Source organism: Mustela nivalis, assembly GCF_964662115.1.
Source record: "Mustela nivalis genome assembly, chromosome: 10".
Classification (NCBI taxonomy): domain Eukaryota; kingdom Metazoa; phylum Chordata; class Mammalia; order Carnivora; family Mustelidae; genus Mustela; species Mustela nivalis.
The window spans coordinates 53,689,101-53,977,458 of NC_139029.1; the positions used below are offsets into that span (position 1 = coordinate 53,689,101).

A 288,358-nucleotide genomic window follows, 5' to 3' on the forward strand; every position below is an offset into this window, starting at 1 on the left:
GGTCCTGGGATCGAGTCCCGCATCGGGCTCTCTGCTCAGCAGGGAGCCTGCTTCCCTCTCTCTCTCTCTCTGCCTGCTTCTCCATCTACTTGTGATTTCTCTCTGTCAAATAAATAAATAAAATCTTTAAAAAAAATTGGCTATATTGCAGTATTTATAATAGCCAAGATATGGAAGCAATGTCCATGGATAGATGAAGAAAACACACACACACACAAATATTATTCAGCTATAAAAAAGAATGAAATCTTGCCATTTGCAACAACAAGGATGCATCTAGAAAGGTATTATGCCATGTGAAATAAGTCAGTCAGAGAAGGACAAATACCATATGATTTCACTCATGTGTGGAATTTAAGAAACAAAAGAAATGAACAAAGGAAAAAGAAACCAATAACAACAACAACAAAACAAAACAAACAAACAAAAAATCAAACCAACACCTACGCCCCACCAAAAGACCAGACTCTTAACTTGGAGAAAAAAACAGATGGTTACCAGAGGAAAGGTAGGTGGAGGAATGGGTGAAATAGGTCAAGGGGATTAAAAGTACATGTGCCTTGATGAGCACTGAGTAAAATACAGTATTGTTGAATCATTATATTTTACACCTGAAACTAATATAACTATGCTAACCATACTGGAATTAAAAAATTTTTTTAAATATTTTATTTATTTATTTGACACAGATCACAGGTAGGCAGAGAGGCTGGCAGAGAGAGAGAGGGAGGGAAGCACGTTCCCTGCTGAGCAGAGAGTCCAATGTGGGGCTCGATCCCAGGACTGTGAGATTATGACCTGAGCCGAAGGCAGAGGCTTAACCCACTGAGCCACCCAGGTGCCCCTGGAATTAAAATTTTTAAAAATGCTTCAATGAGCATAGCAGTTAATATATCTCTTCAATTTAGTGTTTGTGTTTTCTTTGAGTAAATCTCTAGTAGGGAAATTACTGGATGATATGGTAGGTTGACTTTAAATTTTTTGAGGTAATTCCATGTTGTTTTTCATAGTGGTTGCATTAATTTGCATTCCCACCAACAGTATAAAAGGGTTCCTTTTCTCTACATCCTCACCAATACGTTATTTCTTGACTTTTTGATTCTAGTCATTCTGACATATGTGAGGTGGTATTTCATTGTGGTTTTGATTTGCATTTCTCTGATGATTAGTGATTTTGAGCACCTCTTCATATGTCTGTGGGCCATCTATATGTCTTTTTTGGAAAAATGTCTATTCAGGTCCTCTGCCCACTTTTAATTAGATTGCGTGTGTGTGTGTGTTAAGTTCCTAAAATATTTTGGATATTAGCTCCTTAACAGATATGATTTTTAAGTTTATTCTCCCAGTCAGTGGGTCACCTTTTCCTTTTGTTGATGGTTTCCTTCACTGTGAAAAAGCCTTTGATTTTGGTGTAGTCCCAGTAGTTTATTTTTTTTTGCTCCCTCTACCAAGGAGACCTATCTAGAAAAACGTTGCTAAGGCCAATGTTAAAGAAATTATTGCCTATGTTTTCTTCTAGGAGTTTTATGGTTTTATGTCTCATATTTAGGGCTTTACTCTATTTTGAGTTTGTGTGTGGTATAAAAAGTGGTCCAGTTTCATTCTTTTGCATGTAGCTGTCCAATTTTCCCAGCACTATCAAAGGGACTATTTTCCTCATTGTACATTCTTGCCTCCTTTGTCATAGATTGACCATATAAGCATGGGTTTATTTCTGATTTTTTTATTCTGTTCACATGCCAACTTGTGCTTAGACTTATCCTTAACCTCTTCCCGGGGGACATTAATACTCAAGTCTATCAGTGCCAGGAATGCAGCAGGTATTGTTGGCCATGGTTTTCCAATGAGTGACTGCCTTAGGCTTGCCCCTAGTAAATCATCTTATGGAACCACAGGGCGCTCATGATGTCACAGGATGAATATCTTATGTCAGGATCAGATTTAAAGTCTTTTAGTGAATAGGGCTGTCACTCTCATGTTAACTAAAACTTACTATTAACTTCTGATTAGTAGTTCCAATGATCTTCTACCCATTAAGTCCGTTAGCATTTTAGGATGACTTATTTGGATTGCATTTTCCTTCAGGACAAAGAAAATATTGGTTTCTGAAAAAACTGATAGTTGAAGTGGGGGGTTCCTGAGACCAGCTGTACATGTTTGTCTAAGGCTGGCCTACAGTTAAATGGCCTTAATAGACATGAATGGCTCTGATAAGGAGGCAGTAATTGGACAACAGAAGGGTTCCTCTGAAGGCATGATCATCGTTTACTGCTTACAGTGGTAAGGGGTATAAAGTAATCAGTAGGACCATGTGCTAAAGATAAACTAAAGGCAATATCCATTCTAGGTTGTGCAAAGATGGCTATAGCTAGGTGTAAACCTAGGGACAAGGAGGGAAGGGGGGAGAAATCCTCCACAACTGTCTACCTAGCACCTAACATGGCTTAGAGTGACTCTACAAATGTATATAGCATGTTATAACTGACCATCTTGCCAATGAGAAGCTAATCATCCCCCCTATCTAGGAAAGCAGGAGGGTCACATGACACATATCTCCACACTAAGCTACTGCCAGCACCTGTAGGTATGAGCTCCTTATTCATAACATTAAGGTAGTATAACATTTTATCTGCCATGTGACTTGCATAGTCTACCCTTTCCACTGCACTCTCTTCCCTCACCTTGTTTTAAACTCACCCATACCCAATCCCATCTACCCCCCACCCCATATAATTGTCTTCCATCATGAGTTATGGGAACTTCTGGAAATTTGGTTAGAGCCAGTGAAAGTACATGTCAGTTGCTATCTGCTTTTCATAACCAAAGTATCTAAATTCTTTAGTCCTTTCCTAGAAAGGGATGAATGACTGTCTTTTGCTCCTACCCTCTGTACTGTATAAGTACTGATTCTCACAAGCCTGGGTCATATCTGTAGCTACCTTGTCCATAACCAGACCCTCATTGGCTGCCTTTTTTCCCTTTCTGGATAATGTTCTCCCTTCATTCCATGGGAATTCCAGCCTTAGAAGAAGGGACTAAGGAGGAGGCAGGGTACCTTTGGCAAACACTTGGGTGAATATGAGTCATTGTGAGTGTAATGGCCTTTTCATTTGTTATCTGTTTCCATGGTCACAGCTGGGTCTCAGGATGGGAAACAGCCCTCCACACACTGGGTATCATTACATCACTCCTCTTAGTAACCTCTACTGCCTTCCTGTTGCTTGCAGCATAAACAAGGTAGTATGGGAGGTATTCTGCATACTAGTTTTGAGCCCATTCTCCTCCTTTTTCTTCACTTTCTCCCAAGACTTCAATCCAGTGCTTACAATGTTTTCTTTTCTCAAGACCCAGTTCAAACATCACCTTCCTTGGGAGCTTCTCAGACTTCACTGATGTGGAGCTGGTTCTCCTTCCTCTGAGATCTCACTGTACTGTATGTTCACCTTCTCACATGGTACTCTAATTACTAGTCTATGCATCTGCCATTCCCACCCACCTTGCTCTTGACGATGAGCTTTGCACAGGCTGGTGTGAGTCTTACTCATCTGAGTGTTGGAGCCTGTGTTCAACATCTGGCTCTCAGTAGGTATTCAGAAAATATTAACTGAATGAAGGAAAAGGGAATAGAATGGGTCTTCTATCAATTTATTGAGCAAAACACGGGTAGGATAATACAGTGAGGCACTGATCCAGTAAAGAGAACAATGATGTTTTAATGAAACTTCTTTTAAATCTGTGAAATACATGTGAAGTAAATGCTTTTATTTTTTCCATAGGACAGATTTCCAAACAATGATCACAGTGCTTAGGTTAATAAGATGCTGGACAGATGAGGAGCCAAAGAATGCTATGAGATAACAAAATCTCTCCAACTATGTATCAAATGAATGATGTTTAGAATGACATGACTAAAAACAAGACATTACAGTCACCAAGTCCATAAAACTAGAAAAAGTTATATCACAAAAAGACCTTTTATAAGCTATTAAATGAGCATATATGATAGACGAACCAATTTTATATTTGAAGCAGCTTATAGCACCAACACATTGGCAGGACCTGTAGAGTGGGCCACTGGACCGAGGCATCGGAGGGGAGGTTGGGGCGAGTCTCCGCCATCCTCTACTTAAGCCTCCTGTTTTACAGATGGTGAAATGGGGGCCCAGCGAGAGATGAAGTGCCTTGTCTGAAGTCTCAGGACATAGGGACACAGGATTGGCTGGAAAAGGAGCCAAGGCTACCATCCAGGCCACCCAACTTTAGGTTAAGTGCTCTATTTTAGTCTACACATAATTCTATATATTTCATGTATTTCGTTCCTATTAACAGATCTACCATAAAAGAAATCAATACAATTCATAACACACTCCAGTATTTTATTTTATTGAGAAGGACTGACATATACTATAGTTCATTTCCTGGGCCTCTATAGATCTTCAACTGATAGTTGGAATAATTAGACGACACTTATCTTGGTTGTAAACTGGCTGAGAAGGCAGCATCCGAAGCCAAGTTTAGCATATCTTCTACTACCTAAACTGAGCTATGCCTCAAAATTACTAAGTCATTGGTAAATTTTTTTTTTAATAGTTTAAAATACAAAAACAGTACAGAGAGAAAGCAAGTTGGGTCCTCCTTTAAAAGATCATTACGGCACTCCGATTTTAATAAGGTAAGGAAAGATAAAACCCTGATTCTTTTTAGAAGAATAAGTAACTACAGCCTAGACCTTGTGAACGACCTGGTATAATGCATTTCTATAAAATACTTTGGAGTCATGAACTTTTGTCTAGCATATCTTGCCACGGTCCTGAGGCCTCAATGGATAGACTGATGCACTAATGAACATATAAGAATGAAAAAGAAGATCACTGTTAACAGAAGCAGCATTAAAGACAAAAGTCAATAATGAACACATTTAAATAGCTTCATAGATATGAAGCCAAGAAGTTGCAAGTATATTATGTGATTAAGTGTGTCTTTATAGTGGTAGTTGGAAAAACAACAACGCCAACAACAGCACAACACATACTGGGTATTTGTCCATTATAAGCCAGCTACTGAAGAACAGTTTAATTGTAGTTCATAAGTTGAATAGAGCCTGATAAATAAAAGTGACTTCTGCATATCCTATACATAGATTTTCTTACACAGACATCTAGTTGAAAGTCAATCAACATTTAGCTACAATTTTCCCCCACTGGGTCCAGCACCCAAGGATGGGATATCACTTCTCTGGAACATGCCCTACACCTAGTTAGGAAGTTACATGACATTCACACTCCTAGCCTTTATGATATCTGACCAGCAAAAATGAAATCTTCTGGGACCTCGAGTCCATTCCTTACCACTACAAGCACATTGACAAATAGAGAGCAAAACATGTTTTGTTTTCTGTTAGGTAAAAAGGACATAATTTAGTACTAAAGATAAACTATGCTTGCTACTGAAAAGTTGCACATATGCCAAAAAGGTATAATAAAATTTCATAAAAATATTTAACAAACTGCCTCATAAATATTTAAAGAAAAATGTTAAAATCAGAATGAGAATAAGATTAGTATTCTGAAACGATCAGTAGAAAAATATACTTGTTAAAAGGAAAGGCCTCATTCAGTGAAGCATTAAATGTAATGTCTTTTTAGTGTTCATTTCAAATTTCACCTTTAGCTCTCCTAAACAGGTGCCTCTAATTTACTTAGAAACGGGCCCTATTGCAAAACCAAGCGGTAGATGACAAGAGGTTAAGGCCAGTGGCATGATTTTCACATGATGTTGGAAAAGTGAGGGCAGTTCCCAATGCTGAACAGATAGGTGCCTGGGGAAATCCCGACTATATTTGAGCAGTTTAAAGACAGCCCTGCATTTGTTCCCCCACAATCAGCTTCATACTCCAAACCCAGACATTTCGATTTTAAAAGGGGCTTGTGTTGCAGAGCAAGATTGTACAGAATGAGGGGAAACCATTGTAGGTAATATCCTGGGGTTGGATCCTTTTAATAAGCTTTGAAATCCTTCACTAGTAGGTATTTTAATGAACTAAAGATAATTGAGAAGCTCAAAGGCTTGTGTATGGTTTGAGCCCTTAAGTGAGCATTTTTGTTTAAAAAAGGGATCCTTTCTCCTTCTTTGATAAAACTAAAATACTCTGTGGCCACAGGAGATTCTTCCGGATGCCACTGGCAAGTCCAAGGATGTGAGGGCTCTGTGCTCATGCCTAGAGGAGTATTAAGAATCTGATGAGCACCTGCTGGAACCCTGAAGCCCCGGTACTGCACCCCCAAATCCAAGCCTGCCTGGGGGGTTTGTGGACAAGGTAGGAAACAACACAGCGGCCCAGCAGGTATTTGTAGTGTCTGATACCTTTGGCTTTTGTATGTTTCTTTCCCACCACGTTCCACCCACTTGGGGTTGGGGAGGTGATACCACACCTCTGGAAACAGCCATTCGAGCAGGAGAGGAAAGATAATGGACCGGGCATCAAGGAGGAATCCACCAGGGTTGGCTAAGAAAGCAGCTGGCTTTCACACTTTCCTGCTCCTCTTTGGGCGGGGCTTACGTGCACAGTCTCCCTCCGAGCACAAGGGTGGACATTTCCGAGGTCTCTACCTCTAACCCAGAGAACACAAGCCCCAGGGCCACAGCTGCCCAGAGTCCTCCCCCGACCAGCCCCACCCTTCTAGACGTAGGATCACTGAAGCCCAAAAGGCTCCCTTGTGTATATCTCCTTAGAGGGTTTTTAGTTCAGTTTTTAATTGGTACTGTTGATTATAGCTTAAGAGGTCAGCACGATTTCTTCGCTACTCAATTACAGTGGCTACAATCTTTAGGATGGCCTTCACTGTCTGTACAGTAACTACATGAAAAAAAAATCTTACCTACCTACATACAGCTCAAGGCAAAGGTATGACTTCTAAAGTTGAGGAACTGAGGGCATGGAGAAAGATTTTACTAAGGAAATAAGCATTGATATGTGTATATACAAAAACATATATACACAACACACTCCTCACGCAGGTACACTGTACAGTTGGCACAACCCTATTAAGAACATACTAGGCTGTAAAGGTTTTAGAACTGAAGTCATTCTTGGCATTTTAATATAGACAGCTACTTAGGTAACTGAGGTCTGGATATAACTGGCTTTTTCGTATGTTTAAAAGGATATAATCGTCTTTTTTTCAATGGCCCAAACCAATATGACATCATCGTTATCAAATGGGAAAAAGGACTGTTATTCTGGATGAAATCAGTAAAAGGTGTTTTAGAGAAGGGCAACTTGGAAAATAAAGACGTCAGAGTCGATTATTCCAAGTTAGAGTATTTTAGTTATTAGCAGTGGTTACCAAATAAGCTGAAAGTAAATTTCTTCCGAGGAGCTGCTCAAAATTTGCTTTGTTGAGAAGAGGTGAGGAGCCATTTCAGCGTTCCTCTATAAGATGATGCAAGTTTTTTTATCCTTGAAAGGGTTTTCTGAGGTCGGTATCCCTATCAGCAAAGGGTCGCTCCTGGCGTGCTCCTCACAGTAGGACATGAGGTCCGCTGACGCCTTTGAAACCTGCCAGGGGGAAAAAAACCAAAGCAAAGAAACAAAATTTATTTACAAACATTGTGAGTATAACTGAACAGCGAAGCACTGGGCAGAGGACTGTTGGAGTGATATTCTGAGAGCCGGCTTCTCCGAGATTACTTGTGAGTGAGAAAAGGAAAAAGACGGACCAGTCTGGCAGCGCTGGCCTTTTTTCGCCAAGTGGTCAGACTCAAAGATCAGACAGAATGACCTCCTGTGTCTCCTGGTGTGAGCACAGATGACCTACCCCCAGCTGGCAGCCTGGAAAATAAAGTATGCCAGTATTTAACAGGAATCGAATCCTCAGCAACTCGGGGTAATTTCTGCAAAATGAGAGGCCTGGATTCTTCAAAAGTGGACTGTGTGGCAGATTATTATTAGATGATCCTGAATGTTACCATTGTACTATGGCTATGTAGAAGAATGCCCTTGGGTCCAGGAGATAGACGGTGAGGGGTTTAAGGGTGAAGAGTCACGAAGTTGCACAGAATGTTCAAGAGGCTTAAAGGATAGGAATTGTGTGGGTGTGTGTGTGTGTAGACAGAAAGAGAAAGCAAATGAGCCAAAATGTTAATAATTGCGAATCTTGGCAAACACTATAGGGGTGTTTGTTGTTATAACTCTTCTATAGGTTAGAAATTTCTCAAAGAGCCAGAGGGGGAAGTATATAGGAATCAAGGCAAGGGTGTATCTTAGTTTGCATTTGAAACAAAACTGGATTGCAGGAAGGTTTAGGAACAGAATTATGGGCCTGGAGCCAATACTCTTGAGAGATAGTCAAGTTCTAGAAGAGCTTCAAGAGTTAAAGACCCAGCCTGGGAAAATAAAAAGAGGGACAAAACCAGAAGGGGACAATTCAGTGCCTTCCTCTGGCGGGAGTTTAAAAAATGCCCTCCCCTGTTCAGAGGCCGGGGTGGGATCTCCCACAGATTCATCAGATCCGTGTCTTTAACGCAAGAAGCACCGGGCAGCTGAGGCCTGTCAAATACAGCCCAGGCAGCCTGCTGTTTTGAGGACAGGTGACTGTCCCCAGGCCCAGAGGAATGTGTCAGGTGACTGCTCCAGTTTCTCGGAAACAGCATTACTCACAACATTCCAGGGCACACACTGCCTCGTCCTCTCTTGGGATTTGGGGTGGGGGAAGACTTTGAAGTCAGGTGACCATATAAATGCCTTCCCATTTCTTCCAGATCTCAACTAAGGCTGGCATTATTCACGCTGGCTGCAGAATGTGTCTGTAAAATAGTCCACATACATTTAAAAAGCAGCATACTCTTAAAAAGAAGAGATCACGTGTGTTGACTAGCTGTGCAATGCTAGCTCACCTGCAATGATAACTCTAGAATGCTTCGTAAATTCCAGAGGGATGACAAGGGTGCGTTCCTTAAGTCCATCTGGACCCCCTGGCCCAAGGCAGAACACCTAGATCGTGGAACTTGATGGGGCTCGGTCAGGGAAGGCGGGTCCTCAGGGGATCCTGTCCTGGGTTTTAGGTTTTTCTGTCCAAACAGAAAGGCTAACTGAGACACTTGGGCTGCCCTGTGCTGAAACTAAAGTCTGTGCCAGGCAGCAATGAGAGTTAAGACTCTGAGACTCTTTGCTTGCTCTCGGAAATTCCTGCCCCCACCCCAGCTGCATTAAATGGCATTGTCTTCTCTGAAAAGTGGCCTCGCCTTGGGAGAGCAGAGGGGCCTGATTCCACCCAGGCTTCTGACCTTTATTCTCTCGATGGAGGCTTCCATTCTCAACTGTTGCACTGTCCTCCTGGCCTGGGCGATGTTGTTGGTGCTTGCTGTTTTGCTGGACATCTTCAACTATTGTTTCTACCTGAAACCTGAAAAGAACATCAATTGTTGAAGCAGTCCTAAATCTTTCACTCCTTAGGGGAAAAGGGTGCACCTTCCCACTTCTCACAGGTAGTTACTAAGATGCCCTTCACCGGAGCTCCTACATAGATCTTTCGTTTGCAGTACTAGTCACCTAATCCGTGCACCCTGACACACAGCACAATGGAGGCTTTTCTAGCATTTTCTAAGAGGGAACAAACACTGGTGGTAGTCGGGGGGCCTCCGGCAACGGTGAGCAAATGCAAGCACAGGCCACATTACGCACGCAGTTTAATATTACTGCTATGTACTTTAGTGGAAGGTTCGATTTTATTTCCTTTTGGCTCTCTTACCCAACTATTACACTGATTCAAGTCCTGGCAACCAAAAACAGTGAAGGAGAGTGCCTCTGGAGAACTTTGCACAAAGGGTGCATTTTTAGGTGCTATCGAGGTTTGCAATCGTTTGAGGAATGTTAGTTAGGCAGATAAGGAAGTCTTTATTCAAGGAAAAGTGGGAACCTTTCAGCTGAAGGATTCTCACTGGCAGACCCATTGCAAGTGTCCAAGGGGATACATGGAGTGGCCTCCAGCCTGGAATACCAGTCTCTCTTTCCCTCCTTTGCCTCTGTCTGGCCTCCTTCTGGGGGCCGGGCCACTTGCTAATCCCATACCCCCACTCCAGGGTTGTGGGTTGGCTCTCCTCTTTGGCCTGACCCTTGGATCCGAGACTGCCTTTTTCCTTCGTCAGCCCAGCCACCTGGTAAAAACGTAAAGGAAACCTCCTGGACCTTGAGCTTCAACCCGTTTGCTTGTCCAAGGACATATTCCAAAAGGAAGGCTCAGGGGAGAGCACTACTGGGTGCTTCTGCCATATATGGCTAAGTTCTGTCCTGGCAAGGCGGCGACCAGGGGAAAGTGCAGAGCTGGCAGGCCTGGCACCAGTGTGGCCGTTTGATGACTCACAGGAACAGGTGGGCAGTAGGTATGCCTCCTCGTACGCTACAAGGGCTCAGCAAAGTCTCAGGGCACCCTGGCACCGGCAGCAAACCCAGGCTGACTCAACCTTCTGGAGGGGCTGCAGTGGTGCGGTCTATCTGCTGTAAAGGCTTAGGACCAGATAAGGTTGCAAAACAGACGGGGCGAGCCCCAGGCTCCATGGAGTCCAAGCTGTGGTGTTCCACCCGAGTTTTACCTCACGAGGAGTGCTCCCCAGGGCTCAGCGCCAAGACCCGGATAGGGCCTTGGTCAGAAGCAGCTTTGGGTCAAATGCACAAATAAAACCGTGCTTTTAGCTGCATTCACAATTCTGATATCCAGCCTCATCGGCATGCTGCACATTCCTGGGTTTGAATCCTTCCTCTGCTGCTTACTGGCTGGGGAAGCTGGGCTGGTTACTCGACCTCTATGAGCCCAAGTTTTCTTCTACATAGTTGAAAGGGAGGAGTGTGTCTGAGGAGTTAATTCGCTGATGCACATGTAGTATTTAGCCAAGGACCAGGGCGCTCCAAAAACAGCAGCTGTTCTTCTATTTATCCTTGGAGGTCACTTGTGGACCTGTCTCCCTCCCCCCACCTCCCTGCCAGGGTCACTGAGTCCCTGGGATCCTGATGACCGGGCCTAGGGTGGGGGAAAGGGCTAAGGCATCATCCCCTTTTCCAATGCATCCCCAGGCAACTCTGCTGCAGCCCTGCCATGCAGAATGGAAGGGCTAGTGACAGCCACTGAAGCATCGCCTAGAAGAAGGAAGCCCAGCACAGCGGGAAAGAGGGAGGAGGAATCTTAGGACAGGGTAAGGTGACCCTGCTTTATCTGAGGCCTTGGCGACCTCATTTCCATACACTCCCCGCCAAGCTGCCTCTTCCTCAGATTCCTGTCAGCCCACCCCACCCAAAGGAGAGGCCTAGGGCCAGCTCCCACCCAGCAGCCTGGCCCAGAGTGCTGCTGTGCTCCCAGGGAAGGCCTTCGGAAGGGAGCCTTTGGAATGGGACCGAGGCAGGCGGCAGGCTCCCTGCAAACGCAGCAAAGTGCACGCTCCTTCCACAGTCGTTCCCTGCAGCACGCTGAGCTGAGCTCCCATGCCAGCTGGCCAGGGTTCTGAGGACTGGCCCCCAGCCTCCAGAACGCGAACATGATACCCTTCTGAAGGGCCTGCCTGCTAAGGACTTTCTGAATGTCCCTTTGGGGGAGAATAACACCAAGCATTCTCTTCTCCTCAGCTTCCAAGGCACGAAGGTTCCAAGGCCTGAGCGAGTTTTCCTGCAACTGCTCCATCGTTCACACGCATCAAGACTGGTCATAACCAGCAGAGAGCTCACCGGCTGGCTCAGTACATACGATCCTGGGGTGGGGCCCTCTAACATTGGTGAGAAGCCACAGCCAGGACCTGAAGGACTTTCTTTCTGACTGTATTACCTTCCAGACAAACAAGAGTGAGCAACTGCATGCTCGCAGGTTTCCCCCATGCTGATAGCTGCCCTCCGACCTGCTCCCTCCCTGCCTGCCTTCTTCCCTGCTTCCTTCCCAGGGACTTCTCTGCTTCAGGGAGAGTGGAGCCCTTCCTCCTGTCCCACCAGCTTTTCTCAGGTTCCCCAGCTCAAATACAAGTTCTCTTCTCAAAGTCCACTTCCCTCTCCTGGCCTATGTATAAACCCACCCAGAAAACTAGTTAACGTTTAGGACAGGGGTGATTTTCACAGCTTTCCAGATGATTAAACACAAACAATTTCCTCCTAAATAGGAATAGCTCTGGCCAGTCAATTAAATGGGGCATGTGTGGTCATTCCTAGAAAAAGCTGTGTACTGGACCACTGGAAAACAACATAATCTCTTATACAACATTCTTCTTATAGAGAAGAATTCTACTGTTTCAACTGAAGCAGCCTCCAGGAGGGCCGCGCTGTTTTGGCTGTTGAACGGCGGTGTCTATGGGAGCCTGAGCTCTAGGCCAGGATTTCCTCCCAAGCTGCAGCTGCTTTGCATCTCCTCACAGGCAGGCTGGGACAGACCAGCCCAGAGAGCCTCTCCCACCCTGTCTGTGCCTTTGGAGGGTTTCTTTGCTCTTCCCTCAATGGCAAGGATGTCTAGCTGGCTGCTTGTGCCACCAGATGGATGAAAAGCTTGCTTTATTCTTACTTTAAGAATCACTTCCAAGGCAAACAACACCTGATACTTCTGTGGAACCTCAGGGTGAACATGTTGCTTTCAGATGCAGGGCTCTGTGAAGCCTCCCTGTAAGCCTGAAAGCCGGGTGGCTGTTTCATCTTCATTTTAGAGATGAGGCACCTGAAGTTCGAAAAGCTTGCTCCAAGTTCACCCAGCATCTAAGCCTTGAACCGGCTTGTAAGCCTTTCACCCCAGAAGCCACATTCCCCACCGCACCAAGAAGAGGATGCAATTCCAATTAATCTGACCCACAAACACTCAGGGCAACGGTGACCGTGACCCTGATGATCCGAAGTCCTAGGCTTGCTGACTGCTCTGCGGCTGTGCACCACCCTTCTGGGCCAGAAAGCATCTGTTTGTCTAGTGCCCTGAAAAACAGACCTCCCCTCTCCTTCCTGCAAGCTAAGCAAGAATGTTCTCGCTGTCAGGAGCAGGTAGGACTGAGGTCAGCATCTGGAGATCCTGAGCCACTGGCGCTGGATCCTCCCCTCCCCCGCCCTAGAAGCGGGGAGGCCTGCGCAGACCCCCACTTGGATAAAAACGCGGCTATCACTTCTGCGACCTTGTTCGCATTTTTACACGTGGCTAGCAGATTTGAATAAACACATGTGCTATTTAGTTATTCAAATACTTGGCATTAGTTCTAATGCTGTTGTTCATCTGAATTCTTAGGTTCCTAGAAATTCCTAGGAACACAGCTTCCCATTAGGGAAATAAGAGCACCTTAATCTTTGTCTGGAGGGGCCTGGAGCAGGGAGGTGGGGAGGATGGAAAGTGTGTCAGGGAGCTCACTCCGTGAAGCAGCAGCTGAATCAGAGGTCTGCTGGGCTGGCCAGTAACTGAATCACTGGAGTGAAGCCAATGTTGAGTAAACACACCCCTTCTGTGTATAATAAAAGAGCAGGGTAAAAAAAAAACAAAAAAACAGGTTTCCACTTCCCCTCTGATCTTGCCTTCTACTCTCTATGTTTTTTTTTTTTAAAGATTTTATTTATTTATCAGAGAGAGAGAAGGGGAGAGAGCGAGCACAGGCAGACAGAATGGCAGGCAGAGGCAGAGGGAGAAGCAGGCTCCCCACTGAGCAAGGAGCCCGATGTGGGACTCGATCCCAGGACGCCAGGATCATGACCTGAGCCGAAGGCAGCTGCTTAACCAACTGAGCCACCCAGGCGTCCCAACTCTCTATGTTTTAATGTCTTACCCTGGCTCTTTGTCCCCCCTCATCCATTAAAGGGGTGTGGGCAGCAATGCCAGTCTCACAGGGTTACTGGGAGAACAAATAAGCATCTCCCCATACTGTACCCTACACACAGCTATTTAAATAAATGCTTGGTCCCTGGGTTCACCGACAAGACAAAAAATCATGCGTTCAGTGAGAAATGAGAAAAATGCACCCAGCAAAGAAGCAAAAGAAGAATTTCAAGGTAGTGTGATAGAGTAGCAATATCTTTCTAATAGGTCTGAGAGGGAGTGCAACTAGACTTTAAAGAACACTTACTTTAGGGGCACCAGGGTGGCTCAGTCGGTTAAGCATGTGCCTTCCGTTCAGGTCATGATTCTAGGGCCCTCTGATCGAGCCCCCTATCAGGCTCCTTGCTAAGCGGGGAGCCTGCTTCTCCCTCTCCCTCTGCCTGCCTGCCACTTCCTCTGCTTGTGCTCTGTCTCGTGCTATCGCTGTGTGTCAAACAAATAAAATCTTAAAAAAAAAAAAATAAAAAAGAACACTTACTTTAATAAATCTCATGAACATTTATTTTAAATCAGAGCCCACAGGCTGAATGCAGGTAGGTGTGTTTGGCTAGGCCCCACAGAGGTTTAACTCAAGTAAGTGTGTGTGTGTGTGTGTGTGTGTGTGTGTGTGTGTGTGTTTTAACTTTGAATTGATTGTCAATGTTTGAAAAGCTGAGATATTTCACTTCAAGACAAAGATTTCGGGAAAAGTCAAAATCTTACAAAACCAGGCTGGGTCTGAGTAGTGGCTGCTGTTTTCACATTTGCTGGGACACCTGCCGGTCCCTCTATTTGAACTTGTGACATGGCCTTTGTACCATGCCTTGGACACTAAGTTCTGGCGACATACTCAAGGATTAGGCCAGGGGACTTAAGCTCACTCCTGCCCTTGCCACTGCCTGGGAACCCATGTAAGCCTCAATTTTCTCATGGGAAAAATGGGGATAATAATACTTTTCTATTTCAAAGGGCTGTTAAAAGCATCAGATAAAATACACACGTGAATGTAATAAACACGAAGCGGACTCTTGCTGAGAGGTAACTACCTACACCTTCCACTTCCATCCCTGCCGAAGTGCTCTCAGCACCCCTCCGTCCCTGATCAGGCACTGGGCAGCTCCCTACCCTCCCCCTGCTGTGTCCTGAACAGTGGCAATGGACAGAAAACACGACCTCTCCTGATGTTATCAGCGGAAGCATGCCCCAGACATGCCCAACAGACATGCTGATGTCCTAACCCCCAATAACTCAGAATGAACCGAATTTGGAGAGAGGGTCTTTAAAGATACAATTCAGTGATGATGAGCCCAGTCTGGGGCGGGGGGCGATCCAATATGATCAAGGATCCTCACTGAAGAGGGAATTTAGACGCAGATGGGTAGAGAGGGAAGAACACGCTAAGATAGAGGGAGAAGATGGCCCCGCCACAGAGAGAGAGGCCACGGAAGAAACCCACCCTGGTGGCACCTGAAAATAAATGTCTGCATTTAAGCCACTCTGTCTGTGGTGCTCTGTGACAGCATCCTGAGACAAGAGAGACACTAAGGTTCTCTTGCATCTGAATGACGTGGGCTCTGCAGATGGGGTACATTCATCAGAGATCTGGAAAGTGGAAGTGAGAAGGCCAGTTCTTGCAACTTGGCTGACTTTCCTGCTTCAAGCAGGGTAGTGGGCAGGCTGCATCTGGTGGAGACGGGTGCATCGCAGCGTGTAATCACCAGCAAGCTGGCGCTAAGAAGCCCTATGGCTACAGCAGCCTCCCGGGTCTCCACTTCCTGCTGAGTCCTGGGGGCCAGTTCTGCACGCTGAGGTCTGGAAGTTGGTCCTGGTCTGAAGTTGAGAACCAGTTCCTCCAGCCCTTCCACTCATTATGCAAGCAAGCACCTCATCCCCGGCGCGAGAGCCCATTCTGCCAGCATTGCCAAGAATGCTTTCTGTTTGTTGTAACTGAACCCTGACTGATACACAATTGTTAAATCTGTTGTTTTGTAATCTGCAAATAACTTACAGAGATTAGCTATGATTTCTATTATAAGGCTATTATTGCTGAACACACCAAACCCTAAGATGTAAAAACAGAGAGATGCAAGACATGAAATTCTTTTTCTCCTTCTCTCCAACCAGAGCTTGCACCCTGTAAGATCAAGGGTGGTGGACCTGGGACCAGTCACAAGTCCTGCCCTGATCCTGCCCTGTGCTGAGAGCAAAGGGCAGAAAAGAACAAGTTCCTGGCCTGCAGAGGGGAAAAATGAGAGGCAGACATGAGGAAGGGCTGCATGGAGCTGTGGACAACGTAGTTTGGGCTGGGGAAGACACAGTGACTGGAACTCTTCTAAGAGTTTATATAGGCTCAGAATCAGCAAAATGAAGAGGAATAAGGACAGCACTTTCTCAAGACCTCAAGAGAGTTCATCCTCTAAAAGTAGCAAGCTTTTCTACTTGCAGACCCTTGCAAAGTCCTCATCTGGTATCTTTGAGGAGTTCATTTTACCTGTCATCCCGGCACAGGTCCCTGAATAATAATGACGATGGTGGGCAAGGATACTGTTGCTTTAATGATGATTTTTGAAAACTACCACCATTTACTGAGTATGTGCCTGGTAAGTGAATGCTATGAATCATTTCATTTAATCCTCTTAGAGAGAAGTTCTTTTAGCATTTCTGTTTTACAGATGAAATACAGAGAGGTCAAAGTGACTATATTATTTATGCAGCAGAGCTGGGACTTGAGTCACCTGATTCCCAAGGTCATCCTCTTAATCACCACCTATCATGCTTGTCTCAGAACATCCAGAACACAAGGGAGGAATGGGGAGGAAGCAGGGGAACTGTCAGGAGCACTGAGCAAAAGAAGGCATGACCTCCATTTAAAATGAGCCTGTTGCTAATTTAAATAGGTAATCTCCAGAGCAATGGCAGTAGGTGCCCAGTTAAGTGGCCTTGGGAGAATACCTACATGAAGAAGAACTAAAAAGGACTGCCCCAGATTCTAGGTAAGGCTATTGCTAAAGACGCAGGATGATCCCATCACGTCTAATGAAGCTGGTAGGAAGCCACGAGAATGAGCCAGTCTTGGTAATAAATCCGGGAGACTGTTGCAGAGCCTGAGTAGTGGGTTCCTAACTTCACTGCGTATCTAGAACATCTGGAGCACTTGTTAAAAAAAAAAATCTGATTCCATAGGTCTGTGGCAGGACCCAAGAATCTGCATTAAAGCTTTCTACATGATTCTGACTTGGTCCTCCTGAGAAACACCAATAATGATTGTCAGAATCTTACCTCTGGGTTCTATCCACATTTATTTTTGCCTGGGAATTAAAATATGCCCATTTAAAAGAATGCTACTTCCTATCTATGCTTAAGTTTTCAACGTTCTGAATAAGCCCCGGAAAATTCTGACTCCTTTTAATGACCTTAACTTATAGGATTAAGTAGCCTTTGGTTTGAAATAGTATCATTTAACACACTTCTTGGCTACAAAATTTACATTTGTTTTCTGAACAGTCACTTCCTTCTGGAAAGTTTCTCCTCTCAGTGATGCTAGACTGTCCTGTTCTTGCCTGTCTGATGATGTTCTTTCTACAGCTCTCATTCCTTCTTCGAACTCAGTTTTCTCAGGCAGTCCCGGAGGCCTGATGCAGCCAAGTGAACAGGGTTTTGATGGTCGGATAAATTTGAATCCTGGCTCAGCACTTACTACAACTCATTTGCTTCACTTCTCCGAACTACAGTTTCCTCATCTGTAAAATAGGAAGGGATGATAATAGCCCTGACTTCCCGGGGATGTTAGCAGGAGGAAATGAAAGAACGTATGTAAATTACCTGGCACCTGCCTGACCCACATTGGTCTTCAGTCAGGTAAATGACGTTCTACCGTGACGTGAACCATGACCAATGCGCTTCTCATGCAATCCTTTACCACAATTCCATGCTCTTAAATGAAAGCCAATTTAAATGTACACACAAATGGCACACAGGTGCTTTGAACACAACACATGGAAAAGCTGGTGAAATACCACTGGCTGCCCTCAACATTTCTGATGTCCCTTTCTTCAGAGAGTGACATCACCATTGTCCCAGTCACTGAGGCATCCTCATGCCTCCATTCCCTTCTCCTAATTCCTTAGACCAAGTGCTAGCCAACAGAAGTCTGAATTTTTCTAGTAGCCACATGAAAAAAGAAGAGAAAAAAGAGAAATTTTGATATATTTTAGATGGCTATGACCAAAGTCAAAATGTAGTTAATGTAAAAAACTGAGATGTTTTACCTTCTTTTAGTACTGAATATTTAAAAGCTCAGTGCCCATTTTACATAGATAGCCCATCCTGATTGGGACTAGCCACAATACAACTGTTCACGAGTCACAGTGGCTGCCTCAAGGGGCAGTGCAACTGTAGACCCTGGCATTTTCCAAATTCTCTTGCTCCCTACATTTTGACACACAGTCCATTTTTAGTGCCCCCCCCCCCGCCCCATTATTCTCTCTGCAGCCATTGCCCCTCCATCGTGGCTCCCACCACCTCAAGTTAGGGCCACCTCATCATAGGACTCCTGCCTCTCAACTTTCTTTCTCCATTCTCATCTCTTCTGATTACTAGACGCTGAGATGTAGGGCTGCTGTTCACTTTTTCCTCCCGCCGCAAACCAAGGGTTCCCCAGGACCCCATGAAAAGTCCAGAGGGCTCAGCTTTCAATCCTGATCCTCTCTAACATTTCTGCCACTGTAATAAAAATCCTCATCATAAAGGCACTGCTGCCACGCAGAGCTTGCTCTATACGCCAGACCCCAGGCTCCATGCCCATTCCTGTCAATACATTACCCTGCTGAGTTCTCGCCGTCACCCTGTGAGAAGATGAGAAGATGGGTTCTCTTCTCAAGGCCATTTTACAAAGGAAGGAACCGAACCACAGACAAGTGAAGTCTGTGCCTCATGTCAAACAGCCATCAAGCTGCTTGGGTGGGATGTGAGCCCAGGTGGTCTGACCGCCGAGACCAGGCCTGGAAGCTTCCCCGTGATGCTGCTGTAGCACCCAGGGGCTGTCAGCCCACTGCCTGTCTTTTAGTGGGCTGTGTTTACAAGTCCTCTTCCAAGTGTCTATGCAAGTTCTCCGCCCATTTCCCTTGGCCTGTATAAATTCTCTCTTTGAGACCCTGGTTCACATTTTTCTCTCTTCCAGAAAGGTCTCTCTACTTTTGCTTGCAGTGGTTATTCCCTTTATGAATTCCGGCTCCATGCGTCAAGCTCAGGAGTTCAAGGATGCCGAAGGGGTGACCCGGGCACCAAGGGGGGGTGGCAGGGGCTGTGTGTACTCATGTTTCCTCTTTCTGATGTGCAGGTATCATATATGATATATGACATATGATATAGCTATCATCCAGCTCTCAAAAGGGTGACACATTTATTTCAGTGCTAATGGTGTGTCAGTTCGTGCTTACTGTTTGTAACTGACTTTGCATGTATGAATATTGTCTTCCCACTGAACTGTGAGAAGTTTAGCTCCATACTAATAGTACCCCAGTAACATTTATTCATCACTTACTGTGTGCCAGGCGCTGGATCACATACTCTACACCGTTACTCATGTACTATTATCTGCGACTGTAGGAGGTCGGATTTATCATACCTATCAAGACTGAAGCTCAGGACGGTTAAATAATTTGCTTAAGACCAGACAGCTAGTACACAGGGGAGACAGGATTGGAACCCAGATCTCTCCTACTTCAAAGCTACACCCTTAATTACGCAGATGCATAATCCCATGTCATCTCTCTCCTATTGACTAATTCCGAGAATGGGGCTTCAATAATCACTTGGCTAAGATTAAGACACAAGATGTAGCAACCTACACACCGACCAGCGAACCTATCACCCTGGGGAGTTTGTGTCGGGTGTTTGTTTTCTTAGAAATAGGATCCACCCCGCTGCTCCTTCCCACAAGTATCCCACAAAATACAGACTGTTCTGAGCCAAAGGTCACCCACCTGTCTGGTTCCCTTCACAGCTCTGCGAGGCCTGGGTGGAGTCTCTGGGACTCCAGTGCACTTGACTGGGTCAGTTGCTGGCACTGTATGAACGCAACTCCAGCGTGGGCTGGCCACCTGTGCAGCCCCCAGATTCCAAAAGCAGGGCTGCTCTGCACGCCCATCTGCGCCCCAAGCAGGTTCGCAGTCAGTGAAGGTGGGTTGCGGGGAGCAGCTCTGTGCCGGTCACCTGCAGACGTGCAGGACCAGCCCCTTCTGCTGACACCAGGCCAGGACCCCGCAGAGGGATGGGTTCACAATCAACAAGGGGTCCGACCTTTAGAAACACATCTTCCTCTCGCCCTCATATAGCAAGCCTGGCTGAGAAAGGATCTGCTCCTATCTGCGTGGCTGCCTTGAGGATCACTGGAGATCTTGTCTGTTTAACCACGAGAGAATGAATAAATACGTGGGTGGATTCTACAGTTTACTTAATATCCAACACTAAAGCTGACAGAGTGATTTTTCTGTGCCAGCCACTGGGTTACGGGCTTTATTTAAAGTTATTTTATTTACTCAGAAAAAGAAATGACTATCTCACTAGTTTTTAAAATTTTAAAAGAATATGTAGATCTAGGAAAAATTCTGAACGGATTTGCCCAAAGGGTAGACAAGAAAAGCTTGCTGTCCTTCTACACTAGACTTCCCGAGGTGGTCACTGTTACCAGTTTCCCTGGTTTCCTTCTGAAGACATCCCCTGCATATACAAGCATGATGATTTATAAATCTTAAAAAATGTATATGTCTTTAAAAAATACAAACGGGAGCACGTTTGATGCATGGCTCTGTCCCGTGTTTTTTATTCTAACACTCTAATCTGGAAATCATGGTGAAGGTGGTATTAATCGCCTACTTTCCAAATAAGGAAACCAATGCCCTCTGGGATGCCTAGTGCGTAAGGGAACCCTGGGGTCCCTAACCCTGACTGCACGCTGCAGCCGCCTGCAGGCCTTGTATAGGGAGCTTGCAGGGCTGGAAAGAGGAAGTGGGAAAGACCAGAGAAGCAGAAGACAAAACTCCTGCGTTAAAAGGGCTCATTGTTTTGGGGGGGCAAACGGTGCTATCTGACGCGAGAATGATTTCCAAACAATGGAAAAACATATCCAAGATTCAGTTCCATGGTGCCCGGAGGTGCTAAGCATTTGCGAAGAGAAGCAGTCTCAGAACAGGGAGTGGCCCCACTGGGGAAGTCCCGTAAAACGGGTGAGTCTCCACTCCAGCAGACAGCAACATCATCCCTGGGGACCTCTTAGAAGTGATGATTCTCAAACCCCCACCCCAGACCTTCTGATTCAGAAACTCTGGAGGCAGCGCCCCAAACAGCTTAGAGTTTGAGAAGCCCTTCAGATGCTCCCTAATGCTGAAGAACCACTGTGTTGGAAGGAGAGGAGTTCTGAATTAGGACTTCCAAACAAGAGGAACATCAGGCTGTTAAATGAATCAACAGGTGGTCATGTAAACCAAGCTTGGTCCACATTCCTGGCGTTATCCAAGGGCTAAACTGAGGCCCACGGCCTTCACCTTGAGGAGGTTATTGCTGGCAAAGGACATAGGACCAATCTGCCTAAAGAAGGAGGTATTCCAAACTCTTACCTGTGCTAATGGGTCTGTGCCCCTTTGGATACCCACATCCAGAGAACCTGTCCCTTCCTTTCCATCTGTGTAACCCACTGGGAGTCCTCTGCATCAGCCGTCCCAGACCTGCTACCACCTGCCCTAGCTGAGCAGGGAGGGAGGTGGTCTGTAATGGGGTCCTTTGCCCAGAATGTTCACAACGTAGCTGTTCTATCTTCACTCCTGGTTTCCTGACAAAGCAGAAGAACAGGGATATTTTGGGTTCTGGTCATAAAGACCTAGCATCTGATCCTCTCTAAGCAAGGACATGCCTTCTGAGACTGCTTAGCAGATAGACGTTTACCCACCTGCATGCAGTCCACTCTGACAGACAACCCAAACACCTATTGGGAGAGTTGAAAAGTGTGGCAACAGGCAAATGCCACTGCCTTCGTTTCCACTTAGGAGGCAACCAGGTAGTCCTTTTTCTTGCCTGAAGGTGCCAGCTGCTTGGAGGCATGGAAGGAGTGGATCGAGAGAGAAGGTGAAGAAAAGAGTGGGAAGACTGAGCAGCTTGCTGACATCCACAGTCAAGGCCACGGCTGTGCTGTGTAACAAATATGGCATGTGGGCTACCAGACTGGGGACTAAAAGGCTTAGGATGCCGATAGGATGGACCAAGTCTTGAAAAATAAGGAATATAAGGCCAAAAAAGCACGACAGATGGAAGCCTCAGGAGCTTGGGGAGAGGATGGTCAGTGGGGATTTGGGCAAGCAGACAGGTGCATGAAGGATACATTTCTTAAATGAATCAATCCTTGAAGGGTAGGGACTGGGTAGGTGGTAGCAAAGGAGTGGAGAGAATTTCAGAATGGATGTTGAGGGAGTGTAAGAGTGGGTTAAAGCTGACTCCATTATGTGAATATGAGAGTCCCCAAAGGTTTCTGAGCAGAAGCGACAGGCACAGGGAATATCGGAAAAAGAACTGAATGACCTTATGTTGGATGGAATAGAACTAGGAGACAGAGAAAGAAAAGACGGACTATTGCCATGGAAGGTCTAAGGGCAGACAATGGGGTAAAGAGCCCAGGCTCTGCATGTCACTCAGTATTGCATGATATTGAATTACTGACTTAGCCTCACTCAACTCCTAGGTTCTCTGTCTATAAAATGGGATACCAAGAGGGCCTGCCTCATGGGATTTAACAATTAATTGGACTCCTACAGGAGAGAGCCTGGCACACGGAAACCACCCAGTGTTATCTATCACCATTGCTACCAGGACTTCATCAAACAGAGGAAAGTGACTGGAATGCCGAGAAAGAGCTGGAGACAAGAGTAGGAAATGGAAGAAGGATCAAGAGTTCTTTCTTGGGGCCAAATGGGGACTGACAGCCCAGAAGTGGTGCTTTAGCCCTAGACTTGGAGGGGGCATCTGAGGGAAAGAGCAGCACATGTCCGGGGTCTTCCTCACACAGGCAGGGACAAGAAGGGCAGATTCAAAGGAGCGGGGCAGGGGTGAGGGGAGGCGGCCGCAGATGCTGTCAGGATGGGAGATACCAGACAGCTAGGAAGAGAGAGGGATGTTGGGGATGTAGGGCAGACATTAATGCTATAAAGATAGGCTTAGCTAAAAATACCCGGAAGACAGACTAGAAGAGCATACTCTCCATTTTGCTGTTGCTTGTGGAGAGAAGTGGGGGACCTTCCGTGTTGTTTTTATGCACTCCCGCAGTGTGTACATTTTTATTTTTTCGGTCTCAACAGCTAACACTTCTGTTGCATGTCGTTTGCTTGTCAAACATTGTTCTGAGAGCTTTACAGATTCTGAGATCCAGTTCTGAGAGCTTTACTCACTTAATCCTCAAAACAATGCTATGAGGTGCTCAGTACTGCCTTTCCCAATTCAGGATGTTGTGTGGAGGAGCCGGCGCTCCAAAGGTGGCAGCCGGTTCCAAAGTCCGTGCTCTGCACCATGTGTGATGTGTTCACGATGGGGGAAAAAAAAAATGAATCCCAGTATGTGTTACTCAGAAAACCAGGAGGAGGGGCAGTTACCAGTCACTTTATGGGGGCACAGGAAGGAGAGAGCGACCATAGCCCATGGGACTGGGTGAGGAAGGGGTTTGGGGTGGGGGGGCCCAGGTGAGGCTGCTGCGGCACGAAGGGAACGGAGGTCCCACGCTAGGGGTGCCAGAGAGAACTATTAGTTCAGGAACTTCGGCGGTACGCGTGGGGGCAATTTCGAGAAGTAGCGGTGTGCTGAAGACGAGGAACGCGCTGCGAACTTTGAGGGGTGGGAGGATTGCTTCAAGAGGTGGCTGTCATCTGGGTGTTGTAAAAAGCAGAGGAGGCGCGCTGAGCAACTAAGGAGAGTGTGAAAATGCCAGAGAGGTTAAATGAGGGCCCGAGAGCACGGGCTCAGGTCAGAGATCTGGGATGAGAAAGGGAGGCCTAGAAGACACCGAGGGAAAACAGGGGAGCAGGCACCCAGCAGCTCGGGCCAGAAGCCTTTTTCCAGGTGAGTGACAAAGGGCCACCAACCAGAGGTGCGCCCAACATCGCAGGCCAATGTCTCAGGCATTGTGCTGGCCAAAGGAAGCCAGGCACAGGAGCACATGCTGTCTGATTCCACGTGCAGAAAGTTCAAGTCCAAACAAAGTGATGGTGATAGAAACTAGATGAGTGGACGGGGGAGAGGAGATGTATGGAGCAGGACTGGCCATGAGTCTGGGGCTGACTACTGAAGTCAGACGACAGGTCCACGGGACGCCTTCTTCCTTGGTAGATGGAAAATTTCAAGAATTAAAAGTTAAACCCTGTGATCCTAAATACTTCATGGTCTAGAACATGATAATAATTAACACCATAAGAGGAGCTCTGTCATTAAAGAATGGAAGATAGGTTAATTATTATCTACCATTTCCTCCTCCAGATCATGATATAGCTAGTACGTCCAATGTCCACAGTGCAGGGGAAGGACCTGCCTTTTGAGCGGGCGCAGATAGGATGAAGGCAGCCATAATCCGGGTCCTCTGCCCGTTTTACACAGCACTCAGACCCCGAGTCCCAGATGCCAAAGTGCAACCCGCCAAGAAGCACGGCTCCCTGCATTCACCCTCAAAACACAAAAGCCTGTGGTCCACATACCCATAACCAGTAGGCTAAGAGACATCATAGGACATTTAATTTTTCTTTCTTCTTTCATCTCCCCTTCTTCCATTAACTACAGCAGGAAACACGCTCTACCTCCTCTCAAACATGTCCGATTTGATAACTGCTTTGAGGAAAAGCAAAATCTATGAAATTCCTAGGGTAACCAGCAAGGTAAACCTGGGCTGGCCCTCAGGGCTCAAAGTACTTGTTGTTTTGTATGCGGGTTCCTGAAGACATCAAAAATAGCAATACCACACGATCCACTAATTGCACTGCTGGGTGAGTGTAAATACTGGGTATTTACCCAAAAATAACACAAACACTGATTTGAAAAGATGTATGTGCCCCTGTGCTTTCTGCAGCATTATTTACAAAAGTTAAGATACGGAAACAACCTAGATGCCCGCAGAGAAGATGAATGGATAAAAAAAGTTGCATAAACATCCAATGGAATATTACTCAGCCACTAAAAGAGAATGAAATCTTACCACATGCAACAAGATGAATAACCAGAGGTAGTCTGCTAAGTGAAAGAAGTCACTGGCCTTGGCAGCAAGTGACAGCTTTGCCATTTTTCCTCTTCATACTTCAGGAAACAAAAGGGACAAAATATCCCTGGGACTGGGCACACAGCAGGAACTCAAGAAAACTTTACCAGTGAAATGATGACAGAAGTCTCCATGGCAGTACCTTAGGTGAGTGGTAAGGGCCTGAACCCAATGTATGAATACCGGAATTTCTGACAAATGGGATTGTGTCACATTATGAAAGGATTCCTTCAGATAATATTTCCCCAGATGCATTATCTACTGGACCAAGAGGTTAAGTCAGAGAAACTCATCGTTCAGCTCGGATTCTAATTAAATGTCAACTAGGAACCATACAGAACATCTCTCCGTTATAATACACCTGCTTCTGTGTCTTGAGCATAGTTCTACTTGGTTTCCAAAATATCATATGAGTCTGCATACTGTCCTCCTTCCTCTACTTAGGAAAGGAAGGGTGGGACAGACTTTGGTTTTCAGACACCTGTGACCCCTGGCTTCAAAAACAGCTCCTTCTCTGGCCTCTGGCCTTGGTACACTTTTCCCCTTAAGCATGGCTACGGCAAAGTAGAATTCTGCTGCCACTTGCCCTGGAAACAAAGAAGCACCCCCAGAGGCCTCCACCGCTTACATCTGTTTAAAGTGGGGGGAAGGGATTGTTTCCCAAGGGTAATTCATCTCACGAGAGCCCTTTGGGCATAACACACACTTTCAAGCAAATCCTAATAGTTCATACCTATTATATTAATACTATAATTAAAGTATATATAATACTATATATAATACTAAATATAAATACTATATTATATATAATATTATATATAATACTATATATAATACTAAAGTATATATAAATACTATAATTAAAGTAATATTAATACTTTTCATCGATTCAGGTATTTAACTGTAAAGTTACTTAAATTTTTCTAACGCTTATTGATTCCTGAATGCAGGAGATCAGCACGTAGTTGTTTGTGGTCAAATACAAGCTTTAGAAGGTGTAGTTGATTCCACCAAAAGTTTGTCCCTGGGATATTTCTTGAAGTGTGTGAGATTCTCTGGAACACTTTTAGGCACCGTGTAAGTCAAAGTAAATGCCACGTGTTTATATTACGTGTAGAAATTAGGAGACCGATTTTAGTAGACTGAGTAAACGCATCCAAGTCCTACAAACAGCATTACCTGTCCGTGGCAACATTTATAAATGGACAGACTCCGTGATCACATGACCACTGGAGGACCGGGCTTTCCCTTAAAAATGAAAACCACCTCAAGCTGAATTCTAGGGAAACACTCTTACGTGTCACATGCAGATGCTGCCACACATTTATCGATCATTTCTGCAGTGTAGAACCTGATATTCTATTTCTAATGTGGTAAGCCAGATGTAATAATAATGCTATTAAAAGATGGCAATTTATCACGTGCTTCCTCCCACAGCATCTCTATGAGATAGGGTTCAATTACTGAATTGTATTTTCATTCTTCCTTATGGACTTGTGTGAACCTTTTGAATTGGGCCTGCAAATTTATGCAATCAGTAAGTAGGCTATTTTTGCAGATAATTGGAAAAACACTGGAATCCTTTTGCCCCATGAGACTCCTGTTTTTTGGTAGCCTGTCAGGTGCTTCCCCTCTTAATATGTAGTGTATATTCACTTATAACAATTACACATGCTTTTTTTTTTTTTAAGATTTTCTTTATTTATTTGACCGAGAGAGGAAGAGAGCACAAGAAGGCAGAGCAGCAGGCAGTGGGAGAAGCAGGCTCCCCACCGAGCAGGGAGCCCAATGCAGGGCTCAATCCCAGGACCCTGGGATCATGACTTGAGCCGAAGGCAGATAGATGCTCAACCGACCGAGCCACCCAGGCACCCCTGCCCATGCTTCTTAAAGGGGGGAAAGTATTGATTTTTCCTCTCTTAAATATATCCAATTAATGACATTTTCTTAGAAGCAGATTATACCTGCACTTAATGTGGAGCAGAGATCACAAAGTGACTAGAAGCTGGATTCCTAATAGGGCTGCCTTTCAGAATCCCCTGGACAGCTCTTTCAGGGCACCCACATCCAAGCCTCTTGAGTTAGAATATCAGGGGTCAGTCCTGGCCCTGCATCTTGAGAGAGCTCCAGGTGATTTGGCTCGTACTCTGGAGAAAGAGCACGGGACTTGAACACAGAAGGTCTGATCAGGTACAATGCCCAGGTCTCTCTGCCTGCTCTGTCTGAATTAAACTAGTGGCCCTGGACAAGTCACTTCCTCTTTCTGGGCCTCAGCTTCCACATCCTTAAGAAGGGAGAACTTATTAATAGAAGTGCTCTGTGCTGCTTCTTTGCTTTTTTTTTTTTTTTTTTAATTTTTGAAACTGAATGTAGTTATACAATGTTATACTAATTTCTGGTGTACAACATAATGATTCAACTTCTCTATACATTATGCTCTGCTCACTAGTGTAGTTACCCTCTGTCCCCATACAATGCTGTTATGGTACCATCAACCACATTCCCTATGCTGTGCCTGTTATTCCCGTGAGTTCTTCATTCCATAACTGGAAGCCTGTGTCTCTCACTCCCCTTCACCGGTTTTGTTCCTCCCCAATGCCCTGCCCTCTGGCAACCATCAGTTTGCTTTCTGTATTATAGGTCTGTTTTGGCTTTTTATCTGTTGATTCATTATTTTTTTAGATTCCCCATGGTCCTCCCTTCTCTACTCTTCAGAACTACCTGAACCGCTGGTTTAAGCTCTTAATACTTTCATGGGTGAAAGATGACTGGGACAGGGACTGCATGTGCCCCCAGAGTGAACTGACTGGGTGACAGTAACTGTTGGATCCAGTGCTCTGGGAAGATCTCGCAGGTAGTGGAAGGAGGGTCAGTACAGAGCTGCTCCTGAAGCTCCCCAAAGACATTATTCCTGGGGAACCAGCCATTTTCAAACCAAGGGGGTCTGAAAGCTGGCAAGCATACAGGAGAGAAAATAGTGTCTACGGGTGTTTAAAAATAAAGCCATGCCCACAAATACCAAAAGCTTGCTTTTAGCCAGAATGTTCTGGGAAAGGAGATTAGAGTAGACTGAAATTTCTGGTTGGGTTACCATGTGCACGAGCACACTGTCGCCAGTTTTCAGAGATAACAGCACAATACATACGTAGTCCTGAACGTAACTGATGGTTAAGAAGGCACTTCTGTGAAATTTCATGATTCTAGATAAAGCTGAAGAACTCTTTGAACAAGTCCATCTTTTTTTGGTGCTGACCCTGCTGGATGGTCCCACCCTCCTGACTCTGCCCTCAGTCTTCTCCTGGGGGCATCTTCATGTCCCTGATTGTCCTCTGTCTTGGGGCTGACATCTTCCCCTGTCTGAGCCCTCCAAACTCAGCTGTCCTTGAAGATTCTGCCCGAGTGCCTATTTGTCCTCTCTCCAATCTCCCTTTCATCTGCTCTCAAGGGCTGGCACAGGCTCTTACATGTATATCTGGCCTGGGATCCCCATCCAGACAGCCTGCCTGTTCCTCAGACTCCCCAGAGGCTGGACTCCCCTCTCTCTGACACACAGGGCCTTCTCTGGATTTGGCGTCTCAACCTCCTTACTAATAAAACATCTTTACTCTAGTTACCAAGACTCAAGACTTTAGTTCTGAGACCATCTCCTTTTTCCTTGACATCCAAAGAGGCAACCAATCTATACAGGTTCTATTTCCCGATCCACATTGACCTTCTGGTCAGCCTGTCCCCTGGTGTGTGCTAGGAGATGATGGCAGTGGCCTTCCTGTTCTTGGTTTCCCCGAGTTCTCCCTCAACGGCTGCTCACCTGTCAGATGGCTGGTTGCCGGCCAGTCACCCCAGATAATGGCAAAAGCTAATCAACAGATAAGAGCTCTGGGGCTTAACCCGATGGTGGTTGGGAATGAACAGCCCGGAGCGGTACCCCTCGGAGATGGCTGTCGTAGCCCCTGAAAGGCAGACTTTGCAGATTCCCAAGGCTCCTTGAAACACAGTATGAAACCACTGCTCTGAGCCGTCAAAGATACTACAGCCAGACAAATCTTCTGAAAATCAGCTCTAGTCACACAGTGTTCCTCAAACACCATGCACAGTTGGTGGGGATGGAAACTATGGCTGTATTCACTTGGGCAGAACACTTCCACATTGCCATTCTCGTCCTGGATGAACACCAACAGAAATGTGTTCACTGAAAGACATGCATTAAGATGTTCAGGGTGACACTATTCATAACGGCCCGCAAACGGAAATTGCATGAATGACTGAAACAGGAGAACACTCACTTGATGGCGCACTCTACAGCAAACGCCAACAAACGGGCCTCAGATCCGTGCAGCAATATGGGTGAATCTCACACATATAATGCTGAGTGAAAGCCAGATTCACAAAAGAACAAAAAGGAGCACACACCCAGGAGTCCAGTAAGTACAAAGATGGGGGAGACTAATCTGTGTTGTTAGACATCAGGCTAGAAGTTACTTTTTTTTTTTTTAAAGATTTTTATTTTATTTATTTGACAGAGATCGCAAGTAGGCAGACAGGCAGGCCCCGAGAGAGGAGGAAGCAGGCTCCCTGCTGAGCAGAGAGCCCGATGCGGGACTCGATCCCGGGACCCTCAGATCATGACCTAATCCCAAGGCAGAGGCCTTAAACCACTGAGCCACCCAGGCTCCCCTAAGAAGTTATTTTTGAAGGGGACGGTAGCAAAAGGGGCAGGGGGGTCTTTCCCAACTGCTGGCTATGTGTGTGTATTTAGCCTGGGGGTGGGGGTGGTGGCAGAATTATACTTGTGATCTGGGTAAGTAGCTGCATGCTGTACTTCAATAAAAAGTTAAAACAAAACCATCGGCTGCGCCCCATTAACTTGAACCAAACACAACTTTCACTGTGGCTCAGAAACCCATTATAATATGGTTCTCACCCACCTTTCCGGTCTTTTCTCAACTCTTTTTCTTTTTTCCCCTCCATGAGATGCTGTGGGTATTTACATTTTCTGGGCAAAAGGTCCACAGCATTGATCAAAGGGGCCATGTGATCCAAAAGAGGAAAAGACAAATCATCGTCCTTGCGGAACCCGAATGATCTCTGAAACTGAACTCTGTGACTCGCTTTGTTATCTTTAGAAAGCCCCCCCCCCACCCTCCCTTGCGAGATTCCACCCCTATTTGCAGGTCATGTCAGGTTACCTCCACTGCCAAGTCTCTGATCACCCTCCACCCCAAAACTCCCCCCTCCCTCTCTCCCACAACTGTTTTTCAGGGTCCACTCTGATCCTTCGGTAAGCACCGAGCATGTACAAATAAACAAATCCTCAAGGAGCTTTCGATCCAGGAGAGGGAAAACAGATGTATCCACAAATAACTTCAAGCAGAAAGAAGCATCGGAAGAGAGGTTGGCTGAAGGGGAGTTCGGGGTACACGGTCATTCCCTGTGGCTGGGGGCAATCTGGGCAGGCGTTGTGGGGCTTTGCACCACTGGAGCTGAGAAGGGAGGGCATTAGGCAAAGGCTAGTGTTATGAAAGCTCTGGTGCTGTGTAGGCCAGATAAGGAGGTGCATCTAGAGCAGAGACATTTGAAGTCGTAAGAGATAGGGTCAAAAGACTGACTGCCAGGCCCTTAAGTCTGAATGTGGATGCTATAGGCAATGAAGAGCCACTGCAAAATTCTGAGCAGGGAACGATATAATCAAAAGTGTGCCTCCCTATTATATCAGATGGATAGAGATGGTCTGCTCCTCCTCTAGGGGTCTAATACACATCGTGCTGCTTCTGCGGCACAGAATAGCCTCTTGCTTTGCAATGTGGTTACCTGCATGCTTCGTTTTTGTGCCCCCACCACGGCCACCAGACTCAAGCTAATGCAAGACAAGACGGGTTTTAGTGCTAGCATACCGTTTACACACGGGAACACTCAATAAATATTTACTTAACAAATCAATGGGCAATGTCTACCTCAAATGGTTTTTGAACGAATGAGGAAAGAAAGTGGGGGGAAATGGGAAAGAAAACCACACAAACACGCCATAACACCAAGGAGCTGGACGGTTCAGGTGCTCCACTCAACCTTAGCATTCCAGCTCGACCCCTACACGTTCACTATTCTGAACGACTGACACCTGGAGGAAAACGCTACAATCACAAAGGAGAACGTTTAAAGTTACTTAAGGCCTGCGTGAACACCAACAGAAACGTGTTCACCGAAAGACATGCATTAAGATGTTCAGAGAGACACCATTCATAACAGCCCCCAAATGGAAATTGCCTGAATGACTGAACGTGTGTGTGGACCAGGGGGCCCTCAGCATGAAAGGGGCTATTCTTACATCAGAGTCTGGTTAGAGCTTAGCACTCAGACCGTGGAATGTGGGAATCTAGCCTCACCCTGGGCCCTGTGTCCTGACATCCGCGGCATGTGGGAAGGTGGGGAAAGAGAAGACGGTTTGACCTCTCAGGTCCCTGGGGTTCTTTATCAAGAGAGGATTTCTGGGACAGCAAATCCTCTGAATGCTGCAAAGAAAGGGGCTCCGCCTCCAAATCAAAAGAGAAAGAAAAATCACCCCCTGCACAGCAGGTCCCTGGGGTACAGTACTGCTCACAATAAAGGCCACCAGAAGACTTTTCTTTGCACATCACCACCTTTTACCTTTTGAAGCTCTTCCAATTTGTTATCCCATCTCCCAACCACTGTGTCATTAAATACTCTGTCCTGCCAGTGTATGAGAAAATGGAGGCCGAAGGAAATCTGAGGACTTACCCAAGGCCCCCGGGACTTGAGAACCCCAGGCGCTGGGGCTCCTGACTCTCAGAACGCCCCCCTTCCCCCACTCCATCCCAGGCTTTCTGATGGATCCTTTCCACCCTGGTGGGGCTCCAGGGTTTGGGGATGTGGCTTTCACAGGGAGCGAGGACTCAATAGGGGTGGCCCAGTGATAAGGTGCCCATGTCTGTGTGAGCTTGGGGTGCCTCCCTCCAGTTGGTCAAGGCATGGGTGAGGAAGGGGCTTTATCATGGCCCAAGGCAATTCGGGGGAAGTTGAACTCTGGAGAATCTGAGCAGCTTATGTGGCTTCCCCAGGGAAGGTATGAGGAAGGAAAAGCAAAACACAGCAGCACCATCTGCAACGGCCCAGGCTGGGAAGCCACGGACTGCGGAGGGTACCCTGCTCTGTAACTGGAACTGGCCCATTTTCTGGTCTGGTCTGGATTTCCTTCCTTTTTACTGCAACGCCTCCCAGCCAGTCAGGCGAGACCCACGGTTGGCCACCACTACTCAGTCTTGCCCTATTAATGGAACTAACCTGGGTATTTGCCTTTTATTACATTCTTCCCCTTTTCAATAACAAAAGGAGTATATTGAGACATTCAAACTATATGCATGACCATGGAATGAAAAGTTAAAACACCTTCCTTCTAAACTCACTTGGAAGAGGTACCCACTGTGCAGTCTTTCCTTCCCGGCACACCTTCTGCTGGCTTTCTCATACATCCTAGACATGTATCTGGTTTTTGAACAAATGGGACATTTACATACAGTTCTGTAAATTACCTTTTTTTTTTTTGACTCAACAATTAATATATTATGAGCAACCAGACTTGATCATACAGAGGATTGGTACATTTTTCTAATTTTCTCATTCTGAGACTTCTGAAATTGACTAAAAGAATACAAAGGGCAACATAAACACATAGGTTTCATTTTTAAAAAACTAGTCACTTCTTCAGTTGTTCTCCTTCCCAGTGGACTGCTCCCTAATCACCTTGAGAGTCATGGCAGGACCAACCTCAGAACATCCTGGGGAAGGGAAGACCCTGACCCCACTGAGTGATATCTGCCTGCTGCAGGACGTTCTGAGAAGTGGTTCGGGCACCACTGCCCAGAGGCTGAGTCTACAGAATTTCGAGACTCCTCACCCAGCATTCACTCCCCTCGGAGGGGCTCTTCTGGTTAGCTGTTGGGCACAGGAGGAGTGGCAAATTCAGTGAAAGTGCAATGCTTTGCAATTGTTTCCCCTTCTGGAGATCCAGGGGCCAAAAGTTTGCAGGGACAGCTGTCTTGTTTAAATAGGGAACCCGAGTTCCCTTCTCAGCAGCACATTCTCCCTGCAGAGTCTGCCCGGGGCCACCCAGAAGCATGTGGCTAAGCCAGATAGTGGTCCCCTGTCCCGGGAGGAGTGTGTGCCAAACCGGACTTAGAGGCTGAGACCCAAGCCCCGTTCTGAGCTGCTATCTGGACCAACCAGATAGGGGAGGGACAGAGAGAATCCGGGGCAGCTAGGGAGAACACCAAAGGGAAGAGTAGGTCTCTGCCCTCGAGTCAGGATCTGCAGACAGAAAGAGGGAGGTGGGAGGGCGTGCCTCTGTGATGTGTTTTCTGAACATGGTGAAACAGCATTTTGGTTGTGGTCAGACCCCACAGGTAGCACATGTTTTGATTCGTTCTGCTACATTTAGAACATCAAGTACTTCTCTCCGTGCACAACAGCCCTCTGGTCCTTCAGAGGCACCGACTGAGGGCTCACAATCACCCTGGGTGCAGAAGAGTACTATTACATTTTCCTGTTAGAGGGGAAAAGTGAGGCAGAAGAAGCTAAATAATTTACCTAGCTAGTAGCAGACATGGGATCTGAACGCTTACCCCTCAGGCTGCAAGCCTTCCTTTGCTAGTGTGATGTTTCTCAAAACGTGTTTATGACTTAACAGGCATATCTGGAAATAAGGCTCCAAGTCCCATATATTTTGAAAAACCCTCACTGGAACAAAGATAAGCAGGCTTCTTTCATGCAAGACTTCTAAAATGCATTTATGATTTGCAAGAGACATATGGTTTGCAGCATTTCCCCCAATTCTCTGAACACAGAAATGTTTTCCTAGGAACATCTCATGAGATCAGTGTGTTCTGCTGACCACACTTGGAATAAATGCTGGCAAAGGGAGTTGCTGGGAACAGAGCGTAAGGTCTGGCTCTCGCATTTAACTAACTTTCCGACTCTGGAAATGGCTTAATCTGAGCCTCGGTTTCCTCATTTGTAAAATGGGAATGATAGCAATTTGTGCCCTTCATGGAGCCGCTGGGAGGATTCAGTGCATAAGCAAAGTTCTTAAAATGGTGCCTGGCTTGAAGCAGTCAATCAATGGCAGCTATGAAAACTGATGATCAAGAATACTAATTTAAGAAGAACAAGGGAATTAGCAGAGAATCCCCAGAAACATCCTTCCAAATGATGTTCACCAACAACAGTTCCTCCTGTTAGAAACATGAAAAATGTCTGCACAAAGGAAAGTCCTGAAACACCATAGATTGCATTACCATTCCAGGGGAAGGGGAAACCAGGGAAAATATTTTCAAAAAGTCGTTCAGAGAAAAAGTTTCCTTGGCAAAGAGGGTTCTCTGATACTGTAACTGACGCAGACCAAGGACACCAGCCAATTCTCTGAGCATGAAAGCAAGCTGAGACGTCCTTCACAAGCAACAGAGTCAGGCGCTGGACCCACTGCCTCAGGGGAAAGGAGGGAGATGCACACTTTTTGGGGGGGGGGGATTGATTCTCCTAACTGAACTGAAAATGGCTTGGCACCCACAGGATGTCTTCCCGTTCCCGTCTCACGGAGTGACTCATGCATCTGCCATTTCGCTTGTAGCCACTGTGGGAGCACTCTGCAGCAGCTCTGCCTCCACAAAAGGCACCCCCCCCCCAATTCTGGTCATGCCTGCCAAACATGTGACAGTTCACAACACACCAAAATGTGCCCCCTCCCCAAACTCCACCAAGCTGCGGTGGGAGACTGTGGCACCCTGAAGCTAGAGTGGAAACCAAGGGCAGAGCCCAGGGCTCCCAGACGCAGGGCACCTGAAGCAATTTGCTCCGGGTGAGCCAGCTCTACACACTGGCCTTGCTTCCTGTTGTGCAACTATGTAAATGAACCTGTGCTGGGCCAGCTGCACTGCGTGCCAGGGATAGTGTGAGTAATGGAGCACCTCGGCAGCCTCTCGGGGACTTGTGCAAAGAGTTGGGATACCAACTCTGGGAGGGCGGGCACAGGGCACCTCTTCCTCTTACCAGGAAGCTGCCCATGAGTATGGACAGGCACTGTCCTGGAAAGCACAGCCTGGGGAAGACCATCAGGAGATAGAGTCTGAGCTGGAGGGTAAGTCCAACCCAGGGAACTGGACTCCAGGCTAAACTCAGATTAGTTTTTTGGGGATCCTTAGAGGCCTCAGTTTCCCTATATGTAAGACAAAGGGGAGCTGGTCTCTTTTCCCCGGGGCCTTTGTGCAGGCCCCAAATGTGTGTGCTACCTAATGCCCACAGCAACGCTGGAAAGGAAATGTCTCTCCCCATTTTGCAGATATGTAAACTGAGGCCTGGAGAAGTGAGCATGGCTGCAGTCCATACAGGTGATGGTGTTGTGCAGCTGGGATTTAGACAGAGAAATGTGGATATTCAGATGTGTCCCATCCTGAAATTCTACGTGGGCTTCTAAACTTTCTTAAAATGATATTTGCAACGCAAATCAGTTCTTAACTTTTGACATGAGAATCAGTTGGTACCTGACCTACAGCACATTAAAAATTTTACTTCCCGGAGTGCCTGGATGGCTCGGTTGGCTAGGCCTCTGACTTCAGCTCAGGTCAGGAAGGATGGAGCCTCGCATTGGGCTCCCTGCTCAGCAAGGAACCTGCTTCTCCCTCTGAGTAGGCTCTGCATACTTGTGCTCTCTCTCACATATGCACTTGAGCGCACTGGCTCTCTCTCTCTTTCAAATGAATAAAATCTTCAAAAAAAAAAAAAAATTCACTTTCCTTGACCCTTCTGGGACTATTCTTTCACTCTGCCAAATAGAATGTGTTTAGGCAACTGTGAGTGGATTTTGAAATGAGCAAAAGCAAACTCTAATTATAATTCTCATATTAAATCATTAACAAAATAAGTCATCGAAATAATTCCATGGCTAGACATGAATGATGTTCAAAGGCAATACCTCGGTTACTGGTCTGAAAAAAGTTGGTGCTGAGAGACGGAATAGACATGGGGTGGTGGAGAGAGAGCTTCTACCCAGCTTATGGTCCATGGAGGCCCAGTCGTTAATCAGCTACTTACTTTATTCAACTCACTTAATCCCACCCCTCTTCCCTTTCTTCATCAGTAAAACAGAGGGCTTGGAGTAGATCCCCATTTCCCACCTACTTCAGTAAAAAAGACTCCTTTTAATGGACAAATGCTGACTGAACTCTCTTCCCTCCGAAGACAGGTGTTCTTTGGCACCTGTTATGAGAACACAGAATGACAAAAAATTAACACAAGTGTTGTTCTCTTTTATTAATTACAACATCTTCCTACAGTTGGATAACAGTGCACTGATGTTCAAGATTTTATTGACTCACCTTCTTGTCAGTGCATGGCCCCATCGACATTCTGACCCTTGGTCAGAAATGGTCTACTCTCCTTACCATCCGCTGTCCACCGATTTTGAACTTTTGCATTAAGTGGTGTCAAACGTTCTTTTCAGTGGCCCACTTTGATGTTATCACATGCTAATTATTTCTTAAGAAACTACATACTAGGTTTCTATTTTTTGTTGGGAATAATAAAGCAAATTTTCAGTCAACGATTTCGTTTGGCACTAAACCACAGTCACTGTGCCACCGATGCATTTACTCACCAGACACGTACAGAATGCCTGCACTGGGTAGACAGAGGTGAGTGAAACAGAGACGGTCACTGTCCTCCCAGAGCTTCGGTCTACGGCAAGGCCTTCTCACAGTCCCGAGCACCCCCACCTCTGCATCTCCAGCTTTGACCTCTCCCAGGGGGCTGTGGCTTCTAACATCCGCCTACCAGCTCAACGTCTCCATCTGGATATCCACTGGACATGCATCTCACACTCAACACCGGAAAGGTTACCTCCGGTTTCTTCCCCTTCCGCTTACCAAAACCCTTCCTCCCTTGGCATTCCCCAATCCCTGAAATGGCAACATCATTTATCCAATGCTCAGGCCCCAAGTACTTGGAGTCATGCCGGTCTCCTTTCATGACCAGCAGTTAATCTGGGGAGAAAGTGCTGCTCGCACCAGCTACAAGAACACATCCTGACCCCAGCAGCTTGCTGTTACTTCTATGCTTCTATGCTTCCAGCATGTTCCAGGCCACACTCCCCTCTCCCTTTCCTATTCCTCTCTTTCTGCCCTACAACTTACTTTACAATCAGCAGCTAAATTTAATTGAATCCCATCACACTGTTCTTTTTGCTCAAAATCTTTTGGTGGTTTCCCTTAATTCCTAGAATAATTCCAGGGTCTCAGCATGGTTTAGGAGACCCTAGATCCGGCTCCTGGACACTACTCCAGGCTTCTTTCCCACTCTCCCCCTAATTCTTGTGGTCATAAACGTGCCAGGCCTGCTCCCACCTCAGGGCCTTACCGTATGCTGTTCCCTTGCTTGGGATGCCCTTCCCTTACATATCTGGGTTATGTAAACAAACATCTCTGTTTGTTTTTTTCCCTTTCAGTTTCTGCTCACATCCTTTTTCTCAGCATGGCAATTCCTTGATTGTCCTGCTTGAAACAGTCATCATCCTACCCCACCTGTCACTTTCTTTCTCCTTACTGTGCTTCCGTTTTCTTCTGAACACGGATTACTGCCTCATACTACATTGTATGTTTTTTCCCTACCTCTGTTCCTAGAATCCGAGCTCTGTGAGAGTTTTTTTTTCCAACCTCAGCAGGTTCACCCCTCCTTAGGCAACCTGGTCGTTTCCCACTCCCGGGAGGTTACCATGTTGATGCCAAACTTAGCGCAGACCCCCAGCTGGCCTAGCATCCCATAGCCCAGAACCTATGAGCTCACAGAATCCTCCTGTTCAGCCTCCTGAGGAGCTGGGACCACAGGCACGCACCATTGCACCTGACAAGGTCTGTCTTTTTCAATGCTGTTTGTCCAGCTCCTGGAACACTGCCTCGTATGCATGTGTTGAGTGACTGAGTGACAGAATTCTACAAATACCATTTATTGAGTGTGTCTTATGTGCCAACTTCTGTTCTTACTTTCTAACCTATACGACGACCTGACAAGGTGTATAATATTATACAAGCATTTTGCAAATAAGGAAACATACTCAGAAGGTGTATGGGAGTTGCCCGTGGTCTCACAGCCACTAACTGGAAGAGGCAGGGTTTGAACCTGGGTTTAAGTTGCAAATATGAGATAAGAAGGCCGAGGAAATGGCAGAGTGTCTGGGTGGCTCAGTGACTCTGCTGCGTGGGCCCGCGGTTAGCAGGATGCTGACACTTCGGTGAGAAGGAGATCACAGAAATTATTCTAGCAGCCACTACAGAAGTAGTCCCAAGTCCTACCTGGATGTGGTGGTGGTGGTGGTGGTGTCAGGGAGCTCTGCTGAGCTGCCCCGTGGCTCAGCCAGTCCTCACCACCCTCGGGCTTTCACACAAGTCCCGTCTCCCACCAGTTCCTGCTCACATCGGCCTCTTCCTCCCTTATTCATTAGAGGGTCCGGCTTTGCTCAATTCCAAAGCCTGGTCTCTGACCATGTGTGGCTCTCCTCAGGGCTGGCTGACAGATCTGAGGCAGGTGGAAGGTGCCCAAGAGTGATGGGCAAGGTGCCCCGAAGGTAGAAAGCCAGCTACTTCTTGCTCTGTGCTTGGGCTAAGGCAGCACAAGCATGAGACACTATGGGCAAGTTTAGGCCTCTGCTGGTCGGGTTCTGAAACCCCATCAGTGCCCTCAGAGGGGACCCTCTCCATGAATCACCTGTGCTCGTCAAACTCAAAGAGAAGAACCAGTGGGCTTGCTCCTCCTTGCATAGGACAGCCCTCCCTGGGACCAGGGGCTTCAGGGAGGATGCCACGGGAGACAAGGGGAGGCTGCCCGGGGAGCACATGGGCCAAACAAAGGGAAGTGAGTAGTAACGAGATGGCTCAGTTGAGTTGTGGTGAGGTCCGAAGGCCACCTTGAGGTCTAGCAGATATCTGTCTGGACAATGCTCAGTGACCATCAGCTGATTCTTCTCCCTTTCAGACTCCAGGCAGAGCTCCTGCTTTCCAGGAACACATTCTCTAAGAGGAGAACTCCAGGGACCATAGTTTCTGTTAATACTCAGACCATGATTAGAATTCAGGGCCTAGCTCTTCCTGGTCTGAAATCCCCTCCTTTAGGTGACATCTTGATGGTCCATCCCCTCCCACTGTGTTTGGATTTTTGCCAATTTAAGTCTTGGAAGATCATCTTAATTCCAGGCTCTACTGGAGAACTGAGTGAGTCTCTACAACCTCCTACCCACTGACCACCAATGTATAACAGAGTCGCCACACAAGGACCAGCAGGGTCTTTACGCAACCTAAGTTTATCAGACACCTACTGTTGCCAGGATCCGTCAGAGGAACCAGGGATGGAGCACTGAGGGAAGGCTGGCATTACACAGGTGACAAGAAGTATTGTAGATGTTGTATGGGGGTGAGCTCTGTGCTGGGAAATAACAGAGCAAAGGGGCTCCAAGTGGTCCCAGGCATCAACGATGGACTTCCAGAAGCGGTGTTTAAAATCTATGCCTTGGGGACGCCTGGGTGGCTCAGTTGGTTGGGCAGCTGCCTTCGGCTCAGGTCGTGATCCCAGCGTCCTGGGATCGAGTACCACGTCAGGCTCCTTGCTCAGCAGGGAGCCTGCTTCTCCCTCTGCCTCTGCCTGTCTCTCTGTCTGCCTATGCTCGCTCATTCTCTTTCCCTCTGTCCCTGACAAATAAATAAATAAAATCTTAAGGAAAAAAAAAATTCTATGCCTTGGGGTGCCGGGTGGCTCAGTCAGCTAAGCGTCTCCTTCGGCTCAGGTCATGATCCCAGGGTCCCGAGGTTGAGCCCTACATAAGCTCCCTGCTTAGCGGGGAGTCTGCTCCTCCTTCTCCCTTTGGCTCCCCCCGCCCCCCCGCTTGTGCTCTGTCTCCTGCTTTCTCTCAAATAAATAAATAAAATCTTAAAATAAAAAACTATACCTTCAAAGGAGGAGTCTGCTTCAGAGTTGTCTACTTGGAAAGTTAGAGATTTACTCCTAATGATCCCCCTGTTGCTAAGAATATCCAGCAGATGAGTTTCAATGGGAGGGAAGTGTTATATTTCCACGCTTGTACACTACAGCAAACCAGAGCTGGGCACGAAGCAGACACAGTGAGTTCAGACAGTCCAAGTTCAAACGGCCTGCTTAATTGAAGCCTAATGTGGCCATGAACGCCACTGTGAAGCTGGAACTGCTGTGGGTAGTAGTTATACTCTTCCAAAGTTACTTTTCAATCCTTTTCCAAAATGCATTAAAAAAAAAAAAAAGAGTCCCTATCTTTTGAACCAATAATTCTAACCTAGGGAATTTATCCTAAGGAAATAATCCAAAGTATAAGGCATGTGCATAGAGATATTTACTACAGTACTATCTGCTGAAAAATGAAGAAAAAAAATAAAAATTCACAAAACATACAAGTGGATAACTGATGGTATGTCAGCAAAAGGCAACATCCTACATCACTGAAGGTGTAATTTTGAAGACCATATTGCTATATAAAAATATTTAGGACAGTACATTAAGGAAAACATTTGTACCTCCACTACTCACAAGGTGTATAGAGATTATATATGCAGATGGACAAAGAGTGATTTGAACATAGAAAGATGAAACTGATTTGCCTAGATAGGACTATGAATGCACTTTGGCTTTTGTTGTTTGAATAATAAAACCAATGGAGAATATAACAAATAAATATAATCAAGATCCCATATTTCTTCCTCACTCAGCTAGAGCAGAGGCAAATTATTCCCTGAAGGCCAAATCCAGTCTGTTGTCAATTTTTTCAAGTAAAGTTTTACTGGCACATGGACATGTCCACTTGATAATGTATTATTCATGGCTGCTTTCACCCTACAGTGGCCGAACTGAATCCCTGTGGAAGATGCTGCATGGTCCACAGAGCCTGAAAGAGTTACTATCTGGCCCTTTACAGAACAAGTTTGCCAATCTCTGATCTAGGGTAATGAAATGTTAAGGCTTCATTCAGAAGTGCACTACATGTATAACCCACCAGGTACTCCACGAATATGGACGGATAAACAGGGTATCACCAGTTTCGTACTTTCGTCCAGTAGATCTTAGAACAAAAAAGAATTAAAATGAACTACCTCCTCCAAGTGTTGCTCTCCATTGACTGTTCCCACTTCAGCTCAGATATTAAGGTTATGCATTAATCATATAGCTTATCTAATTTGGACCTCAGTTCATTTTTATAAAATACACACAGAAAGAAGACAGAAAATGACTTCTTAAAGATTATGAGTGCTGAGAACTAAAAAACATTTCTGATGGTTTAAATGGTTTTTTTTGTTTGCTTGTTAAAGCTCTTCAGGGCTTTGGGGAGAATAAACAAGTCAGAATTCCTGGCTATTCCAAATGACTGCACACCTGGACTTCAAGGCCGCTTCTTTTATAAGGTCATTGCCATGTGCACCCAACGTGGACTTTTTTTTTTTTTTTAAAGATTTTATTTATTTATTTGACAGAGAGAAATCACAAGTAGGCAGAGAGGCAGGCAGAGAGAGAGAGAGGAGGAAGCAGGCTCCCTGCTGAGCAGAGAGCCTGATGTGGGGCTCGATCCCAGGATCCCGGGATCATGACCTGAGCCGAAGGCAGCGGCTTAACCACTGAGCCACCCAGGCGCCCCCAACGTGGACTTTTTGTCCAAGCTGCTCCTACCGCTCTACAAAAATGCATTGAAATGGAAGAAAGTTCGCTGTATTCTAGCCTAAGTCCCTACACCATGTTACCTGTACTGATAACTGCCTGGCATCTGTTTCTTTTGTTTGCAAATAGGGGAAAAAGGTGAGTCCAAGCTTCATGGCTAACAGCTGGTTCTCAGATTTTGGAAGAGCTGGATCACCCCCCCCCCAACAGGAATTTAGCACCAAAGTTACAAATTGCTCTTTGATTCTAGCATTCTTAGAGTTTATAACAATTAAACTAGCTGCTTGACATTAGAGCAAGTTATTGAAAAAACTACTGTATTATGTAAGGACAAACTCTAAAATCAAGGCAGCAAACTCTAGGTCAAAACTCACCAACTGGCAGCTGGAGGGCTGGACTGGCCTGCAGACCTGTTGTATTTTGCCTGCAGGGAATAAGTTAAACACATACGCAGAGTGCCAACATTTAGAAATGGAGAGTTTTCATATAAAAACCCAGGTATCTGGCACGTTTACAGAGAACACATTCCCATATGGTTGCTGAGCTGGGGCAGATGGGTCTCGCTCCCTGTCCTTGCCCGAGTCCTCCCACATCTGAGTTTTTGACCACGGGGTAATAAAAGATCTTCTGAAAAGTTGTTCTAATGTGTCAAGCAGGTGGTGGGACCAATGACAGGCTACGGAATCAAAAACTTCCAAGTCCTGAGATAATTTCAGTTCTTCCTCCTTCTCCTCTCAGAGGCGGCATGAATTTCAGTTCTTCCTCCTTCTCCTCTCAGAAGCTCGCCAGACACAGATTCTCCAGCACCACTCCAGAAATCACTTGAAAAGAGGCCTTCACGAAAAGACTCCTTCACAGCAACATGCATTAGTATCAAGAAACATTTTATCCTTTTGACTCCAGTCTCTGTTTACTACCCCTGACTATTCCCCAACTGCCCAATCTTTATTATTATAAGTATGTGCTGGGCTTCTTCCAGAGGTTAGCCACTATACTACAGACTCACAAGGAATCTAGGAATTCCGTGATCCTGAGGATTTGATTAAGTTCAGCTGAGAAGAGAGCACTCCTAATGGCTCTAACTCTGTGCCACGCATTGTGCTTGGAGCTTTCATCCTCAGGTCACTCCAGGAGATAATGAGGATGATTATCTCAAAAGAGGAGTACATTTTAGAGCCTTAAATGACAGAGTCCAACTAAGCTGAAGAAAAAGAAGAAAAACAGTGAAGAACAGTATGTGCAAAGTGACGTCGCCCCCTCCCAAAGAGAAATATTTTTGGTTATAAATAAAGTCACTATTCTGCAGTGAAAAAATGCTAGCAAATTACCATGTGATTGGTCTCGATGTCAAAGAGTGCTATATTCCACTCTTTGGAACATTCAGTGATTTTTGGTGGTCACAGACATACATTCTTTAATAATAATAGCTAATGTTTATTTTAATGTTTGTTAGAAAAACATAATTACACCCTAGACCAATGGTTTTCTGGATGATATTGTTTACAAAGAGGCTACTGTAAAAAATCCAGTCAAGAAGTGGGCAGAAGACATGAACAGACACTTCTTCAAAGAAGACATGCAAATGACCAACAGACACATGAGAAAATGCTCAACATCACTCAGCATCAGGGAAATACAAATCAAAACCACAATGAGATGCCACCTCATGCCAGTCATAATGGCTAAAATGAACAAGTCAGGAAATGACAGATGTTGACAAGGATGAGGAGAATGGAGAACCCTCTTAAGCTGCTGGTGGGAATGCAAACTGGAACAGCCACTCTGGAAAATAGTATTATGGAAGCTCCTCAAAAAGTTAAAAATAGAGCTACCCGATGACCCAGCAATTGCACTACTTAAGTATTTAACCAAACGAAACAAACACAGTGATTCAAAGGGACACCTGCTCCCCAATGTTTACAGCAGCAATGTTCACAATAACCAAACTATGGAAAGAGCCCAGATGTTCATCAACAGATGAATGGATAAAGAAGATGTGGACTATTACTTAGCGATCTCAAAGAATGAAATCTTGCCATTTGCAACAACGTGGATAGAACCAGAAGGTATTATGCTAAGCAAAATAAGTCAGAGAAAGACAAATACAGTATGATTTCACTTGTATGTGGAATTTAAGAAACAAAACAGATGAAGAAGGAGAAATAAAGAGGAAGAGAAGGAAAAATAAAATTAGATGAAAACAGAGAGAGAGGCAAATCTTAAGAGACTCTTAGCTATAAGGAACAAACTGAGGGTTGCTGGAGGGGAGGTGGGTGGGAGTATGGGGTAACCGAGTTAGGTGATGGGCGTTAAGTAGGGCACTTGGCGTAATGAGCACTGGGTGTACACGCAACTCATGAATCGCCAAATTCTACCCCCCTGAAATTAATCATACAGTGTATGTTAACTAAATCGAATTTAAATTAAAAAAAATTTTTTTAAAAAGAGGCTAACCTAAAAGCTGAGTTAACTTGAAATAGATTTAAGGAAAAACAGTAAACATATGATATTAGATGCCACACAGGTATGCAAAATACTTGTGTTTTATTCATTAGAAGAGTAAAGGCACAAGCTGTCTACTTGTTAATCAGAAGAACAAAGGTCTCTGATCCTGAAGGGCAGAATTCAGAATAAGGCTAAATTTACTAAGGATAGCATCTCTGGCTGGTCTAACTGAAGTCACTTTCCAGGGTCTGAAGGAAGGAAGGAGGAGGGGAAGCTGGGCAAACACAAAATGCCCTCTAGTATTTCAGAAATCTGAATCTTGGATTCTCACCATTAACATTTAGTATGTGTTGTACCTCGTACCTGAAGCAGAAGCAAGGTTCTTTTTACCACAGCCAGCCGGTTAGGCCAACATTATCAAAACACGGTTACATAAAGCAAAATGCAACACATTTCTGTTAGCAAATAATGAAAACGGCACCTAATCCCATGACACCAAGATTTGGGTCCAGCAGTTGAGAGGTTTTTGTCTTTGCTGCCTGCACAGCCTAAGGCCATAGCCAGAGCGTGAGCCCTCCATCCGGTTGGCTGGGTTAGGGAGGGAGGACAACAGGCCAGAATGCCCCTGGACAGAAGCACCTTGGCAAGGTGAGGCCCCAGGGAAAGAAGACAGCTGAGGTTTATTCCTATCTACCTATATTTGAATTTGCTTCTTGACCCTGTCACCAAAACAAAACCCAAAAGCCAAAAATACGAACAAAATGAAAAAAAACAAACAACCCCCCCAAATGTTTAAAAATTTAAATGTTTAAAAATTTAAAACTCCAGAAAACTCAAAGAGCAATTAATAAAGGTGGCTGTGATGTTTCTAGCAGCAGGAGCGACTTTAGGAGGCAGACCAGTCATCTAGCTTTCTTTGAAAGTACTGCTCCCTGGGAGGCTGGGGAACATCAGTTGGATGCTACATTACTTTCTGGAAATGTATTGAGATGGAGAGGATGATATTTTCCTATAAGTAGAGTACTGAAAATGGCTCATACTGTAATAACGTAACACGCCACTTTAGGTGTGTTAGTGTGTGAAAGAGAAGGGAGGAAGTCCCCAGAGGTCATTGCTTGAATGATGAAACCACTACTAAGGATACACTCAGTGGTACTGACTGGGTTCTTACTATGTATCAGGCACTGTGCTAAATGCTGTGCAACAACTAATTTATTTAACCTTTACACTAATGCTATGAGGGCACCTACTATGATCCTCATTTGATGTAGGGAGAAACTAAGGCACAAAGAAATTAAGTAATTTGGAGCTAGCAAGCATCACAGTGCTGGGATCTGACCTTAAGACAGATGAGCTCCAAACCTTTGCTCTTGAATGCAGATCCCTCAGATGCATTCTGAGCACGATGGTTCTAGGTTAAGCAGCGGGGGTTTTGAGCTGCCAAATGTTGCATGTGGGTCTACAGCCCAAGCCAAAGTTCTTGGGGTGTCCAGGGAAAGGCAACAGCTACCTGGGCAGTTTCTTCTTCCCTAGCCCTCATGTCGTACTCAGGCACCTTTTTAACTAACTGATTTTCAGATATGTAAAGCACATTCACGAAAAAGGATGCCAATTTGTAATCTGCAGAGAGCCTGCATATCATAGTGCAGCTTTCCAGAAATGGATGGAGACAAGGCTCAGGTCCAAAAGCAAGAATGTGTAAGCACTACTACTACGGAGCGGCCACAAGGACTCGGCTGTTTTTGTGAAGGGCTATGTAAATACAATCTCCTTTCATCATCACTACAATCCAATGAACTATGCTTTAGTCCCATTTTACAGATGGGAAGAATGATGTCCAGAGAGGTTCGATCATTTGTGCCAAATCCCACTCCTACTAAGAGGCAGATCTGGGATTTGAACCTAGGCTTCTCTAGTCCCACCCAAATCTTCTGTCCCTCCTTCCCCTTTAGCCACCCAGAGCCTTGGCTAAGTTCACAGACCTGAGCCAGCTGTCAGGCCTTGACCAGCTTTGCCACTTCCGAGGTGTGTGACTGAGGGCAAGTCACTTAATAATCTCTGTGCCTCTTTCTTTATCTCCAAGATGCAGGTAACAACTGTACCCATCTCTCAGTCTGCACTGAGGAGTGAACGAGGTAGTATCTGTAAGGTGTTTAGAACAGTGCTTGGCACATAGTGACTATTCCACAAACGCTGTGAAACAAAGTACAAGTCTCTCTTATGTTGGCATCTACACACAGCTGGTGAGCCAAGCCAGGGGTAATGGACATGTCATCAGTGGAAGAGGTACCTAAATCTGATCTCTTAGTGGCCAAGGAGCCAGCCCTTCACGGACACTGGCTGTGGGACCCAGCAGGCTTTTGATCTGAACTGTTGAACTGAAAGGATCCATTTGGAAGGGTTCTAGGCTTTAGTCCCAGATCTGACAGGAGTCGCTGTGCAATTTGGAAAAGGCACTGTATTCTTCTGGGCCCCATTTCCTCCTGTGTTAAAACTACTAGGCCTCCCGTGACAGGGAAAGAAAGAGGGCAGAAACTGCTCCCAGGGCTCTGGGTTCTGGTTCTCCCACAGAGGAATTTTGTGACTTTGGACAAATGGTTTCATGTCCTTGAATTTTTATTTTCTCTCATCAAAGATGAAGAAAATGGTACCTGTCCCCCTTATCTCACGGGGTTAGGGAAAAATAAGAAAGCAAACTTGAGAGCCCCTCTGTGAGAAGTGTTCTACGAGACCATCTCCTATTTCTGGGTAACAGGTGGACTCTTTTTTTTTTTTTTTTAAAGATTTTATTTATTTATTTGACAGAGAGAAATTACAAGTACACTGAGAGGCAGGCAGAGAGAGAGAGAGAAGGAAGCAGGCTCCCTGCTGAGCAGAGAGCCCGATGTGGGACTCGATCCCAGGACCCTGAGATCATGACCTGAGCCGAAGGCAGCGGCTTAACCCACTGAGCCACCCAGGTGCCCTAACAGGTGGACTCTTAATAAATAAATGTTGGTGGAAATGATTTGATCACTTACTATGGTCTGGAATAAGCCCCTTATTCCTTTCTCTCTGTCTCCTTAAAAGCTAAGGTCTCTGAAGGCAGGGGATCTTCATCTATATCCCCCCCAAAATAAGCACTTAACTATTTATTGATTGAACCTGTGGAACGTAACAACACATGAATTAGTGAACAAATGACTTTGAAGTAGCATGAAAAGCAAAAAACCAAAAATGAAAAAAAAAAAAAAAAAAAAAAAGCTAAAACTGACCTAAAATTTTAATTAAAGCCCAGAGTACAGAGAGACAGAAGGGAAGATGTGCAAGTATAAAGCTCTTCTGTATCACCTGACTCCTCTGAATTCTTTCCTTTGGGGAATTGGTTTGGTCCAGGAATGGAAGAGTTCAGATGCTATAAAGTGGTTAAATTAACATACGCAGCAGGTACACTGACTTTCTAAAGCTGAATACCAGCTGGGATAATTAAAGGCCAGAGCCTTCTCCTTCTTTAAAAATTGACTCCCCTATAAACTACCTGCTGACAAAGGCATAATTAAGTTGACTCCTGTAAGAATACATAAGGAAACTTTTCTCCTCCATTTTTAATTTAAAAAAAAAAAAAAAAAAAGTTTCCATTTCCCCCCCAAGCTCAATGAGCACTCAAATGCTCAATAACTAAAAGGAAAGTTACAAAACACTTTTTGTTTTCTTTCTTTCTTCTTCTTCTTCTTCTTTTTTTAAAATTAAATCTGCAACATCCTTTCTTCCCAGGAACCAATTTGTCAGAGGTCTGGAAGTGGCTTGTGCTGGGGAAGGCGTCCGGAGGGAGGCAGCTGCCCAAAAGAGGAGGTGGTCACACTAGCTCTTCACTGGGGGATGGAAAAATGCCCAGGAGCCTCCTCCATGACTGTCCGTCTGTGTGGCCTAAAATAAAATCTGCAATTTTTTTTTTTTTTACACTGTTCTAAAAATAGGGGTTTGGCTTAAATCCACCAGTTGGTGTTTTGATTTTTAAATTATGTGCCAAAAAAAAAAAAAAAATCATGCTTAACCTAATGAGTACTGGTAAGTAATTCAGAGAGATTACAATTTTGATCTCTAGGTTCTAAAACATTCATTCTTTTAGAATCTGAGCAAAAGTGAGTAGAGATAAAAGGAAGGTTGGTGATAATGATGTGAAAGCTTAAACTCCAATTTGAAAGCAAAAGGCCAGCAGACATCCCTAAAGTAAGTAATATTTTAGAAGTTTTCTTGGAGGGGAGGTAGGTGATGGAGGGAGCTATAATTCAGTAGTTCACACAAAATAAATGGAAGAGACTGGTGAGTTTTGACTTATATCCTTCCTGATGTCATTTCTGGAACCAACATTCATGTACACAAAACTAGAAATAATTCCTAATAGGGATCTTTAAAAGCAAAAAGAGTTTTCTGAGTGTTGGGTGATCCAAGGCTTGGTTTTTGGGATAAGACTTTTTTTTTTTTTAAATTTTTTTTATTTGACAGAGAGAGAGGCAGTGAGAGATGGAATACAAGCTGGAGAGTGGGAGAGAGAGAAGCAGGCTTCCTGCTGAGGAGGCAGCCCGATGTGGGGTTCTATCCTGGAACCCCGGCATCATGACCTGAGCCAAAAGCAGAGGCTCAACGACTAAGTCACCCAGGCGCCCCTTTGGGATAAGGCTTTTTAAAGCTCCCTCATTAGATGCCAATCATAATGTATTTTAAGAAAGATGTGCTATTATTACATCTTAATTAATGAAGATTAATTTCAACATAAATGAAATGGGGCTAATCTTAAAATAAGGCTTTCAATAGACAGGAGTGAGGTGAGTGAGGACTGCTGTAAAAAGCAAGTATGAACGCTGTCTGCTTCTGGAAAGACTGAAGTACCTTCAACAATTGATTTTGCTTGTGAATTTTGGCAACACAGTTTTCAGCTAATCTCCGGAGTCCAAAGATTTGGAATTTCGGTGTGTGTGGGTAGCATCATGTGTGACCCATGAAAGTCACCATCTCTTCTCCCCCTCGCCCCGGAACAAACACCCACAAACCGACAGGGATGCTCTGAAGGTTAAACTGGCTAGCTCAATTGTCCAGGAATGTACGCTATGCAAACAATGTCGGCTCCCCGTGCCAAGGCAGAGATACCAGGGGACTTGAGGCTGCTGGCCAGGAGGAGAAGGATGGGGAGGCATAGTTCTATTCATCAGGGCAGAATGGGAACCCACAGAGAGCGGCTGCAATGTTTCACTCTTCTAATCTGCAAAAGACAAATAGTTACAGAACTTGCTATATTAAAACCAGAGACTGTTAGTCTGAGGAGGGCAGGGGAAGGCCAGCAGGAATGAAGAGCCTTCCTTTTAGGGAAAAAAAGGCAGGGTGGGAGGGGCTGGGGGAATGGGGAGAGATCTGCAAAGTGGACTACAATTTACTTATTTAAAGGATTCTTCTGTTTCCAAAATGGTTCTTTGGAAGAGGGGAAGTCCTGGGTATTTAGGAGTTTGGTTAAAGATCAATGAAGAAATCCCTGGCTTTTTCAGACACTCCTGGCAGAGAAAGAAACGGGTGCCCAGGAGGCAGGCTGCCAATCAAAGATCAGTCGCCTGATAGGAAAGTCAGAGCAGCCTCGCAAGGGTACCTTAGGCTTCTGGGAAGATGCGGTTTACTTTGCAAAAATCTCCTTTATGCACTTTTTTTCTTCTTTGGAGAAATACAAGGGATGTGGGATCTTCAACGGAGGCAGCAAGAAGGGGGCAGGAAGCAGAATGGGGTAGGGGTGGGGGGCATCTCTCCCTGGGGTGTCGGGTGTTTCGCTTGCACTCTCTTAGGGTTCCTGAAATAATTAACATGCACTGCCATTCTTGTTTTTCTAGTGGTGATTTCATCCAGTCCTTGTAGAAACTCAGCATTAAATGTCAGAGTTTTGTCTTCTGGAAGGCAAAACTCCCCTCCAAACAAGAGAGTTCTGCATACCTCTGAGAGCACGTGGGATCCGAAACGTTTGCAGAGTGCTAATCATTAACACACTGCGTTTGAAGGCAGGACAGCCTCTTTCTCTGCTGACTATCTTGTTTCCTTCCATTGGGTCCTGCCCTGTCCTAGTTTACTTTCTGTTTCTCCCACTCGTTTCCATGCATCCGTCTGTAACACAGGCACGCGAAGTCCTGAAGAGCCTCTCCCTCTCTGCTGGCTAGCTCAACACTTTGCTCACTAAACCCTTTTTCAAAATAGATTCCTCTCTGACTTATTTTTCCAATGCCTCTCCCTCTTCTCACCCTCCACCCCCACCCCCACGCCTGGGAGTGTGTGCGTGCGTGCGCGCGCGCGTATGTGTGTGTGTGTGCATGCACACGGGGGGGGGGGCTCTTCTCCTTCCCAAGTAACACAGGATAAGGAAGGAGAAGTAAGATCTGTAAGAAAATGTAAATAAAAATGCCTCTGAGAGAAGAAGAGCTGGTAATTAAAGCGTGGAGGCAGCCTGACCTGGGTCTGCCTCCTGACTTTGTCTTTGCCTAGCAGTGAGGCTTTGGACAGGTCACTTAACTTCCCTAAATCTTAGCTGCCTGGTCTGCCAAATGGGGAGAACAATGTAACAACTCCTCCAGGGCTCTAAGGAATTAAAGGAGATGATGAACATATAGTTACTCTGCATATAGTTTACTCTGCTCCAGGCTGCGTTCCCAGCGCCTGGAGCAGAGTAAACACCGGACCAATGCTGTTTTGATATCATCACTACGACTATTATTATAATATAAACTCTGGCTAGGAATGTCACCTCCCCTCTGTCCCCAAGTGCCCAAGGAGTAACAAGGACTCAGTGCTTCTAAAAACTCCAGATCGGTACCACAAGGAAGGCCTGGATGCAATTCCTGGCTGATCAGGGGCCCTGGGAAGCACTGCTCAGAGGCAATGCACAGCATACGGCTATTTTTAGGCCTTTTCCATCACCGCACAGTGGTTGCTCTGGAGGCCTTACCTGGCCGCCCAGCCTCAGCCACATCCTTCCCCCCACAGGCTCTCAGCCTTCCCAGGAGGACACAGTGAGGCCCCAGACTCAGGAATTTACTGCCCACTTGCTGCGCCCCACCCCCCACGGCTCTTCTCGCTTTTGGTCCGTCTTGAGAACAATGACAAGCAATAGCTTCTCACGAAGAAGACAAGAGCTCTGCCTGCTGTGAGTCATCCGCGAAGGCCTGTCCCCACTGTAGACTCTCCCAGAAAGTGACACAAAACACACAAAGTCAGGTTCCACATCTCAGAAAGGCTGATTCACCAGGGCGTCTTCAGAGCTGGAGCTGTGGGGATGGGAGGTTCACCGCAGCCTAGCCTGCCAAGAGCCTAGCCTCCAAAAAGAAAAGAAAAAAAAAGAAGAAAGAAAGAAAGAAAGGAAAGAAAAGACAGAAAAGAAAGAATGGCTGAACCTTCCCTAATAAGGTAATGCCACATGCCATCTGTGGTTTCCAATTGCTCAGCACGCTGGGATCATATGACACTCAGTGCGGGCCTGGTTTGGAGCTTGTATGAGGCTCTCCAGGAAGATGAGAAAGCCTCTTGGGTGCCCCTGGGGGTTACAAATGAAGGGGGAACCGCTCTGCTGGTGGCATCCGCACCCCCCTGATTAGCCACACTTCCTGCTGCCCCCTGCTGGCCTCCGGCTTTGCAGCTGCAGGCACCAAAGAGTTCAGGGGGCTTTGCAGGCCAGCTCTTTCTCTCTCTGAGGAGGTACAAGCTTCCTGAGGGCAGAAACGCTCCTTGACGGCTTTTGTCTCACGCTGCTACGCTTATCACAGTGTAAGCCACTCAGCGGTTACTCAGTAAATGCTTGATAATGGAACAGTGCTGAGAATTTTACAGATCAGTAGGTGATCACTTTTGCCCTTAGCCCTCCAACTTATAAACCAGCAGGATTTCAAGAGCTGGCTTCAAAGAAGGTTCTTAGGGAGCATACTTTCCCACAGAAACAGTGTGTAGCAGGGGGGTTAGGCTCCCAGGCCCACTCCTTTCTCAGAATATCCTGCCCATATTTATACACCCTCTCATTGAGCCGGACTCACATCAGACCGACAGATCACATGCAGAACAGACTTCAGTCCCTTCCATTTACTTCAATGATTCATTTTAGTTACAGCATCAGTGATTTGCACAGATTTCTTCCCACGTCTTCTGGGATGCATCTCCCTATTTTAGGACATTTTAAGTAGGTAATGATACGTAGGTAAGTATCTCACATCAGATACTTTAAAAAGAACATTTAGACAGGTATTTTTGTTCATAATTTAACAAAAGATACGTGTACTTTCGTTTTTCCTTCTGTATTAAAAAATACAAGCTTTTCGACGGTCTGAAACTACAATTATTATTTGGGCCACCCAGGACTTTTCCAAACATTTTATACACATGCATGCACACTCGCACAAACCCCTGTATATCCATTCATATTTACCTATTTCCAAAAAAGATTCGTAAAAACTCCAGCCTCCATGACTGGCCATTTGTATTCTTGATACACACACGCGCGCGCGTGGGCGTTAAAATATTTATTTGCCACTAAATAAGCCAATGACATTAGCCTTTAAAGTAAAAACTACAGTTGTTCAAAAGTAAGTCAGAGTCTGTAAGAGACTTTCTTGCTGGGGCACAGGGAGAATGTTTCATGGTCTGCCTCCAGGAATACTGCTGCATGTACAGAGAAAAGCCTTCTGTGCTTCGGAGAGAACAACAAACACCATCAGCTGCCTGGCCCAGGAGGACAGTCTGTGGCCTCAGTGGCCAGTATCCTTCAGAGCCCGCGGTGTGGCCGCTCCAGGGAAGCACCAGTCACTGCCGAGGGCGGGGCCTTCCAGCAAGTCAGAGCCTCTGTGTCTGGGACCATGAGCATAAAAGTTCACACGCACCCAAATACTTGCTGTTGCACCTGCTCTCTTTACTAGCTCCCTGGACACTTGGGTCAACTGAATGGCCTTACGGTGGCCCTTGTTCCCCATTCAAAAGCATCCCCTCAAAAGATAAGCCTACATATTTTCCACATGAAATGCAAGATACCTCTTGTATCTCTAAGACTGACAGAAAGCATTAACCCGTGGACGACACTAGAAGTAGGAAAACCAGAGCAGCACTCAGGACCATCTCATGAACATAACGTACTCAATGCATGTACTCAATGTGCCTCACTCCATCTTCTGGAGCTTACTGCCCTTCTAACCCAAATCAGCATCTAGCGCAGCAAAACTGAGATGTCAGGTTAATGACCGTGAAGCATGACAAGTGCCAGTGCATTTATATCACAGCTGTCTTTCAACAAGTTATTGCCCAGATATAAGTAACTGCCATTTCTTCTCCACCCCACTGCACAGCACCTGGGAAGAACTCATTATGGCCCATTCTTGAGTGATGGAGCTGACCCTTTAATGGGAAGCTCTGAATAATGTTACGTTCTTATTCACAGCCTCTCTCCTATCAGCTCTTATGGAAAATCTCCCATCATTGGGAGAAATACAATTTAATCAACATAGCAATTAATTACTAATTCACCTTTTCCTTGGCATTTCAGGATGTTGCTCTGATTCTAGCTCTGATCAGGGACTAGAGGACAGCTGTCTGGCAGTAACACACAGACCAATGTACTTAGGTCCTCATGGACAACTTTGAAGTATGATTACTTACTTTAAAAAATGTCACACATGAACAGAGCACTTTTGTCTCTTAGAAATGCAAAGTGCCCAGGGTGGGGTGCATAGGTTTTATGTAGTCAGATCCCAGTTATTTGAGTTGTTACTCTAATTTAAAGATGACAGATGTGAGGCACGTATGCTGCCTCTTCCCCCTCCTGTGCCTGCAGCAGACATCACTAATGGATCACAGTGTTCTTTCTTGTTGGGCCCAGACATGAGTTAATTAACAGCACTTTTCAACACCAGGGTTCCAATCAACTGTAGGTGGTGCATATGTTGAAAACAATTAGCTACTCCTGTTCTGACTTCAAACACCTTAATTTATGTAAATGTATGCAACTGACAGTTGACTACGGTATCTTTACTTTCCTAGCAATGTTCTCTTTATTCTCAGCTGGTCCCTTCACTAATCTAGCTACAAATAATATGAGCCATCACCCCTTGCCTTTACTATGTGCTAGACACCTGTTAGTCAGCACTAACTTATGTCCCCCTATGTCCTTACAAACGTCCCAAAGCAGAGATGGGTAGCGTAAATCTGATCTGTATTACAGCTTCTAGCTACTTTCTCTGGTGACTCCCAGGCTGAATTAGTGGCCTCCTTTTGGTGTCCTCCACTGCCACCACTGCACTGATCTCATTGCACTACAATGGCAAGTTCATGCAATTGTCTTCCCTACTCAACGAAGACAAGACCCACATCTTACTCACCTTTGAATGCCCAACACCTGGAACACAGCTGAGTACATAGTGGGTGTTCAGTGCATATGTTGCAACAATTTTTTTTTTCAAAGTTCCTGTTTTCAAACATTCTCAGAGCTTCGATTCAGACAGGCCCTACAGTGAACAGATGAACCACAGCAAGCTACCACGCGGAGGTCATTTACATCATAAAGCAAGGTGTGTTGGTCAGGTGAGGCACAGCTGAGGGAGGGTCAGGGCAGCCCCCAGTGGACTTTACAAGTCTGCCCTTGGCCTTACTCTGCCTCCCGGCTTCCGAGCACTGAAAGCACCATGCTCGCTCACTCACAGCTCTGTATTTGCCTTCTTGCTTCACTGGCTTTTGTCCCCTTCCTTTCTCTGCCTGCCACACTGGATTGTTCTCCCCAGTTCTATAATCCCAGCACTTAGTCAAGTGTCTGGGCAGTGGTGCATAAAAAGACTCTTTGAAGGGGTCTGGAGTCAGAAGGGCAATGGCCTGAGTCAGGAGCACAAGGAGCTGCTTCCAGAACCGCCCTGACCGCTCTGGGTGGTTGTCTCTGTTCTTATTACTGGGAGAATGCCTGTGCTGGCAGGACAGGTGGGGAGCCTTGAAAGTGACCCCGGATTTAAATTCTCTGCAAAGTTCTCACTTCTCCTTTTTGTGAGGCTGCCAGGTCCAGAGCTGGTGTTGTCACTCTAGAAGAGCCCCAAACCCTTTCCAGCTGCCTTGGGCCCCCTCCCAGTCTGCTTTGTGCAGCTCATTCTACTGCGACATGGCAGAACCCGGGGCCTCCTGCCTCTTGTGACCCTTCCAACCATCATGCCCAGAATTTCCTTGCCTCCATTTCTCCTCACTACCCCGCTGCACAGATTCTTGGGAGGATCAAGTGTAACCTTCCAGCAGGGCCCACAGGGCCCTTTGAGTTCTGACTTCTGACTACCTCTCTAGCTTGCTTCTGACCCCGCCCACCTCCCACGCACCAGGCTCTGGTCACACCTGAACTTGCCATTCCCGTCCCAGCCACAAACCTCCACCTACTGTTGTGGTCTCCAGCTCAGGGGGCGGCACCTCTCTGCTCATGCCAGACGCTCTGGAGTCACCCGGGGCCCTCCTCTCTCCCACTGCACCTCCTCTTCCATCTCCTTGTCCTGCTCTCTCTCTGCATATGCAGTATTTCTCAAATTCATGTGCTTTTATTTCCACTGCCAGGAACCTAGGTGGGACCATGAGCAGCCGCCCACTGATCTCTGCCACACTGTCACAGTTTCCTAGCCCGTCCACCTGCCATCAGAACTCCACCAATCCACTCTTCACAGCCAGGGTGATCTTCCTGAAAGACAAATCATATCGTGTCCCTCTCCTTCTTAGTCTTCTTCTACAGCTTAGACATCACTTCCTCCAGGAAGCCTTCCTGGTGTGCTCCCTTAGCATCTATATTTCTTCCATTAAAACAAAAAGTGTGCAAAAAACTCCCAAAAGCCAAAACAAAACAAGGTGTGTAGGTCTTCTCCATTAGAAGCAAGCTCCATGAGGCTCCGCCTTGCTCTCCTCTGAACAATGTGGTCTTTTTTATGACTCCCTCTGTACCGCCACTCCAGAGCCATCTCCGCCTTCTGCCCTGCTGGCAGAACAAGTGCACCCTTTCTTCACACAACTAGGGTAAATCTACATTGGTCTAGGCCACATAAATGACCCCACCCCATTTGTTAAAGATGAGTTTTGGGGTGGGCATAAGTACCACTTCTGCCAATGACACATGAGAAGTCAGCTGGGGGTGGGGCTCGGGGTTCTAAAGGTCTCTTCATTCTTAAGGAGGGATGCATAAGAAGCAGTCCTCTATATGCCTTGGCATTGACAGGAAAGGATGAGCTGCCTGCAGCCTTTCTGTGCCCATGAGGAGAGCTAGCTGATGCTTTGAGGATGACATAAGGTTCTTTGTGTCAACACAGAACCTGATGTTGATGAGCTACTAAACTGGTCAAGTGGAGAAGGCCTGCATCGGAACTTCTTTTTAGATAAGTTGGCTTTTTTCTTACTTGTAGTCCAAACAGACATAGAGCATTTTTTCCACTTTAGATTGTCTTAGAGGTACTTAGGTATAAATCTTGTTTCTTCTGTTCCATTATGCGCCTTCTGAGGGCAAGGTTTACATTTTATATATCCTTGTATTCCCCAAAGGCAGCGTGGCTCATCACATCACACTCCTGGGATTGAATGAAGAGCCCACAGTGTCTCCTGGCTTCATACTGGGAGATCCCACTACTCTCAAAATGGGTCTTGCTTTCTTCATGGGCTTCATTTTTTGCTTTTGTTTGTACTTTTAAAATCTTTGACATAGAAAGAAACATCAAAATATAAAAGCTCTGCGGTCAACTTTAGGAGGCTAACCCTATCTTATCCACCCTTACACACTTCGTAGCACTGAGTACATACTTTGTGCGAAGTGGATACTCAAAATGTTTGCCAAATGAATAATTTAATTTGCTTCTGGTGAGTCAAGGGCACTTAAGACTTTTACAGAGTTCTAGGGTCATAATGATGAACAGTAATTACCAACAAATGTGCTAAATATATCCTGATCCCGGGCTGTCACTAGTGGTCAGCTTTTGTTTGTTTATAGGAAAGCCTTGATACCACCAAGAGGCTAAGCTTTAAACTCGGACAACAAGCAGAACTAGGCGCTGCGGAGAGAGCCAATGACCAAGGTTCGGTCGCCTGGGGAGTGTGCGCACTGAAAGCTCATCCTGTCTGGCCTGGGCCTTCAGGCTGCAACCAGATACGAGAGAGCCCACTGTCCTTCAGGGGCTTAGCATCCGCGGCGGAGGGCGGCGAGGGAGAGAAACACAACTTCTCAACAGTGCAGCAACTGTTCTACGAAGTAAGGCGGAGGGTGCGAGTGGGATGGCTGGGCGGCGCTGAGCTGGGAAGACCTCCCAGAGGGACATGTGGACGGCACCCGAATGCAGAAGGGGAGTTAGTTCATCAGAGGAACAAGGAAAGAAAAAACAAACGGAGTAGCACCTTCAGGCTTATAGTTCATAAAAAGCTCCTTCTGACCACATCCTGGAGGGGAGAAGAGATGAGGCTAGAGTTGGACAGCAGCTGGGAGCCTGCAGCAGTAACTCACTGCGGAGTAATGGGCTTCTTGGGCTAGAAACAGATGGAGGACAACTGATGCTGGGCGCAGGTCCCCAAGAATTTGTGGCGCTGTGCCTAGTGCTCAAAGAATAATAGCTTTGGACACCAGACTCCCACCTTCTGGGTCTGGGATGGGGTAGGGGTTTGTGTTGGAGGCACCATGGTATAGGGCAGTGGTTTAAAATTTCTCTTGGCTTGTAAAATACTTGGTTAGAATGAAATACGAAAACAAGTAGAGCAGCTCCATCGAACCCAGGGTGTGTGTGCATGTGCATACATGCACACGTGTGATATCAAGTCCTCCGCCTCCTCAGTCACCCCTATTCCATAGTTAGGGGTGCTCATGGTCGGTTCTGGTCCCAGCACTCCTGCTGCTTCTCTGTGACCAGATCAAGCTTCTCTGACTCATCTTTTACCCCTACAAGTCCCACGAAGGATCTGGACCTTAACATCTCTATAGTCAACACCTACTATGGGCAGCAAAAGGGTTCGGTAAAATATCCTTGCCAACCGACTGCAAGGGTAATCCCTACTTTGAGGTTTCTGATTTGATGGAGCACAGTGTCTCACTCTGTCCCTTTGGCTGGGGTTTAGGAGTGACTCAGCCCACGTGTCCAGGTAGAACCCAGCTACCCAGAGCCCATAGCGTGGTATGACTTTTCTTTTCTTTTTTTTTAAAGATTTTATTTATTTATTTGACACATAGAGGTCACAAGTAGGCAAAGAGGCAGGCAGAGAGAGAAGGGGAAGCAGGCTCCCTGCTGAGCAGAGAGCCCGATGCGGGGCTCGATCCCAGGACCCCGGGATCATGCCCTGAGCCGAAGGCAGAGGCTTTAACCCACTGAGCGCCCCCTAAGTGTGCCATTATGAGGAAGCAAGTAGGAAGCCCTGTTCTTGATGGGAAAAAGAAAAACATCCACATGAGTCGCGAATCTCCTCTAGCCTATCACTTGCACGTCTTCCCATCTCTCAAGGGTTCACAGCTCTGTTAATGACAAGGTGAACACCTGCTTCCAACTGCATCCTGGGAAGGTGAACACAGAAGGTGACACGTAATAGGGACAAAGGAGCAATGACGTGTGGGACCCCTAGTACCTGTGCTCTCCAGCTCGTACCTTTTGGCCTACCAGGGGACCTCCGCCTACTGGCCATCAACTACCCCTCCAACAGCTCTAAACCCTCCGTCTATGTCCTTTAATATGCATAATTTTGGTCAGAGTGGGGGGGTGGGGAGGAAAGTCTTGTACTTAGAAGGAAGAAGACTATTTTCCTTGAGAAGGCTGACCCCAGAGGCTCTAGTTCACGCAGGCCCCCAGGGATGCTGACAAATTTGGAGGAAGATTCAAGATGGATGGTTCAGTTCACTTCAAGAGAAAAAGCAGCAACGAGTAGAAGGTTATGGAAACAAGCCTCAGAGCTCAGAACCACAGGTGTGAGGAGGAAGTTTCAGTCTGACTTCACCTGGGTTTCCTATTGCAATGACACATAAAGAAAAAAATCAAGCAACCAAACCACTGGGACTGAATTATTATACCTGGAGAATGATTAATGTGGCCTGGGTCCTGTTTTCCTTCCTCAGAGCTCACTGGCTTCGTGACAACCAGAAAATATGACCTGGTAGCCGTGGCCAGTTTGCTAACCGGGGAAGCAGGTCCTCTGCCCTCTGTGTCCCCTGGCGTCGGTGTGGTGTCAGGCCTGGGGAACGTGCCTGCTTGAGGCCTGCTGAGTGCCCTCTGCACGTCAGAGCACACACAGATGGTGCAACACGGACGGCTGGCTCGCCAACCTGGCAGCCCTCCGGCCCTGGCTTGGAAAGGCTAAAGAGACACTGCTAGACACCATGAGAGCAGAGCAAACAAACTCAAACAGGTCTACCAGAAAAATGTGAAGCAAATAAAATGAGCTGGGATGCTCCCTGTAGAGGTGTTTCCCAAAAACATCTGCCATAAGAGTGGCCTTTTCCTGACTGTTCCAATGGAAGAATATCTATCTTATTACCCAGAAAAAGTTAGATGCAAAATCCTGGTCTGAGAGCAGCATATGTATCCCGTAACATTAATGAAAGCTAGCAGAGGTGCAGTTTGGGGGTAAAAGGAGTATGAAGAACTGTTTAGCTCTTCCTTAGCGAGTCTCCTGTGTTGGCTAGTAGTCTGAGAACTCTTCAACTCAAAAAACACTTATCAAGTACCTATTGCATACATACAAAGTGCTATAGGAGGCAGCGTGGTCTAGTAGTTAAAAAAGGAACTTGGGAATCATGTGGGCCAGGATCTGTGTCCTGAATGCTCTGCTTCCTTCCTGTGTGACCTCCACAAAACTACATAACCTCTCTGTGCCTGGGTTTCCTCAGGTAGATATGGTTATTGTGGGAGAGATACTTAAAGATCTTAGAGTAACACCGGACTTGTGGTAAGTACACAGTACTGCTGCCTATTACTATTATTATTATTAGTATTATTATTATGATTACAATCTTTCTGAGCCTCAATTTCCTCATCTAGAACTAGAAAACAGACATAATAAGCAAACCTACCTCATGGGGTTGCTGTGAGGATTAAACAGAATGATGCATGTATGGTGTTCAGCCTAGTAACTTACACACAGTAAGTGTGCAATAAATGCTAGTCATTGTTATTCCTAGAAGATTCTCCCCAAATTATTTTAAAAATAAGACGCCTGGATCTGAATGATGGTCCATGCAACAAAGAAATCCTTTCTTTGAACAATGTTATCAAGGAACATTTTGTGACAACACTCCCCATCCTGAGTTCTACTGATGAACATAACACCCCAGCTCTGTGCTAATTAAGCTCTGTGCTGACTCTTCCAGGAGCTCTGGTATCCCTTCAAATATTCTAGGCTGGGAGCCTGGGTGGCTCAGTTGGTTAAGTGACTGCCTTTAGCTCTGTTCATGGTCCCGGAATCCTGAGATCGAGTCCTGCATCAGACCCCTGGCTCAGTGGGGAATTTGCTTCTCCCTCTGACCTTCTCCACTCTCTCGCTGTTACTCTCTCTCTCTCTCAAATAAATAAATAAGTAAATAAATAAAATCTTCAAAAAAATATTCTAGACTTCCCTTTAATCTGATACTAATATGCCATCCAGTCCGCCATTTAAGGGACGACTTAAAATTGTGGCTTTGTTGGGGCGCCAACAACAAAGGCATCTGCCTTCAGCATGATCATGATCATGATCATGATCCTGGGTCATGATCCCGGGGTCCTGGGACCGAGCCCTACATCGGGCTCTCTGCTCAGTGGGGAGCCTGCCTCTCCCTCTCTCTCTGCCTGCTGCTCCCATTGCTTGTGCTATCTCTTTCTCAAATAAATAAAATATTTAAAAAACAAACAAAAACAACAAAACAAACCTTTGGCTTTGTAAAACAGGGAGCGAGCCACAAAGGCTTCTGAAGCCCATCGACTGGGCTTGGAGGGAACAGAAAAGTGGCATTTTATGGTATCAAACACCAGAAGAAGCTCTCTTAGCTGCTAACCTCGTGGAGCTCACCCTCCACCCTGGGCGAGTGCTGAGCATGTTCTGCACATGACATCACTGAAGCAAGGGTCCTGGCAAGTTCCAAGGTGTTGGAGGTGTGAGCGGAGCTGTGGGCTCTAACCCATGCCTGGCTCCAAAATCCATGCACGCAAAGCCTGGGACAACTGCCTCCCTCCCCCAAGGAAACTGCACAGGTCATCCAATGGCAACTAGCTTCTAATGGTAGGATCACTCCCACTGATACTCTTAGGGGAACCAATTCAAGGCTATCTTTTTTTTTTTTTTTTTTTTCCTTTCTGCTACTTGGCCAATCACGACACCTAGTGGCAATTTGAGGACAAACATCAGTCTCCTTAAAAGGCCAGTGGGTGGAGAGCCCCAAGAGCGCTGGGGTGGGGGTGGGGGATCTGATGGATCACAGCCAAAGGAAACTGAGGCCCAGGGAAACGAAGCTAGCCGCCTAGAGTCAAAAAGAGAAGGACGCCCATGTGGAACAGCATGGAAAGCCAAGACACTGGAGTCAGGTGCTGGGTTCTGATTCAGAATTCACCTTAATCCTACCCTCAGCAAGATATTTCCTTCAATTGTTGAAAAATACTGATGGAGCCCTACTATGTGCCAGTCACGGTGCCTGATGGTAGGAACATGGTGATAAGCAAGGATGATAAGTCTCTATCCCCCCAGTCAAACAGGAAAGGAGAACACTTGCACAGGACTCAACAAGAATACTACCAGTTCATAGGAACTGCAGACTTAATCAGCGGCCAAGTAGCATGGTACTGAGCCTGAGGTACTCAGCTCATGTACTCCGTCTGCCGGCCGGCCGTAGGACAGCAGTGTGACTGTTACTCTTGCTTGAAAAATGAGTGGCAGAGCACTTCAGCTAAGAGCAGTCAACGAAGGGCTCTGATACCTTCCTACGTTTCTGAAAACTGAGGTTGTTGGACTAGCTGTAGGGGTGGAAAGCCTCATTCCAGCTCAGTGCCGCTCCTAGGATTTGGGGGGTAGAACTAGGACTAGACACAAGGTCTCCTGATCAAGAGTCTCGTGCTCTTTCTTCATACGCTATGCTAGTCAATGATGATTAATAATGACTGGTCGTGGGGTGCCTGGGTGCCTCAGTGGGTTAAAGCCTCTGCCTTCCGCTCAGGTCATGATCCCAGGGTCCTGGGATCAAGCCCCAAGTCAGGCTCTCTGCTCAGCAGGGAGCCTGCTTCCCTTACTCTCTCTCTGCCTGCCTCTCTGCCTACTTATGATCTCTCTCTGTGTCAAATAAATAAATAAAACTTAAAAAAAAATAATGACTGGCTGCTATCGAATGCTCACTCTATGCCCTGTTCTGAATTTGTAACACCCCATGCAATCCTCTTCAGAACCTATGACACACCTTTAAAGAGGATATTTTTTTTAAAGATTTTATTTATTTATTTAGTCAGAGAGAGTGTAAGCTCAAGCAGGCAAAGTGGCAGGCAGAGGCAAAGAGAGAAGCAGGCTCCCGCTGAGCAGAGAGCCCGATGCGGGACTCCATCCATGGACCCTGGGATCATGACCTGAGCCATCCAGGCATCCCTATGACACACCTTTAAAAATGAAAGTAACACCTGAGTAAAAAAATCATGCTCTCAAATGGTTAGATAAAGAAAAAATAAAAAGGTCCCAAGATAAATGGAGAAGCTTCCAACCTAACCCAGTTATGAGATTCTTAACAACTGCCTTGTCTCTGTTTGAGCTAGTTACATGGTGGATTAAAAATAATTCTGTATCAGTGTCCTCAAGTTCTCACAACTGGCATGAATAATGGGCCCAGGCAGATGGTGGTTCAAAGATGAATGACTGTCCAGGGAAGACATTTCTCAACAAAATTACTTTGGGGTAACTCTGGGTCTCTAGAAACAGCTACGGAGCCTGTAAGGCCAAGTGCCAGGCAGACCTGACCCTTTGGTTTTACGGTGATTCCAAATGAATAAAGCACGTTCCAGGAGAACTGAGTACATCGGGAGTCAGTGAACTCTCCAAAATGGTACTGCCATCAGCCTTTGTTTGCTCCTCCCTGGGGTATCTAGGCAGCACAGGATTTCTGTGCTGGGGGCGATCAGACAAACCTCTACAGGGATTCTGCAATTGGAGGCATCGAGTTCAAGGGGACCTGGCTGTGGGGCCACAGGAAGCACGTCAGGAACGCTTCCTCCTGCACCTGGAAAAGCAGCCCCTGCAGCCTCCCTGGCCAGGGTCTCTAGAATGAAACTCAGCAGGCCACAGTGAGAACATAAGCTAGATATGCTGGAATGTTCAGCCCAGAATGCTCTGCTACCTTTTCTCTGAATGGCAAGGTCTCACTTAGTCTCCTAGATCTAGAGCTCAATGCCTATCTGACCATCACCCCTGTCCCAGGCCCAGTCTGCCTCTCAAGGTACTGCTACCCTCCCATAGTATCCAGCACAGGATTGTCACCCCAGATTTGTCTGTCTGCAGGCTCTGAACATCTTTAGAAGACGGACTGGGTGGCCCATCTGTCCTTAAGTATTTAGTACCTCATACTGTCTGAGTTGCATAGTGTTGACGTCCAAAGAACTGGAAAGTAAAGCAAGGAATTCAGGGCTGGGAAGACGTTTAAGAGGTCAGGGTGTTTGAATTCCTGCCCAATACAGAATTTCCCTGAAAATATCATTACAGAAAAACTTAAGTTTTAAAGGTATGTGTGTACAAATATGCATACTGATCTTGCTTGACTTACCATGGGGTTATGTCCCAGTAAACCCATTATAAGTTGAAAACAGTGGAAAGCTGAAAATGCTTTTTATATACTGACCTACCAGTGGACCACTTTCTCATACTATACACAAAAATTAACTCAAAACTGACAAAGGACCTAAATGTGAGACCTGAAACCATAAAACTCCTAAAAGAAAACATAGGTAGTAATCTCTGGGACACTGGCCTTAGCAACATATTTATGGATGTGTCTGCTCAGACAAGAGAAACAAAAGCAAAAAATTAACTACTGGGTTATACCAAAACAAAAAGATTTTGCACAGTGAAGGAAACCATCCTCAAAACGAAAAGGCAACCTACTGAATGGAAGACGGTATCTGCAAATGATATATCTGATAAGGGGTTAATATCCAAAATATACGAAGAACACAACTCAACACACACAAAAAAAAATCTCAAATATTCAAATTAAAAATGGGCAGAGAACTTGAATAGATATCTTTCCAAAGAAGACATACAGATGGCCAAGATACATGAAAAGATGCTCGCCATCACTAATCATTAGGACGATATAAATCAAAACTACAATGAGATATTACCTTATACCTGTCAGACTAGCTACTATGAAAAAGACAAGAAACAGTAAGTGTTGGCAAAGAGGCAGAGAAAAGGAGCCCTGTGCTCTATTGCCAGGAACGTGAATTAGTGCAGCCACTGTGGAAAACAGTATGGAGGAGGTTCTTCAAAAAATTAAAAATAGAACTATTATAAGATCCAATAATTCCACTATTGGGTATTTATCCAAAGAAAACAAAAACACTAACACGAGGGGCACCCGGGTAGCTCAGTCGGTTAAGCATTGCCTTAGGCTCAGGTCATGATCCTGGGGTCCTAAGATGGAGTCCCATGTTGGGGGGGGGGTTCCTGGCTAAGCAGGGAGTATGTTTCTCCCTCTCCCTGCTCCTCCCCACCCCACTCTCTCTCTAACTTGCTCACTTTCTCTCAAATAACATCTTTTTAAAAAACCCATTTATATGAAAAGATATATGCACCCCTACTCTTAATGTGACATTATTTACAACAGCCAAGATATGGAAGCAAGCTAAGTGTCCACTGCCAGACGAATGGATAAAGAAGAGATGGTATATATACACAATGGAATATTACTCAGCCATAAAAGAGAATGAGATCTTGCCACTTATAACAACATAGATGGACCTAGAGGGTACTATGTCAAGTGAAATAAAAATCAGACAGGGACATACAAATACCATATGATTTTCCTTATATGTGAAATATAAAAAACAAATTAACAACCAACCACAGACTCATAAATACAGAGTATAAACTGATGGTTGCCAGATGAGGGCCATGGAGAGTAAGTGAACTAGGTGAAGGTCATTTAAAAGGTACAAACTTCTAGTTATAAAACTAATAAGGCATGGAGATTAAAAGTACAGCATAGGGAATAGAATCAGTAATATTGTAATAACAATGTGATGACAGATAGTGACGACACTTAGGGTCGTGAGCATGGTTTAGTGTAGAGAACTGGACAACTGTGTTGTACACCTGATACTTGTTTTTCTTAAAAGCGTATTTTTCGAGGGATAGATTAGAAATAATTAAACAAATACATACCCTAGAAATGAAAAGGCAAAAATGTAAGAAGGAACCCTTGAGGGTGACGAAATGTTCTATGTCTTGATGGTGATGATGGCTATAGGAGTGCATACATTTGTTAAAACCCATCAGACTATGTGTTTTAAATGGGTGTTTATTTTATGTAAATTATACATCAATAAAGATGATTCTTTAAAAAATAAAAATACAACAAGCTACCCTAAACATGCTCAGGACTCCTACTAAGCCTACACCTAGGCAAAATCATCTAACACAACGCCTATGTTATAATCAAGTGCTGACTACCTCGTGTTATGTACTGAATACTGAACTGAAAGTGAAAAACAGAATGGATGTCAACGTATCTGCTGTTCACCCTCACCCTCGTGACCATGACCCTGACTGGGAGTTGCATGCAGCTTGCAGCCACTGCCCCACATTACGAGAGAAAGCCCTACCACCCAGTGCCAGCCTGGGAAAAGATCAAAATTCAAAGCACAGTTTCTACTGAATCTTTATTCCTTTTGAACCATCAAGAAGTTGAAAAATCACAAGTCAGGGACTGTCTGTATGCGTGTGTGACTCCCTTCTAGTATACAGGTGTGTGTACAGTGGTGAAAACTCAAAGAGCAAGACTCACTCAGATCTTTCTTTGAGAATGAGCCATCATCTATTTTTACAAGATTTTTTCCTCTGATTCTTCAAGAAATACCAGCTACTTAGAGAAAAATGTGTAACATATATTAACACGGATGATAGATTACCCAGTTAACATGTTGCTCTATTTTCTTTTAATATTTTCTCCCATGAGTTTTTAAAGGAGCTGAAATCACACTCTATGATACAATTTTATAGTTTGCTCCTTTGCAGCAAGGGCATCTCCCTATGTGATTACAAAGTCTTCATAAGCACCATGTTCTAAAACTTTTATTTTGACATAATTTTGGACATAGAGAAAAGTTACAGGAATAGCAAAAATAGTTCTCTTTCACCCAGATTTAAATTCCTCAAATGTCAACATTTTGCTATATTTTATTTTATTTTTTTAAAGATTTATTTATTTGAGAAAGAGAGAGCCCAAGAAGGAGGGGCAGAAGGAGATAGAAACTCATGTAGACTCCACACTGGGCACAGAGCCCGACGTGAAGCTCAATCTCATGACATGAGTCGAAACCAAGAGTGGTACGTGTAACCGACTACGCCGCCCAGGTGCCTCTACTATATTTACTTTATTCCCTGTGCATTCTCCCCTCTAACAGAGAGCATGTGAGAGAAAGAGAGAGAGGTAGACAAGATATTGTTTGACTCTTAAGTACTTCAGTGTGTCTCTCCTACAAATAAAGAGTTCTCTTATATAACCACACTACAATTAGTCAAATCTGGAAACTAATATTGATATACTGCTATTATCCAATCTAGAACCTTATTCAGATTTCAGCAATTGTCCCAATGATGCCCTTAACAGCAAAAGAGAACTCAAAATTCCACACTGCGTTCAACTGTCATTCTTAGTTTCCTTTACTCTGGAATGGTTCCTGAGACTTTGTAACTAAAGAAGCTGATTCTTTTGTGTAAAGAACAATTATACTTGGGACACCTGGGTGGCTCAGTTGGTTAAGCGTCTGCCTTTGGCTCAGGTCATGATCCCAGTGTCCTGGGATCAAGTCCACATCGGGCTCCTTGCTTGGCGGGGAGCCTGCTTCTCCCTCTGCCTCTGCCTGCCACTCTGTCTACCTTTGCGTGCTCTCTCTCTCTCTGATAAATAAGTAAATAAAATCTTAAAAAACAAAACAAAACGGTTATCCTGTGAAATGCCCTTCAGTTTGGGTTTATCAGCTGTTTCTTCCTAACCAGATTAAGGTGATACACTTTTGGACCACAGAACTGAGCATACATGATTTTTAATGATTAGCAAGATTTCATTTTATATAAACCATCTCTTATTGTGGAATTTGGGCCATTGTATAATTTTGCTGTAATCCCAAATGAAGCTCTTCTTTTTTCTTCCTATCAACTATCTACTTATTGGCTTCTCTCCATTATTTCCTATAATCATGATCACCTCAAAAAAGTTAAAAGAATGAATTCAGGTTATTTTAAGAATATTTTAAGTGTTAATACATTTATAACCTTTTCCTAAAAAGAGCCTATCAGTTTGCAGTCCCATAATTGATAAAAGTATTCACATCACATCAGGCTAAGTGGCCTTGCACACTGCTATGTTATGAGATTTTTTTTTTATTTGTAAAGACAAAATACTGCATTGCTGTGTTAGCAGATTTCATCATAAAGTATGGTTAATAAAGGGTGTTGTTCCTTTCATGACACTGAATACATTGCTTTGCTTATGGGTGCCTTCATTCAGCAAATATTCACTGAGTTGTCAACTGTGTGCCAGTATTCTAGGTAATGACATCAAGTTCTTAATGTAAAGAAATAAACAAGATAATACAGATTGTGCTAAGAGCCATGAAATTCTTCAGTAGTAACTGAAGGGGATGCTCCAGATAAAGGTAGGCTAGAGCCTGGTGCTTTGAGAGAGAGCTGGTGTAGACACAGTTGGGGAGCACAGCGGGGGGGGGGGGGGGGGAGGGAGGGTCAGCCGCTAGGTGTCTCTCACTTCATCTCACAACTACTTACCACAAAACTGCACCAGAATGACTGCAAAACACTGCCCTTGACTAAAAACATGAACCCCTATTCTGCCCTATCCCAAACACCCATTTCTCCTGACTGTCCTAGTCAGCGGAGTCTGAACCTGAGCAGTTTGCAACTCGTGAGTAATAACGAAAGCTTGACAATTCTCTGAAATGAGATTTCTGATGTTGCTCAGTCTTGCAATTACCTGACTGTCCAGGAATCATTCATGAATCAGGCTATCTCAACATTCGATTAATGGTCCCTTTCAACAGTGAAAAGGGAACAGATGACCAAGAAAGGGGCGTGTGTGTATTCTCCTCCAAAAAACAGGGGTGGTGGCTGCAGCTGTAGGCAAGGAGGGTGTAAGTGTTTACAGAGAAAAGCAACCTGGCTGTGCTACGAAGTGGGACAAGGCCAGCAGAAATTCCAGCTCCCCGGGCTCACCCCCTCACCCCAGCTTTGTCAGGTGCCCCACGAAGTGAGAAATGAGCAATCAGAGAAACTACAGCCTCCCAGGAATGCCTATTAGCACTTAGGACAATGGATTTCCGTATACTGGGTGCAAAAAGCAAACAGAGGACCTGGTCAAAGCAATGTTTTTCTTACACAACAGTTGCACGAGATAAAAAATTATACACTATATATACACTTATGATCAATATTCATTAGAAACCACTGTCAAATATATTTTTTAAAAGATTCACAATAATAACCTATAAGGTATACGCATGCTCTTTCCCTTCCCATCCTTCTTGTAGGAAAAACCATCTTAGGTACGCAACAAATCTGATGTATGAGGAACAAGCAGCCTCCTAACAATGCCATGCCCTCAAATACTAAGGTGCACCTCAGGACTTCTGAGAGCAGAGAAAGGAAAAACAACTATTTAAAGCATTACTAGTAAAAATACTATGATTGTGTCCCCCACTTGGGGGATGAACATCTAGAACAATGGAGATGATAAATATTCACCCAAGGGTCACGAACTACCACTTAGTGAACAAAAGACAGTAGATGAGATTTGTGATGGAGGCTCTCATTATACAAGACACAACAGAAGCTCAAGAATCAGGTCAGATCTGGTAATTAAAAGCAGGTGAGTAATTAACAAAGGATTAATAAAGGTGTTAGGATAAAATCGTATTTTAACAAGATGAATATAGGGGAAGGTTTTTATATTTCATCTCTTATCCTGTTTTGCATTTTGGTTTTGTTTTCTTTTTAAAGATTTTATTTATTTATTTGACAGAGAGAGAGATCACAAGTAGGCAGAGAGGCAGGCAGAGAGAGAGGGAGAAGCAGGCTTCCCACTGAGCAGAAGGCCCAATGCGGGACTTGATCCCAGAATCCTGGGATCATGACCTGAGCCAAAGACAGAGGCTTTAACCCACTGAGCCATCCAGGTGCCCCGCATCTTGGTTTTAAAAATATACAAAAAGCACAGAAAGTCGTATTGAAAGAAGTATTACCTAGTTCGCCTAATTGTGACAGAAAGCGACTGTCTGGCAGGTGTCAGTAGCAAGGGTGAATGAACTAAGGCAAGTAGTTTAAACTAGCAGGAAGAACTCAAAAGAGTCCAGTGTGGGCAATGGTAAGCTAAAGTTTGTAAGTTAGGATCATTCATATGTATCCAGTTGGTGGCTGAAATTTTCTGTTTTCCGATTGTTTTTGTCTCTACCATAACTTCGAGGACTAAAAGGAGACTCAATACTGGTAGTAATTTTCCATAATTAGCATTGGTGGAGAGATCTGGCAAAAAAAAAAAAAATCCACCGTGGTTTAATAGGTGTGAGCCTTAAACCTGGTAGCATTTTAACCTTTTTCTTTACAAACATTAAACAAGCATTTAAATCTAAGTTAAGAATACTTGTTTCAAGGAAAAAGAAAAGAAAAGAACAACCAAAAAAAAAGAAAAAAAAAAAAAAAGTCTTACAGACCAGGCCCCCTATCCTGACTCATCACAGGCTGACAATTTCTTTACAGATTATCAGTCAGAACAAGGAGGATGCCTTAGGCCCCACTTCAATGGCTCTTTTTCAACAATTCTCTAGTTCTCCTCCAGGGGGCGAAGTTGGCCAGCATTTCACTGGAAAAGGCACTGCCTTTCAAACTTGGATTTTTGCGCATAGCACTAGGAATATATTCAAGTACAAAAAGGGCCATTTCCCCTCTTCTCATCTGTTTTCGATACATTGAATTCGGACTGATTAGCAAAGCATTCCAGCCCTTTGGTGCAACAGGAGGGAAGAGACTTAAGGGCAGTGGGCAGGAACACTTTATCAACGCAGTCCCTGAGGCCGGCAGGCCTCTTCTCCTAAAACTAGAGATCAGGGTGATGGTTTTGCCAACACTGATACAGTTTCGAGGATATTACTTTTTTTTCTTTTAAGGAGAATTTTCCACTAGGCCTACTATGGCCAGCTGATGCCTTACACAGGATTGCTTCCTACCCAGCTCCTTTGCAAGGCCTCCTTCAGAACAACCACAGAAATGGCAGGAGGTCTGGGAGCCCCTGCCCTGCCTTCCTGCAGGAATAGTGGGTCCTTTCCTCCTCCCGAGGGTGAGTGCTGGCCCCGAACCAACAAGCCCAGATAGCAATTCCTCACTGGGCCTTCGTCCCCTTCCCTAAAAGGGTTAGATGCTCCCAGGAGGAACTCAGGTAATGGCGCAGAAGAGGACACACACAGGGGCAAAATCTGTACTCAACGCTGGGACAAACTGGAATTTTAGTGTCTCGGTAGGTAACAGCATGACAGGGTAGAGAGAAAGACCTGGAGTGTGTGTGCCAGTCCTCCCTGGCCTAGGAACAGACCTAGTTTGTGTGCATCCTGAGCCTTATATAATTTGGGGGTTTCTTATTAGAAGAATATAAAATTAGTGCTGGCCCATTAGCCATAGGGCATCAGAGGGGGTCCTTAGAGGGGAAGGGCCCTGAAGCTTGAGCATCATAACCACCATGCGCTCCCTGATCACCATGGCGGCTGAAGAGTGTGTTGCCAATCAGGCTTCCGTAAGCCTTGTGTACAAAATGGCAGTGGGTATTTTTAAGGTCAGGTGACTCCGTTTCTTTTTCTTCTTCTTCTTCTCAGCTTTTTTTAAAGATTTTATTTGTGAGAGAGGAGAGAGCACCAGTGGGGGGAGTGGTAGGCAGAGGGAGAAACAGGCTCCCTGCTGAACAAGGAGACCTACAAAAGACTCGATCTCAGAACCCTGGGATCGTGATCTGAGTCGAAGGCAGACATTTAACCAACTGAGCCATCCAGGTGTCGGGGCTCAGTTTCCACCTCAGGGAGTAGACTCAGGGGCTGGGAAAGAAAGACTGCAAGTGGCCAGTGCTGGCTGAAAGTGTCCCCTTGGGTTCTGCTCCCTCTTCATGCTGCCCCAGGCACACCGTCGCAGGTGCACGGTAAACACCTTCTGACCGACCAGTGGAAGTGGCCTGGCTGCCTCCCCTCTACCAGTTCCCCTCCTTGAGGCTCAAGCACTTCCCTTTTCTCTGGCTCACTGGCCAGGCTTCCAGCTCCTGTGTAAAGAAAGAGCACTCCTGAACTGCTTGCAGAGGTGAGTAAGTCTCACCCAATGTTAGAGTGGGTTTCCTGCTCAGATGGGCAATTCATTCACCACAGATGTCCAGGCATAAGTTACACAGACCTCAAAACCAGTCCCACAAAGGATGATGCTGCTGCCTTCTATACAGATCCTGGGTCTGGCACAGGGTGGGCACCTGGTAAAGACCCCAGAAGCCTGGAGGAGCTCTACTGCCCCAGAAGTGCCCGTCACCCAAGGAGGATCCTAGGAAAGAAGTGCTCAGGGGCACCCCAGCACAGTCCTGGCAGAGAGAACGAAGCTCCTTCATTGGGAATATGAGCTCTGCCACAAACCAGCTTGTCCCCCATGCCTGACCAAGACTCTGCCCCCATGTTCAGTCATCCTGTCACCTCAGACTTGGCCTTCTCCCCCTCCTCCTGATGGGAAGGTCATGTCTCCTTTTAAGAGCTCCTTGGGCTCCACGAAGGTGCCAACTCTGCCAGACTTAAAGAGAACAAAATAAACTGATCTGAATTTAGAGCACCTAGCCAAATCTAGCTATGTTTGCATATTTGCACAGTCCTTGTAAAAATAATATATAAATTTCTCCCAGTCTAGTGGCAAAACCGCTTAGCCAAATCTTTACAAGGAAATGAGAGGAGGCCTAAAGAGATGGCAAGTTGTTTAGTTAATGGAGCCTGCTTTCGTATATGCTACAGATTGGTATTTATAAGCAAACCCACTCCTGAATGTTCTTGTTCTTTCTTGAACAGAACAGTGAGAACAACTTCTTACATAGAAAAGTGTCTTCATGAAGCCATTTGTCGCAAGGAAAATGTTCTACAAATTCTCACCTGTAAAATGAAGATGGTATCGTGATGGGAAGAGAATTATTTGGTGTTTATTTGGGTGTTTACTGGGTGCCCAGACTGTGCTACACAATTCATAGGGATGATTTCACTTAATTCTGTCAATAACCCCGTGCAGGATTAACCTCACCGTGTTAATGCAGAAATCGAGGCTTTAAGAGTAAATGACTTGTCCAAGGTGCTCAGAGGTGGATTTGAGGCTGGGCAGGCTGAGCTGTACTCTTACCCAGCCCTTGAGCCATGCTGCGTCTGCACCAAAAGTCACTTTGTACACTACAAAGAATGAAGGAGCTTTACAAGATACTTTTTAAAAGCAGGTAGTTGCACGCATTTTGATTTTTTCACAAATTGCTATTTGATTAAAAAAAAAAAAACAACAACTGCTAAAGAATTGGGCTACTTTTCACAAGTCTACAAGGTTATTTAAGAAATCATTTCAACAGTCAAAAGCAAACAATGATAACAGCTACTACTTCTTGGACCTATGAGACAGGCCTCTGTGCTGAATTCATTACATGACTGCCTCCCCTTAATCCAGCTAGCTTACGAGGCACCTGGCACTACCCTTCATTGAACAAATGGGGAAATGGAGGCTCAGAGACTCTGCCCAACTTATCTCAGCTAAGGAAAAGTCTGAACTCTGGTCTATCCGCCTATGCTATGCACCTCCCGGGTATAAAGTGTGTACAAACAGAAAGAATGTTCTAGTTAGGAGCCTATTAGCTATTTCATACATCTAGATATTTGAATGGCCAAATGGAAAATACTACATTCTTTTAGGCCAAGAGAAGAACACAGGTGAGCAGCGGTAGGGGCGTGCAATTCTCCCCTCACAGCCCCTGGCTCCCACATCATCCGGAGCATGAGGAAGGGACAGAAGGGGGGAATGGAGGAGGGGGTTAGCGACATCCTACCATCTTCATAAACAGCCAGCAAAGATAACATGAGGACATGAGCCACGTTCACATCTGGATACACAATGTTGAGTCCTGCCAGGGAAACTGATCCAGTGATGGGATCGCCCAAAATGCATTTAATACATTCTTAGACCATCGGCCCCAAAGAGACTCCAACTCTGACTCAAGTGCCTTGCTAGCACGTGTCACTTGCTCATCCAGGACTCTGCCTTTACCAGGGTGTGGGGGACCCAAATGCAGGGTGACCCACTTCCCACCACAGCTGCCCCGCCAGCCTGCACATGACAAAGGAGGGCACCTCAGCACAGAGGCCAGGTTCCCAGGGCTGGGACCAGAGAAGGCAGGAAAAGCTGAAGACCCCTTGAGGATGCTCAAGCCAAAAGAAAAACTGCAAAAAAGCAGGGGGGTGAGGGTGGTTCTTGCAGAGCACATTCCAAAAGCCTTGATTTTTCAGAGTTCATAAACTACGGATGGAGCCTTGATTAAAAATCCCCCCGAAGCATGGCAAATCAGCCCTCAGAACAAAAGAAACTATGTTAGGGTCATGAGCATGAGAAATAGTGGTTAAGCATGGAGTTTCCAAATGCTAGCTTTCTCTTGGGGTTATATCAAGTGCACTTCGGTGCCATGGTTGGGAAAACCATGGTAGGGAAAAGCAAGGTCAAAGGCTTCCCTGGGTCTTAGAGGCAGGGTGTCCATGGAAGCCCCGCCTCCCCCGAAATCTGCCACCCAAGCAGATTCTCTCAGTCTGGGGTACACACACACACACACACACACACACACACACACACACACCTGACCCCATTAAAGGGAATGTAGCTTTGTAGAAGCAACACCTTCCCAGCAGCAACAAGTTATCTGACAATCGGAATAAGACATTTGGGAGGGAAAGAAGGAGGTAGGGAGCTCCCCATGCTTGCCCAGGTTTCAAGCACAGGATGAAGGGCTGCTTTTAGGGGTGTTAGAGAGGAGTTCGTTGTATTAGCCAGAGGTTAAGAGTTAATCTAACAAGATGCTAAAGTGGAAGTTTCCACTCCAGCATCAAGACTCAACAGATGGGAAATTCCAAAGCATGGGGCCAGACCATTATGTGGAAATTCCTAAGAAGTTGACCTAGCTGGCTCAAAGATCCATACGGAGGATATATAAACAGGTTCAGGGCAGTGGAAAGTGACGGAGGATTTTGTTAGGCAGATTCCTCTAAAGTGCTCTGGTTCCTACCCCGTCCCAGGATGGCTGGGGTGGAAGGAGCTGCCCTTTCATTTCAAGCCTCGAGAAAAGGGTTTCGAAGGCAACTGGAAGGCTTGAAATGGGTCTCTATAGTCTGGGGACTGGTATGCAATTCCTGTTGAAGGCAAAAATGTGAGGAAGACACTAAAGAGGCCTCCGGTGGCAGAACAGAAGGCTGTGTCAGGGAAAGTGGCTGCTCTCCCTCCTCTGGGGGAAGGCGGCGGGGGTGTGAAGTAGTGTGAACTCTGGGCTCTAGGAATGCCAGCCTTGGTCTCCTTAAAACAGGTTCAACCCAACAGGCTTCATTCAGCCTGAGGATGGGAGAACACAGATGGAAACCAGAAGCGGCTGGCTGATGGCCACAGCCGGCAGGAGACACACTGCATGAGTGTTGGGAGATCCAGAAGGAAAGTTCGAGGAGGGAGTCCTTGAGAAAGCCACAGATGCAGCCAGGAGAGAGAGAGAGTCCATTTACCCATCAGCGAGGCTCAGAGCACCCACTGCCAGGCAGGATGGTAGCAGTCAGGTAAGAACCTTCCTCTTTTCCTCCCCCTCTGTCACCTGGGGAGGCCTGATGCCGTGGGCAGCTGGAAGACGGGGAGACCTATACTGGCAAGATGGGGGGGAAGTCTTCTCTTAGAGTGAATACTGACTGTTTATAGGCCAGACTGAGCATTTATAAAGCGTTTAGACCAGAACAAATGTGTATGTGTTACGTAAAGGGGCGGCAGGACTTCTTAGATTCCTTGGTGTCATATCTACGAGGACTTCTTAGATTCCTAAGAATCATGAGGAAAGCATCATAGGCTTGATCAAGTTTGTTTGTTTGTTTGTTTAAAGATTTTATATATTTATTTGTCAGAAAAAGAGCACAAGCAGGGGGAACTGCAGGCAGAGGGAGAAGCAGGCTCCCCGCTGAGCAAGCAAGTCCCCAATGTGGGACTCAATCATGACCTGAGCTGAAGGCAGAATCTTCACTTCCACTCAGGCATCTCAGCTTGATCAAGTTTTTAAAAGAAAATGGGGGAAAGACACATCTCACAGAATAAACTTTAAAGGAACAGCAGGAGACAATAAAGCTGGAGGTGACTGGGGGCTCAGCTGGTTGAGCTCCTGACTCTTGACTCAGCTCAGGTCATGATCTCAGGGTTGCGAGATTGAGCCACAGGTCAGGCTCCACGCAGAGTCAGCTTGAGATTCAGTCTCTCCCTCTGTCTTTCCTTCTGCCCCTCCCCCAGCTCACGCTTGCTCTAAATAAATAAATAACTTAAAAAAAAATACAGATGTGCCTTAATTAGGTCTCATGCCACGTGTGCAATGTAGTAGTTACAGTTAATCTTCGCTAAGCACAGATTATGTGCCAGGCATGAGACCAAGGGCTTTACAGATATTATCTCATTCAGTCCCCCTAACAACTCCACGAGGCAGCTGTTAGTATCCCCTTGGACAGCTAAGGAAACTACAGCTCAGAGAAGTCAGGCAACATTCCCAGAGTCACACAGGTAGGTAGGTAAAGCAGTAGCCTGGATTCAACCTCAAGTCTGACATCTAATCCCGAACCCTTCTTACTGTCACAGATGAGTGATTTTCAGCAGACACTGGTGGCTGAAGCAGGGTAGGAGCTTGGGTCCTGCCCAGCCTTCCCTCCTGCGAGTCCCGAAACTAGAAAACCAAAGGGCAGGGCTTGAAAACCACTCAACAGCATGATCTGAGCAGTCTCTTCCAACTCTGGGATTCTATGACTCTATCACCTGTGGGTGGAAAGATGGGGAGAGGAAGACCCACAGCAGCTGATGTGGGGAAGAGGAAAAACACCGAGTTTGTATCCCGTGTTCTCAGAGAGGCAGCCAGGAGGAGCTGGTTCTAGTCGGTGCTTCTGTAACAGACCCGAGGTTCGCAGAAGTATAGTCCTGGGTAGAAATAAGTGGTTCAGATAATGCAGGTAAAGCACTTAGCACAGAGCCTCGCACCACAGTCAGCATTTTGGTAACTGGCAACTGGGACTGTAAAAGGTTTACATATGCCTAAAAACCTCAACATGCAATTTAATGAAACATACTCAGCCACTGATATCACCGTGTCCCTTCCGTAGGGAACTATATGTATCATGGACACTAAACTTTATTAGCTGAGCCAAGCCAAGAAACAAATGCACAAGATTAAACTGGCCAAATCTGAAACAATTTAAGTAACAATGAGGGGAAAAAGCAGTAAAAAAGAAAAGAAAAGAAAAGAAAAAGTACATACACACAATTTTGCAAATAATTAGAGAAGCCCATTCACTGATTCATTCAATGGATTACAGAAGAGCCCATTTCCTGTCTCCAGGTTAACAGTCACTCTTCTAGATTCTGGGGATACAACAGGAGATCTATAGCCCCAAAACTGCCTACCTAATCACAGCGGGGTCACCCATCCTTCATCTCTCCATATGCTCGTTGTTGCTAGTCTTGATCATGATACCTACTCTGGAATAGACAGTCAAAGTAACGGAAGCTAAATCTAATTTTAAACCTTCCCAGTTCAGTGGATCCCCTGATGCAGAATTTCTAAATCAGTGGACTCTGGTACCCAAAAGTTTTATCTGCTCAGCATTCTCTTACTTCCCCTCTTCTGTAAACTAAATTCTTCCTTCTTTTGTAGGGACCCCATTCTATGGGATTCTGGTGGGATTCAACCTCTCTCAAGGCCCTATGAACAAAACCTGGCCAGATACGGCTTACTGTCTTCTGTGTACTTCTGGCCAAGTTGATTCAGGAAGGGAATCCAAACTGGGCCAGCTAAGATTCCTCCTTGGCATTGAGAGAATGATGGCAAGAAAGGCAGTCTCTTTTCACTCAGATCCACAGCTGTGAGGACGATGGCCATATAACACTGATGGCTACCTCTGGCACCATGGTATGGGAAGAGTTTGCCTGTGAATGAGGCTGACAGCACTGAGCTAAGCCAAAAGTTGGAGGGAGTGGGGCACCTGTGTGACTCAGTGGGTTAAGCCTCTGCCTTCAGCTCAGGTCATGATCTCAAATCCTGGGATCGAGCCCCACATCGGGCTCTCTGCTCAGCAGGGAGCCTGCTTTCACCTCTCTCTCTGCCTGCTGCTCTGCCTACTTGTGATCTCTGTCAAATAAACAAATAAAATCTTAAAAAAAAAAAAAAGATGGAGGGAGTGAAAGATAATGGGCTTGATGATATCTTTTGAACTCCTGGATACAGCTCTACCTGAAGTCCATTTCAGTACAGATATCCTATTCATGTAAGTCAAGAAACTAGTTTAAATTGGATTTCTGATACTTGCACACAAAATAACAACAATCACAAATAACAACAATGATAAAATAACAAATAAGCCTGGCCTAAATGAAAATAAAGCCCAAAAGGAAGTTCCCATTCATTGGTAGTACTTGTGGAAATCTAGGCTGCTCTCTGACAATGATCCCTACTGAATTAAAGGGTTTCATCCTGCAATATTCCTACAAAAAGTCTAGGCTTAGCCTTACTTTTACATGATGTTCTGCCCCTGACAGTTCTTCCTCCAGTGCTGCCACCAACCAGGCCCTACTTCTTGCAATAAATATCAAAGTTTCTGTCCTGAAGAAGAAAGTCCCAGAAGCACACAACAGTCACCCAGGCTAGCCCAGGTTATCGCTTGTTAACAGCAAGCAAATACTTACAGGCTGCTAATCCTATTCCCGTGAGATTCTCCAACTGCCCCGGTTCTCACCTGAACATTCCAGTATCAGAAGTGACCTAGAGCCAGGGGGCTCAAAGCAGAAGGAGACACACTTGTGGAGCAAGGAAAGAGGATGAACAGGTCACAATGGACACGGTCGATGCAATTTCTCTGGAGCCCAAAGCCACTCTGCAGATCGAGTTAGGGTGTGAGGATTTGAGACTGGGGAGAAATAATATTCACGGAGTCCTTTCAAAAGCTGTTTATTATTCTTTTAGAACAGGGATGGTAGGGGCGCCTGGGTGGCTCAGTGGGTTAAGCCACTGCCTTCGGCTCAGGTCATGATCTCAGGGTCCTGGGATCAAGTCCCGCATCGGGCTCTCTGCTAGGCAGGGAGCCTGCTTCCTCCTCTTTCTCTCTGCCTGCCTCTCTGCATACTTGTGATCTCTCTCTGTCAAATAAATGATGAATAAAATTAAAAAAAAAAAAAAAGAACAGGGATGTTAAGTCACTTTCAACTCCTGTGCCAAATTTGGTCCACAGCCAGATGCCCAGGCTTAGCATCAAGAACCGGGACAGGGACACCTGGGTGGCTCAGTTGGTTAAGCGGCTGCCTTTGGCTCAGGTCATGATCCCAGCGTCCTGGGATCCAGTCCCGCATCGGGCTCCTTGCTCCGCAGGGAGCCTGCTTCTCCCTCTGCCTCTGCCTGCCTCTCTGCCTGTGCTCGCTCTTGCTCTCTCTCTCTCTCTCTGACAAATAAATAAATAAAATCTTAAAAAAAAAAAAAAAGAACCGGGACAATCTGTGAAGTCTGATATGGGGTGGGGGTGGGGCACAAATACATGTATTTAGAGATTCCAGCTGAAACCATTAGAGTTTTTCCTTGGATTAAGTGCACACCTGGACAGGAAGGGCTTTTCTTGGACTTCACCCGGGGGGTTACATCATTTACCTATACCCAGGATAGCCCTCACTATTCTATTTGTTACGGGGATGTGGTTCACAACCTTATGCGGTCTCCTCTTTGTGAGCACTGTGGAGAAATTACTCTAAGTCATAACCTCCTCCGAGTAACTAGCATGCCTGCATCCTCCTGCCACTCTGCACTGTCACCTGAGCATGGGTTCTTTCTGGGAATGACCACCCAGAAGCTCCAAGGCAAGACTGGGGGACCTCACAGCTCATGTATGGGCTCTCACTTCCGCACAGGGGGCCCAACCTTATCTAAAATTTCCCCTACATTTCTTTCCCCTACAAATTTCCTGCCTTCCTTATTTTTGTAGGTCCCATTATATTATATGTGTATTTAAAAGCCACCTCGGGGGACACCTGGGTGGCTCAGTGGGTTAAAGCCTTTGCCTACAGCTCAGGTCATGATCTCAGGGTCCTGGGATCGAGTCCCACATCAGGCTCTCTGCTCAGCGGGGAGCCTGCTTCCCCCTCTCTCTGTCCCTGCCTTCCTCTCTGCCTATTTGTGATCTCTGTCTGTCAAATAAATAAAATCTTTAAAAAATAAATAAATAAAAATAAAATAAATGCCACCTCAGGGCACCTGGGTGGCTTAGTCAGTTAAGTGTCTGACTCTCGGTTCTGGCTCAATCTCGCGCCTGTGGGATCGACCTACATGCCAGGATTTGTGTTCGTGCAGAGTCTGCTTCGGATTCTCTTCCCCACCTCCCACTCTCAATTAGATAAATAAAATCTTTTAAAAAATAAAAATGTATTTTTGCACCAAACATAAATAAATAAAATAAAACAAAATAAAAGCCACCTCAAAGCTCTTTGAAAGGAGACAAGCAAGTGTATTAGAGCATCAGCAATCAAAACACTGTAAAACAAATGGGACAGTGAAAGGAAGATGGTTTTACAAAGGCGGCCAGTTGGGGCAGCTCTTACGGGGCAACCCCCGGTGAGCAGGCCAAGAAGGTGGTGGCCTTGGACCACGAACAGCCCTGAGCCTAACTGTCAGCACATGGCTTGGTCATCCCCCCTCACTTCCCGCCCTCATGCCTGCATAGCTCCCGCCACCCTGTCCTTCCTCGGGCAGCTGGTGCTCTCTGGCCCGTTCCGGTGCATCCCACACCTACTTTCTCTTTAGGCCTACTGCTTGCTTCCCTTTTCCATCTCCTCCCATCAAATCGAGTAGTTCACACTTCTACAGGACCTTGTACTGAACAATGACAGGTTGTCCATGGTTGGTAGCATTCCTTCTCACAGGGATGAGGACATTTTAACCAGGTTTTCTGAAGAAGGTAAAAACCCAAAGGACTCAGTCACTAATGGTGGAGTAGGCTGGAATGATGATAGAGATGCAACTCAATGGAGGAGAATCTTCTTGTAAATCTCAAAGAATTCTATGTAAAGTGTTAGCACAGTGCCTAGCGTAGAGTCAGCACTCAAAAACATACCAACGATGACTACTGTTGTTGTTACTGCTCCCACCATGACTACCCTTTGAAGACTCCCTACCTATTCCTCTTTCACCTCCAGGACCACCACCGTGAAGGTCACTGGCCCTTTCTGCACAGTGGCCAGCCACAAATCCATAATCCATAATGCATTTTCATTATCTTTTATGGTTCACAAATCTCTTGCACATACATCATCCTTCTAAATCTTCTTGGTAGGCCATTAAGTTAAACATTATTCTCATTTTACAGATGGAGAAACTGGAGCTCAGCTAGATTGAGTGCAGAAGCAGAAGGGTCAAGGCTCCAACCAGGTCTCCTATAAATGTCTTATTCTTTCCATAATGAGTGGTTACCAACTGCATAGCAATGACATGAGAATCATCTGAGCACTTAAAGATTCCAGGGGTCCACCCCAGACCTAATAAATTGGGATGGCCCAGGGGAAGGGGCTGTGAGCTTGTATTTTAACAGGTGCCTCATGAGACCCTGATGATCTGCTGAGGGACAACCAAGCACAGGGTCCGTGCTGCCTCCTGGTGGTCTAAGCATCTGCAACCCTCTCAGCCATCTGTGCGGGGTCCCTCGAGGTAGGCCTGGGTAGCCGTCTGCTCTGTAAAGTCAGTTTTCTACCACTACGTAACTGTTCCCTCCCCACAATCACATTCAGGTTCAAAGGGAGCCCTGACAGAGCACCGGACAAGGCAGACAGGCCAAGGTGAGGAGAGTGAACCGCACAACAGTGTTTGGCTTTGAAGCAGTTCAGAACAGGGCAGGTCTCAGACAGCACACACAGGCAGGGAAGACCCGATCACAGAGAAGGGAAAATTCTAGTGGGTCCTGCAGAATGCAGAGGGTTTCCAAGGAGGGAAGGGGTGAGCAGCAGGAGGTATCCTTAAGAAAAATGGTAATGGACCAGTCTGACTGGAATAAAAGGAGTAGTGGGAGGTGAGTGAGAGAGGGTCAGGCCAGAGGAAGGATGTGGAGAAGCCAGAGAGAAGAGTCAAGGCCGGTGCTGTGGACGATTTGAGACGCTGACAAAAGCGCGAAAGCCTGAGGGATGAGCCGAAGGATGACCGTGTGGTGGCGGCGAACGGAGGAGGGTTGGAGCTTGGGCCTCCTGGCACTGGCAAGACCACCTCGGAGTCTGCTCAAGGGAGATGCCAGGTGGCGGTGCCAGGGCCCGGCAATCACGATGGGGGGAGAGGGCGATGGGCTACGGGATGGCTATGGATCTGAGACCTCACTCCATGCCCTTCTTTTTTCACGTGACTCAAAAACACTGCAGGACAGGACCACAAATGTGGCCACAGTCCTTCCCCTCCCTGTATCTGGGTTTCCCACAGTGCAATTTGGCAGCTCCTCTACTAAGGAGCTAACTTTGTATCTGTCGCCTCTTGAATCCAGCCTGGCCACATAGCTCGTGTTAGCCGACAGAACGTGATGGAAGCAACGTCGTGCCAAATCTGAGCCTCAGGCTCCAGACACTCCTGTTTACAGTTGGTACCTGCCCAACTGCATGAGAGATGCTCAGGGTAGCCTGAAGGACGGTGAGACACACATCTTAGAGTCATTGTCATCTGCTACCAGCCAGGTGACTCTCAGAAACAAGGCCTAACTGACCTGGACCTGAAGCTGACTGGAGAGACAGGAGTGGTCCCAGCAGAAATCAGAAGAATCATAACACAGAGCCCAGCTCGAACTACCAATCCACAACATTGTAGCATAAAGACATGATTGTTATTTTGAATCGGGAAATTTTGGCTCAGATCTCTGATAGTGTGTTTGGGGGTGATTCTTTATGCAGCAAGAGCTAACTGCTACACACTGCAAATGATGGTATCGCTTCAGCATGAGGCAGTGATGCTACACGAAGCCCCAGAAATTTTCACACTTAAAAAGTATATAATTTTCATACTTAAAAAGTATATTATTTTCCTAACTCTAAAGTCAGTTTTCTGCCACTGCATAACTATTATGTCCCAACAATCACATTTAGGTTCAAAGAGAGAGGAGAGGAAAATTACAGCAAGAAGAAAGCTAATACATTATAGCTATGAGCCAATTTTCATTACAACACACTGCAAGGCACTGTCTGAATTCCTTGGCTGAAATAACACTTTGTTGTTTTGGATACTGCCTGACACAAGCAGACCATCAACAGGGGCCTGGAAATAGTTTCACTGCAAGAACACGAAAAAGTTTTATTTTAATAGTATTGGCATGTAATCATAGATCTTTTCCCCGACCATGTTCTTAGCAAAGGAACATGGATTTTTTTTTTTTTTTTTAAAGGCTTGGAGACATCTTAAATCATTTCAGAGAGGAAAAAAAAAAGTGTGACTAAACAGACATCATCTAATCATAGCACTGGTAGGGATGTATCTAACTTAGAAGCATGAAACATCATTTCAAAAATAATGTCAAACAGTCACATTGTTTTAAAACTAAAAGAGAACTTACCAGTAAGACTTCCTGGGGCCCGTTTTCAGGTTGTAAGAGGTGGAATGAATCTGAAATAGAATTAAGCAAACACTCTGTAAGTAAATCACACTCAGGAAGGGTGTGCTTTTGGTCCCAAGGGACCGCCATGATGTTGCATATTTATTCTTTTAGTTAAAGATTAGCCAAGCTTTTTCTGGCTTCTGATGGAATAGGGAAAGATTTTTGCCTACGTATTTCAACTTCCTGAATAGAGAGCACTCTCATTTACTTCAGAGAGTGCTGGAAGTCTGAAGACAGTACTATAAACGGTAGTGTTCTCGTCCAAACCTCTCCAAGTCAGAGGAAGCCTCCTTGGTTGTTGTTCTTGCCTTGGTCCCTCAGCACTCCTGCTGGGACCAAGCCATGGCTCCCTTTATGGAACCCGTGAAAAGACGGATGGTCTAGCACAACCTGAAGACCAATGGGAAGAGGATACAAGGCTTCCTGATAGTGGCCACCTGATCACAAATAACCCCCAGTTCTTGTTTTATCAGTAAGGGGAGCCTAAGGCAGTGCTGCTCAACAGTACTAGACCATGAGCCACAGATACAATTTTATATTTTTGAGCAGTCACGTTGAAAAGGCAAAAAGAAGTGGATGTAATTTTAATATGTTTAGATGGATTGATTCAGAAAATTATCATTTCAACATATAAAGAACAGAAAAATCACTAATGAGACATTTCACATGCTTTTTTTCATACACAATCTTCAAGATCCAGCATCTCACAACCCAGACTAGCCATATTTCAAGTAGTCAATGGCCATGTTGGCTGGCAGCCACACCAGACACCGAAGGAATCCAATCTTGGCCTTCGCAGGTACTGGCAAAGTCAGTCCAGTGCATACGGAGATTTTATTCATCTATTTTCCTGTTCCTAGTAATCCATCATTACCCCATTCATGATGTCATTTTACTAGAAACAATCACATAATAATAGCAAATATTTATATAGCACTTACTAGTGCCAGGAATTATTCTTGGGAACTACTTCAATTAATCCTCACAATAACTTTATGAGGTAAGTGTATTATCATTCCCATTTTGTAATGAGGAAACTGAGGCATGGAGAGGTTAAGTAACTTACTCAAGGTTTTAAGATGTGACAGCCAGTGGAGATTCTTTTTTTTTTTTTTTAAGATTTTATTTATTTATTTGACAGAGAGAGACAGAGCGAGAGAGGGAACACAAGCAGGGGAGCAGCAGAGGGATAGGGAGAAGCAGGCTTCCTGCTGAGCAGGGAGCCCAATGACAGGCTCGATCCCAGGATCCTGGGTTCATGATCTGAGCCAAAGGCAGACGCTTAATGACTGAGCCACCCGGGCACCCGGATTCTTTCTTTCTTTCTTTCTTTCTTTTTTTTTTTTAATATACAAAGGTTTTTTTGTTTTTTTGTTTTTTTAAGAATTTATTTACCCAAGAGAGGGAGAAAGCACATGAGTATGGAGCTGGGGGCAGAGGAGAGGGTGAGAATCTCAGGCAGACTCCCTACTGAGCACAGAGTCTGATGTGGGGCTTGATCCCATGACCCCTCAGATCACCACCTGAGCCAAAACCAAGAGCTGAGCACTCAACTGACTGCACCACACACACGCCCATCAGAGCTGGGATTCTGATCCAGGTAGTCTGCCTCCAGACTCGTGTCCTTAGCCGCTGGACTCTCAATTAAGTGTGAATGGCTCAACATAAGGTAATTGCTTTCAGTTTTAATTATAACCACCAAGTGATTCAAGGCTGCTCTCATGATACATGGTCAGATAATAGCAGTGATGGCAGATGGAGGGGTTATGGGTTGTGCTATCAAATTAAAATAAAAACAACATGGAGTGAGAGCAAAACCACCACAAACAGGCCTGCGGTCACGCCTAGGCCTAGGAGTGCAGTATGGGGTTAATGGTGGGGGGAGGGGTGTCAGTCTTCAAAAAATCTTGTCTTCGTGGTTTTTCTGAGTGAAGGGTCCATCACTTTCATCAGATTCTCAAAGGGGTCTACAAGTTGGACACCTCTGTATCTGTCTTAACAGGGGTGGAGAGGAAGAGAGGATGAATCCAGTAGGAAGAAATTCAGAAAACACATCCTTTTTATTTAATCCATGGTCCCCAAAGAAATCACACCTAATGAGGAAAACAAGATCCACACATGTAAACTCCATGCCCAAACAGTAGCAAAGAAGGTGGGTCAATGACACTGTTTAGAATCCACAGGACTTGGGCTAAGGCTAGTGCGGGAGGCTGCCACCTGCTCTTGCAGGCTGAACCCAAACCTGCTGGAAGTCCTTCAGTGGCCTCCTCTGGGTTCTAGGATGAAGTCCAACCTCTTCAGCACACTCAAAAGCCACAGTGGTCTTGTGCCTGAGCACACAGAGATCTTGTCCTTGAGTCACACAGACCTGTTTACAGGTCCCTAAATGCCGCTCACTCACTCCTCCGTGCCTTTGCATATCCTGTTCTGTCAAACACACCCTTTTCTCTACTCTATCAGCCTATCTGTAGGTCTCAGTTCAGAAGTCACCTTCCCTAGGAAGCCTTTGTGAACCCCTTTGGCTGACTTAGGGACAACTCTCTGTAGTCATGGCCGGGGGTCACTCAGTTCAACTGAGAAATACCTCCTCTTCCTCCTCCTCCTCCTCCTCCTCCTCCTACTACTACTACTGGTAATAATTAAAGCTGGTTTTTAAGGAGTTGTGTGCCAGGCACTGTTCCAAGTGTTTTGCATGTTCCTTTAATCTACTCAGTAACCATATAAGGTAGGTTCTTTTATGATCCCATTTCGTAGATAAGCAAACTGAGACAGAAAAGTCAGCATTCTAAGGTCACCCAGCTTGTAAGTGGCAGAGCCAGACTGTGAATAAAGACACACTGGGATAAAGAGTCTCCAAATATGTCCTTTACTGAAGCAAAAAGCAAGTTTTAACTTCGTCTTTTAAATCCAGCCAGTCAGACGGGTGGTCATCTCCTTAACAGAGGAAACTCAGATCGTGGCCAACTCAATCAAGCCTCCAACCAAGTTCTTTAGCCTCCCCTAACTTTGCACAAGGATCTAAGTAATAACATGCCCCTGAGAGCTTTGGCTGACCATTATAAAGGAATCCCAGAAAAGATACTTTCCTTTAAAAGATAGGATATTCAGGTTAAAAAAAAAAAAAAAAAAAGGACGCAAAGCCCTCCTTCTTAAGGTTTATTTGGTTTCAAGTAACTCAATATGAGTATATTCCAAATACTGTTTTAAATAAAAGTCTCATGTTGCAAATCCCCTTTTGCTGTCCAGTCCTGCCTTGCCATTCTGTACCTTGCAATTCAATGATGTGATTCTTTCCAGCACTATCTAAACTCTCCTCGGAGGAATATAAAAAGTGGCCTTGGAGAAGGACATTCCTCTCTTTCTTTAACAGTGGGAAAGACAAAAGTTTCAAGATCTGGGACATACACAGACCTCTAGGGAGAGAAAGAGCTCTTTGTCGCACACGTCAGAGGTGGCATCGGGACCATGGCCCAGCCTACCACTTGCAGATAAAGGCAATCAGCCATCACACCTACCCTTCCTACTGCAACATAAAAGACACCACCAACGTCCCATATTTATGGACGTCAGCATTATCTCAGTTATTAACAACCAAATTAGTAATAGCCGATAGTCTTTTGACTCTTCCTAGCTCCTCTTCTTCCACAATAAACATAAATGTAATTGTTACTGAGAGGCTGACGGAGTGCAAATTCTGGGCCAGGCATGGTTGTACTGCTGGAGACAGAGCCGTGAGAGAGGTAAACAAGGTTCCGAATACAGGGACCCTCCCACCAGGACGGAGGCAGAAAACAAACACATATGCAAAGAAGTCCCTTGCAAATGCAAAGAAGATAACTTCAAACAGTGACAAGTTCTATAAAATTTCCCATATAACCATGGAGTGATGGGGTCTACTGAAGAATTTAAGTGTCTCTCTGGCAGCTGTATGGACAAGCTGGAAAGAGGCGACAGTGGATGAACGGATCAGTGGTGACGGGTTACGAGGCCATTCACGTGTTTAGGTGAGATATGATGGTACCTTGGCACAGGATTGTAGCAGTTGGGATGGAAAGAAGTAAATGGATTCAGGATAGGTTCTGGAAGTAAACTAATTAGGACCTGCTGATGAAGTGGATGTGAGAGGTGAGGGCGAGGAATGGGTCTAGATGACACCAAGGTTTTGGCTCAAGCACCTGGGTCAATGGTAGCTTCTCTGAGGGACAAACAGTTTGTGGGAGGAAAGAAAGTCCAGAATTCTGATTTGGCCAGGGCACCTGGGTGGCTCGGTTCGTTAGGCGTCTGACTCTTGGTTTCTACTCAGGTCATGATCTCATGAGTCCTGGATGGAGCCTTGCCTAGAGCTCCTTGCTCAGCGGGGAGTCTGCTTGAAGATTCTCTCCCTCTGCCCCTTTCCTCTGCCCCTTTCCCCCACTCACATACACACTCTCTAAAATAATCTTTATTTTAAGAAACAAATTCTGATTTGCCCTTGTTAACTTTGAGATATTCAGGTGGCAATCTCAAGAAAACATTAAGAAGTCCAGAACTGTTGCTCTTAAATACAACAGCTGCGAGCACATGTCGGAATTGAAACTTAAATTAAGCACAATTAAAAACTCATTTCCCCAGTCACACCAGCCATATTTCAAGTAACCAAGTAGACAAAGAAAGGGCTACTGTACTGAACAGCACAGTGTAGATTACTTCTACCATTGTAAAAAGCTCCATTCGAGGGTGCCTGGGTGGCTTAGTTGGTTAAGTGTCTGACTTCTCAGGTTATGGTGTCAGGGTTCTGGGATGGAGCCCTGAGGACCATGGAGCTCCCTGCTCAGGGCGGGGGTGGGGGTTGCTTCTCCCTCTGCCCCACCTTGGACTCACACATACGCTCTCTCTCAAATAATAAATCTTTAAAAAAAATAAAGTTCCACTCAATAGGAATTGTCTAAAATGCATACAATACCTCGCTAGACTCCCTCCACCACTATAACATTTACTGCAATCATAAAATACAAAATTACAGCCATGGGAGATCTTTAACCTTAAACAGCCATTGGAATCTGATCAGATTTATTTCAAGTCTTACATTAATTCTGTAGAAAATACATACATCAGCACTGTGGGAGAGTGGGGTAAACATTAGATTTATAGGCCTGGTTTCCAGCTGTCTTCACTACCAGTGACTTCCAGCGAATCATTTAACTAGCATGTGCCTCCATTTCCTCACCTATAAAATGGGAAGGGACCCTGAATGAACTATATTGAGAAACATCATAATGTTTGCAGCTCTCAAAACATCTCCACTGTACCCTAATCAGGTCTGTTATGATTTCACTTGCAAATTCTGACGGGATATTATCTCCAATGGCAAAATACAAATGAAAAGGCCTTCAAAGGGGCACCTGGGTGGCTCAGTGGATTAAGCCGCTGCCTTCAGCTCAGGTCATGATCTCAGGGTCCTGGGATCGGGTCCCGCATCGAGCTCTCTGCTCAGCAGGGAGCTTGCTTCCCTCTCTCTCTCTCTCTCTGGTTGCCTCTCTGTCTACTTGTGATTTCTCTCTGTCAAATAAATAAATCTTTAAAAAAAAAAAAAAAAAGAAAAGGCCTTCAAAGCATATAAAAGGCCCTACTGTAGGAGTAAAAGGCACATATTCCACAAAGGTACAGGAAAATATACCCAGTGTTTTGAGTCTAGAACAGAAATTTGTATTACTAGAAGATGCATGGCATGGGATGTTTTCCATCTTTTTGTGTCTTCTTCAATTTCTTTCATGAGTGTTCTGTAGTTCCTTGAGTATAGATCCTTTACCTCTTTGGTTGGGTTTATTCCAAGGTATCTTATGGTTCTTGGTGCTATAGTAAATGGAACTCTAATTTCACTGTTAGTGTATAAGAAAGCAACTCATTTCTTATTGAAATCGTATTGATTTAGTATCCTGCCACATTACTGAATTCATGGATTGGGAGAATAAACATTGTTAAAATGTCTATATTGCCCAGAGCAAGATTTACTTTCAATGCGATCCTGATCAAAATTCTGCCAGCATTTTTCAAAGTGCTGGAACAAACAATCCTAAAATTTGTATGGAACCAGAAAAGACTCTGAATTGCTAAGGAAATGTTGAAAAAGAAACAAAGCTGGGGGCATCACATTGCCTGATTTCAAGCATTACTACAAAGCTGTGATTACCAAGACAGCATGGTACTGGCACAAAAACAGACACATAGACCAGAGTAGACAGTCCAGATATGGACACACAACTCTATGGTCAAATAATCTTCAACAAAGCAGGAAAAAATACACAGTGGAAAAAAGACAGTCTCTTGAATAAATGGTGCTGGAAAAACTGGACAGCTATATGTAGAAGAATGAAACTTGACCATTCTCTTACACCATACACAAAGATAGACTCGAAATGGATAAAAGACCTCAATGTGAGCCACGAATCTATCAAAATCCTAGAGGAGAACATAGGCAGTAACCTATTCAACATTGGCCACAGCAACATCTTTCAAGACACGTCTCCAAAGGCAAAGAAAACAAAAGCAAAAATGAACTTCTGGGACTTCATCAAGATCAAAAGCTTCTGCACAGCAAAGGAAAGCCAACAAAACAAAGAGGCAACCCACGGAATGGGGAAAGATATTTGCAAATGTCACTACAGACAAAGGGCTGATATCCAGGATCTATAAAGAATTTCTCAAATTCAACATCCAATAAACAGATAATCACGTCAAAAAATGGACAGAAGACATGAACAGACACTTCTCCAAAGAAGACATACAAATGGCTGACACATGAAAAAATGTTCATCATCATTAGCCACCCAGGAAATTTAAATCAAAACCACATTGTGATATCACTTTACACCAGTTAGAATGCCAAAATTAACATGACAGTAAACAACAAGTGTTGGAGAGGATGTGGAGAAAGGGAAACCCTCTTACACTGGTGGTGGGAAGGCAAGCTGGTGCAGCCACTTTGGAAAACAGTGTGGAGATTCCTTAAGAAATTAAAAATAGAGCTTCCCTATGACCCTGCAATTGCAGTACTAGGTATTTACCCCAAAGGTACAGATGTAGTGAAAAGAAGGGCCATCTTTACCCCAATGTTCATAGCAGCAATGGCCACAATCACCAAACTGTGGAAAGAGCCAAGATGCCCTTCAACAGATGAATGAATAAAGAAGATAGGGTCCATATGTACAATGGAATGTTATGCAGCCATCAGAAAGGATGAATACCCAACTTTTGTATCAACATGGATGGGACTGGAGATTATGCTGAGTGAAATAAGTCAAGCAGAGAGAGACAAGTATCATATGGTTTCACTTAAGGAATAACATGGAAGACATTAGGAGAAGGAAAAGAAGAGTGAATTGGGGGAAATGGGAGGGCTAGACAAACCATGAGAGACTATGTGAGAAACAAACTGAGGGTTTTGGAAGGGAGAGGTGTGGGGGGTTGGGTGAGCCTGGTGGTGGGTATTAAGGAGGGCAGGTATTGCATGGAGCACTGGGTGTGGTGCAAAAACAATGGATTTTGGAACACCAGAAAAATAAAATAAAATAAAATAAGTTATATGGCTCCTGATTTTATAAAGTAACGCTGTAATGTCAAAGAATCAGGAATCAAGGGTTGAGCCCCCAAGGTGAAAGACAGTAGGAACCAAAATGGCGACATGTCCCCTGCACCAGGCAAGGGCTTCTGTCCTAAGAAAGGGCACACCCTGAGCAGATGAACTGGCCTACTTTAACCAAATGGTGCCACCCTATTTATCTCCACCTTCAGACTGGCTCCTGCCCAGAAGAGCTGGTCTGGGCTGTTCTTGGGGAGAAAGTTCCACCTGCTCGCTATCCTTAATCCCCAGAGAGCCAGAGATCTGAAATCTTGTTTTTAATTAAGGAACTGCTGGTATGTGTCCTCAACTAATTTGCAAAGAATAGGGGAAGGGGGGAGTAGCCTGATTATGCCAAAGCTAGCAGGAAAATTTAAAAATACACATGTAATTCCCATTTTGCCAACCTCTATGAGAACATACAAAAAGCAAGAATAAACACCTGAAATGTTACACTCAACATATTTTTTCCGACTTCTCTATTGAAAGGGCAGAGGCATTTTTTGGCATTTTTTTAACTTTGTGTGTGTGTGTGTGTGTGTGTGTGTGTGTGTTTTCCCCAGTGATAGGTTTAAAAGGACAGCAGGCATCTTTGGGCCCATATGCCCACCATCCTAGGGCTGCTACCTATTTTTGCCTGTTACCCTCCACAGACACCCGTATTTTTACCTGACTATGGCAGTTGTTTACATGCTATTGGTAGGAAACCCTGGGAAAGCTTTGGAGTCAGAAGATCTGGATTAGTATGTCGGCTCCTCCTCGGATCAGGTCCAAGTCCTTGAAAAATTTACCTCTAAGCTTTGATTTTCTAAAGTGTAAAAATACCTTTAGCACACAGTTGCTATAAGAATAAGAAGGGAGAACACTGACCCAATGCCACTAGGAAAGACTCCATCGTGACAACTGTTCTTTCATTCTTCCATTTTATTATTTTCTGTGTTTCTACACATATTCATAATGATTGTTTAAGGAGCCTGGTAATAGTCCTTCACTTCGAAAAGTCCTAATGCATTAGGTCACTCCCCTAATGCACTTAATATGTAAGTTGTTGCCAGTTTTTATTATTATAAATAAGGTGACACTAGATATCTTCATGCTGTAGCTTTTTTCATTCCTTCAACTTAGGTCCCCAGCTTCCCTAAATTCCTAACAGTAGAATTAACAGTATTTTGTTTTTAAAAGGGCTTTTATGAGCATACAACAATACCAGCACCAAAATAATGGAGAACTTCTGAGGCCTTGGTATTTTATACATAAAAGGGTATTTCTCATGTGGTTTTAATTTGTATTTCTAAGATAATTAGTGAAAATGAAACATTTTTTTTCTGTTTATTAATGGTGACCTTGAAAAATAAGTTTATATGTTTTGCTTATTCACATAGTAGTGTCTTGATATTTTTCTTATGAATTTGAATGAGCTCTCTTCATAGTACATGATAATTGAGTTAATATTTGTATTTGCTATATATTCCCTGTATTTTGAATTTAAGGGTAACCATATTTGCATCTGCACAGCATTTTAATAAATAATAAGCAAAAGCCATAACTTGTATTAACTTCATGAGCTATCACATTGATTCTTGGCAAAATGCTTGGCTTTTGATTGCTTTTCAAATGTTCATTTACACCCACTCTGGTTTTCACGGCAACCTAGGGAGTGAGCTGAGGATTACTATAATTCCTACTGTAAACCAGAGAAAACGGAGACCCACATAGGCCAGGTGACTTAAACAGGGTCACCGAATCTTGGAGATGGCTGAGACCAGACTCGGTCCTTCATTCTCAGAACCAAAGGAAACAAAATAAAGAGATGTATTTTTGCGCAAAATGATTTCCCAAAGCACCCATTCTAATCATTTCTTATTAAAAAGCCTTTATACAAAGCATCAGAGAATCATACCTGCTGTGTTAGAGGCTCTCCAGAAAGGCTGGCATTTTTTTTATTCAGCTTTTTGAGATGTAACTGACAACAAGGAAAGCTGTATGATACTTAAAGTGTATGTCATGGTGATCTGATGCACATTACAAAAAGCTTCCCACCGTTTAGTTAATTAACACACCCATCATCTCACATATTTACCTTTTTCTTGGGGTGGGGTGAGAACATTCAAGTTCTGCTTTTCTAGCAAATTTCAATGATACAATACAGTGCTGTCAACTATAGTCACCACATAGCTCCTCAGACCTCATCTTAGAGCTGAAAGTCTTTACCAACCTCTCCCTGTTTCCCCCCAGCCCCTGGCAACCACTTTTCTACTGTTTCTCTGAGTTTGATTTGTTTGGTTTGGTTTTGATTCCACATATAAATGATACCAAGTAGTATTGGTCTTCTCTGGCTTATAAGAAATGCTAGTATCATTTTTAGAGAAGCCACCAATATGATGCCTTACATAGCAGACCATCCTTATGCAGTTACAATAATCCAAATAATGTAGACCTAAATTAACTGTTGCTTTATTATTTTTTTTTAACCTAGCATAAATATTGCACTCCTTGCAAGTATTCCCTCCTTCTTGGGCTCAGTGAAACCACTCTTCTCCTTGAATTGCTTTATCACTTTCTACTTTTTATAATGGGTATTTTGGTATACATTTCACCTTTTCTACTGGATGATAAGGTTCCAAGGGTCCACAGTATATCTATCTCCAAAGAGCTTAGGACCCTGCTCTGCACAGAGGTGGCACACATTCAATATTTTATGGCGAGATGGTGAAGTACTTTCTATAGTTAAGAGAGAAGGTTAAAAAAAATAGTTAAAAATCAAAGCATTAAAGGCTGCATTAACTATGTGCCTTTTGCTATGCACTCCTTATTTTGGCAAGCATACTATCATGAGACAGTCCTAATGCATTCTTAGGCCAGAGGTCTGCATTAGCTAAACAATACCAAACTACATTAAACAGAATGTCCAACAATGTTTGCAGCCTTGGACAAATCTGTATAATTCTGTAGATAGATCTGCTATGCTTTTATTTGCAAATTCTGATATAGCTCATTCCTCAAAAATTCACTGTGTACACACACACACACACACACACACACACACACACCCCTACAAAAGTCCCGGTTCAGCATTTGGGAAAAATGCAGATAAAAATATGGAACATCTGTTTCCTAGTATCAGGAAAATTCACAGGAAACAATTAATGTTCACTAGGGAGAAAGAAAAATAATCTGGATCAAATTATAAAATGAAACATCCAAAATTCACTATGCGGCCTGCGAGTCGCCACATCTTCAGAACTGAGGGGGAAGATTTCCCATTTAAACGTGTCACAGTAGAAATAGTTTTATTCTGCGTATATACAAATACACAAAAAAATGTGTGCCTCCACCCTACATGACATGCTCCATTCCTAAGTCTCCCCACTGATGTTTATGTAACCCTTGGCAGTTCAGGCTGGTTAGTGTGTATGTATTTTCATAATGTGCTCAGTGCCTTACAGGGAGAATGGAAACCTAACTAAACTGGATGGTCCCTGGACAGGGAGGATGTGGTTCTTTTGAGAAAAATCTGTTTCCCAAGGAGGATTGAAAGGACAGCGGCAGGCAGAGCCATAACAAGGTCAAAGCAAATTATAGCTGAAGGTGGCGCATTCTTCCACAATCCTACCCCTTACAAGCCCTTCTGAACCCAGGAGCATGCCTGGCTATGTGGAAGGTCCTGCAGGCACAACAGAGAACGAAACTGAGGCTCTCTCCTCCAGGAGCCTATGGTAAGTCACCTAAACAACCAACTAGGTAACTAAAGCTCCAGCAGCACGTAACCAAACTGTAATAAATACAAGGAGTTCCGAGGGCACACAGGAGGGGCACGTATCCCAGACTGGGATGATCATGGAAGGCTTCCTGGAGGAAGCAGTGTTGAAGCTGACCTGGGAAGGACAACCAGGGTTAACCAGAAGATCAAAGGAGGGAGGTGTGAGCAAGGAAACAACTCATACAAATGCCCCAGACTGGAAGCAAGTAGCTCAGCACACGGAGGGCTGCAAATGGCTTAGTGCACCAGGGTGGAGAGCTTCAGATCAGAGCAAGTCCTTACCACCTAAGAGGAAATACCAGGCAAAACCCAAGGTGGCGGATGTGGGAGAGGGAGACTACAGGGCAGGTCTTACCACAACCCCACAAGGAAGACAGAAATATCTCCATTTTACAGATAAGAGGCTGGTTTTAGAAGACTGTATTTAGGGGCACTTCGGTGCGTTAAGCCTCTGCCTTCAGCTCAGGTCATGATCTCAGGATCCTGGGATTGAGCCCCGCAATGGGCTCTCTGCTCAGCAGGGAGCCTGCTTCCCCCACTCTCTCTCTGCCTGCCTCTCTGCCTACTTGTGATCTCTCTCTGTCAAATAAATAAATAAAATATTAAAAAAAAACAAATGAAATATTAAAAAATATAAAAAGACTATATTTGGTGATATTCCTTTCTGTTAGTTGACCTACTTTTGCTTGGGGAAACCAACTCTTCTTGGTATGCTTGAGACTTCAGGTTGTTAGCACTGGAAGTTCCGCATCCCAGAAATTCCCCTCAGGGTCATACAACCAAGATGGGCTGGTCTCTCACTCAGAATTTGTGAGGGATGTGAAGTGGACAATAGGGTTTATGCCCTAGGCTTTTATATGCGAAGTGGGGCGATGTTAAAAGTGATCTACCCCCCTGAAATTGTCTGGACCATTTGAGCCATGGGACCCTCCAGAATATCTTGGCGAATTGGAGGATACTATATCATTTGCAATAATTCTTGCTGAATAATATGTGCAGAGCACGAAGACTAGTTGAAGACCCAGGGATCCCCAGCTGTTGCACTGAAGGGAAGGAACCACTTATAGAAAGGTTATGGAAAACAGCAATTAGCCAGAAGACTGGTCTGAATTTAATTTCTGCTGTTGTTCACAGAGTTAACCAAACATTCTCAGCTGTAACTTCCAACACTGAAAATCTTCCTGATACAAATTATAATGTCTACTTCTCTGCACAGAACAGTAAACATATTTTCATGGGTCTTTGTTAACTAGGGGTCTTACCTCACCCACTGCAATGGCTTACACTGTTACTGTTCAACAGAGGGAGTTAAAGTTTAGAGGACAAAGAGAAAACACAATATAGTGTCCAAAAAAATGTGGTCCGGCTAGGATATAACTTGATGACAATATTTGATGGGCAGGGGGTGGCTGATAAGTCTTTAAAGAATGGTGGCCCAAAGCTGGGCCAGGAAGAATCACAGAGAAGAACATGAGCAGGGACTGTAGAGGAGCTGATGGCTCCACGTGAGCTTTTGTTACAGTGCTGTGGACTCCAGCGGCCGCTGCCCAGGGTTCTTGGCTGATAAAAGGGAACACAAGCTCTTCAAGGGCGCGCCTTTCCTTACAACAGGGGTAACAGTGAAATAGCCCACATGGCCTTCAGTCAGCAGAAGATGCAGAAGGACTTCAGACTGATAAGAGTCAAGGGCCCACCATTAAATCTGGACTCCAAGGCGTCCTCCCCAGCCACTGTGGGACCTCCTGATGGAGGAATGGAGAAACGAGCCTTAGACTCTTCCTCTGGCAACAAACCTTGATCAGCCAACATATTTCTGGTTACCTTTCAATGGAAAAAATGTTTTTGAAATCCAACCATGCTTGAACAGAGCTCCTTAAAAAAACAACAACAACAAAAAAAAACAAAACAAAGCAAAACCAAAAAAAAAAAAACCCCAACAACACCAACTGCTTGCTAGGGTTGAACTTTAATTAGCCTCAGAAAACTTAAAAAAAAAAAAAAAAAAAAGTAAAATCGAGCAGCATTTACCACTGGTAATATGTAACTGTTTCCCTCTCAAAGTTCCAGCTTTTGGGGAGCATCCTGGGTAGTGGAGATAAGAGTTTCTGGGTGAAAAGGTTCATTTTGTCCACATGGCATAGGTCTCTTGGATGACACATGCTCTGTCAAACACGGAGACAGAGAGGAAGACAGTCATCCCACAAACACACAGGTGGTGTCCGCTGCACAGAGTCAGGCAGCTTAAGGGCAGGAGGCAGCAAAGGGCACTGCCCTGAGCTGGAGCAGAAAAACAAGTCATGGAAGGTTTTGGTTTCACTCTGCCAGCCCTTTGGCGGGTGTGGATGAGCTACTCCTGCGGGACGGGGGCCGTGGCCTCAGAAGCAAAAGGTGTAAGTGCTCTCCTGCTGGGAGTGCCTACCTACCCCACCCTGGTTTGCAGGCTCTGACTCCACCGACTGATTCAGTTTTAAATTACTGCCCCCCAAACACAGGTGGACATTGAGAGTCCTTTTGTCATCGAAAACCAATCAAGGGAGAGGATAGATTCTATGGACTTGTTCATCTTTTCCTATACCATCAAGAGATCGATAGCTTATAAAAGCAAACTGCCAGGGACACCTGGGTGGCTCAGTCGGTTGGGCCGCTGCCTTTGGCTCAAGTCATGATCCCAGGGTCCTGGGATGGAGTCCCGCATGGGGATCTCTGCTCGGCAGGGAACCTGCTTCTCTCTCCACCTCTGCCTGCCTCTCTGCCTGCCTCTCTGCCTGCTTGTGCGCTCGTGCACGCTCGCTCTCTCTCTCATTCTCTGACAAATAAATAAATAAATAAAATCTTAAAAAAAAAAATCAAACAGCCGTATTCAACATAACCCACTCAAATGCACAATTCTACCGGAAGATGACAACTAAGCAAATCATCCTGACTGGTAGAGCCTTCCGGTTCCCACACCTCCCACCTGCTTCCTGGATAAAACCACCTTCGTTGTCTCCACTACAGCATTCATTTGTACCCTCTTCCTTGCATTCTTAGGAGCTTTCCCATTTTATCCACATTCCGAACGACACGCTCTCCTGACTTTCCTTTGGGGGAGTGTACAGACCTGTACTCTCCGCACCAGAAAAAAACCAAAAACTCTCACCCAGAAGCAAGAGAAACACGTACACCTGTCATTCACCATACCCCCGGGAAGGGGCTGAAAGGCAGCCCCACTACATCAACGTTCTAACTGTGGGTGTGGCCATTTCCATGCTCAGCCGCTCTCCCTGGGCCCTCCCATTTCTCATTTGTTTATGTATCTGCATGGACAACTAGATTATAAGGTCCGTGAGTGCACAAGCAGTACTTTATACTTCTACATATTTATCTGCCTTTCCACAAGAATGAGCTCTTTGCTAACACACCCTAGGTTTCCAGTGAACGAAAGCGGGTAGGGGTGAAGCCCTGAACGTCCACGTTAACTCATTGTCTATACCTGAACGGCTCACAGCAGTGCAGTGGGAGAGTAATGAAACAGTGAATGTGGAAATTAGGTTCCCATTTATCTTCTATTGCTAACGCTGGCTTTTGTTCCCACGAACATTTCTCCCCTAATTCTATGAACGGTTGTGGATACTGATGACATAAGGCAGTATTTCTTAACATTTTAAAACTCACACATGCTTTCAATGACCGTAAAAACCTTGCCCTCCCTTACCAGATTCTGATGTGCCCCTCCATGGCTGTTTTCAGGAAACTATGATGTGCGTTCTCAGTCTCCCCTGCTGGATCCTTTCCTCTTTCCTAAATTTGATAACTTTCAAATCTACATCTCCAGTCCCAGCCTTTTCTCTGAACTCCGGCGTTACTCATCTGACTTCTTAACATCTTCCCAAGAATGCCTTACTAGGATCTCAAACTTAAAAATGGCCACAACCAAATTCTTAATCATCTCTTCACACTGCTTCTTCCCTGGGGAACCTGGAAGCAAGCCACCACCATTCAAGCCCTTGCTCAAGCCCAAACCCTCACTCATCTTTGGCTCCTTACCCACCTATTATCCGTCTAGTCAGTCCACCAGCAAACCCCATCAGCCCTACCTTCAAAACCTCTCTCGGGTCCAGCCACATCTCAGTGTCTCCTCCAAGCCCCCAGTCCAAGCTGGCAGCATTCCATGGGGATGACTTACGCAGCCTCCCCATGGATCTCTGGGCTTTGGTCTTGCCCCTCCTCCCACCCAAGTCTGGTATCCCTCAGCAGGGGGGCATGTCATCAGTCACCTCACTCCCCTGCTCAAAACTCTCCAATGGCTTCCAGGCATGTTCAGCACACGTGCTAAACCCTTGGCCTCCCAGGCTCTATCTGTGAACTGGCCCTGGCTCACGCTAGCCAGCCACACCAACCTCCCCTTCTCCTGAAGTACCCCAAGCAAAAGGGGCCCCTGCCAGGCTCAGTAGGTAGAACATATGACTCTTGACCCCAGGGTCCTAAGTTCAAGCCCGACAAAAACCAAAAAACCAAATACGCCAAGCTGTCTCCTGCCTCAACAGTGAGACATTTAGTCTCCCTCCTGCTGGAGCTTCTCAGATACTTTTCAACCTCACTTCCTACAGGTCTCTGTGACAAGGGTCATCTTCCCAGAGAGGCCCTACTCTCTTTTCACACTCTGCTTTGTCTTCCTCATAGAACTTAACGCTTCCTGGCATTCTATTTTCTATCCTCCTGAATTATCCCTCTCTTTCACTGGAATGTAAATCCATGAGAAAAGGATGTTGTTTGTTCATTGCTGTACCCCACACCCTCCCATGCCTGACGTGATGCCTGACAGGGACTAGGCATTTTTGGTTACTGAGTAAATACATATTCTCAAATAGCCAGAAATATTTTATGCAACTTGATTCTCTCATGTTTATATTATGAAAATACTTCCCCTTTTCCTTAAGCAAATCATCAGATAGCGTATGACTTTAAACAACACCATCCCCCTACTTAGGTCCTCATATTTCTGCCATCTCTGAAACACCCCACTGGGGAGTGGACTGGGGTACACCAACCCCTCAAGGGCCGATGATGTGGTGGGTGAGTTCAATGTATACAAATTCATGGCTATGTCCTGGGTTTTGATCTAAGCATCTGACATGTTTTACAGCCTTTGGCCTCTGACTAAAGCCTTAAAGCTTTATTACCTTAAAAAAAAAAAAAAGTGCTCAGAGAATTCAACTAATAAAGAGACTGTCTACCTTATTTATGGTAATGACAGTGTTTCTTTCAGTTAATTCTGAATACTGCTGGGTCACATTTCAATGCTAAGCAGTCTGCTACACTACTTTTGTTGTATGTTTCCAAGCAGTTTGGACCCAGTGGCCACAGAAAATACTATGGAACATTAAAAGAACTTTCAGAAGAAACCCAGAAGGAAGCAGAGATTCCTCCCGCCAGGCTTCTTCCACACATTTGGGTTTTCTGGTGGCTTCTTCAATAAGGGTGTTTTTCCTTCATGAACAAGTGCCGTTTATCACAATGTCAGCGTTCGCTCTGGGGGGACAGCCATTCTCCCAGCCTTCTGGCATTTTCCCAGCATGGCAGGGAATTCTACCCTGCCGAGACCAGTATCTCTCTGTGAATTCCACTTTTCTCTCCTTTACTTGGCCTCTTAGCAGATCTCAGCTTCAGAAAGTTCCGTCGACTGGTATTTGTCTACTGTCTCTTTTCTCCTTTTCTTAAAGCACCATCTTTCTGGAGCTTTTGTACGTGAAACTCTGGAACTCTCCAAAAAACACCAGGTATTATTCATCTCCAATCACTCGAGAAATAAGTCACACCGCACGGTTCAAAGACATGGTCAAATTCTGACAGTGGAGTTAACAGAAATAGAAAACCCTGATCAGTATCAGTTCTGCCCTTTCACCTCCTCAATAAATAAAGTGCAATCAGTCGTACCCAGGTCATGGTAAGCTTTTACTTATATGTGTAAGTATTCCTTTAAAGCCTGAAAGTGTGGATGTCTGTGATGTGGAATCCCATTTGATCATTTAGGAATGTAGTTGTCGGGTGGCTGGTCTAAAGAGGAAAATGGCGTATATTGATTATCAGGCATTTTGTCATTCAAGTCAAAAACTCCCCCAGAAACATGTTTTAACCACAACTCTGAATTCCTAGAACATACGTGTGTGCAATTAAACTCTGTGTGTCTTTGCATCCCTCTAGGGCTGTGCAAGTGGCTTTCTTTTCTTCTTCTGTTCTCTGAACCTTGGACATGGGCAGAGCCAACATAAACTATACACCAGTGACATTCTGAACGACCCTCAAATTCCTGCACTTTTCTGCAAAGCTTCACTGCCAACCCTCCAAACGCTTCCCCAGCCTCCCTCAAATACTCTTTTACATCTTCTTCTCTTCACTCAGCTTGGTTGGGGAAATATTTTGTTAATAGTCCTTTCTTTGGCCGGTGTCAGCATAGGGCTTCTGGCAAAAGTCAGGGCTGCAGCATTTCAGAGGCCCAGAACTAAGTCTAGAAAATATTTCCCTATTTTAACTCTTTAACTCCTGTTTTCTTCTGCAGCTCAAAATGAAAGAAGGAAAAAAAAAAAAAAAAACACCATTATACACACAGCAAGGACACACAGAGCCCCCCAAACACTGTCAGCCAGCTTCAAACAACAGAATTGTCACATCCTAGCTGGGGGCTTACAAATCCCAAATCCCCTAACACAGATAATGTCTTATAAAGAAAACACATGCAGCAAACTTGAACTTCCGTCTTTTTTACTTTTTCAGTTTCCTTGTATGAAAATGTGGCCCACGCTATGGCTGTCCACCCTCCACACAGCCCTCAATATTTCCCTGGTGACAGAACCCCAGTTTGTTCTGGTAGAGATGCTGTGAGTTCAGGAAAGGTCCTGGCCTCAGAGTTGGCTGTCAACCCAGTGAGGCTGGAGGGGAAGTTTTGTGAGGATGCTAGGAAAGGATTTTGCCTCCTTAAAAAAGACAGAAGCAACATGGTTGGTGCCTCATCGGTTCTCAACTTTGGAACTGGTCATGAGACACAGAAGTGAGACAATCATTTGGTGACCACCAGAAAGTAAGTCTCTGTGTTAAACTCAACACAGCAAACAGGGTAGATCAAAGGTATAGAGGCGGCATAGATTCTGAGTGGCCAAAGGCAGAAGCAGTAGCCACCCCCAGACTACCTGAAATCTGGAAAAATAACCCCTTACTTGTTAGGGCCACAATTAGTCACGTTTTCTGTCATTTATAGCTTTTAATACACATGTGATAACAAAAGAGAGGTTTATGTCTTCTTAATTTGGTTTCCTTTAACTTAGAGGTGAGAAACCTCTAAGTTAAAGGCAAATACCTTGCCAAACCTCAAAGTAATAGGGAACTATAACCTGCTGTTGATATATTAGAATTATTATAAATAATAAATATTATTTATTTAGAGGTTCTCAAGTCATTTTCTTTCCACAGTGATTGTTCCATCCATCCATCTAACTATCCGTCTAACCATCCATTCATCCATCCATCCATGCATTCAACTATCCATCTAACCAACCATTCAACCACCCAATCATCCAATCACTCGTCGATTTTTTCTTTTATTCTGCCAACAACCAGCTGCTGAGCCCCCTATCCTGGCTGGGCATTAGAAATACAAACAACCCAAAGGACAGAAAATAATATACCCATTTGAGAGAGAAAAGACACTGAGGTTCAGAGGATTTAAATGTTTTCCCAAAACCGCAAGTCTACAAATGGCAGAGTTAGGAGTTAAATCTAGGACTATCCGAATTCACAGGCTTGTGTTTTTCACTAGACCATGCAGCTTCAAACTTAGCCATCACTTTGTTAGCCTAACAAAGAAATAATAAAATCTGTACTGATTTTTAATATTCACCAAGACCAAATGTCCACTGTCACCTGGAAGTCTGACTGACACTGTGTTTACAGGATGGTAATGTCACCATAAGGACTTCTGCTTCCACAGCGTTCAGCTTGAGTCTATGTACCATCAGCTGGGGACCTTTTCTACCTTGCTCACATGTGCCTGGTACTCCCTGGCACATGACAGGTTCTCCCTACGTATCTTCTAATTAAATGAAGAAAAATAAGCCAAAGAATAAAATGCCGTCTCAGGAAATCCTCAATGCCAGTTCTTAAGACTCTTAGTTTAATGAGTTGATATCAAGTCCAAGACCTTGGCAGAGAGTGCCGTTCCAGAAGGTGCATAATAAGTTGCTGACTAAGCAATCTGTACATGCTGTTTATAGCAAATATTTTCTTGTGAAACCCTGGAAACAACCCAAATGTTCAGTACTTGGATAGAAAGTTAAACCAATGGCTACTTATCAGCCCAGGGGATTATTTTATAGCCATCACAAGGAAGAAGATAGGCAGTATGAACCAAGGTTAGATGCAAAAGCAGATCAACAAAGAGGATATATACTCTGATCCCAAATGTATAAAAATACACACATGGACAGTGGTATTACAATGTGAGTCTAGAAATTACAGAGGGAGACAAGCCATAAGAAATTCTAGTCATAGGAAACAAACTGAGGGCTGCTGGGGGGTGGGATAACATGAAGGGGGGCACGTGATGTAATTACATAACACTGATGAACCAGTGACCTCTCTGTCTGAAACTAATAATATATGTTAATTAATTGAATTTAAGTAAAAAAAAAAAAATTTAAAAATAAAAAGGCTATGCATGTGAACTCCTAAGGGGAGTTCTTAAGAGCCTGGAAAAATTCTGAATCGAATAAAGTCACTCACAATTGGCTTTTCGTTCTACTACTTTCTCTCCACAGACCTTCTTAGGATCAACATTACAGAATTCTTACAAAATGCATGTTCACAATTGAACATGTGACTAGTTTGAAAAACATGGCTTTTAGGTGCCTATGATGAAAATGAATGCCCTACTGATAAAAAAAGTCATCCATTCATTTGCCAAACTCAACGTCGACATTGTTCTCCATGCCTGAAGACTATGTGATAATGAATGCCCCATGTGTGGTGTGTGTGAAAAGCACAATACGTGACACTTTCCAAACTACACATCAGATAACCCAGTTGGCTTTGCAGGGACTATCATGCCTTGCTGAGACTAGCCTCTGGGGATGCTTTCTGCTTGAGGCCTGCATTTCTACACCCTTTCCCTGGCTAACTTTGGCTTCTTCCAGAATTTCTCAACTTGGGTGCACCTCCCTCAAATAACAATGGGTAGCATTTACTGAATATTTTGCCGTCTACTAGGCACAGCTGTAAGTCCCACTTCAACCCTGTCTTCTACTCTAACCCCAGACAGGAAATATATAATACATAGCAGATGCTCAATAAAGACTTGTTTACCACTGAGTTCCACTTCAGTTCATCTAACTCTCATGTCCACACTGAGAAGGAGGTATTAGAATTATCAACATTTTATAGATGGGATACAGAGAGGTAAAGTCAATTGCTTAATGGCTAACATTTTGCTAAGGTCAACAGGAAAGGATTAGTTACCTTTCTACTTCAGCTCACCCCCATCTCAATACCTGGCTCATTCTAACTTGGACTATCACACTTTTATGAGTTAAAAATTAATTGAGAGAACACAAAAAGTCATGTTCACAAAAATAATTTCTAAAATTCTTTTTCTACTCATGCTTAACGTCCTGTCGTGAAGATACAGTCCCCTGGAAGGCAGGGACCCCCTAACACCTCACTGGAAGGTAGAAATGGTCCCCCCTAAGAGGTGTCACCAAGTACAGGACACTTAGAGAAAGGCAGTCCTACTGCGTGTCCAGCACTTAGATGCGTAAGCACAGTTGAGTCAGGCAGTGAAAAACCAGGAGTTCAACTGACTGTGGAAAAACAACTCAAGCATGAATAACACAAAACACCTAACATTCCGCACCCGAAATCTCAAAAAGCCCAACTAGAAGTATGTGGCTTATGCTGTGATAGTTAAGACTTTGTGAAAATCCCTAACTGATTTGTTCAACTGACTTCCAGCAACACTTCTCATACTTTGCCTGAAGAAGTTCTGGTCTAGAAAATGTGGTGGGAGACGGAGGTAAAAAAGATCAGTCCAGTCCCAGTCAGCAGGGATGCTGTCTCTGGCGTGTTCCTAAGGTGGGTACACCGCATTTCACGAGAAAACCACTCAATCAAAGCCAAGGCCTTTCTCAGGTGGCAGAACCAGCCAGGCATGTCAAGTTCTGTTGCCCACAGGGTGGAGGCAACCAGCGCCCCCACTGGCAATACCAGGATCACCACAGTGGCCTTAAAACAAGCTTCCAGGGTCCAAATTCTCTCTCCTCAGACCCTCAGTCTGCCCTCCTGTTTTTTGTTTTTTTGTTTTTTGTTTTTATGGTTTTATGAGAGAGAGAGAGAGAGAGAGCGAGCAAGCACACGAGCTCTCTCAAACATACAAACGGGGGAGGGGAAAGGGGGAGAGGAAGAGAGAGAGCAAGAGAGAAAGCATGCACTAGAGCCAGACAGCATTTCAAGCCGACTCTGTGCTAAGCATGAGCCCCATGTGGGGCTAAAATCCACGACCCTGATCTCAGGACCTGAGATGAAACCAAGAGTCGATGCTTAACTGCCTAAGCCACCCAGGTATCTCTCTTGTTTTCTAGTGCTCTACACAACATGAGGCTACTTGAGCTAACCAATCTCTTCCTTCCTCTACCATGCTGATTTCCCCTTCCATCCTCTTCTTCCCTTCACACTGGCCTCTCAGCCATGCTGTTGCCAGGCTAGAATGCCCTGTGTCCATTCAAGTCCTGTCAGGCCCTGCTAACTCCACCTCCTCCAAGCCAAGTCCCTCAACCCCACCTCCCTGACTGACTTCAATCACCTTCCTGTATGGTAAGCCCTTTTGTGGAAAGAAACAGACTCTCTAGAGTGACCTCAGTTATTAGACAATTACTGTAAGGATATACAGACAATAAGAGCTATAGCGACAGGTCTCAATGAGACGCCCCCCCCCCCCCACCAAAAAAAGAGGCAGGTCAATAACTGAAAGGAACTAGGATAGCCTCCAGAACTAGATTCTCTGGTCTTCCAACAGCAGCATGAGTGTGGAGTCCCGGATGCTGATGATGACCTAGCCTTTTCTTCTCGGCTTCTCTTGCTCCTGCCACACATCTTGGGTCTCCCCTCTGCTTCTTTGTAGTTTCTGCTCAGAACTTGCACAGTGGCCTCTGTGACTGTCTTTCCAACACACAGATTAGAATGCCACCGGGCAACTCTCCTTGCTGCCTGGGTGTCTTTCATGTACAAATTGTTATAAAGAATCCTATGAGGCCTTTACAGTGGGCTGAGGTCTTTACAGGAGACCAGGATGTTTGGGAGACTAAGCCTATCGTAGGCTTCAATCAACTTGACTCAATCAACTGTGGCTAAGAGAGAAAGGTAAGGGGAGAAGTCACGTTAGTTAGGAACATGGCCTTTTTTTTTTTTTTTAAGATTTTATTTATTTGACAGAGAGAGATCACAAGTGGGCAGAGAGGCAAACAGAGAGAGAGAGAGGAGGAAGCAGGCTACCTGCGGAGCAGAGAGCCTGATGCGGAACTCAATCCCAGGACCCTGAGATCATGACCCGAGCTGAAGGCAGAGGCTTAACCCACTGAGCCACCCAAGTGCTCCGGAACATGGCCATTTTTAACAAACAGTCTAGGCTGCTTCCCTCAGCAGAAAGCAGATTTTTTGAGAAGGGGCTATAGTCATGGCAGACATGTTTACTAAACTCTCTGGTGAATGGCTCCTCTTCACATTTCTAATGCGCTTACAATAATGTGCATTCCTAGCAAGGCTTGGCCATCGATGACAGATCACTGTATACAATTCTATGGTCATGTCATGCCCATTTGTCCTGATACTGTACCTAGCTAGGTAGGGCCAGAGAACCCAGAATCACAGGACAGTCATGGATAAACTTCATCGGAGGAGGGACTTTAGTTTTTACGGGTGTATGCCAACAGCTAGAACCGTTAACCCACAGAACTCATCGAGGAGTTCTCAAACTTTTTGGTCTTAGGGTCCCCTTTACACTCTTCAAAACTGAAGATCACCAATGACTTCTGTTTATTTGACTTCACCTACTGATATATTATTAGAAGTTAAAACTGATATAATTGATAAATCCAATAGATCTCAACAAAAGTGACATTTTATGAAAAACAACTGTGTTCTGAAACAAAACAAAAAATTTAGTGAGATGACTAGATTCACATTTTCTAAAACTCCTTAATGTCAAGTCTTTGCAAATCTCTAATAGAAGACAGTTGGATCCTCTTTTCTGCTACCACATTCAATCTGTTGTGATACATTATTTGGGTTTTCATAGATGAAGCAAGTCCAACCTTACACAGATATGATGGAAAGCCTTTACAGGTAATGGGGGCTATTTTTCCTTTGATACTACATCAAAACTTAAGAAATGATGACTTTTTTTTTTCAAGTGATGACTTCTTAAAGGTTAGCTCAAGCCCCTTCAGTGAACTTTTCACACTCTGCTATATTAAAACTGATTCGTCTATCCTGCATTTGAATAGAACTTTTACTCACGCAGAGTGTGCAGCACGTCGGTTACTGAGAAATATGGATTCATTGAGTCACCCAAGTTTTCCAAACGCTGACACATTTCATCACACAGTATCAAAAGAGCCCACTCATTAACATCACCACTGATCTCACCAGAAATCGTTCAGTACACTTTCTTGAAGCAATCTTTGGGTTAGATGTCAAGCTGCTGGTAGCAGACACAAGTTCTTTACAACTCCAATTTTTCCTTGAAAGGTAGAATTTTGTCACGGGCAACAAATACTGACAGTTGTTTCTCTTGAAGTGACAGCCTGGCTTTGTTCTTTTTTGAGAAACTGTCCAACAAAGACCCAAGTGTGAACAGTCAGAGTTTGTCTATCAGACATTCTTTCAAGTAAAAATGGGGTTAGTTTAGCTTGCAGTTCAGCCTACAACTCAAATAATCACACAAGTGTTTTTCCTCGAGACAGTCATCACTTGATTATCAGAAGAGCTTTATTCTCTTAGTTGTGTCACACAGAATATGAAAAGATGTGCCTTGAGGGTTGAGACTTAATACAGTTAATCACTTTTCCTGCTTCAAGGGCACACTTCTATGAGATGGCATTTTTTTTTTAAACTGTGATTGTGGGGTAGTGAGGAATGTGGGCCCTAGTACCATTTGGTGCCACTGCCTTATTAATGATTATGTAGCAAGAGTTTTAGACGCATTGCTTTTGCATCATTTCAAATGTCAAGATGATGAAAAAGCCAAATAATATCTTAATATTATAAAAATAAGTTTGACTATGTGGACACCCTGAAAGGACGTGAGGTTCCCAGGGTCTCTGAACCACACCTTGAAAAACACTGTTCTAAAAAGTGCTGGATATGGGCGCCTGGGTGGCTCAGTGGGTTAAAGCCTCTGCCTTCAGCTCAGGTCATGATCTCAGGGTCCTAGGATCGAGCCCCGCATCGGGCGCTCTCCTCAGCGAGGAGCCTGCTTCTCCCCCACCCCGCCTGCCTCTCTGCCTACTTGTGATCTCTGTCAAATAAATAAAGAAAAATATTAAAATAAATAAATAAAAAGTGCTTGATAAATATTCCTGAATAAGCCCTCTTATTAAGTATAGAGATTCTGGAAAGGTTTAATGGCTGAGATACCTTTCCAGGGGGGCCATCAAGACTGCACAGGATGTTTAAAGATACAGGAGGGTGAGGTAAGAGCTCTAAGCAAAGGTAGAGCTAGAAATATGCAGGGAACTTCCTAGAGCAGAAGAAGCAGAAGCAAAGACCACTTTGGATGAGCAGCACCTTATGTGTGGCAAAGCACGGCTTGCCCCTCTCTCTCTGTCTGTTCCCCACCACAATCCAGTGAGATGGGTGTTGTCAACATCGCTGTTGTGCAGAAGGGGAAATGGAGGTCAGTCTGCAGCCCTCTGAAGGCAGGGACTAGGCTTGCTTTCCTCACAATGAAGACTGGAAATACTCGCAGAGTGACCAGCATGCCAAAGGCACCTAACAAACATTCACTGAGTTAAATGAACGCATGAGCACAGCTCGGAAGCAGTCGCTCCGGGACCAGACCCAGGTCTTCTGGTACCAGATCCCATGTCGTTCCCACCATACCCTCATATCTTCAAAGTGACCAAAAGCAGGGTCACGGGGGGGGGGGGGGGGCGGCGGCCTTGGATACCAGAACAAGTGGTTTATGAACTGAAGAATTTGGAGTAAGGGAACTACATGATCACATTTGTGCTGCAGAGGATGAAACCCAGCAGGATCTGGACAGCTTGGTGTAGAGAGGGGTTGGAGGGAAGACCGATTTGGATCCTGTTTTCATGGTCAAAGTGAAAAGACAGACAGGGCGGGGGTGTCAGACCTCAGAGATGTCTCCTAGTTCTGACACTTGACTGTGTGAAGTGGGACAAGTTACCTTTCCTGTTTGATCTTATCTGCAGAACAGGATAATAATAATATATAAGTTAATAATAAATATTATAATATATATTACTATATTAAATATAATAATATATAAGTTCATAGAATTATTGTATTAAATGAAAAAATGCACACAAAGCAACCAGGACAGTTCTTGGCTCAATAAACATTAGCTTAGAGAAAGGAAGGAAGGCTAAGAGGGAAAGAGGGGGGAGGGAAGCAATGGAGGGAGGAAAAAGGGAGAGAAGGAAGTATTTGTTGAGTGCCTGAGGAACCCTGGGCAGGGCCAGAGGGAGACCTAATCAGTAAGACCTGCTGTGGTTTCCTAACTAGAGAATATAAAAGAAGCATCAGCTCATTCTAGGGTTCCCAGCCTGGGTGACCAGAATGAGCAGACACCCAGGTGGCCACAGGCATCCAAGCGGAAGTGCCGAGGAGGCGGGTGCTGGGGGTGCCAGAGGGCCAGACTTCCAACAAAGATCAGGAGGTGTGCTGGGGAGAGGGAATGGACGCTCAGGGAAGGGCAGAGAGTAAAGGATCGAGTAACATCTCTGGGACATTGTAAGTGAGGGCAAATGGGGAAAAAAAAAGGGAGAGAAGATGGGCTCAGAGACACACACAAGAAGGAACTACATGCTGCAAACCATATTTTAACAGCTCCAAACACTCGTCGGCAAGGCACATTTAGGTACTAGCGTCGTCTCCAGCCAGCCACTCCTGCTGCTCTGCCAAACCTGACACCTGATGCTTTCGTGACACCAGACTTCTGCCTACTCTGCTCTCAACGCCCAAAAGGCATTCACCGCTTCCCTAAAAGCTAACTTCTCAAAGAATGGCACCCCATGACACTTATTATTTTTTCTTTTTAAGATTTATTTATTTATTTATTTGACAGAGAGATCACAAGTAGACAGAGAGACACCAGAGAGAGGGTGGAAGCAGGCTCCCTGCTGAGCAGAGAACCCAAAGTGGGGCCCAATCCCAGAACCCTGAGATCATGACCTGAGCCGAAGGCAGAGGCTTTAACCCACTGAGCCACCCAGGCACCCTGACACTTATTATTTTTAAGGCCATCTATTAAGATGATGGAAAAACCAGACTATCATGAGGGAGAACAGGGTTCAAAGTGATACCTTTGAAGCTCTGGTTCCCTCATCTTTCCCTAGGCCAGTGCAGCCTGCCCCCCTTGCCCTGCCCATCCTGGTGTGTGCCCCTCCACACCCCACCACACACTCGCCTCTCCCTGATCCTTTTCCAGACTCCCACTGGACCCTCTGCCTTCCACCCACCACTCTTTTGGCCTGGGTCCTGCTGTCACAGAGTGAGATGTGTCTCCCAACCCCCAAGACGTGGTCCTACCCTGGATGTCTTGGAAACGCTGTGTGTGGCTGAGTGAGGAAAGCAGATACAGAAGGCACAGTAAGAGGAGCAGCAGAGGACGGGATATGGTGGGCCAGAGGTGTGAGGGGAGACCAAAGATGACAGACATGTCTAGCAGAAGTCAGTGGACTTCCCAAATGTTAGACTGTTAGGAATCTAAAGCACGCCTTCTCATCCGGAGAGGTATTGCCCACTCCCTACTCTAGGGGGTGGAAATTGGTTCCTGGGGGAGAGAAGGAAAAAAATTCTTAGATATTACAATAGCTTATGACCCTCCAAAGTTCGAACCCACCCAATAAAATCTTATTCCTCATCTCACTTTGTATTGATCTCACTAGGGAAAAATTTAAGTTAAATTTAAGCTAATTCATGATACCTATTTTTTCTCCTATGGGGTCATAATGAACAAAAGGTTGAGAAGCACGAATCTAGGTGATTCGGTACAAGGAGTGAGAGAATGGCACCCTTTAGGACTGAACGCAGGAGATGGTGGAGAGAAAAACCGTGAGAAAGGTTTTTTTCTTCTTCCCTTCATAGGTCAGCTTCCTGAACCATAACTACGCTGAGCAGGTGAGTCAGCCCCCAGGTGAAGTGTTGACCATATATGGTTTTACTTTTTACCCTCACAACACTCTTATAAAGTTATGTTCCCTTTTTACAGACGCTTAGAGAATATAGGGGGCTTACCCAACAACCCACAAGGGGTCAGAGGTAATAGATGCAAGTTTTTAGCCCAAGTCAGACACATTGTAGGAGTATAATTATCCTAACTATGAGCAGGGCTGGCAGGCCTGAACACATCTGTTGGAAAAGAAAAAAAACTTTCTGCTACATAGTGAGCTTATCCCAAATTGTTACTTGAAGGAGACAGGAGAAGAGCAAAAATGCAAGTGGGAGAGGAGACAACTGATGGAGAAGGAATCCAGGCAGCAGGACAAGACAGATTCCAGGAGGAAGGGCTGGCCTTGGCAAGCGACAGAGCAGGGAGGGAGTGGAAGGAAGCTGAGAAAGCCAGCTCAAGGCTGTGGGCAGGCCTGGGGGAGAAATCCTGTCCCCACTGAAGGCAGACTGAATGAATTCCTGGTGGAATCAATCAACACAATGGCATTACTTTCCCCAGCAACCTTCTTGAATGAGAATCAGTTCTTTAATACTATGTCTCCATTCCCTCTCCTCAAGGCCCCGACTTGGGACAGGCAACCAGACACCATGCTTTAGGGAAATAAGGCCCAATCTTTTCTAGTATGAAGACTACTTCTCGCCATCAGAAACAAAACAAACAACTTTCTAGCATTCAGGAATAGTAGCTGTCCTCTAAGTATCCATCATGAGAAAATGCTCAATTCACACTCTGTCCAGCTGAGACCCTTAGCAGGACTTCATAGTGTCTTTATCACAAAGATACATTTGAACAGACGTCCCACAAATGAGACATGAAGTTTGTAGGTCGTGCCTTCTTTACATCTGGATTTTCAAACCCACTGTAAGAAATCCTTCCCCCATTCCCGTCTTGGACCACAGGCTGGGGATCCCTGATCTACAAAAGAGGTATCTCTGGGGGTCCAGTTCTCTGATGACCAGCAATGGAAGGACAAGGGAGTTCCTGAAACTCTGTACGCCCGAGTCTTCTCCTTTGTAATGGGGACAGTGATACAAGTTTTCAACTTCGAGTGAGACTACACTCATCACATCTAACACAGAACCCGCCACCCATTGGGTGAATATAATTTCTGTTCTCCAGAATCGGTGGTTCTAGTCTCAGCGTGCTCCCAGGACCCGCAGCATCAGCATCCCCTGACAACGACTTAGACAATTTTTCAGGTCTCAACACTGACTCCTCCAGGGGTGGGCCCAGCAATGTCTATTTTAACAAAGCCTCCAGGTGAGCCTCTGATGCTCACAAAAATTTGAGAACCGCTGCTCTATGGTAGGGGTGTTCAACTTTTTTTCCTATATAAGCAGAGGAATCCTTTTGAACCAACATGAAACCTGTAACTCTGATGGGACAGGGTTGGCGACACTCCACATGTCCCCTCTGGGTCCTGCCTCATTCCCCGTGGCCTTCTTGAGGGACCTCACAGGCAGGAAACCACGGCTTTTGGTATAGATACAGGTATTACAATTTTTGGTGGCACCATTGAAAAGTCCAGAAGATGCACACTATATCATTCAACCAGTTACAAGGCAAATGCTGCCACATTAAAATAACACTTCCCGGGGTTTTGAGGGGTGTCTTCAGCTAAGTTACCTCACACCAGGTCATCCTCAGGACTATCCTATTGGCCCACTTTGGCTATTTTATGTGCTTGCGAGCACACTTCTCCCGAATGGCCAGCTAGCCATCCACCGTCAGCCCAGCTTCATGTCACTGCCTGCTAGCCAAAACAGGCTGCACCCCATTCACGTGAGGCCAGAAAAGCTACTTATTTTGTCACAGCAGAAATAGATTTTATGCCTCCATCAAAATTTAGTGACACACTTCTGGAGTCGAGGCAGGCCCACCAGACAGCTGTGGGCATGGCAGTGGAGGAACGCTGCCTGGGAACAACGTTTGAGAACCACTGATATAGACGTCATAACTACGGAGACAATTCTTGAGGGGGCTGGTTCACTGCAGAACACATGGGACCACATATTCCCATGGGATGTAAAACAGGCTGCTGTGGGAAAAAAGGAGCAAAAGGAAAGAAAGCCACAGTTCTCAAAAGAGGGATCTGCTTTGGTTTCTCAGACCCAACAACAGACTTCGGAGGGACGGATAAGAGAATGCCCTAGTTCAGCAAGACTAGGAAAAACTAGCACCGCTGATCACATCTGTCGTCTGCCATCAGTACTGAGTCTTCCAGCTCCTATTTCCTATGAGCTGTGAGTTATTACCGTCTCTGCTCTGACAATAAGGTTCACCTTGACAAAGAAGTTCACCAACGGCAGCATCTTAGAGAAAAGAAAACCCACCCACGACTCACATCAAAACTAAAAATACTTCCAGACACCAAAGACTACTGAAGAGGAGGCAGCAGCAAAGGGATTTCCTTTCACTGATTTTCCAATGTGAGCCTCCCTCAATATCATGGGGGGTTGGGAGTGTGCTTAACTACTTCAGGTAACAGACGAGGAAACTGAGGCACAGGAGGGCCAAGTGCCCTGCTGAAGTTCACAGCGCTGATCAGCGACAAGAACCAGGTCTGCAGGAGGCTCCTGGGTGGCTCAGGGGGTTAAAGCCTCTGCCTTAGGCTCGGGTCATGATCCCAAGGTTCTGCGGGCTCATTGAGCCTCTCGCCGGGCTCTCCGCTCAGTGGGGAGCCTGCTTCCCTTCCTCTCTACCTCTGCCTGCCTCTCTGCCTGCTTGTGATCTCTGTCTGTCAAATAAATAAATAATCTTTAAAAATAAAGAACCAGGTCTGCAGTCCTATCGAGGACCGAGAGAGAGATCTAAGTCCAACCCCTTCATTTATAGAGGGGCCACCCTTCATCCACAAAGTGGTTGGCCCAGAGTGATTCTCCTGGTTTGGCAGAAGTACAGATGCACTGGAACCGTTAGAAAAGAAAGCACCTCACCTGGTGAGAATGAGGAGGCTTCCCCTCCTCCGCAATGTCTCTAAAGCTGCGATGGCCACAATGATAGCCAGGAACCACATGCGGCTCTATCAATTTTAACTTTAATTAAAATTAAATAAAGCAAAAAATTCACCTTCCCAGTTACACTAGTCACATTTCAAGTACTCAAGAGCCCCATGTAACTAGACTAAACATGTCCATCGCTGAGGAAAGTTCTACTGCACAGAGCCACTCTAAAGTACACCCTAAGGGCGTCTGGGGGGCTCAGTGGGTTAAGCCTTTGCCTTCGGCTCAGGTCATGTTCTCAGGGTCCTGGGATTGAGCCCTGAATTGGGATTTCTTCTCAGCAGGGATCCTGCTTCCCTCCTCTCTCTTTGCCTGCCTCTCGGCCTACTTGTGATGTATCTGTCAAATAAATAAATAAAATATTTAAAATAATAATAATAATAATAATAAAGTATGCCCTATATGACAAAGGTGCAGCTGGACCTGGAATCAGGAGTCCCAGGGATCCCACAATTAGTCCTAGGAACTCAGGCAAATCTCTGGGCTTCAGTTTCCTGATCTGTAAAAAGCTGAAGTTGGACTCCATGACAGCAGTGGCCCCTTTCAACTCTAACATCCCATGACTCTGCACCTAGAACTCCAGAGGGCAGGCTTCTCACCACCCGCTCTTCTTTCCTAGGAGTGCCATGCTGGCCCTGTATCAAATAAGATCAGGAGAATAATGCACTTGGACTCTATTATTTCCTGCAGGAACACAATCACTGAGTAAGAATGAAGCATCCTTCTAATCATTTCAAGGGTTAAAATAAGAAACAGCCACAAGACAATCTCTCCAAATATGCCCTAGGAATAAGTGCCAAAGATACTAAGGATTCCCCCCCCCACCCTCCCCCAACCCCCTGCACGATTCCTCACCTAAGGATCGACATGACAAACATGCTGGACTTTAGGGGGAGAAAAAAATATATTCCTACAGAAAACTGGTACCACTCTTTTCACCTCGGAATGAAAACTACATTGTTCATTATGATTCTGGGGAGTGGGTTGGCTCCTCAGAGGGTCTGATGTTTGGGCATCAGCCGTGCCTGGGCACGAGGCCACTCCCCCAGCCCCCGGGACCAGGGCGATCTCCTCACAGAGCTCCTGCTCCCTTCCTGGGTCCAGCTCTACCACACTGAATACCCACTTCCTGCAGAGACCACGTCTAACACTTTTGAAACTAGAGCTAAGAATGCTAGCATGTTAAAAAACAAAACAAAACAAAACAAAACACCAAATAGTTCAATGATCTTTCTCCTTTTCCAGATCATAGAAATATAAATCTGGAGTACCATGAGAATAAAAAAGCTGCACCTCCAATCCTGAGGCTGGACAGAATTACTTATCCTGCCAGAATCAGCAGACAGCCGGCTCTGGGGAGCTTCTGCATGCTCCTGCTCACCATCTTCCCCATCAGCCCATCCAATTACATTAATTAAACTCCAATTAATTAAAATAACAATGGCAAACATTTACTGGGCTTCTAGTTAACTCAGTGCCAGGCCCCGTTCTCAGCAGTTGATATATATCAACTTCCTTATGCCTCACAGCAGCACCAACAAGAGGCGGCTCCATTTTCCAGGAGAGAAAATCGAGGCAGTAAAAGGTTAAATAACTTGTTCAAGGTCACACAGTAGCAAGGAGCAGAGCTGGGAATATGATCTATGGGGCAGGATCCTGCTCTCTGCCATCATAGTACCCTTCTTTTCAATATGCACAGTGAACACGGTCTCACCTTGTAAGATCTGAATTTAAAAACATATGTAGAAAACTTTGCAAAAACAAGCAAGCCAAGTTAAAAAAAAAAGATGTACCTGCTTAGCAAACACTACTTCCAGATTTGTGTTCTAACACGTCTTGCAGATAGCCCTGAGCCCTTCCTGAAATCCCAGAGAGTGCCAACCCTTTAATTCCGTCACTTTCCCAACATCTACTCTAAACTTCCTCAGCATCATTTTCTGGTGAAACTACCAAAACACCATCTTCAGTGTAACAATCAACCACAGGCATATTAACAATCAGCAGAACTGTTCCTAACTACAAACTCCATCTTTAATAAGGGCAGATCATAAATAATAAAAAGACAATGGAGTTGCGAACTGATAATTCCAGTTTTTGCAGCTGTTATAAGCCAGTTTAAAAACAAATTTGCATGAGTGATTGCTGGGCTTTTTATAAACATGGTTCCAGCCAGGAAGCAGTCCTTCTCTTCTCTAGACTTTCTGTCCTTCAAGAAACAGGCGGGCGGACTCCATAAGCGCCAAGTTTTCCAATGCTTTTATGTGTTTTCAGGATTTCTGTGCTTATCAGGACAATCTTCTGTGGACAATAAAAGTCCCTGAAAGGTACCAGAAAATAAATGCTTACTGAGTTATGTGTGTTTTTTCAGTAATAGAGGACAGCAGGGTATAGTCGAGCAGGCACAGGTTTGAATTCAGGCTGTGCAGCCTTGGGCAAGTTACTGAACCTTTCTGAGTCACAGTATTCTCTTCTGTAAAATGAACTAATTATATTTCATAGCTTGTAATGCCTGGTCAAGACCCAGCACAGAAAAGTTACTTTCTGCTCCTTCTCATAATTAAAGTTATAAAAAGTGAAGTTAGTTTTAAAACCGAGTTGCAGGGGCCCCTGGGTGGCTCAGTTGGTTAAGTGACTGCCTTCGTGGGTCATGATCCTGGAGTCCTGGGATCGAGTCCCTCTTCGGGCTCCCTGCTTGGCACCGTGTCTGCTTCTCCCTCTGACCTTTCCCCTCTCATGCTCTGTCTCTCTCTCAAATAAATAAATAAATAAATAAATCTATCTTAAATTTAAAAAATAGAAAATACTGAGTTGCACTCTTGAGATTTCATTTTTCATTTTTGTTTGGTGTAAGACCCTTAGTAAGAGTGTTCGAGGGACACCCATTTTCAGATACTTCCAGAAAGTGTTACCACATGGAATGCTCCTAGCTCTCCAGGGTGAATGGGGGAAATCTACATGGAATGGATATTCAATCCCAACTCTCTCAAACAAAACAAAACAGTGTTTGTATCCAGCAAAACAAGCCCACAAATCATTTCTATGAATTTAAATTTCACAGGTCACCTTCTTTCACAATTTTTCCTTTCCCCGATAAAAATAAAAACATGCTCCTGGACATAAAACAAAACTTATGCTGCCCACTATCGCCATTTCTAATTGAAATTCAAGAGCCTATGTATGCCCCTCAAAAACAACTATTTGCTCCTGGGCTCCATACAGTGAGCCTAGGAGTGAGTAACACCGACGTCACAAAATGCCAGGCTTCAGCCTTCTTAAGAAAACAACCAGGAGGGGGTGTGACTTGCCAGAGAGATAGAAAGGTCTTGGTCAAGACCCCTTTGACACCATGCACCTGTGCTATTAACCCTGTGGGTGACTGTCAAAGTGGGAACGGTATCATGCACCCTTCAAGGCTACTCCTTTTTATCTTTACCTAATGGAACACACCAATAATTTCTTCATATGTTGGAAAAGATTTTTGCTTTTTAAGGGATGGCTTCAATAGCTCAAGGATAGAGAGCTCCGTGTGTTTCAAGGAAGGGGATGCCCAGAGAGGATGTGTGCTCACAGGCTGCTCCCAAGCCCCATAAGGAGATGAGGAAGATGAAGCAGAGTCTCTTAAGACTCATAGATGGTCACATCACCACTTCCCCATCGTGTCATTTACCCGCACCGCAGACTAAGCGTTAACTCAGGCAGCAAGAAGGCCACCCTCCTGGCACTCCCCACCCTTGCCTGTGTGCTGGACCCCCCTGGGAGCTTTCCACCATCCTCTGGGCCTCGAGGCAAGACGGGCTGACCTGCTGGGTCTGGGTGCAGCCAGGGCTTTGTGATTATCAAAATTCTCCCCAGCTGATTCTAACATAGAGACAAGCTCCCAAGTCACTCTACCCCAGTCTCTTCTCTGTCAAGGCTGCCTAAGCCACCACATCCTATTCCCTTTGAGAATTCTTTTTCTTTTTTTTTTTTTCTAACAAACAAGAAAAAAGAAAAAATAAAGCTATTTAAAGATAGGCTATCATCCTAAATTTTAAACTTTTCTCAAGATAAAAGTTCAGGGTCAGAACTTGGTGTGACTTCATCCCTTTGCCCTGCCTCCATAATAAAGATTACAACCCAGTCTAGGAGACTGGAGCACAGAATATATTCCTGAGCAGGGCAGAGTATAAAGGGTACCCCTTTCAAAGAAGGTGGGAAGAAAAGTACATTAAGATGTTTATGGAGAGGGGAAAAAAGTCGAAACACCAGCTTCACTGCCACGGAGATATCCTTCCGAGACCTTTCCTAAGTCTCCAACTGCCTGACTTCGCTGGGCTCGCCCTTCTCAACTGAGCTCTCCAGCCTTCCTTACAAATTACTCCCTCCTAGGCAAGACCCATTCTCCTGCTTCCATCCTCCTGTAGTCTCCTGTCTCCCACTCAAACCACCTCTGCCCCCCATCCTCCACATCAGCTTTCCAGGGGGGCCCTCACTCTGGAGAGTGCGACCCATAAATACCAGTGAGGCATCGGCCACCCAGGCAGGTGGGGAAGGAGGGTGTCCTCAGGTTCTCCAGGCTCAGTTCCTGCCCACTTAAGCCATCCTGGTACAGGAGGGGCCTGGTGGTAAGTAGTTCTGAGCCTGGCCAGTACCTGGACAGACCCCCAGCCCACAGGGCAGACTTGAGAAGGCTGCACAAAGTGGGGAAACAACAGGCGTGGGGTTCTCATCGCCCCTCCTCCCTTAGCTAGCTCCATGACCTAGGGCAAGTAATAGCAACACTATAGAAAGAGCCTCAGTTTTCCCGTCTATAAAGAGGGAATTAATGTTTGACCAGTGTATTAGTCCATTTGGGCTGTTGTAACAAAAATACCATAGACTGGGTAGCTTAAATAACAAACATTTACTTCTCTGTCATGCAGGCTGGAAGTCCAAGGTCAAGGTTGCCAGCACATTTGGTGAGGTTCAAAAATGGCCATCTCATCACTGTGTCCTCTCATGTTGGTGAGGCGAGACAGCTAATCTTATTCAAGAGAGCTCTGCCCCCGTTACCTAATCACTTCCCAAAGGCCTCACCTCCTAATACCATTATTTTGGGGGTTAGGATTTCAACACTGGGATTTGGGAGGAGACATAAACATTCAGTCCGTAACAACCAGACTCCTCACAAACCCTTCTGAAAAGACATGCTCAGAATTCGATTTGAATACAATGTAAATTCTCTAAACATTTAGTCGTGTGTACACCAGACTGACTGCCTGTCTCTGACGGGCATATTTCAATGTTGAAATTAGTTTAATAGTATGCCTCTGGAAATCCAGACAAGAAAAAATTTGTCCGGAGAGGCAGGCAGAAAAGAGAGCAAAGAGGTGACAACAAGAGTAACAGCATCTAACATTGAGGGAGTTGTCTATGGCAGCTCTTCTGAGAGCTGGGAAGCCTTCAGGGAAGCCTCCAAAAATCCTTGTGAGGTAGACGGGGACTGTTGCCCTCATTTTACAGAGGAGGAATCTAAAGTTCAGAGTGAGTTCTGGTCTGAATGTGTGCGTCTCCTCAAAACTCACACGGAGATCCTAAACCCAATGTGATGGTAACTGGAGGTGGCACCTTGGGGGAGGTGACGGGGTCTCAAAGGTGGAGGCTTCAAGAATGGGATTCAGTGCTCTCCTGAGAGAGAGCTCCCCACCTCCCATCTTGTGAGGGGTCAGTGAGTCTATAAGCCAGGAAGCAGGCACTCATCAGACATCGAACATTAAGGCCAGTGTCTTAATCTTGGCCTTCCCAGTCTTCAGAACTGAGAGGAATATATTTGTCATTTATTTTTTAAAAGATTTTATTTATTTACTTGACAAAAAGAGATCACGAGTAGGCAGGAGGCAGGCAGAGAGAGAGAGGGGGAAGCAGGCTCCCTGCTGAGCAGAGAGCCTGATTTGGGGCTCGATCCCAGGACCCTGAGGCCATGACCTGAGCTGAAAGCAGAGGCCCAACCCACGGAGCCACCCAAGCAGCCCTATACTTGTCATTTAAAAGGCACCTTGCCCATGGTATGGTTACAGTAAGCTGAGACCAGGAGGTAGTCACTCAAGGTCACATGACTAATGAGTGGCAGAGTTCAGCTTTGGCACTGGACCCGACCTCAAGACCTGGATCTTCAGCTTTTCAAGACCTGGATCTTCAGCTTTCGATGACAGTGTATCTACTTTAACTGTGAAACCATGCTGACTTCCCCATGCCCCCTTACCCAGGCCAAGGAAGCCAGGCTCCCGCTTCTCTGTCCTTCCACACTTCTCAACTCGCATTGCTATGGAACATTCTTCTGTGTCTATCACCCCCATTAGCATATGGTCCTCAAGGGCAGGGGGAAAGAGTATAGCAAGTGCCTCGTAAAGTGCTGTTACGTAAAAAACGTTTTCTTAATGCATGAAACAATGAAACTGCGCTAGGTTTCAAAAGACAGGCAGGAATTTACTGGGTAGCATGAGCGACACTTTTTCAAAAGTAGAGGCGGTACCTTCTTCATCCTTCTGTCCCCAGAGACTGGCACTTGAGAAACGCGTGATCAGCTCTTGGCCGAGGAAACAATGGGAAAACATTCAGAGAGATTTAAGACTACACACCTAGTAAAGGTAAGCTTGCCAGTGTGAGTGAATCAACTGCAGAGGGCCTGTGGGAACACAGATGTGCTTCTCAAATTATCCGTGGAAAGAGATCAGCTTTTTCGGTTTTCTTTCCAATTCAACACGGACCCACACTTGGATAAAATGCACTAAAAAGTCAACTGCTAGAAAAATGAAATATAAAATGCAAGTCCAACTTTTTATTAGATTCAAGAGATGTAAAGTGACTATCAAACTGCTATGCAAATGTCCAAGCATGTACTTTTCACACGTGAGCTTCTCTAGCTGCAGCCTGTCCGCAAAGAGCTCTGCTGTCCATAGTCCCAGCTCTGCAGGGCCCTGGTGCGGGGTTGGAGGGGCAGGCGGAGCAGCAGGAAAGATGAGCTCCAGTCCTGCTTTCAAACACTGGGGGAGAACAACGTTCACTGAGGGCTTTGTGCTCCACACATATTAACTCATTTCAATCCCACAACCTATCAGTGTGGTAGGTGTGATTATCACTCCCATTTGAGAAACAGGGAGATAGAGATACACAGCAAATAGATAAATCTTCTACGATTCCAGAACTTGTAGGAAGGCCTTGAACCTGGACAATATGAGCCCTCAACCACTAGACTGGGATGCCTTTGGGAGGCTGCAAGATAGGAAGTGACGTATTCATATTGAAGTTTTAGAAAAATCACCCTGGTGGCAGTGTGAAAGGTCAAGGTCGGTTTGGAAGCCATGACAAGCACCCAGGTGAGAGAGTGCAGGGAAAGAGCAGACCTGTGGGCTGGTTCGGAAGCGGATGTGGCATGCATTGGTGGGAGACACCGAGCTGCAAGTGGGCAAGGAAGAGAGAGGAGTTCCAGGTGGCTTGGTTAGGAGCCTGGCATTCTGGGTGGAGATGTCTTGACCCAGGTTAGAGAAGGCAGGAAGAAAAGCAGGTTTTGAGGGGAAAATGGTAATATTGGTTTTCGACAATGTCTACGTGAATTTTAAGAGCCTAAGATAAAGACAATCTGCAGGTCCATCTTGGGGAAAATTCTAGAGATGGTGATCTTAGGATAGTTCATTGAGCTAGCTGAGCTAGCTACCTGGGTAGCTACTACTTAGACTCCAGGTCTGCTGAACCTTCTCTTTTACTCCTTCTCTCTTTTCCCCTTTGTCCTGCTTGCACTTAAAATAGTTTAAAAAACAGAAATTTGCCAATGGTAAATGTAGCTCCCTTTTGAAAATCACACAGAGTATGTAAAAAGGGTTCTAGTCACCAATTCCAGTTGATAGGGGGAGAAGGGAGAGCCACACCACAAAGCAATTCTCAACACCAGCTGGATGTCCCACAACTCAACTCAATTCTGACACTATGTGCCTGGAAAGACAGCACTAGATTCCACAGGTTAAGGGTTCAATCCTACGAGACTGCCGGCTCCTTCAGACCCAAGTCTCAAGCCCAAGTAGCACCTGTATTTCTGAAACACAGACTACAGATCCAAGGTTTCCATGACATTTCCCCTGTGTTTGGTTCATTTATAAGAACTCACAGAACTCAATTCATTTTATTTACTACATTCCTGGCTCATTGTACCAGGCTATCTCTCAGGATGGAAGAGATGCATAGGGAAAGGTGTGGGGAAAGGGCGCTGAGTCCCCAGGCGTGTGCTCCATGCCCTGCATCTCCAGGCGTTTGCCAACCAGAAGCTTTTCCTAACCTCCTCTTTTTGGGTTTTCATGGCGGCTTCATTACATAGACACAATTGATTAAATCACTGACCACTGGTGACCGATTCAAACTCCAGCCCTTCTCCCCTCCTGGGAGGTCGGAGGGGTGGGACTGAAAGTTCCAATTTTCTAACCAGGAGGTTAGTTCCCCTGATAACCAGCCCCCATCCACTGGTGGGGCTCAAAAACTGCCTCATTAACATAACAAAAGAATGTTTAGCACTCCCGTCACTTAAAAAATTCCAAGAGTTTTAGGAAAGGGATGAACCATGTATATACTTCTCATTAGAAATCACAGTATTGTTTACCGCTGTATCCCCAGAGTAGCTAACTGACAGACACCTGTTGAATGAGAAAGGATCATTTTTGTCCTGATTAAAAACCGTAAAAAGGATGAAGAGACAGGACCTCAATGATCTAAAACATTAATAACAAAGAAACATCTGAGTACAAGACAGACATGTCACAGGCAATGTCTATCCCTCCAGCCCCTGAACCTGGTGGACACCACTCCCTACTGCACTTTTCACACAGTACCACCAGGGACTTCGGGACAGGTAACATGGTACCATGGAGAGCACTGACTTCAGCCCAAGCAAGATGCCACTACTAGCTCTTAAGCAATATTCAACCTCTCCAACTTGCTTCCTCACCTGTAAACGTTGCTGGTATCACCTCACCTCACCTCACTTCAAGGTGAGAATAGGTGTATGCAAAGCTCCCAGCTAGCACAGCCTCATGGTCATCAAATTAACTGCTGGAACACTATTTCCTCCCAATCAGCGCCAAATGCACTTAACTGTGAATGACTTCCACCGAAATTAAAAATAATAGGTTTAATGCGAGCAGTATGATCCTGATATTAATTATAATAACAATCCTTAATACCTGAGCACTTACTATTAACACACTGAATGTTTATATACATAAGTAACTCCTTTAGTCCTAAGCTAAAGATAGTATTTCATTAATTCTAGGAAGCATATTCTATTCACATCCCTGATACTGGGATGACTCTTTGAGTAGGGAAAATGGTCTCCCAGAGGTGCCTATGTCCTAATCCCTGGAACCTGTGACTATATTATATTACATGGCAAAAGAGACTGCACAGTTATAATTAAGGTTACAAACCTTAATATGGGGGGGGGGGGTTACAGTCTGGATTATCCAAGTAGACCCAAATGAATCAAATGATCCCTTAAAAACAGAACTTTCTCTGGCTGGAGGCAAAGACAGCAGAAGGAGACCTTAAAGAGATTCCAGGCATGAGAAAGACTTGTTGTTGGTTCTGAGATGTAGGGTCCAAGTACAAGGACCAGAGAGAGGTCTCTAAGAGCTGAGGGTGGCCCCCAGCAGACAACCAGGAACGAGGCTGGGACCTCAGCCTGACAACTGCCAGGAACTGGAGTCTACCAACAACCTCAATGATCCTATAAATGGAACCTTCCCAGAGCCTAAGATGTAGGACTTGTAAAAGTCTAAGTTGTAGGACTTGTAAAGCCCACAGCAACCAACCAAACCCATGCAACTTTTGACCTACAGAACTGTGAGATAATACGCATGTGCTGCTTTAAGCTGCGAAATTTGTAGTACCCTATTATTGCCAGCCATAGAAAACTAATAAAGTCTTAAGGCTGATGAGGGTTGCCGTGGGTTCGAGTTGAATCAATAGCAATATTTTTCTTATTGGCACACAGAATAATGGCATGTCCCATAACGGATAGCCTCTTGAATTTGTTGTTATTATCTCTATGTTGCAAATAGGCAAACAGGGACTCTAAGAAGTCAGTGACTTGTCCAGATGATTCAAACCGTAAGCCTGAGCCCTAAACCATCACGCATCCTATCAGAGAGCACCTGATGGTGAAAATCCTGCTGAAAGACCAGGCCAGGAATGGCTAACACGACACACCCCCATGCCAGGCCCACGTCTAACAGGCATCCCTATCGCATGCGGGTGACTGCCAAGACCCAGCCAAGTCCAGAAGTTACCTACCCTCCAGCATTTATTCACCTAACGTGGATGGAGCACCTCAAGGTACTAGGCAATCTTCTAGGTTCTGGGGACAGAACAGCAGACCAAGAGCCTGTCTATGAGCTGACACTGCAGTAGGGGAGGCCAACACTACGGCAACAGAAAGAAGTAGTAGAAGGAAAACTAAAAAGCATCCAGAGAACTGAAAAGCCTCCTTCATAAATTAGGATCATCGACACAGTCAGACAGTGGAAAGGGGTCACTGGGCCCTGGGAATCAGGGCCCATCGGGTCCTCCTTTCTGGAGCTTTGATGGGCCTCTACTACATGTGCAAGCTCCAGGAAGGACAGTTTGTGACTGATGTGGAATTGGTTGTTTTCTTTTCTTTTCTTCTTCTTCTTCTTCTGCTTCTTCTTCTTTTTTGATAGAGCTGTAGGCTAACTTTATACAGGACTGCCTCATATGAATTTCTAAAAGCAAACCAAAAAAACCAGTCACCTTTTTTGCGAAACCACAATTTCTCTCTCTTTTGACGGATTTCATTTTTAAAAAGATGAAAATTAATTTTATGTAAACCTATCCTTCCCAGAGCTGACAGAAAGAGCCTGTCAAGAAGAAAGACAATTCTGGGCAACTCCAGTCCCACACCTCTTGCTGAATCCTGAACCCCAACTGGTCTACTCACATTGCACTTTTTCTTTCCTCTCTTTCATTCTGGCCACAGAGTAGAACAGCTCCCTGATGCTGAAGTCAAACGGAGAACAGGAGCCCAATTCAGTGGGTAAACAAACAAACAAAAAATGCAGTGCGTAGAGCCTTTCAGGAGATACACATCAACAGAAAATTCTAGATTTCCTAAAAGATCTCGCAGGAAATGCCACTGGAATTTATACGTTCTTAATCTCTTGTTTTTGTTTGAGAGGGAGAAATTCTAGACTAGAAGATCATCCTCATTATGGTTTTGGAGAAGCCCCAGTTTAATAATACCATTAGCCCAAAACTATTTATAAATCAGACATTAGCAACTGGCATAAAACCCTACTTTCCACTTCTCTCAATTTTGCACTGACAATTTGGCAGCCCCCTCTACCCTGAGGCCCAAAAGAGCCACCGCATTCTTACGTCTGTATTTAAGAGATTCTGACAGCAATGTAGGCAAAAGGCTTGTTTCCGGAGGAAAGGTCAATAAATGCCCACAGAAGGATGGACAGGCTCAGACAGCGTACAGGGAGAAAGGCACGAATGGCCCCAAACCTCCACTTCACTCATTGTTTGAAGAACTTAAACAACTCCATGTTACCATTTCTCCCCAACCAGGTTAGCAAAAATAGAAAGAGCTGACACACTTCTTGCTGGTGGGGCTGTGGGGGATAAGGCCATCCAGTGCATTTGTCAGTAAGAAGGCAAAATGAGTCAACCCTTCTCTGATTCGGCAGTCTCACTTCTGGGAATCGGTCCTGTAGGTAGAGCTGCACAAAGGCAAAAGGACCTATTACACCTTTGTTTGTTGCAGACCTGTTTGTAACAGCAAAAGACTGGCAACAATCCGGAAGTCTGGCAAAGGGGATTAGTTGAATAAACTATGGTGCGCCCACGGAGTGACAAAATAATGTACAGCTGGAGAGAGACAGAGATCTCCATGTGTTGATGGAGATCTCCAGGACCTACTACGACTACACACACGCGCATGTGCGTGCGCACACATACATACATATATTATTTGCTACATTTACCAGTTGCACCCTGGGAAAGACTTCGATGGGGAAGGGATGGAGCAAGGTTTCTCTGGTTTTACCTTTACATATGGTTATGACGGCTTGGGGGACCACATAATATAAATACACGACCTATTAAAAAAATGAAGAGGGGCACCTGGCTGGCTCGGTCAGTAGAACATGTGACTCCTGATCTCACAATCTTGGGCTCAAGCTCCACACTGGGTGTAAAGCTCATTGAACAAAACAAAACTGAAGAGGTTGTACAGCCATTTTTCACCGGAGTATGAAGAGGACAGGACCAGCCTGGAAGTCACCTAAGGAGGGGTTCGGCTCAGAAGGGATCTGGGAGATTTGCACAGAGGCGGGTGAGTTCTCACAGAGACATCTGTGAATGCATGAAACTCATGAAACTCAGTCCAGAGCTCAGGTGAGCCCAGCAAGGCTGGAGAATCTCTGCCCGGTTCTACATCACCTGCTGGTCGGGGTGGAGGGCGTCCCTAAGGCCCCTGACTTTTACTGCAGCCAGAAGAAAGTCAGAGACCTGCAGGCAAATGGGAGGCAAAGACAGAAATGCTAAGATTACCTCCCAGGCAACATGCCAGCATTTATTTGCTTTCTCAATTTGGACAGGAATGGCTGAAGCATGCTGCTCGTCAGATATTTATGTAAAAAAAAAAAAAAGAGGGCAAAGCATGTACCAGGATATTCCCACTTAATTCAACAGAGAGTCCTGAAAAGTTGAGCTTCCTGGCATTTTGTAAAATCAAACCATAAGTATAAATGCAATAGGTAAATCTGCTATTTCAAGAAATTCAGTAGGGAATCCTGCTATTTCTGCTTTGGGAATCTGAGTTTGCCTGAAGAAAGCTGCACTTAACCAAGATAAAATGCAACAGGCATTTAGGTTTCTGTACTGTGAGCTTTTCTTCCCTGTATGTTCTGCCGTCCCTGCATGAAGGTGCGGAGGGCCAAAGTCCTAAGTACAAACCAGCGCCCCTATCCTCAGAACCCCTGTCTTAGCAGTTTGATCAATCCAACGTGACTGGTCCTACCTGCTGTGTGATTGCCTCTCTCGGGAGAGCTGCCAGGAAGAGGAAGTTAATTCTGAGAGTAGGCTTTCTAAAGGATCAACTCAAAAGAGAAAGTATGCAAGAAGTGCCAGCTGGCACTGAGGGGGCACAGACAAACTCCCTTTCTTCGTTTTTGGTAGCTTTAGCAATAAGGCTCTCCTCCTCTTACCATAGCTAGAAAAACCATTCCGTATGAGAAGCAGTTGCTCACACGGCAGTTCCAAAGGCTCCTGCAGCCACTGCCCGGCCCCGTCCCAAGGAAAGGGCCCAGGCTGGTCAATAAACCACACAAATCCCTGTGCACATTCCCAGGAGTCACCAATGTATTCATCAAACCATAAAAGGGGTGCAGGGACCCCAGCATGTATCAAGCAGCACTGAGCATGTTGCTGGTGTTCGACAAACAGTAAACAATGTCAACAGCCCCTAAGCACTGGTCTTTACCTGCCCTTTAGGAAATGACAAATGGAAGAGGAAGAAACCCATCCCAGGGCATGTGTGCCCCTGAACGTGCATTTCCTAGTACATACAATCAATTTTACTGATTCAATTAAAAAACAAAGAACACTGGCCCATGCACTTCACGGACACACACTACAGAGAACGTGATTTTATTGCTTCATTCCCCTGGCATTTATTAAACGCCTACTATGTGCCAGACTCTGCCGGATCATGGCAGCTCAAGTTTATTGTGGTTGAAGAGGCCTGTGAGAAGCAGAGCTATGCCAGCCACGTTGTGCCCTTGTGTAAGTCAGAAGAAAGCAACCCCTCCAAGTGCACCTAGCCTTGCGGACTCATGGCATCAGAAAGAAGTCCTCTCTCCTGAAGAGTCAGTTCTAGCCTAGAGCATGGGGTTCTTGGAGCAGATCTGAGCCCCTATTTGTTTCTTTGGCCAGTCACTCTTGTGCAGTGAACAACCTGTACAAGAGTTCAAGGCAGCCCTGTCAAGAACTCACAATTCAATCCTTCTGCTACTTGGCCAGGCATCCGACTCTCCCCTGACAACTTGTCTGAACAGCCAGTCATGACATTATACACCCGAAACCCCGTGGTCTCACGTGCAGGCCACACTCTAATAATTCAAAAGGTTTCAGTAGTCTGGGTACAGGACAGGGATCAAGTCGGCTGGCTTCAACACTTTCCAATTTGCCTGAGATTCAGGTTGAATAAACCCAGTGTGATGGTTTTACAGCAGCAAAGTCCTCACTGAGCCTCAATAAAATCCAAGCAGCTTTTGGATTTTGATTCCTCTTTCCGTCCTTAGATTTATTTAGCCCAAGTTGATAGATAAATTGTGTTGCTCCTCCGTAATAACTTTTTCTGTGAAAAGCAGACAAAAATTGAGGTCACCACAAGCTTGGGGTCTTGGTCAAAGGGTCCTGGTGAGAGCTAGGGTTTAAGGTTCAGTGCTCCAGGACATTTTGGCCCATAGTATCTGCAGCTCAATAAAAGCCTGATTCTTCTCTATCGGTAAAGTTAAGATTCTATCCCCAAGGGGTTTGTGCGGTTTGCACACAGCCATTCAGGCTGAACTCCCTGCACAGAGATGCAAGTACAGAGGTAATGGTTGATTCATAGCCCACACCAGTGAACATTTATAAGGATGCCACCCAAGTTAAACCAGAAGCTACATGACTCTCTTTGGTCAACCAAAGGGGGTCCTATGTCAATTACATGACATGGACTGCCAGGAGAATGATCACCTATTCTGTAAGAAAGCCAAGTCTCTGCTAATAGTCAACGAATGTGAAAAACTACAAAAGATTCTTAGCAACTGGTTCACAAGCAGACCTAAAAGAAATTCTTCTTTTAGCTACTAATTCTCCAGCAGCATTGAAAGTATCAAAAGTCTTAACCCATCTGCAACACTCTGGTTTTTATTATACAGTAATCTTCTGAAATGCAGAGCCATTAAAAGAAGAAACTCTCCTTGTGAGAGGATAGCAACCAGACGCTCACACTAAGCACTTTTACGGTACCCCATAAAGTCTGACATGATAAACCCAACATTTAAGTGACACTAGAAATGATTTTTAAGACTAGGCAATAAATGGAAAAATCCAGCTACAAGTAACCTTCAGTCAAATCACTCCCCTCTACCCTAGATCCAAGTCACTTGCTCACTGCTGCTCCTGAGAGAGGCACAGTGGGGAGGGCAGGACCGGTTGGTATGAGGCGGTTCTAGAACAGCACTCAGCAGGCCAGTTCCCTTCTCTGTATTCTCAAGGCCTCTCTGGGAGAGGCCGACTTCACAGATCACTTCATGCCTGCTGGGTCTCTGAGGCAATTCTGGAAGCTTTGACTTCTCTGACTGAAGAGGGCTAAGCCTGATGGAAAGGCAGTGATAATTCTCCTCAGGTCAGGGTCAGCACACCCTAAAGAGTCCTCTACCCATCTTTCTCTTAATTTGATCTACAGTTTCTAAATGGAACCGCCACTCCCCTTCCCCCCAGCCCCTTTCATGGGATACACCTCCAGGCCAGCTTCAGCAGAGCCTGCACAGTCCACAGGACGTGGAGTCGGAACCACGCTGGGTCCAATTCAGGTCTTGCCCCTCAGGGCCCCCCACCTCCAACTTCCTCATCTGGGCTATTGTGAGGACTGAGGGAGATCATAAATGTGAAGGGCTTATATTGAGGCCCAGGACAGGGAACAGCTCAATACATGGAAGCACATACTTGCACTGGAAGTACTTTTTTTTTAATCTGTCAAACTTTCCTGTTAAACTGAGTGCACTGATGTCTTCCTCGGGACTGTGGAGGAGGACGTGACAGCTGAAGGGGGTGTGTGCACGCAGCTTGCCAACGCGGGATCTAGACCTGAGAAGTGACCGTTTCCATAAAGTCAAGCTTGGTAGATGTGGTCTGTATGCAAAGCTTAATTCCAGACATTTCTTAAGATGGACTTCCAGAGGCCTCTGGGTGGCTCAGTCGGTTAAGTGGCCTGCCCACTCTGGATTTCCAGCTCAGGTTCTGGGATGCAGGACCGGCCCTGCGTTGGGCTCTGCACTCAGCAGGGAGTAGCTTCAGGATTTTCTTTCCCTCTGTCCCTCCCACCCCCCATGCTCTTGCTCTCTCTCCAGTAAATCAATCTTTAAAAAAAAAAAAAAAAAGATAAAACTACAAACTTCTGAAAGGGCCTCTCTTTTACTGCTAAACATTTCTCACTACGAAGGTTTTGACATTTAAGGACCTTCAACTGCTATGCAATCCAGTATTTTTTTCTAAAACAAAATCCTGCTATTTGTAGCTAATAAGCCAGAGTTTTTACTGAGTAACTATTACACAAGGAGATTTATATATATATATATATATATATATATATATATATATATATATGTATATACACACACACACACATATATATATATATATATTTTTTTTTTTTTCATTCACTGGGGAAACTGGATACAAAAAAAGGAAAGCCCTAGAATTCCACCATCAACTGGTCTGAATTTTCTTCTAGAATTTCCTTCATCTGCATAAATCTTTTTGACCTAGCTGTAATTGTTAATAATGCACTGTAACTGTGCACACTGTCCTTCCCCTATGTAACCTACCATAACACAGAACTTCATGGATTACTGTTTTATGTTTTAAGTTTCTAATAAGAAAGAAAAATGGGATTTAGATCTAGAATTAATTTGTTGAACAAATTAATGTAGCAATCCATTTCACATTTAAGAAATGCAATGACAATTGTCTAGTTATGTTCTCTTACTTTGTAAGCATTGTCTGGCAGGACTTTTTAAATTACTGAACTTTTTGAGATTTAGGGGAAACATTAAAATTTCCTATAGTTGTCTTCCTTGTTACAAAAGTAATGCATGCTCATTATATAACATTTAGAAAGAGAAAAATCTCAGGAAGGAATAATTTAACATTAATATTTGCTGAACAGAAACCATGTGCCAGTCACTGTTCTAAATGCTTTAGGTAGATTAACTCTTTTATCCCTCACAATACCTCGTGGAAGCAGAAAGATAAGAAGCAATTTGCCCACACTTTCACACACCTAGAAGCTTAAGACAGGAATCCAGCACTATGCTATGATGTTCTAGGAGTGAAAAGATTCGGTAATTTATTCAATCAAGTCCTTCACTGCTTCAGCATATAATGTCATAGGCAAGAAATAATTCATAATAACACTGTACCATTTACAATTATTTAAAAAACAGTTATATTTTTTTTAAAAAACACTGTACCCTTTACAATTTTTAAATAAAGTTCCATTTCTGTATCTCTCTGGGGCAATCAGTAAAACGGGAAGTCATGCATTAAAGGAACTACCATTCCAATCAGTCCAATCACAGGTACCTGATATGCATTAAGGAAGAAACAACAGGTGCTTAAAAGAATTAGGCTTAAAGAGAGAAGTATTTTTTAAATTTTGCAGTTGATTCAGTAATGTGATGAGGAGAGTCCTTGAATCAGCTAAACACTCATTCTCACAAAAGTTTACAACCAGTCACAACACTTTAATAAAACGTTTACAAAGTGCTCCCAAACAGTCCTAAATGTTTCTGATGGCTTATCTGTTGGCATTGAACATCAGTACATGAAAAATAAATGGAAACCCTTGGGTCACATTTTTTCATACTTTAATTAAAAATCATACTTAGTTAAAGATAAATATGTCTGTTCCTGGTTTAATTTCCTACCCAGGCTAATAAACACAACTTTTAAAAATATAAACTCTCTTTAAATTTAAAATATGATCAATGAAACGTTTCTGACTGCCTGGCTCTAAAAATATTATAGGACTATAATTTCAGCACTAAAAGCGTATTAAAGCGATTGATCCAATCATAATTATTCATACCACTGTGGTAGACACATGGCACACATGTTTAGATAGATAGAGAGATAGCTCTACCTATAGGATCAGGTATCTTCTTTGGAATTTAAAATAGCTCTATCTAGCGTTTCCAGAAGGCTTAAACTGCCATCTTGTAATTTATCCAATAGCCTGCTGCTAGCTTAAGCCAGAGAAGTAAAATATCTAATCATGTTGAACATTAATTGTGTGTTAAGTGCCGTCAAAGTGCTTTGCAAAGATTGTTTCACATATTCTCATAATAATCCTTGAGACAGAGACCACGATCATCCACATTTTACCAATCAGACTGAAAAGATTAAATAACTAATACTCCCATCCAGGTCTATCCACATCCAAACTCATACTTCAAAACACTGTTAAATGGCTTCTCTTCCACATCAGGCCTCAGAAAAATCTGACTTCCACAACTTACCTCCCTGAATTAAGCTTAAACTGATATACAAAACTTAAAACAAAAAACACCCTATACAAATCTGACCATTTATCCAGCAATGAACAATGTGATTCTACATTTGAAATTTTTAATTTCTTGTATCAGAGAGATTTACAACAGAAAAAAAAATAATAATCTGGCATTAGGGAACCACTTCCTCAAGTGTTTTGGCTATGAAGCTCTCTGGTATCACAACTTGACAACCACCCATGTCCTTCAACAAGGGAGGACAAGAAGCAGCCCAACACCACCAATCTCACTGTTAGAGAGCTAATCTTTCAAATGAGACTGGAGCTTGCTACACAGAAAGATTTAAGGTATTAATCTTAGTCTCTTGTGAAACAGTTTCACATTTTTACGTATTTCTACACAAATTCAAATGCTGTCAGGGATCAAGACCTAGTGAATGACCTGGGTTAAACACAGTAAAAATACGAACACATTTTTATAAGGTCTAAACAACGTAGCTGTTAGACTGCTCAGCATTTTTTGGACTTAAACTAGGGTTTTATGGTGCTAGTTAACTGTTAGGGAAGCAAAGGGACTAAACATTGGATCCCAGAGTCCTTTTATCACTGAAGAGTCTATAAAATGTTTGATTACTTTTAAAAATTACATGTGTGAATCACGTTTGTTTATTGAAAAAAGGGGTTTGTTAATACATACAATTTAGCCTTTAAAAAAAAAAAAAGAGCTCTTCACTTGAATGTGATTGTTTTGGCAATAGTAAAACCCAACCCCATCATTCTTGCGTTGCCTGCCTTCCTGGTTCTCCTAGGTGAGGGCCGCCATCCTGCCATGATTTACAGGGAGAGCTGAGAAGCACCAGCAATGGTGCAGTGTGGTGACTACCACTTTAAAAACAAAGCCGAACTCTGCTTTTAAAGCAGCGAACACACAGACACAGACCCTGACTCTGACAACACCCAAAAGATTCATTATAGACAGTCCATTCAGACGAAGCTACAACAGCCCCAGGAAATATAAACAGTGTCCGCAAAGACAGCAGGGGAGGAAAGGAAGTAACTGATGGGAAGGAAGCTAATCATGTGAAGTTTGTCGAACTCCACAAGGTCTAATAAATTCCCGGTTTGTTTCCACTCAGAGCAGCCATTAAACGTGCCCCGACACGTGGGCGCAGGGGACCTCCCTTCTCTCCCGTTTTTTGCCCACTTCCTTCTCTATAACCTTGTTTGTATACAACCACGCCCGGTCAAGGGTGACTACGAGATAAAAGGCCTCATCAGTTTCTTCTCTTGGAACCCCGGCTGTCCAAAGTTTAACTCCACCGCGGTGATTTAACGAGTTCTTCTGTGCAAGTTATGAATGGCTTAAGTTTACAAGACACAAACATAAGGCGACGGACAAGTGTCAGACGCCTTTAGTGGCAGTGTTTTAAAAGTGTTTTCAAATTAGTTTTAATTGATCTGCCTTGGCTAAAATTAAGGCGGGGGGGGGAGGTGGGTAGGTCACCCTGATCCATGTAATAAGGGTCCCGACAATGCTTTAAAAAAAAAAAAAAAATTCAAGCAAGACTCTCGTCTGAGCCTCGACCTCCCCATACCACCTGCAAACACAGTCTCGAGCCCACTTACTGCTGGGGGTCCCTCGCGGGACGTGTGACCTGGGCTCTCCTCTTTGACCCGCTACTTCCCCGCCAGACCCAGCAGCGAGCGGGTTCCAGGGCTGCTCGCCCGCCCGCTAGTCCCAAGAAAGAGCGGAAGAAAGTAGGGAAGAGGGGCGTGGCGCCCCGGTCGCCCCTAGATGCCTGCCCGCCTCCAGAGCCTGGCACCACCGCAAGGAAGGGCTGGGCACACCGGAGCCTCCCAACCCCAACCGGGCGCGGGGCGCACGGCCGCGGGCGAGCTGCTAGACCTTTCCTGCCGCTCCCGCCCCCATCCCAGCGCCCGCGCCCCCAGCCCTAGCCCCACAGGGCCCCCGCTTTCCCTCGCCGCCGCCCGTCGAGGGCGAGCGCGCAGTCCGCCTCCAGGTTTCGGCGTCCCTCGCCCTCCCTCCCCCATCCCCTTCTCCGGCGCCCAGTGCCCCGACCAGTCCCCGCCCTCCGGGACACTCTTCCCTCCCTCCTTCCTTCCTTCCTCCCTTCCCTTCCCTCCCTCCATCTCGCTTCCTAACACCGGGAACTCGGAGACGGCCCCCGAACCGGCCGGCCGACGCCCCGCGCTGCGCCCCTGTGCCCGCAGGGAGCAGACTCGCCACCTGCGCCCGCCGCTCGTGCCCACTCGCCTGCCGGTGCGCTCCCCCCGCCGCCGCCGCCGGGGACTCGGTCTCTAAGGGCTCCTGGAGACAGCTCCGACCTCTCCTCCGCCTCCCGCTCCTCCGGGCGCCAGCTCCGCCTCGCTCGGGGTAGGCGGGGCGGACAGCCCGACGGGCGGGGCGGCGGCGGCCCGGACTCCTTCCTCCGGCCCTGGCCCTCCCACCCGCCCAGGCACCCGGGCTGTTCTGGGCTTAGGCCGCCGAATCCGTGTCGTGTCCCGCCCGCCAAAGGGGAGAGGTCGGGAGCTGTAGAGCTCCACAAACGTCTGACCGCCTTGGCCGTCCCCATTTTCCTTTCCCCAAACTCATGGACGCCCTGGAGTTCAAGGACGCTGGGGCCCCCCACTTCACAGGACCCTCCACCCGGCTGCTCGGACTCCTCCAAAGCTTCCTTCGCGTGCGAACGCCTCGCTAACCCCTATGCCAACCGTCCCCTGGGCCGCGAATGTGAGCGCTGCCAACCCCCTACACAAAAGTTAGGCTCTGCTCCAGGAATTTCTTAAGAAAACAGTCACAGTAAAATTTAAAGGGCCCTGGGGCCATGGGGAGATTTTGTTTCCCAGAAAATGGAGATGGAACTGCGGATTGTTCAATTTGAAGTGCATGCGCCCATCAGGAGCTTCTCCACTTCTTCCCCCATGAAATCTGCACTTCCAAATGCCCCATACCTGGCAGAGTTCTGCATAACGAATTAATTGGATTTGGTTGGTCCTTTCTGAATGGATTCAGGGTCAGGTAGTTTGAAGAGTCTCTTCTGTTTACACAGAGTTCGAACTATTCATACAAACAGTCATTCAAGGAACATTCACTGAGCACTTGCTGTGTGCGAAGCAACATGCTAAAGCTGATGGAGAGACACAAAGATGATCAGATGAGGCGCTCACCCTCCAAAAGTCCAGAAAGAGTCAAAAAGGCGGATGTACGAGAAATCCTACCACTCAGCAGACTTCTTGCTTATCCCCAGGTATCTGTTTTCTTGTTTGACAGGGTGAAGACAAAAGAGAAGGTGAGGCCAAAGTAGGTCACTTGGAACCAGTGTGGGCAGAGTCCATGCTTGAAATGGAGTCTGGTGGCATTGGTGCAGGATGTCTGTGTGTTGAGTTTCACCAACTGAAGGGAAGTGAAGCCCAGGGAAGTTTGCAGCCAAGGACTACAGTTAGGGCATAATCTTTACTCTTACTTTCCTCCCGACCCCCTACTCGGGTATTGAGTATCATTCCCAGTGAAACCATTGGACCAGGATGCAAAAGACATACTTGTAGGTAGAGGCAGTGATTGGATGCCTTGCCCTGGGAGTGTGGGTGTGGTAAGAGACACGTGCTTCTCACTGAGAAGCTGCCAGATTTGTTTTGCCTATACAAGGGACAGCCAGAAGTTCCTCTGCGCCGCCCCACCCTTTAACCAGTGATTGAGAATGCATGTATAAATACGCCATCCTGGTCCCTTAGCCTCCAGCCCGGACAACTCCAGGGTGGCTCTCTGCTATCTACGGAGCTCCCTATGAGACTGGGCCAAATTCCCTCCCTTCTGCTTCGGGATTTTGCTTGATATCACATTCTTTTGCTTGCCCTTCTTACCCCTCTAGGTCCTACATCCCCTACCAGTGTTTCTTAGAAACCCATTCTAATCAGAACCAACTAGGTGATTTGCAGGGCCCCATGCAAGATATAGAAAAATGTTCCTAACTTATCAAGAATTTCAAGCTGGCAACAACAGAGTATTAGACCAAGTATATGAGGTCCCATGTTTCTGCACAGATGTGCATGACTCTAAGATGTCACATCAGTGAAGTTGGTCTGGATGTTAATAAAATCACTTTCACTTGAGTCCTCATCGCAAAGTCTGCTTCTGGAAAATCCCCAGCTAAGATAACAACTGTTAAAGTAAAACAGGAGCCCATCCTGTGCAAGCATAATCACCTTATAGAATACACTAGTAGTGGGCATCCCCCAGCTTGGGAGGCTGTCCCTGGTAGGAGGAGGGCTTAGGTTAAGTTGTATGTAACAGGCACTTCAGCCATCAAAAGAGGGAAAACAGCTGAGAATGGTTTAGGCTCATAAGATGATGTGGCAGGAGGTTGGGGTTTTAGTCCCATTCTGAGCCTATGCCCGAAGTATTAATTCGGGTGGTGTTTTAGATGGAGTTACCTAGAAACACCTTACTTGAAGTTTAATTGGCAAGTAGTTAAAAAATGACACCTCACTTGTAAGGAAGTGAGGTTGGCAGCATTGGGCAGAGGGAGAAGCTTCCTGTCAATGTGGTTACAGCTGGGCCTAGAGCCCAGAGGGTACTGGAGTTGTGTGGCTCTTCAGAATTAAACCAGATTGAGTCCCGGGAAGTGGGCCTTTGTAATCTTCTCCACGTCCGGCATTCCTGGGAAGAGGTGTACCCATAGGCAGAGCAGTTCCTTGAGGGCAACGCCTGGTGATGGACACAGCTGGGAATGGTCAGGAACATATGCGCCAGCGCTGAGCAGAGAATCTGGGAGAAACTCCACAGTATCACTCCAGTAGATGATCTCTGAGATCTCACTTGGGCTTAGAGTCAGTCATAACAGGAATGCACTGCCCAGCCCAGGAGGGCCTGACTCTCGGTCTTCTGGGCAGCCCCTGGACAATTTTTGATTGCATTTCACCTTTCTCGTACTATATGCCTATTTAATCTCCCATTTTTTCCCCTTCAGACTTTTAATTGTTAACTTTTTTTTAAGGTTTTTTGTTGTTGTTGTTGTTGTTGTTGTTTTTAAGAGGGAGAAGGAGAGTGCAGCAGGGAAGGGCAGAGGGAGTCAGAGAGAGAAACTCAAGCATACTCCACGAGGAGTGCAGAGCCTAACATGGGGCTCAATCTCATGACCCTGAGAAACCAAAAGTAAGTTGCTTAACCACCTGTGGCACCCAGGTGCCTCTTAATTTTTATTTTAAGTAGGCTCTACCCACCATGGGGCTTGAACTCAAGACCCTGAGATTAGGAGTCACACACTCAACTTACTGAGCCAGCCAGGCACCTCTCCTTCAAAAAAACCTTTTTTTTCCTCCCTTACATTCTGGCCCAATTATTTTCTACCCCTCCAATGGCACTAGAGACAAATAAATACAAATAAAGGAACCAACTGCCCAAGAGTAGCAGTGTAGTAATGTAAAATATACATTACGAGATGAAGCCTTTGGAATCAAGACCTGACTTTGCCACTAACAAACTGTGTGAATTTGGGGCACTTAACCCTATTGGACATTTGCATGTCTTTAAAATAAAGCAATTTTTAAAAATTTTAAAATAAAGCAATTGTAAAAATAATAATAATTAAAAAAATAAAATAGATTGTAAGAGAATGGTCTCTAAGGTTCCAATTCTATGGAAATTAATTTTTTTTAGAAGACATGATTTTCTCATAGGGCATCTGGATGGCTCACTTGACAGACTCTTGGACTCTTGGTTTCCCTCACATCAAGATCTCAGGGTCCTGGGATTGAGTCACCCTTGAGCTCCATCTCAGTGCACAGTCTGCTTGTCCATCTCCCTCTCTCTCCCTACCCCCACCCCCGCCACACACAGCCACTGGCAAGGTCCACTTTCTCTCTCTCTCTCAAATAAATAAATAAAATCTTTTTAAAAAGAGAGATGGTTTTCTCTGCTATATAATCTCTCATGAAGCAAGCAAGAGAAATGTTTTTATAGCTCAGAACAACTGATTTTTAAAATCAGTTGCAATTCACAGGTGAAGCACTACTTCTATGAACTTCTATTCAGTATTCAGTAACAATACCCTAACAAAAGCATCAGTCAGAAAGAGATGGGTGAAGAAAGATGGGAAAAAAAATTGGGGCAAATGGGTGAGTCTGTGAATGATGAGTTCTCCACAGACTTTGGAATAGTTTTTCTGGAATATTAGATTTGCTCCCTAAGAATTTTATTTCTCCTGTTACACATGGCCACACTCTGCCTGAACCTGCCCTCGAAGTTATGGAGAGCTACCTCCTTTTGAATAGGTTACCTGGGTAAGTGTTTCACAAACAGGTTTTTCTGCTCAGTCAGAAGTTACCATCTTCCCATGTAGAAGTTAGGTTAGGGAGAAGCACCCACAGTCTTGGAAATTCCCAAGTAACGTGTTGAAACATGTATGGCCACAGGCAGGAGCTATGACCAAAACTGTGGGTACAGATCAGTAGGCAATTCAACACAGTTCCATCCTCAAGTGGGTGGAAGCCTTCGGAGGCCTGGGTGGGAGTGGCCCAAAGTTGAGGCAATAACTTCTGTTAGTTGTTACTAACTCAAAATGAACTTTCTGGCTTATGATAGCACTAGGCCGTCTAGCTCAGGAGAATGGAAGTCTTCAGACACTGTTGCCTAGGATTCAACTACCTAGGCTCAAGAGTTAGCAAAATTCCCATCAGTGGAGGATTTCAACCAGTGGGGCCATTAGGAAATAGAGATGCAGAGGCTATGGGGGAACCAACCCAAATGTCCAGGACTGGACTTTGATACATGACTTTTCAATTGATATAGGACTTTTCAATCAATATATTGATATCAGGACAATGATAGAGGACTTCTTTCTAAAGTGCCCTGTGAAAAGACGTAGATCTAAACATATTCGTATAAGAAGATGCCCTGAACATATTTTTGAGCATAGAAAGCAGGTTATAGAAGAACAACATAGAATTTCCCACTCACATATAAAGAAGAGCACGCACACACACGCGCACACACACACACACACACACACACACACGCATCCAAATCAGTGCATCTGAAATGATGTTTGCCAAAATGTTAACAGGGATTTCTTTCTCAGGGTAGTGGAATTTCAGGTAAACTATGTTTTTAAATACTACATACATATTCATTCATTCATTTTTTTTTTTATTAAACAGTGAATGCATAACTTCTCTATGAATAATGTGGGTGGTTTGTGTATTATAAATGTGTCTTTTTTCATATTATAGAAAAAAGAAAAAGTCATTGTGTAGACCAGGGTTTGACAAAACAAAGTAAAGCCAGAGGGCCAGACCACCAGCCATCTGTTTTGGTAAATAAAGTTTTATTGGAACGCAACCACACCCATTCATTTATCTGTTGTCTTTCGTTGCTTTTGCTTTGCAAGGATAGAGCTGAATGTTGTGGCAGACACCTTAGGGTTCAAGAAGCCTAAAATATTTTTCTGCCTCCTTAGAGAAGTATAGACAAGTAGACTAGAAAACTTTTTCAGAATGGCAAATTGTAGCCTACATTTTACTAATTCTTCAGATTTCAATGCATCTGAATTTTCTATTTTAAAAGAATATAGTCTGTATATGTAAAGTATCTCCCAGTCCTCAGTGGTGATTGTAATAACCAAGCAAAGTAACATGACCAGTTTTGGGGTTAATGTCTGTGTATTCTCCATCCTCCTCCCCTTCTTCCCTCATTCTTTTCCCACTCCTCCTTTGCTCTACCTGCTCCTCCTGTTCTCCCCCACCCCCTGCTCTTCCATTTCCTTCTCATTTTTCCAGTGAAATAAGGTCACACCCTGTTCTCCATTTTGCCCTCAAATGCTATTCCAGCTGAGAGAGGCAGGGGGGAGGACTAAGGTTCTTCTCTCCTTCTGACATGGGTCTCTCCAAGATAGAATGATTGAGAAGCCCTGGACGAAATCAATTATTCTTGGGGAGGATGAGTGAGGTCCCAAAAAGTCAACCCAGACCCGGAGGTAAAACAGCCAGCAGAGCTGTGGAGGAAAGGAGGGTGTCAGGCTCCCCAGGAAAGGCTGGGAACTGAATGGGCCAAACCCCCTCTCTTCCCTCATTCCTTTATCATATTCTCCTCTATTTTCCTTAAAGTCTCCCATCCTACACAATCCCTCTGGCCTTCAGGTTCACTGAGGAGGTTTGGGATTTTTCTCCTTCACATTCAGTGGCAGCCAGCATCAGTGCTCTCACAGAACCCACAGGAGCAAGAGGAAGCAGTGTCAGTCTAAGCAATGCCAAGCCCTTGCTCATTTCTAGAACTCGGCCAGAAGAGCTGGATGTTGGCCCTGATGTGGAATGTACTTAGATGCTAAGTAATTAAATTGTGCACCAGAAACATTCTCTTTGTCAACCACTCACCCCAGGCCTTCCCTGAAGAAAACAGAAGGACCCTGCAGAGTCCGAAAGGGAAGCAGCCTGGTAGACGATGATTAGATTATTCATCCATCTATAGCCTATGCCACTGGGTTTTGACTCAGACACAGTCAACCCTGTGGACCTGTGAGCTAAGTTCTGATGGGAATGGAAAGTATTTTCTCTGGCACCCTGATAACAGACCTGTTAATTTCATTTAGCTTTATATTCTGGTGAGAATGGAAAATACCAAGCCTGCAACCTCTGTGACTCCAATTTACACTCCATGGTTCTCGGAATATCTAAAACGTTTTTCGGAATGCAGGGGAATCTCAGAAAATGCAATTAAAATTTCTTTTTTTTTTTTTTTTTTTTTAGTGTGTCAGTATTACTCTAGAAATATTGAGATAATAGAATAATACCAACAATGCCAGGGTCCTGGAATTATTACTAGTGTTATTCTATTATCTCAGTATTTCTAAAAATAGAAATATGGACTATTTTTGTCCTGAGACTATGCTGAGAATTACGTGCCGTTTGAATGTAATAAAGGTGCATTAATTTAAAGTGTGTTCTGATCACATTCCTCTCGTGTTTTAAATCCTCCCCGGGTGTCTTATTGTTATTTTCCTATTTCCTGGGTTACTAGGAAGGTTGGACGTCTTTTCTTGTATTTATTAGTCATGTATGGTTCCACTACTGATTTGGGCATGGATCTACTTCCAGAGGCCTCTAATGGATTGTGCTAGATATTTTTGTATTCCTATAAATAGCCTTGAGCTTTGTTCTGGAATATAGTTAAGTTACTTGGAAACAAATTTATCCTTTTAGGTCTTGCTTTTAAGATTTATCCAACAAGATTAGAGCAGTTATTACTCTAGAGCTGATTTTTCCCCTGCTGAAGCAAGATCTGAATGTCTACCTGATGCTCTGTTTAAGTCTTGAGGTTTCCCAGTCTAGCTGGTAGGAAGAGGCTCCATTCCTGGCCCTGTGTGAGCATGTGGCACTGGTACCTCTAATCTTTAGAGATGGTTCTTTCCCTGGCCCTGGGCTGTTGCTTCATCTGCATGAGCTCCCCATTACTCATTATTCCCATAGTACACATCATCATCATCAAGGGGACTCTCGCTGGTCTCTAAGTTCTCTTTCTGTTCAGCTCTCTTTCTGGTGCTCTGTCCCCTGAGTCCTAGCTGCCCTGACCTCCCTGAGCTCTCATCCCCCCTTCTCAACTCAAGGGGTCCACCAGACTCTTCCTGAATTCCCTACTCTCTGCTGTGCCTGGAAACTTCTTCAAGACAGGACACTGGGGGACTCTGTGAGTCTCCCCACTTTTTTTTTTTTTTTTTTAGTCTCTCAGGGATCATTGTCCTCTTATTACCTGAAGTACAGTATTTTGCAAACTGTTGCTTCAGATATTTTGTCTGTATTTGGGTTGTTTCAGGTGGGAAGATAAGCCAGTTCCTTTACCCCGTCTTGACTGTAAGCAGCTGTCTCCCTTGTCATTCTAAGTCATGCCTTGGTCTTCTTTGTACTTAATCATTATCTAACATTGTTTTGTACATTTCCTTTTTTGTATGGTCTGTCTCCCTCAGTAGGCTATAAGCTCCCTGAGGGCATGTCTGTTTGGTTTACTGTTGGTCCTCAGCTCTTATGGCATTGCCTGATGTACAACAGGACTCGTGAAATGTTGAAGGAATGAATGAAAGCTAACTGGGACCATTAATGCGAGGCTCTGAATGCCGAACAGGGAAATTAAACATTTTGTTGAGAGCAGAGGCTCTTATTCTGGGGCTCGATGGACATATGCCAAATTCTATTATTTGTAATTTGAGGACATTGTGGGGTACAATGCTGGCAACTTCAGTCAAGCTACTCTGTAAATCTGCCAAAGCTTTTGGTAGATTAGGTCACATTTTTGGAATCGGCTTGGAATTCAGAAACCTGGCAGTAATAATGAATCTTGCCTTTGACCCTGCCTCTAATCTGATTGGCCCTAAGCCCTTTACAAATATTAATTATGTTTCACAGTGCAGTTGTCACCCTGACCTCTTTTCTTAGGCTGGTTAACACTGGGACCAGTGTTCAGCACTCTACCCCATAACAGCATGCTTACTCCTCCTTAAAAGAGAAAGCCCATCTTTATTAACATCCTTAAATTAGTAAGTATCCTAATGATGAACTTGACAAGTGAGTTATTTTCTTAAAAACTTCACTTGAGGGCGCCTGGGTGGCTCAGTTGGTTAAACTTCTGCCTTCAGCTCAGGTCATGATCCCAGGGTCCTGGGATCAAGTCCTCTGTTGGGCACTCAGTGGGGTGCCTGCTTCTCCCTCTACCCCTCCTCCCCCTCATTCTCACAATCCCTCTCAAATAAATAAAATCTTAAAAAATATATTTATAAACTTCACTTGATAATTGCAAAGGTCTCTCCACTGTCTTTCTGACTCTAGTCTCCAAGATAGTCAACTGAGGGCACGATAAAAACATTAGAAATTATAGCTACGCTTATTATGTGTCTTTTCCTTCTGTTAGTGCAGTAGTTCAGGTAGATAATATGTAAATAAAAACACACATGTTTGGACCACACACTCAAAAGTCCTTACTGATGAAGTACACAATAAAAAATTTAGAGATCACAGATTGAGTCTTCCTCCCAATTCCCCTTACGTGAGTCCAGGTTACTCTTCCTACAAGTAATCTCAAACTGTGCTCCATTCTTCTGCCAAAACAAACAAGAAACAAAACTCCCAAATTTTCTATAGGTTCAGTGTAAGAGAAGAACTGTAATAGTATGCTGACATTGAAAAGAAGGGAATTTTTTCATGCAGACACAGTGGTCGCTCCATAATTATTAATAAACCTTCACATTTGTACAATGCATCAAAATTTTATAATGCACTGAACTTTGCCTACAGGCCCTCCCATTTCAGGAGAACATGGTCTGCTTTTAGCCAAGATTTATATACTTAGTTCTACTCTATGAGGCCCGTTAGCCTCTTTTAGAGATTAAACTATGGCCCCTGAACAATAATTGCGAGGTCGTGAATATTTCTCTATACTCCATCCATATATGTTAACAGACTGAATTACTGAAGAGATGATGCAAATAAGGAACTTTAGATGTGCCAGTTTATTTACTATAAAAGCAGTTTACAGCAATAGCAATTGAGTAAAAACTAAGCTACAATGCATAGTGTGTATGTGAGAGAGAGAGAGAGAGAGAGAGAGAGAGAGATGTGTGTGTGTGTGTGTGTGTGTGTGTGTGTATAGGAGTCAGGACAAGGAGCACCAAGGCACCAGACATGAATGAAGAAACTGTCATAGAAGAGAAAATTCTGGCGTGGCCAGACATCACCTGACACCAAGTGAATTAGAAATTAACTGTCCAGTTGAGCCTTACCTGAATTCCTCACACACATGAACAAAGTCAAATGGTTACTTTAAGCCACTGAGTTTTGGGACAGTGAACCTGAGAGTTGTCAACATGATCTGAGTCTGGTTCCAAACCTTCCTGAAGCTGACTACCTCTATTATCTTCAGTAAGCCAGCTCATTGCTTTTGGTTTGTTTATTCTTGTACAAGTTGGGTTTCTGTTATTTCCAACCAAAAGAACTGTAAATAACATAGGGACACTCTCTCTTTTAACTCTGGTGCAAAAGCTTCAGCTAATCATATCTCTCATGACTTTCCTCAATGACTTACTCTTATTATTAATTTATGCATGGATCTTCTCTTATTTGATTGATAGATTTTTTTATTCATACCTCCATTTTTTTTTTACCCTGTTCCCTACCTTAATCCCATTCCCTTCCCCTGTTCACATACAAACATTCTAATTCTGATGTGTATCTTTTCATTTGTGTGTGTCCTTATAAAATATGTATTGTTGGGGCACCTGGTGGCTCAGTTGTTTACGGGTCTGACCTTTGATCTCAGCTCAGGTCTTGATCTTGGGGTTGTGAGTTAAAGCCCCACATTGGGTTCCATGCTGGGCCTGGAGCCTACTAAATAAACTAAATAAAATATTGTTATTTTGTATACAAGCATTTCAGTGTTATATTAATGGTATTGTATACTCTATGAATAATACTTGTGAAATTTTCAAATTAAATTTTATTAATTATTTCAATACTTTTCCCCCAAAGTGTAAACACCTGTTGTAAGTTTCTTCTCTAAGAGATATACATTCTGATGATGGTGTTACTGATAGGTTTTGTCTTCTTGGCATTAAAAAAAAGAAAAACCTCTTTTACTCTCTGAATGCCGCATCTCTCTCCCCATCCACCATATACACACTTTATTTTTTAATAATAAATGTTCTGGGGACGCCTGGGTGGCTCAGTTGGTTAAGCAGCTGTCTTTGGCTCAGGTCATGATCCCAGCATCCTGGGATAAAGTCCCACATCAGGCTCCTTGCTCCGCAGGGAGCCTGCTTCTCCCTCTAACTCTGCCTTCCACTCTGCCTGTGCTCGCTCTCGCTCGCTCTCTCTCTCTCTGACAAATAAATAAATAAAATCTTTAAAAAAAAATCTATAAAAAATAAATAAAAAATAAATGTTCTGGTTATAGGGATGCAATATCTTTTCATCTCTGGGAAAGTATTATTTCCTTTTTGGAGTTTTCTCTTTTTTTTCCCCCACAGTCTCTCTTGTTTCTTTTTTGTTTTTCTTTTAAAAAATGTCCAGTCCCTTGTTTTTATCTGTGTTTTTCATGTCAGCTTTTCTCAAAAGCTTACTGATGCTTGGCTAGTTCTGATTAGAACCTCTGAGCATGCACACACGTGTGTTGTGTGTGTGTGTGTGTGCACGTGCACACACGTGTAGGGCTTACACAGTGGTTGTGGTAGGTGATGCAGCAGACATTTGGTCTTTAACTGCAGGCCTCTGTGGGTTTCTGTAGGTCTCTTCTCTTAGACTGTTCAGATACACCAGAAAGGAACTCAGATACACTCTTTGGGGGTGGGGAAGGGTTAAGCCTGACTGTCAGCATTCTAGGAACCTGCAGATCTCATCATGATTTTTGTTGTTTCGTTTTGCTTTTAAAATCTAGATTCTTACTTTATCTTTCTTTTTGAGTACCTTTACTAATCTGCAGCTCATTCCATACTCTTTGGATTTCTGATCACTTATTCATTCAACAAACTCTTTACCTGGTATCTCCTTAGCACTTGGTGCCAGGCATACTTCTAGGTGCTTGCAATCAAACCCACCAGCAATCAGAATAGTTGAAAATGCCTGCCCTCATGGAGCTTATACTCTAATAGAATACATTTCCAGTCTTCTGCCTAAAGGAGGGAAAGTGGATGGCTGGCTGGCTAGCTGGCTGCAAAAGGAAGTGGCAGGAATGTGGATTCAACCAATCCAGTTTTGAGGCCCACTTCACATCCCTATCATCAAAAATACTTGGTGCCCCCAATTCCTGAGTCTTTCTGGATCTCGGTGGATGAACCAGCTGGCTCTGTATTAGCTTACCCCTCCCCTTTGCAGACATTTGGATTTTAGCTTGCTTTCTTCTGCTGTCAGCTGGCCTCGCTTGTTCATGTACTTTCTTTCTTTTTCTTTCTTTCTTCTTGTTTTTAAATTTATGGCTATTCTTTTTTTTTTAATTTTTTATTTTTTATAAACATATATTTTTATCCCCAGGGGTACAGGTCTGTGAATTGCCAGGTTTACACCCTTCACAGCACTCACCATCATGTACTCTTTCTTGCCCGTGTTAGTCTTCTCTCTCATTTTCCTTGTTCCTGTGAGGTATGCTGTGTGCTGTTTTTCATCTCATGTTATTTTAGTGGGATCTGGGGAAGGAATAGAGCTAATTCTGCGTTCCCTTAATTATGTTTAACCATGTGTCACTAACCCTCCATACGGGCACAAAGTTGCTTACCTGACAGGCAAAGACAGCACCTGCCTGCATGGTGGTAGTATCAGGTTCTGATGGTCTGATAGTCCCATCTCTGGGAGGCTGTATGGCTTGACTTTAGAATGATATCCCAGAGAACTTACATAAAATTCAATATTTCTAGGTCTCTATTCTCACGACTCATTTTTTTTTCCCTTTCTCTTGGCCCTAAGAGTATGTCTCATTTAACTTTCTTCTTCCCTGAATCATATTTTTCTCTTATTTTTACTATTGACCTTCACATTTTTCTTGCTTTGATATCCATGATGAGATATTCCCAGTCATTACACCTATGTGCTATGTGTGTGAGACACTGTTCTTTGTTTGCATTATCTTATGAAATCTCTACTAACGCCCTATGAGCTGGGCATTGTCACTGTCACTCTGGATGACATATCAAGTCTACTACCTTATATTAAAAATGCAAGACTAATAAAGATTAAAAACTTGCCTAAAGTCTTACAGCAAATAAGTTTTTAAATATTCATGAAATTTACATATTTCATAATCATTTCCTAGTTTACATATTATCAAGGCCTTGGGTATTTCTTGTAGGTAGTTTGGAGTTCTGGTGCCACAAACCTCCAAGGCTTCCTGTAAAGGGAGCTAAATATCTACATTGATAGTCAATCCAAAAACACAGAACTAGATGTATTTGATGGGAAGGGATGTCTGGTTAGCTGTGCTGGAGGGAGAAGCCAAGATGGAGTTTCTACTCCCTCTAGACTGGCTGAGTCTAGAACAGCAAGACCTGAACAGCAGGTTCTAATTCACTCACCTAACCCACTGCACAGGAGTAAAGGGCTGGCCCCGCACACCTTCACGCTGCAGACCAAAAATCTGAACAGACAGCACAAGGATTGCTAGGCCTACTCTCAAGGAACACCCAGAGTGAGACTGCCACCACTCGCAGCTGCATGAAGAAGAAAAGGATGCTCACATCGAGCACCATTTTTACCTCCTGCTTCACAGGGATGTAGAGTCAGGCTCCAGCCTTTTGGACTAGCTAGTACCTTCTCGATTCCTCCTTGGGCCAGCTATGATGGGGCCTACAGAGTGGCTGTGGTATGGGTAGGAATGCTCTCTCCCCTGAAAGCTGTGGGTTGAGGTAGACAAGTGGGGAGAAGGAAACATAGGTACCCTTCTGAATGTTTATGTTTCATGGAAATAAAAATGCCAATATTGCAAACATCTCTTGTGGCTGGTTTTCTCTAGTTCATCTTTTAAATCAATGTCAGTTGCAGCCCACTCAGTGGGTTTCTTGACTCACCAATGGGTTGGGAACCTAATTTGAAAACATTATTCTAGGAGGTTTATTGGTGGGAAAGAACAGCTCTTGTCTGGAACATGCTTCAGTGGGCCCTTTGGTTATGCATAAAGGAGAAAGTAGGCACTCTGTTGGGCAGGAGTGGCTGTGACAAAGGCATGCAGTTTGATATAACTGCAAAGGACAACACAAGTGAAAAGTTATTTCCTCAGGTAAAGAGATTATTAACATTTAATAAAGTTGAACATCTTTTCATGTGTTTACTTGCCATTTGTCTGAGTTTGGGCTGCTATAGCAGAAAACCATAGATTGGATAACTTAAACAATCAATATTCATTTCCTCACAGTTCTGGATGCTGGGAGTCAGCATGGTTGGACTCTGAATGAGGACTAAGAGCCCTTTCCTGGTTTATAGATGGCCATCTTCTCTTAGTATCCTCACATGACAGAAAGAAAGGGCTACATAAGGACCCTAATCCATCCCTTCATGAGGCTCTACCCCAGGACTCAACTGAAGTGCCCACCTCCTAATACCACTGCCTCAGGCATTTGGATTTAACATGTGAATGTGGAGGGAAAACATTCAGTCATAGCACCAGGTATATATCCTTTTTTTATTTTTAAGATTTTATTTATTTATTTATTTGTCAGAGAGAGAGAGAGAGAGAGAGAGAGAAAGAACACAAGCAGGCAAGAGTGGCAGGCAGAGGCAGAGAGAGAAGCAGGCTCCCCACTGAGCAAGGAGCCCAATGCGGGACTCGATCCGAGGCTGCTGGGATCCTGGGACCCTGGGATCACGACCTGAGCCGAAGGCAGCGGCTTAACCAACTGAGCCACCCAGGCATCCCGGTATATATCCTCTTTGGTGATATAACAACAGCACTTTTTTTTTTTTTTTTTTTTTAGAGAGAGAGAGTGGGCAGGGGACTGGGGGGAGTAGCAGAGGGAGGAAGAGAGGGAAAGAATCCCAAGCAGGCTCCATGCCCATCACAGAGTCCCGCATGGGGCTCTATCTCATGACACCGAGATCATGACCTGAGTTGAAACCAAGAGTCAGATGCTTAACTGACTGAGCCACCCAAGCACCCCAAACAACAGCACTTTTAATAAACCACACACTAAAAAATAAAAAAATAAAAATAAAAAATAAACCACACACTAAAATAAAATGGGGTAGTATTATTATTAACAATGGCAGTAATATTGATCATAAGAATAAGCGTTCAGGGGCTCCTCGGTGGCTCAGTGGGTTGAAGCCTCTGCCTTCAGCTCCGGTCATGGTCCCGGAGTCCTGGAATTGAGCCCCGCATCGGGCTCTCTGTTCGTCAGGGAGTCTGCTTCTCCCTCTCTCTGCCTGACTCTCTGCCTACTTGTGATCTCTGTCTGTCAAATAAATAAATAAATAAATAAATAAATAACTAGAATAAGCTTCCAATCTTTTAAAAAATAATCTATGCATATAACTCTGTGTTAGGCACCAAGGATACAAAGATTAACTAAACGGTATGACTCTTTCCTTCATGGAACTCACAATCATAAGGTAGGTGAAGAACTGAAAAATCTTTTTAAAAAACAAATACATGGATGTATGTATAATTACAAATCTATACAATGTATAATTATAAAAAGTAATGTTCCCTAAAAGAAAAAAATTAAAAAGATGTCATAATAAAGAAAAATGGAGATAATTTATACTGAGAGTCAAGTACTTCCAATTCATACCTGAAAAATGAATAGGTAATATTCAAGTGCTACAGGGCCCAGAGCAACTCAGCCAATGAGAACAGCACGTGTGAAGGTCCTGAGGTGGAAAGGAGCTTGGGATGTTACATAAATCCAAAGACAGTGGTGTCACTGGAATGCAGAGCAGTAGTGGGAGAATGATGTGAACTGAGTTTCACAATACAGGCAGAACCCAGATAAGAAGCAAGAAAATCAGTTAAGAACCTACTGTATAAGTCCAAGCAAGAGATGGTGGTTTGAACCAGCATTGTAACCAAAGGAATGGAGAGATTGGTGGATAGCTTTGAAGTATATTTTTGAGATAGGACTGACAAGACACTGATAAGGTACTGTATGTTGGGATGGAGGGTGAGGGGCAGGGCAGGTAAGGAAGAAGAAGGTATCAAAAATAATTCGCAGGTTGCTTGATTAAACAGCTGGGTTGATGGAGATGCCTTTACCGTGATGGTGAAAATGTGAGGACTTGATTTAGTGGTAGAGGCAGTGGATAGTGGTCATGTTATTTTTAGATGAACGTCAATTCTGAACACTGCTGTGAGTGCACAAAAAAAATAAGCCTATTTAATGATGCAGTACATATAAGGGTCCCACAACTGGGGACAAAAGAGTTGAAGCTACAAGAGAACAGCTCAAGTTCAGAAAACGGCACTCTTCCCCTTGTTTCTGAGAATTTTCAGTTTTCAAGAAGTGTGGGCAGGTGTCCACCAGATGGCAATATTTCTTTATAAAAGCCCAGATTTAGAAACCATACCTTTCTGCACTACATCCAGGTGGGTTCTTTAGGGGCACACAGCCAGAGTTTAGTCAGATCAGTGCGATTACAGCCCAGTCCGCGGAGTTCTTCCAGGAAACATGCACAGGCGGAGGCAGCCTTATGAGCAAGATCCTTCTGTGACCTCTTACAAGGAGACAGGCTTGTGTGTGTACGTGCATTCTCTGGGGCTAGTGCTTCAGATCACAAAAAAGCCCCTTAACTCAAAGTGCTCTTAGTCTTAGTCCACGAGTAGCACTGGAAGCCTCACATAACCTCTCTGAGACTCCTTCTTCCCTTGTAGAATGGTGGGTGGATTCGCACCAAGCTCATGCGGTTAGCCCAAATATGAAATTGGATAATGCTTGCCTATGAGGGGGGACTAACACGGTCCTGGTAGAAAGCAAGCACCCAATTCCTGGTGGTCTTATGGGCATATTATCCCCCCAATCTCCCTCCCTTAAGGCCCTACCCTTTTCTAGCTTTGGTCACAGGCAGCTTTCTAGGCATGACCTCCTAAGAGTGACAGCAAGATGGCAGACTCCCTTCCAGGTCCCCTGAAGCTATGCCTTATGGCAAGTGCTCCTCTTTGATAATTTTTCCTTCCAATTGCATTTACAGAAAGACAGAGTCCTTCGGCAATACTCTTGTCTGATTTGACAGGTAAACCGTGAAGATGGAGAGGGAGGAAGCTCCTAAAAGGAACACAAACACTGGAAAATCGGCTCCTTCCTAACACTCCGCATTGAATTCATTTACTCTCTGTTTAGTCGCTTTTCCTAATCTACTGAAACGTGTACAATTGCTATCTGCAGACTTATAATTATATATTCCCAGCCTTGACAAAGAATTCAATTTCGAAATGATCAGTTTGAACCTCTGATGGGACACCTTAGTGGAGATGTGAAGACATGAGCCGGATACAGGAGTCTGGCGTTTGATGTGAAGGTTCTAACTGGAGAAACACATTCATCAGTCTTTACTGCACAGACATTATTTACAACTGTGAGCTTGGATGGACTTAACCAAAGGAGTGGGTATAGACGGAGTAGGAGTCTGAAGGCTGAGCCCTGGGGTCTACTAGCACGTAAGGACTGGGAGCTGGGGTGATGAAGCATCTAGCAAAGGTGAAGGAACAGCTAGTGAAGAAGGAGGAAAGCCATGAGGACTCCATCTCCTTGAAGCCAAGTGAAGAAAATGGTTCACAGAGAGGGAGTGATCAACCATGCCTAGGCTTTGACAGTTCATGTAAAATGAGGACTGAGAATGGGTCGCAGGACTTAGCCAAGCAGGACGTCCCCCCATCTTTTCTCTCTCACAGTAATCTCTTGTCCTCTTCATTGACAGTATCTTCACCCGCCCACCCTGTAATTCCTGTATCTTTTACTGGATATTAACCCTACGGAAATCAGGAACCATGACTATTTTGGGGAATCATGCCTGGCACATATTAGGAGCTCTCTGTGATATTTATCTTTCTCCTCCCTTTTGTTTTGCCACATATCTTCCATCCCATCTACCCTCCCTTCCTGACAGTGCCCAAATGACGTTGGGGGCGTTCTCTCTCTCCGGTTGTGTGTTGCTTCCATGGGATGGTGAATTCAGGTGTTTGTCTCCTACTTAAGAGGTCAAAAGGGGCAGATGTTGGCTGGGCTCCCTACACCAGAGGGCAGGCTCCATCCATCAGCAGCTCCTCAGATTGCCCAGACCTCAGTTTGCCCAGCTCCTCTGTCCTAACCAGACCCCACTCCTGGTGGCAGACTGTTGCCATAGTTTCCACTTCCTAAGCCTCAGTGTTGCTCTGGTGTCCGTTTCTCCAGCCTCTCCTTAATTCTCTGAGCTCCCAATACCCTTCCAGTAAATCTCCTGTTGCTGAAGTTATCCAGAGCCAGTTCCTGTTCCTTTCAACTAAAAAATTACAGCCAGTAAGCACTCAACAAATACTTGGTGAATGAATGAAAAGTACGGTTTTCATTTCACAAATGGAAAGTCCAAAATTGGGGGTGGGATTATGGACATTGGGGAGGATATGTGCTATGGTGAGTGCTGTGAAGTGTGTAAACCTGGTGATTCACAGACCTGTACCCCTGGGGATAAAAATATATGTTTATAAAAAATAAAAAAAATAAAAATAAATAAAAAAGAACCCCAATCCTGGAATAAAATAGACCTGAATTTATATTAAAAAAAAAAAAGAAAAGAAAAAAGAAAGTCTAAAATTCAAAGAGGTTTAGCCACTCATCTAAGACCACATACCCTCCGTATTTCACCAATTCTCTGACATAACGTTTTCATATTCTCAGATCTCTGCCAGGATGCATTTTACAATCGATCCTGTCTTATAGTTAACTCACAGTATTTTTCTGTTTTTAGTGGTTTATAAAATGCTGTGTCTTACATTGGTTTAGACTCAATGAAATACAGTACTAGTGTTAGCATCAAGATTCAAACATACCTCAAAAGTCTATACACTTTTGCTTCCCAAAGAAGTTTACTATCTCGTTGAAGGGGGAAAAAAAATTGGAAGAAGCCCAAAACCCTCTCTAATGCTGGACCTGATTAAGGAGTGTATGAACTCTAAGGAGTTGGGTAGGGAGCATTCGGGTGGGCATTAAAGAGATAGGAAAGACTTAGTTGAGGGTGGTTCAGTCAGTCAAGCGTTTGACTCTTCATTTTGGCTCAGGTCATGATTTCAGATCATTAAATCGGGCCCTGCTTCTTCTTTGGGCTATGTGCTCAGCAGGGAATCTGCTCAAAATGATCTCTCCCTCTCCCACCTTTCCCTTAAAATAATAAGAAAGAGAGAGAGAGAGAAGAGGAGAGGAGAGGAGAGGAGAGGAGAGGAGAGGAGAGGAGAGGAGAGGAGAAGGAAGAAAAGGGAAGGGAAGCGTAGGGAAGGGAAGGGAAGACAAGACTTTGGTTAACAGGAAGGTGAGCAGACAGGCCAGGTGGGAGGTCTGCATCCTAGATGCTGGCAACACAGCCAAGGCAGAGATGCACATCTGAGCATGAGCCTGGGGCTGGGGACACTGACTGCTCTGTGTCTCCCTCACTCCTTTCCTTCTTCTCTCCAATTATTCCCTCAGTTCTCCCTGTGTTTCCTGTCCCAGTTCTCTCCTCCTGCAACCTTTTTCTGGCAAGCTCCTCCTCCCCTTTTTCCCCCAGTCACTTCTACTCTGTGTAGTGGGCAGAATCCCTTCTGGAACCAGGAACAAGGGAAAAGGCATTCTAGGGGGAAGGACCGGCGTGTGTGAGGGCATGGAGAAGGGACAGGAACAGGGATGAACACGACGGCATAGCAGGCTGCATAGACGGTTTATTCATTCATTCAGCACATTTGATCTAGTGCATACCTGGTACCTCTAGGCAGTGGGGATGTAGCAGTGAAATCCAACCAGAGTGCCCGCCTTTGGAGCTTCCATTCTGATAAAGAAAGGAAGAGAAGCCAAAAGCAAAAATAAATAAATAAATAAAAAAAATAAATATATATATATGCTTATATATATATGTTTATATGTAAATATGTACATACACATATATGTAAAACGATGTCAGACAGTGTAAAAGCAATTAAGAAAAACATTGAAAAACTTACAGAACTGATAATGATGGGAGGGGAGCTGCTAATTCAAACAGAATGGCAGGGAAGTCCTCTTTGGTAACAGAACGTGTCACCAAGGGACAGAGAGAGAAAGTCTTCTGAGAGAGAGTCTTGTGAATCTCTAGGTGAAAAGTATTCCTGGGGGAGGACACAGTTCATGCAAATGTCTGGCAGGGGGATCGCTGTTTAAGGAACAGTGTGCCCACAGCAGCGTGGGCTCCTGGGGGAGGACACAGCACATGCAGGAGCCTGGGGGTGGGGGATCATGGTTTAAGGAACAGTGTGCCCACAGCAGCGTGGGTGAGAGGCAGGCACTTAGCAGAGGCTTGTGGAAAAGTAAGGCTTAGCTAGATCATTCAAGCCTCATCAGCATTACGAGAGTTTGGGATTTTATTCTAAGTGCTTGGAAAGCTTTTGGAGAGGTTTGAGCAGAGGAGAAAGAATGAGAAATAGATGGCGCCTATCATTGAGGAGCTGCAGCGCTGCCCGAAAAAGTTTGAATGTGAATTTCTAACATCCTGGGATTTTCATTTCTGAATCATTTAAACAGAGTAGGAAATCAGCCCTAATGAATAAATATGATGTTCTGTGGAACACAGATAGGCCCCCCACCTAGAACAGATGTAATGAAGTGATAGTTTGTTTTGACAGAAACAGGCTACAGAAGGTTACACTCCCTCCCCAGTGTCTTTGGTTGTCAAGGAGATACCTCTGGAAACCTCTTATATCTAAATGTCACCGTGTAGCACTTAGATTTTTCATGTTCTCCTTTTATTATGTTATTGTAAAGTTCACTGTGTAATCTGGCCCAGGAGTTAACAATTTCATCACCCCTGACTCTATTTGCTGCAAACTACCTTTCCGGAGATTCTACTTCTTGGTCTTCCTCCCTCCTTTCCAAGATGGTTTCCAGGAGGGGGTTGCCCCTGAAAAATAATCAGGTACAGCTCTAGGAGGTCCGAAGTGTCAGTCAGGCTAAAAGAAGTGGCTTCATTCTGAAAAGCTAACGAGAAAGGCCGAGTTGATGGACTCCCCTCCACAGATACATATGGCACAGGGTTTTCTCAGCACAGCACATTACCTCACCTGTTGATCCATCAGGGTGGGTCTCCTGTTCATTTGCAGATAGGGAAATTGAGACTCCTTGGGAAAGAGCCCTAACCAGGGAGTTGATGGTCCTGCAACTAACATCTTCTTGTGTAGTGTGATGTCTACAACCCTGCACTTTTTCAAAGATACAAGCCGGAGGTGATAGATTAATTAGTCCAGCCCCTCATTTACTCACCAGACTCTGACTGAATGCCTTCTGTCAGCTGGGCACCATTGGAGGGAGACCCTGGGGACACCCAGGTGAGCGAGACAAAGCTAGGCACCCCCGTGCAAGCCCCTTCGGGCCTAAGCAGACATGACTCTTGGCTGTCAATGCAGATGCAGATGCGGAGGGCGAATCCGTGATTGACCAGAGTTGGCCCTTTAGATGGCATCTGTTTGCTCTCCCTGGCTTAGGCATACAGGATTCAGCGTCCAAGAGAGATGACTCCTGATCAGTTCTTCCTCTGAGAGGGAACTGAGGTTTTTCAATAAGCTCCAGGCTAAAAGACCAGTGGAGACCAGTCTGGAGATTAAGACGGCCACGAATATTGTTGCCAGGGATCAGCCTCTCCTGTTAAACAGTTTATGAAATTCTGGTGAGTGGAGTCTGTTTCTCCCAGCTTCTTCAAATCCGTGCCATAAAGCATTAGGTCTCTATGCTATAATACACAAGTAATGGTAGATGATACATCCTGCACAAGGGAGGGCACAGGTTGATGTCTTTGGACTCTGAGCATCACTTATCCACAACAGCAACAGTTGGCTCTTGCTGTGGGAGGTCTTAAGGACCTCCATCTGCTAGCAATTTGCTTTGAACAAATATTTGTATCCGAGGAGAGAATGGAATTTCTATATCAAGATATCTTTTTGAAAGCCCTGTCAACAACCAACATATTTAAAGAAAAGTTATATTATCTATACCTCGGCATGCACACCTCAGTCATTTAAATCTTCCAGAGATCACCCAAATCAGACAAAAGAGGAAATGGAAGAAATGTATTTTGATGTTTAGCCATTTCAAATAAGAATGTATTCTATACAAGGGCGCCTGGGTGGCTCAGTGGGTTGGAGCCTCTGCCTTCGGCTCGGGTCATGATCCCAGGGTCCTGGGATCGAGCCCTATATCGGGCTCTCTGCTCGGCAGGGAACCTGCTTTCCCCTCTCTCTCTCTCTGCCTTCCTCTCTGCCTACTTGTGATCTCTGTCTGTCAAATAAATAAATAACATCTTAAAAAAAAAAAACAATTTATCTAAAAAAAAAAAAAAAGAATGTATTCTATACAAATAGCTCGCACTGCATTATCTGATTTTGTCCTCAGACTTTCATCCATTATCAAGAAAGGCTCAGATCTCCCCTCTGGCTTTAAGTGGCTCCAGTAGTTTAGAATCGCGCTAAAGGCAATTGGTGTGCTGGGTTTGGGGCATCTGGGAATTTTGTCCACATAGCAGACTGCTACTTGAGGAAACTGATTTTGAAGGAAGATTATAATTGATTTGAATAAGAGCTGAAGGCATTCTGGAAGACATGGGGCCAAGGTTCCAACTGCTCCCTGAGGCCTGATTAGGGAAGGGCTATGAGGTTCCTAAAATAAATCAACCTCATGCATAGAGGACATCTGGGCTGATGACCTGAAATCAAGACATTAATATCATATCACACTGACACAGAACTGGTCTCTACACAGTGCATTTTTCATCCTAGTAGCTCTTTTTTGGACCATCAGAAATGAAAAGCCTGAAAAGGGGAGCATCCCTGAGAACAAGGTGTCATCTGAAAGACTTAGAACCTCAGAGTCCAAATAAAGAAGCAAGCACTGCAAGGATGGGGCAGAACCAGCCCCCATGGGGACACCAGGTAGAAGACACGGCAGCCCTGGGCCCATGGAAGGGGCAGTGGGAAGGGGCAGTTGGGAATATTGTTGCCCTCTGCAAACTCCTGGGAGGTTTAGTTAGATTTGAGGATTTCCCAAAATACCACTTCTTGCAAATAGGGTATGAGGGTGTTTGAGTATTCAAGCAAAATAGAAAGGTGATACAGCCTTATTTTACTCTGAATTGTGGGACAGGACATACTGGTTTTTGTGTGTGTGTGTGTGTGTGTGTGTGTGTGTGTGTGTATGCACGCGCGTGCACAAATGGGATTGAGATAAGGGCAATATCTTTTTCATGGAAAAGTCATGGCTGAATGGGAGATTACCAGGGAGCTGTGCTGAGCACACAGGCTAGAAAAAGCCATCGGGGAATCCCTGGGAAATACAGAGGGAAGAAGAAGAAGACAAGAGTGGCTCTATCAGAGTGACAGGAGATGTTAACTTTATCTTGAATCTACAGAGCAATACGGGGAGGGTGATATTAGGATTCCCACTCAAACTCTTAAATTTCTAAATATCATGGAATCTCTCCTTGAAAGGAGAGCAGGCCAGATCTGATGTTGCAGAGTTCTGGGGCGTGAAATGTCCCCTGTTCCCCCAAGTTTGGACACCTTGAGAGACATGGGCTAACTTGATGATTCACGTAGGAATGAGAACATGCAGGTCATAATGAAACCCATGAGGTACTAGAACACCCCAAGAGGGTACAATGAAGAGACAAATTATACCCCTAAGAGGAAAATATTTGACCTTTGTTCATTGAGGCATACTTCTAAAATCATCACAATAATATGTTTTTTTTAAAAAACATATATTATTTAAAAATGTATATGACAGACCTTGCTTTGAGGGTTAGGATCCTCCCATGAATAAGTTAGTTGAATATAATTCATTTAATCCTCACAACTCTCCCATAAGGCAGGTGCCAGTATTATGTTTTATCGTCTCCCTCAACTTCAGGCTCCTTTGTGCTCTACTGTTACAAGAGGGTCCTCGTGAAAAGAGGGAAAGAGAGGAGGCTATGTTTCTGCACCTGACATATCCTCCATGTCATGTTCTTAAGGGCTCATAATGGTCCTTGAAGTCCTCCTAGGACAAGGTGGGGTACACATAAATGAAATAAAATACCTTTCTAAAACTCTGGCAATAAAACTGATCAAGTCAAGTTTTTGTTTGCCTCTTCTTCCCATGACAGGGAGTAGCCACTGGAGAATCCAGCCACAAAAGAGGAAACTGGCAATGTTTAAAAAAAAAAAAAAATTCCTTTTAATAGGTAAAAGCAGTAACTATGGGATACCACATGTGGCTAACAGAATAATGGCCCTTCAGAGATGTCTGTACCCCAGCCACCAGAACTCACAAACATGCTTCCTTACATGGCAAAAGGGACATTTTGCCATATGCTTATGGACCTGGAGATGGGGAGATTGTCCTGGATGCTCTGTGTGGACCCAGTCTAATGGCAGGGGTCCTGAGGCATGGAGAACCTCTTCCAACTGTGGTCAGAGAGTAACATTCAATGATGGAGGCAGGGTTAGAAAGATACAGTGTTACTGGCTTTGAAGATGGAGGAAGGGGCCACCAGCCACAGCACCTCTCAAAGCTGGAAAGGGCAAGGCAATGAATTTTCCCCACAGAGACTCCAGAAAGAAAAGCAGCCTTGTCCATACCTTCTCTGTAGCCCAGTGAGGCCGGTGCCAGACCTCTGACTTCCAGAACTGTGTTTAAGCTACTAAGTTTATGGTAATTTGGTACAGCAGCCACACAAAAAAATAGACCACACCAAGTATAGGTAAAGTAAAAAAACTCAGCCAAGACCTCAAAGTGTTAAAAAGACAGAAAAGACCCAACAGCTGGTTTTTGTTGAATTTATTAAAAATAATTGTATTCATATAGCACATAGCTATAATTACTTTAACATTTTTGGTTCATGTGTTATTGACATCAAGTAAGTCTTTCCGGTCTTTTAAAAGAATGCATGATTTTCACAATAGTCATGTAAGGAAAATCAAATTATAAAGGAACATCCTGCGATATGAATTTATGAATCTATAGTTCTCTATTAAATCCAGCAGCTTGTCACTATCATTAGTCTTATATAGAGCAGACTTTGTGTAAGTGGGACAAGATCATTGCCAAGATTCTGAGTTCCCAGTGGTCTCCTTTGTGGCTCTTGCTGCAAATCTAATCTGCCTCCAGCCCTGTTATTTCTTCTACCATCATGGTCCTTGCATCTGTTTCCTTTACAGCAACTCATTCAGGCCCCAGCACTCCATACCTGGACAGATAAAACAGATGTCTGACTGGTGGCTTTGGCTCTTGCCTTTCCCCTCTATTCTGTCCTGCACACACTGTCCAGATTCATGTCTCTAAAAGACCTTCTCCATTGTGCTGCCCACCTGTAAGAACACACTCACACTTCTTGTCATTGGGCACGGTGAAGGTTCTCAGCCATTAGCAGCACCTGATTACTGGGAAGGGCTTGCAAGTGACTCACATGTATCCAGTACTGGTGTTCTATGATTTGTAGATGATTTCCTTTTTTTAATGAAACGGGGGGGGGGGGATTTATTCATTTATGTTCATTTCACATATATTTGTAATACATTTATTAGGTACCTGGCACTGCTTCTATATATACTGAGGACACAGGGTGAATGAGAGAGAAGAGACCACCTTCCTGTGTGGGGAGAGAGATGATGCTCTGTGACATAAACAGGAAATGTCTGGTGGGGTTAAATGCTATGCAAAATATTCAGACAGTGGGAAGTAATCTAATAACTGGGTGGCTACATTAGATTGAGCGACCAGAGTAGACTTGTGGAGCAAGGTGACATTTGAGCTGGTGGCTGCAAACATCTGGGAGGTGAGCATTCCAGGAAAAGAGAAGGGCCACGTCCAAAGGGTTTCTGTGGGGTGTGGAGAATTCAAGGAACAGAGAACAGGACAGAGTGACTAGACTGGTGAATTGAGCTGGCAAGGAAAGCTGTAATTAGATCTTACCTCTCAGGAGCAGAATCCTGGATTTTGACTTTCCTTCTAGGGTGGTAGAAAGCCACCAAGGGTTTAAATCAGGGAAATGACATGCTGACATTTGCTGTTGCTGCTGTTGTTGTTGTTTTTAATTAGTTTAGAGATAGAATTTAGTGATTCATCAGTTGCATGTAATACTCAGTGCTCATTCCATAAAGTGCCCCCCTTAATGCCCATATTACCCAGTTACCCCTTCTCCTGACCCAGCTCCCCTCCAGCAACCCTCAGTTTGTTTCCTAGAGTTCAGCATCTCTTATGGTTTGCCTTCTTCTACATTTTTGTCTTATTTATTTTGTTTTTCCTTCCCTTTCCCTGTGTTCATCTGTTTTGTATTACCTTGATCCCAAAACCAAACAAAGACCCCACCAAAAAGGAGAATTACAGGATTGTTATATAACACATTAATTTAAAAAGGTTGGGGGCAAGAAGCATATAAATCTGCTCAATAGAAGGAGAAAAAAAGCATTTGACAAAATACAGTATCATTTTTTGGATAAAAACCCTCTGCAGTGTAGGGATAGAAGGAACATACCTCAATATCATTAAAGCTGTAAACAAAAACCCCACGATGAATATCATCCTCAATGGGGAAAAACTGAGAGCTTTTCCCTTAAGGTCAGTAACTTGACAGGGATGTCCACTCTCACCACTGTTTTTCAACATAGTACTAGAAGTCCTAGCCTCAGCAATCAGACAACAAAAAGAAATAAAAGGCATCCAATTCAGCTAGGAAGATGACCTTCCCAGATGACCTGATACTCTTATGTAGAAAACCCAAAGGACTCCACCAAAAAAATTGCTAGAACGGACACAGGAATTCAGCAGCCATAGGATATAAAATCAACACACAGAAGTCAGTTGTATTTCTATACACTAACCAAGAGGCAGAAGAAAGCAAAAGCTAATATTTCCTTTTAAAAGCTCACTTGGGTGGAGGCCAGTTAGGAGCCATTACTATGGTCCAGGGAAGAGATTGCTGTGGCCTGGACACGGGTGACACAAATGCAAGTAGAGATGTGGAAGAACAAATCTGGAATATATTTTGGATGACTGAGAAGACTTGCTCATGACTGTGTGTGTAGGATGAGGCAAAGAAAGTGACTTGTGGGTTTTTTGTTTTGGGGGGCTTTTTTTGTTTGTTTTTGGTTTTGCTCAATCCACTGGGTGGTTGGTGATACTATTTATTATGATGAGGGGGACTCAAAAACTATCTTTATACACATCCACTACTATACTGTGCTTTGCTGGTTTATGAGGCATGTGGGCAATTTGCCTTTGCATGAAATGATGTAAGACCACTAGGCTTTATAAGACTTGCTTCCATTTTGTATAATTCTATAGTACCCCTCTTTTTGACTGAATTCCCACCACCGGAAGTTTCTCCCTTCTTCTGTTAAGGGCTAGGTAGCCAAATACAAATGTCCATTAAAATTGTTTGTAAAGTAAGAGTAAATGGGATCTGAATGAGGGCATTAAAAAGTTCCCCAAAAGTAAAGGATACCTATTTTGTTTCAGGAGTTGCAGGACAATAATGGAGATTGCCCAGAAGCCTTTTCTGCCTACTTATTGACAGAAAACACTGCTGAATAAACCCTCTCTGGATAGGTAAGGAGTTACTGCACTTCCCTTTTGATATTTTTAAGAGTTGCCTGTCTGCCCTTCCCAAAGTCCTTCTCTAGCAATAGCTGAGCCAGCTTGATCTCTATCAGGTTTGGCCCCATCCGTCATGCCATACTTGCTGCTAGTTAAAATCTGTTTTGTCCCAGTTTTAGTTACTGCATTGCTGCCCTGTTATTTTGACCTGATCTCCCACAGTATCTGACTTCTGTATCTGTACCTTTTCCTTGTCTCCCTGAGTGCCTGCCTTGATAACTTCAGTTCATACAGAACGGTGACTACAAGTTTTTCTTTTTCAGTCTTTTTCTTTCACTCAGGTTGGAACACACATTCTATTTCTGAACCAAAGCCTGAAAACAGAGACTCTGCTACCAATATTATACTAGCTAGTATTTTCTGAACATTTATTACGTGCCAAACCCTGTGATAAACATACCATACACATGATCGCTCTTAATTCTTACAGCTATGCAGTGAAGTGGGCTTTATTATGTTATTTTTTAAAAGTTTAAAATTTTATTTATGAGAGAGGGACAGAGAGAGAGAGAAACAATGCGGACAGAGGAGAGGTAGAGGAAGAAAAAAAAGCAGACTCCCCATTGAGCAGGGAGCCCGAGGTGGGGCTCTATCTGAGGACCCTGGGATTGTGACCTGAGCTGAAGGCAGGTGTATAACTGACTGAGACACCCATGTGCCCTTATTATGCCTTTTTTTTTTTTTTTTTTTTTTAATAAGGAAACTGAAGCACAAAGAAAAAAGATATTCTTCCCTGGGTCATACAGCTAGTTAGTAGGTGATAAAGTGAGGCGTAGAACACAGGCTGTTTGAAAAGTCCCTGCTCTTTATCATTATCCTATAAATGCATTGATACATTGACTTGAATCCCTTGGCTTACTTGATCTGGGAATCATTTCCTTTCCTATTCCCCTCTGCTCCTTAGTTGCTGTTCCTCCGTGGAGGACTGCAGATCCATGCTCCTTCACGGTCCCAGGTCCCCGCACTCCCCCTTTCCATGCCAGATCCTTTTATTACGTATGCTAGATTGCCAGAAGCCTGTTCTACAGAGGCAACAGATATTTTCATTCAGCTCCAGACTTAATAAATAGTAAGAAAGTAGTTAATAATTTAAAAGTACACTGGTTAACCAGGGCTATAAAGTATGTGTCATTGTTCCTATGTTCAAAATGATAAGAAAAAAGGTACAGAGATTGAAATTTGCTCCAGATCATGAGGATATTCTGTGCTGGGTCCTGATTTCAACCTACGTTTGACTGATGTCAGTGTGTCCTCTTAATTAATTTCTGGGAACCTGTCTTCCCAACAGCTCTTGCTTTGGGACAATCAGGCTTCCTATTTTACATGTAGCATTGTGCTTCTATTTTATTTCCTTGTAAATAAATGTCCTTATTTGAGTTTTTATAGTAATGGAAGTTTTTTTTAATATAGTTTTCATCCTCTTGTCCACTCCCTTGTAACAGTAAAACTGATGAATTGTTTCTGTTCATCTCATTTTAGAACACTGTTACTCTTTTTCTTGTTTTGGATTTGTACTTTGGAATGCTTGTTTTGTCTGATTCTTGCCTTAGAATGTTTTTTAATCTGAATATATTACTGTCTTAGGAAAAGAGGGCTTTTCTTAATAAAACTGAGTAATGCAGTTTCTATGACATTAATTGCTTAACTATTCTGAAATAAACGTATCATGTATAATGCATCACTAAATGCTCAAAACTAGAGGAGAAAATTATAAAGGCCAATTTTATAGAAAACCCAAAAAGGTTTTAGAAATTTAAAAAAAATTTTTTTTGCCACATTCTGAGCTGGCCTGAGCCACCTTCAGAGACATACTGGCTAAGGGTCAACTTTAGATTCTGAACTTAATTCTACAAACATTTACCAGACTCCTGCTATGTAACTGGCTATGTTCTGCGCTGGGGCATGCAGAACGTAGTAAGAGACAATTTTTGATTTCAAGAAACTCAATCAGAGGGTGTGGGTGAGTAGACAGCTATAACCAATAATCATCATAATAAATAACAAAATAATAATAGCAATATAGTATGACAAGTATACCAACAAAAGCCTCTCTAATTCGTACCTAGCTCCCTGGTGCTACCTCAGGCTTTTGTATTTCCCAATATCCTTTGCTTTTTATTTGCTTTTTCCGTACAATTGTTAAGTAGTTAAACTTAAATTAAATGGAAGACCACTTGCTTGTACTCACTGATTTTCGGATTAGCAAGAAATCCAATTTTAATCTTATTACACATTTCATTTAATTTTTTTTTAACCAAAACCTTTTTCTTTTTAAAAGATTTTATTTATGGGCACCTGGGTGGCTCAGTGGGTTGGGCCTCTGCCTTCAGCTCAGGTCATGATCTCAGGGTCCTGGGATCGAGTCCCACATCGGGCTCTCTGCTCAGCAGGGAGCCTGCTTCCCCCTTTCTCTCTGCCTGCCTCTCTGCCTACTTGTGATCTCTCTCTCTCTCTCTGCCAAATAAATAATCTTTAAAAAATAGTGCACAGTTAGATTTAAAAGAAAAAGATTTTATTTATGTATTTATTTGAGAGAGCAAGAAGAGTGAGGGGAGGAGAGGAGAAGAGGAGAGAGGGAGGCTCAGAGCGGGAGGGAACGGGACAAGCGGACTTCCCCCTCAGTGCTGAGCCTGAGATGGGGCTTCAGTGGTGCTCCACACAAGACTTGATCTCACAACTCCGAGATCACAACCTGAGCCTAAATCAAAAGTCAGACGTTTAACTGACCGAGCTACCCAGTTGCTCCTAATCTCCAAAACTTTTATGTTGAGTCACTTCTACAATAGCTCCCAAATGTTATTATGTGTAAAAATCTCCTTGGGAACTTGTTAAAACACGGATTCCTGGAACCCTCAACCTACCTGTAAAGTTCAGATTCATTAGCCCAAGCACAGTGCCCAGGGATCTGCTTTTCAGACAAACTGCCCAGTAATTCTGATGAGACTGGTTTGGGGGAGAACAGTGTCCCTCTGTGTCACCGTAGTTTGCCAGCTGTGGGCTGGTTTGTTGTTCCTCTGATCTACTCTGCTCTGCATTTCTGGCAAGCAAGCTGGTTTCCCAGACTCTTGTCAAGTGGTTCCCAGCTGGTTTTGGCCAATGGGAGGCCCTGTTGGGAGACTGGAGGGCAGGAGGAAGGAAAAAGCCTCTTTCTCTGCCTCATGTGGAGTCTGGAAGTTGATAAATGCCCTCTGTGGCTCTTAGTGTCTGCTGAACAAGCCCACAACAAGGATTCTAGCTTCTGCCATGTTCCTGGCTTCTGGGACCCAGGAACACCAGCTCCCCAACCTGTTCATCAAGGCCAGGGGTGGTTGCCATTACTGTTAACTTCGGAGTTGCCTCCCTCTAGCCAATGCTATCAATGCTCTGCCCATACCTGAGCATTCCTGTACCGTGTCTTTCCAAGCCAGCTTGATTTCCAAAGGTCAGCTCCTGCCAGTGTCTTTGTTGGAGGGCTATGTTCAAGCTGCTGAAACCCACTTTGTATGTACAGCAGGCTGTCAGTGCCTAAGAATTCACATTCCCGGGCGCCTGGGTGGCTCAGTGGGTTAAGCCGCTGCCTTAGGCTCAGGTCATGATCTCAGGGTCCTGGGATCGAGTCCCGCGTCGAGCTCTCTGTTCAGCAGGGAGCCTGCTTCCTCCTCTCTCTCTGCCTTCCTCTCTGCCTACTTGTGATCTCTCTCTGTCGAATAAATAAATAAAATCTTTAAAAAAAAAAATTCACATTCCTGGGGGTATAATCCTAATCAGTAAGTGACCATTATAAATAACCCAGCTCCCAAGCCCCTTGGCTAGGATAATTCTAAGATTATTTTGTACTATTTTCCAGAGTGTCCATGTGGGATTAAGCTCCAGCTGCCCACTTTGGTATGTGGCTCACTAAGAAAGCCCTTCAGTGGTTGCCTTGCCTTCCTGTCCCATAGGACTCCCTGCCTCATCTACCTATATTCCATTTGAACACTGGTCTCAGTGTCTAAGAAGCCTGCTTCTTAGAAACCCAAACTAAGACACTCACTGGCCTGGTTGGTTTCTCAGCCTCTTCTACAGCCCATAAATCAAATTCCAGGCATGACAGTTCCCATATCTGAAACTCTTCCTGGGCTTTTCTGGGCATCCTGGTTAGATGAAGCTGGGTACTAGGTACAAGGTACTACAACTACTCAGGTGAACACACATGATCCCAATTCCCACAGGCCTCACAGGCTGCCAGGGAAGACAAACAAGCTTCTGGAACAACAGCAGACTTTGGAAGCCACTGCAGATCCTGCTCAGGAGTTTGGGCCATGTAGGCCTGAGGTGGGTATCAAAGGGGTTCAGGAGTATGCGTGGCATGCCGCTTTTTCCCTTCAGTTAATAGGCTGTGGGGCTCTCTGGAGGATGGACAGTTCTTAGCTCAGAACTTCTGACAGCAACATAATGAGCCTAACTGAATTTTCCTTTGATGAGCATGGCTCTTGCAATGCCTCATGCAATCCAGACTTTCAGAGACAAAATACATAGATAATATAAACAAACTCATCCGCTGCCTCCATTTACCGAATGCTTTCTCTGTGTCAGGTCTGTTCTAGGCATTGGAGAATCCATGGTAAACTTCAATTTCTTGCCTTCCTGGGCTATAATACATTTGGGCACAGAGACAATATGGTCTAATTTCTCCAGAGGTGTTTTTTGGAGGGGGTTGGGGCACTTGTCTCTTGAAATACCCTGCCAAAAAAAGTGCTCCTTGGTAAATTAAGAAATGCTACATATTTTACCTCCTATTAAAGATTCATAAAACAAAGTTCGCTAATTAAAGGCTCTGAGAAGTCCTATAGTAATGAAATCCGATCCCTAATTAATTTTTCTGTGTTAGCCATCTGTTGTTTTTGCCTGCTCAGTGTGTTTGCCCCTTTCTGGGAACAAAACCCTGATTCTGTTCTGGGGAACTACTCTTGGTGATAGGATACAGCGCTGAAGGGCTGTTAATCAAGACGACTTGTCCTGCCCTGGCCAAAGTACAGACACCTGGTGGCCCGAGATAGGCCAATGAGATGCTTTCTCCCAGGAATCTGTATCTTAAGAGTAGGGTGATGCTGTGATTAAATATGGTTGAAGTGCATTAATCACAGGAGTGGTACCCTGCTTCTTGATCTTTCAAACTGCTCTTTTCCTCTGCTTTTCAAATTTTGATTAACCAGCTTTCCTTTGTACAGTCGTTCACGTTGTGCACCACAGAAGAGCACCAAGAGTGAGAGAAGGAAACATTCCTGTTGTGGACTCATTTTACCTTCCATGAGAATGGGGGTAGATCATCTCAAAGCAGCAGGGGAGACCTCCTGGTGACATAAACTTGCCCTAGCATCTAGGAACACACATTCACCTGCATGCCAGCTTGTTGATGCCTGCACGTACACGAGCTGGTCCCTGTGCAACCCCGGGTATTCTCTGGCCTTGCTTCTCTCATTCTTCTACTGCTTTCAGATGCTCTGACAGCACTGGAGAGCACGCTTATCTAGACACAGTCCCACAGCTGAGGAGCAGGGCTGGGAGTGTGGTGTGCGCCTACTGCCAGTGGTGTGTATGCTGCAGATGGGGATGTGGCTGAGCAGCCAGGAATGTGGGCACTTGTGTGCATGCCCTCACATCCGCTTGCCAGAGCCCTCGCACACCTCCTCTGGAAGAGCCTAGAAAACCAAGGGGCTTTTCTGTATTAGTCTCTTCAAGCTGCTATAACAAAAATACCAGAGGCCATGTATCTTATAAACAACATAAACTTTGTTCTCTCAGCTCTGTTGCCTGGAAGTCCAAGATCAGCCTGGCAGGGCAGTCGGATTCTGGTCTTCCTCGTTGGAGATGACTTCTCACCATGTCCTCCTAGTGGAAGGGTTCGGAAGTTGCTCTGTGTTTCTTTTATAAGAATCCCATTCATGAGGGCTCCACCCACATGATCTAATCACCTTCCAACCGGCTGGGGCTCACCTCCTAACAACATCAGACTGAGCATTAGGATTTCAATATAGGAATGTCATGGGGGTGGGGGAGGGAAGAGAAACCAAAGCATTCAGATGATAGCAATGCACAAGCAAGAGGCTCAGGTTTTACTTTATTCTGAATGGGATGCCTACACTGAAGCCAATTAAAAAATATTTGATTTATGGCACCAAAGACATCACTGTCCGGCCCCTCCTTTTACCCACTTACTCCTTTCCCTTCCCCTTCTCTTTCCTTTCCAGGGGAGGGAGCCACCTGCCTGTTTCAACTTTCCTGGGATGGCCTGACTGTGGCGCTCAGTTGTGCAATAATAAATGAATAAAAATTTTGTTCATTTGGAGAAAGAGAATCCTTCTAAATTTGTACCAGTGGCAGCATTGCCTCTGAGCTGCCCCCTAGTCTTCTAAACTCCTTCAGCCAGTTAGAGTCAGGCAAGGTCACTCGTGCCTGAATCTGAGGTGATGCATCCGGTGGCCTCTTTAACGGTCTTTCAGCTCCTCAAAATTTGGTTCCCTGGCCTAGTGAAACGAGCACAGGAGTAGGGAGGAAGAGACCGAAATGTACTGATGAAAAACCCAAAGCCCACTGAAGCGAACAGGAGGCAGGGCTTGATTTGCAGTGGTGGCCAGTGGTAGTAAGATCAGAAAACTCATTAGCAAACAAAGAGCAAAAGCCAGCAGCCTTTCCAGCCTGAGCTTGTGGCCAGAAATTTAAAAGGAAGATCTTGAAAATTAGATGAGCCCTCCAAGTCTCGCTGGCTGAAAGGCTGTGTATGCACCCAAGTCCTGGTGGGGCTGAGGGGAAAGGAACAGCTGGGGCAGACTTGAAATGTGCACATATAGATATAAATACATAGGCATATATGGTCATATAGATTTTTAGATTTACCGTCTCTGATGTTCTTCTTTCTTCCTGTGGATTCTATCTATATCTTGTTTAAAGGACACAAGTTTATACAAAGCATGGTTATGATACTATACTGCTAAATATATATATCATAATATATATTATACATTATATATAATTGCATGTTATATAATTTTTACGTATTAATGTATAGTTTATATATTATATATACAATTTATATATAAAACAGCAATAATAGCATAAAGAAGGAAGAAGGAAATGGAGCTATATTGGAACAAAGTTGCTATACTTTTACAGAATTGTCACTATTAACCTGAAGTAAATTATAATGAGTATTGTAATCCCTTTAGCAACTATTAAGAAAATAACAGAAAATATGTTGAAGAAGTGAACTGATTTGCACAGTGTCACCCAGCCAGCCAGTTGGAGTGAGGAGACACTTCTGCTATCTGTCCCCAAATGTCAGTTCAGGCCTTTGATACCAGCCACACATCCTACTTGTTAGGGTCTGACCTCCTGTCCTCTGATTTAGTTCTTTGGAATAAACACCCAGCCTATGGCAGGACACTTGGCCTCTAGCCAAAGTTAGAAAAGCTGATGTGGCTGAGCTGTTCACGGTCAACTGTCCCCTTCCCAAGCAAGACACAGACCTAGCTGCTCCTCCCTGAGTCTATAGGGCTCAGCAGTGCTGTCCAGAGGTTAGACAGCTTTGGGACAGCTGGAGTACCCAAGGATTTTCCTCCTCTTCCAGCACAAGGGAACCTAGAGGGAGGCCCTGCATCGTATTTCAATCAGCTGACAGTAGCCTCCAGCATTTCCTCTGGTTCCTGTTATTCAGAGGATGAATTTTACTGTTGTTCCCTCCAGCCCATACACAAATACACTGTCCCTTCTCCCCACAGCCTCCATTATCCACAGCTCTGCAGCAGGCAGAGAGAGGGGGAAGCAGGCTCCCCGCTGAGCAGATAGATCATGACCTGAGCTGAAGGCAGAGGCTTAACCCACTGAGCCACTCGGGTGCCCCCACAGCTCTTTTTTTAAATTCCAACATATTAAATTCTCTTCCTCAGCACCTGAGATTTCTTCACCATCAGGATGGGACTTGGGGTTTATCACACTTGGTTTAGACTAAGTCTCTGATGCAAGAGGCCATAGCTTCTGAGCTTATCCCATTGCCGGTGTTTCTAAGACTTCAGTGTATATAGGAGTCACTTGGGGAGGCTAGTTAAGAAGCAGAATGACTCATCGAACACTACATCAAAGACTAATGATGTATTATATGTTGGTTAATGGAAGACTTAGATTTTTTTTTTTTTTTAAGATGCAGATTCTGGTACATCTAGGGAGAAGACTGAGATTCTGCATTTCTAACGTGCTTCCAGGTGATGGGGATTGCGCTGTTTGGCGGACCATACTTTTGAGTGGCTAGGTTCCATATTAACTGTGTTCCCACACCCTCCTTGGAGCTAAGAGTAACACAGCATTATTTTAAGGATACTAAAACTTAAGAAATGAAAAATAGGATTTAAAATGTTACAAGAAAAAAAAACATGTAATCAGGGTTATTGACTTCAGAATGTAAACATTTTTAAAAACCTTCAATACTAATACGTTCTGTTGTGTTTTGCCTGGATTTTACTATCATCCCTGGCTGCTTCTGTCTCTTTCAAGTGTTCAGTACTACACAGATTCGTCTTAGAACTCTTCCAAATGGTCCTGATTAAGATAACAAAAATAACTCATTGTATTTATCCACCCAGCCATCTGTGCAACCATCTGTTTAACCATCCAGTCTACCATCTCTTCATTCATCCAATGATTCCTAGAGTCTTCCTAGAGTCAAACCTATGCTGTGAAGGTGTTAATGAGATAGTTTTTGCCCCCAAGAAATTTCATCTCTGGTGGAGATGACAGAATTCTTAGGATAGATTCTCAAAGACAGTACTAATGTAAATGGCTAAATATTATCAGTGTGCCAGTTAAGGACTTGGCTGTAAAGCTGAGCCATCCACAATCAGATCAACCATGTAAACAATGCTTTCAGCAACATAAACAAAACAGAATTTTGTTTTCTGGCTAAGTTTAACTTTTCTAACTTTCTTCTAGTCTCACAAAGGATCAATTTAAATTAAAAAAGAAATTCCCATCTACCTTCTTTGCTTTAAGAAAGATGTATTCCTTCCATTCACAGAGAAGTAAGGGGAATTGGCAGGGGTGCCTTTAAGGAGGTAGTTATTAGCAGCATAGATGGTAGTGTTTGTTGATTTACTTGAATCAGGAAGCTTTTTAGAGACTGCAAAAACTCTATAAAGTGCCACCAGTTTGAAGCACAGAGTAGAATCGCAAAACTTTAGAAAAGGAACTTCAAAGTTCACATCACTCGTTCCCTCCCAGATTGGTTAAATCAGCCTATTAGAGGTACATCCAGGATTTCTGCTTTCAGTCTTCCCCTCCCAGAAAAATCAGTATCTGGTAACAGTGTCTCCACCAGGATTTTCATTAGGGCCAGTTAATCTTAAATTCATACATCCTTGTCGATTACGATCAATACCTCCTGCTTTGTTAATATCACGATCCACAGGCTAGCTTCCTCATCACTGTCACCTCTCTTTCCTTCACACACACTCCCATTCATGGCAAAGTCATGAAAACTGGCAGGATTTAGCTCTACAAGTGACCCCAGAGGCACAGACAAGATGTGAACATACTTTGGAGCACTGACATGCGACAGAAGAGGAAACCCTAACTCTCACTGAGGGATACTCACTAGTCGTTCCCCGCCCTGCTCTGCCTGCCCAGTATCCACTGTGTTTCCCATGACTGACCGTATGTGCTCAGCTTCTGGCCAAAATCCACCCCACCCCTTCCCTGAGGAGAGTTGTTACTTTTTGAGCTCAGGCTCCAGGACCATGGACTGGGCCAGTGGGCAAGGTTACTGTCCCCTAAAACACACGAAGCTCTTCTCTTTCTCTCCTACTTCTCAGAGCTGGATAAATAAATAGATTCTAGATGATTCCAATGACTCTCTCTTCAACTTCCTGACTCCCTGTGTCTAGACAAAGTGATAAGATGTCAAGATGGGAATTTAGGGCAGGCAGCCCCATGCCCCACTGCAGCCTTCATCAAGGCATTGCATTTGGGTTTTAAGCTTGTGCACAATTAGTAATAAAGTGATACTCTGATTTTTATTTCTTATTTCTTTTTCAGATGGCTCCCTCAGGAACTCCAAAAGAAAGGGATATAAGCAGCGCAGGATGTGGGCATTCCTGGGTCCCTGACCATGAAATAATTGATAACTCTAACTCCTTTCTAGTACTGGGTTCGGTGCAGGAAAGAGAAGCCACTCTAGCTATTTTAGTCAAGAAAGATTCAATAAAGGGAATTAAATGATAGTAAAAATCACTGGAAGCTTGGGAGGAGCAAAATCCTTGCTCCCAGAATAACACAGCAGGACTGAGCCCAGGGGAGTTACCACCTCTGAGGCTACCCCAGGAAATTTTGAGTAGCCTATCCTGTAGCCAAGGACCCTGCATTTCATGGTCTGAATGGCACCTCCAAGGATCAGAAAGCCCAATTCAGGAGGCTACTACCCCTGTTGCCTCTGTCACAGCTGCCTCTCCTTAGACACCATAATCCTGCTATAGAAAAATTTTCTGTCTCGAAGATATTGTTTTCCAGAAAAGATAAACAGACCAAAAGGAGTAAGGAGGAGGCTTCTGCCCCATTTCTGCCTTCTGTACCTTGCAGAGTGCATCTAACTGGTGGGACATAATCTGTATCCACACCCTAGCTGCGAAAGAAATGCAGCTTTCACCTTCCTCCTTCTGCAGTAGGGACAGGCACATTGGGAGGAGGGAGAGCAGGATGCTGAGCTGAGCGTCCATCCATCAGGTCACCACACAGAATACATGAAGGTGAGTGTTGTGTCACAGTCCGAATGTGCATCCTTTCAAAATTCTTAGGTTAGAATCCAAACCAGTAGGGATATTATGAGGTGGGGCCTTTGGGAGGTGATTAGGCCATGAGAGTGGAGACTCCAGGAATGGGATTTTAGTGTCTTTCTAGGAGGAGATGGGAGAGAACTTCCTCTTCTCTGCTTTCCTCCATGTGAAGATACAACAAGACAGCATTTTGTGTTCTGGAAGAAGACCCTCCCCAGACCCGACCATTCTGCCACTCTGACCTTGGTTCTCCAGCTCTAAAAGCTGTGAGAAATAAATCTGTTGCTTATACACCACCGGGTCCATGGTACTTTACTACAGCAGTGCAAACACACTAGGATAGGTGAATATATTACTTTATACTTGAAACCTTGTGCTTTAATTGTTACAAGCTGGAGGAAAACATAGGTAATAATGAAAAGGACCAAGAATGTAATAAAGGTCAGATACTGGCTGTACCTAAGAGAAACCCTCTAAAGCAACTGAAGTGGCAAAGGAGCCCCACGAAAGGAGCACTACAGTAGCTCCTGGAATCAGAACAAGACTTAAAAAGGGACAAGGTCAGCTGCCTCAGTTCTTGATGGTTTCCCCATTCCTGTTTCAGGAAATGTATTGGAAGAACTGAGGTTGGATCACATGACTCCTTCGATCCTCCCATCCCCAAGATTCCTCAATTTTGTCATCCTGGGAATAGAAGTTCTTTATCCAGAGACAGGAAGACAGGAGCATGTCATTTCCCTAAAGAATGGAGATAATAGAGGGTGCCTGGGTGGCTCAGTTGGTTGGGCGACTGACTGCCTTTGGCTCAGGTCAGGATTCCAGAGTCCCACATCAAGTCCTGCCTCAGGCTACCTGCTCAACAAGGAGTCTGCTTCTCCCTCTGACCTTCCTCCTCTCATGTTCTCTTTCTCTCTCTCAAATAAATGATTAAATTAATAAATAAATAAAATCTTTTTATAAAAAAAAGAACTGAGATAATAGGGCAGAGGTTCCAAGGGGGAACAAAAAACAGAAGAGAACCAAAATAAGAACCAAAATAGTCTGGAGAATTCTCCAAAATCACAATTTTTAAAAAAAGTGAACCAGCAAAAGAGAAAGAGTAAGAATGGTGAGAGAAGTATGTGGAAAACCAGTAAAAACTGATGCTCACAAAATCAAGGGAAGGAAGAATTTGGGAAGTAGATGGTGGCCAATGATGGAAAGTATGATTAAGATGAGAAATGAAAACTGAGGTGATGGAAGAGTAATTTATTGATATGAAATTCATATAATTTAAAATTAACTATTTTACATAAAACCATTCAGCAGCATTTAGGACATTCATAACACTGTATGAACACACCCTCTGTCCAGTTCCAAAGCATTTCCATTACTTCAAAGTAAAACCCTGTATGTATCGGGTGGCATCTTCCCTGGTAACCATCTTGTCCTGGTGAACATCAATCTGTGTCAGACCTCCATGGATTTATTTATTCTGAGTATTTCATATAAATGAGATCCTATGATGTGATCTTTCATGTCCGTTTTCTTTCACTTAGCATAATGATTTCAAGGTTCATGGATATTGCACTATTTACCATTGTTTCATTGCTTTTTATGGCTGAATAATATTCTATTGCATAAATACAATACAATTTTTAAAGCCTATTCATCCATTAATGGATGTTTGAGCTATTTTTATCTACTGGCTACTGTGAACAGTGTTGCTATGAACATGCCTATACATGCACCTTTTTTTTTTTTAGCATTTTTTTCAATTTTTTGGCGTATATATGGAGGAGTAGAGTAGTAGGGTTAAATGATAATGCTATGGTTAAATCTGCGGGAACCAAAAAGCCTGTTTTTTGAAAACTTGCTTTTGATTTGGCAGTTTGATATTAATTGTTGACCCTAGCTAGAAGACTCTCAGGAGAAGAATGACAATGGGAAAACAGATGGTAAGGGATTAAAAAGTAAATGAGTTTAAAATTTAAAAACTTTTAACAGCTTTATTGATGCACACTAGACAAATGACAAACAGCACATATTAAAAACAGGTTTTAGCCTCAGGGAGAAGTGCAGGCACTCCTCTTCTCAGATAGGAATAAAGAAAGAGTGGTTTCTGTAAACATGTAAGTTAGAAGTGGAGAAGAGAGATACTAAGGGATTTGACACCTGATGTTCTCTTCCCTGTAAAAGAGTTGTCTGAAATGAGAAGTGTGTGAGTAGGAGGCTTAGGAAGATGTGGTAGAGGCAGTCAAATGCTTACTCCAAATCCATTCTTCCCTTCTTAAGAAAGAGTCTTGATTTTGTTTAGATGACCAACATATACAGCCTAAGAACTGCATTCCCACTTTACTTTACAACTAAATATGCTCCTGTGACTAAGTAATGGCCAGCAGGATATTAATAGGAATATTATATGGTACTTCTATGAAGGTTCTTAAAGGGAGACAACTTGGCTTTGGGGTGTCCTTGTACCCTTCTGGACTACTACCTTCCTGCTGCCTAGAGCATGATGACTGGTGCCCAGGCAGCCATTTTGGGTCTTGAGGTGATCTTGAGGATAGAAGCAATCTGTTGAGGATGACAGAGCAGGAAGACAGATGCCAAGCTTCTTAGGACTTTGTAGTATCTCCATAGCACACCAGGATTGCCAATCTCTGATTTTCTTTTATCTAGTTGAAAAATAAACTCACATCAAGTTTAGGTCACTGCTCTACTGTGTTTCAGTCATGTGTACCCAAATATAATCCTAACTGAAATAGGAGATTATCAAAGCTTAATACAGTCTCTAAGGTGAGTGGGAAAGGGAACTTACTAGGGCCCCGTAAAGGGATTCATAAGCTAAGGACTCAGTGGAAGGAGTCATCAATCTGGAAGTTTATATGCTTTACTCTTTCAGACTAAGAGTGGAAGCAAAGGCACAGATCTGAAAGATTCTCCAAGGACTGGCAGCCATTTCAGCTGATGCAGAACGATGTTCAAGTGAAGAACTGAGAATGCTATTAATAGGTTTGAAGCATTTGACCTTGGAATCCAGGTTGCATAGGAAGGCAGTTTGAGCTTGTGATACTGGCTACCTACTATTGGATTCTTGGACTGGATTCTGGAATGGTTTTATGGATTGAGAAGTAGAAGCTCCTGAGGTTGTGATTACACAATGGGATTAAGTCTAGCAAATCAAGGAAATCAACGGAATGATGATGCTAAGGCCTGGGTGCGGCCATGGGAGTAAGGAGATGGTTGCAGTGTCATGGAAATGAAATGACAGCAAGAAGGAGGCTGAGAAAATGTAGGCCTTGATGAAATAGGGCATGACTTTGCTCCCTGAAGTGACCCAGAAGGATATCAATTTGCAGTCTGCTAAGACAACTAAACCCAAGAGGAACAACAGCTTCAGTTCCAGCCTTAAACAGGCAGGTCACATTGAAAGTTTCTGGAAAGAAGTCCAAAATGGACTGATGGGTGCTTAAAACAGGGCAGTTACAGAGGCCTTGTGAGAAGAATGCACGAACTACCACCACAACCAAAGAGCAGTGCATATATCTCCAACTAAATGAAAGGAGCCAAGCAACGTCTGGCCAAAGATCCCCGAGGAAGACAGTGACTTTCAGAAAGGCACCAACCAATTAAATAAGACATTTTCCATCTTTTTTTTTTTTTTTAAGATTTTATTTATTTGACAGACAGAGATCACAAGTAGGCAGAGAGGCAGGCAGAGAGAGAGGAGGAAGCCGACTCCCTGCAGAGCAGAGAGCCCGATGCAGGGCTCGATCCCAGGGCACTGGGATCATGACCTGAGCTGAAGGCAGAGGCTTTAACCCACTGAGCCACCCAGGCGCCCCATTTTCCATCTTCTGAACACAAACATTTCAATTAGTGGCATAGAGGAAGGATCTTTCCTTTTAAATTAAGTGATTCTTTTCTAGCTGTCAGAGATATGATGTTGAAGGAAAAGAAACAGACCTGGGGCAGGAATTCCATGCATGTTTTCAGAGAAATCATTGTGCTTTTGTATTGATTTGTACCAGAGAAAGAAAGTATAATTTAATAAAACAATGTTCTCAGCCAGGGTAGCACGTCAGCCTGGAAACAAGGTCAGGGAAATGGTTGTTAGACCGAATTCTACAGATAATGGCTGGATATCTGACGTGTGCCTTTAGAATAGAGGTTATTAACCTTCCAGCATGGACACCCTCTTCTCAGAAGGTCAGGAGGCAGTGGGGCATGGTGGTAACAGAGTGAATTCTATGATTAGACCACTTAATTTTGAATTTCTGCTATTTGAAATATTTACCTGGTGTCCTTGTGCAAATTATCTAACCTCTAGATGTTGCAACTTCCTTATCTTAAAAATTCTTCTTGTCATTTCCACCATCCACACTGTAATCCTCCCAGAGGTCAGCAATATAACCAGGTTTGGTTTTTTTTTTTTATACCTCCAAAGAAATTCTATGCAATTAATAGTCCAGAGATGTATGGTGGGTTTTTTTTTTTCTTTCTGCTTAAAAAACACTTTTTTGTTCCCTTTCCAAAAAAAAAAAAAAAAAAAAATTTAACAGTAATTTCTTGGAGATCATTCCATAGCATTACACAAAGAGTGTCTTCAATTGTATTAAAACAGCTTTCACATTCATTATCTTATTTGAAAATAACTAGTTTCCTCTCTCCTTGTTGTGCCACAGCAAGCAAGGTTATTAAACTGCTTGCTGACACACAGTGAAAAATTGTTAGAGCTTGGACCAGAATATAAAACTTCCAGCCCTACATCTATTGTTCATTTCTTAGACCAGCCTGTATGTGAAACTGATCTGAGAATCAATGCTTTTCCTCTAATAAGTCCATCTGGATGTTTGCATTGAATGGCACTGTTGCCCTACCCCACCGTGTAACTAAACATAGTTGCTCTATAAATGTTTGTTGAGCAGAATAGGATTGGTTAATTCATAACCCTGGAGGATGATTCACATTTTTATCATTAATCCCTCACGTTTCCTAGGAGATATATCATTAGCATACATACTGAAGGAAATGTTGGGCATGGGTGCGAATACAAAATGTCCTGGTCCCAGCCAAATGCAAATTGTTTAGCAAGCTGGAAAAATTTGCACAGTCCTCCAGTTCACACCAGTCAGTCAGCTAGCACCTTCCTGACCCGTAAGGCCTCCAACCTGTGAGTTCTACTCAGAAATAGTGTCTTTCTTTCTTTCTCTCTTTCTTTATTTGAATTCTGTTACGTTAGTCACCATACAGTACACCATTAGTTTTGGATGTGATGTTCCATAATTCCTTGTTCGACAAAGCAGGAGAAAACAGCCAATGGGAGAAAGAGTGTCTTTAATCTTCAGTTTTGCCCTCTTGTGATTCCTATAGCTACTGAAGAGAAAACCATGAACTGGCTAAACTATGCTTTGCTTACAAATCTTCTCTTTTGGAATCTGGAAAATTATAGGAAATTCACCTAATTGTGTATATAAATGTGTATACTGAGAGGGGGGGTGACACTCTCCTGTGTGGCGTGAATATATGCTCCCATGTGAGAAATGAAGACCAAGCCCAAGATTGTGAGTGTCCTGTATCACCCAGTTTTCTGTGTGGGATGGCTCAGGGAGGCATCAGAGAGGTTAGCTTCTCTGCTTGGCAGCTTTGAGGTATACAAATGCATGTAGGAAAATCAAGTAGACAAAACTTGAATACGTTATTAGAGCCACAGATTATTAACTTCTGAGCCTCTGGGAACTTTCTAGTCCTTTATCATTAACTTCTATCTTACTTGCAGAGGTCATACTTTAAAGAATTTCAATACTTCAAAATCAGTTGAGGCTTGCTTTATGATCCAGCTTATGGGCAATTTTGATAGTCCCATAACATTACAAGGTAGATATTATCATCCCCCCATTCCACAAATATAGAAATTGGTACTTAGAGAGGTTAAAGAAACTTGCTCAAGGCTGAGTTGAAATGCGAGCGCAGGTATCTGGGCTCTCTTAAGTCCATCCTCTTAATCACTATTCTATAATACCTCCATCTATAAGGGGAAAAAGGCAGATCTAAAAAAGATTCTACATCTGAGATCCCCTGATAATTGTACTGGGTGAGATAGCACAGGTGAAATATGGTGAACTTCCTTTAAGAGTCCTGTACTGGGTGGGAGATGGCTATTTAAACGTATTGATGGCAGAGATGAGTCCATGTGAGGTCTTGTCCATCAGTTCAGGATCCTCATGGAAGGAGCTTAGTTTTAAGAGGAGAGGCTGTTGAAAAAGAAATGTTTGGGTGGGGGACACAAGATCATTATTGGAAAAGAAATAACAGTAGGGGAAATCCTATTTACACTTCCGTTGGTTCTACCCACTGCACCAGAAACTTTTGTCTAAGACCTGAGAAGGGGACTGGAAAAAGAACAGAGCTACTTTGTAGGTGAATACTATTTCCCCCATTTGGCTTGAAGTGCCCATATCTCAGAGGAAAAGAATTATGGAAGACTCGCTAGTGAACCAGACCTCCCAGATCACCACCTATGTGCTGTGATATAGGCCCTAGGGATCCTCAAGGTCATTTGCAGGTGTGAGAAAGATATATCAATCTGGATTCCAGCTATTCTGGGAGACAGAGTAATACAAGATGTTCACAACAAGTGATTTAAGCGGAAGGAAGACATCTATATGAATGCTACGTGTAGAGAGAAACCTTTTTAAAATTGACTGAATGAGGGGAATGGTCGAAGGGGAACCTAAAATGACTCTTAGAGGAGCAAGCAAAGGAAAAAAAAAAGAGAGAGTATAACGTAGTTAAAAAGGAAGAAAAATGGGAGAGTTCCAGCCAGTGAAACACATTAAACAACAAATAAACAAGGAAAAAAACCAAACACAGGTTTGAGAGTTCTGAACGAAAGGAAAAGAGCCTGAAAAGTATCCAATCACATCTAGGTGGTACAGATAGCACTTCTAAACTCAGGAAGCATTTTCCGCTCAGCCTGAATATATGAAACCTCTTGTGGACAAGGGCAACAAAGAATCTGAGATAGTTCCTTCCTGAGCAGATTCAAACTTAACACATCAACAAATCAAAATCAAACAAATAAAATCAAAATAAACAAATATAGTAGTGGTAGGACAGCTAACATTGGAAATCTGAGGTTTTAGAAATGGTCTGTTATGAGTGTTAGGGTAGCAGTGTGGCAGCAAAGTGAACAGGTTTTAGAAACTGGGTTCACCCCAGGGTTCTCAGTGTTTACATGCAGTCTGTATATATATATATATATATATATTTTTTTTTTAAGAAGTCTTTTTTTTTTTTTAAAGATTTTTTATTTATTTATCAGAGAGAGAGAGGGAAGACAGCGAGCACAGGCAGACAGAAGGGCAGGCAGAGGCAGAGGGAGAAGCAGGCTCCCTGCTGAGCAAGGAGCCCGATGTGGGACTCGATTCCAGGACGCTGGGATCATGACCTGAGCCGAAGGCAGCCGCTTAACCAACTGAGCCACCCAGGCGTCCCGCAATCTGTATATTTAACATGAGATATGTATGTTATGTAGCATTTTCTCTTAAATATATATTTTTGCATAATTTTGTGGTTATTTGCCTTGTGTATCTGGTATTTCCTACAGTAATAAAAAAAAAAAAAAGTGGGGAAATAAACCAAAAGAAAATTATGCCATAGAACTATTTCAAAGAATTAATCTAAAAATGGTCCTGATTCAAGTATTATATACATACTGTTTCATCAAAGATCCTGAGTCACACTGAATAATTGAGGGATTAGGTGTAACTGACCCCAAAAGAACCAATGGTAACACTTCCAACCATCCAATTGAATCAGGGCTTTGTATACAGGGAGAAAATGTGGCTAAATTTGTGACCATGAAGGCCTGTGAAGAGGGGACATTTTTCTTTAAAGATTTATTTATTTATTGGGGGGGGGGCAGAGAGAGAGAGAGGCACAAAGAGAGAATCTTCAAGCAGACTACGTGATAAGTAAGGAGCCCAAAGTGGGGCTCTATCCCATGATGCATGAGACCATCACCTGAGCCAATGAAACAAACGGCTGAGTCTGAGGCTCAACCAACTGAGCCAGCCAGGTACCCCAAGAGGACATGTTTTTTTTTTTTTTTTAATTTCTGCCTTCCCGTTGCTTAGTAATGCACCTAGAAGGTAGAGATGCTTCTCTGTACACATGCATACAGCTTCATCTGTTGGCACCTTCTATGTTCCCCATAATTCTTCACAGACTACATAAATGATGGTGTGCTTGAGGGGTACAGACGTTACATGCCATAAGGATTGAGATGAGGGAGAAATCCCATCTAGCTGGGGACATCCTAAAAGGCTTTTTTTTTTAAAGAAGAGGTGGGACTAGAATTAGACCTGGTGAGAGGTCTATGGATGAAAAGAAATAAGGAGACTCCTTGACACTCTGGTGTCCAGAGGCTGGCTGGGACTTCAGCAGAAATCCAGCCAGATGGAGATGGAGAATGAGAGCTCTGGAAGTCACTACCCGGTGTCAGGCTTGCAGAGTCTGCAAGGAATATCTAAAGCCATTTATCTACGAATAAAAATGAAAATTTGAGCCTGCAGAGATTCCTTAATAGAGAGGAAAAGGAGAAAAGCAGGAAATAGGGCCAAATCTCTGGGTAAAACCTCCCTCAGGGGCTGATGGAAGAGATGTCTGCTACATCATATTCAGAAGGAGGTGAGCGGAGATCAAAGCCTCGTGCAGGCCCAAATGGCACTCTGGGTAAAGGAAGTTCAGTAGGTTTTTCAAGTGAGCAGGGAGGAAAGGCTGATAGGGTTAACCCCAAAGGTCTGGGCTTCTTGTAAAGCTAAAGCTAAAAGAAAAAAAGAAAGAAAGGAAGAAAGAAAGAAAATATGTCTGAGGAAGCAACTGGAGAGAAAAACAAACAAACAGATGTCCAGTAGGACACTACACAGTTCCTAGGGCCTGTCTCTCTGTGCCCCCAAATCCCCCCAGCAACCAGTCACCACTGAGGCTTCCATGTCATTTCCTTCTTGGGGTGGCGCTGACTCACCATGCTCTAAAATGAGTCCCTGCCCACCCTCCCTCACCGCTTCATGAGTGCTGTGAGAAATAATTCATTTATTGGAAAAACATTTTCTTTTGGTTGCTGGGTAAATGCTTCCAGGGCTAAATATCCATGCATTTTAGAGAAGCTGAGAAGGTTGTCTCTAAAGTCTTAAGAATTTGTCTGAAACAAAAACGTGATACCTCTTCACTCTTTTCCTCTTCACCTTCTAATGCCCGCATCCCACATCTGGCAGGGCCTGGACTGTTCCCTGGAGAAGGGGAAAATGAGCATTCTTGGAGACATGACCCAGGAGTCAGCAAGCACCTTTAGTGATGTCTTCATATTTCCTGTAACACAAAGTCAGCCTCAGAGGCTTCAGCAAACACCCGCACGGTCACTGTGAAAGGTGAAGGTCAAACTCAGGGATCACTGTCTGAATGGAGGAGGAAGGGACATTACAGATAGGCCTCCCCAAAATCCAGGGTTGGTGACAGAAGGCCTTCCACAGCCATGGCTGAGCAGAGGCCAGAAGACATTCCTAGGGTACGGGAAGCTGTTGAGTGCGGTTCTCTGTTGCTAACAATGACAAAGATACTACCCAGTGCCTATTGGACAAACACTGAATGCTTCTATCTATCCACTCATTTAATACTTAGAACTTTATGAATTAGGCACGGTTACTGAGACAATTTTATCCCCTCTCCAAAAAGGAAAAAAAATGAAACAATGTAGATAAAGCAGTCCACTTTGACCACCACATACCAGTTCACTGGAATTCTAGAATTGTCTCTTCACATTTACATACAGACATTTGGTTGGCAAGACTGTGCCCAGTTTTGTTTTGTTTGTTTTTTTTTTTTTTTGCATTATTTTGCATTGACACAGCTGCATCTGTCTTCCTGTGTACTTGCAAGCCATTCTTCAGAGTAGTAACCAAGAAGTGTAATTGCTGGGTGAGAGGGAATGTGAATTTTAAAAAAATTTATTACCTACCCCAGACTGTCCTTCAAAATGGCCTTTTTGATTTGTTTCCTCAACAGCAGTATGTGAGAGTTTGCCTTTGCACACTATTCCTCAAGAGAACCTGTTAGCAATCTTTTTACATCCTGTGTCAATCTCATGTGTGAAAAATAAGGTCTTATTATTATTTTAGTCTGTTTTCCCTTGATTATCTATGAGATCTTACATTTTTTCACATTGGCTATTTGTCCTTCTTTTGAAGATTACCTGCTCATGTCTTCATTTATTCCTATTTGGTCTATTTATTGACTTCGAAGGCTTCTTTACATATTCCACATGGTTCTGAGTTGTTATGTATGCTACAGATACTCCCTTCTCAGTCTACATTTTTCTTTTTAGCCTGTGGGGTCTTCTGCCATTTCAAAGTCTGATGTATTCAAATGTATTTATCTTGCCTTTCTTGCTTTTGCATTAGGGCCTTTATATATTCTGCTATATTTTATTCTATACTTTTTTTATTTTCAAAAGCTTTTATTTATTTATTTGACAGAGAACACAAGCAGGGGGAGCAGTAGGAAGACGGAGAGGGAAAAGCAGGCTCCCCACTGAGCAGGGAGCCCAACATGGGGCTCCATCCAAGGACCCTGGGATCATGACCTGAGCGGAAGGCAGATGTCCAACCTATTGAGCCACCCAGGCGCCCCTTTATTTTATACTTTAATGGTTTTGCCTTCATGGTTGGCTCTTTAAAACATCTAAAACACATGAAACATTTCTGGAAGAGTCTCTCTTCTTAGTCTACCCACAGAACATGCTGACGGGGATGCTAATTATAGAACTGAACCCAAACACAAGAGGAGTAGAAGCAGCCATCCTTCCCTCTGAGGATGTGCCAGCAGCCTGCGGGAGAGTGTTTGCTAAGGCATGCATCTATAGTCCCAAACAGCTAAGAGAATCAGACTCCCCTGAATTTCTTTTTTTTTTTTTTTTTCTTTTTTAAGATGGACCCTGAATGGAAGGTTTTCCAGAGTACATTAGTGCTGTAGGATATTAACAAGGCATTAGAAATTGTCACATGAGGAATGGCTTTTGTGGTCACATATGACTGGGAGAAGTTTGGTTAAACAATGTTAAATGGGTTTCTTTGGGGACAGTTCAGTCAGCGAACGTTTATATTGGTCAGAGTCTACAAGCTATTTTTAGATGGAAGTTTACAGTGTATTGAAAAATCCAAAGGATCATTCAGTTCGGAGCCAGTGTTCTAAACCTTAGCTTCATTTTTGAATAGCCAGGGGAACATAAGCAAATATGGGTGGATCTAAGTATCCCAGCCCAAGAGATCAGATTTAATTGATCTGGGATAGAGTTTGGGCATGGGAATTTTTAAAAGCTCCCCAGATGATCCTCATGGGCAGCCCAAACAAAAAACCACTATTAGGTGGTATCTCAATGCGGTTTTGATTTGAATCTCCCTGATGGCTAGTGATGATGAACACTTTTTCATGTGTGTTAGCCATTTGTATGTCTTCATTGGAGAAGTTCATGTCTGCTGCCCATTTTTTGACATGATTATCTGTTCTGTGTGTGTTGAGTTTGGGGAGTTCTTTTTTTTTTTTTTAAGATTTTATTTATTTATTTTACAGAGAGAGATCACAAGTAGGCAGAGAGGCAGGCAGAGAGAGACGAAGGGAAGCAGGCTCCCTGCTGAGCAGAGAGCCCGATTCAGGACTCGATCCCAGGACTCTGAGATCATGACCTGAGCCGAAGGCAGCAGCCCAACCCACTGAGCCACCCAGGCGCCCTGAGTTTGGGGAGTTCTTTATAGATCCTGGGTATCAGCCCTTTGTCTGTATTGTCATTTGCGAATATCTTCTCCGATTCCGTGGGTTGCCTCTTTGTTTTGTTGACTCTTTCCTTTGCTGTGCAGAAGGTTTTGATCTTGATTAAATCCCCAAAATTCATTTTCACTTTTGTTTCCTTTGCCTTTGGAGACATACCTTGAAAGAAGTTGCTATGGCTGATGTCGAAGAGATTACTGCCTATGTTTTCCTCTTGCATTCTGATGGATTCCTGACTCACAATGAGGTCTTTTATCCATTTCAAGTTTATCTTTGTGTATGGTATAAGAGAATGGTCGAGTTTCCTTCTTTTATACATAGCTATCCAGTTTTTACAGCACCATTTATTGAAGAGACTTTTTTCCACTGTATATCTTCTCCTGCTTTGTCAAAGATTATTTGACCATAGAGTTGAGGATCCATTTCTGGGCTCCCTACTCTGTTCCACTCGTCTATGTGTCTGTTTTTGTGCTAGTACCATGCTGTCTTGGTGATCATAGCTTTGTTGTAAAGCTTAAAGTCAGGCAACATGATGCCCCCAGCTTTTTCTTTTTCAACATTTCCTTAGCAATTCCAGGTCTCTTCTGGTTCCATACCAATCTTAGGATTGTTTGTTCCAGCTCTTTGAAAAATGCTGGTGGAATTTTGATTAGAATGGCATTGAAAGTACAGATTGCTCTAGGTAATATAGACATTTTTAACAATATTTATTCTTCTGACCAATGAGCATGGAATGGTCTTCCATCTTTTTGTGTCTTCTTCAATTTCTTTCATGAGTGTTCTGTAGTTCCTTGAGTACAGATCCTTTATCTCTTTGGTTAGGTTTATTCCCAGCTATCTTATGGTTCTTGGTGCTATAGTAAATGCAACTGATTCTCTAATTTCCCTTTCTGTATTTTCATTGTTAGTGTAAAAGAAAGCAACTGATTTCTGTCATTGATTTTGTATCCTGCCACATTACTAAATTGCTGTATGAATTTTAGTAGCTTGGGGGTATAGTTTGGGTATTCCATATAAAGTATCATGCCATCTGTGAAGAGAGAGAGTTTGACTTCTTCATTGACAATCTGAATACCTTTTGTTTCTTTTTGTTGTCTAATTGTTGTTGCTAAGACTTCTAGTACTACGTTGAACAAGAGTGGCGAAGAGTTTTCATAGATAGCTTTTATGAAGTTGAGAAATGTTCCCTCTATCTGTATACTTAGAATCATTTAATCAGGAACAGATGCTGTATCTTGTCAAATGCTTTTTCTGCATCAATTAAGAGGACCATGTGATTCTTCTCTCTTCTCTTATTGATTTGTTCTATCACACTGATTGATTTGTGAATGTTGAACCACCCCTGCATCCCATGGAAAAATCCCACCTGGTCATGGTGGGTAATCTTTTTAATGTTCTATTGGAAACTATTAGCTAGGATCTTGTTGAGAATCTTGGCATCCAAAAATCACAATGAGATAACACCTTATACCAGAATGGCCATTACAATACACCTTACATCAGAATGGCCAAAATTAACAAGACAGTAAACAACATGTGTTAGAGAGGATGTGGAGAAAGGGGACCCCTCTTACATTGTTGGTGGGAATGCAAGTTGGTGCAGCCACTTTGGAAAACAGTGTGGGAGATTCCTTAAGAAATTAAAAACAGACCTTCCCTAAGACCCTGCAATTACACTATTGGGTATTTACCACAAAGATACAGCTGTAGTGAAAAGAAGGGCCATCTATACCACAATGTTCATAGCAGCAAAGGCCACAGTCACCAAACTGTGGAAAGAACCAGGATGCCCTTCAACGGATGAATGGATAAAGAAGATATAGTCCATATATATATACACTATGGAGTATTGTGCCTCCATCAGAAAGGATGAATACCCAACTTTTGTATCAACATGGATGGGAATGGAAGAGATTATGCTAAGTGAAATAAGTCAAGCAGAGAGAGTGAATTATCATATGCTTCTGCTTACTTGTGGAGCATAAGAAATAACACAGAAGACATAGGGAGATGGAGAGGAGAAAGGAGTTGGGGGAAATTGGAGGGGGAGATGAACCATGAGAAACTGTGGACTCTGAGAAACAAACTGAAGGTTTTGGAGGGGTGGTGGGTGGGAAGTGAGTCTGGTGGTGGGTATTATGGAGGGCATGGCACTGGGTGTGGTGCATAAACAATGAATTCTGGAACACTGAAAAGAAATAATAATTTTTTAAAAAACTGTTATTAGTCCAATGGCTTCACTTTAGCAATCAGCGACACAAGCAGCTGATGGGAGGTCAAGTATCACAAGCTAGTTTGGAGACTAGCTGGGATCAGAGATGATGTTTAGAATGCCAGGCCTGGCCTTCCCCTCTATCCTGAGCTACTTTCTCCAACACATCATTGGGCATATAAGGTCCAACCAGGACCAGGCAGATGTTCTGGTGTTTGTCATATGCTTCCTTGTAGCTTCTAAATGTCCCGTTTCCTTATCTGTAAAAGCAGCATATTAATACACACTCTCCCTCACTGCAGAGTTGGCCTGAGAAGGGAATGAATTAATGCATATTAAAGTGTATAAAAAATGTACACTGTACAAAAGGAAGTAATGAGAGGAGGCAGGCAAAAGCAGGTTAATAGTGCCTAGGAGTGCCCTGTTTATGAAAAGGGCTTGGGAGATGTTAAACCGTAATTGATGGTGGGAATGAAAAGCACCTGCTCTTGCAAAATAGTTTCTTCACAAACACACCTAGAATCCCTCAAGTCCCAGGCAAGTTGTCAGAATTACCTCCCTCAGGGAACCCCTGATTAAGGTTACCAGCCCCAGGTCATCGGAACATAAATTTTACATGATTAACATTTACATGCATATGCATGAACACTTATATAATTTTGCATGCTGTGTTCAATAATCTCCAACTTCCTAAAGTAGTATACCTTGCAGTTGCCATGCCAGAGATGTCTTTCCCTGGTCTATCCTCTGATATAGGGACAATTGTTAGGGCCTAGAGAGGCTGGAGAAATGGAGGGAACAAGAAAAGTTGCAGGTGGAGAGGGAGGCATCCAGGGGACAAGAGACGTCTCAATTTGCTCTAGCAAAGGAATCAATGGAGTACTGTGGCTTGCCAAGAGCACCATGAAACTCTCATGCTTTCCTGCAGAGGGTTGGAAACATTTAGGGTTTTCCAGGAATCCAGAAAAGGAGCCTGCCATAGGCCATGTGCCTGGGAGACCAGCTCAACATTTAACCACAAAGGAAGCAAGGAAGCAAGGAAAATTTGAGGGAAGCATAACTGGTCACAACAGACCTTCCCTTGAGCTGTACACCCTCATTAACAATCCCACAGAGTCTGTGTCATTCATAATTCACTCAAAATATTTTTGTGTAGGCACTGGGGACACAATAGTGAATATATAGATCCCATCACGTTTTTTTCCCATCCCTATACTTGCAGGGATTATAGCTGTCTGAAGGATATGGACAAAAGTTAAAAGAAAAATAGAAGAATCTTAACTCTGCAGTGTTATGAGGGGTTGGAGAGAGATTGAGGGATGGGAGGCAGGCATCTGCTTTAGTGAGGATGGTCAGGGGCAGAGGCCTGGTGGGTGACAAAAGAGCATTTCAAATAGAGGGGACAGGACATGTGAAGGACATGGAGGCATCAAACTTGGCATGATCTGGGAAGTGGAGGAAAACCAATGTGGCTGAAGGGTAGAGTGAAGAGGACCATGGCAGGTGAGCAGAAATGGGCAGGGACCAGATCATTCCAGCCTTGGGTAGGAGTCATACATCTATTCTAAAGTAACTGCTACCTGCTTGAGGGATGGTCAGGGGTTATATTCAAAATAATCAACACTTGGCAGGGGTGGACTTAATCTTAAGAAGACCTGAAGAGCTTATATAATTTGGGGGTACTTCTTTAAGAAAACTCAAAATGTCATCTTAAAGTGTTATACAAGGTGTTATACAAGGCAAGCCCTGAAGCTCAAACTTTGCTGGCTTCACCATGAACCTTTGAAATTAATCCACAGCAGGTTCCAGCCATAAGCAGAGATGAGCTGTCCTGGAGTGTCCCAGCTAAGCATCAGCAGGACAGGAAAGGCAGATGGGGCAAGTACTCTGGTCCCAAGAAGGTGGGAAAATACCACAGAAGGAGTCGGGCAAGGGTTTTCAGATGTTTGCAAGGGAGAGGTGATAAAGATGGCCTCTGAGCTAAGCCACAGAAGAAAGAAATGCCACAAGAGTTGATTGATTAGAGGTACCATGAAGACTCAGAACTGTAGACATAGGGTTATCAGAGAAAATGGACCGAAAAGGCAGTGGTACAGTGGAAGAAGGGCTCCTTGGAATTTGGGGGTTAGAAGTGGTTTGTTCTCTGGTAATGACAAGGAACAGGACAAGGAGTGGGTACTTCAGGTGGTGTGAAGAAAATGTCATTGGAATTGAGTGGGTGGCTGGAGTGGAGGCTGGCTCATGCATATGGGTGCACCAGTCACAAATAAGGATGTCTCTGGTTCGGGGGAGAGGAAGAAAGTGAGGATTTTGTTTTTAAAATGGAAGTGGAGAGCCCCACATTTGGAACAGCTGTAGATCTCCTTTCCTTGGTTGTTAGCCATGCTGTACAGGATCTGGAAAGGAACATGTCCACAACGCCTGAAGTTTTCTCCCACAAATGGTTTCCACTGTGGTTTCAACCACAGCACTGTGGTTGTTTGGGGCTCAACTCAACCTGTGACTAATTATAGAATTGTTTGTACTTTTCCTTTCCTTGGGGGCGAGTGCCTTCCAAATGGTCACAATCTTTATATAGAAAAGTTTGTCATTAAAAAGGAAAACAATACTATTTAAGTTTTTGGTTTTCAGAAGCCTTTTACAGTTGTTTCCTCACCAGAACATCAAACCCATAGAACAATGGGTACACTCTCATACAAGAGAAGAAATAGTCTGAGAAGTAACTTCCCAAATCACATAGCTGCAGCTTGTAATACCTAAAAAGTGCTATAAACACCATACCTGAAGCTGTATTTAAACATTCTAGCCACCCCCATCACAGCCAGTGCTCTTTCTACCATACTGTGGCGCCTTCCCTCATGCCTCTTATGGAGATGTCACCATTTCAGCTACTTCTACTGTTGTTTGGTCCTAATGTTGCAAGCCTATTAGTCTCTGGCATGAGCTTCCCCTTGGGCTAGAGACTACAGGGCTTTGGAACTTGAAGGACCCTCTGTAACCTTCATTAGGAACTCATGTAACTAAGGTAGTCATGGACTGCCTTGGCTTAGTGAGGCTGAGGGGACAGTAGAGTTAAGTATGGGCTAACTAGGGCTGGAAATTCCACTTTCTCACTTACCAGGTCTGATGAGCAGAATTGTTGAATGATGATTGTGATCATCGAATGATCAATTGTCGAATGATGTCCTGCACTTGTGTCATACTTGGAGAGGGTTTCACTGGTCCCCACAAGATGGGTTATTGATTCCAGAAGCACATTCAATGAAGCATTTCCAGAAGTGGTCAGAGCATCCTGATCCTGCAGGGCATACTTCCAAAGAGGAATACTCTATCAGCATTTGGGAAACATTACTCACTATATTCTCTCTCCTTGGTCATTGGTGTTTTACCAATGCTATAATAAATTACTACACACTCGGTGACCTAAAGCAATAAAGGTTTAGTCTCTTACAGGTTCTGGAGACTAGAAATCTGAAACCAGCTTTAGTGGGGTAAAGCCTAGGTATCAGCAGGACTGATTCCTTCTGGTGGTTCTCAGGGGGAATCCATTTCCTTGCTTTTCCTCTTCCAGGAGGCTGTCCATATTCATGAACATGCTCTTTCCTCCATTCTCCAAGTGGCTGTCTCTAATCTATGTTTCTGTTGTCACAGGGCCTTCTAACTCTTAACTGTTGCTTTCCTAGTCTTATTAACTAGGTCAATTGATCCACCCAGATAACCTAGGATAATCTCCCCATCTCAAGATCCTTAATTTTATCACCTTTGCAAAGTCCCTTTTGTTGTATAAGAAAACCTGTTTATAGATTCTGGAGATTAGATGCGGACATCTTCATATTCGTGAGACCATATTCACTTCACCAGAGATCCTGAGAAGGTCTGAAGTAAAAAGAAACAAACAAAATAAACTGACTTAACTTTGTTAATCTTATCATTTTTAAAACTTGACCTTTAAGACTTTAAGTTATTTTTATGAAATGGCAATCTTTTTTCTTATTAGCCACTGTCTCTTGAAGGGAAAAAACCTTATTTTTCAGTCTTTGGTAAGTACATGCACTGGGTACATGGGTCTCTTACAAAGACTTTTTCTTAGGCTCTTCTGAGCCCTTTTTTGTTTTTAAGAATGAATGAATGAATTAATTAATTAATGAGAGATAGAAAGCAATTATAAGAATAAAAGGAAGGTTATAACTTTTCTGCTTATTCATTTCGTCCTCAAATTATGGAGCTATACCAGCACCTAACACAATATTTGTCCAATAGATATACCTATGTGATTCTACATGGGGTTCTATGGGGGTCTAAGTGTGGGCAAGTGCCATATGCACTTACCATGTGAGAGCCCATGTAAAGAAATGTGTAGTGGGGGTGCTGGCCATCAGGAGGCACAACATTGCCTGAGATGATTTCCCTTTTAGGTCTTTAGGATTCTGCCCTCTGGAGACTTTAAACAAAATCAGAGAGTGAGTGTCTTCCTGGGAACAGAGGAACAGTGACTCCAAAGGGCCCAAGACTCATCTTGGCTTCCTCTGGAGTAGAGGGATATTGGAAAGAAAGTGTGGCCCTGAAGCCATCACCCAGAGTGCCAGTGACCAGAAGCAAGGTCACCTGAAGGCTGGTTTGTACTCTGGCTTTTCCCAGCCACTGGCCCTTCATTTCCTCTCACTCTGGGTCTATCTACATTCATATTAATTAGTTTTATATTAATATGAACTTACAGAAAATCCATATAGGCTTAAATTGTAGGGAAATTTAGTGTGGCATTAGGGTGGTTAATCCAGAAACTTAACCACTTAAGGTTCTTCTAACTTCCTATTTATCCATCCTTACCTGGCTGTCCTTGTAGGGTTTCCGAAGATGGCTTGCTACCACAACAAGGCTTAATGGAGGAAGAGGTACTGTTTCTATTCATATGTGTGTCTCTTCCTTTTTACTTTTAGTGGACTAATTTTCAATAAATATCAGGTTATAGCAAAGTTGAGTGGAAAGCACCAAGTTCCCGTGTAACTCTTTATCCTGTTACACAGACTCCTCCTTGACAACACCCCACCCCAGAGTGTACATTTGTTACAACTGACAAACATACACTGACACGTATTATCATCCAAAGTCCACAGCTTCCATCAGGGTTCACTCTCATGCTGTATATTCTATGGGTTTGGATACACATATGATGTGTATTCCCCAATGTAGTATCATACAGGGTGATTTCACTGGCCTAAAAATCTTGTGTTCCACTTACGCATCCCTGCCTTCTCCCAAACCCCGCAAACTTCTGATCTTTTCAGTCTCCATAATTTTGCCTTTTCCAACTGTCCTATGATTAGAATCATATACTCTGTAGCCTTTCAGATATGTGCTTACTCTTATGACCAAATACCTCTAGAAGACCTGTTTGCTTCTCATTGGTCAGAACCAAGTCATATGGTTATCCCTAAACAAAACCACTGGGGGTGATCATCCAAATTACACAATCCACGTTGGCCATGAGATGGTGGGTGTGCATCCCCATCCCTCTAGAAGTAGTACCTGTGAAAACTGCCTGTAGAATCTCTTCCTTTAAAGAAACTTGAAATAATAAACTTCCTTTAGCTTATGCTGTCCTGTCCCTACAGTTGGTTTTATGATAGGACCTGAGCAGAAGAACATGACCACAGCACTCAGGTGACTTGTGAGGCAGTGGGAAACCAGCCATTGGCTGGTGGCTGACTGAAGCTCTACGTGCTCATCCTTCGTCTATGGGAAGGGTGGACTGTGGTAATCACAATGACTTCTCAGTAACATGCAATGCTGTTTGCTAGCATTTTGCCCAAAGTAAAACTTCTTTCACAACTGGGGTCAATCCTCTCAGACCCTTCCATTGCTTTATTAACTAACTTTATGTGATATTCTAAATCCTTTGTTGTCATTTCAACAATCTTCACAGTATCATCACTGGGAATAGGTTCTAGCTCAAGAAATCACTTTGCTCATCTGTAAGAAGCAACTCTTCACCTGGTCAAGTCTGATCACGGGCTTGCAGCAATTCAGTCACATCTTCGGGCTCCACTGCTAATTCTCTCTTTTTTTTTTTTTTTTTTTAAAGATTTTATTTATTTATTTGACAGAGAGAGATCACAAGTAGGCAGAGAGGCAGGCAGAGACAGGGGAAGGGAAGCAGGCCCCCTGCTGAGCAGAGAGCCTATGCGGGACTCGATCCCAGGACCCTGAGATCATGACCTGAGCCGAAGGCAACGGCTTAACTCACTGAGCCACCCAGGCACCCCTCCACTGCTAATTCTCATTTGCTTGCTATTTCCACCATGTGAGTTACTTCCTTTACTGAAGTCTTGAATCCCTCAAAGTGAGGGATGGAGGATAAGGGCTGGAATCAACTTCCAAACTGTTGATTTTGATATTTTAATCTCTTCCCATGAAAAATAAATGTTCTTAATAGCATCTAGAATGATGAGTGCTTTCCAGAAGGTTTTCAATTCACTTTGCCCAGATCCATCAGTAGGGTCACTACCTATGGCAGCTAGATCCTTCTGTGTTAGAAGGTTAAAGGAGGGTCAGTAAAGTATCCTCCAAACTGAGAAGGTACTTTGAGACTGAAAAGTGAGTTTTATTCAGCATAACTTACTGATGGGGGCGGGAATCAGGTGGGCAATCCAGGCACCGTGCAGCTATTATTCACTCCCTCTTCTCTACCAAGTCTCCAGCTTTCATAGAGCGAAGGGCATGGTGGTAAAGTCACAGAGTGTTTATCTAACATGGTACCATCTGTGTGCCAGAGGATCTCATCTCTACTAGTCACTTATTCTGTGTACCACTTAGGGATGATCAGAACAAGCCTGCATTTTGGTCAGGGCATACATTAACCCTTATGGGGCTGCAACCTATAGCCCTCAGGGAGGTCAATGCATGGAACAAGATGGAGCACCAAAGAAGGATGCTGTGATTTTCTCTGAGAAGGCTATACTAGGCACCTGGGTATGGATGGGCGAGTAATTTTGTTGAGTTCCCTATAATCTATTGTCATTTGCCAGTACTATTAGATTTCTTTACTGGCCAAACTGGATTACTGAATGGGCTTTCAGTAGGCCTGATGACCCCTGCATTCCTAATTCTTTAATGATGGCAGTAATCTCATCATGTCCCTGGTAGCTAATACTGTTTGGAATTTACTGTTCTCTGGGGATTTGGCAGCTTTATAGGTTCCCATTTTACAGGACCTATGACAACAGGTCTCACTACTCAGATATGCAAACTGAATTCACCTGTCATTGTAATTAAATCTAGACTCTGTAGAACATCTATGCCAAAAATATATTCCAGGATGGAAGAGATAAGCTCTAGAAAACAGCAAGAGGAAGGGGAGGCCTCCAGTCTGTAGGGAGAGACTGGTTTGACCTTGACAAACTGTCCCTCATAATAATCAGCAGGCTTCATTTCTCCGCAAAATCTTGAGTGGTTTCCATAGATAGGTGTGCATTCAGTTTCAGTGTCTATTAGAGCTAATATAGTCTGTTACTGAAAGACCAATAAATGGTTAATTCAAGATGGTGCCTCTTACATGCACTACAGGGCAACTTTGGCCATTGGCATAACCCTTGATCTCTAGGAGTTGGGGGTATCTACCCTTGAAATTCCTGTTAGCAGAGGGGCACTCAGTGACACACCTTGCTTTTATGAGCCTTCCTTTTCAGAACACCTTCCATAGGCTTAGCAAGACCATACTGGGTGATCTATATTTTCTCTCAGGGTCCCAGATAATATTAAATCTTGCCACAATTACGTGAGACCTCGATGGGCCCCCTTTTGCCATTTTAACATCAGCAGTATATTCCTTATCTGTTTTTCCACCTATTTCCCTTATGACAGATTCTTTCAGTTTTATTTAAGTCAGCCACCATCACAGCTACTGTATCAATGGGTCAATGAACCAGAGGGGTTAAGAACAGATACTAAAGTCCCATACCATGCCCCTAGGGTTGACTCTGAGATACAGTCTTTCATACCAGGGAAAATAATTCTTTGTCTGGGCCTCTAAAATGCTGAGCAAAAATGGCATGTTTCACTCCCAGTTCACTTATAATTTCTTGTTGTTCTTTCATAGAGGTCGAGAGTCCAAGAGCGGAGGGAAAATTCCATTCATTAGGCCAGGTTATCCTAATGCTAGCATTTATCTAATCAAATTAGCTAAGCACCCAAGATTCTCACCCATGCCTGTGGCATATCATCTTTGTCACAAGGCAGGATGAGCAGTGACTAAGGCCATTTTTGACATCTCAAACCCATGCAGCATAATACCATTTCCCCCAGTACCCAAAATTGTAACACCAAGAAGTCACCCCATTTTGGCCCTTTTGCTTAAAGCAGCTGCTTAGTTCCACTAATTAAGTGGTAGCATATTCCCTGACTAATGGGAATTTCTTCTTGGTCATCCCCATACTTATGGGTCTTTGTTTGACTCAGAGGGCATGCCTGTAAGTCATTTTCCTCCTCCATTGTATTGTTGTCCTCATCAGAGGAGCCATTAGCCAGGTATCCCATGCTTTAGGGGCCCAATTCTCTTCAGATAGAATAGTTCTCACTTTAGTGCACACTAGTCTGTGCCCATGTATCTTTGCCAGTCACACACTGTAATAAGCCTTCCTCCTGTTGTTGGATTCTTTTGGACATGCCATCCGTCTTAAAGGAACATAGGCTTTTACATCCTTTTCCAAAGCCAATGCTTCTCCAGTCTGTTCCAATTTTCTCCTTACTCATAACCACCCCTTTTCTTTTTCAGAAGCTTTTCCAGTTTTATTGAAATATAATTTATGTATAACATTCTATAAATTTAAGTTTTATAAGTTTTAACATTTTGATTTCATATATTTATATACTGCAAATGGTTACCACCATTAGTTAACACCTGCATCATGTTAGTTACTTGTGTGCATGTGTGTGTGTGTGAATATTTAAGGTCTACTCTTTCAGCAATCAGTTGTTCTTTGTGTTGAGCTGATAACCACTTCCTCCATCTGCTACCTAGACGTGTTCCATGAGAGAGAAAGTACGTTTCTCTCAGCATGTCTTGCATTTTTCTTCCTATAAGAAACATTTAACTGTGTCTATAAGACCCCTTCCCACAATGAGTCTTCTCCTTAATGGCTTCAGTGCTTCCCTATTTGGTGGATTCCCCAGGACTGCTTGTGGGTTTGTTACAAAATACTCTGGGTCACCTTCCTCAAAGTACTTCCCAACTTCTTACACACACACTTCCCTTATTCACTAGCATAGAGTCAGCCCCTTGCTACCAGAACACATGCCCCACCAGGCAGGCCAATTTTACCTGTTATTAACTTCACTGAAGTGTCTGAGATGCTACAATAGTGCTCCTGTGTCTGACAATCCATTACCACTTGGATAAGTAAACTGCATAAAGCACCTCTCTCTTCTAGATGAGGCTCAGGCCACAGCTGTTTGTGGCAGCTAGTACTCTTCTCACCAGTGGTAGTCTCCTCCATACCCCCACATCCTCCAGCCTACACCATCCCTCCTACACAGCACAGGAAATAGTTCTCTCTTCAGAAAAGGTGTACCTAGGCTTCATAATTCCCTTTTCATGGTGTCCCCTAACACAAAGATCAATGACCAAGCCACTGCTCAACAGCTAGTTCACTTTCTCTTCTCCATTTCCTTTCCCCATCATTTCAGAAAGGGTCTCTAACAATCCCTCAGCAATTTTGGAAGTGTCACTGTACTCATGCACTGGTTTGAGCCACTCATAAAATCTGGCCAAGTCTCCCCACATGAAGGCGGCTGGATAACCTGGATTTCCCCCTCTGGAGAGCAAGGCTTCCCACCCCCATACAATGAGGCTTCACCCCCAGGTCCCCCAGGCATGGACAATGGGCTCTCCACCACCCCACACCTGGCCTTTTAACCTATCCTTGCTTTGTTTTCAGTCTGCTCCTGACTGGCTAGCCACTTGTTAGAAAGTAGAGGAGGGTCAATAAATTATCCCCCAGACCGAGAAGGCACTTTGACACAGAAAAGTGAAGCAAGTCACTTCATATCCATTATCATTTACACCAAGTTTTATTCAGGGTAACTTACTGATGGGGGAATGAGAAGGACATATGATCCAGGCACCACAAAGCTATTCTCCACCAAGTCTGGGCCTTCATCCCTAGCTTCTAGAGAGCAAAGGGCATGGTAGTGCAGTCACAGGGTAGTTATCTAAAGCAGCACCACCTGTGAGTTAGAGGCTCTCATCTCTACTAGTTATTTAAAATAGAGTGAGCCTTCTGTGCACCACTTTAAGATCAGAACAAACCTTCCTGCATTCTGGTCAGGGCAGGAATTGAGTTCTATGGGTCCTGGAAGAGAGCCCTAAGGAAGATCACCACAGGGGCAAGAACAAAATGGAGGCCAAAGATGGAGTCAGTGTTATCAGCACTCCTACATTTATGAAATATATTTCTTAAATACTAAGACTTGAAAGTCAAAATTACTCCTTGATCTATGGACGGCCAAATGGTTGAGGTGTTAACAAACACGAAAACAGCATTAATCTCATTGTATATCTCCATCAGAGATCCTGGGAGACCAGGTGCATTGTCAATGAGCAGTCAGATTTTGAAAGGAATCTTTTCTTCTGAGCAGTAGGTTTCAACCATGAGCTTAAAATACTCAGTAAATTATTTTGTAAACAGATGTGCTGTCATCCAGGCTCTGTTGTTCCACTGACAGAGCACAGGAAGAGTAGATTTTGCATAATTCTTAAGAGCCCTGGGATTTTTTGAATGGTGAGCATTGGTGTCCACTTAAAGTTACCAGCTGTGTTAGTTAATAACAAGAGAGTCAGCCTGTTCTTTAAAGCTCTGCAGCCAGGCATTGACTTCTCCCTTCTTTCTCTGAAAGTCCCGAGTGATATCTTCTTCCAATAGAAGTCTATTCTGTCTACACTGAAAATATATTGTTTTGCTGTAGCCACCTTAATTTTCTTACCCAGATCTTCTGGATAACTTGCTGCAGCTTCTACACTAGGATCTTGCTGCTTCACCTTGTACTTTTATGTTCTAGAAATGGCTTTCTTCCTTAAGTCTCATGAGCCAACCTTTGCTGACTTCAAATTTTTCTTTTACAGTTTCCTCATCTCTCAGCCTCCACTGAATGAAGGAAGTTAGGGCCTTGCTCTGGAGTAGACTTTGGTGGAAGGGAATGTTGGGGCTGGTTGGATCTTGTAGGTAGACCAAGAAAACTTCCTCCATACCAGCAATAAGGCTGTTTCACTTTATCACTCATATGTTCACTAGAGTAGCACTTTTAATTTCCTTTAAGAACTTTTCCTTTGCATTCACAACCTGGTTAACTTACAAGAAGCCTAGCTTTTAGCCTATCTTTTGACATGCCCTCCTCACTAAGCTTCGTAATGTCTAGCTTTTGATTTAAAGTGAGAGATATGAGACTCTTCCTTCCACCCAAACACTTAGAGGACTTGCAGGGTTATTCACTGACCTAATTTCAATACTGTTGGGTCTCAAGGAACAGAGAAACCCGAGGAGAGGGAGAAAGATAGGGGTCGGCTGGTTGGTGGAGCAGTCAGAACACACATATATTTATCCATTAAGCTCACTGTCTTATATCACGTGGTTCATGGCACCCCAAAACAATTACAATAGTCACATAAAAGATCACTGATCACAGATCATCAAAACAAATATAATGATAATGAAAAAGTTTAAAATATTGTGCGAATTACCAAATGTGACGCAGGGACATGAAGTGAGCAAATGCAGTTGGAAAAACGGCGCCAACAGAGTTGCTCATTGCCAGGTTGCCCCAAACCTTCAATTTGTGAATAACACAGTATCTGTGAAGTGCAATAAAGCAAAACACAATAAAATGAGGAATGCCTATATTAGTAAAAAGCTTTAACAGAAGGTGTACCTATTCTAAAAGTGCTTCAGGTACTGATACACTGAGATGTACTTATAATTACTATTTTTTACCTGTCTTTAGGTCTCTGCTGAAGTGTTATCTTCTTGGAAAGTTCTTCTCAGACCACTTTACCTAAAATCATACCCCCATCATTCTCTTTGAGCCCTCATTCTCTTTCTTCTGTTTAAAGCACTTCTTTCCATATGACATAACATTATATATTTTTATTTGTTTGCTATCTATCTCCCCTCTAGACTGAGGGATGGAACTGCGTTTTGTTCACTGACATTCCTCAGACTTTGGAGCCGTGCCTAACACATAGTAGGTGCTCAATAAATATATATTTAGAGGGAAATGAAACCACCAAGACTGACTTTAATTGGGAGTTTCCTTCTGAGTCATGTGAGGAAGGTATTAAACACCAGAATAAAATGCAAGGCCTGTTTGCCAGGAGGATGGGAGAGTGGCTGTTGAGTGGAAAATCAGCTCTGTGAGTCAGGATGAGGTGGTTGCTTGCGTTTGTAGCTTCCTGGCTCTAAATAGCCTGTGTCCTCTGTCTTAAGGAGCTTAAGACAGCTCTGGGCACTGAGGAAGCCCATGCAAACCCTCCTTTGAAGTGTCTGAGCCATGAGGTTAGTATTTCATAATTTTTTTTCCTCATCTAATTTAAGGTCTTTTCTAATCTGTCATGAAGTTGTACAGAAAAAAGCAAGGCCATGACTCAGACATGCCTCCTGAATGTGCCCTGTAGATTCTTGCAAAAGCAATAGATTTTCCTGCCTAGGTTTCCTCTGCTAAAGCACCATTCAAATGGGAAAATAAATTATTAGTGTTTTTATCAACAGCAAACATAATATTATAATTCCTTAGACTGTTTTACCACTCTATACTTTTCATACTTCTCTAGTTTTTCATTTGTTGATTGAAATGATTGGTCAAGTAGCAAGGTAATCAGGGCAGGCTGACAATCCCCCATCCCCATTTAAAGAGAAGAAACTGAGACACTTCTTTCCTCTGCTCTGAAGGGACCTGTCCACACAGTAAGTGACAGAGCTAGTATATGAACTTAGGTTGTCAGACACCAAGTTCATTCTTTCTATGATATCCATATTAATAAACCACCTCTGGCCCATGCTGAACTGTTAGGGTATAGAGTCGACCACCCCTCAATTAGACAGAGAACACTCTCGATAATGCAAGTCACACAGCGAAGTTTATTTCCAGCTAGCTGGAGTCCAAGTATCCATCCGGTGCAGCAGGTTTCAACAAGGACCCCGAGCACTCAAAGCCAAGGGTTTATATAGAATTTTCAAGGCAGTTCTCCATGGCTACATACATATCTTGCACCCCACTTTGACAGTTTAACTTTGTTTAACCTTTTGCCACCCCGGGGTCACCCTGGAGCCATTCTGGAGGTTAAGTGACATTTAGGTTTAGAAGAAATTTAACTTTATTTACATTTCCTTCTGCCTCAGCCTCCTAGAGTTTTACAGTGCAACCTTATGCCTTGAGGAACTGAGCCATTTGTCTCTGGAAATTGGGCCATTGAAGAGATAGCCCTTTCTGTTGTAAATCACCAGGACATTTGCAAACCAAGGGAGAGTCCTGTCTTGCAGGATTGTGATCTCTGCAAGTTAACTATTTGTTTTTAACATTTGGTCCCTATGGCACCACCACCTAACCGCCCCGGTGGTACATGATTAAGTTGTTTTTCCAAGTTTTAGCTACTTTCTCTTATCTCAAGTTATGCGCGCAGTGTGGACTGGTTAGGGACGCTCAGTAAAATGGCTTCCTGGCCTTCAGGATGGCCATTTTTATACTAACCCACTCTTACAGAACAAGGAAATTAAACTGGATTGAATTTGGCAAACATTTAACAAATATCTGCAAACAAGCCCATACCTCAACCCTAAAGAAGGAGGGTTTCTCCAGTGCTTGAAGGAATAGGTCACCCAATTTAATTTTTTCTTAAGCAATTACTATCAGCTAAGCTGGACTAGGTTCTGTGAAACACACAAAGAATAGAAGACAGTTTGATGTAAGATGCCCTTTGAATTCTTTTCTCACCCCTGGGCTGCCACAGTGCTACATTTTAACTACATTTTACCTGTTTACATAGGTCACAAGGTGGTGCAGATACAGTGCATCAGTTCAACCCCAGGACTGTGATCTCCTAGCAATGCCCTGTGTATCCACTCTACTGCACTGGAGCTGCCAGCGCTTTCTGATGATTTTTTGTTTAAATGGTGCCTTAGCTTTCTCCTACATATTATTGTAATTTAGAGTGTCAATGTGAGAGGAAATTATGAAATGTAATCAAACTGGAAGAGGAAGGGTACATGGCAAAGTGAATTTGCCTTGCACTTCCCATAATATTGGAAAAATACCAACTGTCCACATCAAAGTATAAAGGGCTTATAGAAATTTGGGAGGAAGCTAAAGCCTGCCTCAAACAGCCCTGTAGCTCTCTAAAGAAAGCCCTACACTTTCTGCTACCTAAACGAAGCTGAGATGCCAAAATGCATTGGTACAATGTACCAAAAGAAATAACATTCTTAGGGACGTAGGGACGTAGGGACCCTGGAGTAGCTCTATTAAGCATGACCTATTCACTTCCCCACCAACACCTACCAAGAGGTCTCAGAAGACACGTCCTCTTGCAGCAGGACACTAAGATGAAATTTCTGTTTCCGGCAGTATGCAAACTAGATGACTGACCCTCCTGCAAAAAGAAATTGAAAATGTCTGGATTAAAAAAAAAAAATTTTTTTTTTAATTAAGCGCAACCATGGACTGGAGAGTAGAGAATACTTAGAGTCCAAAACCAAAGTAAATAATGAGGAACAAACTACCGATACACACAAAAAATAGATTTATCTTAACACCATTATGCTGAGTGAAAGAAGTTCAGGCAATACAGAGTACATACTGCATGATTTCATTTCTGTAAAGTTCTAGAAACTACAAATGAATCTATAGTGATAGGAATTAAGTTGGTTAGTAGTATAGTGATAGAAAGTAGTTTTGTGGGGAGCCTGGGTGGCCCGGTCACTTAAGCATCTGCCATAGGCTCAGGTCATGATCCCCATGGTCCTGGGATCAAGTCCCTCCCAGGGCTTCCTATTTGTCAGGAAGCCTGCTCTCCCAATACTGCTCCCCCAGGCTTCTGATCTCTGACTCACTCTTTCTCTCTCTCTCTCTCTGTCAAATAAATAAATAGAACTTTCAAAAAAAAAAAAAGAAAGAAATGAAAAAAGAAAGTAGTTTCTCAGGGATGATGATGGAGGAAGGGGTGAGTAGCGACCAGGTAAGAGGATACTTGGGGTGATGGAAATGTTTATTATCTTACTTACAAGTATGATTTAATGAATGTATCCTGCTGCAATTGATCAAATATGTGCAGTTTATGGTGCTTCAATTACACAGCAACAAACGAAAACAAACTCCAACTAACTAACAAAAACAAAGGGATTATTAGGAACCCAAACTTAAATTTAAGCCGTTAAGTGTTTTTCATCATGAGCAAAGACACCAATTCTGGTGACCTAGAGTTCCCCTTTCACAATCTCACAGGACCAGGGGAAAAGGCAAAAGAGCCCAAACTGCTGAGTATAATAGGAGAGTCCCTGCACAAAGCTGGAACTTCAAAGGTCTATACCTTTAATGTAAGAGTGACCATCAAATAAACCAGCCTTTCACCTCCTACACATGCAGGGGATGGGAAGTTCTAGTTATTTTATCTTAACAGCAAACACCAGGTTTCTGGATCAGGGATCAGAGCAATTATTTACTTACAGCAATAACAGTGTGGGTCCCCCAGGCTCCATTTTCCCTCTGAGCAGCAATGTGATAAGAGCAGATGTTCACCCTTCATGTACAGATGAGTCCTTCAGGAGGGGAACCCTAGAATTAGGAGCCCCCGTATATGCAGAAACTGGCACACAGCAGCCGCCTGCTCCTCTGCAGGAGAAGGAAACAGACCTTTGCTCTCTAAGGTAAACAAATCCTCTCTGGGAAGAGAAGAAGGTCTCCACCTATTTTACAACCCTTTGAAATGCAGACAGATAGCTCCAGGAGAGATAAACTTGCAAATCTCCCCCTGGGTAGTACTGTCTTCAGCTAGTGTTTGCCATTTACTCATACTTGGCTGTGAGTTTTCGCTCAAGTGCAAACATGAAAACATTCACCTGTTTCTCAACAGGGGACAGATGGGCAAACTGCCTATTTCAAGCTCAGTTGCTTACTGGGGGGGGGGGGGGGGGAATGCCCACTTGAGCATTCAAAAGCACAATATGGCCTCATTTAGACAAAATTACCATTACCTGGATGATAATAATAAATTAGACAACTGATGATTTAATAGTTGGTTAGGCATAGCTCAAGAAAGAACTGAAAAATAAATCTGGAAAAAAGAAAAACTAGTAATCAGCAAAGAGAGACAGAGAGATGAAAATATGAAAAAGAAGTTAATAGGTATGGGGAAAAAGAGTAAAAAGATCTGATGAGACTAATTGGAGTCCCAAGAGCAGAAAAGGGATATTATGAAGGAGAGGCAATTTTTGAAGAATAATGGCTCCAGAATTGATGAAAGACTCCAATCCGCAAACTGCAAAAGACCAATAAATTCCAAGCAGGTTAAGTTAAGAGATATACCCTCCTAAGTACATCAGACTGCATATTAAAAGCAGCAAGTGAAAAAGACATATTACCCTCACAAGAACACCTAAGTTACTAGACCAAGAAGTCAATTGATGTTTTTAAATGGAGATGCAATTCACATAGCATAAAATTCACTCTTTTAAAGGATACAGTTCAGTGATTTAAGTGTCTTCCCAAGGTTGTACAGTCACCACCACCACATACATCCAGAACATCTTCATTACCAAAAGGAAATCTCAAATACACTAGCAATTACTCTCCATCCCACTCCTTCTCACCACTGGCAGCCAACTATCCAATGTCTGCCTTTATGGATTTACTTATTTTTGACATTTCATATAAATGGCATCATATTACATACGTGCATGTGTATATATATATATAACATGTGTCTGGTTTATTTTACTTAGCATAATGTTTGCAAGGTTTATCCTTGTTGTAGCATGCATTAGTACCATGTTCCTTTTTGTAGCTGAGTAATAGTCCATTGAAGGGAATCACCATATTTTGTTTGCCCATTCAACAGTGATGAATATGCAAGCTGTTTCTGCTTTTTGGCTATTATGAACGATACTGCTATGAACTAGTCATGTACAAGTTTTATGAGAATCAGTGTTTTCAGTTCTCTTGCTATAGGCCTAGAAGTGGAATTGCTAGGTCATGTGGTAACTCTGTTTAGGTTTTCAAGGCACCACCAAACTGCTTTCCCCAAGTGGCTGCACCATTTTATAATCCTAGCAGCAATGCCTGAGGGGTCTTGCTTCTCCCACTTCCCCTCCAACATTTGTCATTGTTCATGTTTCTGATTACAGCCATTTGTAGTGAGTGTGAAATAGTATTTCACTGTGACTTTGATTTGTATCCTCTAATGACTAATGATATTCAGTATGTTTTACATACTTATCAATCATTTATTTTTCTTCTTTGGAGATATGTCTATTCAGATACTTTGTTCAGTTTTTAATTGGATTGTCATTGTATTACTGAGTTACAAGAGTTATTGATATATTCTTTATACTAAATTCTTTTTTTTTAAGAGTTTATTTATTTATTTGACAGACAGAGATCACAAGTAGGCAGAGAGACAGGCAGCAAGAGAGGAAGGGAAGCAGGCTCCCTGCTGAGCAGGGACCCTGATGCAGGGCTAGATCCCGGGACCCTGAGATCATGACCTGAGCCGAAGGCAGAGGCTTAACCCACTGAGGCACCCAGGTGCCCCATCTTGATACTAAATCCTTAACTAGATATGTGATTTATAAATATTTTCTCCCATTTTCTGAACTGTTTTTTCAATTTCTTGATAGTATCCAGATGCCTTTTTTGAATCATGGAATACCAATTTCAGAAAAAAAAAGTTTTCAATTGTTACTTCTTTTTTCTTCAATTGTTACTTCAATTGTTAATCTTCTCCTGATTTGCTGGTGTTCTCTATTCTTCAGCCTTCACTGGGTAAATCCTTATCATGGCTGCACAGTGACATACCACAGTGTTGGTAATCCTGAGTTGGTCATTTCTTCAACCCAAGCCTTGGGGAGTACAGAGTGAATGTCTGCTGCTGACCACTTAAGAGTGGTTAGTAAGAGAAAGCAAGTAGCAGATTGGGTAGATTTTTATTTTGTGTGTGCATATTGCACATGCAGACGTGTGTGTACACACATGTGCACGAAGATTCAGACCCAGAGCTGTTCAGACAGATTAATAAAACAATGGTGATGAGGGAGCAGGAGGCTGGCTGAGGAGAAAGCAAAAGCTGGCACCTTGCACCCCCTCTCCACCCGCTCCCCTCGGTAACATGTGTGACATTCCTCAGGCACCCCTGGCTGTCCTAAAGGAAAAAAGCAAATAGCTAACTTGCAGAGATCCCAATCCTGCAAGACAGGAGTCTCCCTTGGTTTACCAATGTCCTAGGGATTTACAACAAAGAAGCTATTTTAACAATAGCACAATTTCCAGAGGTAAACAACTCAGTTCCTCAAATCCTAACGTCACCCTCCCCTCCTTAAAACTGAAGGAGGCTGAGGTTTAAGGAAATGTAAATAAAGTTAAGTTTCTTCTATACCTAAATCTTACTAACAAAGACGCTTGATAGCAGGATTGTGACATCCCACCAGGAATCTCCCAACTATCTTGATGTTAAAGGCTTGCCAAAAGACAACAGTGATCAAGTAGCAAGACCTCAGGTATCCCCGCACCTTTTAGGCCCTCTTTAGCATATGAAAGCTCCGTTGAAACCCCCCTTTTCCCTCACCTTCCCCCAACCGCAGGGTACATAACCTGCCATCCCTCACAACCCCGGGCAGCAGCTCTTTCTGCCCATGGGTCCTGTCCCTGTGCTTTAATAAACCACCATTTTGCACCAAAGATGTCTCAAGAATCCTTTCTCGGTCATCGGCTCCAGACCTCACCCACCGAACCTCACCTAGGTTCTGGAAATTCATCAATGGTATCCCCTGGGTTGGGGAGCCATACTGACTATATGTGGATGCCTGCTCTGGGATTCAACTTACTTTTTTTTTTTTTTTTTTTTTTTTTTTTAATTAGCTTCGCTGGGTAAATGTAAGAGAGAATAAAGTGATCCTTTCATTTCCATTCACACGTATTGAGAAATTCCCTTTGGGGAACTCCCACAGCCTTTTCTTTCCATTCCATCCCCACCTCCCTCTTAAGGACTACTGAGTATCAGGGATCTGGCCAGCTCAGGATCTCCCACCTCCCTTTAGCTTCCTTCCGTTGGTATCTCTGTCCCCCTGGTTTGGGTGATCACCATTGGCTGCCTCCAAACCTGCTCCCTTGCTGCACTCTCTCAGTGTCTCACTGCTGCCCTAGTGTCCCTCCAAAACATCTTGTCATTTATACTCTGAGAACCCAAAAAAGGGTCTAGGGTCTTTTTGTCTTTGTAAATACTTGGCCTCGGTAAAGTTTGTTGAAAGATATGTAAACGAACACTTTACTTCTCTGCACAAAGTTCTTCACTGGCTTCCCATTACCTTTCACCTGATGTCAAAAAGACTAGGCATAGCGTACACAGTGCCTTCCCAGTCTTGCCATAATCAACATTTCCTGCTCCATTCCCTATCATCCTCTTTTCTCTCATACCCTGTCCTCCCCTAAAGCACATCCGCCATGCCTTACTCAGTGCCCCATCACCAGCATCAACTCCGTATCTCTGGGCCTTTTTTATTTATTTACTTATTTATTTATTTGAGTTTTTAGTTTCTATTTATTTATTTATTTATTTCTAGCATAACGGTATTCATTATTTTTGCACCACACCCAGTGCTCTATGCAATCCGTGCCCTCTATAATGCCCACCACCTGGTACCCCAATCTCCCACCCCCCTGACACTTCAAACCCCTCAGATTGTTTTTCAGAGTCCACAGTCTCTCATGGTTCACCTCCCCTTCTAATTTCCCCCAACTCCCTTCTCCTCTCTAACTCCCCATGTCCTCCATGCTATTTGTTATGCTCCACAAATAAGTGAAACCATATGATAATTGACTCTCTCTGCTTGATTTATTTCACTCAGCATAATCTCTTCCAGTCCCGTCCATGTTGCTACAAAAGTTGGGTATTCGTCTTTTCTGATGGAGGCATAATACTCCATCGTGTATATGGACCACATCTTCCTTATCCATTCATCCGTTGAAGGGCATCTTGGTTCTTTCCACAGTTTGGTGACCGTGGCCACTGCTGCTATAAACATTGGGGTACAGATGGCCCTTCTTTTCACGACATCTGTATCTTTGGGGTAAATACCCAGGAGTGCAACGGCAGGGTCATAGGAAGTTCTATTTTTAATTTCTTGAGGAATCTCGACACTGTTCTCCAAAGAGGCTGCACCAACTTGCATTCCCACCAACAGTGTAAGAGGGTTCCCCTTTCTCCACATGCTCTCCAACACATGTTGTTTCCTGTCTTGCTAATTTTGGCCATTCTGTCTGGTGTAAGGTGATATCTCAATGTGGTCGCTGGGCCTTTATTCACTTAATCTCTCTTCCCAGAATGTTTTTTTTTTTTTTCTTTTTTCTTTTTTAAAGCTAATTGAGATTCTTATCCTTCCAGGATGAGCTCCAGCATCTTTCTGCTCGCAGACTTCCCTGAAAAATCTATTGGGATCATATGTCTCACAATACCTATTGCTCCCCTGCGCTTTGTCTACTCCTCTCTGACAACAGTTACATCCTTCCAGGCTTGTTTCTGGAAGGCTGGATTCTCCCTAACCTGACTGTATCCCCTCAGGGCCTGGCTAATATACCTTTGTTGAATTGAGCTAAACTTTTATGTGCAAGCTTAATTTATATCATCCAGGAAGAAGAATCAGGAGAAGTAGGTATAGATTCTAGAATCATCTCTTGATTGGCCCTGAATTTTAGATATTTCAGACCAAGCTGAAATGCCTGCCTCATGGCACCCTTGTGCTATTCCTTTCTTTCTCCTCTTTCCTTCTAGTCTCTGGCTCCTCTGCATGGCTGGTGGGTATGGGATCAGCCTCCTTCCACTTTGGTTTGTTTGATGGTCCCACAAAGGAGGAGGAAGATGACCTTCCCTGGGACTGTCCCCACATGATCTCTGGATCTCTGGACAGAGAGTCATCCAGCTGCAGGCAGGTAAAGGAATGGGAAAGCAAAGCAGGTTTTCAGGCCTCCTTTCCTCTTTGTTCCATAGGGAAACTCCGGCGGCTTACCATGAGAAGAGATAATTCAGAGCAGGGGTTCTCCTCTAGAACTCAGAATGCTATTCCAACATGCCATCTTTTCCCTGCAGTCTCTGACAGTTGCTCACTGCTCTCCTTGACTTGGAGTATCCTTCCCTTTACAGCCCTCCTGTATTTCTGGCCAATACTTCTTTATCATTTCAGGATTCATTTAGCTGCCTCCTCGGTGTTCTATGTGTGCCCTGTGCTTACCTTTACTGTAACTACTGCCCCTTCCATTGGAATTGCCCCGTATGTAGACTCCCTGCATCACCCCAGATGATATACACCTTATGTACAGAGCACTTAGCATGTAGTAAGTGGTCAATAAGTACTTGATGAATGAATAAATATGAAGCTGTTCCCACTTATTCACTTGCCCTTGAGAATAACACTATGTTTCCTGGTGAATATAAGAAAGACCCCAAAGTAACCAGTATGTTGAAGTGCATGACTCATGGAATTTAATCAGGTTTTGTGTCTCCCAATGCCTCATTCATTCATTCATTATTCGTCCTCTGTCCCTGCATAAAAATGTGGGCAGACCCATAACTAGCTATCCTTGGGTTATATAAACCATCTCACTTTAGTAATCAGAAAGTCAGCAGCCAAGTTTTACCTTCCCAGTGACTTGCTAATTTTGTCCTCTCCATTTAAATTCCACTCCTCCTTTCTGTGAAAAGTGCCCATTATGGGGGGTGCCTCGGTGGCTCAGTCAGTTAAGCCCTCTCTCTCAAATAAATAAATAAAATCTTTTAAAAAATGTAAGTGCTCATTATGTTTCACCTGGAGTTCTGCAATAGCCTTAAACTGGCCTCCAAGTTGGCCTCTCCTACTTTCTAAAGAAGAAGTGAACTTTCCACAAAAGTTTTCAAGGGCTCTCAGTTGTCTACTGAGTCAAATTCAAATTCTTCACCTGGCATTCAAGAGTTTCCATGACCTAACATGAGCCCATTCTTCCAGTTTTATCTCCCATCAACCTCATGCAATCTTGTTATCACTAAATTGTTCACGGTTCCCTGAACACGCCTTTGCTCATGCAGTTTCATCAACCTGGATGCTATGACCTTGGTTTTTTCCCCATCAGGACCAACTTCATCCCTCAGGCTCAAATGCTACCTTCTCTTGGGAGCTTCCCCCAGCTCCCCAGTTGGAATTATTAAATAATGTCTCAGGAATCCTGTAGCTGCAGAAGGACTTTCAAAAAGCCCAGTGCCTATTACTCCAACTTAATGCATATTTGTTAAATGCCTAATTTTATCAGATGCATTACTGATTGGCTGCTATAAGGGCAGGGGTTTGGGGGGCATGGATTGGCAGGAAATGATCTGTGGATTGGTGAACTGTGAAGGCCTCCAAAAGAGATAGCTCTCTTTTGGTGGGGGGGTAAATGATATTCTGGGTATAGAGAGATGGGGGGCAAATGCAGGACACAGAAGACACAACAGGCTAAGAAAGTCTCCCTTTCTCCTCATATCCACGGATACCCTGCACCCCTGGGTTTCAGTAACAGCACTCAGTGGAGGATGTGTCCCTGACAATGTGACGGTCTGATAAACTCAGAGAAGCTGAGAGTTAGGAATAAACTTCAGACCTGTATGTCCTAACTGAATGTAAGGGCATTTTAAGATCAGAAATTTGGGAGCCTGGGGAAGGGGCTTACCAAACATCTTACTCTGTCTCTTGGCTTCATTTCTTTAGGTTATTTTAGGGTGATGAGATTTTGCAATATAACTGTAGGCCAAGATTGCTTCCGAGCTGTAGAGTGTAGAGAAAAAGAGCCCTGTCTGGTTCAACATAATAGATGATCCCAGCCGCACAGCGCTTACTTCATCTCCTGTTTTGCTTTATAATGTTAAGAGTTCTAGATAGATGTAATGCCCTGATAGACTGTTTGCTTCTCAGAGACAGGCACCCTAGAGATTCTGCTTTGATGTGCACATGGAGGATGCTTTGCACACTCACTTTTGGTGTTTGCTTATCAAATAGTGGCTGCTTTCTTTGTTTCAGCTGCCCTGCTGTTTGTGGTTAGTTCACTCAGCTGCCTGAAGCTGAAGCCTAATTAGGGCATGGCTCCAAATTCAAGCCAGGTGTGGAGATTAGCATCCTGCTCTTTCTCAACCCTCTAGGCAAAAGTATAGCCAGCAATCAGTGATCAAATAGGGTGATAGGAATTGGGAGATGGGGATGTGAAGTTACATCCTTTAAGGTTTTGCATTCGAGGATTGGATAGTCAAGGGTGGAAAATACAATGAGTGTATAAGTAGAATTTGCTATGTTACAGTGTGCTCCTCTAATACCATTTAAACCACACCGCATTGACTTAAGAGAGAGAGAGAGAGAATAGTGTCTATATCATGTTCAAGTTGTGTTGGTTTGTATATAATTTTTCTGGGTAATGGGAGCTAGACTGGTGGTAACAGAAGTAGCGAAGAAAAAGCCCTCAGTTTGGCTGCTATATTTCAAGAAGCCCTCTCAGCATATTTTGGGAAGATTAAATGTAAACACCTGCACTTGGGGCTTGTTTCCTAGATCGTGCCCTGCAGCCTTGCACATTTGGGGGCAGGGATCTGTCCTCTTTTACTTGCCTTAATGGCAGTGTAACTGCACAGTCATTGTGCCTGCAAGCTACCATCTTTACTCTTGTTCCATGCATTCTAATACCACTTCAATGGGCACAATGCTCTGCGCATGCGATGTTCTGATGAACATACTGTAAATCAAAGACTGGCCTCCAAATTTCTAGATAGCTCTCTTGCATTCCAGGCAAGAGGTCCTCCCCAGATAATCATTATTTGATTATATTATCAGTAACATCACATTCAGTTCTTTTGATGGGCTAAACAAGAAGGCGACTTGTTAGAAAAGGCAAGTTTGTTCTTATAAGCCAATGCAAGACACAGAAAGATTTGAATTTAGTCCACCTTTCAGTTCTCTCTCATCAGGTCCCTGGTGAGTGTGCCTTCCGTGACCTTCTTTAAAACCTAGCACTGCTACCTCTATCTGCTATGCTTGCACTGCTCCCCAAATTAGAGCATTGATATATTTACCTACTTATTGGTTGTCTCACTAGAATGTAAGCTCCCTGATACAGCCCAGCTCTTAGAAAAATGCTGGAGCATAACAGGTGTTCCACGTATACTGTCTACTGGATAAAAAATCTAAATTCTACCTTCTGGTACAAATGCTTAGGAGAATGCTTTAGCAATGCCTTCTATAAATGAATGTATGCCTACTCTGCCACCTGGCAATTTTAGTCCTAGGCACGCACCTATGTTGGAGTCTTCCAGTTCTTTCCCAATATCCATTCTCTCCTTCCTCCATGGAAATAGAATTTCTAGCTGGTCATATGACTGCCTAGAATAAAGACTTAATTTCTTACCCTCCAATGTAGCCAGGTGTGGCTAAATAATTTCTGGCCAATGATATATAAGTAGAAATACTGTGTAACATTTCCCAGGAACCTTCCTTAGTAGACAAGTGATATGTACACTTTGTCCTCCCTTTTTATTCTTCCTTCATCTCACTGACTTATACACAGGATGCCATTATCTTGGATTGTGAGGATAAGAGCCACATTCTAGAAATGGTGGCACCAAGAGCTGGAAGAAGGCTGGTTCTCTGGGGACTTAGGGGAGTAGCACAGTTCCATTAGCCATGCATCACATCCATCCAGACTTCACGTAAATACATTTCTATCTGGTTTATCCCACTGTTATTTTGAGTTTCTATCACTCATGGCTGAAACCAAGCCTAACTAAAATAATCCCCAGAAAAAACCTGGCATGTACACAAGAATACCTGTAGCTCAACTGTTCATTACAGAAACAAACAAAAAAAAAAACCCCACCCAAATCCATCAAACATTAAGTGGATAAATTCTTCCTGTAAAGTCATAAAATACACTTTTTGGTAATGAAAGTGACAGAATGACAGTTATCTTCATCAGTATAGACAAATTCTCCAAAACATATGAAGCAAAATAAAATGGCTCAGAATACATATAGTATGATAGGAAGTATGATATAAAGTCCAAAAGTAGACAAAATATATGTTCTTCAGGGATACTGTCTCTACCTTTAAGACAAAAGAGAATGATTAACACAAAGTTCAGGAGAGTGACCATTGCTGTGAGGAGAAGGGTGGGGTACATGGAAGGCCTTGAGAGGTACTGGCATTTCTGTGAAACTCTGGAGGGGTACATGGCTTGTGTGTTTCCTAATTATTCTTTAAATCAGACAAACAGACATACATACTTTCGTGAATTTAGAGTATGTTTCTCAATACAAAAGATTCTACTCTGCCCTCTGGTGACACCTGTTATCCTTTGTTTGCACACCTTCTTCCGTAATAACAGCTACAACACACCTGAGAAAACCATCAAAGACTGAAGCAGATATATTCACAACAAGCATTCAATACACTGAATGACGATCAGTACTAAATGATTGGAAGAGCACCAAATGATTGGAAGGGCACCAAATCACACTAGTATTTCACTTTCTGCAGACTTCTCTGTAAGTGCTCCTTCAACAGTACAGATTATTGTTAGCTACGAAGTGAGAATAGCTATCACAAAGGACAGTTGTGAAAGCTGAACCTAGAAGAACATTTGTTGCATATTCCACATTCCTTAAGCAGGTTGGAAGAGCAAATGAACGTCTATGTAAAGTGAGTTACCTTACTCACTTAACATTAATTTCTATCAATTACTTCACTAGATTCATTTCCTTCCACTTAAAGCTTAAATCCTTTCCTAACAGAAAATAGAAATTTACTAATTCAGCAAATTTTTCAGCACCTACTGTGTTTTTTACACTGCTTTACACTTCAGAAACCAGCCTGAACAACATCTATATGTACAGACTCCAAAGTGCCTTGAGCATAATAAGAATCAAGAACAGTTACATCACTATTAAAACTGCTACTAAATAGATTTTTTCTGAAAGCTTAGAGCTCTAAAGCACCAAAACCCCCTCGAGGCAACCTCTCCAACCTTTAAAGGTTCATCTCTGTAGGCTTAAGTCTATGAACTCAACTTTCAGAATTTTAGTGGCTTTAAATAAGAGTTTTTTTTCCTTTTTTTTTTTTTTTATAACCATTCTGCTTTGGGTTGGGGCTGCTTTTCAGTGCAGTCATCCTCCAGGTGTAGGCTCTGAGTTTCAGGCATTTTGTGTTTGTGACACTTAATGTCAAGACTTGATTCCACAATCACTACTGCAGGGTATGTAGCTTGAGAGTCTTCAGTCATATTCTGTTGGCTAAAGCAAGTTATATGGCTCCTTCTAACATCAAGTGGGTGGGAGTTCTTTGAGGATCTAAAAGGAGTGGATACCAAATACGTGTGAGTAGTGACACAGAACAGGGCAGTGTAATCAGATATTTCCAAGTGTTCTTATGTACCATCCCTCACCTCTGTTTAAATAGTCAAGAGACCCTGTAAGGAAATTATTAGTATTTCCTTTGTCTAGATAAGAAAGTATGCCTTGCTTGCCTATGCTGGGTTTGCTATGAGAGGTAGAGAAATAATCAAGATCATTAGGATGGGACCTAGTCCAATCTCTCATAAAAAGAAATTAGGACACAGAGGTACAGAAGGAAGACCATGTAAAGACACAGGGAGAAGACAATGATCTATATGCCAAACAGAGGCCACCAAAGAGATGGAGCCAGCCTATAACTTGCGCTTGGACTTCTAGGCTCCAGAACTGTGAGAAAATTAATTCCTGTTTTTTTAAGCCTTCCAGTGGGCTACTTTGTTATAGAAGACTTAGCAAACCAATATACCTGGAATCTGGTAAACAAAGACCAAAACAAAATGTTAACTATTAATTTTAAGTATTCTGACAGTAGAATTCACTTCTATTGCATTACAATCCTTCACTTTAATACTTGGCACTATTTGAAACCACATTAACTTCTGACATCTTAAATTACGGGAATCCTTGTCTCTGACCACAAGACCTTACCCTCTATGGTTTTTTGTTTGTTTGTTTGTTTTAAAGATTTTATTTATTTATTTGAGAGAGAGACAGTAAGAGAGAACATGAGCAAGGAGAAGGTCAGAGAGAGAAGCAGACTTCCCGTGGAGCTGGGAGCCCAATGTGGGACTCGATCCCGGGACTCCGGGATCATGGGCAGTCGTCCAACCAACTGAGCCACTCAGGCATCCCACCCTCTATGATCTTATATGTTTATCCTCACCGAGGACTCAGCCTCTTCATAAAATGGGAAGATCCAAGATGTCAATATTCACCTGGATTCATCTTCTTCCCTACCCAGTTTGGACCTAATGGTCAAGGAAAATCTATTTTCGTCATCTATTCTTTGTAAGCCATTCTCTTTACCCTACCTCTTCCAATTCTGGAGATACCCAACCATTTGCTTTCTTTGACTCCATTCCCAGATTGTCAGATAAATGCTAAAGAAAATTTTACCGTCTATCTTCATGCCACATCTGCTTAAGGAATGTGGAATATGCAACAAATGTTCTTCTAGGTTCAGCTTTCACAACTGTCCTTTGTGATAGCTATTCTCACTTCGTAGCTAACAATAATCTGTACTGTTGAAGGAGCACTTACAGAGAAGTCTGCAGAAAGTGAAATACTAGTGTGATTTGGTGCCCTATGTTAGGGTCAACACATCTGTGATTTTCTTGGTCTTCCCCTCCTCTTGTTACTGCACAGTTTAAGTGGCGGTAAAGCTCCGGAATTTATTTCCCTTGCTCATGGCAACATGAAGGGGCAAACTTTACACCTGGTACCAACTCTTTTATTATCTTATAAACTCAGTCCACCTTTAAATGTTAGGGCCGCTCCGGCTCCATTTTTAGTTCTCTCATATCCTTGCCACACACATACGCTCCATCTGTGATCTCATCTAAGGCTTCTAGGACCAGCCACACCATGCAGATGATTGCACAATCTCTACTTCTGGTCTTGTCTTCTTCCCTGAGCTCCAGCTCTTAATCTGCACTTGGATATCCATCATACCTTTCCAAAGGAACACAATCAAAACAAGGCTATCTCTCCATTTCTACATCTATCTTCTCATATTCCTGATGGACGGCATTGCCACTCTCCCTTCTCGTAGATAAAAGCCATGTAAGGTCTTTCTTCAGCTCCCTGGCTCCTCCCCTCACCAATACCTCATAAGCCCCCAAATCCTGTCAGGGTGCCCTCCAATGGCTACCATTGTGCCTCTCTTCCTGTTCTGCTTTAGCTCAGGTCCACATCAACTTTCATTTCCCTACAAGCCTTCCCTTGTCCCACATGTAATTAGATGCTCTGCAGGGGCAGTGTCAGCAGAGCGGCTGAGAGGGCAGAGTGGCAGCCCAAGTTCATCCTGGTTGTGCCACCCCCCCAGTTACATGACTCAGGGCAAGTTATTTAACCACTCTGTGCCTCAGTTTTCTCACCTGAGAAATGGGGATAATAATATGACTTACCTCTTTGGCTACTATTGTGAAGAATAAATGAATACACGCAACACATTTTGAAGAGTGTCTGGCTCCAACCCTGTGTTATTGTTACTAACATTTAAAATCAGATATGTGTATAACGTGTTCAGCACAAGTGCTGAGCTCATGGTGAGAGTTCAGTAAATGTTAATTATTATTATTTTTATCTGTGCTCTTTCTACTGCTGCATTCAGGATCCTATTAAAGTATTTCTCACTGCATTTTATAATTAACTCATTAATATTTTTGTCCCTCACCAGACTGTGTATTTTCCCCAAGCAGAATGCAGACCATATTTTAGTCATCACTATATGTGTAGCATTGAGCACAATGCCTGGGACAAAGGAGGACATCAATAGACGTTTTCAAGTGCATAAGTAAGAAAGACAACAGCAGTTTGCGTAGCTCCTAACAGTATACGAGCTCCCAATGTAGGAGTTCTTGATGGTGCATCAGCTCCTTTGACATAATTCTGCGCCCCCCCCCCCACCTCCAGCCTCACATACTCCGCGTTTGGAATTCTTCCTTGATGCTCCATGCTGACAGAGCTGGATGCCCTGCCCATATGTTTCGGTAGCACACTGTGCCTGCTTATTCCTATGATAAATTATCACACTTTAAGGTATGATACTTGTTGCCTCTCTTCATAGATGGTCACCTTCCCCTTCCCCCGCAGGGCAGGAAGAGCATCTTATTCAACACTAAATGCCCTGTCAGTGAGCAGTGTATTATCTGCCACACAGCACTCAATACGTATCTGTTGACTAGATGTATGCATGCATTAATTCTAACAACACTGTGAGACTGGTGTTGGTATCATTCCTTTTAATACTGGAGGAAACTTAGAATTAGTGAAAGGAAATACCTCCCCAGAGATCCAGGAACAGAAAATTTGGTTGAAGACATATGAAAGAAGCAAATTAAATTGATAACCATGTATATGTAACTGCATGTGACAAAGTCCCAAAGTGACAGTGGCTTAAGCAAGGTAGACCTTTATCTCTCATGTCAAAGTCTGAGCTGAAATGGCAGCTCTGCTCCACTAAATCTGCAGGGATCCTGATACCTTCTGTTCAATGGCTCTGCCAGTCTGGGTATTCTTAGTTCTGCTGGAGTGGTCCAAGAAGGCTCACTCCATGTCTGCAGTTCAGGCCATGGGGAATAAGAATGAGAAAGGAGAGAGGATGTTTCTCTCCTTGAAGGCTACCCTCTGGAACTTGCAAAGTTCACGGTCACTGTGCACAGACGGCCACATCTAACTCTGAGAGTGACTGGGATATATGGGCTTCAGACTGGGCAATCATAGACCTGACTTCAAAATTCCCTTCTTCTGAAGGACTGAAATAATATTGTTACCTCATGGTCTCTTCTCTGGATATTAAAGTTGCCCTTTTCCTGGGTGGAGAGGAGATGCTAGAAAAGAAAGGGAGTCATCTTAGAGATAGGTTTCTTCTTCAGAGTAACATAACTTTGACAGAGAGAGACACAGCAAGAGAGTCTCTCTGTCAAAAAAAATAAATAAAACCTTTAAAAAAAGTAACTTTTTCAACATGTCAATAATATGAAACAATAGGGGAGAGGGTACTGCTCTAGAATGAAAGGCACTTAGGAGACACAACCAGTGAAATGTGTGGCTCTTTTTTTATTCCTAATTCAAATAAAACAACCATAAAAATAATAATTCAGGAATTCGGGAACACCCTATATTTCAAATATGATAACTTGCTGAGTGTAATGATGTCGCACTTTGGATGAGATAACAATATATTTTTTTAGAAAATATATCCTCAAAGAGGCATGAAATGACATGGTGTCTGCTCCTAATTTGCACGAGAACAGAGTAGGGAAAGATGAAACAATGTGACAGCCTTGACAATTATGAAATTATCTTACTTCGGGCTATATTTAAATTTATTCTCAGTAAGAAAGTTAAAACAGGGGGTGCCAGGGTGGCTCAGTTGTTTAAGCATCTGACTTCAGCGTGGGTCATGATCCCACGGTCCTGGGATAGAGCCCTGTATCAGGCTCCCTGCTCAGTAAGGACACTTCTTCTCCATCTCCTTTTGCTCCTCTCTGCTGCTTGTGTTCTCTCTCTGTTTCAAATAAACATCCCTTTCCCAACTAGCTCAGCCCCATTAATAGAGATCTTAGTCCAAAGATGGATATAATAAACACAGACTCTACTTCTTTTAAAGTTCCAGGTCTTTGCAGAGCTCCGCGAATGGCAGGTAAAAATCAATACACGTGTCCTTATGACTAAGCCTCCCTTCAAATGCTCCCCCGAGCTTGGATTTTTCCTTTAGACTCTAATAGCATGGACATTTTAGAAAAGAAAAGTAGCCCTACAAAACACTTAACATGCTGGGCTTGGTTGCTGGCATACAGTAAGAGAGAATCAGGAAAATCCTGGCATAGCTTGGACCTCTCTCTGCGGGGGTAGGGGGGTGGTCGCTCCTTTTCTCCTTAGAATGTGGACATTATGTCAAATACAGAAGCAAAATAATTTTGACCCACAGCAGGTCATGGCTTCCTAGTGTTTCTTCCAAAAGAGATAAGTAAAAGCACTTTTCTTTTTTCCTTTCTGGAGCTCCTCTGCTCTACTCCGCAACAATCAGGTGCAAGGATGACATTTGTTGCCACTCTGTTTTTGTGGTAGCTGGGGAGGTTTAGGGCAGGTATAGCTAAGAGGATAACAATTTTCCTGAGGAAAAGGTCACCCCTAAGTGGCTCTCAGCCTCAGCAGCAGGGATGATTTTCTCCCGATCACTGTGTTACTGCTTTTCAGAGGAAACTAGAATGAAGAACTACTATATTCTGTGCTGCTGATAAAAAGGTTTTCATGTATGCAGAGCTAGAGATCTACTACGACAACACGTTCATGATGAATTAAGTGAATGCAGTTGCTCACAAATATAAACCTATATATACCTATGCGAAGTCAGCTCTGTGTGTAAACCCCTGAGCATTAAATTTATTTCAAAAAGCTCTTCTTGAATACACTGAGGAGTAAGATCTGCTCTTGCCCTCATGGAACTGAATGTCTGGCCTTACTCCTATTTTTTGAAGGTCAGTGCCACGGAATATTGTGAAATTCAAGCTGACTTCTCCCTTAAGGTGCATACAGTGTGCCCTGCCCCCCCCCATTACCAATTCTGCTTAATGTCATATATTATATCCCCCACTGATATATGTATTGACAGGTTGATCCTGAACAAGATCCAAGAATCATCTGGAAGATTTCTCAAAAATTTTTAACAGAAGACCAGGCCTGTGATGTCCTTCCTGAAAACAGTGTTCTTTTTATCTAATACACACTACTCCTTCTCTTAGAGCTCCGCATTCCTCTTTAGTGCATTTATGTCTCCCAGAATTTGCAAGAAAGAAGCTGATTCTGGAGCACCTGTGTGGCTCAGGTGATTAAGTGTCTGCCTTTGGTTCAGGTCATGATCTCGGGGTCCTGGAATCGAGCCCCGTGTCCGGCTCCTGCTCAGCTCGGGAGTCTGCTTTTCCCTCTCCCTCTGACCCTCCTCCTGCTTGTGCTCTCTCTCTCAAATAAGTTATTAAAATCTTCAAAAAAAAAAAAAAGAAGAAGAAGAAGAAAGAAAACTATTCTACCTAGTGTTTCCCAGACTGGTTTACCTTCAGAGCCCTTTCATCCAATAACCCTTTTATTTGTGTTTCATGAAACATACTTTGGGAGATGTCAATCCAGAGACATCTTAAACCAGGAAAATAGTTCACACCTGTGTGGATTAAATGAAATAGGAAATATGTCTAAGTGGAAACAACTTTAACAGCTCTCTTTGACTTTTGACTTACTTGAAGCTAAAATCTAAGACACTGAAAATCTTGTAAGATTTATTTACTAGGCATCTTGCTATTTAGGTTTTTTAAAGATGAAGATAATCTTATGCTTCCCTGAAGCTTTCTTTCAAAATGAATTGAATGTTAATTAGAAAGCTGAGAAGTGTATTAAGCAGGGCCACTGCATTGTGCCGTTTGGGGGCTGGAGTGGGTGCATGGCATGAAGAACTGGCTCATCCAGCATTTATTCCATGACCTCCTTTCTTCCTCCTCATGAGGACCATTATGGCTATTTTTTTCCTGCCATTCACTGCTTACAAACCAATTCGCTTTATCACTGGCCATGTCCTTCTTCACATAAACACATATCTCCTTTACCCAAGATCCTTTTCTTTCTCTTACCTAATTATATCATGAAATTCTCTCTCTCTAGACTTGTCGTAAGTGCAAAAATGACACTAATTACCAATGATGGGCATGAGGATACTCTAACGACACTCTTACAGCTAGGAAGGAGAGAGCCATAAGTGTTTGCGGGGAAAATGAAGACATTATAATAACAATGCTGTCACTTTCAAAGTCCTTCAAAGTCCTCAGAAGTCTCCTTCAGAATCTCCCAGAAAGTTTCTGTCTACCTCTTTTTATCTTTCTCTAATCATGCCTGTCATATTTCAAGTAGCTTTGTATAAGATAAGTAAATTCAAGTATTCCCCAATACCATTTATCTCTGGGAAGGATTCTGGAGACTTCGTACTGAGGAAATGAAGACTCAGAGAAGTAGAGTTACTGCTGCAGGACACACAGCCAGCAGATGAAGGATAACAGAATATGCTGCCCCAAATATGCCACTTCAGCATAAGGGTTATTGATTATTATTTCTGAAGGCAACCAAGAAGCAGCAGATGGAAGAAAAGTTCTCTGCCTTCCCCCCAGTTGCCTAAAAACAGGACATAAATTTATAAATATGCCACTCCTCCCCTCTCTACCAGGAATGATGAAGGTTAATTCCTGGAGACAACATTAGACCCTTATCAATAAAAGAAGGCATGACACCACAAAACTTATTCTTTATTACCTTGCTTTTCCTGATAACCTCTCTATAACTGGTATCCCCTCTACCTTTCTTTCTTTTGTCTTTAGTGGAAGATAGTATTTGAGCCAAGATTCTAAGCCACCTCAGAGAGTTATTTGTTTATTTTCCCCTGGGTATTTCTCATGTACACATGAGCGACTGAGATGAAGCAGACATCTTAGTAACTGTTCGGTTTTCTCTTGTTAATATATCTTTTATTACAGGGGTCCCAGCCAAGAACTCAGAATAATAGAGAGAAAATTATTTTTCCTGCACTACAGCAATGACAGGGGATTTGAACTAGGCCTCCTTTCTCTCCTCTAAGCACTCATTCTAGCACCTCATGCTGTTTTCTCATACCCCAGTGCCTAATTTTTCTGTGTGATTTAGTAATACTGGTGGCCAACACAGAGTGTGAAGGAGCAATCCCCATGTCAGAGGGTAGTTGGGGCATGGGGTAGAGTGATGTGTCCACCTGCACCACTAAGGCCCCATCAGAAAAGTTGTTGTCATTGTCCAGAGACCAAATTCTAGGTTTCCCTGGACACACACTGCACTAGGAGTCCATTCCTGGCAGCAGTTTGTGGGGCATAAAGAGTACGAGCTCAGAAAGACCTGGGCTTGAATCTGAGGTTGGCCACTTGCAGGTATAGTGGGTTAAGAGCAACCCCCCAAAATTCATGATCACTCCAAACCTGTGAATGTTTCCTTACTTGGAAGTAAGGATATTTGCAGATAAAATCAAATTAAGATGAGGTCATATTGGATTAGATGGGGCTTTCATCCAATGATTGGTGTCCTTAGTAAGAGAGAGAAATTTGGACACAGAGACACAGAAGGGAAAGATAAACATGTGAAAACAGAGGCAGAGACTTGAGTTCTGCTGCCATAAACCAAGGAACAGCAAAGATTGTCTGCAACCACCAGAAGCTAGAACGAGCAAGGAAGGAATTGTCCCCAGAGCCTTCACCGAGAGCATGGCCCTACTGGCACCTTGGTTTTCCACTTCGAGCTTCCAAAACTGTGAGAGAATCAATCCCTGTTGTTTTCAGCCACCCAGTTTGTGGTCCTTGTTTTACAGTCATTTGAGTACCGAAATGAACACAAGCTATGTGATCAAAACTTCTCTGAGCCTTAGTTTCTTCCTCTAGGAAATGGGAATAAAAGCAGGGATTATAGGGTTCTCTAAAGCCTCTGGTTCAATCCATGTGAATTCTTTTCTGGGTGATGCAGGGGGAAGAGGTGCCCACAGCAACCCTGCATGAGTCTCTGGGCTATCGTCAAGGCTTTCTGAACAGCCAGCAACTCCTGAGAAAATTAGCTCTTGTCTGTTCTCCAGAATATTTTCCTCTTTTCACTACCGTGGCTCCCTTCTGGCTCTTTCTTTCCAGACAGAGAGAACAGACTGGGGGCACCAATGGCTCTTGGAAGCGGGACCGGTTTTAGCTGGTGCTAAATGGATTGCTGCCCACAGGAGAGCTGCGGACTGACGTCAGAGATGGCTGGGCACTAATTAAGGGGTTACTGTGTTTACGGGAAGAGGGGAAATAAATGTCAAGACTGCAATGTTCCAGCTGCTGCTTCACAGGGTTGAGACCAACCATGACGCCTTTTCTCTGAGAGGGTGGCAGGTCTGACTGTGCAGGGCCACCCAGGTTCCTCACGTGGCGATGGCAAGCCAGGCCTGGTGCCCAGAGGGGGAGGTCTCTCTTGCTCTCCCTATTCTCACAGCCCATCACCTTTTCCCCACTGGTACTTTGTTACAGACAGAGGAAAAAGGAAGGGAGGAAAGTTCTGTCTAGTTAATTGAAACATTTATAAAGGAGCCACGTTTCCAATCTATTGCCCCGCTGCTCATGATCCCCCGCAATCCTGCTGTTGGTATTTAGAACTGATAAATCTGTCTTTCTAAATGGCTCCTAAGAGGCTGCTTAGATGTAGAAGGCCAGGAAATTAAAGAGCCTTGGGAGGGGGGCTGTCAGCCTGCGCTCCCACCATGCCCCCATGTCAGGCAGTGGCTACGGCAGGAGAAAGCCAATGAAGGAGCAGAGCAGGGAGTGGGAGGGGGACATTTGGTCTTCCCATCACTGCCAAAGACCCAGAAGAGACCCCATCTAAGGCTGATAGCTGCAAAATAGGAATTGACTACCCAGTGTGCCTCATCTAAAGTTGGCTATAAATCAAAGCCTTGTGCCCTCTGCCAGATTCTCAACCAGTTTATTATCTAGAAGGGACAAAGGACAGGCCCCCTGCCCCCACACCACAATCCTGACCTATGGTTCCTAACTCTGGAAGACTTTAGTGGCACTGAGCCTCTGAATTTCCAAAACAGAGTCCCAGGTTCAAAGGGATAGGGGGATAGGAGAGGTGGACATGGTGCTGGAGGGGTAGAAGGCAGCACCCTAGGGAAAAGCAGCCCCCAACAGGACACAGTCCTGGGAAAGGGGCTCTGGTTAGAAAAGAAATCTGACAGCCTATTTGGATCCAGTTGAATCGAGCAAAAAAAAATTAACTGCAGAAATGTTTCTAAAAATGTTTCCACTTCTTTTTTTTCACATGGGAAAACTAAAAAACTGCAAGAATTGAAATGGTAAATATTATAGGTACTACTTACTATGTGCTATTACGTGCCTGCATCCATACATCTCACATATTCCTGACAGTAACTTTGCAATGCTGGTGTGATTGTTCTCTCTGAATAGATGAGGAAACTGAGGCTCAGAGATGCTATTTAAGGTGTCTGAGATCACACTGTAAGTGGATGGGTCTGGAATCAAATCAGCCTGATTCCGTGGTCCATGATTTTTCCCTTCTCTTGGTGTTCCAGTTATTCCAGTTATTGTTGTATAACAAGCTATCCCGGAATCAGCTGAGTCAAACAACAGCCATTTGGGCATGTTCATGATTCTGTGGGTAAGGATTTAGGCAGGGCTCAGCGGGGACGGCTCATTTCTGCTCCACATTGACTGGGGTCAGCCAGGGTGGCCCAAGACCTGGAGATTGCTGAGCTCTCCTGGGGCCCTATGTCTGGGGTTGCACTTTTGACTTTCCCCTAGATTCCCTGATCTTTCTCCACATCACAACTGCTTACGGGTTTCTTCACTCACACATCTGGTGCCTGGATTTAGGTGGCTGAAAAAGCATCTTTCTTTCTCCACCCAGCCTCTCCATGTGGTTCTTTCGGGCTTCCACATAGCATGGTGGTCTCAGAAGAGTCAAACTCTCTACAAAACAACTGGCTTCTCCAGGATTGGCAGGAAGAGACAGGGGTTAGAAGATGCTAGTTTCTCAAGTTTTGAGTCTGGAAACTAGCACAGTACAACCTACCATGTTATACTGTCCACATGAGTCACAGAAACTGTCCAAATTCACTACACTCTCATTAGATGCTTTGTGAGCATCATCTCTATACTTGATAGAGGCAGGTGTGCAACAGAAGAGTCCTTTTCCTTAAATCACACTGTTTTGGAGGATAATGATAATGTCTCAATTAAGCTTAGCTTTTTAGATTTACAAAGAAGTTCCAACTGGCTCTCTTATTTGAGCCTCACAATAAGACTTCGAGGCAAGGAAAGAGGGTTTTATTATTCTCACTTTAAGAAAACTAAGCTTTCAAAGAGCAAAGAGGCTTATTCAGAGGTATATGGTGGGTAAACTCTCAGTTCACCCAACTCCATACCACCCCGCTGACTACAGTTGAGAGCTTTTCTACCATAGCCTCTGCCCTACTAATGTGCTCTGATTGGTCATATACTATTATTCTGCAGCTATTTAAGAAAAAAAAAAAAAGAGGAACATTTCCAGAGGGCTTTCAGAATAATAGCTCTGTTAATAAAATATAGAGCTGGGAATGATAACTCCACTTTACAGATTATAACTCAGAAAGTTATGTTTTTTACCTTAACTAAAATTAAACATTTGTCTTTTACTGAGGTTAAACTCATATAACATAAAATTAACCATTTTTAAAATGAATAATTCAGTGATGTACAAGCATCATCTCTACTTAGATGCAAAAATTATTTGCCATCATATATATATATATGGAATATATATATATACACACATTATATAAAATATACATAATTTTGCCTTGTACATGGAATCAAAATGCTTTGTAGGTAATTATTAATGCTAGGCCTTATTAAAATGAAAAATGCTCTGTCTCTGGACTCACACTGACCTGGATTGAAATCATAGCCCTTCAATTTTCTAGCTGTGTGGGTCTCAGAAAGGCATTTAACTGAGCTGTTTCCTCGCTCCTCATAAATGGAAATAATGATGTCTACTTAGAAAGGTAATTGTGAGGACAGGTGAGATAATGGGCTCGAGCACGTCTTACAGGGAATGGCTCTTTGTGGCTGTTTAAATGGTGGTAGTTGTTATTCACAGTATTAATAACCAAAAAAGAGGTATAGGACCTTAAGGAAAACCATTATGAACTTCTGGGCCTCAAACGCCCAGATGGAAACAAAAGTGTGAGTCCAGACAATTTATAAGCTCTGATATTTAAGGTAATAAATAACAGGTCTGTCTTCCTTCTCCATCTTTAAAAAGTCTCCTGCTGTGTGCACCTGTGTGGCTCAGTCTGTTGAGCATCTGACTCAGAGTCTTGGGATCAAACCCATACATCAGGCTTCATACTGCTTGAGAGTCTCTCTCTCCTTCTTGCTCTGCCCCTCCCCCCACCCTCTCTCTCTTCCTCAAATAAATACAGCTTTAAAAAGCCTCCTGTCACTGTCCTCTTCTCCCCAACCCTTGACAAACACACACATACATACAAACATCATACACACATGCACACATCTTATTTATCTTTAGATAGAACTTTAATTTTTTGACAGCTTTATTGAGGTATACTTGACATACAATAAAATGCACATATTTTAAGTGTACAGTTTGTTAAGATATGTATATATCCACAAAGTTTTCACTATAATCAAGAAGATGTATTACTACCTCCCCCCAAAAGTTTCCTGTTGCCCCTCTGTAATCATCTTTCACATACCTCCCCACCTCCTAACTATTTGATGTTTGAAATATCCCCACACTTAGTATTTCTGTTATCTAGGATGTGCAGACACAGATTCCCTTGCGCCAGGGACTATGTGTGTTTTGCTCATTATTGTATCCCAGCAACTGGTAGAATACTGGAAAACAGGAGATGCTCAACAAATATTTGTTAAATGAATGAATAAGTCCTTTGTTCCTTCACTTCTGATGCAGAGATACTTAAGCTTTTTCCTCTGAGTGCTATGGTGATTGATGCCAAGGTAGCGAGAGCTCTGGGGGCTGGAGTGGCTGGGAGCATTTCACAGGGGAAGTAAATTGCCAATGAGGCTCCAATGATAAAAAGGGGTTGTTGAGGAAGGCAGAGCTAATAGCTTGAACACAGGCCAAAAAATAATATGGGAAGGATGAGAAAGTAAGGAGTGGATAGGAGACAAAACAGTGATAGACATGATTGACAAATGACAAAAATCAAACTCCCTGGAGTTATGGGAAATCAGAGACTTTGTGAAACAGAAAACAAAAACAAAAACAAAGCAGGGAGTGCTGGTACCTTGGCTGAGAATCAGGAGATGTAAAAGTTGGCACAGATGTTCAGGATTAGACAAATGCCCTCCGGATGCAAATGGAAAGATGAACTCCAGCAAAATGAAATAGATTTCTCCAGTTCCCACAGTAGATTAGTAGGACAACCGGGAAGAGTCCAAGTTTCTTATTCTCTGCCAACTTTATCCATTCATCTTTTAATACTGATTTCTTTAATTAATTTATTGACCTCCTGCAATATGCAAGCACTCTGCTAGCACTGGGATTACAGAGACCAAAAAAAAAAAAAAAAAAAAATCAACTTCCTGGCCTCAGGGAGCTCATAGTCTAGTGGAAAAGATCAGAATGATGCCATGTGAGAAGAATTTGACCTGCTGATCATGGCTTTGAAGATGAAGAGTCCAAGAGCTAAGGAATGTGGGTAGCCTCTAGAGGTGGGAGAAGCTGGGGAAATATTTTTTTTTAGAGCCTCCAGAAAAGAATGTAGTCTGCTGACACCTTGATTTCAGCCCAGTGAGATCCAACCTGAACTGGTGAACTACTAAACTCTAAGAGAATAAATCTGTTTAGCCTTAAGCCACCAAGTTTGTGGTCATGTGTTACAGTTGCTGTAGAAAATGAAACCAACCCCTTTCTAGCTATAGAGCTAGGTACTTAAATTCTCAGAACAACAGTTTTCTCAATACACAATAATGATAGCCCTTAGCCCTTGGCTTTTTAAGGAATAAATAAAAGAATCAAGATAGTCAGTAATGTTTGGTGTTGTAAACTGAATTGTGTCTCTCTCCCACCCCATTTGTATATTGAAGTCCTACTCCTTACTTAAGAATGTGACTGCATTTGGAGATAGCACCTTTATTTTTTATTTATTTTCTTAAAAGGTTTATTTATTAGAGGGAGCACCACCAGGGGGGTAAGAGTAGAGGGAGAGGGAGAAGCAGACTCCCTCCTACACAGGGAACCCTACACATGAGACTCAATCCCAGGATCCTGAGATCATGACCAGCCAAGACAAAGGTTTAACCAACTGAGCCACCCAGGCGCCCTTGGAGATAGTGCCTTTAAAAAGGTGAATTTGTTAAAATAAGGCCAGTAGGATGGACCCTAACCCAATCTGGCAGAAGAGGAAATTTGGACACACAGACATCAAGGATGTGTGCACAGAGGAAGGATGACATGACGACACAAGAAGGTGGCAAACCGAAAGCTAAGGGGAAAGGCCAGGAGAGTCCAACCTGCTGGAAGTCCAACCTTGATCTTGGCTAGCCAGCCTCCAGAACTGTGAGAAAACTGTTGTTTAGCCCGCCTGTCTATAGTACTTGATCTTGGCTAGCCAGCCTCCAGAACTGTGAGAAAACTGTTGTTTAGCCCGCCTGTCTATAGTACTTGATACAGAAGCACAAGCAAACACGGTGAGTACTGGTCTGCAGGGCAGACCCAGAATACTTGGGATTTGGTCTGCACCTGTTTAAGACATCCATCCTCTGATACAGTAGGAACAATTCAATCTCAGGAGATGCGCTGCTCAGAAACGGACTCCTTTTGAGAGACACATCCATCCATGCATGTTCTCTTCTTTAGCTATACTCAGAGGATCTAATCCATGCATGTTCTCTTCTTTAGCTACACTCAGAGGATCTAATCCATGCACGTTCTCTTCTTTAGCTACAGCCATCCTTCCATGCATGTTCTCTTCTTTAGCTACACTCAGAGGATCTAAAAACCATCTGGCAGATGAGGGCCCTGGTGGTTACCATGGTGAGGCAGAGTGGAGCCTGGAGACAGAGGCATGTGTGTGTCACTGCCTGACACTTGCGCCTAGGGAAATGTCAGCCTGGTTTGTGTTCATTTGGACAATATTTTTATCCATCTTTTTTTTCCCCCCACAGAGTCATTTAAAAAACATGCATGCCCAGTTCTGATCACTGGGTGTTTTCACCTACAGATGAAAAGTTCTTTGACAAGTGGGACTGGAGAGTCTTCCCATTTTCCTCCTTCTTTCTGGGTCTCTCTCCTTACCTCCTTCACCCCCCATCTTACCCACAGCATTGAAACCCATGTCTGCCACTGAGTTGATGCTCAAGAAGTATTTGTTGGATTGAGCTGAATTAATTAACCTTTGGAGAAACTGTTTTCATATTTGCTGCCGATTTCAAAAAGCACTGCCAATTAATTTCAGTGGGAGGGGATAGTTCATGCAAGTGGCAGGCTCTGATATTTGTCTTAGAGCTGCTGCAGGATGAAGATGTGAGCAGGGGACAGGGACCAGTGCCAGGAACTCAGTCCCCAAACAGGGATTGAGAGCAAGGGCTCTGGACTTGGTCGGACCTGGGTTTGTATCCTGGTCTGCAGCCAATTCCTTGTATGATGGGGAGACAGAGATTTCACTGCTCTGGCCTTTTTCATTGTCCTCAAAATAGCGGTCCTGATCATACCTGCTTCGTGAGGTTCTTCTGAGGCTTAATAGAGATGCTACAAGTAAAGCCCTATATCTGGACAGTATTCAACTGCTAATATTCTAGCAGTTATTACAATACTATTACAGGTTTTCATTTGAGCTCTATCCAAAGTTTGGGCACGCACTTCCTGAATTCTAACATTCTGAGAAATGTTCTTTCTCACTAAGGTCATGTGTGGCAGCTGGTGTGGATAGACCAGAGACCTGCACCTCCTCCCAGGCCATCTATGGGTTCCCTTCAATAATTACAGGGTGTCTGAGGCTTCCAGAGTTAGAGACTTTTGGGGACAGTAAAAGGCTGAGCCTGGAAGGGCAGGGACCTAACAGACAGGAGGGAACAGGCTCAGACTAGCCTGGTGGATCTTCATGGAGAATGCAGCTGCTAGGAGGGCTGGCTGGGAAAGGTGGCCTCATTCATAGGCAGTGCCAGGCTCTAGAAGCAATCAACCACAGGACGGAGAGTCCAGGACTGCTCATAGAGCCAGCAACAGCATTGCGGAGCAAGTATCTTTAAGCTCCCTGTTTTTGGCTTTATTCAGAAGCTGAAAGTTGGGATCTGCTGGACTCCTTCACTTTCTGGCAGGCCTCCTGCCTCAAAGCCCCAAGTGGAAGCTTCCATTCCCTCCCAGCCCTGTACTCTCCCACCCTTGCACCTTCCATCACCCCACCCAATCACTCTTCAGGTCACAGATGAGCTGCTGGGGGAGGTGGAGGGAGCCATCAGTAAGGGGGTTTACTGAGTGCTTCAACCACCCAAGAGCAAAATCTACCATAATTTACTGCACATTTACTATGTCAGGCATCTTGCCCAGTGCCTCATATGCTGAATATCAGCAAATGTGCCCTTGGGAAATACTTCTTTTCATCCCCCATCTTGTCAGTGAGGAAACAAGTCCATGTAACTTAGTGATATGCTTGAGGTTTTATGCCAAAGCCACGATTTGGGCCTATCAGTCTAGCTCCCAAGGGGGTGCTTCTCAGTATAGAGAGGCAGAATGAGGAGAGCAGGGCTTGGGAGACATATTAGTTTGAAATCTGAACCCACCACTTAACTCTGCTAGCAAACTTGGGAATCGATCTCTCTGTACATCACTTTCCCATCTATAAAAATAGGGATAATGATAGTACCTCCTTCATAATGATGGTACCTCCTTCACAGAGCTGTTAAAGGATTGTATGGGCCAATACATGTAAAGTGCTTAGGTCAAGAGTCAGCACATAGTAGGCATGCTCTGCACATTTGCTAATAAGTACCTCAGGGTGCCTCTGTGTCTTAGTGACTTTTCCTGCAAAGCTGCCTATCTAAGAAACGATAGAACAAAATCTCTATATCAGAGAGATCCTGGAGCTTCCTCAGATCACAGGGCACTCACTGGGATGTCAGGTGCACCTTCAACAATCCTGGTCAAGACCCAATGCGCCTTTCCAGAGGGTAGGATGAGGCTGGGGTAGAGGGATACCTTATCCTTTCTTGATCCCTTTGCTGTTCTTTGCCCTCATACACACTTAATCCTGGAAAGCTTTATAATAATGAGAATTATCCAGAAGGAACTGAACTCCACAGACCTAGGTTTGTACCTTTCGTAAGCTCTGTGACTTTAGTCAAATCAGAAGAGTTACACACCTTGGTTTCTTCATCTATAAACTAGGTACATGACAGAATGGAGGGCAACCAGATGGAGAAGGGTCTGAGCAGGGAAAGGTGGCCCCAAAGTCATTGCCTTGATGGCAGATTTGTCCTACATGCCTTAAGAGCTCCTTAGTGCCCTGCAGGGGTTGAACTCTTTGAGTGACTCCTCAAAGTAAAAGTGAAAGACACTTTTTTTTTTTTTTTTAAAGATTTTATTTATTTATTTGACAGAGAGAAATCACAAGTAGTCGGAGAGGCAGGCAGAGAGAGAGAGACGGAAGCAGGCTCCCTGCTGAGCAGAGAGCCCGATGCGGGACTCGATCCCAGGACCCTGAGATCATGACCTGAGCCGAAGGCAGCGGCTTAACCCACTGAGCCACCCAGGCGCCCCTGAAAGACACTTTTTTGAGTCCCAGACACTTTGGTCAAATTCAAGGTTTAGTGTTCAGCATCACTAATTATTAGAGAAATGCAAATCAAAGCCAAAACGGGCTATAACCTCACACCTGTTCAAATGACTATATCAAAAAGACAAGAAATAATTTAAGTTGGAATGTAAACTGGTGCAGCCATTGTGGAAAACAGTATGGAGTTTCCTCAAAAATTAAAAATAGAACTATAATATAATCCAACAAATTCCACTTCTGCTATTTATTCAAAGGAAAGGAAAACACTAACTCAAAAAGACATCTGCATTCCCCATGTTCATAGGTGCATTTTTTTATGATAGCCAAGACATGGAAACCACCAAATGTCCATCAATAGATAAAGAAAATATGATATGTATGTGTGTGTGTGTGTGTACACACACAGAGATATATTACACATATATAACATATAACTATATAATAAAATACTATTCAGACACATAAAAAGGAAGAAATCCTACCATCTGTGACAATATGGATTGACCTTGAGGGTATCATGCAAAGTAAAGTAAGTCAGACAGAAAAATAAATGACCTCACTTATAGGTGGAATTCTGAAAACAAAACAAAACAAAAAAACCAAAACCAGTATTACCAAACTCACAGATACAGAGAAGAGACCGGAAGTTGCCAGAGGCGGGGTGAAGGGGAGAAGGGTGGGTGAAATGGGTGAAGTTGGTCAAAAGGTACAAACTTCCAGCTATAAATAAATAAGTCCTGGGGATGTAATATACATCATGGTGACTAGTTAATAATACTGTGCCATATATTTGAAAGTTGCTAAGAGAAAAGATCATTTTAAAAAAAGAAAAATTTAAGGTTCAGAAGAATGGATGATTTTAGCTTTGAATTTATCATAGATGCAAACTCAGAAAGAGGCTTATTGGAGATGTTAAGATGGAGAATTTCTGGTCCCTGTAGCTTGATTCTCTTAAAAAAATTTTTGACTCTAATGAGAGACAAAGAAGGACACTATATAAATGAAACAATTCAACTAGAATATATAACAATTGTAAATATTTATGCATCCAACATAGATAACCCATAAAGCAGCTAATAAAGCAGCTAATAACATAAAAGAAGTAACTGACAGTAATACAGTAATAGGAGGGGACTTTTAACATCTATCTTACATCAATCATCCAAACAGAAAATTAGTGAGAAAAGAGTGGCTTTAAGCGACACATTGGACCAGATGGATCTAACAGACAACATTCCGAAAAATTCCATCCCAAAACAGCAGAATACACATTCTTTTCAGGTGCACATGAATCATTCTCCAGAATGGGTCATGTATTAGGCCACAAAACAAGTCTCAACAAATTTTAAAAGACTGAAGTTATACCATGCATCTTTTCTGACCACACTATAAAACTAGAAATTAACCACAACAGAGATCTGGAAAGAACACAAATACATGGAGGTCAAATAATATGCTACTAAACAATGAACAGGCCAACCAAGAAATCAAAGACAAAATAAAAAAATACAGAGAGACAAATGAAAACGAAACACAGTGGTCTAAAATCTTTGGGATGTAGCAAAAGTGATTCTAAGAAGGAATTTTATAGCAATTAAATTTTACCTCAAGAAACAAGAAAAATCTCAAATAAAGAACTACTTTTACAACAAAAGAAGCTAGAAAAAGAACAAACAAAATCCAAAAGTGATAGAAGAAAGGAAATAATAAAGATTAGAGCAAAAGTAAATGAAATAAAAGTAAGAAACGATAGAACGAATCAATGAAACCAGGAACTAGTTCTTTGAAACAATCAACAAAACAGGTAAATCTTTAGCAAGCCTCATTAAGAGAGAGAAAACTCAAAATCAGAAGTCACTGGTAAAGTAGAGAAATTACAACCAATGCCACAGAAATACAAAGGATTATAAGAGAATATTATGAAAAATCATGTCAACAAATTGGACAACCTTGAAAAAAATGGATAAATTCCTAGAAACACAGAACCTCCCAAAACTGAATCAGGAAGAAACAAATTTTCAATAGAATGATTACTGACAATGAAATTGAATCAGTAATCAAAAAACTCTCAACAAAGAAAAGTTCAGAACCAGATGACTTCACAGGTGAATTCTACTAAACATTTAAAGAAGAATTAATACCTATCCTTCTAAAATTATTCCAAAAAATAGAAGAGAAAGGAAAGCTTCCAAATTCATTGTATGAGGCCAGCAGTATTCAGATACCAAACCAAATAAAAACACTGCAAAAAAGAGAGAGAAAGAGAGAGAGAAATACAGGCCAGTATCTCTAATGAACACAAATGCAAAAATTTTTAACAAAATATTAGCAAACTTAATCAAACAATATTTTTAAAAAATCACTTACTATGATCAAATGGGATTTATTCTTGGGATGCAAGGGTGGTTCTATATTTGTATATCAATCAACATGATATATCATATCAACAAGAGAAAGGATTAAAACCATACAATCATTTCAATAGATGCAGAAAAAGCATTTGACAAAGTACAATATCCATTCATGATAAAACCCAACAAAGTAGGTTTAGAGGGAACTTACCTCAATATTATAAGGCCATATACTAAAAACTCACAATTAACATACTCAATGGAGAAATGGAGAGTTTTGCCCCTAAGATCAGGAATAAAACAAGGATATTCACTCTCTACACTTTTATTCAACAAGGTATTAGAAATCTGAACCACAATAATAAGATAAGAAAAAGAAATATAAGGCATCCAAAATGGAAAGTAAAAAGTAAAATTTTCACTATTGGCAAATAACATGATACTATACATAGAAAAATCCTAGAGTCCATCAAAAATTGGTATTGGTAAATGAACTGGTAAATGATTTGGTAAATTGATAATTGAATTGGTAAATGAATTCAATTAAGGTCTCAGGGTACAAAATCAATGTACAGAAATCTGTTGTGTTTCTATACAGTAATAATGAAGCAGCAGAAAGAGAAATTAATAATCCCATTTACAACTGCACCAAAAATAATACCTATGAATAAACTTAACCAAAGATGTGAAAGACCTGTACTCTGTAAACTATAAAACACTGATGAAAGAAATTGAAGATGACCCAAATGAAAAGATATCCCATGCCTGTGTATTGAAAGAATACTGTTAAAATTTTATACTACCTGAAACAATCTATAGATTTAATGCAATCTCAATCAAAATACCAACAGCATTTTTCACAGAACTAGAACAAATAATCCTAAAATTTTTATGGAACCACAAAAGGTCCCAAATAGCCAAAGCAATCTGGAAAAAGAACAAAACTGGAGGTGCCTCAATCCCAGATTTCAAGATATAGAACAAAGCTTTTATAATCAAAACAACACGGTACTGGCACAAAAATAGACACAGAGATCAATAAAACAGAATAGAGAGACCAGAAATAAACCCATGATTATATGATCAATTAATCTTTGACAAAGGAGGCAAAATAGGCAATAAGAAAAAGTCTCTTCAACAAATGGTGTTGGGAAGACTTGAACAGCTACATGCAAAATGATGAAATTCTACAACTTTCTTACAATGCAAAAAAACAAAATCAAAATGGATTAAGGACCTGAACACAAGACATGAAACTTTAAAAATCCTAGAAAAGAGTCCATGCAATAAATCCTTGAATATGGGCTACAGCAACATTTTCTTAGGTATGTCTCCTGAGGCAAGGGAAATAAAAGCAAAAATAAACTATTGGGACTACATCAAAATCAAAAGCTTCTGCACAGCAAAGGAAACAATCAGGAAAATTAAAAGACAACCTATTGAACAGGAGAAGATATCTGCAAATGGCATACCTGATAAAGGGTTAATATCCAAAATATATAAAGAACTTATATAGCTCAACACCCAAAAAAACAATCCAATTTAAAAATGGGCAGAAGGCATGAATAGACATTTCTCCAAAGAAGACACCAGATGGCCAACAAACACATGAAAACATGCTCAACAGCACTCATTATCAGGGAAATGCAAATCATTACAACGAGATACCACCTCACACCTGTCAGAATGGTTAAAATCAAAAACACAAGAAACAACAAGCAGTAGCGGGGATGTAGAGAAATGATGTAGAAAAAGGAACCCTCGTGTACTCTAGGTGGGAACGCAAACTGGAGCAGCTACTGTAGAAGAGATTATGAAGGTTCTTCAAAAAATTAAAAATAGAATTTCCACATGCTCCAATAATTCCACTACTGGATATTTACCCAAAGAATAATAAAACACTAATTTGGAAAGATATATGTACCTCTAAATTTACTGTAGCATTATTTACAATAGTCAAATTATGGAAGAAGCCCAAGTATAAATGAATAGATAAATGTCTAAAGATGTGAGATACACACATTTTTGGTATATATGTATATACACATGCATGCCCCCCCCCACACACAAACACACACTGGAATACTACCTCAACCATAAAAAAAAGACTGAAATCTTGCCATTTGCCAGAACACGGATGGATCTAGACAGTATAAGGCTAAGTGAAATCAGTCAGAAAAAGACAAATACCACAGGATTTCACACATATGTGGAATTTAAGAAACAAAACAAATGAAGAAAAAACAATAAACCAAAAGAAAGAGACTCTTAACTAGAGAAAACAAACTGATGGTTCCCAGGTTGGAGGGGAAGTGGGAGGGATGAGGGGATGGGTGAAACAGGTGGAGGGGATTAAGAGTCCACGTACCATGATGAGCACTGAGTAATGTATATAATTGTTGAATCACTTTATTTTATACCTGAAACTAATATAACACTGTATGTCAACTATACTGGAATTAAAATTAAAGAATAAATGAAAATTTCAAAAATAATAAAAAAAATAATAAAGAGAAAGCTAGGCAAGGAGAGAAAAGTGTCAAAGGACCCAAGCTAAATGACAGGATCCAGCTCCTCTGGATTCATGCTCCCTTGTGGCAGCTGTGGGAATGGCTTCTATCTTCACTACCACTCAGATGGCTCAGCAACTGACAGGGTATAAAGAAGAGATGTGGAGGGCCTTGTGGGCTAGTGCATGTCTGCCCATAGTCTCTGCTAGTTGTACTCACCAAGGCTGAGTTTTAACATTGTCTTTTCACTGGACTCTAAGTTCCATGGGGGTATACCCTGTCTGGCTTCTCCCCACTTGTTTTCCTAGTTCTTGGCACAGTGCCTGGCATGTGACGGAGCTTATTGATATTTGTAGAATGATAACTGAATGAATGTTAACTATTGTTATTATCACTGAAATGATTCCCTTTTCTGTAGTATAAACCATGCTTGTTGAGCCTGTGATCTGTTGAAGAGATAGGTTGGTGGATGCAAGCCTCAATTTTCCATACTTACAACAGGATAAAGTTTTCCCAAATGCTGGTCTATGAAATACAAATATATTATAATGTCATAAAATAAATATCTTCCAAATAAAGGTTTTGGCAAATAAAGACCAAATAATCTTATTTGGTCAAATAAGATTAGAAAGTGCCAATCAATCATATCCTCCCCCCCTTGCATCTCAGTATATCAATGATTTAAATGTTCTGAGAAGCCCTGCAATATAAAAATCTGCTTATCTTCGCTTACCAATTGCCCATGGAACCATTTTCTCATATAACATGCATGGATATCTCTTGGTACACAATCATTCAGAAACTGCTGAATTACAATTGAGCTTTTCAAAGGCAGGAGCAGTGTATCTCCTAAGTGTCTAGCAATGTTGTAAACATAAACATTAGTCAGGAAGTGCACACTGACAGACTATCCTAGCAGTCCTGTATTTTTTTATATATGTATTTCTGAGGTTTATTTCCAAAACAGCAAAAGCTTGATTGGAACATAATGTAACTGCTGATAAATCATAATTAATTTATTTTCCTCGGTGCCAAGATTAAACCAAGGCAATTTGTAATGATTTATTCACAAATATAATGGAACCATAGGATTGATACTAATTCAAGCTCTGTCACTCAAGCTCTGTGGCCTCAAGCAAGTTACTGATTTTTGAGTGGCTTAAGAGCCCTTGATTTTTACTTGCTAAACTCATTCCTTCATAGTTATCTACAACTACAACTCCAAAAATGGTGCCATCATCAACCCATTTTTCTCAAGCCAGAAACATAGGTACCATTTTGAATTCCTGACTCCCACCTCATTCCAATCCACTGGCAATTCCTATTGATTCTACCACCCAAATACATTATATCTCAAAGCTATCCAGTTCTCCCACTTCTACTGTCTGCTGGATGGGGTCACAAAACATTATCTCTTCTGGTAACTAGGAACCACTTCAGCGGTTGTTTGCTACTTTTAATTTTTTTCTTGGTCTTCTCCCTATGTAATCTACCACAATGTCATCAAGAATGATTTTAGAATATGAATTAGATTACAGCACTCATCTGCTTAAAAGTCCTTCAATGTGGGGTGTTGGTGCAGTCGGTTAAGCAACTGACTCTTGGTTTCAGGTAAGGTCATGATCTCAGGGTCTTGAGATCAAGTCCCACATCAGGCTCTGTGCTCAGCAAAGAGTCTACTAAAGGTTTCCCTTTCCTACTCCCCTCACCCTGACCCACTCATGCTCTTTCTTAAATAAATAAATCTATCTTAAAAAAAAAAAAAAAAAGTCCTTCAACCTTTCCACTATATTCAGAAAACAATCCAAACTCTTTATCATGGTCCGCTATCTTTTCTGCTGCAGCTGCTTATCTAACATCTTCTGTTTGCTTTCTGCACCCCTAATACATGACTTGTCTTTCATTTTCCCAGACAATCCAAGCTTCTGTCACCTCGGAATCTTTATACATGCTGGTGACTACCTGCAACAGTGATCCATCCACTCTTCACATGCAGGGCTCTTCCTTAACACTATCACTTTCAGCCTAAATGATACTTCCCAGAAAGACCTAGTCCAACCCCCCCCCCCCAAACCAATCCTCACTATGAAAGTAGGTGCCCCCAACTTCTCCATCTCTGTGCTTTGTTTCTTTTAGAGGAGCACTTGTCACTGTTTGTTACTATTTTCTCTGTGTGTGTTTGTGTGTATGTGTTGCCAATGGACTAAAACCTCCATAAGCCAGAGACCATGTTTCTTCCTTATAACATCAGTGCCTAGCAGAATGACTGCAGATGCAGAGAAGAAATCAGGCTTTTCTTTTTTTATTTTCTTCTTTTTTTTTTTAACTAAAAAGCCTTCATTTTCTCAAACATGAATGAATATAACTTGTCTTGCCTTGCCACATACCTTTAAACTTGTTCTAGAAAGTAAATGCATGAAAAAAAATATTCACTGAGTCACCACTATGTACAAAGCATTGAGTTAATAAACATGATACATCGTTTTGGAGTCAGAAAGACCTGGATACTACTAGCCACCTGTTCGCTGTCTAATGGGATCTTCATGCCTTTCCTTGAGATGTGGCTCAAAGTACAACCTTGTCATCCTGCAGGGAACATCCGACAGAGACTCTTGCTCAAGGGTGACAAACAACCACAGCTTTCAAAGTCCTCCTGAGCCCCAGGCAGACACTACAAATTGATAATGACACTCTTTGCTGCTAAGCCTGGCCTCTGCCTCAAAATTGTTATCAGCTACTACTGTTTGATGAATGCTCTCAGGAGAGACAAAGCTTATTTTTTTTCCTCTTGGCCCAGCCCTCCCCTGTGCCCTGCAGCAAAGAGAACTCTGGGCCCATGAACGCCCTCACAGCAGTCCCTGCCCCCCTTCCCAGTACTGGCAGATCTCCCTGCAGAAGAATCCCTTCTTTTGCCCACTCATGAGCCAATCCACCAGATTGTTGAATTGTTCCACACCACTGGCCATACATTTTCCTTACCCTTAATGCACTTTTTAAAATAGGGTCTTAGCATGTCATCATGTCTTTAAATTCCTCAGTGCTGGTTCAAATCTCTACATTTGATAAATGTGGAAATAAGCTGCTCTAGTAAATTATCTGGTATAGCAGTGAGAACTCAAGATTTGGAATCCAGATGGGAGTTCCGGATTCATCCTTACCGCTTACCGCACTGTGCAACTATCTGCAAATCATTCCTGTACTTCAGTTCTCTCCCTTGCCAAGCGAGAACACTAATAACAGTATATGTTTCATATATAACATTAGTGTAACATATAATGTTACAAGGTATTGTAAATGAACAACATTTGGAAAAGTTAAAACTCCTAAGTATTCAATAGCAGTATGTGGTTATTTTTCTTGCTTCTACCAAAAAAAAAAAAAAAAAAAGGAAACAGAAAAACCTCCCTCTTTTTTCAAGGGCGGCTGAATAAACAGGGCAGCTTTTCAGAGAAGCAGGCATAGCATACATTCTATTATGCTAATGTACATTCACTTAGAATGTAAAATTCCAGCCGGTGGCCTTGAGGTGTTAATGAGTTGCCACTTAAAAGGGCCAGGAAGCAAATTAAATGTGCAATCTATGTATAAAGCCTCAGAACTGCCAACTCTCTACCTGTCTGGAAGCTGAGCTGCTTAGGTCCTTGTCCTCTGTTTCTCATTGCTCAGTTTAGAAGTTTCAGCTGCCATATTCAGTCCATGTGCATAATATCAGTGTCTTCCCTGCCATCCTGCCCAGACCCATCTCACCCCAGGCCCCAGCTAAGTGAATGGAATTGACGCATCCAGGATTTGGTTTCTTCAGCAGAAGGGGATGGAGGTGGCTTGGTTGCAAGAAGGGAAGGATGCCTACTTCCTACTCACTGGGAAACATGCTTTAAAAACTTCTTGATGAGTGTCATTGCCACTGTTCAGAAAAGAATTTGGGGAAAAACAAAAAAAGAATGCTTCCTGGAATGTTATAAACATTCAAAGAAGTAAAGTAAGAAGAGTAGAATTGTACTCCTGAAACTAATATATAACATTGCATGTTAACTACCTGGAATAAAAACAAAAACTTAAAAAAAAAATAAGAAAACTGATGGTGATGTCACATAGAACACCTGCTAAGCACCAGACACTATGCCAACACCTACACCTAGACTTTTTAAATTTAATTTCAAATAGGGCCACCTGAGTGGTTCAGTCAGTTAGGCATTTGACTCCTGATTTCGGCTCAGGTCTTGATCTCAGAAATCATGAGTTCAAGCCCCACTGTGGGCTTCACACTGGGCATGCTGTCTACTTAAGAGAAATTAATTTCAAATAAAAAAGACTTGGTTATGTACATGGTTTTCACAGTTAATTATTTTTACAAAGTTTGTTAAAGCAACATCAGCCAGCCTGTCATAATCATGCTACTTCAACAAATTGTTCCTATCACCCAGAGACAACTATTTTGAACTTTTCAGCAGTTTCTTTGGTTATTTATCTCCACATTTCTTAATAACATGCTTACACTACTATTTCTCTATTTTAGAGCCTATGCCTTGACTTCCTGCCACGAAAGGTGAGGATTCAGTTCTCTTATACACTCCTGGAGAATGCACATGTGTGCGTATACACTCCCCCCATATACACACACCACGCACCACAACCTTTGCTTCCCCTATCCTCTTGAAACATTCATATCATAATATCTGGTGATATTAAAATAACCAAGTAAATTTTATTCACAGGTGAGTCATAAGGTATGCATTTTTCTTGTATACTCTTTGTGGTTTGGTATCTGCCAACTCTTTCAAGGCTCTCACTTTTGCTATCTCATATTGAGATTACCACATGCTCCTTTTTGTTCTAAGAATACTTCTTGTAAAAATAACGTGTTCTGAGCTGTGGGTACAACAGAGTCTCATTTGTCTACGAAGACACTAATAATAGTTATTTTTCTGGTTTATTTCTTCCCACATTGTCTCTTTTTTCAAATGCCCCTTTCCCCACTTTTTTTTTAAATTTATTTTTGTTTTGTTTCTTAGTTTTGGACTCCTCTACTCAGGTTGGAGCTTTCCTTTAAGTGTCTTCAACCAGTCCTGAGCCGTCAGCACATGTTTAAAAGCAGAATACTAAAAAAGCCTCATGGAGGCTTAGAAGGGCATGAGCAAAGCTGGTGGTTGGAAAGGCTTCATGGTAGGCAGGACAGAACCAGCAATGTCAGTATCTGGGTCCCTTTTCTCATGGGATGGGCATTTTATTCCAAAAGGCTTTTACAGCCTGCAACCTGGAGATGTTAATCCTGCCTACCAGACTTCTGGACCCTAAGAAGGAAAGGACAAGGCAGTCTCAGAATTCAGTATGTGAATTTTCACTGAATTCATCTGTTTTGGTACATTGTCGCTGCCGTCCATGCTAGTGGCCCCCAATCCCAAGTCCTTCTGGTTTACTCTCTCCAGAGAGTTAATCTCAATTTTCTACTTCTAAGGAAGGTGTAACTGCAGACTTTGAGAAGTAAGGAGGTGGTCTAATGGTCTAACTGTATTGTAAACAGATTTTCTTTAAGATTTATTTATTTTAGGGAGGGGGGAGGAGGGAACACAAGCAGGGGGAGGGGCAGGAGAGGGAAAAGGAGAGACTCTCATGTAGACTCCCCACTATGCAGGGAGTCCAATGTGAGGTTTAATCTCATGACCCTGAGATCACAACCTGAGAAGAGACCAAGAGTAGGACACTCAACCAGCTGAGCTACTCAGGCACCCTACAGATAGATTTTCTATCAGTCCTCTGGTTTGAGCCACCACCTCAACCTGCCCCCAGGAACAGGTTTCATGGATCCATGGTGATGCCAATTCCCAAGTCACTGCAGCTCTGTGGTGTATCTCAGCTTGCATTTGGATAATTCCATGGATGGGTTAGGGCTCAACGTTCTGAGGTCTGCCAACCCAGTTGTCCTTTATCCTTTTGCTTTGTAGCTTTAAGGATTTTATTGTTTTCTTTTCCTCTCTTTTTCTCTCTGTTCTTGTAGCTTTATATATATTTTTAGAGATTTATTTATTTTAGAGAGACAGAGTATGTGCAAGTGTGTGGGGGAAAGGGCAGAAGGAGAGAGAGAGAGAATCTCAAGCGGATTCCCTGGTGAGCACAGTGCCTGAGCCAGCCCAATCTCACAACCCTTGAGACCATGACCTGAGCTGAAACCAAGAGTCAGACACTTAACTGACTGATTCACCTGGACGTCCCATAGCTTTCTTTAAAAGAAAATCCCTTTGTTGTCTTTTGATCGGGCTGAGGGACCTGGGAAAGCCACATATGTTCCATCTACTGTTATTAACCAGAAAAGAGAAAACATCTATACAAAAAGTTGGCGGGGTGGGGGGGGCATATGACACCTATGTCTTGACAAGATGACACTGCCAGGGGTCCAGAGCAAAAGTAGAACTCAGTTTTCTCAAATCATCTTTTTTTCCTAAGTGCAATCTCAGTAAGTAGAACTATTTTCTAAATTTATTAATAAGAAACAGCTCATGATAAGAATCCACATTACTGACTTCATAGTATGCTTAGATGTTCAAGTGTGCTAGGGCTGCCAGAACAAAATACCACAGACTGGAGGTGGGGGGGAGGGGGCTTAAACAACTGAAATGTATTTTCTCACAGTTCTGGAGGCTGGAAATCCAAAATCAAGGTATAAATGCATATGCCCAATGTTTCTCCCTCTTCTTATGAGGACCCCAGGCCTGCTGGGTCAGAGTCCCACTTGTATGACCTCTTTTAAACTAATTACCTCTTTAAAGACCCTGTCTCCAAATACAATCACATTTGAGGTATAGGAGTTAAGACTCCAACAAATAAATTTGGGGGAGGGGAAGACACACAATTCAGCTCATAACATCAGGCATTGTTCTAATCACTTTATTTCGATTCCTTCACTTATTCACAATAAGCCAAGGAATAAGTACCATTATAATTGAGGAAACCGCTGTTCAGAGAATTTAAGTACCTAAATCTAAGGCTCTCTAGCTAGAAAAGGGGTGCATTAATTTTATACTGCTATTATAAACACATTACCACAAACTTGGGGGCTTAAAACTATACAGGTTTATTATCTCACAGTTGCACAGTTCACAAGTTTGAAATGGGTCTCTCTGGTCTTAAATTAAGGTATCAACAGGCTTTGTTCTTTTCTGGAGGCTCTAGAAAAAAAAAAAAGTTTCCTCATTCTTTCAAACTTCTTGAGGCTGCCCACATTTCTTAGCTCTTGGACTCTTCCTTTGTTAAAGCCATAACCAGCAGACCAAATTCTTCTCACATTGAATCACTCTAACCTTTTCTGTCTTCCTCTTACAAATTGAAGGGCTCTGAATTGTACTGGGTTCACTTAGATAATGCAAGATAACTCCCTACCTACAGCAGCTGGTTAGCCATCTTAATTCCCCTTTGCCATGTAAGACAGTCATCTTATGTTGGTGCTAAATTATATTTTACTTTAAACACTGGGAGGGAGTTTGGCCTAATGAAAAGAGGACTAGAATCAGAACTGGAAAATCTGTGCTCTGTTTTCAACTGTACCAATCTGCAGTTCATCATCTTTGTCAAGATACATTATATCATCTATGCTCTTCATCTTTGTGTTGTGCTCTATCTTCCTGTGGCAGCAGTTCTCAACCAGTGATTTGACAGTCTCTGGGACATTTTTGGTTGTCATGACTAGGGGAAGAGGAGGTGCTGCTGATATCTAGTAGGTAGAAGCTAGGATCCTGCTAGATAAAACACAACACACAGGTTAGTCCCCAACAACAAAGAATTATTGGGCTCCAAATGCCAACAGCGCTGAGTCTGAAAACCCTCGCCCACTGTTTCGGGGAAAATGTACTGAAGAGCTTCAGGAGAGGAAGATGGGGTATGAGTAAGGAGGCAATGACCATAGTCCAGGTGGAGATAATAGTGCTTTAGAATAACACAGTAGCAACAGAAAGACAGAAGTGGTAGGATTTAAGATCTATTTTGGAGATAAAAGTGATAGGGCTTTGAGATGAACTGTTATGTGTGAGGTGAGGATGGTGTCAAGGACCATTGCCAACTTGCTTTTATGACCTTCTGGGTAGATGGAGATACAGTTACTGAAATGGAGACTTCCAGAAGAAAAATGGATTATACTTAAACAGATCTTATTTTATTTCAATTCCAATCTAAGTATATTAACTCATCAATCCTCATGACAACCCAGTGAGGTAAGTACCATCAACATACTCTTTTTAAGAAGGAAAATAAGGAGGTACAGGGAAATCAAGTAACTTTCCCAGGATCCCCCAGCCAGTAGTAAGTGTGTTTTGAATGAATACCAAATTCCAGAGTCTGTGCTCTTCATCATTGCATAATAACAACTTTTGGAAGAGCAGATCTGGGAAGAAAGACCAAATATCTTCCCATAACATCACATCCTTCACTACTAAGATCAGAGTACATGCTTGATGACTTCAACACTCCTTTGCAGACACACTCACTTCTCTTTTCTTACGATGCTTCCATGGTATTTACAGGGAAAAACTCCCCAACTTGAATCAATCAACTGAATGCTTTTTCTGCTGCTGTACCTGAGGTGCCAGGTGCTGCTGAAGTCCCCAGAGCTTTGGGAATTACTAGAGTTACAAAGTCATGGCCATGAAGGTCCATAGCAATTCACCACTCTGTTTCTCCGGTGCACTTTCCGCCCCATTCTCCCCATGGCCTTCTCCAACTCCTCTCTGCTCACATCCCCCTCCATCTCTTACTCTGGACACTCGATAGATATACCCATGCCCTATTTCACAAAGAAAATACAAGCCCTAGGTTGACACTTCCTCATCCTCCAGACAGCCTCAACTATAAATATCTCCCTATTCCCACCCACTCTATCCCTCTTTTCTTCCCATGTTAATGGAAAATAGATCATTCTTCCCAATTAAAATCAATCCACCTCATCCTGTGCTTGGGATTCAGCGTCCTCAGAGACCTATTTCGTGAATTATTCTAACATTCTCCCAATACGGCAACTTCTCTGACTTGTCCTGCACCTTCCCAGCATTTAAAGGCATTGTAGGCTAGTTAGACATATACAAAGTGTCATTCTTATTATGACTTTTGCTTAGTTGGTATCAGATACAGGAGAATAATATCCAGGGCACTGTGGTAAACGTGAATCACAGTTTACTCTGGGTACAAGACAGTTTATAATTGTAAACTATGTCTTTACAATCATTTATATAAACATAATTAAAAGTTACTGATTTCTTTTCCAAAGCTGGAACAACTGTTCAAGTCAATTTTTTTTAGAAAATATCCAATCATATTTCTTTCTCAGAGAAAATCATTTAATAACCATAAGGAGGATGTGTGCCCTTAAACTTAGATATACTCTGCTATTGTATCTCACCTTCACCCCTCAGGTTCTGGTCAAATGTACATGTGCAAGAGAGGAAACAGAGTACAAGAACAAAGACTAATTCTACCTGTGAGCTATAGAGGGAAAAGGCCACTCTCGTGTTTTTTTAAGAAGTATGTGCCTTTTCCTCCATTTACTTAGTTATTTAGAAAAGGTTATTGAGTTCCTGCTTTGAGTCAGGCCCTAAGAAAAACAGATGCTAAACCTGACCTTAATATCCTTTGGAGATGCAGTGTCTTTAATAACAGCAATCCTAACACAGGTCTACAATCCCTGAGCCATGGTTTCAAAGTTCACAGAACTTTGAAAACATAAATATTTTTTAGAAGTGGACAATACCTGTTTGTCAGTAAACCTCATCAGGCTCACTTGAAGCCATTTATAGACCCTGTTCCAATTACTGAAACATATGCCAGGTATTCAGACAGGTATCACTGAAGGATATTCATATGTTAGATTTACAGCTGAGGAAAGCCTATGAGACCAAAGGAAGGCCTTATGAAGGTGAAAATTCTGCAGTGCTTCTGGCTATAGGAGTTTCTAGGTATGGATTATACGTCTGTATAAACAGAGGCTCATATAGAGAACAAAACAATTGTTGAGTACCCCTCTGACTAACAAATACCATGCAAACTCCTTCATAGGCATCATCTTACTTAAACCTCAAGACAGCTCAGGGAGGCAGGCATAGCAATCCCCATTTTACAGATCAAAATAATGGGTCTCCAGTAGTTTATACAACTTGCATAAGGAAGAGGCTTAGCTGAGATTCAAACTCTTATCTGTTGATATATGCACCAAACCACTCAGGAGTGACCAAGAGGAAATATGTGTCAGAAAGTAGTGGTCACTAACTCATGTCGCATCATAAAAGCCAGAAAGCCATAAAGGCTCATATGTTTAAAAAGAGGCCTAGTAGGGCACACAGAGGAGGCAGACATGCATATTTCCTAGGGATTTAGGGAACACACCATAGAAGAGGTGGAATTTGGGCAGATTCTTAGAGTCAGAAATCATTTTGCTTGTAAGTGGGTAAGCATGTTTAGTCTTCTCTGCTTGATGGCAAAGAGACCCCTGGAATGGGTGCTGGCATCTGTTTTTATGTGAGCTTTTCCTGGCTTCTTCCTTAACTGTGCTCTGTGACAGGAGAGTGAGCTGGGGCTCATGGTTATGCATAGGGCTGTTTCCTTTGGCGTTAGGAGTGGGCCTCTAGGCTTAGAGCTTGTGTGGTAGGCCTGGCTACATAGATTTTAAAGCTCAGCATCCAGGTTACAGTCAAAGAAGTGACCCTGGGGATCTTACAAAATATACTTTATTTGGAAAAAAAAAAAAAAAAAAAGCTTATTTTTGTCTCAAGAGGTTGTATAGCAAACTCCTTTCATAGGTCTTAAAACAATGAAAAGGATTTGTCTTGGCTTTGGGGGATTTTTAAGGGCCTAACTTCCTATGGGACCTCCAGAACATGGGCCTTTGCTCTCTGGGAACAAAGCTTCCATAATAAGTATCTCCCATAGCCCATCAGTTTTTCCCCCAAAGGAAGCCTGCAAATTTGAAGACTTGGTTCACAAGCTGCTATAACAGAATGTTCAGTACATCTGTGTTAGGATGGGGCGGTGGGGTAGAAAAGAAAGGATATTGTTTTCATCCTAGATGTTAAGTTGTTTAATAACAAATGGGAACAAACAGAAAAACCATGACCAGTCAGACACAGGTTATAATCACAGCTGAGAACTGGAAAAATCCCATCTTGGGACAATCCCATCTTGGGACATTCCCATCTGGGGCTGAACTGACTTGAAGTCAGGAATGCTGGTTTCTTCTAGATGTAACAGTCAGGGTCTGTGACCATCTTACCTACTCTGTTCAATAAGGGCAATGAGGTTCCTTCTAAGCTGATAAGTCTTTGTAACTAGGATTCTAAGCTTTTAATTTCACACTTAAAATACTTAAGTTATAAAGCCAAGTCAAGACAGGACATACCTATTTGCACATACAAATGTCTATGTTCAGACACAAATATTCACAAATATCCACTCCTGAGTGGTTTGGTGCATATATCAGCTCACATGTATAAACAAATGAGTTTGAATCCTGGCTAAGCCCCCTCCTCAGGCAAAGTATTTAACCTAGTGGGAGCCCAATGTCCTGATCTGTAACATGGGGATTGCAGTGTCTACATCCCTGAGCTGTCTTGAGGTTTAAGTAAGACCATTCATATAAAATGGGGAGGGGGAAAGCAGAGGCAAAGAGAAGTCGCTGGGGAGAGGGTTTGGTACAGGACCACCAAGTGTGCCTGTGATGGAAGAATCATACTGTGAAGGGTTAAAGCGAGCTGCAAGTCCTGCTCTGAAATGACCACTCTCTCTAATGAATTTAATAAACCCACCTAGTGATGTGCCTGTTCCATCTGCCAGGCTGGGGCAGAGTCAGCAGGTTTTGGCTGCCAGCCTAGGGTTGATTATCGCCTAGCCAATTACAGATTGGCCTCACTGTGCACACCTGTAATGGAAAAATCAGTAGGCTGTCTAGTTTCAGAGCTGACATTTGAGTGGAGGCTCATTTCACCTTTGGCTTTTCCCGTTCCCACTCCAGGCCTGTTCCATCTAGCAATACATGCTGACTAATAGCATCTGAGAGCGAGAGCCAGCCTGATGTCTTTGTAGATCAGCACTTGATCTCTTTGAACCTGAGGCTTTACAAATATCCCATGCTTCCCCAATGATGGGTGGGGTATGATGGCATAGTAAATTGGAAAGGGACTCTAAAGGTACATAAATATGTATTATTACATTTTAAAATTTCATCCAAAAATGATAAAATGATGTAAATAACACCATGCTAATTTAACTGCAGGGTCTGAGTAATATTTGACTTGATCACAGAAGCAGCCTGTCCATAAAGAAGTTCTGAGTTGCACCTACACTCATTTCCCAAATATATATGGATCACCTGCATGTGCTAGAACAGTGCTAGAAGCAGGGATTGCCAAATGGAGTTGAATTTGCCCTCTGCATGCAAGGGGCTTACAGCATTAAGGGGAAACAGACCTATAAAGAGATCATTATAACACAATGTGATGAGTCCTTTGCAAAGAAGGGATGAAGTGTTAGAAACACAAGGAAGAAACAAGAGATGGATTTGGATTTGGTAAAATGTATATGTGTATGTGAATGTGTGTGTAACATGCAAGCCTTCCCTTTGTGAAGGTAAAGATATAGCTGAAGCTTGAAACTTATTAGATGACCGGTTTGGGAATGAAATCCTATAATTTCAGGGAAAGGAGCAGAATTGCCAATTGTTATAGTAAGTACAGAGGAGAGGTTCATTCATTTGGCAGACAGTTACTCATCGCTAGTTTGTGTGAGATACTGGAAGAAGGCTGCTTCCTAGTGGGGAACGAGGCGGCACAGTTCCCATCCTCACAGGTTTTATCTGGCAGTTGGGGAAACAGACCAAAAATAAGTAACAAATAAATAAAAATTGCAAATTATAGTTAAATAAATAAACACATAATGTGGATATAAATCAATGTCATGAAGGAAACTTGAAGAGGGCTAAGACAGAATCATGAGGGAGATACTTGGAATAAGGTGTTAGGTCCTAGAGGTCAAGTCTGCTGACACCAGAAGGATAAGGACTCTATCATGAGAAAAGTAGAGACCATCCAAGCATAAAGAACAGCACTAATGAGGGCCTTAGTGGGAACAGAAGTCTTTGAAGAACCGGGAGACTGATGTGGAGGAGGCAATGAATAGGGTAATGAGAGAGGAGGAGCATGGCATCAGTGAGATGGAGAGGAGAATTTCATGCATTCCTATCCTCCACCCACCTCCCGATCTTATCTGCTTTTAGCTTGCTTGGCTAGCTTCCCACACTCTTGCAATAAAACCCAAAGTCCAACCAGGTCCCACTGACCTCCCCTGACCTCTCCTTGCTTGCTACCGCCTGGCACACTCTCTTTCTTGTTTTTGCTTGAACTCTGCAAGCATGTTCCCGTATTGGAGATTGGGTGCTGCTCTTCCCACCACTGGGAATACTCTGCTCCCAATCATTACCAAGATTCTCTCTCTCAGTTCATTCCCATCTTTCCTCAGATGTCATCTCATCAGAGAGAGGCCTTACTTGACCATCCCAGCTAGAGTAGATACACCCCATCTCCTGATGCTGTCTCTTTGTCTTGCTTTATTTTCTAGAATATTTCATTATCACCACTAGCATTTTCGCATACATTTCCTTGTTTACCTATTCATCTTCTGCGTCTTCTACTAGACTATAAGTCTCATGAACTGTACATATTAGACTGGGGCTGGCTTCATGGGTGTGAGACCTGTGCAGCTGACTAGGGACCCATCCTCAGAAGATTTCTGTGCTTAGTTTCATCCTCTGCTGTTGCAGTCTCAAAATTCACAATAATTTTACCCCAAAGATACAAAAGTAGTGAAAAGAAGGGCCATATGTACCCCAATGTTCATAGCAGCAATGGCCACAATTGCCAAACTGTGGAAAGAGCCAAGATGCCCTTCAACAGACAAATGGATTAGAAGATACAGTCCATATATACAATGGAATATTACGCAGCCAACAGAAAGGATGAATACCCAACTTTTGTATAAACATGGACGGGACTGGAGGAGATTATGCTGAGTGAAATAAGTCAAGCAGAGAGAGTCAATTATATGGTTTCACTTACTTGAGGAGCATAAGGAATAACATGGAGGACATTAGGACAAGGAAAGGAAAAGTGAGTTGAGGGAAACTGGAGGGGGAGATGAACCAAGAAAGACTGTGGACTCTAAGAAACAAACTGAGGGCTTTGGAGTCGAGGGGAGTAGAGGGTTGGGTGAGCCTGGTGGTGGGTATTAAGGAGGGCACATATTGCATGGAGCACTAGGTGTGGTGGATAAACAATAAATCTTGGAACACTGAAAAAATAAAGTAAAATTCAAAAAAACTAAAAAAAAAATTACAGTAACTTTATCCTTGAATTTGTGTGCTGGCATATACACAGAAGGGTGTATGCTCAGGGGAGATATTCTGGACAATAGTACATGCATGTAGTTCTGGTCCAGCAGCAATGCCCTGCACACCATTGACCTGGACACTTGATATGCATGCTTAGAGCATGGGGTGGTTCAGGGGTTTTGGGGGACCTCAGGAAGTGTCTAGGGACAAGATAAGGCTACTATTCACTGTCGTGACAGTGACATCAGCAGCATAAGCAGTAGCCAAGGTCATAGGAGAGAGGAGAGATTCTATAAGGAGGAACAACTCTAGGGCACCTGGTGAGAAGATGGCTTGACCATTCATCCCTTCAGCTTGTCCTTAAGACTGCACAGATATCAATGCTTCAGGCTAAGCACCAGGACAGAAATTGCTGGTGCTCGGACAGTAGACTTCATTGGCAAATAATTACAATATAAAAGCATACACATTGAAATTGTAATAAACCTTAGTATTAGTAAATTATTGTAATTCTACAGAGTTTGGAATCCCTGGTTTGGAAAACTGCTATAATATTGCAAATATGTATTCATAAGCTTAAAAATAGAAATTAAATGTAAACACTGTTGCATGTCATAGAAAAGAACATTTTTAATGAAACTTCAGATGAACCAATTATTAACAAGAAAGATAATTTTAAAATTAATTTTTCCTTCTAGTTGAAGATACAATGATAGAATACATAAACAGGCATCCTGAATTACATACAAACCATCAAGTTACTTTAGGTTCCTTATACAATCTCCATAACTTAAAGTCAGAGAAAATGTTAAAATACCAGTGTGTAAATTGAACTTAAAATTAAATATAGACTCTCACAGAACTCATTTCTGTATGAAAAATTAAATCTCTTTGGAAAAAATTATGCTGTAAGAATCATCAGCTCTAAATGTAATTAAATTTATATTTCAAAGTAATTTGCTTGAAATTTATCCCAATGTTGTCACAACCTACAGAATACCTTTAACAGCTCCAGTAACAGCTGGATCAGCAGAAAGATCCTTCTAGAAATTAAACATTTTCAAACATTATTTCCAGCCATTCATTTGCCAACAGTGATTGATGTTTCTTCAATTTTATTTCTTGAAATGAAGGTGCTAAAAGTATACAGTTTGATGACCTAATAAACTGATTTGGAGAAAAGTGAGCCAGAAGAAATCTTATGATCCATCAAGATGTCACACTGATATATTATTTATTGTACTGTATAAAATTATGAGACCAGAAATGTTATTTTTCAATATGTAAGTTTATGTTGTTGCTCATGTATCATTATTACCCCAATACATAAGTCATAAAATATTTTTAAAGGAAGAGGTTTTATATTTTTAATACCTTTAATAACACTTTTTTCCCTTGCTTTTTGATAAAGAGCATTTTCATTTTGCCCTGGGCCTCACAAACTGCATAGCCAGCCGAGTCCAGATCCTAGCAGAAAACACAGAGCAATTCCAATGGTTCAAGAGATGTGAATTATGGAAATACAGAACGAGAAGGGTTAACTAGCAAGGAATACTGAAAGATCACTTGACTGGCAGTGATAAGATGTTGTCACACTTAGAGCTGTAGAAGCAAGCAAAAAAGTATTACAGATGTCAGTTGGACCCATGGCGATGGGGGTGTTGCCTAGCTAGCATGAGCTTGTGGTCCAGAAGGAGGCAGTCACAACCGGAATCCACTGGCCAAAACCCTGGGAATGAGAGGTAGAAATTCCCTGACATCTCTCACCTCTCAACTTTCAAGCTCTTGTATAACTTCTGTTGGTAGAACCCTACCAAAAGCTAGGGATCAAGGCAGGAGGGGTGGCACAGTCTCCTGGATCACAGAGTAGGGCAGAAGAGAGCAGAGGAAGGACTGCTGTGTGTGTCTTTGCACACACACACGTGCACAGGCCCCTATACATGTGTTGTGACATACAGAAGACTAGGATCTTCTCTGTTAAAATCACTGCTATATCCCTAGACCAGTGCCTGACACATGGTAAGTGTTCAAAAAAATACCTGTTCAATGCAAAGAAGAATAGATAACTCCATGTCTGATTAAGTAGTGCTAGTAGCTTCACACAGATCAGCGTTTCTTTCTTACGAATGCTTTTCCTATAATGTGCCTCACACCACTGAGTAAGATTTATAGGAGGAAACTCTGAAGACTCAGATGTCAAGACCCCACAGTGTACACAACTGCCTTGTAAGAAAAGAATCCCAGCGGGCTTGGTTCTCTTCCATATGCTCCTATGACTCAGGCAATGCCCTTGCAGGGAACCCTGCCCTGACACCTTAGCTATGGCTGACTAGACCAGATCAGTGAGTGACCATATAGCAAGGAGACCTCTGCCTGGGGTTGTGGGGGGAGAGTGGCTGTCAGGATGTCTGTCCAATATGAACACTCCATACTGAGAGGCAAATCAGTCAAATCCTCCTTTCGGGGTAGTATACCTACTGAGTAAGCAAAGAAGAAGTAGAGAAGTGGATCTTTTCTTACTCTTTCATGACCTACACTAAGGACTAGAAATTGGGCAGAGAAAGACACTAACATGAGGAACTGCTATGTCCCAGATATGTGAGAAGCTACAATGACCATTTCACATCTACGATGTCACAAGTATAAAGACAAAAAGCCAATAAGCTAAGCATAGCACAGTAAAAGGACATGAAGGATTTTGTTGATGTTATCATTAAGCTGCTGAACCAATACTAGTCATCACCTACCTCAAATTAATTGTTATATAAAAAAACCTTATATTTATTTCAGCTAATGTTAGTTGGGTGTTGTATTACCAGCAGCATTCTTTTTTTTTTTTTTTTTAAGATTTTATTTATTTCTTTGACAGAGACAGATCACAAGTAGGCAGAGAGACAGGCAGAGAGAAAGGAAAAGCAGGCTCTTTGCCGAGCAGAGAGCCCAATTCGGAGCTTGATCCCAGGACCCTGAGATCATGACCTGAGCCAAAGGCAGAGGCACTGAGCCACCCAGGCGCCCCTCCTAGCAGCATTCTTAAAAAATATGGTGGTCATGGTCCCAAGATATAACCCTTTACTTCTACATTTTCCTTCTCCTTTTATCTGCCATTGGCACTTATAGGCACTGCCTCATTTCACTGGGAGGTCTCATGACTGATGCATTTATGGGTCTCTTGTATAGAATTCTATATTCTATACTAGTATTTTGGGGTTGGAGGAAACACCTATTAAATGTTTAAGATTACATTAACATTTTATTCCTCTATTTTGCTAAACTGAAATCAACTTTGTATCATAATTCTGAGTGCTTAGTTTTAGCTCTGTGTGTGTGTGTGTGTGTGTGTGTGTGTGTGTGTTGTAATTCCTAGAACAATGGGAGTTTAACCTACTGTTTTACTACTAGATTTATAAAGGACAATGCAGTGGGGAATGTCTTTACAGCAAGGCAAGTTGAGACAGGAACATAAAGGACACAAGCGATCAATATGACACTTTTAAACAGGAGTTTTGTGAATGTGAAGTTGTTTGAAATTATCCTTGGAAGCAGGAGACAAAGGGAGAGACTAGAAAGGCAATGAAGGCTGAGGAATAAGGAAGTTTCTCCCACTGAAAACTGAATAGCCATGTTTTGTCTCTAGTGGCCAAAGAAGGTTAGCTATTACACTGCACCCTATGAAATTGCTGATACTTGACTTATTTTTGGACCCATTTTATCGAAGATAGAGCTTCAATTATCCTACACTGCTGGCAGAAATGCAAGCTGGTACAGCCACTTTGGAAAACAGTATGGAGGTTCCTCAAAAAGTTAAAAATAATCCTACCCTATGACCCTGCAATTGCACTACTGGGTATTTACCCCAAAGAGCAGAAGTAGTGGAAAGAAGGGCCATATGCACCCCAATGTTCACAGCAGCAATCTCTACAATAGCCAGACTGTGGAAGGAGCCGAGATGCCCTTCAACAGATGAATGGATAAAGATGTGGTCCATATATACAATGGAATATTACGCAGCCATCAGAAAGGACGAATACCCAGTATCTGCATCAACATGGATGGAACTGGAGGAGACGATGCTGAGTAAAGTAAGTCAAATAGAGAAAGACAATTATCATATGTTTTCATTATTTATGGAACATAAGGAATAGCATGAAGGACATTAGAAGGAAGGGGAAATTAAAGGGGGGAGGAAGCAAAGCAGAAGACAAACCATGAAGGGCACCTGGGTGGCTCAGTGGGTTGAGCCTCTGCCTTTGGCTTGGGTCATGGTCTCAGGGTCCTCAGATCCAGCCCCGCATGGGGCTCTCCGCTCAGCTTCCCCCTCTCTCTCTGCCTCTTTGCTTGTGATCTCTGTCAAATAAATTAATAAATAAATAAATCTTTAAATTCACACTTTAAAGAAAAAAGAAGACGACAAACCATGAGAGACTATGGACTCTAAGAATCAAACTGATGGTTGTGGGGGTGGGGGATGGGTGTGATTGGTGAGGGGTATTAAGGACCACCTGGATTGTATGGAGCACTGGGTATTATACGCAAACAATGAATGACGGAATGCTGCATCAAAAACTAATGATGTCCTGTATGGAGACTAACATAATAAAAAATAAAAAATAAATATTAAATAATAAAAAATCTAATTTTCAGAAAAAGTAAAGAGGGATAATTTCTAGCTACTAGTTACATACTATTATGTATTTGTTACATAAGAAACACACTTCCTGGGGCACCTCGGTGGCTCAGTGGGTTAAGGCCTCTGCCTTCAGCTCAGGTCGTGATCCTAGGGTCCTGGGATTGAGCCCCGCATTGGGCTCTCTGCTCAGCAGGGAGCCTGCCTCCCTCTCTCTCTCTGCATGCCTCTCTGCCTACTTGTGATCTCTCTCTCTCTGTCAAATAAAAAAATAAAAAATAAAAAAAAATCTTAAAAAAAAGGAAACATTATTTCCTACATAAAAAGAAAAATGCAGATAAATTAAAAATCACATACACATGTGTGATATAATATAGACATCCTTTTTGAGTCTTAGAATTTCCATCTCTCTGCTAATACTACCCGTCTGTTCTTGCATGCTGTTTACCTTATCCGCTAAGCTTTTACTGTGTTAATCATAGCTGTTTAAAATTTCTGATCTGATAATTTCAACATCCCTGCCATATCTGAGTCTGGTTCTAATGCTTGATTTACCTCTTTAAATTGTGTTTTTTTCATTGAATGGATAGATTAATTTGAGAACTAGTGTAACTTAACGGTTACATACCATTATGTTTAAATACATAGTTTCTGGAGTCAGAGTACCTAGATTCATATTCTTCTTTGCTACTGATTAGCCAAAGGCTGTGAGCTAACTGGTTTTCCTCCCTATGTCTCACTTTCTTCATCTGCAAAATAAAGAAAATACTTTTACCTGTTGTCATAGGGTTCTTGGAAAAATTACTTGAGTCAGTATATGTGCTGAGCTTTTAGAATAGCGCCTGGCACACAGTACCCCTGTGAATGTGTTAGATGCTATCATTAACTCATCCCCTGTTGTTGGACATCTTAGTTTTTACCAGTTATTACTATGATATATAATCCTGATAAGTCTCTGCTTTGATCAAATCTTTGTGCACAGCCTTAATTATATTCTTAACATGCATATCAAGGAGGTCCCTGTTTTGGCTGCAAGTGACCAAAAAATCCAACTCAAATTTAACTTCAGCAAAATGGATAAGTAAATAAATAGACAGATTTAATAAATAAACACAAGTATCAGCTCAAATAACTGCCAAGTCCAGGGCTAGAGGTGGTGCTGCTTGATTCAGGTACTAAATCATTTCTACTCCTCAGCTTTCCTTTTTTCCATATTAGATTTATTCTCCGGTTTCATATGGTAACAAAGTGGTTCTAAGCCAAGTCCTCCTGCATTCCAGTCCAGAAAAAAAGAAAAAGAAAAATTTCTTCTTCTCAGAACTGGATAAAAGTTAAGTCCTGGGTCTATCTGACACCTAAGGACCAGACTGAGTCATTAACCCATCCCTGGTTCTATGACGAGGGCAGGATGGGTGGAAAGCATTGAATGCCTCAGCCCTGGAGCTAGAGAGGTATCAGCCTAACCCAAATCATAGGAAAAGATAATGGAGAAGAATGGCCTCACAGAGGAATTTAAAATACTAAAAACAACCACCAAAAAAAGAAAAAAAAATGGAAAGAAAAGAAAGGGTAAAGGGCGGCCAAAAAATAAAGATGCCTCTATTGATTATTTTCTTTTCTAATTTTTTATTTTTTATAAACATGTATTTTTATCCCCAGGGGTACAGGTCTGTGAATCGCCAGGTTTACACACTTCACAGCACTCACCAAAGCACATACCCTCCCCAATGTCCATAACCCCACCCACCTTTTCCCAACCCCCCTCCCCCCAGCAACCTTCAGTTTGTTTTGTGAAATTAAGAGTCACTTATGGTTTGTCTCCCTCCCAATCCCATCTTGTTTTATTGATTCTTCTTCTACCCACTTAAGCCCCCATGTTGCATCACCACTTCCTCATATCAGGGAGATCATATGATAGTTGTCTTTCTCCGCTTGACTTATTTCGCTAAGCATGATACACTCTAGTTCCATCCATGTTGTCGCAAATGGCAAGATTTCATTTCTTTTGATGGCTGCATAGTATTCCATTGTGTATATATACCACATCTTCTTGATCCATTCATCTGTTGATGGACATCTAGGTTCTTTCATAGTTTGGCTATTGTGGACATTGCTGCTATAAACATTCGGGTGCACGTGCCCCTTTGGATCAATACATTTGTATCTTTAGGGTAAATACCCAGTAGTGCAATTGCTGGGTCATAGGGCAGTTCTATTTTCAACATTTTGAGGAACCTCCATGCTGTTTTCCAGAGTGGTTGCACCAGCTTGCATTCCCACCAACAGTGTAGGAGGGTTCCCCTTTCTCCACATCCTCGCCACCATCTGTCATTTCCTGACTTGTTGATTTTAGCCATTCTGACTGGTGTGAGGTGATATCTCACTGTGGTTTTGATTTGTATTTCCCTGATGCCGAGTGATATGGAGCACTTTTTCATGTGTCTGTTGGCCATCTGGATGTCTTCTTTGCAGAAATGTCTGTTCATGTCCTCTGCCCATTTCTTGATTGGATTATTTGTTCTTTGGGTGTTGAGTTTGCTAAGTTCTTTATAGATTTTGGACACTAGTCGTTTATCTGATATGTCGTTTGCAAATATCTTCTCCCATTCTGTCAGTTGTCTTTTGATTTTGTTAACTGTTTCCTTTGCTGTGCAAAAGCTTTTGATCTTGATGAAATCCCAATAGTTCATTTTTGCCCTTGCTTCCCTTGCCTTTGGCAGTGTTCCTAGGAAGATGTTGCTTCCTAGGATTATTTTCTCAGATGGGTTTATTTCTTTGTGGAAAAAAAAATGTGCATCTGTAAGACTTTTGATACATTTTGCCAGTTTTATTCCTTTAAAAGGTTTGTAGCAATTTGCTCTTTCACTAACATTTCCTGTACTACAGCCAACACTGGTACTGTCACACGAAAATGGTATTTGTCAATCTTTTAGTATACAATATGTATATAATATATGACATATGAATACATATCATGTACAACTATCTCACTTTAGCCATTAGTTTGGATCATTTTGCCAACCAACATCTTGTATGAACTGTGTCTGCATCTATTATGTGGGGTAATAGGAATAACTACAGCCAAGAACGCTTTCAGAGGACCTAAAGGTTCTGGTGCCAGTCTGGGGACCAGAGGCCTGGGCTCTGGCCTGACTCAAATCTCAGGTAAGATCCTACAAGAGTCACCCATCTTTTTAGAGCTATATTTTCTCATCTGCAAAATCATGGCTTTGTACCAAATTATTCTAAATTTTTTTACTTGGGGACTCCTGGAAAGTACTAAGATTAACTGATAAATTTTTCTCCTTCTTGGCCTTGCTAATCAGTGTTCCAGACCCTGGGTTTGCACCTGTGTGTGGACCAGACATAGCCTTTCCTCTCCAAGTGGGTGATAGGTATTGACACAAACCCTCATGCAATGGATTATTTTAGCTACTATAATAGAAATCTTAATTAGATATTGCATTTAATTCTGTAAGAATACCTCAGAAAGGCATAGAATAGCTGAACCTGGCTCTGTTTCAAAAGGCATAGAAGGAAAAGCAAGAGCAGAGGTGCCAAGTTTGAAAGAACAGGGAGGGGCTGCGGTTCTTAAATGCTGGCCTGAGGGGGCATGATATAGGCCACAGAGGTGGGCATAGGAAAAAAAAAATTAAAGGCACTGAAATCATGTTAAAAGTCTGTTGAAATTTACCTTGAAGTGAGAGCTATGGAAGGGCTCTAAGTTGGTGGTGTGATGTGGGCAGGTTGGCATCTTAGAAAGACCATACCATCATGTGTGTGAAACATGGATAACGGTTGAGGATTTGAAAGTAAAGACAAGGAGATAGGGTGGGAAGAGAACTAAGTCATTTCCGAGATGGCAGACTGGCTTTCTGCTGCCACATAATAAAACAGCAAACTCCAGTAGCTGAAAACAGCACCCATTTATTAGCTCACAGTTCTGCAGGTCAGAAGGGGCCTGGTGTGGGGGTATTCTTTGGACAGGGTACGACAAACCTGAAATCAATATGCCCACCAAAGCTGTAGTTCTCAGCAGGGGTCAGGGGCCTCTTCCATCCTCACTCAGGTTGTGGGCGGAATTTATTTACCTGCCTTCGTAAGACTGAGGTTCTGGTTTTCCTGCCAGGTGTCAGGTGGCAGCCACTGTTAGCTCCCCAAAGCCATCCTTCTCCATCTGCAGCTCACATGTGGATGCTGGGCTTCTTTAAGTCAGCCAGTGTGTCTCAGACTTCCTTCTCTGTGACCATCCTAAACAGACTCTGCTTTGAAAGGACTTAAATGTTTAGAGTAGGTCCACCCATTTTTCTTGACCAACTGAGCCATGCGGGTGCCCCTCACAGCTCTACCCACTTTTCTTAAAACCAACTGTGCCATATTACTAACCTAATGACAAGAGTAAAATTCATCACATCCACAGTTCCAGGGATTATGCAGGGTGTGTATAGGCAGGAAATCTTGGGGCCATCTGAGAATCTGTCTGCTACAGATGGTATAAAACAACAGCAAAAACTAGAAGGAAAAGGGTTCCTAACTGCATGAGGGAAGAGGAAAGACTAAAAGATTTTGGGGACTGGGTGGCTTGGTTCCCTAAGGTAGGGGGTGAAAAAGGACAAAAAAGGGGGCTGCTGGGTGGCTCAGTTGCTTAAGCATCTGACTACTGGTTTCAGCTCAGGTCACGATCTCAAGAGCAGGGGATAGTGTCCTGTGCTCAGCAGGAGTCTGCTTGTCCTTCTCTCCCTCTCGCTGTTCAGCCCCCTGCACTCTGCCCCTGACCTGGTGCATCCGAGCCTCCCCAGCCCCCCGCCTCAAATTTAAAAGAAAAAAAAAAAAAAAAACACTTTTAAAAAAGGAAAAAAAGACCTGGGGTTCCACTTTGGACTTGAGGTTGATGTGTCATGTGCTATGTGAGTGGTCCAAGAGACAATAAGCATGAAATACAGGAGAGTAGTTAGGAAGGAAATACAAGACTTTTAGTTATTAGTAGAAGATACCAGAAAGACATGGAACTGATGGGCTTGGTTTTTTTTCCTCTTCCTTATGATTTTCTTTTAATAACATATAATGTATTATTTGCCCCAGGGGTACATGTTTGTGAATAAATTTCCACAAACTCCTAGATATAAGTTCCTTAAGAGCAGGGTCCATGTCTTTTCATTCCTGTATGTTGGGTACCTTCCCTATAGTACGTATTCAAAAATCGGATGGATGGACTGACAGAGGCTAGATGGTATGCATCTGTGTATAGTTTACTGAATCCTCAAAAACAATCCCACAAAGTACTTTTTTTATACAGAAGAGAAAACTGGGGCTCAGAGAGATTTTTTTTTTAAAACTCTGGATCACACATATGGTCAACAGGAGAGATGATTATAAATTCTGGATGTCTGATTCCAGAGTCTAAGTTCTTAAACACTAAATAATCCAGTTCTTTCCCTAATCTCCCCACCGTGCTGAGAAAAATATCTCCTAACCAGGAGAAACAGAAAACCCAGGTAAAGAAATAGCATTTGGCCCTTGAGATAGGAGCTGGACAGCAGCAGCAGAAATGAGGAACCTGGGTAAGGTTTCCAGATTTAGCAAACAGAAAAACAACATGCACAGTTAAATTTGAATTTCAGCTAAAGAGCAAAAAACGTATTGTGTAAATATGTTCTCATTATCTAGCATGCTCCAATCAGGCCAGGAGTTTTACTCTCTTGTGTAACTTTTTACCTCCATACTTTACAGCTTGTACTAGTTCCCTTTGTGGGACCTCCTACCCTTTCTTTTAGCCAATCTTAATACCAAAATCCAGTTTTCAAGTTCCATCCATATTATCACTTGCTCAGCACTTTCCTACCTACAAAATAGATTCGTATAGATGACCTCGTTCGATTTTGAATCAGCCTTGGAAGTGAGCAGGGCATGTGTTATTATTAGCTCCTTTGTACATGTGAGAAAACTTGAGATTTGGATCCAACTTACACAGATCACTCATTCACATACGTGGGACTCCAGGGTCTTATGACAGCAACTTCATTCTTTTCCACTTATCCATAGGTACCTCTTCTTCTGCTCGGCCTCTCAGTTTGGCTCCTGATTTAAAGTCTACTCTTACTGTTCAATATATGTACATATTACTTTTCCAATAACACTTAAGTTCTCTTCAGACAGGAATCTGCCTTGTGCATCTTTTGCCCCATCCCCCCTTTAATGCATATCCAGATCACACTGATGAATTTTCCCAAAATCTTGTGAAATGCTCTGGAAAAGCCCCCCAGGTGTGAATAACCTGTAAACTAGCATAAGTCCTTGGTAGGATGAATTTCCAGTAACTCGTGACTAAAATTGTCTTGTTTTCATAGAATGCCAAAAATTGTCTGCTTCCAAAACGTGGCCAAATATTCTTCATTGCTATCTCTCAGTTAGTGGTTTCTCCTGGGTAGACATTTCGATCGACCACAAAAATGTCCCAAACAAATAGCTAAGGAATAGGCTAGTTTATCTGATAAAAATTCATTCTTCTGCCTTTCATTCGACAACACTTAATGACCCCTGCAACATGCCAAACATTGTGCCAGGCAGTGGGGATTGAATATAAGTGAGACATGGTCCTCTGCTCCAGCAATTCACAGTCTATAGGAGGTGATTTCACTTTACACAAAGGCTGGACTACAAAGCATACCAGATAAATGTTGTGGAAGTTCAGAGGTGGAAGATATTTACCTTCACCTTGGAAAAGTAAGAAAATATTACTTTCATTTCCAACCTGAATCTGCTCTAATATCCATATAGCCAGTCTTGATTTATTATGTGGATTGTAGCCTCAGAGTAAGTGCTATGAGTATCTCAAGAATTTTAAGAAAGACTAAATGCTAGTGTAAAAAAAAAAAAAATGGTAAGCTCAACAAGAGGCACTGAAGGAAGGCAGTAGGTATAGTGGGGAGGAGTCCCCCACCCACACTCTATCTGTAACTCCTCTGCTCCAGGGAGAAGCAGCAGGGCTGTTCACTCTCACTCATAATCGTTCTTCTTTGAAATTTCCTCCTTTGCACCAGTCATTCACCATTTATACCCACCAGGACAAACTGGTATTTGTCACTATAATTTGGCAACTGATGATCAACAAATGAGTAGTGAGTAACTAAGCTCCCAAATAATACTACTACCTTGCCCTGGTATATCAGCTTCCAAGGTTTTGCTTTGTTTGTTGGGTTTTTTAAAGATTTGATTTATTTATTTTGAGAGAGAGCACAAGTGGAGGCAGAGGGAGAAAGAGAATCTCAAGCAGAATCCACGCTGAGTGTGGAGCCCAACACGAGGCTCTATCCCAGGACCCTGAGATCATGACCTGAGATGCTTAACCGACTGCGCCACCCAGGTGCTCCACTTCCCAGGTTTTTAAATGGTGTCTTGAGCTCACATTTTCCAGTTTTATTGAGATATAATTGACATACAGCACTGCATTAGTTTAAGGTATGCAGCAAAATGATGTGACTTACATATGTTGACATGAGTACCACAGTAAGTTTAGTTACTATCCATTATCTCATCAGATACAAAGAAAAAAAGGAAAATGAAAAAACGTGTTTTTCCCCCCATGATGAAAACTCTTAGGATTTACTCTGTGAACAACTTTCACATATACCATACAGCAGTCACTGTGTGTTACATTACATCCCCAGTACAGATTTATCTCATAACCAGAAGCCTATTTTTTTTTAAAGATTTTATTTATTTATTTGACAGAGAGAGATCACAAGTAGGCAGAGAGGCAGGCAGAGAGAGAGAGGAGGAAGCAGGCTCCCTGCCGAGCAGAGAACCCGACGCGGGACTCGATCCCAGGACCCTGAGATCATGACCCGAGCCGAAGGCAGCGGCCTAACCCACTGAGCCACCCAGGCGCCCCACCAGAAGCCTATTAATCACTTTATCTCTTTAATACAGACTCAGAACTCAACCACCACAAAACAGGACAGATGTCAGTGTCTCTGGCTCCTTAAGTTAATGATCTATTGAGACTCCCCCACCTGCTCCTCAACAGGCAGCCCAAATCTTCCCACGCCTGCAGTGAGACATAATTCTGGCCTTCCTCCTCCTCCAATGGGTGTTGATGGCATGGAGGTTAGCCCATCCAACTGCCACTGTTCTTAATGTATGTGTCCTCAGTAATTGGACTATTTCAGAGGGGGAGTTACCAAACATTATGGAAAATAGGCATTGTCCTATTTGGTCCTATTATAGATCTAGCATTATGCCAAGTATCTGAAGGAGAGATGCCCTAACCATCCCTGAACAGGTCCCTTTAGACTTAAATACCCTCCAACTCTTTTTGCAAGGATGTCTTTGCATTTATGGGACCTCATTATTGCATTTAATGGGCCAGGCTGTCAGGCTGTAGACATAATAGACCTATTAACTGCACGTAAGTGTTGTAGATGACACAGTGTACCCAATTCAAAGGAAGAGTAGTCCCCATAAAATTTACAATGACAATAAAAAGCAAAATAGAGGTCTCTCAAACAACACCCCCATTACAATCCCATTTCAAATCTTTGGCACAAGAAGCTCAGGGATTTAGGATTCTTCAATTATTTGATCTGGGGAAACCACTTATACAACTGATTTCTGCTCTTCTGCAGGTCTACAAATATTCATCTTAATTACTCATCATCCTCTCCAGTCAACCTCCAACCTATGTACAACCCCCAGCACTCCCTTGCCTCACCATGTGCTTTCCCATTAACCTTCCCTTTCCGGGCTCCTTGCCATTCTCAGACTCCCCCATCAATCAATATTATATATAGTGTGGTTTTTTCCCCAAACCCCATGGAGATGATTTAGCTCTCACATGTCTGCATCAATATAAATTTGCCCACCAGAAACCTGACCCTCTAAGACCCTAAGGCACTGGTTCTCTGGCACTACTCCTGCTCAATAAGGACTCGTGCTCTCCTCCTCCATCCCACCCCTTCTCATTTTATGCAACCTGGCCTGTGTTCTGCCACCATACAGCACTTAGATCGCTCTACCTCCAACCACAGAATTCACTTATTTCATGGAGCCTTCCCTCAAAAGGACCACCTCTTATCTGTTATATTGGACCTCATCACATCTTTGGTATTACAGACATAGATTTAGGTATTTTCAATTCTGTAACACAGACTCAACTCAGAGAGGCCACAAAACAATGTCCCAGCTCCTGGAAGTCCACACACTTCAAACCGCCGAAGCCACAGATGCCATTAATGAGAGACAAAACTCTCTGGTTGCTAAAGTAGCTAATAACAGATTGGCATCTGACTCCTACTGGTATCTTTAAGTTGGGTGTGTGCCTTGAAGTAAACCTCCTAATATATGTAGGTCAATAACACAGAAAAGGCCTTCAGAAGAGTCCTATAAAGCAAACAATTAAAATAGCGTCATTACTAAAATACTCTAAAACATTCCCAGGACTCCAGCCATTTCTTCTTCTAGCTATCTCCTTTTGCCTGTGGCAAGTAATGTCCCACTATCTTTCAGAAAGCTATCATAACACCTGCTGGTCTTCTTATTTGGGGTTGACTTTGCAAATACATTTTTATTTTCAAATACATTTTTATTTGTAGGAAAACTAGGAGGTTGCTATATTACCCCCACATATCTCAGATGAGTGGTGAAGAGCATGAGAGAGAAACTGGGACATCACTACCCCAACTGACATTCCTGTGTCTGACAAGTCCCTGTACAATAAGGTTCACACTCTTCCACTCCTGTCCCTTAATCTCAGGTGTGCTCTTACTGCCTCTTTCATACTTTGCTGTAGCAGGTGGGTTATCCTCCCAATGGGAGGACTTTCTCTTGATAAACACCCATACACTCTCTACATGCTCTCTGGACCTTTACCCGAAGACCCATTCCCTTTGTCCCTCACCTTGAGACTTCCCCACCAGTGTAAGTAATAAATCTTCCTCTGGTTATACAAAAAAACAAAACAAAAACCCCAACCCTAATCTTAATGCTTCTGACTTTGGAAACTAACCTTGGGAGAAGACTTCCCCATGTTATGATGGAGTTGTCTCACATGTGTTATAACAATTATTTTGCTGATGAGGAAATGGAGAAACTTTGAAGACATTCTAGATGACTAGACCCTACCTGACAGTTAACACTAATATAATCATAGCCTTTTGATAAAGCCAAATTGTTTAGGATAAACTTAAGGCTACAGATCTTTCCGTATGTGGTGGAATTTCAACCAGAAGATTTATTTACCTGGAAATGACATCTGATAGCTGTGGCAGGAGTTAAGAAGGTAGGTTCTAAACCAGGTTCTAAACTAGAAAAGTGGGATGGGTGAGTTGGGGGCTTGCTCATGGGTTCTCAAGTTCTGGTGCTAGGAAGTAGCCCCTCAGGAAGTGATTCTAGTGATTCTAACTCTTGTCCACTGTCTGGCCAAATTCTTGTAATCACTTTGTGTGACCAACTCTCTCACAGGAGATAATGCTTCAGCTTTCCTATGCCCTGCCAAGTGGTTTCTTGGGTGACCAAGTATACAATAAAACCACAGTCCTCAGAAAACTCAAGTCATGACGACATCCTGGAATACAGGGGTTACCAGACATAGCAGAAGAACCATACTGCTCAATCTTTGCTAGGGCAAAGTTCTGTAAAATGCACTGATCTGCTTTTCTCCCAAGAGACTGTCAGTATCTTTTTACCCTCATGGCACACAATAATGTAATACTCATTTCTGATTCAACAGGGATGTTAAAGGACGCTAGAATAATAAAGGGATGTGTAAGGGCTCCAGTATATGCCATTAAATAGTAAAATAATAATGACTCTCTTATCCTGAGCATCTACCATGTGTCAGGCAATTTACAACCATTATTTCTTAAATCCTTACAGCAAGTCTATGAGGTAGTTACTACTACAATCCCCATTTTACAGAAGAGGAAAGTGGAACAAATTTCAAGATCATTTAGCTAGCAAAAAAAAGACAGAGCTGGTTTTCAAGTCCATGTCATTCTCCAAATTGTAAATTATAACCAGTGTCTTTCTTTCCTTTGATAGATGATGGGCAAAATGATGCCCCTCCCCCCAATAAAGGTGTCCACAACCTAATCTCCAGAACTTGTGAATATGTCACAAGGTAAAAGAGATTTTGCACATACAGTTTAGGAAAAAAATCTCATGATGGATAGACTCTTTTTAGGATTACATGTATGAGCTTGATGTAACCACAAGAGTCCTCGTCAGAGTCAGATAATGAGATGTGACAATGGGAACAGAGCTTACAGAGAGAATGCCGTGAGCCAAAGAGTGCGGGTAGCCTCTACAGGCAGGCATAATTAAGGAACGGATTCTCCTTTACAGCCTCCAGAAGAAATGCAGCTGTGCTGACACCTTGATCTTAGCCCTATAGACCCATTTCAAATGTCTGCCCTCTAGGAACATGGAATAAAAAATTTGTATTGTGTTAAAACTCTAAAGTTTCCAGTCATTTGTTCCAGCAGCAAAGGGAAACTAATAAAATGTCTCATTGCACTTCTTACTCTCTGATACCACTTTTTATCTTGTAGGATATAAATATATATAAATACATAAATATTCCAACAAAATTTTAACTCTTTTTTTTTACTCCTCTATTCCTCCTATATTCTACCAAATCTTACCTTTTTTTCAGTGTCCATGTTATACTAGCCACTACCCTAGAAACTTTATACTCATTTTATTTTCCTACCACCTTGTTGTACACATAGGTAGTTTTCAATACAAAATGTGTGCTTCCCCTCTATTGTACAGAGAGTTGTTTCTAGAAATTGCTTGCTCGACCAGAGACTACATTTCTTTAAGTTTTCTTATCTGCAGGTGTAGCCACATAATTCGATTTCACTAATAAAATCTGAGCAGACGTAGCACGGTTAGGAAACACACATCCCTTCTTCACTCTTCCTTTCTCCTCTGCAGAGCCCTGGAAAACTATGTGTTAATAATGAATGAGCCATAAAGTGGAAGAAGGCTTCGTTCCTTTTCATCATTGTAATCTTTTAAGAGCAAGAAATAGACTTCTATTTGTGTAATCTACTGAGACTTGGGGACTTATCTGTTATATCACCTAGTGTGATTTTAACCATACTCCAACCCTGTGAGTTGTATATTATTAACCTCATGCTTAATGGTAGTGAAGCTAGGGCTCACGATGATAAAATAACTTGACCGAGGTAACAAATCTGAAATTGGCAGAGGCAGAATTATGACTCCACAGACCACTGTATTTCCACAATACTACATAGTATCCTATATAAATTGCTGGTCAATTGTCTCTTGAACAAATCCTGTATTTAAAAAAAAAAAAAACAAAGTTTCTGAATCACAGATTTCAGACCTAGAAAGCACTTTAAAGGTTATCTCCCCTAAATCTCTTATGGACCTTCAGAGATAAGAGAAAGGAGACCACCAGAGGCCAAGTGACTGGCCCATGTGATGAGACAGCCCATTCAAGAACTTTTTCATTACTCGAACATTCCTGTACGTCAGCTTGTGTTTTAGTTAAAACTGGTTTTCAAACATTTCTAGATAAAATTGCCCCTGACCATTAAGGCAGAGTCTTCTATTTACAATTAAAAAAAAAAAAAAAAGAATTTAACTATATTAAAAACAAACCAGCCAACCTAAGGTTATTAACACACGCACATGCACACACACAACCCTTAATCTGTTCTCTCTTGTTCTACTGAGACTAAATGATCTTCATGCTATAAAAATTAAAGTGGCAGAGCACCAAACAGATGGAGAGAGAAAAGAACGAGATGAGGATTCCACATCTTGGCAGTCTGCAAATATGTTCTACTACAGTAAACATATTTTTAGCAAACATAATGGCAACCCATATGCTGATCTCTCTCTAGAATTCTCTAGTTCGGCTCATTTGTTCTCTAAGTATAGCCGAACTTCTTTGCAATAAATAGCTATATCCCACACTTTCTTAGCCTGGGAGTTTAAGAATGCCAGGGAACTGGGTAAAATTATAAACTACAATTACGATTTTGCACTGGGTGAAATTTTTGTAGTGAGAGCAGAGCACGGGCACTAGGATGGGCTATTCTGAGTTCTACTGACCTGATTTCTTAATTTAATGCTAAGTTAATTCTGAGACAGATTAATTTCCCCCCAAAGCTGTAATTTCTTTAACACTGACAGCTCTGGGACACGAAGATCTGGAAATAAGAATATGCAATGTGCCGTGAGATAACTGGAGATCCACTGCGTTTGTGATTCTCCCTGATAAATTTTGATTTCAACCCAGCATCTTGGCGTCAGCAATTTTCATACCCAAATGGAGCTTGAGGCATAGAACAAAAGGTCTCCTAAGTTTCTATTACCTGGGAATTAGCTTATGGCTGTAGCTGCATATTAAATAGACTCTTCATTCCTTCACAGTTTTTCTGTTAAATTCATTTTCAAATTAAAAACTACCTTTAAAAAAAACTACCTTCTATAGGCGCCTGGGTGGCTCAGTGGGTTAAAGCCTCTGCCTTCGGCTCAGGTCACCAGCCCAGGGTCCTGGAATCGAGCCCCACATCGGGCTCTCTGCTGGGCTGAGAGCCTGCTTCCCTCTCTCTCTGCCTACTTCTCTGCCTACTTGTGATCTCTCTCTCTGTCCAATAAATAAATAAAATCTAAAAATAAAATAAAAACTACCTTTAAAAAATTTTTCAGCTTTCTTGAGCAACATATAACACAAAATTCACTCACGTAAATTCAAGAATTTTGAGGGAATTTACTGAACTCTGTAACCATAACCAGAGTGGAATTTTAGAACATTTCCACCCCGAAAGGTTCTCTCCTACCCATTTTTGCTCCTGGCTCCCATTCTCGGTCCCAAACAAACAATAACTTACTGTTTCTTATAGATTTACCTTTTCAGGCCATCTTAGATAAACGGCATCTTACCGTATGTGGTCTTCTGTGCCTGGACCTCCAAAGCCACTCGGGTCGACCAACCAAAAGCGGGGCGCACGGCAGCCCCGGGATGGGAGGACGCCAGCGCGTGAAGCCCCGCCGCGGCCTGGGCGTCAGGTCCTCGATTGCGGTCAGGGCCCGCCTGTACCAGATCCTTCCGCACAGCGTGGGAAACGAAACACCTAATTTTGATCCTTCCGCCGATTCGCCTACGGAAACCTTGTTAGGACTAACTTCTTTTACAAAGTCAAGTTAAACCATCTGAGCTCCGCCAGGACCACGGCTTTTAGAGGAGCCAAGCACAATAATTTAAAAACAATAAACATTCTGGGCCCAGTGGACACTCCGCTAAGCATATCAAGGGTATTCTAAGAGGCAGGTGGCAGAGACTAGAAATTTGGGGGGTGCATCCATGCTGTGACTTGCATCAGATTTTCATTCCGTGTCATTCCTGAGTGGTGTTGTATTACCCGTGTGTACCACAGTGTGATTACCCATTCACCAACTGACATCTTGCTTATCCCTTCACCATTTGATGAAGTTCAGAATTGTCTCCTCATTTGGGGCATTATGAATAGAGCTGCTGCTATAAACATTCATGTGGAAGCCTTTGTGTGAAAATGTTTCATTTCTTTTGGATATATATCTGTGAATGGGATTGCTGGGTCATGTGGTAAATTTATGTTTAACGTCTGTTAAAAAATCATCCAACTGTTTTCCAGAGTGGCTCTGTCATTTTGAATTCCCACCGGCAATAAATGCTAGTTTCCCCACATCCTTCCCAGCATTTAGAGTGATTGCCTTTTTTTTTTTTTTTTAAGCTATTTTAGAATTTTGGTTGGGATATAGTGATATCTCATTGTGAGTTTTCTTTTTAAGATTCATGTATTTATTTTAGAGAGGGAGAGAGTGTGTGAGCAAGAGCGGGGAGTGGAGGAGCAGAGGGAGAGAATCCCTGGGGCCTCCACATGGGACTCCATCCCAGGACCCATGATGGGACTCCATCATGACCTGAGCTGAAACCAAGAATTGGGTGCCTAGCTGACTGGGCCACTCAGGCACCCCAATCTCATTGTGGTTTTAATTTGTATTTCCCCAATAGTTAATATGCTGAACATCTTTTCATGTGATTATTTGCCATCTGTAAATCTTCTTTGATAAATGTTTGTTCATATCTTTGGTCCACTAATTATTTTTTAAAATGTTGAGTTTTGAGAGTTCTGTATACATGCTTGATAAAAATACTTCATCCAATAGGTGATTTACAAATAATTTTCCTCCAGTCTGTATATGCCTCTTTATCTTTTTATAGAGTTGTTCACAAAGCAAAAATTTTCAATATTGATTTTCATGCTGACAAAAATGCATTAATTATTCCTCTGACAGAGTACACATTTAGTGTCAAGTCTAAGAGCACTTTATCTAGTCCTAGGTTACAAGATTTTCTATGTTTCTTTCTGAAAGTTTTATAGTTTTGCATTTTCCATTCAAGCCCATGATCCATTTTACATTAATTTTTTGTACTACGTGTAGAGTTTATATTGAAGTTTTTTTTTTTTTTCCTTTTGGCTTGTAGATGTCTGTGTTAGCACAGTCTGCCATAACAAAGTATTATAGACTGTGGTGCTTCGACAACAGAAATTCATTTTCTCACAGTTCTGGAGTATAGAAGTCTGAGATCAGGCTGCGTTCTTGGGGAAGTCCTTCTTCCAGGCCTGTGGACTGCTGTTTTCTTGCTGTGTCCTCACATGGAAGAGAGAACGCTCTTTCTTCCCCTTATTATAGGTCCAACAAACTTAGCAGGTTAGGAGCTCACCCTTATGATCTAATTTAACCTTAAACACCTCTTAACAGCCCTTTCTCCAAATACAGTCAAACTGGGGGTAAGAGCTTTAACACATGAATTTGTGCAGGGTGGCAGACAAAGTGAGGGACACAATTCAGTTCGTAGCAATGTTCTGTCACTCCAGCACCATCTGTCAAAAAGACTATCCTTCCTATATTGAATTGATTTGGCACTTTTGTCAAAAATCAGTTGGTGAGTGTGGGGGTCTATCGTGGGGGCTCTCTGTTCTGTTTCCTTGACCTGTGTGCTAATCTCTTTGCCAATATCATACTGTCTTGATTACTGTAACTATATATTAAGCGTTAACATTGAGAATTAACCCTGAGATTCTTTATTTTTTATTTTCGTTTCTCTTTTTAAAAATTACTTTGGCCATTCTAGCACATTCCCTTTTTCATATAAATTTTATAATAAGCTTGTCTATGTCTCACAAACCATGCTGAGGCTTTTATAGGAGTTGCATTAAATCTATAGATCCACTGACTCCTATGAACTGGCTAGATGCACACACAAGCCTAGAGAGGAAGTGTAAGGGGTGCGGAAGTAGTGTAAGAGGGGCAGGTGGCCTGGGATGGGTTAAAGTGTGTATATAGTGGGAATTCTGCTTTGGGCTGAATGCAGCTGACACTGACTCTGTCTCCAACCTCGCATCTAGAGCCTGCTCTCAGAGCCTGCAGGAGTCCCAAACAAACCAACCACAAGGCTTGAATTCAAGTCCTCCTTATTTTTCTCTGTGTGGCCCTGGAGCATAACAACTCTCAAATTTGGGACTAATCTACCCTCAAAGACAAATCAATTGCATGGATCCTAAGTTGCCAAGTTTCGTGAAAGAAAACTTAGAGAAAGAGAACATACATAGAGAAGGAGCCTGGGGAAATGGACCCTCTTTATTACTAGCTATGGTTTAGACCTAATCCCTCTCTGAAGCCTTGGTCCCGATGAGCAGATCTGGGAAAATGTTGAAGACTCTCTTTGCCATTTTAGCTTTAAGTCTAGACAGGAAATGCCTCGGCAGACAGATGAAGCCTCCCTTTCCCTAAGCCCCTTCATTGGTACCCTTGTGGTGTCTACTTGACCTTCCCAGGGCACAGACACCCCTCACTTAGCCTCGTAGGAGAAGAGCTATTTCCAAAGCCCAATACAGAAGGCAAAAAGGGAAAGGCTAAAGAGACCCCATGGTATTTGAACTCCAGGATTGTTATTGCTGTTGGAATCGTTTTCCTTATCACACCAGAAGCTCTGCCCTAGCCCTATGGCTTTATTTTCCATGGCCTGGATCCAAAATCTGATTTTCATTGTTCCATAGAGGCAGAGCTGGGACGATGGAGGGGGGAGGCTGCCTTTCCCTTAGCGCTCCCTCACTGTGCTACTGAATCTGGATGCCTGCATTGATGGAGAAATTGAGTTTCATAAATCATCATGCAGTTCACACAGGCACTAACATCAGATAAACTGCCTGCCAGCCCAGCCGTGACAAATCACTGCTTGTTGCTAGGCTGCTCCTTGGAGCCCTGAGAGAAAGATTTCACGGTGCAGTAACAACCAGTTATGTGTCTCACTAGTGGCCAGAGCCGCGACTTTCACCTTTCAGTGCCTTCGCTCATTGCAGTCGCCTTTTTTTAGAGAGATCCCTCGATCCACCACCAGAACCAGCTCTGCCACTATCTGTGACGTCTCTCCTCCCTCAGCAGAAAGATCCTGAATTGCTCCCCTCACCTCGCCCTAACAGCCCTCTTCCCTTATCGTACCTCTAGCATGATTGTTTTTTTTTTTCCTTATTGGGCAATAAACCATGCGCAATGGGGGCCCTGATCAGGGCAGCAACCCAGTCAGATGTGTGCTTCAGTCAGATGAGCCGGGTGCTCATGGAGCAGGGAAGAGTTGGGAGAAAAACCCGAGGCCGGGACAAACACTGAAAGGTGGTTCTCGCAATGTGAGAAATAATGAGGTTGGAGCCAGCGTGGGGGTAGTCTGAACAGAGATTGTGGACTTTGATCCCAAAGTGTTGGTAGGTTTCACCTGAAAAAAAAAATGTGGTTTAGTTCTCTTAATCAGCTGAACAGGGAAGGGATTGCTGTAGACAGATTAATGAGATCAGGCGGATCCAGCGCCTGGCACAGAGTAGGCACTCAGTAATTGTTGCCTCCTTTCCTCTCCCCTCCCCACACAGCCACCACAGTTCTGGATGGCCATGATGCTGGGAGAGTCCAGCAGGCGGAAGAGCGTTGTGGAAGCAGACCAGAGCGGAGGACTCATCAGTTACAGATGGAAAAGACTCACGTACATTGAAGCAGATGGAGGAATGGCTTACTGCTCTTGCAGCCCAGTGGTATAATGGATCGGGTCGTCTGAGATTTCAAAGTTAACCATGGACAACAAGAGGCCAAGTTTCCACACTCACTAAAGAAGGTTGTTAAAACTCATGGAGCAAAGAATCTCTTGAAGACACGAGATTCATGATGCTCTTTTCACAAGGAAGTGGAACTAGAAAATTTATCATAACCAAAGGCGCTAAATGTATGCCATGTTTGGTGCCCTCCCTCCTTAGAACAGGGAGGAGGAGAGACACCAAGGGCAGTAGGGCAGTCAGGTGATCTCCTTAAGCACAACCCTGTTTTCTTTGTCCATGTAGCTTCCAGCCAAGAGAGGCCAGAATAAAGTCACCTTGATCATCAACAACTGTCTATGCTCTCAGAATCTTTGCTTCCTTATCACTTTATTTATTTATAAAGAATTATTTATTTGAGAAAGAGGGAGCATGCATGTGTGAGGGGGGAACAGGCAGGAGAGGGAGAGAAGTAGACTCCCTACTGAGCACAGAGCCTGAAGCAGGGCTTGATCTCACAACCCTGAGATCACAACTGAACCAAAATCAGGAGTCCAACACTTACCTGACTGCCCCAAACCTTTGCTTTTTAAATTTAAAGCTTAGAAATAATCCTACTGTGATTATTCGCTACACAGGGTATTTGTTAAGTTTAAGTTAAGGGAAGGGGAACTATGATCTGATGTTATGTGTCCACTCTAAAGTCACCCATTAGTTATAGAAACTTCTTTTTAAAACACTAACTTGAGGGACGCCTGGGTAGTTCAGTGGGTTAAGCCTTTGCCTTCGACTCAGGTCATAATCTCAGGGTCCTGGGATCGAGCCCCGCATTGGGCTCTCCGCTCAGCAGGGAGCCTGCTTCCTTTCTTTCTGCCTGCCTCTCTGCCTACTTGTGATCTCTCTCTCTCTGTCGAATAAATAAATTTAAAATCTAAAAAAAAAAAAAAAACCAACAACACTAACTTGAACAGTTGATTAAGCCTTATAGCAGCTTCCTGCTGCCCTTACACAAATCTACAACCTTGAGCATGACTTACAGCACTCAGCATGTTCGGGCCCTACTCATTTGCCAGATTCATCTTGTACCAGGCCTTCCTTCACTCTTTGTACTCTGGCTGCATTTGCCTTCTTTATAGTTTACCTGATACCATACTCTTCCAAGCAAGACCTTTTTTTTTTTTTTTTTTAAAGATTTTATTTATTTATTTGACAGAGAGAAATCACAAGTAGATGGAGAGGCAGGCAGAGAGAGAGAGAGAGGGAAGCAGGCTCCCTGCCAAGCAGAGAGCCCGATGCAGGACTCGATCCCAGGACCTTGAGATCATGACCTGAGCCGAAGGCAGCGGCTTAACCCACTGAGCCACCCAGGCGCCCCGAAAGATCCAAGCAAAACCTTTGATCATACTGTTCTCCTGCCTCGAGGACTCTCGATCCTTACTATGGTTAAGTCTCATCCTTCTTTTATGGCTCAGCTTAAGTTAATATCAGTTACCAAATCACAGATATTTATTGAGTGTCTACTATGTGCCAGGCACTGTTCTAGATGCTGAGGATCATTGTGAAGTGAAAGGCAGAGCCCCTGATCCCATGGATCTCACATCCTAGTAGAGTGAACAAGCAAGATAAGTGCTGGTGGTGTTTATTGAGAACGCAATAAAAGGATCATGGGAAAGGGAACACCAGACTTTCTTGAGGGTGGTGGTTGCATGGGAAAGGGCCATATGCCCTCTGAGATCACCTCTTAGGAAACTGAGTTGTGTGTGGCAGGGATGAGCTTTATAAACTCAGGAGAAAAAGGAAGGCATTGGTTCTAGGGCACAGTAACGGGACAGAGAAATAAACCATAATTCAGAGAGGAGGGTGAGGCAGGCCTTCTAGAGCATTATCAACCATGGGGGAGGGGCTCAGATATTAAGTATAAATGGAAGCCACTGGAGCATTTAAATTTACATTTAGATTTTAACAAGATGATGCAGGAGAATGGCTGGTAGAGGTGACAGAGCACACGGGAAAAGAACTTCCAGAGATTTCTCCAGGAGGCAAGATGGCAATAATGGTACTTTCAATGGTGGAATTAGAGAGACTGGTGTATATTTTAGACTTGAAGCCTGTAGACCTTGTTCATTGATTGGATGGAGGGGTGAAGAAAACAGAGGAGGCAACACATAGAGTAAGGAAGGAATAACCCCAAGGATAAAATAATATTTCAGTGTCTGCCACACTAAGTTATGTTTTCACTGAAGGTTTCCCTGATCCCCAGTTCTGGTTAGAGCTTTAAATTGTTTGCTCCTTGAGCAACACGCAGTTTTCCTTTGTAACACACCCAAAGTTAACCTTTGTCATTATTTGTTCAAAATAATTCCCTCACTAGACCCAAAGGGAAGAACCCACCTGTCTTTAGTCCTTTCTCTCCAGTGCTTTGCACAGGGCCTGGCACATAGTTGTAGTTTATCATATAATGTAATGTAGTGATATTAACAGTACTTAAGAGTAATTTCACTGTGCCAGATACGATTCTGAGCACTTCACATATATGTATCTAATCATTTGATTTTCACAACAATATCCTGAACTTGATACTATTATCGTGATCATTTGACAGATACATAAACTGAGGCACAAGGAAAGTGAGTAAGTTTTCCTAAGGTCACTGAGCTAGCAAAGGCCAATAAATGCATCAAGTTATTTTACAAGCACTTTAATTTATACTGCAGTGAGGTATGATGCTTGGGTCCCATTTTCGGCTTGAGGCAAGCCAGCCAGACCTGTTTAAAGGGGTTGATATCAGGAAGCAGAGTCCGCAGGATCGGATCTCCAGAGTCTCATTGAGAAGAGCTTTCTTATGGAGCCAGCACAGCACAGTGTTTTGAGAGCGCTCCCTTTGAGGCCAGGGCTCACGTGGTTGGAAAGGTATCTCTGCATCTTACTGTGGGTGATACCTAGGCCAAATTACTAAAACCTCTGTACCTCAGTTTCTTTATCTGTCAACTGTGGCACTATAAACAGTGCCTGTCCTCATCTGGACTGACTGTGATAAAAATCTGAGGAGCACTTAGAATGGCATAACTGTCACAGGAAGGAACTGTAGTTTGCCCATAGGAAATGCCAAGAAGAGAGGGTCTTCCAAATTTTACTCCCCCCCAAGAGGGCCCTTAGCTTGGATTTTTTTTTTTTTAAAGATTTTATTTATTTATTTGACAGAGATCACAAGCAGGCAGAGAGGCAGGCAGAGAGAGAGGAGGAAGCAGGCTCCCTGCTGAGCAGAGACACCCCCCCCCCATGCGGGGCTGGATCCCAGGACCCTGGGATCATGACCTGAGCCGAAGGCAGAGGCTTAACCCACTGAGCCACCCAGGCGCCCCCTTAGCTTGGATTAATGTGCTCCTCATGCACACTGTGCAGATAAGCAAACTGGGACCGGCAATGACAATGAACACTCTAAGATAGGACAAAATCACAAGAGTCTCTTGGAGAGAGAGGAGACCTTCTGTATGCTAGAGGTTTAAAAAAAGTTGAGACATAATATCCAGAGTTGGAAAAATCAGGCATCTTTTGTGATTGAAAGAAAAATCTAAAAAGAAAGAAAGAAAGAAAGACCTAAAAAAACTTCCCAATCATTTCTAAGACAATGTTCTAATTTTCTGTGATTTGGGGATCAGAAAGAACAGGGATGGTGAAAGTGTTCACTTACTTTCTCATTTTATCCTCCCGCTAGTCAAAGAATCAGCCTGGGAAGTTTTGATTTTCTTTTCCTCTTATTCCTTCTTCCAGTTCTCTGCTGGAAGTGCTAATGAAAAGTGAGTTGATCAGCTCCCAGCTCATCAGGAGAAGAGAGAGAAAAAGGACAAAAATCCAGGGTCTTCAGACCCCAAATAATCAGGATTGCTTATGCTGAAGCTGATTTAACACAAAGGTATCTGAAAAGTCAGGCCTTTTCCAGTTTCCTTAGTTTTCTCAAAGCTAAAGGCCTTGTGAGGCCATGAGCTTGATGACGTCTGCCCTCATTTCTACTCCCACAACATAAACAATTACTTATTTAATTCCCGGTCCACTACGCAAACCTGGTTTCAAGAAAAAGCTGTCCTGATCTGATACATAGTCCAAGTCAAAATATTTGAAATCCAATTTGATACTGTGGTCTGGCATCACTGACCTAATTCAAGGCTAGATGCTTACAAGCTGACGCAAAATGTGCAATCCACTGGTAGAACTTTTGCCCAGGGCTGGTCGACATGCAAATTGGTGAAGTCTTTCAACAAAGTAATTTAGAAATAGAGATCCAGAACATTAAGAATGATAATACCTCCTTAAGGCTGTAATTTCATTCTTAGGAATTGCACGCAGATCCTCAACAACAAGGACTAAGGTTAATGTGTGAAACGGTTCCCTATAGCACTATTTGCACCTACAAAAACAAGACAGGAACCAAAGAAAATATCCAACGATAGAAAATGACTTAAATTACATCATATTTTAATCAACCAAGTATGTGGTTGTTTAAAGAAATGTTTAAAAATCTGTATGTGGTGACGCCATCAGTTAAGCAGCTGCCTTTGGCTCAGGTGATGATCTCAGGGCGAGATGGGGCTTCACACTGGGCTCCCTGCTCAGCAGTGAGTCTGCTTCTCCCTCTCCCTTTACAGCATTTCCCTCTCCCTTTGCTGCTCCCCCTGCCTGTGCTCTCTCACTCACACTGTCTCTTTCTCTCAAATAAAGAAATAAAATCTTTAAAAACAAAAAAAGTTTGTGTGTGTTCACATATATACACACATATATATACATACAACTACATATATACATCTATACACACATATACATACATATATATCCTCATGAACTATGTTTTGCTTAGAAAAGACAGTTTTCATAGGAGATAGGTAATTTTGTGAGTACAAAATAGGTTAATTATTCTTATTTTAAATTAATAAACACACCTTTTAAGTTTTTCAATTTTTAAACTCAATACTGTAAATACCAAAAACTTTAAGGGATCCTCAATAATTTTTAGATTTGTAAAGAGGTCCCAACTCTTAAAAATGTGAGAACTACTGTTCTAGCCTAATGGAAGCACCTAGAGTTTCCCTCTCTCTTTCTCCTTCAAGCTTCTTTTTTTTTTTCTTAAAGATTTTATTTATTTATTTGACAGAGAGATCACTAGTAGGCAGAGAGGCAGGCAGAGACAGAGAGAGACAGAGACAGAGAGGGAGAACCAGACTCCCTGCTGAGCAGAGAGCCTGATACCGGCCTCGCCAGGACCCTGAGATCACGACCTGAGCCGAAGGCAGAGGCTTAACCCACTGAGCCACCCAGGTGCCCCTCAAGCTTCTTTTTAATGACTCCAGCAGGAACACTTTTCCCCTGTCCTCCCCTTGCCTACCTAATACATTTGCATATTTCAGTACCCAGCAAGAGTTTTTCCGCCATGAGATACAGTCATAGATATAATCATAGAGTTTTTCCTGCCATGAGATATAATCAACAGAAAACATTCAAGAACCGAGATCACAGCACAACGTAGTAACACGATTAGGAATTACAGTGATGAATCTTGAGTATTCTGGGATTTGAGTACTTACATTAAATGTAATTAAGCAATATATTTAATTGTGTGCTGTGTACTCTAACTTTTAACAGCGGCTGTGTTGAACGAGCAGCTCCCTGCATTTCTCAGTATTTAACAATTGGCTCTAGCACCTCAGAATTAACTGCTGAGCATTTGGAGGTTTCAGATGCTCAGCCCTTCTCCAAAAGTAGCGGCTCTAACTCTCCAGGCTGAGGCCCCGGCGTTTGTAGTTTTACCAGGCCCCCGAGGTATCACCAAGCACAGAGAGGGTCATTTGGACATTCTTTCCTTCATTCAAGTACTCAGCCTACACATACGAAGGTCTGCGTTGTGCCAGACCCTGCTGCAAGGTGCCTGAAAGATAATACCGAATGAAACCACACAAACCCTCTGCTCTCGAGGAGTTGAGATCCCAGGGGAGGAGATAGTACATAGACATGGAAGCAAAGGTTCTACGCTAGGCTTGTAGGCAGCAATACCTCTGTGAAGAAAACAAAACATAGTAAGGCCCAGAAAGTGACGCACAAAAGGCCTGAGGCAACAGCGAGCTCGGTGGGCCGCTGGTGGGTGGAGCATGTGAGAGAGAGGGGAAAGGGGGCGGGATCCAGAGGAGGGCGGGGCTGAGCAGGGAGGGCGCTGGGATTGCGGGGCGTGGCCACGAGGCTCTGCTTCCACCCTGATCCTGCAAACCCGACCCTTATTGCAGACACGGGGCTTAGTCTGCTGCCTTCTGAGTGCTTGGCTAATTGCCCGTCTTCTGACCAGACTTCATGCTCCTTTTAGAGCAGGGACGTAAGTCTGTTTTCCAGAGCCTGGCACAGCGTCTCATACATCATACAAACTTCATAAATATTTGTGCTAGAGTGAACGTAATAGCAACAAACCCGGCCTTATCTGGTTCAGCTCAGACCAGCCCAGATCCCTGAGACTGGAAAGCATAAGTGCCAAGAAGGCAGGCTTTGGCATCAGGTGGGTTTGGGTTTGAGTACGAGTCTAGGACACTTAAGTTAGCTAATCACTGTCCTAATCACGGTGTTCTTTCCTGGAGGAGTACTAGTATGCACTTCAGAATCACACGCAGTCCTGTTTTTGGTCCTGTGCTTAATGAAGTGTCCTGTCGATTTAATCCAAAAAGCTCCCCTGTCTCACATGGTCCTCTCATCCTGGGTTATTTTTCTTCATTGCATTTGTTGATGCCTGAGATTATATTAAATAATATCTATGTATTTGTTCTTTGTCCCCTTCCTCCATCCTTCACCTCACTAGAATGTATGTTCTTTGTGGGCAAGAGCTCAGTCTGTTGCACTCACTTCTGTATCTTCAGCACCTAAACAAATTCTTGGATCTAGTAGGCCCCACTAAATATTTGACAGAAGGATATATGGCTGGGGATGGGTGGGTAGATAAGGACAGAGGAAGACCCCAATATACATATTGGTTATTAATAACTTCATGTTATTTTTTCAAATAACTCCCTTCGGATTAGGGGCTCCATTGGTTGGCTCACTTTACTCCAGGATCTAGAACCTTCTTTCCATGGCTTCCTCTAGTTCCTGACCTGTCTTCATGTAGCAGTTCCAAGCCCCTTTGATCATACCATCCTTTTCTACTATGCTCTGGGAGCAATGGAACAACTACACTTCCAAGCATATATTTAGTTTTTATTTCTGATCTGCACAGGAAAGTCAGTTTCTTATTCTGACTTAAGAATAAAATCCCACCTTCAGATTTGTTTGACTTGTGCTCTTCTTTGGAAAAGTGAACTTGGCAAGTAGAACACAGAGCTCTGCTCTTGATGATGGTGGTTAGGATCAGGACTTTTGGAATTGAGCACATCTGGGCTTGAATCTTAGTTCTGCCCCTTACAAGCTCTGTGACTTGGGAAGGTACTTAACCTTTCCGAGCCACAACGACCTCTGTGAAATGTGACTTCCTTCATTAACATGTATTTATGCAGCACCTATCAAGTTCCAGGCACCATGCTAGAACTTAGGATACACCAGTAAATAAAAGTCACACATAACCTCATACTCATAATCTTAAACTCTAACCGCTTAGAAAATGATTTAAATATAATAATGGAAAGGGAAATGACAGGGTGTGGTGGGAACTTACAATGGAGATATAACCCAGTCTTGACAATCAGGGAAGGTTTACCTGAGGCAGTAGAGTTAAACTGAGTTAGGCAAAGAAGAGATGTGAGTGAGTGGGTTGCAAGGAAGAGGAACAGTTTAAAGCCTGTTATTGAGCTATGGTTTAGGGCTAGAGGTGAAGATTCTGTTTTCATTAAGAGTTTTGGTGAGACTCTTGGAATAGCCATGCCATCTTGGGGATCAGGTGACAAAAAGACCCAAAGAGGCTCTCAGAAATTCTTGGTGGGAGTACCGGTGGTGAGTGTGGCATTACCAAAGAGGACAAGAGAAGGATTTTTTGTGTAAAATGTTTGTTCACGAGTTTCAGAGAATCAGAGGAGTAACTCATATCTCCAGGACAGCCATAATCTGGAGCAAAAGCTTCAGCATGCAAGTATTTGATAACGAACGGATCATGCAGAATATGATAATACTTTCATATCATCGAAATGAAAGCAATTTGCAAATATTAACTCATGTAGTATGTATAACAATATGAGAGTCTATTTTCTACTGCTGTGTAGCCAACTATCACAAACATAGCAGCTTAGAATAATACATATTTATAATTTCACAGTTTCTGTGGGTCAGGAGTCTGGGCACAGCATAACTGGATTCTCTACTCTGAGTCTTAACCAGCCTGCCGTCATGGGTCAGCTGGTTGTGTTCTCATTCGGAGAGAGTCATCCAGGGAAGAATCTATTTCTAAGGTCATTCAGGTTGTCGTCAGAATTCATCTCATATCGGTATCACTGTGGGCCCCAGGTTTTTGCTGGATGCTGGCTGGAGACTGCCCTCAGGTGCTACAAGATGTACAGGCCACACACAGCTTCTGGAGGCTACTCCCAGCTCCTAGCCATATGGGCTTCTCTGACATGACTCCTTACTTCACTGAGCTCACAAAAACTCTAGCCCCAGTCTGTCAAGATACAGTTCTTATCAAGTGTAGCATAATTATAAGAGTGACATTCCATTACATTTGTCATATTCTATTGGTTAGGAGCAAGTCACAGAGCCCTTTCTCTGGCCCCATTCAAGAAGAGGGATTCTACAGAACTATAAACATGATGAGATGGGAATTACTGGGGTTCACTGTAGGCATATGCATATGGACATAAGGGAAGAGCTATTATTATCCTCATTTTGCTAATGAGGAAACAAAGACACTTGGTCAAATTCACATGATTAGTAAGCAAGAGAGACTGAGTTCAAATTCAGAAGGTCTCACCCCCAGAGTCCATGCTCTTGACCATGAGGTTCTGCCACAACCCCTAGTTGAAGGTCCAGTCTGGATTCCTCCTTTCATAAAATGTCAGTAATTTTGTTTTTACCATGGATTGTTGCCATCTTCCATCTTCAAACAATGATTCTAATAATCCTCATCTCTGTTACATTTACAGCTTTGAACACACTTCATATAGTCTAGTGATGTGAGGAGGTTACTTGTATGATCATTTCCCAGAAAAAGAAATTGGGATTTAGGAAGGACAAATTGCAACAGTTCTATGAAATAGAAGTGAAGAGCTTCTTCAATGAAGAGCTTCTTCTTCAATGAAAAGCTTCCATACTTTTTTATTCCCCTAGATGATAATGAAGACATCACAATATTTCTGAGTATTAAGGAACTTTCCTTAATACTTCCTTAAGGCTATTCTCTAGCCTGAGGTTTCTAACTGGTGGCTGGCAGGCCTGACATAATTACAACCAAACAAAAATTTGTATGAACGATTTCTAATTGGTTGCCAATATTTAAGAATTGTTAGATTCCCAAGAAAAATTAGCAAAATTTTGTAACGCCAGATCCACCTTTCCCAACAGAAGTAAGTAGAAGCTGCTTCCCTCCAGATTGGGCATAATGTTCCTCTAGGTCACCACATAGACTCCCTACCTGCTGACTGTGGACCTTGAGTCTGAGATCTTCACATTTTACAGACAAGAAAAACCTACAGCCCACAGACATATTTAGAGTCTGCCAGGTAAGCTAAGAATGGCAGAGCCTATACCGAAGTTAGCACCAGAAAGAGGGTCCCGGGTCAGTGGGACAGGAGGCATTTTCACTCAGGTGGGCATTTTCAAGCAACAGTTCCAAACATGTGACCAGCGGCCTTGTCCCCAAATAGCCCAGCCCCACCACACTACTTAATTCCTATTTCAATTACATTGGGAACAAACATATTTCACAATGTTCAGCTCCAGGTTGCGTATAGAAGAAAACACACTGATAGAGGACCTCAATTATCAGTAATTTCTCTCTGAGTCCTGTTTTCCTCTCTCACTCTGTACTAATGACTACCTTTACAAAGAGGTTCCAGGGGCTTTCAGAGCAACGGGAGTAAACAGGATGTGCATTAATGTAGCAGGATAGTTACCTCCCATATCTGAGCATAGACCTTTCAGAAATAGAATTTTTTTAGATGTGCCTACATACATAATCTCCAGGAGTGCAGGGGCAATGCATGTTGGGTGGAAAGACTTTTGCATTAACCTTGGAGGAAAGGTCTAGGAGAGGTAGAAAGAGAAGGTAGCATCAGCCCACTTCAATGAAGCAGCTGAGGCCTTACTGTGTGTCAGGCTCTGTGCTGGGCTTTCATAGGTATTCCTTGATTTCATTCACACACCTCACAAGGCTGGGAGCAGCCAAAAAGCAAAAGAAGAAAGACACAGGGTTAAGCCCATATTTGTTCATTCTGGGTGACATATTGGGTCTTAGGGTGACCTCAGCATGGGACTTTAGGATACTTATTGAACGAATCCCAGCTTCCTCTGTTCCTTGTCTGTTAAAGGCCGTATGTTAGAAGCATAATACATTCGTAGTTATTTTCTCTCAATTAGACCTGGGGGTTCCTCGATGAGGTTACTTTAAAGTTGAATAAAATTGAAAGAGCACTGGGGTTGGTGTCAGAAAACTTGGTTTCTAGCCCCCACTCTGTTTTTTCCCGCTGGAACTCATGAAGAAATTACTTGAGTTTTTTTCCCCCCAATAATTAGAAACGTAATAGAAATACATGATAATCTAATTCACACTACATTAAAGGTTACGGAATGAAAGTCATCATTATGGTCCTCAAAGCCAACGCCAATTGTCAATTACTTCAATATCTCTCTGGAAAAATTTTCCATTATATATATAATCACACACTCATATACACACTAACCCTCAAATAGGAGAAAATTTAAAATAAATCTTGGAGATACTATGTATTGGCCCATATAAACCTCATTATTTTAATATAGCTGAACCATATTGAAAGTCATTTAGGCAATTTTCAGTCTTTCATTAATACTAGCAAAAGCTAATATTTATCGATTGCTTATACTATGCCAGACACTATTCTAAGTGCTTTATGTGTATTAATTCATTTATATCAATTCACAGTCATCTTGGGTATTATTATCACCCCCATTTGACATTTGAGGAAAACAATGCCTTGAGAACATCAGTGTTTCCTCCACAAACTGTAAGTGGCAGAAGTGAGATTCACACCCAAGTAGAAGGCACAATGCTGTGACATTCATCTTTGTCCACATAGTTTTATGCACATTTGTCAGACTCTCTGGCAAATGAGGACCCTTGAAAAAAGCAGCAGGGCAATCAAGTGCAGATTTAAATTTTTTAAATTAGTGCATTTTTTTAAAAAAAGATTTTATTTATTTATTTGACAGAGAGAGAGAGATCACAAGTAGGCAGAGGCAGGCTCCCCACTGAGCAGAGAGCCCGATGCGGGGCTCGATCCCAGGACCCTGGGATCATGACCTGAGCCGAAGGTAGAGTTTTAACCCACTGAGCCACCCAGGTGCCCCTAAATTAGTGCATTTTAAGTGCATTTTTCCAAGGCCAATCTGATAGCAGGGTGGAGAGTGCACTCATTTTCATGGCACCAGCCACAGACAGCTGTGTATTTTTATCTTCTTCCCCATCTCCTATGTTGGATCACGAGCTTCTTGAAGACAGGGACTCTGTACCCCAGGGCTCTTTGTAAATGATTACTAAAAAATAGGGAAGACTTCAGTGGGAGTGGCCTTTGGTATTTGGGCTAGATTCTGAAAGGTGAATAAAATTTTGGTAGGCAGAAAATGGAAGTAAAAACACCTTCCATGAAGAAAGAGCGAAGGAACAACTACTTAATATGCCTGCTGGGGCAGCAAATCATCCAGGCTGGTTGGGAAAAGGGTGTGCGGCTGAGATGTACTCAGAAAGGATACCAGGAAGGATATTTGGAGGGAGGCAGAAAGAGAATTCTAATGCTATTCAGAGTCTGTGAGATCCTTTCCAGGATACATTTATTCATCTGGAGGACAAAATGGATGACTTCCATGAATATACCACCATATCCCCATAATACTAGTGTTGAATAGTGAACTGTATTGGATCTCAGTTTACAAACTGGTATTATTCCCACATCAGGTTTCTTTCCTCCACTTTCCACTTCTTGGTGTCAAGTGGCTTGCAGGGTTGTCAGTATCCGTAGCCTGGGAAAATATCATATCAATGCAGTGGGCATATTTTCAGTTTTCATTTATTTTAATCCTCACCAACTCACTGAATACACATTCTGACATGTTTATTTTTCAAGCTCTGAGCCCATGAGCCTGGGTTTATAAATGTAGCTGATAGATGTACTATTCAAATTAATTTATATGCAAACATACATCTCAGTGGATTTTGTTCCATTTCTGTTAATCTTGAATTTCATGAAGTTACTTAGCCATCTGATGACACATATTATTTTATATACATGCTAACATTTTTCGATTTCGATTCTTGATTGTTGATCCTGGCTATGTATAGAAATTAGTTGTGACTAATGATGTACTATATGTTGGCTAACTGAATTTAAAAATTAAAAAAAAAAAAAGAAATTAGTTCCAATAGCCACTCTGAATATATATCAGCACTGCCTACTCAGAAGATATGTAGCACATAAAGATGAGCTACAAATATAATTTTAAATATTTAAATTTAAATATTTAAAATATTTAAATATTAAATATAAATTTAAAAGATATTAAATATCATTTTAAAACATAGATTTCTTTTAGAAAGAGTAAGAGAGCGAGAACTCACTAGTGGGGATGCAGGGGGCAGAGACAGTCTTAAGCAGACTTCACGCTGAGCATGGAGGCTGATTTCAGGACTGTGAGATCTTGACCTGAGTCAAAACCAAGACCAGATGCTTAACTGACTCTGCCACCTAGAAACCCCTCTGGTAGTCACATTTAAGGAAGTAGAAAGAGGGGCGCCTGGATGGCTCAGTCAGTAAAACACATGATCCTTAGTCTCAGAGCTGTAAGTTCAAGCCACATTTTGGGTGTGGACATTGCTTAAAAATAAAAAATTAAAAAAAAAACTAGAAAGAAACATCAAATTAATTTAAATAATATATGTCACTTAACCCAACCTATCTAAAATACTATCATTTCAACATGTAATATATTTAAAAATATATAAGCTTGTCTACATTGCTCCTTCTGTAGTTAAGTCCAGAGTCTATTTTATGCTTGCAATACATCTCAATTTGGACTAGCCAATAGTAAAGTGCAGACATCACATAAGGCCAGAGGCTATGATGTTGGATGGTGCAAAAATAGAAGCTATAGATTCTAGCTCCTTTGAATAAAACTGTTAGTGCAGAGAATGGTTAGAATGGTTTATATCCTCCGTGCTCTCATCCAAGCAGTAATATGTAAATTTTCTCACTTAGGACTTTTTGGGAGAGACAGAAGTGATCATCGTGTCCCAAACTTTTGATTATGGACACAGGCGCAGAGACTCAAGAAGGTGAGGATGGGCTGGGGGAGAAGTAGACCATTGGCTTGCTCTGTTCCACACCATGTCATCGGCCTTGCTGCTGGTGTTGATGCCAAACACCTGCTGACAGGGCACAGAGAGCAGGAACTCCCTGCTCAGCCCCACGGACATCCATCTTCCAGTGGGGAAAGGGTTGGGGGACCTGCTGCTCTAGGGTAGAGATTGGCTCCCTGCACTGTCCTCGTGTCCAGCACCAGGAGGGGACATCAGGAAACTACCATCTGCCTCTGCAGGGCAGGGAGTAATGAGGTGGAAAACCAGATCTCCCCTGCGGGGGTGAGGGGAGAGCAGGGGTTTTGCTCATGTCATTTGATGTTTGGGTACATATCATCAAGAAGGTTTTCTATTATTAAACCAATCTTTTCCTGGTGCTTTGGCTAGGGAAAATGTGCCCCATTTTGCTGTTTTTGATCTGTACCTTTTAGCAGCTCTGACCTGGAGGCATTCTGCATGGTCTTGACCTGGACGGACAATAAGAAATCCCGAATCACCATCATGCTGTTCCTCAAATCCCCAGGTTCCTAGGCAGTTCATTGCTTTCCACCTTTAAGTGTTTTCCTTTGTTCCTATATTATGTTATGTCCAGAGTTATTTTAGTTGTAAGACGTAGTACCTGGGGGGGAATAGAGGGACTACTCTATCTTTTCTGAAACCAGAAATCTCCTAACTGCTAAATATGAGCAAGGCTTTCTAATCCTCATCTTATTCAGCTTCTAAGAAATTTTTGCTATGATAGAGTACATTACATGCTTGTCTTTGAAACTCATTTCTCCAGTGAGCTACTGCACATTGTGAGTTTCCTCATTTGGTCACTTCTAAGTGTCCTTTGCATTTTCCTCTAGGTCAGTAGCTTTCTAATGTGCTTGTGTTGCTCAGGATTCTGCCCTAAACCTATTTATCTTGCTTCACTTTCTCCCTGCACAGCCTTGCTACCAGCTCTATGCTGAAAACTCACAATCATTGTCTCCAGCCCCTGACCCCAGTCTAATTCCCACTGGAAAGCTCCACTTGGCTATCCTAACAACTGTGTTATCCAAAAATGCAACTTATTATCCTCTTGTACATGTGCAAATAGATCTTCCCCCAAATTTGCCTTGTATTTATGAGCACTTCTCAACAGTGTGCTTTTCCCCTAAGAATCAAGCTATAGGAAACTACTTTTAAAACACAAAAATTGGGGTGCCTGGGTGGGTACCATTGGTTAAGCATCTGACTCTTGGTGTCAGCTCAGGTCATGATCCCAGGACCCTGGGTTCAAACCCAGCATGGGGCTCCATGCTCAGCTTGGAGTCTGCTTGAGATTCTCTCTCACTCTCCCTCTCCCGCTTACACTTGTGCTATCTCTCTCTCTAAAATAAAGCATTAAAAATTTTTAAAAACAAAAATTATTCAGTGATATTTGTCCAATAATAAATATTTCATGGCAAAAAAGTCACCAAATCAAGAAACTCCTTCCCCCAATTTAAAAAATCACACTCAAAAAGATATGTATAGGTAGGTATCCCCTTACTCAAAAAAGTATGTTCAAATATAAAATTAATCTTTTTTGAAAAAACTCCCTTAAGGAAGAATTTCTTGAATTTCACATTCCACCATTTCTTCCCTTACTTTCCATCCACCTCCCCACTCTCCATATCCAGCATTTCTTGAGGGAAGACTTTGAGGCAGCCAAAGGCGAGGCTTGCTTTCCACCATCTCCAAGACAGCAAGAGAGAGAGCACCCTTTTCAGAGATGTCTGGAGTTCTTCCAGATGTCAGCCTAAGAATGGTTATGGATACAGACCAGCTCTGAATCTCAGGGACCCTTTAACTGCACCCCTGCCCGCACTGGCTAATTTCAGGAGGGAATGTGCCTCAAGTTATTAGAAACCTCACCCAGATGTGGTTGAAATTTTAATGCAATGGGTATTTTTGTTGTTGACCAGTGAAAAAGACATTATAAGGCTGATTGCATGCAGGAAAAGCTTTATTTGAGTCACAAAAACTGCTACATGGAATACCCAAACATTTTTAAATGACTTTGAAAACAACTGGCACACATTTAGTAAGCAAGTTCCACTTTCCCCATTTTCTCTACCCCCACCCTCGATGCTCAGCTCTAGAATATCCATTTATTTATCTTGTTTAACATGTCTGTTTGAAATTCATCTGCCAGTTTTGGTGGCAAAACCACATTTTTAAAATATTTATTTATTTGACAGAGAGAGACAGTGAGAGGGGGAACACAAGCATGGGGAGTGGGAGAGGGAGAAGCAGGCTCCCCACTGAGCAGGGAGCCCAACATGGTGCTCCATCCCAAGGTGCTGGGATCATAACGTAGGCCCAAGGCAGACGCTTAAGGACTGAGCCACCCAGGCGTCCCCAAAACACATTTTTTAACAATTAAATACAGAATGGCAATTTTTAGGACTTGGAATGTTTGTAAAATAACACACGATAATTAGAGCTCCTAGAAGAGCAGTGGCCTCTTTCAATTCCTTTCAAGCATTTCATTCTCTATTTCAAATATTAATCTCTAACGTCTATACAAGTAATCTTCAAATGCATAGCTCTCCTTTTTTTTTTCCTGTCCTCCTTGGCACCTAGTTGTTACCCAAACCACAGCACAGAAGTCGTTCACACACGTAACACATTGCACTGGGACCGCTCCGTGTTTTCCGCACACTTAAGGGAAGAAGTTCGCAACCCCGGGGCTCACATGACGGTGCACTTGTTAAGCAGCTTCTCCGCGGTCTCGGGCATCAGGGATTTCTTCTGG

The 288,358-nt window shown here is 43.2% G+C and overlaps 2 protein-coding genes and 1 long non-coding RNA gene across 9 annotated transcripts in view; all 3 read right to left on the reverse strand.

Moving 5' to 3' along the window:
- Positions 1-7,308: 7,308 nt before the first annotated feature.
- Positions 7,309-135,164, reverse strand: GNG12 (G protein subunit gamma 12). 6 transcript variants are annotated; one of them, XM_082688080.1, is made up of 5 exons: positions 134,701-134,865; positions 83,289-83,338; positions 36,252-36,333; positions 9,286-9,404; positions 7,309-7,558 (listed from the first exon to the last, which is right to left on the reverse strand). In XM_082688080.1, exons 4-5 carry the CDS (start codon positions 9,376-9,378, stop codon positions 7,433-7,435), a joined length of 219 nt encoding a protein of 72 aa, XP_082544206.1. In that variant the 5' UTR covers positions 9,379-9,404; positions 36,252-36,333; positions 83,289-83,338; positions 134,701-134,865; the 3' UTR covers positions 7,309-7,432. The 6 variants fall into 6 exon arrangements, with proteins under 6 accessions (XP_082544206.1, XP_082544205.1, XP_082544203.1 ...); XM_082688079.1 differs by having other exon boundaries at positions 36,256-36,333; positions 134,701-134,862; XM_082688077.1 differs by lacking the exon at positions 36,252-36,333 and having other exon boundaries at positions 134,701-135,164.
- Positions 135,165-177,671: 42,507 nt separating this feature from the next.
- LOC309842352 lies at positions 177,672-202,514 on the reverse strand. The gene is made up of 5 exons (XR_014299618.1): positions 202,211-202,514; positions 201,047-201,137; positions 198,237-198,347; positions 189,624-189,815; positions 177,672-178,724 (listed from the first exon to the last, which is right to left on the reverse strand). It is a non-coding gene; the product is annotated as an uncharacterized lncRNA (long non-coding RNA).
- Positions 202,515-287,556: 85,042 nt separating this feature from the next.
- The window catches only part of DIRAS3 (DIRAS family GTPase 3), a 2,633-nt gene continuing 1,831 nt past the window's right edge, over positions 287,557-288,358 (reverse strand). For both annotated transcript variants that reach the window (XM_082686076.1, XM_082686077.1), the window contains exon 2: positions 287,557-288,358. This exon is cut by the window's right edge and continues 676 nt beyond it. In XM_082686076.1, the coding sequence (XP_082542202.1) occupies positions 288,295-288,358 (64 nt within the window). In that variant the 3' untranslated portion in view covers positions 287,557-288,294.

Excerpts from the sequence above, each read along its gene's own strand:
- GNG12 (XM_082688075.1), bottom strand. The coding sequence starts at position 135,019 with ATGGGGACGGCCAAGGCGGTCAGACGTTTGTGGAGCTCTACAGCTCCC. Across the intron at positions 83,339-134,673 it reads GGCACGAGCGGCGGGCGCAG|ATTCATTCCACCTCTTACAA; the intron begins GTGGCGAGTCTG and ends ATTCTATTTCAG. Across the intron at positions 36,334-83,288 it reads GGCCCCAGGAAGTCTTACTG|GTGCCAAAGAACACCTGTCT; the intron begins GTAAGTTCTCTT and ends TTCTCATAACAG.